Source organism: Sebastes fasciatus, chromosome 19 (genome assembly GCF_043250625.1).
Source record: "Sebastes fasciatus isolate fSebFas1 chromosome 19, fSebFas1.pri, whole genome shotgun sequence".
Classification (NCBI taxonomy): Eukaryota; Metazoa; Chordata; class Actinopteri; order Perciformes; family Sebastidae; genus Sebastes; species Sebastes fasciatus.
The window spans coordinates 18,349,493-18,637,850 of record NC_133813.1 but is presented as its reverse complement, the minus strand read 5'-3'; the positions used below and the strand labels follow the sequence as shown (position 1 = coordinate 18,637,850).

General features: G+C 40.2%; 3 protein-coding genes and 1 long non-coding RNA gene across 4 annotated transcripts in view; 1 reads left to right on the top strand and 3 right to left on the bottom strand.

Annotated features, from left to right (window-relative positions):
• Positions 1–16,602, top strand: part of LOC141757508 (transmembrane protein 132D-like) — a 44,958-nt gene extending 28,356 nt beyond the window's left edge. Inside the window, exons 5-10 of the mRNA XM_074618027.1 lie at positions 2,066–2,209; positions 6,047–6,255; positions 9,301–9,481; positions 10,318–10,431; positions 10,539–10,730; positions 14,198–16,602. Coding sequence (XP_074474128.1) covers positions 2,066–2,209; positions 6,047–6,255; positions 9,301–9,481; positions 10,318–10,431; positions 10,539–10,730; positions 14,198–15,658 — 2,301 coding nt within the window. The 3' untranslated portion in view covers positions 15,659–16,602. The remainder of the gene's footprint in view (positions 1–2,065; positions 2,210–6,046; positions 6,256–9,300; positions 9,482–10,317; positions 10,432–10,538; positions 10,731–14,197) is intronic.
• Positions 1–37,665, bottom strand: part of LOC141757271 (uncharacterized) — a 71,154-nt gene extending 33,489 nt beyond the window's left edge. Inside the window, exons 1-2 of the long non-coding RNA XR_012591613.1 lie at positions 37,363–37,665; positions 36,512–37,242 (exon numbers count right to left, since the gene is read on the bottom strand). This is a non-coding gene — a long non-coding RNA (uncharacterized LOC141757271). The remainder of the gene's footprint in view (positions 1–36,511; positions 37,243–37,362) is intronic.
• LOC141757818 (uncharacterized) lies at positions 19,987–25,981 on the bottom strand. The gene is made up of 7 exons (XM_074618665.1): positions 25,745–25,981; positions 24,389–24,554; positions 24,036–24,191; positions 23,626–23,718; positions 23,202–23,276; positions 22,511–22,805; positions 19,987–20,039 (listed from the first exon to the last, which is right to left on the bottom strand). The coding sequence occupies exons 2-7, from the start codon at positions 24,491–24,493 to the stop codon at positions 19,987–19,989; spliced, it is 777 nt and encodes a 258-aa protein (XP_074474766.1). The 5' UTR covers positions 24,494–24,554; positions 25,745–25,981.
• Positions 37,666–65,025: 27,360 nt separating the features above from the next.
• LOC141757663 (transmembrane protein 132C) lies at positions 65,026–244,336 on the bottom strand. The gene is made up of 10 exons (XM_074618283.1): positions 243,920–244,336; positions 243,325–243,535; positions 184,325–185,249; positions 146,531–146,674; positions 114,924–115,113; positions 93,345–93,488; positions 85,387–85,595; positions 77,588–77,900; positions 67,890–68,081; positions 65,026–67,375 (listed from the first exon to the last, which is right to left on the bottom strand). The coding sequence occupies exons 2-10, from the start codon at positions 243,389–243,391 to the stop codon at positions 66,293–66,295; spliced, it is 3,267 nt and encodes a 1,088-aa protein (XP_074474384.1). The 5' UTR covers positions 243,392–243,535; positions 243,920–244,336; the 3' UTR covers positions 65,026–66,292.
• Between the last annotated feature and the right edge of the window lie 44,022 nt (positions 244,337–288,358).

Genomic DNA, 288,358 nt, shown 5'->3' with positions numbered 1-288,358 from the left:
CCGGGGAACATCTGCTGAGTGTTGTCTGATCCACGAGCAATAGGAGGGAAAAATAAATAAATAAATAAATGCTGATCACCCAGAGCTCCTTACACACACACACACACACACACACACACACACACACACACACACTGCCAGCACTACCTTAATAGATTAAAAAGACCTTATCAGAGATCTTGTAAACTGGAAAGTAGTTGTAAATCCATGCTGAAGGAGGAAGCTACATCAGGCTTGATGCATAAGAGCTAAGCTGCTGCGAAGCATTGACAAAGATGTACTGAACAAGGTGGTAAGATGGGCGTTTGGTGATACTGTATGGATAAAACACTACAGCCAGGGATTTATTTTCATCCAGGTGTGTGACTTTGTGAGAGGCAGACATGTACCGTATAATGTCATCACAGAGAGATTTTTTTTTCTTTCTAGCACATCTGTCCAGTTTGTGTGTGAGCGCTGCATCAGTGTGATTTAAACGAATCAAGTTTGTGAGCCTGCGAGTGTTTTAATCTCTGTTAGCCTTGCTAACACCCTCTGCTTGTCATCCCTGCCCCCCTGCAAATAGTGATGATTGTCAGTGACGGAGAACGTATTCAGATCCTTTGCTTAAAGGAATACTTCACCCCTAAAAGGACCATTTGTATCAGTTACTCACCCTTGAATTCGTGAAAAGAACAGAGAATCAAAAAACGTCTCGACAAATTGAAGTAAATGGGAACCAGGTACTTCCCAAACACATGCATTTTGGCTAAAACCTAACTATTTAAAACACTTCTGCATAAACAGTATCACGCTTGAGCATAAATGAGACTTGGTTTATACTGCACGAGTTATGTGAGAGATGGTAAACGGATGTTTTGATATAGTTTTGCTGTTGTTAATGCCGACCCCATTTACTTCATTTCATCAAGAGGCCAGAAAAACAAAGTTTTCTTCGTGAATTTAAGGTAGCACGTGGTGAGTAATTGATATACAAATGGTCATTTTGGGGGTGAAGTATTCCTTTAAGTAAAAGTACTAATACCACACTGTAAAAATACTCTGCTACAAGCAAATCCTCACATATGTGAAGCTAGAACCTTGAAATGTTTTTGGTGAAAAATGACTCACACAATTATCGAAATAGTTGCCAGTTAATTTACTGTCAATCGCTTATCGACAAATCTTTTCAGCTATACTTGTATATACTGTTGGGTAGTTTAATTTATAACAAAGCATCATATTTTATAAGCTCCTTGTATGATTTGTTAACGAAAAAACTTAATTTGTAACTAGTAACTAAGGCTGTCAAATAATTGTAGTGGTAACATGTTGTTTTGAAATGTACTGTAGAGAGGTAGAAAGTGGCATGAAAATAAACGAATAAAGTAAAGTAAAAGTAAAGTAGTTCCTCAAATTTGTACTTAAAAAAATATACTTAGTTACATTCCACCATTGATGATTGTATTGTATAATAAAATAGTCCAGCAGGATATAAAAATATATATATATACATCATATACGGTGTGTCAAAAGCCTGCCTTACTTTCACCTTTACAACAAAGCAGTAGGCTAGTAGATTGCAGAATGTCTCTATAAACCTAACTATGTTTCATACTTAACCAGAGTAAATTTGATAATGATGGATACTTTTTAAGATTTCCCTATGTGCAGTTTGATGTTGTGAAACATGCAGATTCATTCAATGAAGTTAACCTGTTGCTTACTTCAATTACTGGTCGCCTATGGGATCAGGCAGCAGCTCCTCTAATATCCCTTCTTCAGCATCAGGGGAACCTAGCATTAAAAATGACATCCAAGACTCTATGTTATTGCTTGAAACTAGCCGACAGTATCTGCTGCTTTGGCTGCTGTGTTATGAAGAAGACGAAGAAGCAGATGAAGTGGATTGAATGAAAACTCAATGTGGTGTAGTTAGAACAGCCATTCATCATCTTTCATCTCACATCCAGCAAGCTAAACAAGGCTAAGCTTAACCTTTGACCTTCAAACTACACTAAAAAAATACAACAATGCATCCACACGTTTGTCCTATTCTAACACATCTGCCCTCCTTTCTGCACAGAACACGGATATCTTGAATACTGCTGTGCTGACGGGTGAAACGGTGTCGGTGCCTGTGAAAACTCTGGCCGTGGAGGCCGACGGCTCAGTCACCGATGTGACCAACTACACCAGCTGTACGTCGACAGCGGAGGATGTACTCAAGGTAAGCCACAACTTGTATTGAAATGCTTGCTGTAATCATATCTGTGTTGCTTGCAAATGTATTTGCTTTATGTCTGCACTAAATCTGGATTAGATAATATTTATAATTAAGTAATTTTCTATACATTTTGAGGTGAATATTGGGGTAATTTGGCAGTAATTCCAAAGAAATTTCAAATAGGTTAATTGCTAATTATCACCTAATCACAATGAAATTTGCGGACCTGTAAAATGAAGTGTTACAGACATATTTGGATCGATGTAGCATTTGTGATCAGGCTTGGAATATACCTTGCTTTTGCTATAGAGCAACTGCACTGGCAGAATTATGGAAATGCATGTTCAAGGTGACAAACAAACAGCCCTTTCCTCACATGTGCCAGCTACACTCCAATATATCTTGCAAATATTTTGTACAAGACTTTTCAAGTTTCTCTGTAGTGCAGCAGTGCAAGTTAATCTTAAATAATGTGTATGCACACTCTACAGTATGCATAGATAATATATAATCAGTTGAATGGGTTTCAAACAAATGGAAACATCCCTTTTTTATATGCAAAAAAAAAAAAGTGCAGCTTTCTCCCATATTAAATTCCAGTATGAATTGAATATATCACACAGGCCTAATTTGCATACAAAGACGGGATTCATTCTGGTGTATAACTCCAAGACATTCACTGTGCCATCATACTCAACAGGTCCAGCTCTTGTGTGTGTGTGTCCAAGCATCGTGGATAAAAGCAGCCTCTTCCATATGGTGTTATAAACTGAGCTCATGATCCCAGCAGCACTCAGTCCATAAGCACAGTGATTTGACCTTTATGTAATGGATCCATGTTAGTGGGACAGTAAGAGAGGGAGATGGAGATGTGAATACCAGAGAAGAAGAAAAGGAGTTATATTATTTTACGATCGACGACACAGCAGCAAAGGCGGCGTGCTTAAGTGTGCAAGCTTAAGAGAGTGAGAAGGAACCAAAAAATAGGGAGACTGCGTCTGTAATGATTTTCTGTTTCAGTAGAAGAACTCAATCCAGTTGTTATTGTGTCTCTGAATGGTCTCTTACTGCAGTCACTGACCCCTCTTGGAGCAATGCTACCGACACAAACCTTCCCTTTTACACTATAACTGCCACAAGGGTGAATCTCTATGAGGGATTGATTCACATACAGTGCACAAAGTTAAAGAATCATTGTGTGGTTGCACATTTGACCTCTTTAAAGCAACATGTATTGATTTTTTTTGGCCACTTAGGGGTTAGCGAAACAAGCTGACATATTAACATGTTATGATATTATATAATTGTTATGTGGAGCAAGCAAACAGTTGCCTATTTTGCACATTCAGCAGAAGGTCACCTGTTGAATGTCAGTTCAATAGCCACTCTCCTTTTAGCTCTGATTTGTTGGCAACCTCCAAGTCTGAAAAGTGAAGCCAACGTGGAAATGCCTTAAACTTGCATTCTTTCTAACAGCCAGCAGGGGGCGACTCCTCTGGTTGCAAAAAAAAGTCTGATTGTATAGAAGTCTATGAGAAAATGAGCCTACTTCTCACTTGATTTATTACCTCAGTAAACATTGTAAACATGAGTTTATGGTCTCAATCGCTAGTTTCAAGTCTTCTTCAATACAGCATGATGTTAATTTAGTAAATTATGGTCCCATTTAGAGTCAAATAGACCATAAAGCAGGGTATGCTTCAGGGCGTGGCTACCGTGTGATAAACAGGTCTCTAACACGGCGTTGTCCGGTCTGGGAGTTGTACGCATTTTCGTCTTACAACTTTAACCATTTCATATTGTGTTGGAAGTTAATTGTCTCATTTTGGTCACCTAAAAACGTCTTATTTGGTTGTACTTAGCTCCACCCTCTCATTTCACTTCTGGTTGCAAAAAAAAAAGATGGCGACAGCCAAATACCAAGATGGCGATGGCCAAAATGCCGAACTGGAGGCTTCAAAACGGCAGTCCACAAACCAATAGGTGACGTCACGGTGACTACGTCCACTTCTTATACAGTCTATGCTCTCTTGCTACTAAATGCTCAACTATGTTCACCAACTAGTTGGCTACTTTGCCAGTTTTTTGCTAAAATGTTCCATTGAGGAGGGGGGCGGTAGAGTCGGGTTTATCACTTTTACATTACACATAGTCATTTGACTCATATTTTTATATATTGATTGGTGCAGCTTTAACTGCAAATCATGTATACTTTACACTTTTATTGACCACTTCGAATACATCCTATAAAAACAGGTTTTTAGATAATATACTCCTCGTTTGAAACATTTTGAGCACTTTGAATACTACTTGCAATTGTTTTTCCTAAATGTGTAACCACTATTTTGTGTATGATTGTTGTGATTTTCTGCACGTTTGTCCGTGCTCATACTGTATGTATTATCTTGTGCGCAGGTCTCTCTTGAAAAACATATCTTGATCTCAATGAAGTCACTTGTTTAAATAAAGGATTAGATAAATGTATTGTCATGAATGCAGATTGATTTAAAAAAATCTTTACTTGGTTATCTCATAATTTTTCTAACTTTGACAAACATGAACACAAACATAATGTTAACTATAATAAATTCACAATCAAAGTTTCACAAGTCTGCTCATAGGTTTTCATAATGAACAGAATTGAATGGAAAACAACGGCTGGAATGGTAAATAAGACATTCAGATTTCTAAAACACAGCAGGATTACTTTAGGAAATTGGGTAGCTGGATGGATACTTAACGGGCTGAAACATGCAAAACCACAGGTACTGGTATTTTAAGATGCAATACTCTCAATCTACAGTAGGCCCACAACAGTGCATGTAGACAGGAGGCTGACCACCAAAGAGTAAATTGCTAAAATAATGCCCAAGGAACATTTCTAAATTGCAGGATAAAGGGTTTTAAAAGTTTTGATGGTGTTGATTTTTATCAGTATGTATCTTTACTGAGCTAAAAAACAAACAAACACATGATTTATGTGCTTATAGAGATTATTTTTGTCCATGGACCCATCTACAGTACATGTAGTTGCACTGGAGAGCTGCACAAGACATCTGAAATTTTGGTCCGGACCAGTCGGCATGATGGGGAAAAGGTCTTCACAGACTGGTCTCCCTTAACATTTCCACAGGAGTTCAAGTTGACTTACCTCATTCCTCCCTCTGCTTTTTCCTCACTTTTTTTCCGCCTCCCCCTTTTCACCTCCCTCTCTCCAGTGCTACACTCTACTCTCCAGTCTAGTGCCCTCCAATTACCGCTGTGGAGCCACTGGTTTGTTAAGATAAGTGAGGCGGCAGTGGAGATAGGCCTCCAATCTTAAATAAAACACACCAACTGCTGTGTCTCACCTCATTGCTCTCACTGGTGGGGAACTGCAACGCTCCCGCCTACCGTACAGCACTACAGGAACAGCCATAAGGCAGATGTAATTTATATTCCGTAACAGTTTCATAGAGACCGCGGCGGCCGTGAATTTACATGACATAAACAGAAACACTGTGAGATTCCCATGCCAGACTTTGGAAGTCGTACGAAATGAATAAAATGTGTGGGTCTATGTGGTTTTAGCTTATTTGTATTGGTAGCTCCGTTCCGCTTCTCCTCTCTTTGTCAGTTTTCACTAAAACTTTCTTATTCATTTTCCACGGGGCTTTACATGGAAAAACCGACTGTTCAGTCACAACTCTAGCCCAGTGACTCAAAAGTGACTATGAACTTTTTAAAGTGACTTTCTTGCCTATTATCAAGATGTTTTATAGAGTGACAGACTGGCAGAAAGACAGGAATGCCATTTGACTGTCTAAGTTTTTCCCTTTTTTCCATCTCTGCCTCGTCTAGGTGTCAGAGCGATGCGAGTACATATATGTAAATGGGAAGGAGACACGAGGGAAGAGCAAAGTGATGCTCAACTTTACTTACGGTTTCCTGAGTGCCCAGCTGGAGATGAGTGTATGGATGCCCCGCCTGCCGTTGCAAATGGACGTGGCCGACCCCGAGCTCAGCCAGATCAAAGGCTGGCGAGTCCCTGTTCTTACAGGCAACAGGAGGTAAGGCCGGGCTGGTTATGTGTCAAACTGTTGCATTGCTGTTGCATCTGTTGTTGCTAGAGCTCCTGTTAGCTTAATTCATGTGAACAAAATAATTTCAAACTGTTAATTGAGAACAGAGACACAGCACAGTGCTATTATATACTGTATGAGTCAGATATACTCGCGTGGCAGGTATAGTAGGCACTGGGGGGACTTGGTTTATAAACCCTTTCAACATAGTTTTAACCACAATTGTTAAAAGCAAAGGTGGTACAAAGTCCGAAGTCAAGAGCAACAAGTTCTAAGTCAAGACCAACAACTCCTAAGTCTAGACCAATAAATCCTTATTCAAAACCAACAAGTGCCACTTCAAGACCAACAAGTCCTAATTCAAAACCAACATGTGCCACGTCAAGACCAACAAGTCCTAAATCAAAACCAACAAATCTTAGGTCAAGACCAACAAATCCTAGGTCAAGACCAACAAATCCTAGGTCAAGACCAACAAGTCCTAAGTCAAAACCAACAAGTGCCACGTCAAGACCAACAAGTCCTAAGTCAAGACCAACAAGTCCTAAGGCAAGACCAACAAGTGTAATGTCAAGACCAACAAATGTAAAGTCAAGACCAACAAGTCCTAAGTCAAGACCAACAAATGTAACGTCAAGACCAACAAGTCCTAAGTCAAGACCAACAAGTCCTAAATCAAGAACAACAAGTCCTAAATAAAGACCAAGACGTCCTAAATCAAGACCAAGAAGTCCTAAGTCAAGACCAACACATGCCACATCAGGACCAAGTCCTAAACTTTGCGTTTCTTGTCCTAAACAAGTCATTATGGAACTTAATGTGAGAATTTGCTCTAGGAATGAATACGAGAGATTCTTATTCTCCCTCCCGCGAACCTGAATAGGATAAGCGGTTACAGATAATGGATGGATGGATGGATTCTTGTTCTGGAAATTGCTATTTTCCTGTCAAATTAAATGTGTTTAAGTGGTGTTTTCATCCGTACGCAGCCCATCATTTAGTCGTGCAGTCAACCCTGTGGAGATATTTAATAGGAGAAAACATCAGCTGTGGTGATGTACGCTGAGTTAGCCATGCAAGACATCTTACTGTGTCTTTGTGAAGTTTAGAATAATCTATTTTTGTTGACACAGTGTCAGAGAGATGTGTTTTCAGCTGTATGGTCATTTTTGAGTCTGTAGTTGGCGGTGATATTGAATTGGATTAGCATATTTCGAGGTGTGTTTTCTAATATCCGCCTGTGTACTGTAACGCAGTCAGTCATAAAAGCATCACATTTGTGTTTGGTGCATTAGTGGGTAGGACACTGTAGAGGCAACACAGTTGCCCTGGAGACAAAGGTTAGTGGGATTTCACTCAATACTTACAGTAAAGTCATTATTTTTCACTCAATACTAATGATGGCAGACTGATGGGCTGCTACTTTTCTCCAGGGTAAAAACTCTGCGAGGCTTTCATTTCCCAAAACATTCAATATCCACTAACGGATAGAGTACTAGGTCAGAAATGTGAAATTTCTATGGCGATTGTAATGGCCAGCCTCAGCTCATGTGAATGTTACTGCATGCTACAGTGTTTCCACATGCATGTGGCAGAGAAGCAACTTGAGTTTCTGTCTAATTGGCAGCGACAGAACAGGCCTTCATGCATAAAACATAACTTCTGTTTACTTTGTTTCATGAAACGTCCTCACCCCTGCTTTGCTTTGCTTTTCTTTTCTTTTTTTTATGTGTGTGCCATCAGGTTGTAACATATTATGATTTGCAATAAAGTTTTTACTATTATTTCATCTCTGTTTGTTTCAAAATAGATTGAAATAAACACTTAATGTTAATCAGTTCACACTTAGAGTTTAATCAGCACCAATAATAACACGGTATTTCTTGATGTTAATCAGCTGCCTTGCAACCCCATGGAAAGCAAAATGGCTCAAGGGTCAACAAAGAACTAATAGAAAAATTGAGTAACCATGGCAAAGAGACTCAACATACAAACTTTGTGTTCAAGTGTTACGGAAATCAGTTATACAAGTCAATAAGTATACAACAACAATGCAATTAAACAAATTACTGATACAATGAACGCTGGTATTTCAAAGACTCTTTCAATCCAATCAAAGAAAAAATAAGACAATTTATATTTAACTTGAAATAAGTACAGTTAATTTAATAAACTGTGATCTTATTATGTGGAAGGCTGGTAAAGTATCAACGGACAAAAGTATTGAGGAAAGAGTTATTTTGCTGTCTGGTGTTGAGTCACACTCATTCAATTCAAGCAGCATCTCCATCACATGTAAAGCTCTCACCTTAGGCTATATAATAATGATGTTTATTTGGACTGTAGCTCCTGACAGTAGCTTTCTGCCTGCAGTGTGAAAGCATACCCACCAGCCCTCCAACACACCTATGGTGCAATGCGTGGCAGACCAGCTGTGCAAACGATAATTATACAGAATGATCATTGCTGAGGGGTTTGAGGATGGTTCACAGCTTAACCTCCGCCACCCTCAAACAAATGAGTCAGGCCGTGGGATCCTGGTTAAAATTAACTTAAATTCATTTAGAGGGAAAGGTCACGCGGCACATACGGCATCAACAGCCACACTGCTGGTCTCCAGTAGGCCTATTGTTCTTGAGTTCATAGTCTCTCTGCTGGCCACTAGAAACAACATTTAGAAGTATGATTTGTGTTGTTGTTGTTTGCTATTTAAATAAGGAGAGATCAATATGCATATTTTTGTGAATGAGTTATATTCGCTGATATTATTTGCACATGTCTGGTTTTCATGTGCGCAGGTTTTGGTCTCATTAAACACCATATAGGCAAATAAAACCCAGAAGAAATTATCGTGTTGAAGTGTGAACTTGCACACTTCAACACTGCAACACTGAATATGATATCGATCTTACCATCCAACTCTCTGCAAAAAAAAAAAAAAAAAAGCATCCTTAAATTTTCTCAACTATTCCTTTGAATTGTAAACAAAGCATGTGACTTATTGTGTCTGATTACCTTGTGTGTGTGTGCCAGGTCGACATGGGATAGCGAGGAAGAGGAGGAGATGAGGAAGGGCAGGGGTTGCATGCTGCAGTATCAGCACTCTACACTCAGGGTGCTGACACCATTCATAGCCCAGGCTGACGCTGAGATGCCGCCTGACCCGCTGACTGGGGCGGAGCCTGTCGAATACTTCCTGGGTCCTGACTGGCAGGTAAAAACATTTAACAGTCCTGACCGGCTGGCACTTAGCAGGCTTTGTCTTAAAGGGAGTGTTAGTAACTTTTTACTCGTATAAATCTGCCGGGTCAGTATCCCATGCGCGCTCGCGTTTGGCCGGAGTCTCCTCTGCCTGCTTGCCTTCACTCACACACCGCCAGGTTCTCGCCGTCTCGCTCCACCTCTACACGTGCATGCGCGCTCACTACACACTGCAGAAGAGTTAGTTTAGCTCTGAGAATATCTAGTGAATGTACAGTGGACGTTTGTGCAGAAATAAATGCTGCAGCTCCTCCAGACCAACAGAGGTTTCCCGTGTCTTTTGAAGTGACGGGGCTCCGCAGCGAGAAACGTTATCGTCTCCGACCGGGTGCCGGTGTCTCCCTGCGGGCGCAGTCGGGGGGCGATAATGTTTCTCTTCCTGCTGCAGCCCCGGAGGCTGAAGCAGGAAAAGCCAACACTAGGATCAGCATTGATTCATGGAGAGACCTTCGTCTGGTCAGCTAACATTACTGCCAAGCAGGTGAAATATAGAGTGATATTGTGCTTTTAGCTGACGTGTGTCGCCTCACTGTTTTGAGCGATGCTCGTTCATGTCTATTTAGAGCGAGCAAGTGCGAGCCCGACGCTGACTTTCCTTGACTTAACAGCCACAGGTGTCGCTGTTAACAAGCATTTCTGAAAGTTACAAACAGTCCCTTTAACTAGATTTGTCAGACAGTAGATAGAAGTGTCATGTACCAGTGGAACGGTAATAATCATAAATTATTGAAGTATAGCTTTGGCTGTGGATTTAATATGATTAACATTTTTCTCTCTTTTGATTGACAGGTGGATGTGACCAATCTCGTACGCTCTTCTCTAAAAGTGGCAGATCCTGATGTAGCCAGGGTGCAGGATGGGGTTGTGCTGCAGGGACGGGCTGTGGGCACTACTACTGTGCGGGTGAGCCATGATGTGTGTGTGTGTGTGTGTGGTTTTAGCAGGTGCATTGCATGCTATTATCATGTATTATCAATCTGCAGTTTGGATGAGTTTTTAACTCGTTGCAGGTGCTGTCCCCTCTGACATCATCGGTCCTGGCTGAGAGGAGCATCAGGGTGGTGGATGATAAAGTGAGTGTGACGGAGCTGGGGGTGCAGTTGGTTTCCGGACTCTCTCTGTCCCTGCAGCTCAGTCCGGGGAGCAACAGGGCCATCGTCGCCACGGCAACCACACGGGAGATTATCACGCAGCTCAAACAGGTAAGTAACTGGAAAATTGTGACACACAAAGCATAAAAACCAGCGGGGCACGGCTCGGCCGTTCGTGATGGTGCTCGTCTCTTTTTATGCCTGTTGGTTTTGCATCTAGCCTCGCCACATAAAATGTCAAGGACCGTTCAACGGAGTGTGAAAATCAGATGGCACGAGAAATAAACAAAAGCAGTGACTCATCTAGATTATAAATTCAGTGTGAAATTATAAAAGTGTGTTTGCGTATTGAGGGGGTTATTTGTGATTAAAAGTAAATCACAGATCTTCTCTTTTATTCAGTTTTTGAAACGGTGACAATAGATTCATAGATGTGTCATGCGATGCAGAACCACACGTTTGTACAAAATTCGTACATTTGAAAAGTAAGCCTGGCAAGATAACATAATCAACATGTATTCTAAAATTAAACAGCCCCAATTTTCCTTCAATAGAAAACACACTGAACAAAGGCCGCTCTCTTTAAAACACTAACTCTCTCGCTTTGTAACTCACATCCTTTGAAATTCATCGGCATGAGAACACCTGTCAATGTCTCCCCCACAGACAAGGTTTCATCAGAGGGCTTGCATTAGTGCAGAAACACAAAAGCTGCATTCAGATTGCTATTGGCTGTGATTAAATATCAAAGGTGAGAGCCCGCAATGCGTTTTTGTCTGCATTCATTCTAACCGTGTAATTATTTATTGGCTTTTTAACAAGTAAGCTATTTCCCTCTTGTAGTGAGCTGCTACCATTGTAGCTTTATGCTTTTGCCTGTGTGTGCAAAGTATTAAAACATCCATTTTTTTCCCTTATTTTCTTGCATTTAACAAAACAAGCCCCTGGCATTCATCAGTGTCCTCCACTGACAATTTTCCTTCTTTTAATACCAGCTGCGTGGAAGCAGTCACAGATGCATATATAATAAAGCAACAGCATGAATAACATCAACGTCTACATACACCTGCGATTTAAGACAGCATGCTTCTTGAACTGTTGGCAGATTAGAAAAAAAATATATTTGTGTTGCTGCTCTTTGATTTTTCCTGCATGCAAATCAAACCTTGTGCATAAGACTTAAGTAGTAATCACAGTGCAGTGTATACAAGTAATAGAAAGTGATCATGTGAGGAATCAAAAGGTTCGGAATAGAAAGGGAAAAGGATCCCTCACTTGTTGTTTGTAGAGGTGGTTGGAGGGAATTAAAACCTTTACATTTGGTGGATGACAGGGAATTATATCTGGACCAGAGGGCAAGCTCCATGTCTGAAAAGTGAAGCCCAATGAGGAAGTGTCTTAAACTTGCATTATTTCTAATAGTCAGCAGGGGGCGACTCCTCTGGTTGCAAAAAGAAGTCTGATTGTATAGAAGTCTATGAGACAATGAGCCTACTTCTCACTTGATTTAGTGGTCTCAATTGCTAATTTCAAGTCTTCTTCAATACAGCTTGATGTTCATTTAGTAAATTATGCTCCCATTTAGAGTCAAATAGAATAGAGTATAACAGTATGTAAAATATACCACTTATCCTTGTGGGGTCCACAGATGAGTCCTGGCATGCAAGTCAGATTATCTTTAGGAAAATGTTTTTCTCTTCCCGTTTGGACTAAGAGAAACTTTGCACTGTACAGTACCATGGTGATGACCTATTTACCTTAATAGTTCCTAGAGTTAATACGTCTGATCTGTGGGGGAAATTTGGCATTAATAAGCATTGTTAGTTATTATATTGTGAAACATTTAAATGCGAAAGCACTGCAGGATCATTGTCTCTTGCACCAAGATGGTTCTAAAAGGAGAAAGAATGAAAAAAAGTCCCTGTTAGGTGATAACCACACTATCCCACATGTTCCTGCACAGGGAGCAAAAGCAGTATCTGCACCAAAACAATATAATTCAAAACAACTTTATTGTAAACCCACTGAGAGTCGGGGGCTTAAAATTAAACTTATATGATAAAATAGTGTGCTATTAACATATCCTAAATGTTTATTTTCCAGCAAAGATATAATGGGCTTCCACAGAGAGGATTTGAATTAGAAGAATTGCCACAACAGAGCAGATTTACGCATCAAATCACCTTAAGGGTGCAATAATATCTGTGCTTTCTCTCTGCCTCTCCGGATGTGAACTCATTGTGTTCACAGCCCCGACCATCATCTGCAGTTCCCATGCTGTGTGAGACAGCGGAGGAGGCAGACAGGGTGCGCAGATGATCATTTTAAAAGCTCACTCGCACATTTAGCCGTGGCAGCTTGCCCATTTTCAAACCAGCTCCCCGACACACGCATGGGGCAGCAATTAGGCGCTCCATAGCTGCTGGAGCGACAGCTCACTTTACCTACACTGCACTGTCGCTGTGGCTGGTCTGCCCCCGTCAATAACAAACCACTGGAACCATGCCAGCGCAGATGACCAGCCAATTGTGTTTGTGGTGGCAAGCTGTTAATGTTCTGCTCGGGGCGATTCATAATGTATTCAAACCCCAAATATAGGTTAGGTCTGTGGCGACCCAGTGGCTCACATTAGCAGCAGAGAAATAGGTCATTGTGTATTAATGTGATTGGATTGGCTCTTAACGTGACCCTTGTCGCGGCACTTTTTTTGTTCTTGTTTAAAGGACTTTCATTATACTCTCTTTATCCACTTTGGTTAAATTACATTTCATACAATTCATGACTTCATAGGACTATAATCTATGGAACAATAGCACCCTACTGAGTGTAATCATAAAGAGATTAGCATAGGCAATTTAGTGCTATTAACAATCACGGGAATATAGCGCTCACTGAAGGCAGGGGGGGAGAATATTGATTTGCTGTGTTCTGGCCTGCTTTTCTACATAAGAACTCTGTATTGCTCAGTTATCACATCTTTTTATGCCTCCACACCAGCGACAGACGTGGCTAGAGGCATTATAGTTTTGGGTTGTCCTTCCGTCCGTCCGTCCTTCCGTCCGTCCGTCCATCCGTCCAGACCATTCTTATGAACGCGATAGCTCAGGACCACCTTGAGGGAATTTCGTCAAATTTGACACAAATGTCCACTTGGACTCATGGATGAACTCTTTAGATTTTGATGGTCAAAGGTCAAAGGTCAAGGTCACTGTGACCTCACGTTCGTCCCATTCTCGTGGAAGCGATATCTCAGGAACACCTGGAGGGAATTGTATTACGTCTGGTACAAACATCCACTTGGACTCAAGGATGAACTGACTAGATTTTGGTGGTCAAAGGTCACTGTGACCTCTCAAAACAACGTTTTGGCCATAACTGTAGAATTCATGTGCTAGTTATGACAATTTGATACAAATGTCTAACAGGATAAAATTATGAAGCGATGACATTTTGGACATACATGTATGTAAACTGCAACTTGATTGGCAAAGGCAAACAACCACAGGACGGTAATTCTTTCTTTCTTTCTTTCTTTCTTTCTTTCTTTCTTTCTTTCTTTCTGTCTTTCTGTCTTTTAGGAAGCAGTGGTCAGCTGTTGGGTTCAGTTCAGCGACGGCGCGGTCGCCCCACTGGAGCTGTTCGACCGCAGCGTCTACTCCCTAACGGTCTCTACCCCGGATGAGGGGGTGGCCACGGTACGCCGCACCCCGCAGTCCACGTTTCTAGTAGCGCAAGGCGAAGGTGAAGGCCAGGGGGCGCTGGTGAGAGTGGAGCTGAGGATCTGCGAGGAGTGCCAGAAGTCCAAGAGGAAGAGCAAGTTGGCGGTGGGCTTGGGGCTCCTCAGGATCAACTTCCAGAGTGGCGGCAGAGTTGCGGCAGGAGGAGGAGGAGGCGGCGGGAATGATGTTGGTGCTGACGGGAATAAAGATTTCGAAGGCGGTGCGTTAGAATTGGTAGGTGAGCTTAAAACGACAGTGACGTCACAGCGTGTTGTCACAGATGCGGATAAGTGGTTGTTCAGGAGCACAGTACCTGACCGGCGAGAGTCCACCCCGGCAGAAACAACCACATTTTCAACAAGATCTATGCAGCCGTATGTCGTGCGAATTGGAACTACAACCAGGGCTGCAAGAGGTACCACAACTTCCACTACAACTATGAGCACTGCCAGACCTATAGATACAACAGTGGGTTTAGTTAGTAAAGAAGAAGGGCAGAAGAGAAGCTATGGAAACATGCTTGATTCACCCGCTAACAAAGAGATTCCTAAAGCCGAAGTGACACCCAAAAAGGAGCCTCCTAAATCTAAAACTCCAAAAGTAATTGAGAGCAATCTCATTAGGACATTCAGAGCCATGTCAGAAATGGAAATTGGCATGTATGCCTTAGTGGGGGTCTCCTGTGTAGCTATCTTTGCTTTTTTGCTCAACTGTGCTTCGTATAACCTCTGTTTCCGCAATCACAAGACCCCCATACAGCCGGGCCCGGCGCCCATCGGGGACCCGGAGGATCACAAGCATGACTGGGTGTGGCTGGGGAGCAACAACGATGGCGCTCCCCCCCCGGGCGCCCCAGCTCAAGCGTCCACGCTGAAACGCGAGGCCCATCGCCAGATGGAGCCCCGTCATTCCATAGAGTCCATTGGCCGCCGCAGCCTGGATGGCGCCCTGCCCACCGTGAGCGCCCCCGCCGTCCCCGAGAGGACCGCCACCCTGGGCCGCAGCAGGAACAGCTCCCTGCAGCATCATCAGCAGTTTCAGGGGAAGGCGATCGACCCCATGGCGAACCGCTCGGCCACTTTGCTGGCCAGGCCGCATCGCAACGAGCCGCTCCACTCGCCCACCAGTAAGCGGAACCAGGTCCAGTTCACCACCTTCACCACGCTGGACATCAAGCACTTGGCCGCGCTGAAGAAGAACGGCGTGGACTTGAACTGGGCCCACCAGCAGGCGCAGCAACACCAGGTCCCTGCCGAGCCCCAGTCACCTTTACCTGACATGCCGTGGCCTGTAGTCAAACCACTAGGAGAGCCTCAGTGAGGTTGTTGGAGGGTTTCTATGTGTGTGGATGAGTATGAGTGAAAAAAGTGTACATACACGACAAGTTCTGGTGTAGAACGTCTACAAGACAAGCTTTTGATTGTTTTTGATGAAAGATAAATCACTTTAGAGGATGTATTTATTGAGATATGATAAAGGACATTTTATATTAAACTATGTGCTCAGTTAAAGCCTGTAAATACATTATGTAATAGTGTACAACATAAGAGATACTATGTTAATTTTTTAAAGATTCAAAGCCTGATTTTATCCTCAAGATTCTTTTATTTCTGCTCTCCAGATCTGATGTTGTAAATATAAATATATATCTATACTATTATTTATTTCTACATTTCTAACTCAAAACAAATGCATTTTCATCTCCTTTTACTTTTGTACAAACTCTGTCGCCCCTGTAGAACACAGCTCCAGATATTGCTATAGTTGTCAGGGTAAATGCAGTATACGGGAGGGATTATTTCTCATAATTCTATTCTTTCCCCAGCCTTCTGTACTTTTTTTTTTTTTTCTTCTTCTTCGTGGATTCCTCCGGAGAATACCTGAAGAGTCTGTGCAATTTGTCAGAGAATATGCAAAGTTATTTTGAGCAATCTGTCACTGCGGTCTTCGCCGGATATTTATTCAAATCAAATGCATGCTATGCAAATATAGTCCGTGCCCACGTTTGAAGTGGACATTGTTTCTGAATTTTTTAACAAAACTTACCTTGCTCTCCGGGCTTCTCCTGGGGGCCTGCTTCTACAATTTGTACAAATGTCTAATCTCGGTCTGTCGACACGGAGCAGCAATACATATTCAACTGTTCAAGATTTTTCATGTGTGAATGAAAGATGATGATGCCTTTTTCTGTGTACCATCCTCTTATTTTTAAACCAAAATGTGATGTGTTGCCTATTTCCCATGAGATCCTATCAATAAAGAACAAATAGATACATTTGTTATAGTTGAAATTCAATCATTGTTTTTTAAAGCCTTTAAAAATAGTAAAGTATCATTCATGGGAGAGCACAGTGAATGGTTGGGATTACGGGCTAAAGCTATGAATCAGTGGGATTTGATTCTCTTTAATCACTATTGAATGTGATTTAAGGCTGATGTCGTAATTCAGCGAAATGTCATACTGACAGCAGCGTATTTGATGCGCCTGCCAATATTGTGATTCCTCGCTGCTGCACAAAATAACTGTTAGAGCAAAGGGAAGATGGGAGAAGAGAAAGTGATTCTCATTTTGTGTATTGTCACAAAGAAATTACAGATATTTTTATTAATGGTGAGGGGTTTCACATGATAACTCATGGCTTTTTTCCCCTCCATTCTCCTTCCTGTGTCTTTGACCGCAGATACACTGCTCAAAATCGCATTCTAGGCGCTGCGATGCATAAACAGCGTCCCCACGCAGCTTAAAGAAACCCAGATAATCTGATGCCCTGCACCTTCAGGAATTGGCAGCCGTGGATGTGACGGCGAGCGTCGTCACTCCCCGCCGCATAACGGCATCGGGTGGATTTGGAGTGCTGATAAAAAGCAATTTTAATAACTTCCTCCCAAACTCTCTATACCTACAGGGCCCCCGCCGCTTTTGTATGTGTATAAACTCCCTCTGCTTTCCCAGTCGATTTATCTGTCCAGCAGCGGTAGGAAAAAGTAAACAAACGCGCCTCGGAGATAAGCAGCGATTCAAAGCTGTCTCTGCCGTGCATCGTGGCCCGGCATCTTTTGATTGCGGACCCGTCGTATCATAGAAGACGCAGAACTCAAAAGTTCAGACGCAGTAATGATTAAGATATAAAAGCTGAGCGGTTTGTATGACAACAACAGAGCAGCAAAATATGTCTCAATATGCTTTTCCAGCTGAAATGCTGTCGCTTCTTTGATTCCCTAGACAATTTCTTTAACTCAGTTTGTTCTGCCGCATGCGAACTGAACGACATTGAAGTGGTCTATGTGAAGCACTTCATCAAAGTTCTGGGAGGGCAGTTCGGTTAAAGCGAGGGTAGGCAGAATGTTTTTGGCATTATTGGGCAAAAAATCCTTAATAACCTTTCAGCATATTGTAATTCAAATGTTAGGAGAGAAAACTAGACGTCTACACCTTCTCATGGCTCTGTTTTCAGGCTTTCAAATGTTTTCCGATCACGGGAGACTTTGGCCAATCACTGGTCATTTCAGAGAGAGAGCGTTCCTATTGGCTGTTCATTCTATGGAGGCAGCTGTCGATCACTGGCAAACTCCAATCAAACGGTCAAACTAGGCAGCGCTGATCAAATATGAATCCATATTATGTTACTGTAATGCCTATTTCTGTCCTCTAATGTTTTCAGAAACATCTTGTAGTGTACTGTTTAGCTGTAAAATGAGAAAGTGTGCTCCAGCTGGTGGGCGGTGGTTGGTATTTCCTCAGCTGACCCCAACATGGCTGCCGGGTCACAAACTTTTATTTTTTCAAGATGTTTCTGAAAACATTTGAAGTGAGAAATAGGCATTACAGTAACATAATATTGATTCATATTTGATCAGCGCTGCCTAGTTTGACCGTTTGATTGTAGTTCGTGAGTGATTACACTTGGAGCAGGGTTTCACCTGGATCTTGGTGGTCTCCGGTATTGTGGCTGCATCTGCTGCCGCGTCGGTGCCTGCTTGACACCAACTGCTACCATCCCTAATTAACTACGTCTGTACGAGGGACTACCAATGCTAACGAGGGATTTCCAACACCTAATGACAATGTGGCAGCCTGGAGAATAACACTTCTCAATCACTGCCAAAGACATCAAGAGCTCCCAGCAAGCATGCTGATGCTGCAGGAACCAATGCACGGGCATCGATCGCAGGGACGTCCCACACCAATACACATGGACGTACTGAGGAGAGATGCTGGACAGTGCTGGCTTTCCGATAGTTGTATTATCACTCTTTCCATCCACCACTATTGGTTTTGTGTTATCAGCCCTACTTGTATTAGTTATTACAGCTGCTAGACTGCTATTGTGGCTGCTTCTATATCTCTCTCTCTCTATCTCTCTCTCTCTCTCTCACTCTATCTATCTGTCCCCCCAGCCGGTCTCGGCAGATGGCCGCCCGCCCTGCGCCCGGTTCTGCTCCAGGTTTCTTCCCAGTAATCGGGGAGTTTTTCCTGGCCACAGTGCGCTTGGTGGATCCTGTTGGGTCTCAAAACTATGGTGTACGGTCATAGACCTGCTCTACATATAAAGCGTCTTGAGATAACTTCTGTTGTGATTTGACGCTATACAAAAATAAATTGATTTGATTTGATTTGATTTGATTGACAGCTGCTCAGAGACGTCAAGGCTCCAGCTCGTCTCTGATTGGTTGTTTTCCTTCGGTCTGTGAAATCGTATAGATGCCATTAGGAGCACCGGAGGACACAGAGGCACATGATTGTTTTTCAGATTACCTATCTCATTCACTGCTGTCATGATATAGTGACCATTTTATAAAAATAACTTTTTTGGAATCATATTTGCTCCAATCTCGCCTACTGCTGCTTTAATCATCACGCAAGCTGCAATATGAGTTTGTCTCGTGTGGTTGGGAAACAGCATAATGAAATATAATTCCAGTTACATTATTTTGGCGAGATCCGTAGACATAGCAGTCAGCGCTACTTTGCATATTATGAAGTATGCAAATCATAAACCGTGTGTGTTTGTCTTGCAAACAACAAGACAGGAGTGGAGTCCCTCAGTATCATTACAGCGCGATCTCTTAATCTGGAGCATCAGCTTCCCTATTGACAGCTTTAAGGGATTGGGGTCATTGTGTTGGAGGATTAGTGTGCATTAGTGGACCCTCTCCATGGCACACTCCTGATAATGTAGGCCAAAAGAGACAAGGTCGCTTATTTCACAATAGGCTGCTTTCACAAACACAGGTTGGACACAAATGATCACGGATGGAGGCAGGTGTTTGTGGGAAGGTGGAGCTGCAAATGGAAAAAGCTCACTTGTGAAAGTGCTTGAGATGCTGTTTACAGCTATATTGTGTGGTCTGTTTAACTGAACGGATATAAAAAGTACTGTAACATGATTTTTAAAAGAGAACAGCAGACAGAAGTCAGTCCTGAGATGAATCGGGAGATGAGAGAGGTAACTCATATCACAGGTGGAGGGGAGCTCAGACTGGCAGCTCATTAAGACAAAGTGCCTCGTGCTTCCCCGCTGCACTCGTCGCTGTCATTGCTTGTCAGCACAGTGTCAGCGCTCGGCGTGCATCATAAGATAATGTCACCCCCTTTTTTTTTTTTTTACGAAGAAAGAGGTCAAAAAGCAGAGGAGAAGTTCTTTGTGTTAATGAGGCAGTTTGGAGAAAACAGCTTTGTTGGAGCAGAGGAAGGAGCAGCCTTAATTGACAAAAGAGGAATCTCAACGAGATAAAGCAGTGTGTAGGCAACAGGTAAAAAAGAGTGGTCCCAATAGTTGAGTGAGGAGACAATATGCAGCATATATTAATTATGTAAGTATAATGAAGCTGAAAAGTGGAGGGGAGGATGAGGGTGGGAGGAAGAGAGACAGACTGGGACACAGAACGACAGGGTGACTCATCACTTATCCTCAGAAAGAATATTCAAATGATCCCATGGTGCTTGGTGAAAGACTTGTACAGGGGAAAAAAATGCTTTCTGAAGTACGTTTTGAGCTAACGCACTTTGTAATTCCCCACAGATATCGAGTTAGATTCTTGTGAGGTTTTGCCAATACAAGCCTTGGGGCAACTATAAAAATTTCATGGCAAATCATCTGATACAGTAGTTGTCGAGATACTTTAGTCTGGACTAAAGTGGTGGATTGACCGCCAACATATGCCACTAAAAAGATCACCGATGTATACAGTACCAAATGAATATACAAATTCTGCAGCACCTGTTATCAGGCCATTAAATAGGCGTTATCGGTCGCTATAAGCACCATAGATGTAGGTCATTAGGGGCGTACTGCACCTACTATGTTGTAAAAGTGAAAGTGAAACTTAAAAGCAACACGTTCTAACATGTTGTAAAACTGAATGAAACGTTATGTTTTGAACACAAACAAAAAGCCTTTTTTTAGGTTTAGGCAACAAAACTACAACTTCTTTAGGTTTAGGCAACAAAAACACAAGTTTGGAGTTTTTATCGCTATCTATACTATCACAATGTTATATGTAGCTACACCTACGAAAAATAAATGCACTGAAATTCGTACATATCCCACAAAATACACTGAAAAAAATTGTACTTTGGATCAACTTAAAAAAATTGCTCTAATTTTTTACAGCTAAATTTATTAGTTTTTCTCAAATTGTATTTATGATTTGGTTGAAACCGTAATTATGATTTAATATAAATCAAAATATTTGTTTGGCCAAAGTCAAAAACTTACATTCACACAAAGTAAAAAGATTATTTATTATGAAGACCATAAACTATTTTTTTTACTTTGTTACAACTTCATTTTTCATTTTGGATAAAACTAATATTTACTATTACATCCAAGTAGAGTTTTACTTTGGAATAAACTAATTAAAATGCTCTAATTTTTTACATCTAGTTTTATTAAGTTTTCTCAAGTCAAATTTCTGATTCAGTACAAACAAACTAAAATTTTAATTTACCTTAATCAATATATTTTCTTTAGTTGCAAGCCAAAATGATACTTTATCTGTGTCAATATAATAGCATTTTTTGCTTTTTTACAACTTACATTTTCACATAAACAAAAGCTAGTAGAAGTTTCACATAAGATCAAATTAAAAAAACATTTTGTTACAGACAATGTTTAGTTTAGTTTACTATTAATAAAGACAGGAATATTCTCTTCAAATACCTAAATGTTTATTGTGATGTCTTTTTAAAATATGCATCACCTTTTCTGTTATGTACTAAAAAAAAGAAAAAAAAAAAAACCAAAAAAAGGAAACCCACAATGAATTGTGCGGCCAATAAAGCTAGCAAGTATACTCAACACTTGAGGAAAAATACATAGTAACTATAAAATCAAATAAATCATGATCTTTTCAATGTTTTTTAAACCTTATGCAACCTTTCTGTAACCTTAACCACAGATATCTTAACATGTGAAACGGGTTTGTACATCTCTCCTTTAGAACCTGAGATATGTAATGTAATAGCCATTAAGAAGTGTAAAAATAGATTCTAACAGTGTTAAAACTTGACTATCCTTTGATAAAATGACCAGAATGTATGAATGTCACATTATTTTGAACCATTACAAATGTGAGATCAAGAGACCCAAAAAAACAACCAAGGAAAAGTGCAGTTCAATTGCTGGGGGTGCAATCTATGAACAAAGCTTGGTCTTTTGTGCATAAGTCAGTTTAAGAACATTACCATTACTAGTACTGAATTGCTTGTCATGTGAATTTAGCATTATTCACATTTTCAGTGTTAATAACAGTGCCACAATATTTATACCACAGAAAGAATTCTGTTAACAGAGACAATCAGAAATTAAGGCCATCTATCTTTCAAATCTTCCACTCCTGATTCCTTTCCCATAATGTCCTGTCTTTGCAGTGAAAAAGTCTTGTCCATTTTGTCCTTTATCACTGCACAATTGTTTCGCTTCTTCACATCACTTAAAAGTGACAGTCTCTGTTAGGTATGTCGTTGGCCTTTCCATTTTTTTTGCTGGCAATGCATCCTCTGGAGACAGTTTTCAATTAAAGTCTGTTTCTCTCTCTTATTTACAATTAACAATGAAACTCTTCCATCATCTTGGAATGTATTTGAATACAAGCTATAAAACAGAACAAAAACATGCTGTATCCAAATGTCTTCCTTGATTGATCCAGTATTTAGAGCTTGACACTCACTTTGCGTGCACACTTTGCGTGTCATTTTCTTTGGCTCTATCTCCATGAATATTTTCTGCAGTGCATCAAAAGTGTATTTGAGCTCACCTGGATAGCTCAAGTTTAGAGCATAGATGAAGCCAAATAACATGGCACATGCATGTGCGACCGATGGCAACCCATTAAGGACTTCCACACCTTCAAGAGCAATCCCAATGTCATGTGGTGGCTGGAGAGGATCCTCCTCCTCCCTGATGACAAACACTGCCATTGTACACCTCTCAAGCTTGGTTTCAGCTTCATCCTTCTGCACAACCTGATAAAAGACAAGACATTTATGAGAAAATTATTCTGATGAAACCACTGACTGATGTACCAATACAAGAAAATATCTATACAAACAATTCTCTCAATCAAATCTCAATAAAAAACTTAAATTGGGGTTCTAGTGATGCGAAAATGTTAATGACTTGCAAAGTCCAGCAGATTTAATGGCAGCTCCTCCAAATATTTTCCTCATAGCAAACATTTGACTTTATCGCAAGTAAAGCATTGGTACACATTAATAAAAGCTATATCCAAAAAGTTATAACATCTTAAATAGTACAATACAGTAGCATACATACTAGTATAAGATTCACTATAATGTTAAAAGTTACAACTGCCTTGTGTCTCCATATTTTCATTAATTTCAGAATCTTCAGACACTTACCACAATCCAATATTTGGATATAATATCCATTTTATGTCCAGGCTTTTCGCTACTCCATCTGCACTTCTGCTGCTGCTCTGAAGTGACAAATATTTCACACTGCAATTAAAATATCTGAATAGGTTCCAGCCAAATATAGCCACACTATATAGTGTTTTACAAAATATAAAATATAAACCAGCAAAGAGACTTAAGTCGTTGTGTTAGACATATTCAATTTAAAAAAAAAATTGATGATTAATGACCACTGGGGGGGCAGAGAACTCCACAATAATTATAGGCATAGTCAAATGTACAGTACATGAATGTACGATACGCTTGAGTATTTTTATAGGACCTGAGACCACGTTTATGAGCTTTAAAGTTTGAATATTCAATGTTTTATCTTGTGTATAGCTTAAGTGATTCATGCAAAACTACTTACCAGATACTCCTTGATAAGTTTGTCCACGTCTTCCCCAAGGTACAAAATAAGGCACTTCAGCAGACACTCTCTTTTTTGATTCACCTCGAGGCTCTAGGTGAGAGCACAAACACACACACATAATGCAAAACTATACTGTCCGATTTTTCAACTTGAAGATGCAACCTGAAGATTCAAACACTACACAATGCACAAATGGGAGTTACAGTAATTGTGATTTACAAATGCTTTGAGCAAACCAGTTAAAAGGCCTGTCAAACTGAGAAGACAAACGTAGTACATCTTCCAACATGTAATCTAACTCCACAATCAAATGTGTTGACAAGATGAGCACTATTGCTTCTATTTACAATGTTACTATTTATGTGATATAAGGCAAATGTTTATGTATTGTATGTACCAGTACATACTTGATCAAGAACTTTCAGTATGTTCCGGGTTTTCTCCCTGACAACTCCTCCCTTGTTTCTGATGATGTCAATCAGCTTGCTGTGGTGCTTGTCCAAGGAAGCCAGGAATCGCGGTTGAAGTGGAACAGTTGTGATCCTCATGAATTCAGCATTGACCTTTAAAAAACAAAATAGCACATGCAAATGTTCTTGCATTACATGTTACATTACAGCTGTGTGGTACATGAGATCTTATTTTTTATATCAAGGGCCAAAACATGCATTTTTAATTGGTTTGGCTCCATTTCTTAGCAGGTTTCTTATGATAGGGGATAATATTATTTACTTTACAGGCCACCACTGAAGTTACTTACCTCATCCATTGTGAACCATGCAGGCCATCTCTCTTTCAACTCTTCCATTCCTGATTCCTTTCCCACAACGTCCTGTCTTCGTAGTGAAAAAATCTTGTCCAGCATGGGACTTACCAAATTCAGCAATGTGGCTAAACTGTGACCTTTTCATGAAACAACAGCAAACCTGTAAACACAAAGCAAAAGGTGAGATTTCACATTTAGTTTTTTGATGGGATAGTTAACATTGTCCATAATTGTCACTACAGACTCTAATTTAATAATTAGGCCTTAGACATAATGGTGGTATTACAGTATACTGCATTAACATTGAAAAAATGGAGAATGTGATATGAATTCTTCCTCTTTAATCGATACTCACTATCTAGTACTTAATCCATTCTCATCATTTTTGATTAAGCTTAAAAAGAGTAAAAGTAATATTCATATGAGTTCACAGGATTTATATTAGCCTACAACATGTTGTTTCAAGAGCAAAAAGAGCAAAGTCACCATATAAACGAACATATTCCTCTTAGCAAAACGGTAACTCTGGATTAAACAATGTGTAGGGCACAGAAAATTGTCAATCACCTGTCGTACTATCAATCCCTCCCTGTGTTGCTTATCTAAGCAGATTCACTGCTTGGAGGGTACCCTGATGGAGGGAGGTGGGGGTGCATGTCTGAGATGTCTCTAAACTCAACGGTTCCATGCAGTAACCAGACAGAGAGCTGAGGCTGTAAACAGACCGGCTGTGGATGAGAGACGGCCGGTGAACGTGCGTCATCTCCGTCAAATTACGTTTTGTTTGTTAAACACAAGTTTTAATAAATTGATTTCGTTTTTACTCCAAAGGTTTATGACACTTACAGTAACGTTCATTATGGTCGTCAATTCAGTAACGTTAAAGTGTCCGCGGAGTTTCACCTTGTCCTCCTCACCTGGCTCTGCTGCTGCAGCTCTCTGTGTCTCTGTGTGTCTCTGTGTGTGAGAGCGGCGGAGGAGTCCAGCCCCGCCCTGGTAGAAACATGTCCAGACCCGCCGGCCCTCTACCCTTCTCCCGGTCTCCCGGTATAACACAGCCATGCCTCTCCCGAGCACTTTTCTCATGTGAACTCCGGACAATGTCCGGAGAAAATGACTTTAGCTAACAACATTAGCTCCAGTATTGACTTTGCACGTGTGAACCGTTGGTAAAGAAAGGTTTCTCTCTACATGACACATTAAAGCAGATAACCTGGTTTAGCTAGTGTTAGCTAACAACCGCGCAAAATACAAGAGACAGTGTAAAATAGTTGTCCATCCTGCCACTAACCATAAATGTACACGGAAAACACATGTGCCCCTAAAAACAACACAATTTCTTATTCTTACCTTGTTTAAAAGAGTTTTCTTGAACAGCAGTCGTCCTCTCTGTTGAAGCGAGGTAATGACGGACAGCAAACTTCACGAAGGAGCGAGCTGATGTGACGTCATGTGGTCACGTGACATGAAAATCTCTGGTTTGAAGTGAAAATACTATTTGAGTTAAATTATTGCTTTACTTTACTCCAGGGGGAGTATTATTTGCTTTAAAGCAAAGTGAAAAAAACTGGTTTAAACCAGAAAGCATGATTTTCAATCAGACCAATATAGAAATGCACTTTAAATGAATGACACAGGTGATTGACTTTTTTCAGTGTAGTATAAAGAGCGGCAAATGCCATGTAGGGAGGAGGCTGGGGTGGATGGGTGGGTCAAAAAACACCAGACCTTTGCCCAGGTGTTCGTGTCCCGTGTTAAACCATTTGTCACGTAACTTCCGTAATTAAGTTACCGTACATCCAGTGTTATTTCAACCCAAACCACACTCTTTTTCTGAACATGACTAAGTAGTTTTTGTCACAGAACTTCCATACTTAAGTTACGCCATAGTACCTTAGTAGTAGTACAGCAGTACATTACTACCTTAGTAGTTTTGTTGCGTAATACTAATTATTTTCTTGCCTAAACTAAACCAAGTCGATCATTTCCTAATCTTAACGTGGTTTTGTTGCCTTAACCTAACTAAGTTGTTTCCTATGATGACGGAAGTTTATTTTGAAAAGACTGGAGCAGAAACTGACGCTGGACATTCGTAGGAAAATGCACAAAAATGAGGAATAACTTTTTGTAAGAAATCTTACCAGCCGTTGTATGAGAATACATCTATACTACAGCGCCTGACTTCCTCTTCTGCTCCTGTCATAATTACTACGGTCACTAGAGGTTGCAATTGTGTTCTTTTATACCTTCTTTCGTTGATCTATCATGTGAATAGATGATAAAACCTACTAGTGGGTGTAGTAGGCCCCTATTCACCCACATCTATGGTGCTTATAATGTCCGATAATGCCTATTTAATGGCCTGACAACAGTCTAACATGACTTATAATTATTAGAAAAGTGGCCCTGCAACTGTAACAACAATGTTAGAAGTAATAAAGGAATGGCTGAACTAACAGGTGTTTCAATGAATCAACAGTGCATTTATATGAAAAAATATATGAAAGCCAAATAGATAGTTTTCTGATAAATTGCTGTATCAAAACACAATTACATAAAGATAGAAGATATACAAGTGCAAGGTTGTACTCGGTAGAAACGGTACTGTAGCTGTGCGCTCACATTCAACATTGGGCATTGTGGCACAAACATGCTAAGTGCAGTAGAAAAACAAAGTATTTTATACAAAAAGAAGCTGTGACAGAGTATGAATGGTTTCTCTTTTTCAAAAGAAAGAGTGAGATGGGTTTGAGTCAAAGCAAACAAACGCCAAACATGCTGCAAGGCCGACAGTTGTTCAGGTTTGGTCTGACCGTAAATAAATAAAATGGTGACCTTCTGCTTATTTCACAGGGACATTCCTGCCTCTATGCATGGGTATAATTTGAAGCCAGCTGGCTGAGAAGAAACTTGTAGATACAATATAATTTTTTTAATGCTTTTATTATCTGATATATACAGTATGTATTCAGCACAGGACAGATGGAAAAATATTTTTGAAAAGGTCTTAAACATCAAGAAAGAGTATGGTTACATATACAGTTTCAGAATATAGTATAATAAGTATATATGCGCATAATAATGTGTCCATTGTAAACATTAAATACACTATTTTTTTTGGTGTATAATGTAGCGCAATGTTTCCCAAACGTTTATGTGTTATTGAAAACATATACACATGTTAAATGACACCAAATAAATGCATTTAGGCGGCGTTAACAGGCTCTTGCTTTTTTCCTCTAGTCACTTAAACAAACAGAATGTGCGATAGTCTTTCATATTAGATTCAATGTTATAAGTAGGCTACAATTATCAGAACAATACCAACATTCAAGCTCCCTCGTATGGCTCAAAGGTGTACTGCAGATATAAATGTTATAAGTAGGGCTGTCAATTGATTAAAATATGTAATCGAATTAATCGTATGATTGTCCATAGTTAATCGCAATAAATTGCAAATTAATCGCACATTTTTTATCTGTTCAAAATGTACCTTAAAGGGAGATTTGTCAAGTATTTAATACTCTTATCAACGTGGGAGAGGGCAAATATGCTTGCTTTATGCAAATGTATGTATATATTTATTATTAGAAAACAATTAACACAAAACAATGACAAATATTGTTCAGAAACCCTCACAGGTACTGCATTTAACATTAAAAAATATGCTTAAACAGGCAACTGTCAGTGTGTCAGTGTGCTGACTTGACTATGACTTGCCCCAAACTGCATGTGATTATCATAAAGTGGGCATGTCGGTAAAGGGGAGACTCGTGGGTAAACTTAGAATCCATTTTCAGTCACATATCTTGAGGTCAGAGGTCAAGGAACCCCTTTGAAAAGGGCCATGCTAGTTTTTCCTCACCAAAATTTAGCACAAGTTTGGAGCGTTAATTGGCCTCCTTCGCGACAAGCTAGTATGACAATGTTGGTACCAAAAGATTTCCTTAGGTTTTTCTAATATCATGTGGTGCCATCATCTTAACTGTAGCTTTAAAACTGAGCCCGCTACAACTTAGAAACCGCAAGTTGCGTTAATGCGTCAAAGTAATTAGTGCCGTTAAAACGAATTTGCGCATTATTATTGTGTTAACTTTGACAGCCAAAATATATTTGGCGACCCTAATTAAATCTCCTGCGACCCACCTGTGGGTTGCGACCCAGTGTTTGGGAATCACTGATGTGGCGTACACATAACTAGAGTATGAAGTCATCATATATAAGGAACAAAAAACTCTCATACTATACAGGTTGTTCTTTGTTGATGCAAAGTATGCCATAAGTTTCTTATTGAGAAATATTTGATTACTTTTTGTATTCGTTATTATCAGAATCATATGTGCAAAACGCACATGCAGCAAATTCAATTAAAAATGGGTAAGGTTGATTTTTATAAAATCACAGTTTAAGGAACTCGGATATTTTAAAAGGATATCATTTGCAAAAAAAACTAAAAAACCTGATAAATCCTACCACAAACTTCACATTAGATCACACAGCTGTGACGGGCGGATTAAAAATAGTCTATGGGAACTAGGAGTGTTGCATTTACACTAATCCTGCCTCCACAGATGTCACAAGTCTTTCACACATCACAGCAGAGACGGTTTCCTGCAGCAGCACCTTGCTTCTGTCATCTGAATTTACTTTCTAATGCACACAACTAAACCCAGTTTGTGAAAAAGCCACGAATCACTTGTTATACCTTCTCATTAAAAAATACATTGGTTGACTGCCGTTTGGCCCTTCTTTTTCATGAGTTGCATGCTGCAAAGTTAGTAAACAGAAATAATAATGTTGTTACCTTCAAGAAAAATGAAAATGATGGGACCGCATAGCAAGTGTGACGCACCACGACGACATTAAAGGTGTTTGTAATGGAATAGTTGTATTCATCCTTGAGATAGCTGCAGGCGCCCCGTCTGGCTTCGCAGTTACTTTTCCGCCTCATTTCAGATCTGAAGAGCAGTGTGTGTGTGTGAGAGAGAAATATACACACTCATGCTTGCACACAGAGAGTTTGGGCCTGTGTGTCTGACTGAGTTTAGGATGAAGGTAAAGGAGACAGAGCTGGTCTTTCAGACGCAGCAGAAATAAGGAAAACATATGACAAGGTGCAGGGTTTGCTACGGTGAAGTTCCTTGAAGCTCACACAGATGTTTGAAATATTTCTTCTTCAGCATCAATGTTTCATCTGCAGCCTGTCCATTTGTTTTGGAGATATGGTCCTGTCTTGTACACAGCACAGCAGACAGCTTTCTGTATCCATTTAATCCTAGACTATTACCCCCCCCCCCACTTTACTCCTTCTTCACCTCTCTGTCTCTCTCCTCTCCTTGATTCCCCGCTTGCTTCACACTTTATACACATGCTGCATTCATCTCGCCTACAGCCCTTAAACAAAGACTGCCTGTCTTGCTATTTTTTCCTCACTCCCTTTTCCTTCTCTCACACCTGCCACTCTCACCGTATCCTCTTGATATTTGTTTCCCCCTCAAGTTTTTCGCTGACACTGTTTTCCTGCAGAATATATCTGTCAAACATAAGGTGAGACTACAACAACTACAGGATTTAGGATTCATTTGAATCTTTGAGGGATCCTCAATCACAGTTCATTCCTCGAAAACTATCGTTTGTTTTAAATTGAGAGTGCATACAAGATTTCATTTCAGTTAGTTGGAGCGTCTTTTTTTTTTTTTTCAACAATTTGAATATGACAGATTATGAATAGATGGGTGACAAATTAAAAGAAAACTAACATAAGGTGTCTTCATAAGGTGCTGAGACAGCTTCAAGTCCCTGGAACTCTAGCAAGAAAAAAAAGAAAATCCCTCATTTGGTGTTTTGATGACGATGACAGAGAGCGCTGTCTCATAATGTAGGTGTTGAAATCTGGTTACTGTGAAGGCCATAGCGTGTGATTCACATCCATTTTTTCTGCTTTCATTTATCACAGTTTTTTCTTTCATTTTGTCGCCTTTCTGAATCTCATATTTAAATTTACATTCAGACAGTTTAGTTGACAGATTTATTTAAGGGAGTTTTTTTACATAACTGCCACAGACTCAAAAATCAGACACTGTCTGAAAAATATATATTAAGTACTGATTTCTTATGAAAAAGTAAATGCTTACAGAAAACTGAGACCGAAAGTGTTTGCCCATTCTGATGGAAGCAACAGCCAATTACAAGTGCCTTCCTGTTTGTGGCATTAGGGTCGTTCGAGATGAACTGCGTCACAGGGAAAGTGACGGCTTGTTACACCAGATGTGTTTGTTAACAGATGAAACCTTCATTTCACAACGTGAGACTAATAGCCAAAAATCTAGCGTTAAATATTAATCGTTAAGTTCAAACTTTTCACAACACGTGGTATTTGCTGTCAAAACGAGGAGCCAATCAGCTCTTTGATCAGGCGACAGCCAGGCGTATCCCATCATGCCCTGGGTCTTGCAGTCGGTGGAGAACAACTGCAGCGCCTGGCTCTAAAAACTGCTGCCGCCTCGATCTTGTGAGGTTATCGTTGCTCACGTGTGCACGACGTCAGAGCAAGTCGGGATTGAGTCGGACATAAATCTAACCGGCGTGCATTTCGCGGCGATCGCCGGTGATTGACCCAAAAGCATGTTTGGCATCTGGCTGCGCCGCTGTCACCATACCATGTTACGTCCCCGAGAAAAGCTTGTTGATAAGGTCGAACATAATCACACGAATCAAGAGTTTTCAAAAAAATACAAGTTTTTATTTAAGTGCAACACATAAATAGTTGACCAATAATTAACCAAAGAGCAAAGTTAAGTAAAAAAACAAACTAACCCCTAAAGTTTTCCCCAAAACTAACTTAACTGGTGAGCCGGCAAAAAGGAACAAAAGAGGGGAAGCCACCTCAGCCCAGCTCTTACAGAGCCGGCAGAACCGGGTGCTTCCTTCTACCCCTGAGCAACATAACCCCAAACTAAACCCTGACAAACTAGACCACCGGACTCACCAGAAAGGATAAAGAATGAAACAAAACTACATGTGGTCACTATTCTGCTGCTACTGCTGCTGCCAGGCCAGAGTGGAAGAGAGAGTGATCCCAAATCCCATCCCCCTCTTTATTGATTCCCAATCAAGAGAGCAGCCACACCTGGAGAGAAGAAACACAGACACTGGCTGCATCCCAAAGCTCTTAATTGCATCCCTGTTTCCCTCACTTGCGTCTCATCCTTGCGTCTTAGTCCCTCCCACCAGGGAAGCATGGAGAGACGCAAGGAAACCATGCGAGGAGAGAGGAAACGAGGAAATACGATTTAAGAGACATGAGACGGTCGTTTCCTCTGAAGCGTCACGTGAAGCGACGTCCGTCTCTGATGACAGCAGCAGCTGATCACATCTGGATCAGCTGTCAGTCAACTTTAACAGCTGTTTGTGTCTGAACTGTACTAATACTAATAAAGACAAGTGCAAGCTGCAGCCTGTATTTCTACTGTGGACTGCTTAGAGGCTCAGGAACCATCTCTACTGGCACAATAACTTTATATTATTTATTCATTATTAGCGTCTGTAGTTATTGATATTCTGATTGTGAGTTAATTATTTCATAACCCAGAATATGACTACGGTGTTTTTTGAACACTGGACATTATTTATTAGGCTAAAGGGAAAATGTAAATGATGTAACTCATATCAAACCCGACATTCAGGAATTATCAGCCTCATGTGACTGAATGGAAATGAGGATAAATGATGTAAAAGGTGTTTGTTGCTGACAGACAGACTCTCCTTCTCTCTCTGACTTTAATAGTATCATTAATAAAAGTTAACGGGGGAAATAACAGATCATAAAAAGAAAAATCATTCTAAAAAATGCAGAAAGTTATTTTAAGTCAGTTTGTCAGGTGTTATAAACCCCTCTCAGTGTCAGGCTGCTTCACTGACGGTGTGTGAAGGAGAGATACTGCAGGTCCTTCTGCTGCTGCTCATAGCTTCAATTAACACAGATTTGAACTAGATGGTGAATCAGAAGACAACTAAACTATAAAACGTTACTCTGTGATCTGTTTTCACTCCGGTATGAAACTCAGTGATGTTGAGAGGTAAAGTTATCAGATCAGTCTGATCGGCAGCAGCGTCCAATCAGTAACTGATATCCAATAAGGGGGCGTGTCGGTCGGTAAAAGACTTCCGTGCAGGATACACTGGTGTATCCTCGCTCATAGCTCCTCCGGCACGCCTCCTCGATCCTCGATCCTCGCTCCTCGATGCACAAATAAGGGCTTTGGGACGGTCTTCAAAATGGCGCACCAGAACTACTTCCGGTTCAAGCGAGGATCGAGGAGCGAGGAAACGAAAATTAAGAGCTTTGGGACGCACCCCAAGATTAGGCATGAGACAGGATCAGAGGCCTGTACTAAGAAGCGAGTTCAACATACCCAGGGTATCTTCTTGTTATCTGGCTTCACTAACCCTAACAAACGAAATCTCGCTAAACTGTACTACGAAGCTGGTTATCAACTCGGTAAATCAACCCAGGGTTTTCCAATCTCGTTATGAGCGCGTTCACATGAACGAGGAGGTGTTTGCAGCGTCTGACCAATCACAGACATGAACAAGACTACTGACGGACAGGCAGAGCGGCACATTTAACAAAGAGTAAACTATATTAGACAAATACGAAGAAATTAAACACATAATCCAGGCTAAAAGTAACGCAGTTGAAGATGCTAAATGCAGGAAGAACAGCTGGAAAAAGGAAAAACTCCTGATGTGTGAATGCGTAAATTAACAGATTTATTAATTTAACGAAACACTCAAAAGTTAGACACAGTTGTCTAAACATAAATAGCTTTAAAGAATGTAATAGATGAGTGGATTACACCTATTTCAACACTGAATATTCAAAGGGGCGTCTATGACTATTTAAACATCCTCTCACCTGCGTCCCCCCTCTGTGGCGGTGTGAATCGGACTCAAGAGCAGGTAAAAAATAAATAAATATAAAAACATAATTCAAAGAGGTAAACACCCCCAGCATAAAGTCAGCTGTTCTTCCTGCATCTGTCAGTTTAAACTGTGTTGTTTTTAGTCTGGATTATGACTTAAACTTCTTCATATGTGTATAATATCATCATACAATCACCGCACCGAGCTCTGATTGGTCAGTAGGAGGTGCTTTCATAGGAGTTGATCTCTTATCTGGAACATAACATTCTCCGGAGCAGGTTAGCTGTTCAGCATAAGTTATCATGGAGATCTACCCCGGTAAGGAGTGAACCAGCTTCGTAGTACGGAAAACCCAGAGTTAACCCTGAAGTTACCTCGATAACGCCAAATCCTGCTTCGTAGTACAGCCCTCAGGCCTCAGAAGGAGGGGGAGCATAACATACCATAACACCTGAAAGTGGGGAGACAAAAAGTTGGATGGAACAGATACCTGCTTCTTTCAGATAGAAGGAAAAAGGCCTTCATTATAGTACAAATTTGGCACACAAGGGAACAAGTTAGTAACATCTAGGCCCTGTGGCGTCATTTCAACCCTCAAGTGAGGTTTCCTGGTCCTGGACTCGAAGCTAATGACAGCTACCTTCACCAAAGGTAAGTCCTTGCTGCTTCTACTAACATCTGAGATGATGTCTTTGGCTCTGTTCAGTTGTTGTTTGTGTGTTTGCTGCGTGTGCAGTGCTGGCTGATATTGCTCCAATCTGTGCTTGTTTGGTGACATCTTGCTGGCTGCTAATGTCTGCTCTTATGCTGCTGTCAATCATCTCGGCCTACCTATGTGTGTAGCCATGTAGGAATCCAATTCATGTGGTGGTTGACCTGATTTTTCTTCTGTTTTTTTGTTTTTGGCAGGTGTGTTGTTATGTGTGCTTTCAATCTGTTGAGTGCTGTGTTGTTGAATTTTTTTTTTTTTTTATGACATATTCCTGGTTGTGTGTTTTTGTGCACTTGCTTTTAATGTTTTAACTCAAAACAATAGGTCTATTTTGACCACTTGTTTGTCACATTGAGATACAAACTGCTGAACTGCCTTTTTTGTGCTGCTTATTGTAAGAGCTTGTCTGCTCCATTTTTTTTTTTTGTGATATGCTGTTAGTAATGATCTGCTGCATAGCTGCTGGGTCTTCAAGCCTGCTGCAGCTGCAGTGCAGGTGCATTGCTTGGTTTAGATTTATCCATGTCAGGTCGCTGGATAGCGTGCTCTCTTTGTGGTCTGAGGTGCTTAGCAGGTGACCTGGCACACATAGTGGTTGGTCTCCAAATACTGGATGGAAGCTTGTGTTGGTTTATGGAAGAACGTATTGTCCTGTTGTATGCTTGTGGGTGGTGATGATGATGGTGGCAGAGCCTCAGCTTGTGTTTATTACACTGCGTTTTCACATAATACATCTGTTCTGTGTAAGTTGGCTGACTGAAATGAGCTGTTCTGCTCAAAGAAAGCCGGGGATATATTTTATTCATATTTAAGCATTATGCATCTGAACTTGTTGTGTGTGTGTGTGTGCTACTAACCAGGAGGCATGAACGCATAAAGTTGATTTGTAGGTTTATTACTGCTCTGCCTCTCTCTCATGCTTTATCTCCGTCTCTTACTCTCTCCCACATTCATCAGCTGCTGCAGGGCCACTATGTTAATTGTGCCATGGTGCTAAACTCGCCTTATCCAGGCCAAGGAGAGAAAGGCGATTCTATTTAGATAATACTAATTCAGCAGTAGTGTGTTTACCGCAGCAGCATCTGTCCCTGATTCATTTCTTTCTGCCGCTTTGAGGTTGGTGGTACAGCTCCGTGGGGCAAACGCAGCGAGTGTCAGACCACACCTGTGGTGTATGTGTGCAGCTCCATCAGTTGAGTTCATGCTAATTATTTGCTGTAGGGAGAGTGGAAGACTTTGAAGTGACGTTGACAACTTATTTTGCACCATCTTGATAAGCAGATACATGCTAATCCTGTTTCGACAGACGCTCATTGTATGAATTTCTCATCACATAACGTGAACATAAGAGAACAGTCTGAATCACACGCATACACTATACACACATGCTTTTACCTGCACAGTAAATGATTAATCTGTCTCTCAGACGTGACAGCTTATTCACTCGCTAAATGATCTTTCCTCTGTATATGATGACTTGTGGGTAATGCAGGCATTCGGCTCACAATCATGGCCTGTGTTCGACATTCATTTCTCAACAGAGAGGCTGATCTATGTGGGTTTACTTTACACTGAAGCCAGTGACCCCTGTGTGTCAAACCTTTTACACAAAATGTGGACTATAGCTGCAAGTCAGGTCAGTATATCATGTTGTTGTCAGGTCTCTGGTCATGCAGCACAGTTAATTACTCGTGACTTACTGACCCTTTTTGATATAGTGACCAGTTTTCCACTTGTGGGTCCTGTGGTGGTTTACACAGGTTAAACAACTTTCACGAGGCTGTTTGACCTGTGTTGGATGCTGAGCTTGGGGGTAGAAGTGAAGATAACTGTCCTGCGCTGGAGGTGGAAAAGCAGTCACATGCAATGGTGGAGCAGACAGCAGTTGAATGGGTCTAAACCACAATAATCCCATATAATAATAATCCCACGATATGATTCAATGGAATCATATCGTGATGAAATCATACATCGAGATGTCATGATACACAACTACGTTGTCTAAATTGATAATAACAAGCACATTTTAACTCAGATTTTTCAGAAAATGTGATCATTTTGCATTCGAGTGTTTAATTAAATGTGAAAACACTCCAGTACTTTTCATTTGTCACGCGTTTAAAGGGGACCTATTATGCTTTTGTGCTTTCCCCCCCTTACTTTAGTGGGTTATAAAGTTTTTGTTTGTGTGTTTGCCCAAAGTCCACGCCAAAGGGAGTTACTCTCCCCCACAGAAACACCGCACCTAAACTGCCTGAAACGCCTTGCTTGAAGTCCCGTCTTTTCTTCCGTTACATGGTGATGTCACAAAGTAATACATTTGCTTAATACCTTCCATAGTGGCTAGTTTGGTACGCCCTCAAACAAAAAGCTAGTTAGAGGGGAGTTGGAGCACAGTCTGAGGAGTTTGGTTCGGTTGACAGCGTGGGCCAATCGTGACCGATCAGAGCAGAGCTAGGCTTTTTCGGAAGGGCTCAAACAGAGTGTTTCAGGCAGAGGGTGAAAAGAGGTGCTGCAGCACAGCCGGTATAAGAAAGGTAAAGTGTTTTTTGAACATTAAAGCATGTCAACATGCTCTAGTAGAAACCCAAAATACAAGTATGCACCTGAAAATAAGCGTAATGAGTCCTCTTTAATGTTTAAAATGCCATAAAACTACCTTAAAAATGAACCTGTTGATGTTGGAGTATGGTTTTTGATTACTCTTAGATTACAGATTCCATTTCTTTACATGATAAAAGTTACAATAGATCACCAAGAGATTTTTAAACATCGTTTCAAGTCATGAAAAGCTCCCGCCAAGCTTTTGATGCTCTTTCACGCATTAATTCATGCCAATCATTGAAATAACAAAGCTGTAGGATTCAGTGGCGTTGGTAAAACAAAGGGAAACATGCTCAAGAGTTTATTTAAAAGCCCACGCATACACCTCAGGCTTCCATCTGGCAGTATCTGCATCAGTGCACTTGTCACAAGAGCTGATGGGTGCGCTGTCCGCGACAGCTTTTAGATCACGAGGAAGACGGTGTCATCTCGAGACACGGGGACTTTGATTGTCAGTATTATGACACGTCTGAAACCGTGCGGGATGGGTTTTGCCGACAGAGCTGCGACGTGCGGGGGCGCACCAAGCAGGTGGTTTAACTCCCACTATCGTCTGATGTCTTGACACCCTGTGGGCTCTGGTGTGTCAGTATCAAACGTTGCCACCCTGGATTCAGTGGCAGAGAGATGTAATTACATTGTGTTGCATGAAAAAAATGAAACGAGAGACAGAGACAGAGACAGAGAGAGAGAGAGGGAGGTGGAGAGAGAAATAGAAAGTTATTACCTTTGCAGTGACAATTCACTGGCAGAGATGGGCGGCCTTTGATGGTGGGCCCAGTGTGCGTCTTTGTGATGTCAAATTGGAGATCTGAGGATCATTTATTCATGAGTCTACATCTCTAATGCTCTCTGGTCGGCTAAGTTGTTTGTATTAGTCGCCTCGGGCCTGAATAGTGGTTAAATTGCTCCTGAATAATTTCCTTTATTCGCCATTGTTTCAGCTTTATTTGGCAACAGGGGAGGAAGTCGTCACATTAATTTGCTCTCTCTTCTCTCTGTCTCTGCCTGTATTTACATTTGAATCACAGATTGTGCCCTTTAAAATGCGCTTATCATACATTCATTCTGATTAGGAAAACCAATAAAACAAGTTTTAAAATGGACCGTTTGCTTCTCTGCAACATGAGCTGACACTTTAAGTTTCGTTTCCAAAACAATATTGTAAAAGTAAAAAAAAAGTTAACAGGAATTCTAAGTTTGGTTTGTTGATCAGAAGCGCATGAATGTACTTGGCAGATGTTATTACATGTAAAGTCATTCATGAATATTTTTGACTTTCCCCATCTGCTCATGTCTAATCCTGAAGCTGAAGCTCAGTTTATTCAGCTAATTGACTTGGTAGAAAAACTTCCTGACTTAAAATAGAGTTCGATGTCTAATGGCTTAAACAGGAATGACTCATAAGAAACTTTTAGTATATCCCTTTATATGTCCATAGGGCAATTATATCAACAATCTTTTTTTTTTTTTTAACAGACCCCACAGTTATTCTAATATAGGCTACTATCAAACAGTTGAGATGATGCATCAAGGTAAAAGAATAATACAAACCATGTACTGTTATTATGCAGCAATAGGTTAATATACCAGCATATGTCAATCTGTTGCCATGAAATTAGTAGTATTACCAGTACTAGTATTATTTCCATGTATTTATTCTAGATATTTACCTTATTAACATTAGGCTACTTTGAAAACATGTCAGAAACTGATATATATATATATATAGATATATATATATCAAATATATAATGGAATATGGAAATGGAATTATTAACAAATGATATTAACATCAGTAAATGTTGATAATGTTTTTTATTTCATAAAAATTGTAAATTTATTATCTGAAAACCACTACTTTTACCCGTACAGGACAAATTATCTGTTTGGTAGAGCATGTTTTTAGACAGGAAAAAATCATACTTATTGAATTATTTCTGCATATATGTATATATAAATATAATTGAATAACATTAAATATATGATATTAACAAATAATGTTAACAACAGTGAATGTTGATAAGTTTTTGTATTTCATAAAAAATGTAAAGTTATTATCTGAAAATCACTACTTTTACCCATCCAGGACAATTCAACCGTTTGGTAGAGCATGAATTTAGGCAGTAAAAATCATACTTATTAAATTATTTCTGCATATATAAAATGTAATAACATTAAATGTAATATATGAACAACAATAAATGATCAAAAGTTATTTTATTTAGTAGAAAATAGTACATTTTAATTACATCCTTAGCTGTACTAGCTTTACCATGAAGGACAACGGAACCGTTTGGTAGAGCATGTTTTTAGAAAATGATTTGCCCTATATTAGACTTTTTTTCCGTTTCAAGTTAAATAATTCTGTTCAGTAAGACCTGTGAAACTATGACATGTCAAAATAATATGCCCACCTTTGGAAAATGAGACCAGAGTCCACATGTTTGGAGTGACTTTTTTGTTGTTGCTAACTTCCTGTAAGGAGGTGGACTGAAAAGGCATGCTATTTAAAGACACGGCGACATCTAGTGGATTTTTTTAGCATAACATACCTAAACCGAGTGGTAGACATGGCTCAATCACGTTGAGTTAAGTTCAACATTTTTCAATAAGATATAGTGACTCAAAATGTGCTATACCAAACGATCAAACAGAACATTAAAGGGACACAACTGACAAATTCATTCAAGCTAAAAATGTGTTTTCCACTGAATCGGCATCCGTTACACTGGCTGATAAAAGCCAAATTCGGACTTTCTTCTAGCAGAAGTACAGTCTGTAGCTGTAGACCTTGTTTGGCACATAATTAGACAAATTGTATCCAGGATATACAAGTCTTTGAAACAGTCTGGAAGTTAACAGGCTTAGCCTACATGACGTGTCAGTATGTTCTTTAATCCTCTGGTATTCATAATGAAACATGACAAGTGGGAGCAGCTTGTCTTTGTGATGGATGTCAAAAAATCATGCTGACTTTAGTCATGTAACCGCTCTGCCTTCGTCAGTGGGCAACGCTGGCGTCTTCTCTTGCTGGAAATAGAAGGTTCACACATCGAGATCAAACAGCTGAGAACACAGAAAAAATGCCCCGTTTTGAATCACTGCTCTTCTCCATAGTCTTCGCGGCGTTTCTACGCGGAAAAGATCCCCTTTTCTAATTCACCGTGGCTGTGCGGTAATTGAGCCGAGCTGAATGTACATTTGATGCACATTTCAAAGGATGCAGTGGGCTTCGTGAAATCAAGACCACTGCCGGTCTTGATTTCACACCAGCACAGCCAGGTTCGTCCACAGTTGTTGACTGTGGATCAAAATGTCAAGCTAACATGCCTACAAGGTAAAATGTGTGCCTCGAATTCCTTTACACGTGTCCACTAATCTCAATCTGTGACATCAGAGAGGGTGGGAGGGCTGGTTTTGTCTGAGGAGACACGCTTGGTCTTCATATGGAACAAACCTCCTGCAAATACTCACACATTTGTCTGCAGTATTAATGGCTGCAGTGTCAGAGGGCTCAGAAGTGCTGAATCACTTCATGAGGTGAATAATCATCTTATACTGGCATCCAGGGAGCACAGGCACACATCCTGCACCTATACTGAAGTAAGTTTAATTTTGACTTTGTTTGTGTTCCCCTATTGGTGTGAACTAATCTATGTGACATTACAGTAGTGCCTTTTCCGTATGCTGCGTCCTTCCATAACATATTTTCACCAATGAGTCTCTTATGTGTTTTACACAATATCAATACACATGGTACCTCTTTCTGGAGTTTTGATGGCACATTCAATTAATATATACGTGGAGAACAAAATGTCACTGTCTAGCTCTTTAAAGGTATACTTCGGGTATTTTGAAGTGGGGTTGTATGAGGTACTTATCCATAATCAGTTACCTCCAGTGGATGCCTGGAGGCAATGTACTAAGCTGTGTACTTGGGGCAGCAGCAGAACGTGTTTTAGACACCTAAAAGAAAGGCCCACCTAAAAACATCAATATCAGTTTAACGGTACGCTATATTTAGAATATTTTCACCACTTTACCTTGCTGTTGGAGAGCTTTTACAGTCTATGTTTCTGACGAAGAACTGAAGCCTTTATCTATGCTCTCGCCAAAGCAAAACTAATTTTACCTTGTAGAATGATTGGTTAGTTAGTTAGTGTTATTGTGTGACTTTGGTTCGATTGGATTCACCAAAGTCACACAATTGCACATCAAGGCAGCGGTAGACCAGCAACCCCCATGTTCTACGAGGCAGGTAAAATTACTGTTTTTTTCAATGAAGTCTGGTGGCTTTGGCGCTTTGACGCTGGCCTTTAAAATGGAACAGGAAAAGGGAGTAATTTTCCTAATAGGGAACAATGATTTAGTCTAAATACTCTTGGTAACTCCCAACTTCTCTGAAATGTTGAACATTGTGAGGAGTATCACAGATAAAACATTTACATTTGGCTTAATTTATACCATAAAACTTCCAATTAGCTCATTCAGAGTGAAAATACTCTTTTTGTATTGCATATACAGGACGTTACACAGAGATTGAAATACAGAGTTTGTTTTGGCACTTTTTGGGGTTGTGGAGTCAATTTGCGTATTTGATAAAGATTCTCTGTCAGTTTTCGGCTCAAAAACAAACTTTCCATCTGCTTTCCGGTCGGGTTGAACGCGGCGAAGCTGCTCGGTTGTATTTTCGTTTCCGGCTGGGAAACGCACAATTTATGGCTGTGTTATTTTCTCTCTTACCGTAACACTGTGTGCCATGCGTGTGTATTCATAGCAGCCTATACCACGCAATTTTTATTTCCTCACTTTTCTTGATTTTATTTGCATCTAATTGTCCGTGCCATCCTCCTGCTTCGAGTCAGAACCATTTCTGATGTTTTTCTGTAACTCCTACAGTGCATTGTGTATTCCTACAATTAGATATGGAAGAAGTATGATTCCAAATCAATTTTAATTTTAACCCATGTCTGACACATTTTAAACACCATGTTTACTTGCTGTAATTTCACAAAATAGCTTTCTCATTATTCTCATATCCTACAGTATTTTTGCTCTGATTAACATCCCCACACATCAGTGGAACACCCACACATGTGTGTTTTTAATTATTATTTAGCCTCATTAGATTGTTTCTCAGGAGTGTGTGGTCAGGTATGTACTGTACACACACTGCTTGATCAACATCTCTCTCACTCTCCTGTTGCACCTGGGACATTTTTACCAGTTGCTATGTTGAGTTTGGTGAACTCTTGTAGTTCTCAGCATAGTAATGTCAATAAATCACTGTGCTCAGATGACTTCACTTGTGAAAAAGTCAATTCTGCAACACAGTTAAGTTCATTATTGTTTATTTTATTGTAGTCCAGGTTTTTTTTCAATCACGTTTTTCTAGTCCAAGTCTACTGTGTGATTTGTTTGAAAAATTAAACAACCTTCTAGGAAATGATATTCCTCGAAAGTACAATTAACTGGTAAAATCATCAATTTCAGCTTTCCTGAAAGTCTACTTCTTCTTTTAGTTGTTCTATAATTACTTCTCAGAAACATCGTCACTGCATAGTGAACACATGGGCTTCTTACCAGTTGGCACAACCGTGTATTTATCTGTCCGCTCACTATGAAACTGTCTATTTTCATCATCAGCTTTTCCTTGTTTTCAAAGTCAAACGAGACATTTTGGCAGCGGTTGTGTTGCTGGGTAGCCACCAACAGGATGTTTCCTCGACTGTCGAAAAAAAGCATTTCTTTTGCCTGAACATGGGAAAATAGGACAAATAGGACTGAATCCTAATTATGTTTTCTTTCTTAATTACCTCATAAATGAATCAAAGTTGCCATCGATAAAATTAATTGGGGCTGGATCTGTCAGCTGCAGGACTTTATGATGCCTGAGATTTTTATGTGATGTTAATGGCGCTGTTTGTGCTTCGTTTAGTGCTCAATTCTAGACAGTTTTTTATAAGCTTAAACAATATTTTCAGCTGTTTATCTACCTGCACAAATAATGTTTGATGTAATTATTTGGTTACATTCCAAAGTGTTCTATAGATCAAGATAGTCAAATAACTGCCACATGTAGATTGATTTATCCATGATAAGCTGTATTTATGGAATTCTTCCACTCAACCTTCCTCTGAAAGTATTTTTATTGCTTTTTGAAAATAGCTCTGGAGCCATTATTCATTTATTTATCTGTCAGATAAGAACACAAGTGCAAGATAAAGACGGGAAACTTGGAGGAGATGTGGCGAAACAATAGGACTGTCCCCTAAATATTGATTAAAATCAAATCATCAGTTGTGAAGCACCTGAGTCGGTTAGCATTTTGTCAGTCGAATCACTGCCCTTTTTCGTTTGTTAGTTGTGTCATGGTACACAGAGTAACGCAGGATGTCAGCATGGCTGTGAACTTTTACAAACTGAGTCATCGAAATATCTAACTACAAATCTACAGGAACTGCGATGGAAACGGAGCACAGACATTAAAACACAAGGCCTTTTTTATTTTACATATATGACTTCTAATACCAGGAAAAGCACAGGTGTAACTAGTAAGTAGAGATGTTCCGATACCATTTTTTCCTTCCCGATTCCGATACCTGAACTTAAAGTATTCGCCGATACCGAGTACCGAACCGTACTGTTTCACAGTATCAGTTTTGTTGCTGAATATCTTCAACAAGGTGAAATAAATAGCCTTAATGTGACCATATGAAATTATTTTTATTCCTCCTGTGGCCTGTTGCTTATAAGTCCTCCACATTATTGACATGAACTCCATTTAACATGTTTCTTTATGGCTTTGGTTAGAGAGATATGATATGATCACATGTGATCATATCATCACTTGTGATCATATGATCATGTGATCATATGATCACTGTTTGCATAATGGCCTTACATTTCAGACTGGGTGATTCAGGGAGTGATTCAGCCCTGACTGACTCTCACCTTTTGGTCTGTTTTCAGTGTTTCACAATACTGCAGGATGATTGCTATTCTGTAGCAGACTTGTATCCTCTGAGTCATACATAACTCTAGGACAAACACAGAGGACTATAGAGATGCACCGATTTTCTTTTTCCGATTCCAATTAATGTTTTTTTTTTTTAAAAGTGTGACCTGTCGATCCTGACTTTCTTTCTTTCTAAGAACTATAATTGACAGTATACACAAACATTTTTGTAACTTTTGTTTAATGGAAAATTAAATTGTATGTTCATAAATTATGAACACGATATGTAATTAGTACTATTTACACATCAGAGAAGAATCAGAGAAAATATTTTTTGTATGCAGGCCTATTATAGAGATGTTTAACTGTTTATCTATCTAAAACTATATATCTATTTATTTATACAAAACTGTTTGTGAATCAGGATCTGTTTACAGGAATGTAAAGGGGTGTGTATAATATTATTTTAACTCCCACTCCTGCGGCGAGCTGTGTCCTCATGCCTTTCCCATACACACTGACTGCGCACTGGTCACTACGATTATAAGCAGCATGCATGGGAATAAATTACAATATAATATATATGAATATATTTCTCGCTTTTTCCCTGATGGTCTGAATAAGAAGCTAAATATGTTACTTTTTAAAAATAAATTTGCTAAGGTCTGAAAGGTCACTCTAGCGAGAGAGTCACCAAGTTGGCAACACTGTGTGTGTGTGTGTGGCTGTGACAGTAGTCGGTTACCGTCTCTACCGCTGTGCGCGCGACATTAACCATCGTATGGCGCATGCGTGTAAATTTGACTGGCACAGAGTTGTGCTATATCTGAGACTCATCGGACGGTCACCAGTCATGGCTGATCAAGCTGAAAATCAACCGATTCCAGATCGATCGGTGCATCTCTAACAGAAGACTGCTGTTGTCCTTGCACTTTGACACAAGGTGTGTGAGAAAACACTCCCCTACAAACACCACACTTACCCACTGTGTGTGTGTCGTGTCAATCCAGGACAACTGTCACAGTCCTGCTGTTTAGTTGTATGATAATGAGGTTGAAAACGGTTCCGAATTATTTGTGTATAATATACTGCAACACACACACAAGGCACCCGACCGAGACAATATCACTCATTCATACATATTTTTCTTTTATCAATTGTATAAAGAAGAGCTGTAAAAAGTGACCTCTTCTGAGATGTTCCCAGACACTCAGCGGGGTGATTGGAGCCACCAGAGTATTGCAGTTTTTATATGGAAAGCAGGAGGACCCCCTACCGTAGAACAATCAGAAAGTGGAAATAAACACACATGCTCGCCCCGTCTATCTGCGGAGTCTGTATTCATGCATGCAGGCCCCGTGGTCTGGCATCCTCCTCCATCACAGCCTCCGAAACGTCCTGCTGCGATCTCCGACCAGCTCGTCTAGGGCTTTGAATTCCACCAGCCGAGCAGAGGAGCCGTGGTGAGAGAGCAGACACTGCTGAAATAAGAAACGAGCCCCCGCCTCACACACATACTCACATACTGTACACACAAACGGTACCAAAGAAGTGGGGTTGTAAAAGTGAAAAGTACTTCTGGACCCAACTTTTAAGTACCACATTTTGCATTTCACAGTAATGAATTTTAGTTTACATTACCAGCACTTATGTTTCTTACTGGTGCCATACCATGTAATTTCCTCATGTACCACTTCAATTATGTCTTCTCAGTAGCCACCAGCTGGTTGTCTTTATCCCACTTGCACTGACGGTACCCGACTTGTGGAGCTCCGGCATCTGGATGGATGAAGGGAGGAGGAGAAGGAGAGGAAGAAGGGAGACAATTTGCTCCCGTTATGGGTCTATTGTGTCCCCACATGCTCTCTTCCTTTCTCTCTTGTGACTAGAGGAGGCATGTGTTGCGCTGGGAGACAGATGGTTTAAAGCAGATTTCTTTCGGAGCCAGGAGAGAGACGGAGAGGGAAGTAGCGGGAAATGAATGAAAAAAAAGTGGGAGGGCAGTGGGAGAGAGATTATTCTCCGAATCCGGGAGCTCACCGATGGAAATCCTTTGATTTAAGAACACAGCCGTTACGATAAATCTTAGGCATTTTTAGACGGAGTGAAGAAACAAGAACCTCACTCGAATTGCCGGAGATGGGAGATTTGTTTTTAATCATCGACAATAAATGTGCTCTCTTATTCCCTATTATTCGATATCCTTAGGAATTCCATTCACATTGGACGATTCTGTAGCACATGATTGATGTTCAGGAGTACTGCAGTAGTAGTGTGCACTTTAATGTAGCAAGGCTGGAAATAAAAGGGTAGGCATGTAGCGTATACATTATACATTCAGATATGCAGTTCAACAAAGACTACAACATGTGGCACAGTATGCTTTTATGCTGAAGCACTTTAGATTCTCAATACCAACTCGATACCACGTTAAAAAACGAAAGTAAAACAATAAATACCATGTACTTCTACATACTTTATTACTGTTTGCATACTGTTTTTTTGTTTGTAAATTAAACAGATCATAATTCCCTCTCTATTATCTATTTTATGTTGCTGTGAAAACATCTCCTTCAAACAACTTTTATTATTTAATTTATTTTAACTTATTTATAGAAGTTTCTTGCCAAAAACTACATTTTTACAAGATTTGAACACATCATGATAATGATAGAATTTAGCTTCGCCCAATACTATAATAAATATAAATAAATATACTATATTTTTACTGAATAGAGCTTGAATGCATCATAATGTAGAGCAAGTCACGGATTCGGCCAGAGTGGCTAGAAGGTAACACGCAAATTGCAAAACTCTCGCAAGATGGTTAGGCATTGACCTTGAATAGTTAAGGTTAGACATTGACCTTGAATGGGTAAGGTTGGGATAGGTCATCGGGCGGCGAGTCTCACAAGAGCTTTTTGCAAGTCTTCGCAAATTGAGGCTTACCTTCTAGAAATTGGCAAGACGAGAGCTAGTTAACCTTAGCTGTTAGCAGCCAGTAAGCAGCACATTCCTGCACGGAGTTAACAGCTAACATTAACTAGCTGTCGTCCTGCCGATTTCAACACAAATTTGTTGTTTGCAATGTATCATTATCAGGTCAATGTTCCTGAAAATTAACTAAATGGGTTTTACTTCTCTAAACAAAGCAAAACGACGGTGGGTTAGTAATGTAATCGGTGTATGCCCAAACACCGTGTAACACCAATGACACCGACTACCACGGCAGGCTTAGCATCGACTTGGCACCCAAAGTATTGGTTCTTGTGACATCCCTAGGTGGCAGTACAGTTATTGCCTGTAAGACCTTTCCTGGCATTAGTATCCAGACCTATACTGGCCATCAATAACACTAGCTTTCAAGTGAAAGTTGCTAAATGTTGCCCAGTTGAAAAAGTGCTTTATCTAACAGACACAACTGGCAACTCTTATAGGCTTCTGATTCATTCTGCAAGCTCTGCGGCAGGTTGTTTCGGCCTCCAGAGTCACTTAATCAAGCTCTCATTTGCTGCATAAGTAAAATGACATTTTCTCTGCTGCTGCTTCCTCCCAAGCGGTCGGCAAAATGGCACCTAGAATTATTTCCACATTTAACACTTTTAATTGAGCTGCCACGCGCTCCAGAAAGTGTTTCTCTCCCCCCCGTTCGGCTGCGGACGGAAGGCTCCTGTTTTGGTCATCCATCTGTAATCCGAGGCTGTCCGCGAGGTTTGTGTGGAGCTTTCGCTGGGAAAAGGCCAAACGTCTGGCTGTGATCTGAACCGCTCTTTGTAATGGGGTTAATTGAATCGGTAATCTATTTACACTTTGCCCTCAATTACTGACTTCATCAAATGCTGAGTCACCGTGGAAGTCAGGTAGCCCTCGGGCAGAAAGCCAGCACATGCTGCATTCAAACCGCAGCTAGTGTTAGTGATAGTAGATAGTGTACTATCTGTACTTCTATATGGTGCTGAGTGCTGGAGAATGACTGAAAGAGACATAGGCAAGCTTTCCAGCTTTCACAATACAATACAAAACGACAGGGTGCTTGGACATTGAAACAATATTGAAAAGAAGAAGATGGAGATGGCTTGGACATGTATTAAGGAAACCATTATGATGACATGACAAAAGTGGCATTGCGTTGGACACCAGAGGGGAAAACGCAAAAGAGGGAAGCCCGAAACAACCTTGAGACGAACCATCGAAGGTGAAATGAAGACGAGAGGATACAGCTGGAACAGCATTGAGAAGAACGCAAACAACAGAGATGAGTGGAGATTCTTAGTCTTAGCTCTATATGCCACCAGGCGCAACAAGGAATAAGTAATGGAAGTGTTACATGCTGGGTGGGGGTGGCGGAAACTTTTAGTTTTGGAAATGTTGAAAAGTTCTATTAGAAAAAGGGGTCACATAACAGTGCAGCCTTGAGGCTGCAGCGTTAGCAGTACAGTAAGCCCAGCCTGGCTGACAGAGAGGCAGAAGGGGGTCTGACAGGTTATGTCAGGGCAGCAAATAAATGTTTGAATAGGAGAGTGGGCCCAAAAGAAAGCAAAGCGTGCACAGGCAGACAGGCTGACACCACCCAGATAATGGAGCTGCCAGAGCTTCTCCCATATTACATCTCACCTCACCAAAGCACAATCACAAGAAAACACTTCCACTCGTATTTGCAGACGTGCTCCTATACACACACAGGCATGTCACGTACATACACTCTCAAGATTTTTCTATTGAGCTCTCTTTAAGAAATGGATGCCTCGGAGTAAGACAGGGGGTTGGATAGGTGCGAGGAGAGGATGCTTCATTGATTTGAGGCTAAGGCATCGGGCTCTTCTTCTTCTCCTCATGTAGTGGTAATCTCTTCTGCCAGCTCTTATAGAAACAGGCTGTAATTTGATAAATCGCTGGGCTGAGATGAAGTGAGAATAAGGCTTGACAGTGCGGGGGCCTCCCGTCCTCCGACACCGATCGTCTGATCCCTTTTTACGGCGTATTAAATATAGAGCCCCTTTCTTCCACGGCTTCACGTTGAGAGACACACTAACGATTTGTGTTGCCAGGAAAAGAGTGGGATTAAAAAGCAAGAGGCCGTGGTTGTCACTATACTAGAATGATTGCAAAAGTGGAGGCCTTTAGGCAGAGGTTAAATTGGTCTGTAACAATTCAGAGCAGAGATCCGCCACCTTTGATCAGCAGTTTGGGACGCTTGTTACACACGGCGTCATTCAAATTTCATGGCAATAGTTGTTGAGATGTTTTAGTCTGGAACGAAGTGGTGGACCGACCGATCGACAGACTGACTTTGACATCCCTGGAGCAATGTTGCTAGCATAAAGATCTCTGATGATGGACAACAGTTTTGATAATAAAAGTCACAAGTAAAAAAGGCAAAACATAATAATGTCTCAAAGGTAAGGTTTTGCTGTTTTTCTCTCTTATATCATTGTAAATCAATTGGGGTTTTGGACTGTTGCACAAAATGGAAATGAAAATAACCGTTATTTGCTGCCCTAATACAACGCACAGTACAATAAGATACAACACCGCACAAAACAGCAGGCTCAAAAGTGACCAGTGTGAGTCAACACCTCTCTGACAGTCTTAGGGGGAAAAAGAAACTTCAAAAAGCTTTACAAAAGGTAGCATTGTTGCCAAGGTATTGCATCGGATTGCATTGCGTTGTACAGCTTTTCCAGTAACAATTGCATTCACCTGCGGCATCTTTATCATTGTCAGCGCACTATAGTAGGGACCATGGTGTGTTCTTTTTCTATATACGCCCCAGTAATATCTTAGAAGCTTACAATAGCTATACAATATCTTTCCCTTTTTAAAGGGCACTGCAGTGGTCACAATCTCGGTTGAATCTCACAGTGACTGTTGCTGCTCTTACCAAACTGCCAGAGTATAAACACGCAGGCATATAGTAAATGAAAATGTGCATCCACATCACAACTTGATCCTAGTAATGCGTGAAAAGAGAGCAAAATTAAAGTCCTGACAGAAGGTATTTTATGTAGTTTGTTCATTTTTAAATACATTTTTCAACACAGCATATGTTGTTTGTGATACATCCTTGTTCAGGGTTGCTCCATATAAATTCTCAGTGTGGGGGCGATACTGTTAACCTGACCCACCAGATGGTTTGTTACAAAGAACCATCTGAGAGGCCGTTCATAGAAACTGTTTGGAAAAGGGCAGGCACTTTCAAAAAAATACTTGGCAGGTGGTTGGATGACCCATCTGTCAATCAAAGTCTTGCCGAAGCCGGTCGGGAGAAGAGCGGAAACATCTTTTCCATCGAGAAAAGCCTTCAGTGATTCATTACAGGCACCTAAACCACGCCCATAGCTGCCAGTAGCTCCTCAAAGGTCGCTGATTGGTCCGTTGTCTGGCAAGATGGATTCTTATTTAATATGCATGATCTCATGATATCACGAGAATCCAGTTGTCGTGCAGGGTAACGATACTGTTGCTACTATAAGGGTGTCCAGATTTCGATTCGCTTTGTACAGTAAAGCATGTGGTCGCCGATGGGGACTTCATGGTGCATTTAGGTACACCTCGGAAACTCTGAGAAATTCAAGCTTCTTTTGTCATAAAAGCAACCTTCTGCCATCTCGCGGATCTTCATTTTTGTTGTTTTAAATGTTTGTTCCCATTATTGTCATTATATATTAAATTAATGATTCAGATTTGACCATATTATGGCCTAAGTGTGGTACAGAAATAAATATGCTTGATATCATGTAGCCTCTCTTTTTAAAGACTTTGAAAGAGTAAATGACAGTTGTCAGGGCATAAAACCAATGATCTGTTGATCTTTACGCATCAAGACTCCATAGTCTAGCAATGGCATAGCAGTCGGTGCTGAAAAAATAAAAGTTTAAATCGAAAATCAAATTGAATCGTGGATTTGGAGAATCGTGACACCCCTAGTTGCTACAAAACGCTGTTGCATGTAGATCAAATAGTTAACTAGCTCAAACAAAGACAACAGGTGTCCCCACTGGACACTATGCTACGTGGAAAATGTTTGACTTCACTGACAGAAACACTTTACGTCGGAACATTTAGATTTTCTTTAGTTGGAGAACATCTGTTTGTCTCTGAAGCCTTTTGTTAGGAACAAAGCTTAAACTTATGCTCTCCTCAAGAGTACTCGTACCAAACTGCAAAAATGTGTTTGTGTGTGTGTGTGTGTGTGTGTGTGTGTGTGCTTTCTCCTTCTGGCATTGTTTATTCTGTAGATTTTTTTCTGGGAATGCACTGGCTGATATTTCTCTATCTCTACACAAAAACAAACACACATGTAGTGTACAGTGTAAGCAGCTTTGTCTCATTATATCCTGCGTACCTGCTGGCCATTTTCTTTTCTTTTCTTTTTTTTTTAACTGTTTTAACCTTAATTTATCCAGGGAAACCTGACTAAAAATGCACTGCATAGAGTTTATTTGTTGTAGTTAAATTAATAGCAGATATAAAAATGTGTGTTCACATTTAAAGGGCAAATACTGAAAAACAATCTATGTACTAAGGAATGGATATTCTTTTTTATTTTTTACCTTAACACACTCATTACATGCTGACAAAACACCACTCAACACACCCAACAATTAGTTTCTGAGCATCTGACAGCTCAACTGAATATATGAAACTGTGTCCTTTTTAAATAACAGATGTTTGACAGCCAGTGAAAAGTGATGACTAATCGTCAGGAGAGTTGGAGGACCAGCAGTACTAATAACATTAAGCACCAGCTGCCAAGTGTGATGACACTGCAAATACAGGGGCTGAAACACTGTTATCTATGAGATCATTTGGAAGTTATAAATTATAAAAAATTATTGCACCATGTATGATAGATTACTATGAACGACCGGGTGTACTTGCGAACCTTCACTTTCTGTCAAAATAACTGGCAATGGTGCTAGAGGGAGAAAAACAGACAGCAAAAATGTCAAAAAACAGACAGGTTTGAGGCCATAAATTACCAAACCCATTTATAGATTCTAATCTAAACAATTTGTCTGCCACCCGTTAAAATGCAGGATTGGCATGCCGATGCAGCCTGGTGACTTCATTTTTATAGGACTGAAGAGAGGCCAAAACAGCTCTCTTATCTTCTCTGTCTGTAGTTTTTTTTCCGTTAATAAATCCTGAACTTTTCTTAAAACAAATAAAAAATAAATAGAACAAATAAAATAGCAATAACCAAGTGCAATACTTCAATCAATGCAATATGTGCAATATATATATATATATATAAAAAAAATGCTTATGCAATATTTTTATAGTGTCCAACCTCACTGCTCCCATATACTGTGTGTATATATATACATATATATACACACAGTATATGCTTCTATATTTATCTCACTGCCTCTTTTTATTTATATATATATATATATATATATATATATATATATATATATATATATATATATATATGTGTTCTTAATATGCCTTGTCTTGCCTTTAGTATTTCCTTTTATTTATTGTATATAACTTACTTTTTTTTAATGGAGCTTCCCAGCAAAAAGCATTTCACTCGATGGTACTTGTATAACCAGTCTGACGATAAACATCTTGAATCTTGAAAATAGAAAAAGACAATTTTTTTCTTCACACCAGTGCATGAGAGAGACATTAATTACCAGAAAATGTTTTTGGGTGCCCTCCGAAAAAATACATGTCACCAACAATTTAGCAGGTGGCTTTAATTTACTGTCAGTTATTTGTATTTACAGTATAGGAAAAGTTTTGCCAAGCATTTTATAAACGCTTCTACTTTATGTTACTGCCAAATATAATTAGTTGTGCTGGACTGCAGCGTCCAATTTCGGGAAATAATTTGTCGAGTTAGCTCTCTAGTCATTTGCGGGAAATGGTGGCTGTAGGATGAACCGAGCCAAACGCCATGGCTCTAACGTCATGCCAAAAGTATCAGTGATGGAACTCAAGATGAGCTCTGAGCTGTCCTTTGCTCATCAAGTGCAAGCACTCCAGCTTTCTCAGCCGTCTATTGACTCTTTCTCTGTGGCTTCTACCGTGATGCATTAGCAGGTGATTGTGTCACTTGTGCAAAGGCAGGCCATCTGAGGGGTTGAAAGCCGGCCAAGAAAGTTTAAATCTCCACAGTGTCGCTTGGACTCTGGCACACAAATCGGGGATAACAGGGCTGAACGATTAATTAAATTCAAACTGACATCTCAATCTAATAGAGAGGTAAAGTCCCTCCCTCTCCGGTGTCCCCCTTGGGATCTTATTTTGGAAAAGAAATGTGTATGATAGTCAACGGCAAGAGACAAATAATTTTTTTAATTGTGGCATGAATCATCAATTTAAGAGATCATTTTGCAAGTCAAGAAAGTCAGTTTGTCGTAGTATCATTTAGTTTTAGGTGAAACCTCTCATCTGTCACTAGCACAATATACGTCACCGATGTTAGCTGGCAAGGTAACAGGTGTTGAGATCTGTGTGGGATTTGTTACTGTAACTGACTGGAGATCAGTGAGATTCATAATTATTTTTTCATGTAGTAATGTTCTTTTTTTCAAATTTTATTTAAGTTAAGTCATAATGATTATGTTATATATTACCAAGGCTTGAAGTTACAAGTTGTAATATTCTACTGTGATTGAAGTACACAAATCCAACATCAACTTCTCTTTAGTGGATCAGGTCACGTCAATTTCAGGAGTCGCATTCTCCCAGTTAAGTTTTCATTCATATCAATTATTTAAGCACATAAACATAATAGCTTTGAACCGGGGCCTTTTAGTATTTGGATCAAGTAGCTTGTGAAGAATAAGGGGTGTAAGATGAAGTAAACTGCAGCTGTTATTTCAATGTGTCCGATACATATTTAATCAACATTTCAGTAAATATAAGTCACATAATCTGTATCAGCCTCTACCCGATATTAATGTTTTTTTTTTCCTTTCAATAAACTGTTCCTTTACAGCAGCTGTTTCGGTATATCAATATTCAACGCGTCAACAGCAACAGTGGTATCCACTCAAGTATGCCGTTAAGCGAACTGTGTTTCAGCTTTCTTAATTCCTGAACTTTCCCTCTCTACAAGACTATTTCCACCAGCCGTTCTCTTAGCCCCGGTCTGACAGTGTGGCATTGTGCTGCAGAACAAAGAAACCAGCGAGCAAGCCATCATTATCACTTCAGGGACCCAGAATACACATTCCCCCAAGGACGCCCTGAAAACACAGAGCCAAAAAACAAAAATACCATCAGAGAGAAAATAAGCGAAAAATAAATTCCAGAGGGTAGAAGTAGTGCTTTATGTTTAGTGGAAAGGAGGGGAGGGGGGGGTATTAACAGCTGCAGCCCCATCTCTACTCGGAGCTCAATAAGGCCATAGCCGCGGGGATTTCCCATGATCAACTGCACGTAGCTGAAAATGCCATGATTCGTTTCCCTTAATGCACTATGCATTGTTTTTTCAGGGCTGCATCAAGTCTCTCGTTGTGACATTCTCTTAAGGCCTGATCCATCTCGCTGAATTGTTTACATTTGTAGACCAAGCCGGGTCAAAGGCGTCTTTAAAAAACAAGAAAAAAGAAAAAAGATTCTCATTTGCTGTCTTCTTCATCCTCACCAAGAGTGGTGTTTCAATGTCAGCAGAATAAAGAAAACAATACCACATTCAGGCCTGTTTTAATTGCACCAGTCTAACCCCATAAATCACATTGACTCACACACACACGCACACACACATGCACACGCACACACACAGGATAATTCTTCTCAGTTTATCTACACCCACCCGATGACAAACAAGCATGTAGTATATGCCAATGGGAATACACACTGGCCAGTGGACACACGTGAACAATAGCAACTCCTACCTTTTACCTTTTGTACCTTTTAGACTGGACGCAGATTGCTGCCAAAATGAATTTGGCTTAAATTAATGAACAGAGCAACAATACTTCATTGTGATGTGTCATGCCCATGGATGCAGACAGCAGAAAAAAAAAATGGTGACTATAAAAAAGTGGGACTTTTTTGACTACTCTCTAGTTTTTATTTAACATAAAGCTGTGAGATGAGGAATAAAAACCATTTTTGTAAACTTTAAGTCCTTGAATGTTTTCTTTCTTTCTTTGAATAGACCAGCATGACCATGGACTCTCAGCTGGATGCAATTTACATGACTGTTTACAGTCCATGCCTATAATGCCCTTGGTGCATATGGAGAAGTTTCTTTTTTCCTAGCAAAAGTTATTGTTGGATACACATTCTTTTAGACTGAATTTTCTGTCTGCCACAAAATGTATCCCCCTATAATTCACAGATGATGCCCTACTGTTAAGTGTTTGGTAACGCAAATTGCATGTTAATTAAATGATAATTAGCAAGTAACCTATTTGAAATTTCTTTGGAATTACAGCCAATTACCCCAATATTTACCTCCAAATTTATCAAAAATTACTTTGTATGGCTGTCTTGACTTGGGACTTGACTCTGGACTTTTATCATTATTATTTTATATCTATTATAAACATCATTTAATAATTATATTCCACTTTTTCCCAATAAGCAATGAGAAATAGCTGGCAATTAAGTTAATTTATATGCTTTATTTCCATGTCGATACTGATGAATATATGATAATTGGCAAATAATTTCTTTGAATTTTTTTTAGAAAACTCCCTGAATCATTACATTAGCTACCAGGTTACATTTGTGTAGACAATAAGTCACACAATGGTGAGATTTGTGCCTGATCAGAAGTCTTCTATTAGTTTTGGTTTTTCGACCTCTGATAAAGAAAAGCGCACAGCCGCTTCTCAAGCCTAAGGGCCCTAATTTAATGATAATATGCTAATTTAGCATATAATTATCAAATCATGTTTATAATAAAGTAATTTTCGATACATTCTGAGGTAAATATTGGGGTAATTTGGCAGTAATTCCAAAGAAATTTCAAATAGGTTACTTGCTAATTATCACCTAATTACCATGAAATTTGCGGACCTGTAAAATTAAGTGTTACCAAGTATTTTATTTTGTGTTTTACTTCAGATCACACCTATTGCCCTTGCTGACTATGGAGAACTTTCTACTACTCAGTCTACCAGTATAAGCAGGCCTGTCCCCCTCCAACAATCCACACATTTTGAAATGCATTACTATCATGATGATTATTATGATTACAATTATCTACCCGTTAAAGGTGCAATGTGTAATACCTAGCCACATGCTCCAAAGAAATAGGGGGCAGCATTTTGTGTCCATACAATCTAAATTTACAGTTATGAAAAAAAAAATCCAACTACTAACTAAATATTAATCAATTTTAACCTGATATTCAATACATCTAAATCAATTTCACCCAGATAATTAATAAATACAAATTCATTTCACCAAGATAATTAATTAATATAAATCAATTTCACCCAGATAATTAATAAATCAATTTCACCAAGATATTCTGTAAATATAAATCAGTTTTCCTTGGGAAATTAATTTGGACTTACTAATTATTATTGTTTAAATGTAATTAATTTGTTCAGTACTTTTTAATCAAATTTGTAGTAGTAAAATCTATTGAATTACGTGTCACTTTGTTGCCTTCATTTTTTTAAGTAACCATTGGTCACATTTTTAGGTGCAGGGCAAGAATATGCAAAATTCAACCAGACTGCTGAAACTCTGAGAGACGGTCAGAATAACACTATTATCTCATAATCTTCATGTGTGATGTCGGCCTATATAGTGTTGACTCTCCAACTAACCGGGGGCTGTGCGGTCCGTGTACGCTTTGATAGTTTGTTTATTGGATTAAATCCAAAGTATCAGTGGCACAAGCTACCCAGCAGTATGTAAGGTAATGTAAATATACATAAATAAATTAAAATTAGCTCCACATTTACCAGCTGCGACGTCAAACATTTACAAGATGTTGTTTTCTTCTTGTGTTCTAATCTCAAAACACTCCAAAAGGCTTCATTTGTGTATTAAAATCATAAACGTGTTCTACCTGATTTTGCATCTTTTGTCACTGCTCTAGAGTTTGCAGGTCTGGATAAGCTAATGAGTAGAAACCCTAGATGAAGGGCAACTGTCAGACGGTGGGTTGATAGGTGACATCAGCAGTGTAATTGGCGATGCCTGCCCATACCTGCATGTCAACAGGAAGAAATGGAAAGGAGGGAAGGTTCGTTTTGAGGATTGTTGGCATAGCAACGGCATAGGGAATTTGTGAAATAGGATAACCAGTGATGTATTGGCATAGGAAATGTCAGCGGAGATGGCTTGTAATGGTTACAGGGGTCCGTTCCATTATACCTGACAGCAGCTGTCAGTTAGTTAGCGAGTGCGAGTGCGAGTGCAGATCCAGAGATTCCTCGTGTCTGCAAGATGAGAAACTGGCAGTTCGGTGTCAAGGACACACCGGCATGAGTCCAAGAGGGTTAACGCTGAGGAGTGAAAGGCAGCTTGGAGTGGAGAAAAAATCTGACTGTAGCAGAGTGTGCAGTTTGTGGTCCGGTGTGATGTCCACTGAGGTGTTAGTAAGAGGTTATAGGATTTGTAGTTTTAGAGAGGCATTAACTTCTTGCGGCAATGGGTAAGTGATAGGTGACAGATGATAGGTTGCAGCCTGACGTCAGGTAGGAGTGGACAAAAGTTGACAGAAAATGGGACATACACTTAGTGATGGCCTGGAGGGGTAAAGATGGGTTGAAGGAAGGACAGGTGTTGACCCTGCCGGAGGAAGACGAGCTGTGGGACTATATCTGTAGAGAGGGGGAGAGGACAATCTGTGCAACAGTCTGTGCGGTAACAACAAGACGTAGTTAGGAAAATGACAGTAGGGCCGGCGGCTTAATAATAGTCCTTGACGGAAGCTGACAGAATTGATCTGAATCACTCACACTCTCAGCTTCAACCAGGTTGCAGATGCTGCAGAAATTCCACTTGAAACTGATAATGAATACCATCGAAAGCCATATAGGAGAATGTGTCAAATATATTATAGGTATTGTGAATTAATAGGTAAAACAAGTTTATTTATATATTTTTTTTTTATAAAAAAAATAGTTTCAAAGTTCTTTACATAATGCATTAAAATGTAAAAAAAGAATAAAAAAACCCAGCATGAATACATTAAAATTTCTAATTAAAGTTTTGTTTCTCGCCATCTGCGCTCAGCTGTTCAGCATTAACCTTTTCTACAGATTCTGCATTTCTCCGTAGTGCTTTTTGTTCACCAGATGATGATGATTTAACCCTACAGCAGCACACGCAGTGACATCAATGACATTTGAATTTTTCACAGAGGGAAGGGCGTGGGTAGGCAATGCAGAGATAGCTTCCATGAACAGTGCACCATCTTGTGTGGACTTTAGGAGTATAAAAAGGACAAATCAAATGAAACACAGCATTGATCAAGATCAGTTGCAACAACATTTGAAATATTAACACCCTTGGTGATCAGATCAGTGTGTGTCCTTGATTATCAATGTGTCTATCCCAATGCACAAGAAAGCATCATTAAATAAGTCTGCAACTCCTAGTCTTCTTTCACCTCTGACCACATCTGTAAAGTTAAAATTAGAAGGGCCTGATTTAATAAGAGTTTAACAACAGTCACTCTTGTCCAACCAGGTTTCTGTTAAAAAGATAAAAATCAAGTTTAAATGTAGTAATACGATTGTTAATTAAAAAATGATGTTCGTTAGAGACCTAACATTAAGCAGGGCCAGCTTCAGGTTATTTCTGAGGACAGATTGTACCTGATGAGGAATGGATATCAAAGTTGATGAAATTGCACTGGGAGTTGGGTGCACCTTGTTCACTCTACTACTACTCAAAACTTGGGATGCACCAATACCAATACCAGATCGGATATTGAGTCGATACTGACTCAAATATGTGGTTCGGGTATCGGTGACAATAGGGTTGATCTATTCAATTCAATTCTTTGTTTATATACCATATACATTATATATTGAAATTTAGCTGTCCAAGGTACCAACTCCTGTCACCAGCAGTAATGGCTAACACAAGTATTGGTAACCAACTGGTTGCCAAATTAGTAACAATGAATTGTCAAACCGGTCTATCCTCTAACAGCTTGTCTCATGTTTTAATATCTGTGATCCGTTTCCATCACAGTTCGTTTTCTAGTTAGATAATAGGGATACACTGATACCGATACCAGATTGGATATCGGGCCGATACTGCCTCAAATAGCTGGATTGGATATCGGTGACAATGGGGCCGATTTATTAAATTCAGGGCTATGTTTATATACTTTATTCATTATATACTGGAATTTTAATTTCCTTTTAAGTTTTGACCAAGTAACATTAAAAATGTTTACACGTGAATTGTAATTCCTGTTAAATTTGTTAACATTTTAACATTTTGTTAAAGTTGTTGGTGTACGATTTATTATTTTTACAACTTTTAAATGTATATCTATGTATTTATTTGCTACATTTTGTTTAACAAAGTAAGAAAAGCAATGTTTAAGTCGGGCATGAATGTTGCCTTACACATAAAACAAGACTCGGTCAAAACCGAGTATATGGCTGGACCGTATATGGTCAGTATGTGAAATTGTGGCTAAATTGTTACACAAATAGTCAGTGGTCATGTCTATAATGTTTTTAACAGTAAAATTACAGTTTTTTTCCACTTATATCTTAATGTTTGATTGAAAGACAACTCATAATGAAGCAAATGGCATTCAGTAATAGTAAATGGTAACATTTACTAGTCAGTATATTATACATTTTATACAAGGTGAAAAGGTATTAGCATGACATACAGTATGCAAGGTTAAAAGTATTTCAAGACGTCAGATCGGTGCATCAGATATTAAAACAGGGATAGGAATAGGATGTGCAGTGGTTGAGCCTGCTCCTTGGCAGTGATGGGGGCTACCTTGGGGTAGGTCCATGCCCAATAGAGGAAAGAAGAGGGATGTTAGGGGCAGTAGAGGTTGGGCAGGGACCCTGCATGTCTAGGCATCCTCTCTCTTGTCTACACAGGTGCCAGGCAGATTTGCTTAATGTTGATTGATGCGGCACTGCAACTCAGTGGCACCCAGTAGCATCCCCATCCAGTTCCTTTAGACCTAGTGATCTCAGCTTGTTAGAGAGAACCCTAAGAGGGGAGGTAGGGGAGACGAGGCAAACATTTGGTGACCTCGCTGGCCTCATCAGTCTAACCAGCACAGGCAGGAGAGAGCTGTTTTCTCCCTCTGCCGCCTTCATTATCACCAAGGTCGGCGACGCAGAACGTGCTCGGTTGGCGGTTGGAGGGAAACAACGTGGCAGAGCTTCATTTCGTCAGTGAATCCCAAAAGGGGGGAGGCAGGGAAGAGTGACGGGAGGAGGAATTGGTTCTCAGCATGTTGACGTAGAGGCTGTGATGTTTTGTCTTCGTGGCGCCAAGGCTGCTGGGTGTCAGGGCGCATCATCTTAGGACTGGCCGATGGGTGTTGTAGGCTGAACCAATCAGTACTTTAACTCCAGATGTGTTTGGGTGGAGGCCATCTGTCCTGAAATGATCCCTACACCCCTCCATAACAGATCAAAGATATCAATGCAGCTGATCCCTTTCAGACAACGGGTTTTGCTGAGCCAAGTGTTCAGTGACAAAAGTCTGCCAAATCTGATATCCCTCTGTCCACTGTTGGCATTGGTCCACCAATAAACAACTGGGCTTCCAGTTTGTCAAGGCCTTTAAACAGCTCAATGAAATCCTGCTTTAACACTTCTGATTGATCTCTACAAACAGCTGTAGAATGATTTGATTCATTTTGAGTTGTTGAGATATCAATTGGGATTTTTTTTAAGCAGTATGTCTTGTTGGCTTAGCTTAGCTCTTATTAGTTTATTATATAGCAGCATCTCTCACAACCAAAGTTAGAGGTTGAAATGTGTCTTTAGATGATTTCCCCCCCACCTTTCGCTCAGTGAGGCAACCTTCGGGTCTTAGAAGTGAAGCCAATTTGTAAGTGCCATAAAATTGCATTATTTCTAACAGCCAGCAGGGGGCGACTCCTCTTGTTGCAAAACGAAGTCAGATTGTATAAAAGTCTATGAGAAAATTACCCTACTTCTCACTTGATGTATTACCTCAGTAAACACTGTAAACATGAGTTTATGGTCTCAATCGCTAGTTTCAAGTCTTCTTCAATACATCATGATGTTCATTTAGTAAATTATGGTCCCATTTAGAGTCAAATGGACCTTAAAGCAGGGTATGCTTTAGGGCAGGGCTACCTTGTGATTGACAGGTCGTTACCACGTTGTTGTCCGGTCTGGGAGTTTTCTGTGTTTTTGTCTTCCAACATTAACCCTTTCACAGTGTTTTTTCAGCTCATGAAAGTTAATTATAACCTTTTTGGTTGCCTGAAAATGTCTTATTCAGCATTCGGTTGTGCTTAGCTCCACCCTCTTGTATCACTTCTGAATGCAAAAAAACAAAATGCCAAACTCAAGGCTTTAAAACAGCAGTCCGCAAATTAATGGGTGACGTCATGGTGACTACGTCGACTTCTTATTTACAGTCTAGGCTTTCGCTCCATTCCTCATGCCTTCCTTGCCTTTCTTCCGTTGGCTCAAAACCATCATAATCCTCCCTTGTCCATTCTTATCAGCACTATGCATCTCCATTTCTCTCATGGAGAATCATAAACATTTTAAACCTGTTTTCTAGCTTTAGATAGCTAGCTTTTCGGGGTGAATGTGGTCTGTGTTTATGTCCGTATCTGCCAGATGTCCAGGGTTGAAGTTGGCTGAGCCGTGGCCGTAAATGGCTCTCTAAAAGTGTCTCTCCTTGGTACTGTGCAGTACAGTCTTGCACTTGTCTTTTATGTTTTATATTATCCCAGCAGGTATAAATCCCAGTCACCACACACAACTTCTCTGTTTCAGTTTCAGTGAGTCTGGGGAAAGTTCTGGTGTCATTTAGAGTTGGATGTTCATTTAAATCGTGTCAAGTTGAGTTCTGCTGAGCTGACCGGTGGGAGACATTGGGAGAGTTCACAAGTCGTCTCCAGTGCAAATGTTATTGTTTCGAGTACGGCAATCCTCTGTAGAAATTTGTCAGTCTGTGTTCTTCACTGATGCGGATGAGCACGACACGGCGTTGTCCGAGACACTGCTGTCAGTAGTCCAGTAATCTGCTGTTTGGTTTGATTGCGACCCAGCGCTTCAGTCATAAATTAACATTCAATCCTACCAATGATTTATTTGTGACGGGTAAACACTGTATAAGCCCTGTGGTTAAGGAAATAACAGCTAAATGAAAACTGAGCAACAGAAAAGAGTGTCTGCATAAGTGGTATGCACCTTCTCTGTTTTGAACCATAGCTAAAACATTCAAATATGTTTGATTTATTTTTTGACCATCACATCATTACCAAGACCTTGTAGGGATGCACAATTTTAATATGGATGTTGCACAGGCTTTTATTTTGTACATCTACTGAGATTTATTGACTTAATCCAAAAACATAAGGCTCTCCCGAGGCACGTTTGTTTTTAAAAAGCATCACTCCGCTGAGCACCGTGTGTGTGTTAAGGCTGAGCCTCGACCAGCAGTGAAACTCCACACACCATGAACAGCAGAAAAACGCGGTATGAGACTGATTATTTATGTTATTTACCTAATTTATGTGCACTCTATTCATTTAGCTCAGTGTGATCTGTGTCATGTCATCTATGGTGCATGGTGTTTCACTGCGGACAGCACAGACAGACGGCGGTGGAGAGTGCCACGCCACTGCAAGTGCAACAAAAGCCCCGTGAGCAAAAAGCCAATAAGAGTAATTTATTAATGTAATCTGCACAAAAGATGTACAGACAGACGACGACAATAAACATTTGACGGAATACAGTCCATTCAGGTACCTCGGGCAAATGCTGCAACAAACACTGGAGAACACTTTTAAAGGTAGAGAGAGAAATTCCCTCGAGACAGCGACATGGCCAAAAAGATTACAGAGAGGGTTTGTATTTTATAAGTATTTATTTATTTATTTATTCATCTATCCATCCATCCATTTTCTTCATTCTTTCTTTCTTTACTTTCACCATCCCTCTTTAGTGTATATATTAATGAGTTATCTGACAAACTAAGACACTGTAAAACAGACTGTATGATTGGTAACATCCTGATAAATAATTTTATGTATGCCGACGATGTGGCTTTTATCTCTCCTAGCAGTGCTGGTTTTCAACATCTGCTGAATATATGCTCCGAGTACGAGGTCAAATATGATGTGCAATAAAATGCGAATAAAAGAGCGCTGTCATGATCTGTAGAACAAAAGAAGATAGGGACCTCATCTTTTCGACTTTTTATCTATAATATCTGGGGCACTTTATTACAGATCAAATGTCTGATGATGACGACGTGTACAGGCAATGCCGTATATTATATGCTCAAGATGACATGCTGGCAGGAAAATTCTACATGTGTTCATATCATGTCAACATAAGTCTCTTTAGTGCCTATTGCACTACCCTCTATACTGCCTCCCTGTGGGCCAAGTTTAAAAAGGTGAGCATGCATAAGCTTGAGGTTGCCTATGATGACTTCATGTGGATATTACTTAAAAAACCCAGGTGGTGTAGTGCAAGCGAGCTGTTCTGTAACATCGGAGTCAACGCGTCCCAGGCTCTATTGAGAAATCTGATGAACAAATTCATATGTTGGCTAAATGATTCTCAGAACGCCATTATCACGCTACAGTCAAATCCTAGTGTTAGTGTTGTATACCAGTCACCACTGTGGAAACATTGGTATAACTGTCTTTTATAATAAGTGGCAGTTTCTATTTTTAATGTATGCATTGTCGTTTTCTGTTGTATGTTTTTTTTTTAATGGACTTCGAGTCTGTCAATAAAGATGAACTGAATTGAACCTAGGTCTCATGCACATGTAGAGGTAGGCAGTGTTGCCCGAGTGTTAGACTCTCCTGGTAACCTGGGCACATCTCTTTAATGCACGAGGCTTTGGCTTTGCTTTAATTGGGCTGAAAATTATATCTGAGTAGATTCATAGGTACAGTAAGTGGGCAAGACAAATTGCATAGGAAATGCCACATTATCATGTAATAAGACTGAACTAAGTAATCTCTAATTAGGTTGCCCTTTCAGAAAGGGGAGCATGTCTGTGATCCTGTGGAAAAAGACTAATTGTCTGAGAGGGTTTGAAGCTTTTTAGGGCTCTGATGCACTCTCCTAGAACCATTTTAACAGCTGTTGATGATACACAAATTATACTCACCGGTATTATTATGTGGTGCTTAATGCAGATGATAACATTTATTATGCTTGACTTTATTCCTGCCTCCACTGGATAGAGCATTATATTTTTAATGTTATCAATTTGACTTCTTATACTTGGGTAGTTGTCTTTCTCCCATCTCTTTACCTCCACTGATGGAATCTGAGATGACAAGTTAAAGGTTGTTTGTGCTTTTAATAGCCTCTCTTAATTGAGCACAGACTTGGGTGAACTTTTGTATCAAATCTATATGACCTTTTCTTTCATCTTTTTGTTTTTTGCTTATTAACTCAATATAATTATTACCAGTATGCATCATTTTTAAAACTACAATTACCACCTGGTGGTTGTATGCCTCCGCCAACCAGTACCGTTGCAGTTCACATCCAGGTCTGCCCCAAATCACTTCATCATTTTATGTATTTTATGTTCTCCAAGTGGATGTTGGTGCCAGATGTGATGAAATCCCACTCCAGGCATTCCTGAGATATTTCTTTCACGAGAATGGGAGTGATGTAAGGTCACAGTGACCTTGACCTTTGACCACCAAAATCAAATCAGTTCATCCTACAGTCCAGGTGGACGTTTGTGCCAAATTTGAATTAATTCCCTTCAGGCGCTCCTGAGATATCACAAGAATGGTATGGAGGTGAGGTCACAGTGAACTTGACCTTTGACCACCAAAATTTATTCAGCTCATCCTTGAGTCTAGGTGGACGTTTGTGCCAAATTTGAAGACATTTCCTGAGATATCCCATTCACAAGGAATGGACTGGACGGATGGACAACCCGAAAACACAATTCCTCCGGCCATGGCTCTTATCAGTGTGGAGGCATAAAAAACGTAGTTATAAAAAATACGCCTTTTATGTGACAATTTTGTCTATCATGGATAAATACAGTACCTACAACTCATACATTAGGTAGAGCATATAAATGAATACCTAATGCATTGGTGCTTTAGAGTGGTAGGATGATAGATGCAAGATAACTTCATCTCTTCTGCTTCAGTTGGCAGCTGCACCGATTGCCAACAACAACAACAACATGCGCTTCATTGTGATATTTGATGAAACCACAACTCCCTTGAACCAGTCCGATGAGCAAAACTAGACGGACCAAGAGAAGAATACAACAGCCAGACCAATGAATCACACAGCAGCATAATGGAAGAAGAGTCACCTTCAGTTTTAATTAGTCCAGCAGCCAATTTTAAAACAGAGATAGAAAAGGATGGACTTGACTAATACTGACATATGAAAAAAGGAGTGAAGATGTCAGACTTTGGGCTTTCACTTCACAGTTTGTTCGTTCACTGACATGACGCTTTTTTCTACGATCCAAAATGTCATATTTACCGATCTCCCCCCAGGCCGTACGAACTGTAAACTGGACTGATTTTATGGAACTTTATAAATGAAGGGAATTGATCCATACATTATTTATGTGATTGTCTATTGATTCTCTTGATGATGATCAGTGTTTTTCTGTTGAATGCCTCTTTTGATTTGTAACATCCGGATTTGAAGTAAAAAGTCTACTTTGTGTGAAATATGCAACTGAATAAAAGGGGGTCGCATAAACAATAACATTAACATAAGAAGGGAAAATGTATGGGCAAACAAAAATTCTTAAACCAATATCCACATACTGAAACCAACCCAAAACTCATCTCCGGGATGAATGAATGCAATAATATTAAACCGACATGTCTCCAGAGGTATTGGTATTAGTTATCTACACACTTTCATTTCAGGTACCAAATCAGACACACATGCCTCCTCTTTAATAACATCATGCATGGATCTGGTTTCTGGAGACTAAACAAAAGCTAAACTACAAACAAAACAAAACCAAAACCAAACGGCACTTTACAAAAATGTTACTATACATAGAATACCTCCAAATCAAACTCTGCATTTATATACAATACAAAATTGCTCTTCTCTCCTAGAATCTATAATTGCTGACGTGGCACAGAGCATACAGCGACTCTTTAAAAAAAGCAACAAAGCGCAAAAAAAGTACAACAAATACAACGTTAAAACGTGATGAATTCATAAAAGAAAACGTAAAAACAAAGTACATGATGGCGCATAGAAAAAAGGAAACTGAACCTCAATTAAAGACAGACAACATACATTTAAGTTAAGCAACAATATCAAGTTCACATTTTTCCCCTTTTATAACTATGCTGTGGCGTCGTGGCAAAACATGTCTCGCTGTGGTCCGTTGCTTTACCCTTTCCGCGTACTGTCATGGAAACAACAGAGGCTGAATGCGCTATCCTGTTGTTATGGTGAGAAACAGTTCAACAGCAGCCCCAGTCTGTTTTCTGCACCCCTTTTTTCCTTTCCTCCCTCCAACCCTCCTTATTCTGAAGGCATTCAGGTGAGTTTCTCTTTAGTTCGTTGAAAACAACCAGCACCCCTTATGCAATGTTCTTAATTGCATTCTCATTAAGCTTTTCCATGTAGTTCCTAAGATCCTTTGAGTCCCCAAGCTCGATGTCCGGACATACCCATTTAATCTCACTGGTCTGCACGAGTGCTAATGGGCTGAGCACAGGACATCCATTACTGGACTTGACATTGGAAAAGGTGGTGAACTTCACCCTCTTTCTCTTGGTGGTGGGTGAGTTTAGCGACTCACTCCTGTGATCCCTCCCACTCGAACTACAGCCTCCCACACCCGCATTACCACGCTGGATGCCTCCATTCAGTAGTTGGCTACCCTCCTCTAGGGTGCAGCCCAGCTCGTCCTGCTGCTGCTGCAGACATAGCCCCTCGTCTTGGCCCAGCCAAACCCAGTCGTGGGCATGGGGCATTGCCTCCGGGGCCTCCAGGGACAGCTGCTTGCTACGGTACTTATATGCATAAGAGATGCAGTTAATGAGAAAAACCAGGATGGCCAGGCAGAAGACTCCCAGCAGGGCATACATACCAATCTCCAGGTCTGTCAGGCCTCTGTGCCTCGATGGTAACAAGTCGTCGACAGTGCTGCGGCTACGAGGCAGCTCTGCCTGGTCCGGATATTCAGAGAATTCATTTGGGACTCTGGCCCCGCTGTCCGCCGATAAACGTCCCCCGTTTGGCCTCACTGGAACATGACCCCTGATTGTAGTGGCGCCACGGTTGATCAACCCAGTTTCCATGTCAGCGATAGATCCGCCATAGTATGGAGGATCAGGACGTGTTCGCCGGTCTCCTGGTTGTCTGTATTGCTCCTCCGGTTGACCAAACCTTGTCTGTATGTTTGCCATCCCGGTTGCTAAGATAGTACGCCGTCTTCCCTTCTGGCACACCTCCGACGGACTCATTTCAACGCGCACAAGCAAACCCTGACCCTCCCCCTTGGCGACAATGATGGGCCACTTCCACGCCGCACTGCGCTGCACCGCCACCACCTGTTCATCCAAAGAGGTGGCCGTGAGGGTGAAATGGGCTGGGTTGTAGTTGTCGAGAGCAGTCATGGATCCATCACTGAACTGGAGCCATGCACTGATGAGGGACTCCTAAGAAAAACAGAAAATTGGTATCAGTACAACAACAAAAATAACCCTGAAAATAACTAAAAAAAAAGTGATTTGCACATTTGCAACTGATGCAAAAGAACGCCTGGAGAATCAAACAGAGGAACACGGTGGAAACTAAAAGTGAGCCTTAATTACAGTAGAAAGGCTCAGAGAAACAATTGGATACGAAACTATTATTCTGAAAGCCAAATATTCTTTTCTCTCCAAGGGAAGAGACAGTAGCCGTTTCCCATTTGAAATTCTAATTACGGGAATAACAGAGCTGTTCAGTGGTTGGATATGCAAATCAAAGAGATGGCTTCACTATATCAAGAGTGAATTAATTATAAAAGAAAAAATTGCAACGCACATCATAGACTCCATAATAACTCTGATTCAGCCTTGAACTTGTAGGCCAAATACAATGCACAGTGCTAATACAGTCAGGATTAGACTCTCCCTCCTCAGATAATGTAAAAAGCAGAAAAAATATTCGTATGCGGTGGATCCGTACCTGTTTGAGCGATTCAATGACTTCCTGTGTGGTTGCAGTGGCGACGATGGCCCTGTTGCTGCCCGGGCTGAGCTGCAGGGACAGAGCGAGTCCAGAAACCAACTGCACCCCCAGCTCCGTCACACTCACTCTATCATCCAGAACCCTGATGCTCCTCTCAGCCAGGACCGATGATGTCAGAGGGGACAGCACCTGCAACACACAGAAACGCTTGCTACTCACGGAGATCCATTACGATCCAAGATGACATTGTTACTGTGAATGAAGAGGAAGAACTAATTTGCTAGCAGCCACTGTTGTTGACAACGATGTCACCACAGATGATAAGATGTCCAATCTCGGAGCCCTGCAAGCTGAAGCCCGCACTCTAAGATGAGTCTTATCAAGAATTGCCTTTGTAGTTCCTTCTTTGAATTTAGTCAAATAATTATGGTTCTAGTGGTAGGCAAAACAGAGAAAAACACCAAAATACATATTTTCAGAGTACACTGCCTGATGTAAATGCTAAATGGACTTGCATTTATATAGTGCTTTTCTAGTCTTTCGACCACTCAAAGCACTTTACACTACATGTCAGCACTCACCCATTCACACGCACACTGATGGCAATTATCAGTTTATACCCACATGCTCAACAAGTCCTCCAAATTGAACGACAAGATAAGTTGTTTGTAACCGCCCTCCAGAACACATAGGGGCGTCAAATCAGAAAAGACTGCTATTGTCAGGATGATATAATTTGTCTGAGCCTTCAAAAAAAACAAATCCTGGTTGGAAAAATAAATCGGTTTTATGATTTGACTTAATCATAGCATTTGACAATGCATTTGACAATACCAGAGCATTTGACAATGCTCTGGTATTGGTTATTTTTAGACACTAGAATCACTTGGATAGGCAGGGTCTGAAATTAACTTTTTTTTGCCACTGTGGCAGGAAAACATTTTTTTTGCCAGGAATTTTATTTGCCACATTTGAAATCTATGCGCTAAATGAAGGAATAACATTTTTGATCAAATGTCATTTAATGTTTGATATATTTTATACAAAAAAACATTATATATGCATGGTAAATTACAGTGTCCAAATGACACTGTAGCTTCTGGGAGAGCCTTATTTTTTGGTGGGTGGGAGGGTACTGTACACAGTAACACACTGTACTTTGTTATTGTCATCTACTGTGAGTATTTGCATAAAAACACACAATTCAAATGATTATTTAAATATTTGCTTTGATTAGAACAAATATTGGCATCCGTAGTTTTAATGATGTATTCTAAGCCGCTTAGAGCTAGAGTTGGGAAGTTAAACAGGTCATAATTCTCTCTTCATTATCTATTATATATTGTGAAAACATCTCCTTCAAAGAATCTTATTTCTTCAAGTTCCTCGCCAAAAATTTTATTTTACGAGGTTACATTTGAACACATCGTGATAAAGTTGTAATTTACCTTCACCCAATAGTCATTTTTACTGACTGCCTCACAATATAACTCAATGCTCCTCCTTTAACATTACTAACTCTCCTCCTGCTGAGCACAGATTTGTTGTTCACAGTGTAGCATTATCAGGGAAAAAATAGGGTAAGGTAAACATGTAAATGGAATAAAAAATTGGACTTCCTCTGTATTCTTAACTCTAATATATAGTAATAGAGACCAAGTCCACATGAACTCTCATAGGAACATTGTGATATAAACAAACGCATACTAACATAAAACTCCTAAACTCACATGCAAATATAATCTCCACCCTACTAACACATTCTCCACCTCCCGGAGTTGCCGGAGGCATAAGCATGTAAATATTTGTGATATTGTTATGAGATGAGAATCCCTCCCATCCGCTCCAATTAGGCCTCCAGTCTCTCCTCCAGCCGCCCCCGCATGGCCACATTTACCAGCCATAATGAACTGTCAGCGCCGATCACTGCCTCATTTGTACGGAACCTTTTTCTTGTTTTCCTCCCTTTGGTTCAACTCTTTTCATTTTCCCTTTTGCCTCCTACACAGTGAAGCTGATATCGTTGAATGTTAAACAACGCTAAAATCAGTCAAAACATGGGAAATATGGTTTAATCTCATCCGAGATGAGTGCAAAGGTTAAAAAGACAGACTGGTGGTGATTTTCACTCAAACAAATAAGCGTGCACGCGGTCTTCAAGTTAAATGTTAATGTTCATCAGAAAATGATGGGCTACTGGCTTGTTAGGAATGTCTCACGGGCAAAATCACTAGTCAAAGTTGAATTATAGATGAGTCTGGCCGCACTTTGGTAGCCAAAGGGTATTCTAAATGCAGCATCATCATCATATTCGTTTTGCCTCCACCTTTGGCTGTTAAGATTCCTATCATTATAGGTGAGTAACGTCTGCCCGCTGTATATTAAAGGCAAATCTGAGCTGAATTCAAAAGATGCAACATGCTTTGCTAACTAGGAACTTAAGCTACCGAAATATAAGCAAGTAAATGGGTACTTAAGTAAAGTTCAAGAGGACATGTATCACCTTCTCTGATTAGGAGAAGATGCCCAACTTCCAAAAGAATCTATCTCCCCTGAAGATTCCAGGATGAGCAATCTATAACCCCCATAGACTGTGTATAAGAAGTGGACCTAGTCACCATGATATCACCCATTGGTTTGTGGACTTTTGAAGCTTCTTGTTCGGCATTTTGGCTGTCGCCAGCTTGTTTTTTTGCAACCAGACCTGACAAGAGAGGGTGGAGCTAAGTTCAACCAAACGCTGACCATTTTTAAGTGACCAAAATGTTACAATTAACTTTCATGAACTGAAAACACACCGTGAAAGGGTCAAAGTTGTAAGACGAGCACACGGACAACCCCCAGACCGGACAACGCCGTGGTAGCGACCTGTCAATCACAAGGTAGCCACGCCCTAAAGCATCCCCTGCTTAATGGTCTATTTGACTCTAAATGGGACCATAATTTACTAAATGAATGTATTGTAAAAGACTTCAAACTAGCGATTGAGACCGTAAACCCATGTTTACAATGTTTACTGAGGTAATAAATCAAGTGAGAAAAAGGGTCATTTTTTCATAGACTTCTATACAATCGGACTTGTTTTTGCAACCAGAGGAGTCGCCCCCTGCAGGCTATTAGAAAGAATGCAAGTTTAAGGCACTTCAACATTGGCTTCACTTCTCAGTCCCGGAGGTTGCCCCCTGATAACCCCCCCTACAGAACTCTCCACAATATGTCAGGAGCATTTTTTTTTTGCATCCCCCAAATAGAACAATCCTCTCAACCTAACCCAGACTACATACTAACAAATGTCCAGACTTTCTGCTGTTCTCCTCTCAGAGTTGTCAAGGCTCCTTTCTTTGATTCTGTGGAAGTGGTCAGACCCTTTCTCCTCCCCTTTATCAGAGTCCTTTGTCCAATTTTCCGAGATGTCGTGTCTCTCCTCAATCCCATTAGAGAGATTGCAGGTCCTGCCTTTGGCCTACATCCATAGGAGTGCGATTCCCCCACCAGACGTGCCCAGACAATTCCCTTCCTCACACCCATCCCAGAGTTTACAGATTTCTTCGTTCCACCACCAGAGAGCAATTAAAGACCCCTTCCAGACTCTTTCTATTCAAAGCTGAGAGCCTTGTATTATTTCTGTCCAAATCTCAGAGGGCTTTCACTGCCTAACCCCACAAAATCCCATTTGCACCTGGATCTAGCTCGGTGCAACCAACAAGATCACGCAGCCTTCAACCCAGTGTTACCCAGACCACGTATCTCTGACTCGTCATACTGACACTTTAACAGCCCGATGTGTTTTGCATGCAAGTCGTCTATCCATAACATGTCAGAGAGGCGATGCTTAAATGGATTCATTCGTTTCTCCTGATACACCATTGAACTTGCAGCCCAGTATATTAATGATCACATTACCAATTCTATGGCCACTGTGGAATCTTTTAATACCTCCGTGGCCTTTTGAAATCCTTGGCTTTCATTTAATTGTCAAAGTCCAAGTCCTTCATTGTAATTCTGAACAGTTTAATCAAAAATAAAACTCCTAATGCGTTACATATTCAAAGCCTTTGGTAATTGGGGCTGCATTAATGTTACTGGGATGATTAAGGCAGGGCTTCCCTCCATGTTTTTTTTTACAAAGGTGCTCTCAAGTTCACATAACCCTACTCACAATGTCCATATTTGCTAATTGTGTGTCTCTCAACCTGCACATGAACACATCAATATATTGTTGAAATCAGTCGACACTTGCGATTACCAATCAACAATAAGGTAACACTTTAAGAGATAAAAGGTGTGCTCGCAGTAGTTTATTATCTAGAATGGACCTATGACTGGAAACCATTGGCTGCTAGGGCGGTACATACTGTACATTCAACAATTTACTTCATTATTTGCTTTGGAAAATGATACGCAACAGCGTTGTCTTATAAGACCTTTGAGATCTTTTCCCTAATGGGTTTACAAGTGCAAATAATCAGCCTGTTTGCACGAAAAGGCGTACGAATGACAATAATGTGCGAGGCATTTAGTGTGCAATAAGAACACCTTTCTTGCTTTTGCCGTGTTATTTGTACACCATGTAGTCTGTGTCGTTACTCCAAATCTTTTATTCCTTCTGCTATCAGATTATTAAACTCAGACAGTAGTCATTTCACGTGAGATTTTTATTGACAGTTCCCTTACATGATAAATCATGTAACAATGTATATTTATTATCTATTTGTTTTCTCTTTTTTTATCTATTTATTGCTATTTATTATATTTTATTAACTTATCTGCTGTCCTTTACTGACCTCTGTTTGTCAGTTTTACTGATCTGTGCTTGCCATAACATTTTGGATGTTGTCTGGATGTTGTCTGTGTGTGTTTGTGATGGGGTAAGCTGTGAATTGAATTGCCCTTCTTGGGATCAATAAAGTTGTGAATTGTGAATCTGTACTGACTGCAATTTAAACTCATCCGCGTAAATATGGTACACTCAAAGTTGACGTAGAATAAAAAGTGAAAAAGGCTGCTTATGGTGGGCAGGAAGGGAGATAGATGGGTCCAACAAACACAGGATTTTCAACCAGGAAACCAGTGTTTGAGACCAGTGATTTGTTTTGTAAGCTACGTGACTTTTTTTGCATTTTTTGGTGACGTTTGTGACATGTTTTCCGTTCTTATGTTATGTTGTTTCTTTACGTATTTTACTTATTTGAAGCCCAACCGAGAAGTTTTTTCCGAAACCTAACTAAGTGATTTTGTTGCCTAAACCTAACTACGGATGTTGCCATAGTTTTGTTGCTTGTTATACAAATGATACACGAAAAGCCTGAACTGCGTCATCATGACATGCGGAATGTCCTTGTAATTTCGTGCTATTTATACACTTTCCTGTGAGAATGGGTTGAAATAATACTTAATCAATTTTAGAAGAACAAATAAAATACATTCCATGTTCTTTCCATATTTCTTCTTACACAATGTTTGAATTAAAAGCTACTGTGAACAACCAAATATTGGAAAATGCTAAATATTTGTTCTTTTTATGCATCATTTGTGATAGTCTATGCTGATTATTGTCATCAGATCATGGAACATCCCCAGCCCCAATGTGTACCTGCATAGATATTGCAGTATTTTTAATAGCCTGACTGGGATGTCTGGAAGGAGCCAATCAAGGGATAGGGGTAACGAAGGTCACAGGAAATGGTGATATTGAAATGGGTTTGTGTTGTTTTTAGGAAAGCCACTCAAACACGTAACCCCAGTGGTTCATTGAGCGGAATTCATGCTTTGCTTTGTCTATTTCACTAAGTGTTTACATGATTTCTCTGGATTAAGCCCGAAAGCTTTGTCCTAAATCAAGAGTATGTTTTTCATTCAGAATGATTTAACCTTTCCACAGAGCACCTGAGCAGCATACCAAAGACTATAAGCTTGAAAACATAGCTGGCGCTTTGAGTACAAATTGTTGATTAAATAGAAGAAGCATTAAATAGCAAATCATGTCTGCATTCGGTGGTACAATTAACCTTTAAGTCCATTACATCATTTGAATTTCAAGGGAGAAATACTCTCACTTATTATAGGTACCAGCAATTATAGTTCACTGTGTGAGAGCTAGATCAAGCTGCTCTGTAGACAGAACATTAATTATTGATGAAAATTAAATTATTTCGTCATCACAGACCTACTGTGATATATCTCTAAAGGGTTAAAACCCCATGTATTTTTACAGACCTTCTTTGGATACTGCAGTGATCACACATGGACTTCAATGTCAACAATTGGAAAGCACTTGTGTTTGAAGTTGGACCTAAAATTAATCTGAATGTCACAGTCTCCTTAACACAATTGTCAATACGCTTGAGTTCACTATGTTTAAAATCAAGGAAGTGATGGAGTGAGCAAGTGCAATAACAGTGGTGTAATTCGTTACAGTATTTAAGAATTTTTTGATTGTCTGTACTTTACTTGCATTTTTATATTTCTGTCATCTTTCACTTTTATTCCAATACATTTCCTAAATAAATGTGTAGTTTTACTCCAATACATTTCCCCTAAGCATCATTACTAACTCTCTAAGCCGTAGAAGTTTTGATTCCCGCTTAAGTCCAGGCAGTGCCATGGCTCTGAAATCAGAGCCATGAGGAGGCGCAGAAATCTAGTTATCTCTCGGAACACTTGAATTACAATATACTGAAATGTTATGGATTTTTTGCCCAATGATGCCAAAAACTTTCTGCCCACTGAAGCTTTAAGTACATTTAATATCAGAAAAATTACTTTTGATACTCAAGTACGGTAAATATCAGACACTTTAAGACTTTTACTCAAGTAATATTTTAATAGGTAACTTTAACTTCTACTAAAGTAATTTTCTGGTTAGATATACATACATACATAAGCCTTTTGCATATGTCCTACTTATAGGTGTATGAATTTATTCCAGTATTTGCCATGATAAACCAAGCAGTTATTACCACCATGGCCAAAATCTGAAGCCAACAAGTAAAATCAGCACTGCTAATGATTTATAGGTACTTTCTCCAAAAAAAAATATAGGCTTTATGGCCAAAGCCGTTCAAAAAGTGCTAACATGTCTCTCAAAATGCAAACTAAAGCCTCAAAATGACCTGCCGTTTCACCCTAAACATGTACTTAAAGTCTTTCTGACAGTCTTTATGACAATTGATCCTTGGAAGAATTGCAAATATAGTGTACGGTTGCAGGTCTGCATAATTTGATCCACCCGGTGAACTAGTGCAATCATGCACACAGTACACAGCCTGAGCTGACTGTATCAAAATCAGGGCCGGATTTATATCTGGTGGTCAAACTGGAGCATTTAAGGCATTCACAAGTGTTGAATTACAGTTTTTTAAATGGCCCACAGAGCCATTCACCCTTCATACCACTGTATAACATCTGCACAGATCAGTAAGATGTGAATCAACCAAACGATAACTTTGAAGTAAAATGAGCGATCGCAAAATTGCACACATTTTCTCAGTTTTTTTCCCATTTCATCAGTATCAGGCTTCACATCAGGCGATCTCACATATCTTTCCAGGCACTTATCCTTCCATTTAAACCATGTCCTGGCCAACAGTGAAACCACACTCTCTCACACATGTACTCACTCCTGCAGTGCACACACAGCTCGTCAATTGATAAATGAAGAGAAGGAGATTATGATTCCAGTCCACTGCTTCAACAACGTGTTGTTCTGTGTTGTGCTATCTTGTAAACGCCAGATTGATGTCGATTCGCGGTGCGGGCGGGCAACGTGTCGTCCTGAGCAAGCACCTGGTTGTAGTATAACATAAATAGTATTCTGAGTGTTTGTGTGTGTGTTCGGGAGGGGGGGGGAGTGAGTGAGGCCACAGAGGTGCAAGCTTTTAGTAGGCGTGCCATGACGCCATGTTTCTCTATCAGCTCATAATAGGCTTAAGTATTTGTGCTATGCTGCGATCAATGGAGTTGTTTTTCCCTTTCCACTGCCGAACCTGTTGTGTCTTACTCCACATTCTCTATAGCTTACTTCCAACCTCTTTCTTTGTATTTTTTCTTGTTTACCCATCTAAACACGCAAACTAATTGCCTGTTTTATGCATCCAGCAGACACGGGGTGACATTAACACTCACTCAGTCATGTTTCTGGCTACCTGATGAATGTCCAATGTTCACGTTCCTTTTAAACATGTTTCTGTCTCCACCAAACCCTATGAAAAATATCTGGGTTTTAGCTCCTAGATGCTCCACTATGTTCACCAGCTAGTCATTAACTTGGTGCGGGACGGGTGTAGCGTACATGAGGATTAATCAGAACATTTTTGCTGTAAACAGATAATTGATGCTGCAGGAAACAGGGATTGATGGGTGAAATGTATGAGCTGTACAAGCACGACAATGAGGTCAAAGGGGCTAAAAAAGCTTGTGGAGCTTCGTCACTATGAGCTACCACTTTCATATGACACATTTCATCCATTGTTGGTATAGAAAATATTGATTAGAAGAGCTTCTCCTCCCCTCTTTGTTCATTTAATATCGTATTATGAACAAAAAAAAGTACACCCTCGATCAAAATCAGTTTATTGAGAAAGATTTTTTTGTTGTGACAATTTTTTACGGACTTTTCCCAAAACATTAGTCTAGTTCCAGACCTCTGCATTGCCTGCCATATATACGATGTCTTCAACAATTCAAATAGGTCTGGTGTTGTGCTTGCTGATGGCTATTTCCTGGTAATGGCTAGAAGGGAGCCAGTAAACTGGGGAAACTCTCATTGACCTTGAATGGTTAAGGTTAGGCATTGACCTCAAGTAGTTAAGGTTAGGCATTGACCTCGAGTAGTTAAGGTTAGGCATTGACCTCGAATGGTTAAGGCTAAGCAATGATCTCGAATGGTTAAGATTAGGCATTGACCTCGAGTAGTTAAGGTTAGGCATTGACCTCGAGTAGTTAAGGTTAGGCATTGACCTCGAATGGTTAAGGCTAAGCAATGATCTCGAATGGTTAAGATTAGGCATTGACCTCGAATAGTTAAGGTTAGGCATTGACCTTGAGTAGTTAAGGTTAGGCATTGACCTCGAATGGTTAAGGTTAGGCATTGACCTCGAATAGTTAAGTTTAGGCATTGACCTTGAATAATTAAGGTTAGGCATTGACCTCGAATAGTTACGTTTAGGCATTGACCTTGAAAAATTAAGGTTAGGCATTGACCTTGAATAGTTAAGTTTAGAATAGGTCGACGGGCAGCATGTCTCACGTGCACGTTTTTGCAGATCTAAGATCAGATTTCACAATTTGCAGGCTCCCTTCTAGACACGACCCTATTTCCTTAGTTGGAAACACAGCCGAGCCAAACCGAGCTTTGTAGGCAGGAATGTGAATGCTGACATCATTGTCCTGTGTCAGAGTCAGAAAACTGACGACAGATTGATTGCCACAAAAATTGCTGGTTGTTCTTAGTTGACTTATAGAAATAACTTTCAAAAGAGTATATATTCAATTAATTCCAACATTTATTTCGCTGCTCCTAGCAATAGCTATACTGCAGTTTCTGCATCGACTGAAAATTATGTTGACGCGACGGATGTGTCAGTCACTACTGATTGGTTGGTGCCAAAAAAAAAATGGCTAAAATGAACATGACCATGATGACAGACTAAAAAAATGAAAGTCTCCTTGTCAAGCAAAACACACACACATCCAACCTGTAGTTTGGTGATCCCAGCGCTCACTCCGATCAGGACTTGGCCCTCCCGTAGTTGTGCGACCTTCGGGACCTCCACCCTCAGAGAGTCCTTGACCAGTTGCGTCACCTCCACCTGCCAGTCACTTCCCAGCAGGAAGCTCGGCTGGCCCGCCCCGTCCTCCTCCGCGGCGGCGCCTCTGACTTCTCCTGTATCTGCCACAAAGTGTGTGAGGACGCGCAGGGTGGTGCTTTGATACTGGGGCACGCAGCCGCTCTCTGTCCTCTCCGCGGCTGCATCGCCTTCATCCTTGTCATCGGTGACCCTCTCATACCTGCATGAATGGGGAAAAGAGAAGCAGAAGAGCAATGAAATGAAAAAGCACGACGTCTAAGAACATAAAGGCAGATAGCATGAGTATGCTTCTGTGTCTGAGGTAAACAAGTACTGAAAGCTCTTTGTGTTTAGAGAAGTCCTCAAGAGAAAAAAAAGATACTTTGAAGGTTATCACCAGTATAATTCTACTTTTTCCAATCGCAATTCAATGTAATTCATGTTTTCCTTATCACCATTAATGCCCATAAAGTCTGAACCCTCTGATGTATTTACTGCAGTGCAGTCGAATCCTCTGCTGTCTGTTGTGCTGCAGGTTTTCCCGACCTCCCGAAAGTCATAGGCTCCCAGTGTTTTTCAAAAAATCCATTAAAAACAGCTTGCAGAGACAAACTGCTGCCTTACTTGCTTTCTCATTTTCTTTAAAAGGGCAACTGATATTTTGCTGCATGTCTGCCATTTATTTGGCCCACGGCAAACACTTTGCAGATATAGCCATCTCAGAAAGATACGTTTTGTAACAAATGAATGTTTGCAAACCCAGCAGGGGAATTTCGTGACACATTTGTTCTACTCTTTTCCTCCTATTTAAGTGAGGTTTGTGTGGCCCTTTATCACATTAACAGACCCACATTAGAGTGGGGAAGGTCGGACTGGAAGGACGGGGGTTGGAAAATGGAGAAATCCTGCAAAGAATTACAAAAGAGGGCTAATAGGTGCCACTGTGGATCTAATACGACATCCAAACATTGAAACAAATAGACAGCGGGTTGCAACTTAACCCTAAGAGACCCACATGGACCCGTTTTTGTGTTTTTTAGGGGGATATTTAGGGGGAGATAGCAGGTCAACAGTAGATGCCACATAGAAGTGGTGTACATCATCCGGAAGCTGGGAACCTGAAGATTAATTTGAGATGCAGCACTGTGTCAAGCTGTATCAGAAATAAACATGAATTAAATAATTAATTAAAATGAATTGTGAAAGTGTATAAAGGTTTAGAACATTATGATATAAGTATATGATGGCCATTCCCATGATCTATTATGCCTCATATGTTTTCTGTGTTGATACCATTTGTTACACAGATTTGGTGCTAAATTTAAGCACTTAGTACCACTTGAAAATGTATATAAATGATTAATAATCCCTCCAAAATACCACATTAAGACACCAAGACCTTGAGAAAACACCATTGCAAAAGCCATGCTATGATTTTATATCAAAAACCTTTGGCGATTGGATGGCGAGCACTTCTGTTATGGAAACTGCTCAGAAACCCCGTTATTGTCAATCTACTTAGGAAAGCCATCCATCTTCTGAATGCCCTAGGTCATTTTGTCAGTTTGTGGCTGTGAAGTGTCATAAGGCTGTGATTATCCTAGAGGTCACCACAGGTCATTTTATTAAATGACATCAAGTTTCCAAAGATGGTCTCACTACAATGAAATGGCTACTATGGGGACTAACATCATCACACATGAATACAATTGGGCTAATTGGATCCACAAGAGTGTCAGCTTTACAGTCATACAGTGATGTAATTCCAAGACTGTTTATTGACTCCAGTATGCAGAAATATTGAAATACATCCTTTTTGAAATAAGCGAAAATAACACATTTATACTGCATGCAAAACCTGTATAGTTATTGCCCCAAACTGCATGTGATTATCATAAAGTGCATGTCTGTAAAGGGGAGACTCATGGGTACCCATAGAACCCATTTTCATTCATATATCTTGAAGTCAGAGGTCAAGGGACCCCTGTGAAAATGGCCAGGCCAGTTTTTCCCTCGCCAAAATGTAACATCACTTCGTAGTGCTATTTAGCGATCTTCTTGATAAGCTATGACACGGTTGGTACCAATATATTCCTCAGGTTGTCTGGTTTCATATGATACCAGTTTCTTCACTCTAGTGCTACAGCTTCTTAAAACATCCCCGGTCTCCTAAAAAATTACGTTTCCATACAACTAAATTGTATTCTTAAGTAGAAGGAAACACATTATTTGTCTTTGACGTATCACAAATACTTTTGTAAGTCTGCGGATGGTCACAGCGGGTGCCGTAGTACAACGAGCAACGCACAGAGCAGGTGACGTAGTATATAAGGTGACCGTGACTGAAAATACGTTAACAAGCAAGAAAGTCCACGACTGGTGAGCGGAAGGGGAGGCGGATCATTGGGTTCAACGAACACCGGACTTTCCCCCAGGAGACAGGTGTTGGTGTGTCCCATGTGAAACGTACTCATTTATTGCGTTTCCCTCAAAACTTATTCTGGTTATGCAGTTTAATTGTACGGGAATGTAATTTTGTGGGAGACATGCAGGGTTGTCTTAAAGACAGGGTCTCAGAGGGTTAAAAAGATAAAATAGAGTCTCAAAGTCAGGTGAAAGTTATATGGCACCTCCATGTTTATTACAAGTTTTACTGCACTTATAAAATCACAAAGTCAATACATGCCTGAAATACAAACATCTCATATCCTCCTTGGCTGCATTAAGGGTCCATTGGATCCTCTCCTGCTCTACTAGGTTGTATTTTCTCAGCCGGTTGTCTTACGTCATGATTAACTGGAATTTACTGTACCTCCCAAAGGTTGTGGGTTCCAAACATACATTAAAACTGCTTGTAGACACAAACTGCTCCCTCAACTACTATAATACGTCATATTGAAACAGCAACTTGTTGTATTTTTTGGTCTCAATGCTGAGCTGTGGGAGCCGAAGTGACGGGTGAAATGTGGCCTTGGGACACAGATCCGCGCCAAGGAGTCGACTGTGTCGATGATGAAGAGAAATATTGCTATAGCTATTATACATCATTCTTATCCATCCGCATCCTTCATCTTCCGTCACTCTTTATCACCATATAGGCCTATTTTGTTGTCCTGTGTGTTGCCATCGTCGTGTCTCTCTCTCACACTATATGCCTGCGACTCTCACTCTATATTTTATACATCAATTTCTAACTTGACTTTACTGTAATCTATTTTTCAACTCTCTTACTCTGCTTTTCTCTCACTCTCACCTTTATTCTCTCACACTTTCCAGCTCTCTCTCTCTCTAACGGTCAGGTGGCCGGGGGGGGGGGGGGGAGTAGGGAGTGACAGTGACAGTTTCCATTAGGTTTAATGAGGCATGGCCGGTCAGGCAGAAAACGGGCTGACAGGTTAACATGCTGTGGCCCAATGGCTTGGCTTAGTTCCTAACCTCCCTTCACCATGCCCCCCCCCCCCCCCCCCCCCCCCCTTTCCCTTATTCCACATCAGTGAGGAGACGGCAGTCTAAACCAAGGTGACATTTGTGGCTGGCAACAGAAACACGAGGTCAGGTCATGTTTGTAGCAGTGAGTGACAGGTCAGCCAAGGTGTAATGAGCTGGCTCGCACGCTTCCGGGAATGGGAATGAGTTGGAGCACGCACACATTGATACACGTATGCCCAAAAAAAAATCTTTATTTTGTCTTTGTTTTTGTTTTTTGTTCTCTTTCTACATTACAAATATGCACATAAACGTCACATATCGTGTGTTTTTCAGGCAGTGATGCACTTGACAGACATGACTGATGGGATCAGCCGTGGATAGCGGGGGGTATTTGTGTTAGAGTGCCACCCTGTGGGGTTTAGGCCAATAGGAAATGACACTGACGGCAGTGACTTTGTGGCAGGAATGCTCATTAAAAAGACGTTTTCTGTGTAAATGTTTCATGCATATAAACTTTATTAGGATTCACTGTTAGTGCTAATTGGGGCCTAGCCTACTCAAAACTGAATGTACTGTATTGGAGGGGTTCTCGAACTTTTTGGGGCCAGGGACCCCTTACAGGGGAGACCATTTTTTATTAAGTATATGCTTACTACCATTCGTACTCTTAGATGATACTACTACTACTACTAATTACAATAATCTTAATTTATATAGCACCTTTTGAAACACAGTTACAAAATGCTTGTGTAAAACAACTAAAATGTCACAAAACATAAATAAAATCATCTTAAAAAAAGTGAGTTTTTAAAAGTGATTTACAAGACGTGACAGAGTTTGCAGCCATGATCTCCTCAGGCAGGTGATTTCCATAGTCTATAGGTGCCCTGACTGCAAAGGCTCTATCACTTTTATGTTTGAATCTGGACCTCGGAACCGCAAGAAACGACACATCCGATGATCTCCGAGTGTGGGAAGAGATGTAGGGCAATAATAGATCTGCTAAATAAGGTGGGGCGAGGCCTCTCAGGGCTTTGTAAGTAATCAGTAATGTTTTAAAATCAATTTCTTTAAAAGCAACAGGAAGCTAGGATTGGTGAGATGTGTTTCCTAGTCCGGGTCGAAATCTTAGCTGCAGAGTTTTGGATGAGCTGTAAGCGGGAGAGAGACATTTTTTTTGCGGATGCCAGCGAGCAAGGAATTACAGTAATCTACTAGTTATGAAGGCGTGGATAACGTTTTCCAAATTTTTTTTTTGGAGAAAGAAATGGTCTAATCCTTGAAATATTTCTGAGATGATGAAAGCAGGATTGAACCGATGATTTAACATGCTTGCTTAAAGCTGAGGTTTTGATAAGAAAATGACACCAAGATTTCTGCGATGCTGAGTTATTGAATGGGACAGAGAACCAAGACCTCTATGATCAATATCTCTGTCTTATCAGCATTTCACTGCAGATGCCATTTGGAACTATTTGTATTCTAAAACTTTTCAACATAAATACTGTTTCATAGTGATAAACAGAAAAACATTTCAATTTGAATCGTGTGATCCTTTATGAGTCCCACAGTGGGGGAGTTTGCAATGTTATTAAATGTTATTACCACTTATATCAACTTGTCAGCATTTATAGCCTACATTTCATGTAATTGATCTTAAAAGCTTTCAGGAAACAAAGAGTAGCAAGACTGCATACACGTAGTCCTAATAAATCCAAATATTTCAATTTACCAAGCTGACTTAAGTAAGTAAGTAAGTAAAGCTTTATTTATATAGCACCTTTTAAAACACACCATTACAAAGTGCTTCACACACAAATAAAATAACGAACAATGACAGAAACCAAAGAATAATTACAATATGAAACACAGAAACAATGAGAGACAGACCAAAGTAAAACAAACTAAAACATATGTGGATGAGGCCTATAAAAAGGCTTGCCTCTAAAGATGGGTTTCTAGAAGTCGCTTAAAGCAGTCCAAAGATTCAGCCGCTCTGATAGATTGGGGGAGGTGATTCCAGAGGGTTAGGGCGAAGACAGAAAAGGCCAGATCACCTTTTTGTTATGCAGTTGAAGCGGGGGGATAGATAAAAGGCCGAGATTTGAGGATAGGAGTGGTTGAGAGGTAGAATATGGAATGAGGAGATTAGAAATGTAACTGGGGGCGAGGTCATGCAGTGCCTTATTATGTAATTAGCTAAATCTTATAGTTTATTCTGAATTTTACAGGAAGCCAGTGCTTAAACTTAAAAATAATTGCTGTGTATCACAGTCATGTCAGAGTTTCCATTGGCCCAAAGCTAACATGGGTGGTAGTAATGGACAAAATATGCTTGTTTTTATTGGCGCAAATTGTCCCCATCTGTAGATATGCACTTTTTAATGATGGAGCACAATTTTATAATTTACAGCAATTTATTTCGCGGACCCCCTGGCAGACTGCCACAAACCCCACTTTGACTTTGAGAATCCCTGCTGTATTGTACTGATTGTGTACATTCACACCAGCTAAAATGTCAATGCCAACAATGTTTCCATTTATTGCGATCAAATGTTGTCGCTCATTTGAATAAAGCACCAACAATAAAGACGACCTACATGTCAACGGCTACATCATGTAATTACTGTATTCATTTCACAACATGAATTGCACATGCATGTAATATATTCGCTCTAATGAAGGGGCTAAACACTGGGGCACATGGAACAACTGAACTCCTCTTTACATTACAAACACGCGTATGTTGCTGTATGATCACAATGAATAATAATTATAGCTGTTATTACATGCGAATTAGTCAGTGTGCCTCAGTGATCGCACATTTTAATTTGAGGCGGGTTATTTCGATCTTAATCAGCCGTATTCATATTTGAATTTAAATATTTTTATTACAGGCGCCTTGCACGACTCACGATGTGCGCCGCACAGATCAACGCGCACCGTGTCACTTTTCAGCCTCAGGAATTTTTGGCCACGCTCCGTAATGCTCCAAATTATTACTCATTTCTTATTCAGCATAAGTACCTTTCGGGGAGACCAGTCCAATGAATTATTAGACACTCATTATATACCACCTCTGCAGCTGCACCTGCATTTTATGCCTCATATGTCTGCGCCAACATTACCAAGCCAATTTATTGCAGCCTCCATTTATTTTACCAAGTGAAGAATGTGATTCGGATTCTCATGCGGGGATTGTTAAGAATTCTCTCAGGTTAATGACCTAAATAAAGAAGTTTCGACGTGTCCTGTATGGCCAAACTTGTGCTGTGATGCATGGGTACTCACTGGACTAAAGACAAAAAATCTATTTTGCATTTAGCTCGCTCAAGAGTTTAATGTTCGATTAAGAAGCAAGGATCAAGGATGTTGTGCTGGCCTCATAGTTGCTGATGTAGTGCTGCAGTTCAATTCAAAATAGGCATAAATTTAACAATAATTGTAAAACATGCAACAGGTGCAGTTAGTGGCGTATATTACGCTTTGTGATACTGTGTTGATTCTCAAAATTTTTTTTTAATTTATATATTTAATTTATTTTTGTACTCAGATTTTATGCATATGGGATGTCACGGTGAGGAAATGTTCCCACCGGTTAATAAACTTGTGACAACATCGGTGTTACAGATTACACCGGACATTGTACAAGAAAAGATGATGGCCAATATCTCCAACGTTGGAAGGCTGTGTGTCTGGCCTCTCCAGTCTGTCCTCCGCACACCGATTGCCTCTTTAACGTTATGGTTCCCTTATAGCATTGGATTTAAATCTGAAATATTGCCATGTATTTGCTTTTCGCTTTGACACCAAATCCTCTGCCATCATTTTTTTATCATCCCAACCCTCTCTTGTCCTGTGTGTGTGAAATCTGACTCCTGCAGTATGCAGCAGAAACTTTCAGTCCGTAGCGTCCATCGACCGACTATGTATTGATAGAACAGTGCTGATACGCAACAATGAACTAAATGGGTTTTATTTCTTTAAAAAAACAAAAAAAACACCGGTGGGGTGGTTGGCAAGTAATGTAATTGGTGTGTGCCCGAACAGTGTGTAACACCGGTAACACAGACTACCACAACAAGCCTATTATGCATATCGTGGTGTGTTCTTTATACTGCAGTTTTCCTAATATAAGAGTTAAAAAATGGATTGCCTTGCTTACAGTATCACAATATATCGCGATATATTGAATCGTAACCCCTGTATCATGGTACGCATCGTCACATTCTCGCCAATACACAGCCCTATAGGTGCAATAGACAACCAGTTCTTACCTCCTGTTGGCCGTACTAACGGGGACCCTCCAGCCCTTTATCTGGCTGAGCTCGGGGTCGGCCACATCGATGAGCAACGGCAGGCGGGGCATCCACACGCTCATCTCCAGCTGGGCGCTCAGAAAGCTGTAGGTAAAGTTGAGCATCACCCTGCTCTTTCCTCTCGTCTCCTTCCCGTTGACGTACACGTAGTCACATCGGTCTGACACCTGGAGAAAAAAAGGGAAAAATAAGAGAAGTTGCAGAATGAGCGACAGACTCAAAGAGATAATGAAAGATGATAAAAGTATTCAAATTCTAATAATAAGTCCTATAAATGTAATATTCCTAAAATGTATCATGGATGTAGTTGTGACATTTTGTCATTTGGGCCGCCCTGCTTCTGTTCTTTCTGTCAAAGTTGATGTTTTTCAGTCAACAACCTCTTCTGAGATGCTGCTGGGTGGAAAGACTTGGCACTGCTTCAATGAAACATCAACTGTCAAGTTCTGCATAGTTCCTTCTGTGTGTGTTTGTTTTGAATGTGGGCAGATGCATCTTTAATGCGTGCAGGATAATATGTGTGCGAGTAATGTGACTTTGGTCCAACTTAACAGATGGAGCAGAGACAAACCTGCTTTATCCAACCAGAGAACAAAACACCCGCTCAATTATGATTGGAGCTCCAATCCGTTACCGAGGATTCTCAGATGCTGATAATATAGCATGAATATTGGAACTGTATGTCATTATCTACAAAGCACCAGAATCTCCAAAGGAAGCATTTGTTTTCCCCTTTGAGGACAAAATCAGTAACAATCTGTCATCACATGTTTGGTTTGAAATCACTTGTATTCCAATCTCAAATACCATCATGCTTGATTGGCACAACTAGTAATTTCAGCGCATGTCCTCAGTACTGACAATCGCTTCTTTGTAACGAACCACTCACAAGAAGACTGTCATCTGTCTCCACGTCTTTTGCATACAACTTGGCAGCCTTTACTCTCAAATGATGTCAGACCAGCCCCCGATCTCTGGGGAACAAAACTGACAGCTCGGTATCTGTCAGTTCTCTCCTCCTCCTCCTCCTCCTCCTCCTCCTCCCTTTCGTTTCCTCTCCCACTCTTTCACTCGCACCCTCATCCTACTAAAGTATTACTGTAACTCCTACATGCTCACTCTGGCGGAAATGAAGACAGGTCGTGCTTCAGGAAGGACCATTCTTCGTCAGGAATCAAAGAGGAAAGGTTTAAGATTTCACCTGTAGTTTTGTTCAAATTATCAGTTTCATAAATCAAATTGGGGTTCATAATTAGGGATGCACCGAGCCGATTTTTCAGTCCCGATACTGATAGCAAAAACTTGGCTTTGGGGATCGGCCAGTATAGTACCGATCCGATACCAGTATTTAATTAATAAACTGCATGCCTCACTGTGCGGAAGTGGCTGGATCAGACTGTACTTAAACATTGCTTTCTTAATGTGTTACTTGGTGACATCACCACATTACTGAAGAAAAGGCAGGACTTCAATCAAGGCGTTTCAGGCAGTTCAGAAGCAGTGTTTCTGTGGGGGAGAGTAACTCCTTTTGGCATGGACTTTGTAACTTTGCAGACATTGTATATGCAAAACAAACTATATAACACACTGAAGGGAAAAAGCACAAATTATAATAGGTCCCCTTTAAATCTAGAGTGTAGTGCCTTTAAGGAAACCCAAACTATGGTTTCACTTGTTACCGTATAAGAAGAGTCAGTGGACGGAGGAGCACTGCACTTGTGTGTCTTCAAAAGTATTTTACACAGTATGCTAGGTGTACATGTAAACTGTTAAACATTGAAAAAAGAAAAACAGATTGCTTCCTCATTTGAAGAATTAGAGCCGTCTGCCCTCGTTGGTGCTGAGCAGTTGATGCTAGTTGATGATAATGGATTATACACTGTATGTAAATGAGTCTATTTGGGAGGCGTGTGTGTATATTGAAGTCACAGGAACACACACATACACGCCATGCGCTAATGTGCAGGGTTTCTAAAGGCAACCATCCGGAGAGTGAGCTGAAAAAATCCACTTCACTCCTCATTGAGTCTCTTAAGCCTCACCTGTTTTTGTTCCATTTTTGCTGTGCTCATTTTTTCTCTTTCCCTCTCTCTCTGTCTCTTTTTCACCTCCGATGTTAAAATCAGTTCATGTCAACCCATCTCTCCACCTTTCAAATCTCTAGTTTTGTCCCACTTTGTTTCTACATTTCCAGATCCATCTTCATCTTTCCTTTATGAAGGGTATCGAAGATGATAACCATAAAGATTTAAATGAGATCTCTCCGAGGTGACATCTTCTGCGCCGCATGAAAAATGTATCACCACGAATGTGTCATGAAACCACGCACAAATCAATGTCACTTCTCCATGGAAACAATCCATTGTGTTGCTAAACATGCAGGCGGAGAATTTATCCACAGTGACACGCACAAACACAGACGAAGACACCACAGGATCCGATTCAGAGTGGAGCATACATGGATGGGTTTATGAGCGAAATGATAACTGACTAAAAATGTCCGGGTCCTGAGAGAGCGGAGCATTTAACACACTGCACTTACCTAAGAAAATAATTTTCTTAAATGAAATTCAGAGCACTGAGCGTAAGTGATATTTTCTTTGATTCTTCCCTGGAGCAGCAAGAATGTGTGATTTCCGACATTGTAAACTATAAAGACTTCCTAAAACTATAAATATTATCCTAGAGTGAGGTTTATTGAATACACCTCAGGGCTCTACATCACCGTGATAAAAGGACAAACATCTAGTACAACTCATGTTAAAACAGAATATCAAAACACTTTGCTGTTTTGATTGTCTTCGTTGAGCTTCATCTTACTATTTGTCTCACTTTATATTAAAATCAATCTGCTTTTTAGAAATAAAAACCTGGCGGAGGATATATTGTAATCTCTTGCTTTCAAGGTTTTTAAATTTAATAAACAATTTTTGACAAACAAATTACATCCCCCCACTGTTTTATTCTTTCCGACTTGTTATTTTAGGAGAAACTATTCTATTTGTTATGCCCAGTCACAAAGCATGACTTGGAAGCCAGTCAAAAGCAGCAAGCGCCCACTGAGTCATGCTAATTCCTGGCCTCACTTGTTACTGTAGAGCAGCACTGTATGCCTTATGATAATGGGTAGAGTAGGCGACTGGCATTGACATCCTGTCTATAGAGGTGGGGGGGGCATTTCAGGTAAATCCATAACAAAATGGGCTTTCTGTCAGGTTGGCTGTGACTTATATTAGGGATTGTTCTGCATTTGCAAACAGGAACTATTTCAAAACCTGCTGTTGTCTGTGTGTTGAAGGATGGTGGCCCAATGGCAGCGTCTTCAGTGAGGGATATGAGCAAATTATTTTTTATCTTAACCATATTCTGAGTGTTTGATTTTCCAATAGCATAGCTCTTGACTGCTAATATGTGATCTCAGAGCTTACTTGAATGCCACAACAGGCAGTCAAGTAACGGCTACGGCAACAGCCTGCCAGGTCACCAGATTTGACTGTTATCAGGCCATTAAATAGGCATTATTAGTCGCTATAAGCACCATAGATGTGAGTCAGTAGGGTCCTATTACGCCTACTAGGTTGTAAAAGTGAAAGCGAAACTTAAAAAAGCAACACGTTCTAACATGTAAAACTGAATGAAACATTACGTTTTGAACACAAACATAAAGGCTTCTTTAGGTGTAGGCAACAAAACGACAACGTTTTTAGGTTTAGGCAACAAAAATATTTAGTTAAGTTTAGGGGAAAACATGTTTTGGTTTAAAATAACTATGTTTCAAAAGTGAAAGTGAAACGTAACACTTGTCAACACAACAACAACTAGACGTTGTGGTATTCACACGGAATGTGAACCCTGCCCTCCTGTCCCGTCCATCATCCCTGACCTCCACCCCATATTATCTACCATGTCAATAGATGATACAACCTACTAGTGGGTTGTAGTAGGCCCCGATTGTTTTCTTGGCTAAAGTTAATAGGAGCGGTAAAGAGTATATTAGCCACAGTACAGCTACTGTAGCCATATCCATATAGCAACATAGATGCAACAGCCATAGTAGGAACAATAATGATATCCATAGCCAGTGCTCACAGCCAGTGGCTGTATACTGTTGCAGCTCAGCCATTTGAAAGGAGTAATGAGCAATAAATGCGTGATAAAGTGTCACATCATCTATCATTTCTGTCTGCAGAGTGTTCGCCTAAACTGGCACTGTATTATAACTGAGCTGGACCAACACACTAACTGTTCCTATGGATCAGGAGGGATAAATATTGTGAGGGAACATAAAATTTAATGCGAGTAGTTCCGAAAAAACATTCCCAACGTGACCCTTCCGGGGGCTTCGTATGATAGATTAGCTGTGTCAAGCAACTTTTTATGTCACACGATTATGTTCATGCCACTGTGCTATAAGAATCAACTTCAGTTAGGGCTAATGATAACATTATCTCTTTACAAGAGAGACCTGGCCAAAATGGCAGAGATTAATCTGCTGATTATTTTCAAAATGTTTCGATTAACGATGTATAACATGTCAGAAAAGAGGGGGATAGGGTCAAAAGAGTTTTCCCAGAGTCTAAGGCAACATCTCTGAATTGTTTGTTTTATCTGAAAAAAAGCCCAAAACCCAAAGATATTTGATTCACTATCATAGAAGACTTGAGAAAACCAGCATATATTCATATTTGAAAAGCTGGAACAAGTTCATTGTTGCCGTTTTTGCTTTAACAGTGACTTGAATAATTAAGGTAGACACCCCAGGTGAATAGGGTCAAAATGTTGACCTATAGATATCACCATGAAACTTGTTGTTTACATACATTAAGACATTTTTTTGGATTACAAGTTTTCTGAACTTTTATGCAAATGAGGCATTATCTAATGCTAACTTTTGGTGAATTTAGGAGACATCTACAGATGCAAATAGACAAAGTGTAGTAAAATAAATACCTAAATGTGTATTTTGGATGTTTTCTTTCCACTAGTCTGCAAGCAAAACAGCCTAAAATCTTAAAATTGACCATTGCATGAAAACAATGTTTTTGCCCGGGGTGTCTCGCCTTAAAGGGACTGTACGTAAGATCTTACACGTATATCCGTGGAGTTTGTGTTGGAGTCTGAGTTGTGGTGGGGGCTGGTCATTTGTTGGTGTTAGTGGACTCCATTTCTAACTAAATGTTAGCTATAGTTGCACACTGTTAGCCCTGGAAGCAGAGCTGAAACTTATTTATTTATTTATGTATTAGTTTATTTGATAGGGACAATACATATGCATTGTTACACTTAATTAAAATGCAACCGATGAAACGTATATAGGACTTCTAGCCATAGCTAATTTGCAGACATTGTCCCTGGTAAGGCTTTTAAGAAAAAGAAAATAAATAAAAAAAAATACAAATTAAAAGGTGCATGATGTCACATCCGTTGAATTTTCCAGAAAAAAATGTCCCCCATTCTTCACATTAAAAGCGGTCTACAGGCTGATAGAGGAAACCTAGAAAGTTGCGGAAGGTCTAATTTTTTAGGTTTAGTTACAACCTGTTCACACATTGGCAATAAAAAGGATTAAAACACGTTTATACGTGTAAAAACGTACATATTGTCCCTTTTTAAGAAATTAATCAAAAGTTAATATTGTGTAGATTGACTAATAATTAATTTAACAATTGTTTCGGTTCTGCTGTTGCCATAAAAACGTTTGGTTTGATATTTGAAAATGCATCATTATTAATGCACAACAGATACAATTTGTAGCAGTGGGTAAATGAAGAACACCACCAATATGGTCCTTTTTATAACTTGGAGTTGGCGTTGGTAATTTTAGAGTCGCCATGGTCCGTGCTGAGAGAAGGACTTAGTATTCTTCAAAGTTTCAGTGAAACAGTGAGGGAGGATGGAGATGCCTTCTGATTAAAAAAAAAAAAAGAAAGTTTTATTTTAAGTTTCCTTTGAAAATAGGGTGGAGAGAGGAGGGGTACCGCTTACTGTTCCAAAACTAGACGGGTGGGCAGGGGAGTATGCTACCGAGGTCAGCGTCACAATGTGTGGTACTACTTCAGTGGATAATTAAACCCTCTGAGAGATCTGCTCCTTCTCTTCTCTCTGATATGCATGTGTGGTACACAGAAACACAAATCAGATCCTCAATATAACACAGACACGCTCTTCTTTTTCTCCCGCGCACACTCACAATTAAGAACAAACATTTCTTCTCACTTCCTCATTTCTCCTCTCACATAATACAATGGGGACATGTGGAAGGGCGTATATTAAATCTAAAGTTGAAAAAAAAAGCTCTATCTTTACATACCGCCTTTGGATTTTTTCCTGTTTCTCTTGTGTAACATTTCCCAAAGCATTCAATAAGGTTTGAGATTAATTACCGAAGCTTTCAGGAAGCCAATGAAAATCAACTTACAGAGATTTGAAACTTGCTCAAGATGGGAAATCAATCAGGGTGAACATTTTGTCACCTTTCATGGTTTGTCAAAGTCATGTTATTGGCAAGTGGTAATGAAGTTGCAAACTGGGCGCCGTCTTGTTGGTGTATATGTACAGTCAGCTTTCAAACAGCAACCTTTTTAATGCAGGAAATGACCTAATTGATGCTTTGCTTTCATAACATACTGTGTGCGACGCAGTAATGTTATTTTTAACATTATCTGGAGGCAAGTGAAATGAGCAGAGGGAGATTGGTGATGCAATTTTTGTCTAGTATGAATCCGAGCTGCTGTCTTCTTGAATTTTTGCTCCTTCATATCAGATGAGAAAGTACAGATGTCAGCTTACAAGATGAAAAACAAGCAGACGAGTAGTTTATTTTTTTCTGTTTTTTCCTGTCTTTACATCTACTGTTCTAACATTTTGCACATTCTGCTCCCTCTCTCTAGAAATACTGCTCATATTTTCAGTCTTTGACAACTTACGGTAATATCAAATTAAAAATCCAAAGTAAGTCTTTGTGGATCAATTGAGGAAGGTCTGCATAACTGGGATTAATGGTCCACAGGGGCATTTTTTATCATGAGGGATCGCCTCGCTTCCCAGCATTGGATGTTTAATGGGCTGCGACTAGACACTAGGTACTAGGCACCTGATTGGATGAACACTTTTCCTTATGGGCTGCTGCTTCCGGCTTTCAAACCGGAACTATATGGCGGCTTTTTTGGAAACCTTCTTCTCTTATATCACGAAAATAGTTCACTGAAATGTGTTTTTGACAACATTTGATGCGAGAAATAAGCCATGCAGTTGCTAAATCTCTCTGTATTTTAGATCGATAACGTTTAATTTAAAAGTTTCTTGGGAGTTTCCAGAGGTGGCGAGTTGCGCCAGACGCCCCTGATTTGCATTCAGTAGCCTAGACCTCAACTTTATGCAAATGAGGAGCGGGCGACGTGACGCCCCGTCTCTCGAATCGCGCCGCCACGCTACCACAATGCATTGTACGGCTGCTTACATAGACAATGAATGGGAAGCGTGGAAAGGACGGAGCCTGTAGACATGTGCCATAAGTGAGTGCGTACACCTAAAAGCCCAACTGCGGGGAAAATGCTTTCTCTCAGCAGCCTGTTCGATGAAGACAGATCTTTGTTGCTGATTTCTTCCTTTTTTTTTTTATAATTTCCCAGGTATCGATCTGTGACCTGAGGAGAAGCTCTCAATTTCTTACTTACCATTTGACAAAAAAGAAAGAGGAAAAAGCCAGGCCCTAGTTTGCAGGAGGAAATTCAGCGCCTGCCTCCTAGACTAATGTGCACAAACCACTTCCACACCACAACTACCTTTTGTTCATTCTGCTCAGCCACCCACGTATACCACTAGAAAGCAGACCATGAAGCAGGAGACAATAAAGAAGGAATTGGAAAAAGGTAAAACAAAAAGCAGCCGCTCAAAACACATTGCACACTACTGACCTTGATAACCTGCTCATCTGTTGACTTGCACTCCACTGACTCGGTTACATCAGAGACAGCTCCGTCGGTTCCTACGGTGACCACCTTCACTGGCACGGCGACTGTTCGCCCATTGAGGACAGCTGTGTTGAGGATCTCCGTGTCCTGCAAGGGAAAACAGAAAGACACAAATCAATACAACTCACTGACTGTTGGGACTCAAAACTAGAGCATGAGCCATTCTGAAGTCAATATCAATATTTATGACTTCAGTTTAAATAAATCGGATTATATTTCGGTCAATGTTCTCTTTTACATAAACACATAACATCATTTCAGGATCCCTGATATTTGGTTGGTAGAGAATTATGACCAAGATATATCCTGAGCGGGACATTTTACAGTAAAAACACATCAATTGTCAATGCTGTCTGGTAGACAGAAGCAACAAGTCCTCCACATGAAATGATAAAATACGTTGTTTGTCACTGCCCACCAGAAAGACACATAATAGCGTTTTCTGATCTGACGCCCCCATCGGCAGGACTTGTTTGTGCCTTCCAAAAAACCATAACAAATCCCTGTTGGAAAACTAACTCTGTTTTATGATCAGTCAACGCAAAAGCGATGTCACGATACCAGAAGTTTAGTAGTGGATACCTATACCAGTGAAATTCCACGATTCTCGATACCCAATTCGCTACCACGGTAAAAAACAAAACAATAAATCCTATCTACTTCAACATACACTCCTTTATTACAGTTTGCATACCGGTTTTGGAAATGTATTATTAGTCCCTGATGATTCGCCTCAAGTCGTAACCCAATTTTACTGAATAGAGCTTGAACGCATCATAATGTAACTCAGTGCAACATCCGTACGTTAGCTGTTAGCTGCGTTATTTAGCCAAGCAGGGCTGTGCTGCCCAGCGGCTGCTAACAGCTGATGTTACTAGCTCTCCTACTGCCGATTTCAAAATGAATTTGCTCACAATGTAGCATTATCAGGGACATTTTCTATCGTCCCCGGTGAGTCTCGAGCCCTGATCTTGGTTCTCGTGACATCCCTAAAATACAATCATTAAAGTAGGTTTAGGATCAAACACGACTTGGTTAGGGTTAGCGAAAGATCATGGTTTGGGTTAAAATGACTACTTTGTTAAGATTAGGAGATCATCGTCGTCATGGTTACAATAATAACCACTTGGTTAAACCAATAAACCAATGTTGATTGCCGGAAGGTAAGGTTTTGTTGAGCTATTCATCCCCCCTGATCTCCTCCCTGTGCGTACTTTGTAGCTCTATAATAATAATGTGACCAAGACTTCCTCCTTTGCTCCAACGGGACATTAGTCATAATTAATATGGCTTCTAGAGGGCTTACTAACACTTACATCGTTTTTGGGCATTTGCTGAAATTACTGAGTTGGGGATGACAGTCTCTAATTAAGACACATCTTCTAAATAACCTCAAACGTAATCTCTGGCATGTCTGTTCTGCAATTTATTTTTTGGTGGACATATATACAGTATATTGATACCAATATATCTGCAGCAAGCTAATATAACCGACAGGAACATTTTTACTGTATGTTGATAATAAGTCTCAAAGTAATACTCTATGAATACTGGTTCATAATTCCAAATGTATAAATAGAAGATTTCATTAGTTGGTATCAGCTGCCATCAGTGTCTCATTCGTCAGCTGCTTGGCTACCAGCTGACCAATCATATTCATTCAGAAGTAGCAAGCAGCCTTTATAACATAACGCTGCTGATACCTTCGTTCAACATCCTTCTCCTTTACTGTATGTGTTAAGATGTGATGTTCATGTATGTTTTTAGGGGGGGATTAGTTCTCCCAGCAGAATCCTTGTTGCTACACATTCATTGAGAGCTCCAAGTGCAGCTCATTTCCACTCAATTTAACTGTGTAACCTTGAGGTCAATTCCTTGACGTACTAAATGTCTCTAACTGAAATAGACACATTATAATGATGATTGAGATTTAACAGTGGTAACACACTTTTAATTTTGTGCCGTAAAATATTTACTTTTTTCAAAGAAAGTGCTTTATATAACCACTAAAAGATTAATGACTAGAGTAAAATTAAATATGAATATTACACACCGGGGGGAAATTTAGTACGTTAATTGCAAATGACCTGAATGAATCACTCTTAAGTGCACGATAATAGCAAATAAAAGAAAAAAACGTAAACAGGAGTGGCAGAACAACAAATTAGAAAAGTACACACAAGCTTTTAGAAGTTTTTTCAAAGTAGCACTGACTCAGCTAAGTTGGAGGCTGTTTCATAGTATGTGACCTGAAACAGTAAAAGCGAAATCCCCCTTTTGTTTTCAAGCTGGACCGAAGAACATTTAACAGCATTTGTCAGCAGGTGTGAGGGAAGATGAGATGAAGTTTAAGATAAGACATGTAGAAGGAATGTTGTATGTTGACAGTATATGCATAGCAACATATGTAAAAATAATACAGTGAATTAGGATAATTTGTAGACTCACTACTCTGGAACGAGTGGCTAGTAGGGTTGCACGATTATGGCCAAAATGATAATCGGGAATATTTTGATCAATATTGAGATACCAATTATTCATCAGGATTATTTATAGATTTTTGGGAAACACATTTGTTATTGCAATTTCACATTTAAATCAACAAAGCGCTGCTTTCACTTCCATGTTGTGGCACATTCCAACTGTCAAAAACTCTAAATGTTATCCTTTTACTTTGTTATTGTCATCTAACACACAATTCAAATGATTAGGAAATAAATTATTGTATTTAAATTTTTGCTTTGATTAAAATAAATCTTGGCATTAGTAGTTCTAATTATATATTATAAGCTGCTTAGAGCTAGTGTTAGAAAGTGAAACAGTTCATATTTAACTCTCTCATATCTATTTTACAACTGGATTTATTCAAGTTTCTCACCAAAAGCTACATTTTACAAGGTTACACATCATGATAACGTTTGAATTTAACTTTGCCTAATGAGTTTTTTATTTAATAGAGCCTGAACGCATCATAATGTAACTCAATGGCACTTCCGTTAATGGAGCTCTTTAGCTCCGTACTGTCTGCAGACGAGTCGGTCATTGTGACTACTCAGCAGAATTATGAGGATGAATTACAAAACATTATCTGATTAAGTTAATTGTTCCGAATGTTTTTTTAAGGTTGTTCCTCCACGGCTTATTTTGGACTTGCAGTGACAACTTGCAGCTTTATGTCTTCCTCACTCATGCTGAAGAACTTCCACAACTGACAACATATTGGGTGTGTATGAGACGTTACTGATTGTTCCGCTGTGTGCCGACGTAAAACCATCATGTGGTGGTTGCACAAGTGTGTGATCGGCAAAAAATCGGATATACGAGACTGCTGAAAAGCAGCTGGCTTCGATTGGCTGCTGGTTGACGGTGCATCTCTGTTAGTTTAGGAAGCGCTTGGTTTATGCAGCAGAGGTTTCTATGAGCGGAGCATTTTAAATGTCAACATCACAGTCAATCATGTTCATTTTAATTGTGGGAAGCCAAAATCATGATTAATATTCGATTAACTGTGCAGCCCTACCGGCTAGCTCCGTTTCTTCTTTCAAATCTCTCTTAATACCACACTTTTTCAGAATTGCTTTCTCTTGAATCAGTCATTCTTCTGTTTTACTTTACTTATTTTTACTGTGTTTTAGTAATTATTGTCAATGTCATAATTACTGTATACATTTTTATTTGTTATTTATCCGTGAATTCAATTATTTGTAAAGTACTTGTAACTTGTTTTTAAAAAACAACAACTTTAACATAAATACTGTAAGTGAAGGCGTTAAAGAGATATCACAAGATGCACTTGAGAAATGAAGGCCCTTTATAGAGGAGCAGGAAGAAGATAATGAGATCAATTAAGACAACGTCTGGTAATCCTTGAGCTCGGAGTGTGTTTGGTTGTACAGAGGATATATATGCTAGAACAGAGGATCCTGCTCATCACAGCTTAGTTTCAATAAAAGACTACTAATAAGAAGCCTAACCCTTTCGAAAGGCAAAGGAAAACTGGTCTCCAGACAGCTCTTTGTTCATCAAAACTGGTGCTTCACTGTTTGCTTTATTTCTCCACCCCTCGTGCTCCTTTTGAGAAAAAATCTATCATTTAAGCTCCACTGTAGATAAAGGAACCCCAAGCCTATTAATAAGAGGTCTTCTCTGCCTTGTTTCATGCGCACATCACATTTTTCTGTTTTCTGATAGCTCTGTCTGACATCTGTTAGGAAGTTATTTCATCCAGAATGCCAATAGTCGACTCATAGATACTCTTTGAAGAATAGAAAATGAACGTCTCTATTTTTTTTTTTTTTTCATCAGGTGACAATTCTTAGTACTTTGCTTTCTTATTTTCTTTACAGAAAGACGCCAAATCCCAAATATCCACACAACAGCCTAATGTTTAATAAAAACTGTCTAAATTCTACATTTCTTTGCCCATGAATTGAAATAAATTAAGAAAGAAACTCTCAAAGCACTATCTCAGAGAGAATTCAAACAAACCTGAGCTATGCTCTGACACGGACAGTGTTATTAACTGTCCACAATGGCTCAGGTTCTTTTAAAATGGACATCCAATCACAAGTTTTCACTGAGGTTTCCAGGGAAATACTGTTTAAACTACCACGGTAAAAATGTGTGCAGGCGTTCCAGAGCCTTTCTCACATATTCACATGTTTTAAATGACAGTTTATCACAAATCTTTCTCGCTGCATTTGTGAATTTGTTTGGCCTGCCACGAGGGAGACAAAATCTGTTCCTGGAAGTCAGGGAGAGGCAGGGATGGAAAAAAAAGAGAGCTAATATATTTAGTGCTATTTCGTACGTTGATGGAAAAAAATCATTAGGCTTCTAATGCATTTCAAGTGTCATGATGATATCACACAAACCTGTGGGTGTATGTGTTCAAGTTAACCCTTTGCAACTGCAATACAAATGGTCCACCATTGCCTACATTGGTATTTTACTTATTTTTATGTTATTTCTTGGATTACCTTCAAATGCTTTATATCCCTAAAATCTGTTCCCATCTAAGCTAACAGGTTATATAAGTCAATAAATTATAGATATTGACAAAAGTATTGAAATTGTGCCAGAAATAATAACAAAAAAATACAAAAAACAGTCATATTTTGTTTCATAAAATGTTAATAAATACACAAACAACATATGGATCCAAAAGATTTCTAAAATGTAGAAAAATTAATAAAATATTTGTTGACACTTCATAAGTTAATTGAATTTTGCACATTTGTTAGTTTTCGAGTGCAAAGGCATTTCAGTAGTTCCGTTACGTTCTGCACATAACTAGGGCTGTACAATTTTGAAAGAAACATTTAATTGCGATTGTTTTGACTGATATTGCAATTGCTATATGATTTGCGATATTACAGGGTATATGATAATTTTTACATCATTCTCATTTTCATTGAAAAATATATTAAAAATAATTATGGTGTGATTTTTGAGGTGAGCTGTAGAAAACAAAGATGTTTTCTTAAGTCTGTAGAATATGATGCGTAGGCCCGGACATCTCTGCAGCACCACAATATTTAATTTAACACATTTGATCTTTAACAAATATTGCAATTTCCTCCTCATCCTGCGATTTGAAAATTGTAGTAGTTGCGATTTTGATACAAGCCTTAGCTTTCTGCTGCAAAAAGAATGAATGCTCTTCCTATTGCGTTTTTTATTGTACATCGATTTAAACAGGATCGTGCAGACAGCGGTCCATTTTAAAGGGTTAATATGTTGGGAGTGTAGAAAAATGAATGAAACCAGAAAGTATACCATCTTTCCGTCTCTTAATGTGAATTTGAGAGCCACATTTATCTGACATTTACGCATGCTATAAAGCCAACCCTCACCATCTGAGACCTTCCATCAACTCTCATCCCTGTTTCTCTGTGAACAATCAACATCTTTGCACATAATAATATGATAAGACAGAACATACAGTCTCTGGAGACAAATAGGCGTCTATAAAAAGTGCTCTGCGTGCCTTCCGTACATCTACGCGTGATGGGAAAGGGCCTCTTTTCGTCTAATGAGACGTTAACACTGGAACAACACTATGAAAATAGAGGTCTTAACGAGCTTTGTCGTGTATTACGGAGACTGTCCACAAGGAATTGAATATTGTGTGAGCTCAGTTATAATACGCACAATCGCAAACACACAATCTCTTGACTGGAATTAAGTGCAATTTGGAGAGACAGCTGGAATGACTAATACCGTCCCGGGGGCTGAAATGCATGTCCTTCATGGAGCCTATTTGTACACAATGCAGATGAACATTCATGTCTCCAAATGACTGTATTATTAGACACATATGCCTCATATACCCCAACCCACACATACCTATGTATACATGCGCGCATACAGTATGACGCACACAATTACAAATAAAAACAAACCTTTGCTACCCAGCTCATAAAAAAAAGAAGCATGGCTCCCTCCTCACGCAGCAGCTTATCTTAACAACCTCTCATTGCAGTCCAGAGTAGAGAGCAAGAAAAGAGAAGAAAGACGGCAAAGAGAGGGGAGAATCGATAAAAGGCCATTATGCTTCTGTGCAGCCGGGGTAAAAGGGTGGAGTGTGTGGGGGCTGATATGGTTGTGGATGAATGATGTGTAAAGGTAGCAGACAACCTACAGAAGCACCTTTTTTTTTTTTTTTTATAGAACAGTCACCGCATGTGAACGTCAGCAAGCTCAAGGACAGGACAGACGTCTGGTGTTGGGGAATCAAAGGGACAAAACTCTGAGCAATACAGTATGTTTTCCTGAGATCTGGTGACTGGGTGGCCTTGGAGCATGTTTGGAATCACTTTTGGACCTGTCTCCCAGTTGTATGATGATGATGATTTATATACTAATGAAAACATAGTTATGAATATTCCATTTCTGCTACAAGATCCCCCAAAATATGACACACTGTTCCTTTAAATGATTGTCACAATTGATCGCCAATCTTTCTCACAGCATCTGTGAATTTACTTGGCGTACCACGAGGTGTACAAAATCATTATGTAACCATGGTAACACGTAATGCACGTGAGCATGGGTTAGTAGTTCCCCCATAAAAAGTGAGAGAAACATTGAAAATATCAATGAATATGAACGCAATATTTGTATTTTATTCTATTTTCTATTCTATTTTATTCAATTTCTATTACGTCAACACATTTTTCTAACTATTATTTTTGTCATGAGTACTTTCACACACAACGCAAATATTATGCGGCAATAAGATAGATTTTTCGGAGCGTTCTCACCATGAATAAAGGCATCAACCAATCACGTTGTGCATAAGGGACATATTCAATACGTACACTATAGTGTACAACAACACGGAGGATGCGCAGTCCAAACCAAGATAGCAAACTTTATTACTACTTTCAACCTTGACAAAGGCAGCGCATAGCAGATCCTCTCCTTCCGTTCTTGCCTTTCACAATAAAAGCCCTAGACGTATACACTGCGTAACTGTCTACCTGAGGAAAACTCACTCAGAGCATTTTCCTAAAAGGAAACTAAAATAGCTCATAGTAGTTTAGGTTACAGTATACAACAATTGACTTCAGACAGACTGTAGTTGGCTGTAATTTGAACCTATTGAAAAAGTGTTGTAATTGTCGAACATTTGCATCACTGCCGGTATGAATAGTGTTTTTGTGTTGTTTATTCATCACGCCCCCAAGGCCTTTAGTCACTATTTATGATATACGAGGTCCAGGTGCAGTCTCGTCTAATGATGCCCATAATCCTTATTATTATTTCATCGTGAGCTCTTTGTGACACCGGAGAGGATAAACATACACATAAGGATCAGGAAAGTTCTGCGGACCTTACTGTCAGTCACTGGAATCGGATTTCCCCATGTGGGTCCAGATGCTGACGACAGTCGCCCAAAACTGTCAAATCAACGAATTACCTGCCAGTCCATATGCCTTGTTTACAGCCTACAGCTCGTGTTACCAGAAATAAAAGGCAACCGCATTTCCATTATATTATTATCCCTATATATACAGCGGAGCCTTAATATTATATGAGGCCCCGGGGCTACGTACGTTTTAGAGACCCTCCCCTTCCTTCACAATATTCCACGGTAACTTCAATTCAGAACCCCCCATCAATGGACAGGGACGAATATTAAATGGCGTGCCCTCCTAATCAGTAAACAGAATATGACAACAAATGACAGAATATGACAGAAAATGTCAACAATATGTCAAGATAAAGCTAGGTTATTGAGCCAAGTAGGCCTGTGTGCGCAGTTGCAACACGAGAAGATCAGTCTTTTCAATTAAAGACCCACTAACATCACAGGCAAAGAACCGGTATAAATTTGGTGTGGGGGTTTAGGGGTCCTCCCCCAAGAGGATTTTAAGATTTTTGTCATAAAACTATATAATTTTTCACCATTTTGGACCATTATTATTACTACAGATAACGCCCAAAAAGCTTAAAAACAAAACTTGCTATAATAATAATTATTATTTACACATATCACAGCCTTCGTCTGAACATTTAATTCTCCTGGCAATGTTTGCCATGTAAATTCATATTCTGTAAATCAATAGATTCAGAAAACTTTTAAATACTGTTTCATTAATTATATTTATTCCAGCCCATAGCCTCCAGACCCCTACCTGCCCATTCTCCAGCTCTCTCTGCTCTAACACATCTGAACCAGCTGATGCTCAGCCCTGATCCGACAGATAAGGGCTGTTGAGTTGCATCAGGTGTATCAGGTGTGTTCACAACATAACGTGATGAGTGTGTTATTAGTTACTATTCTCGTGTTGTTTATTTTTCACTTCTTGTGACCTATAAACTGATGACGGTGGTGAAAACACTCGCATGTTACTGTCACATAACCACCTTATGTGTGTGTGCCCCCGCATTGCTACAGTACACCCTGTACCAGAGAAGGTGCACTGTACTGTACATATTCAAATGGAAAAGATGAGGAGGGGAAGGGGACATGTGAGATATGTTTAGCTTACATTAGGGCCATCACTACTGCTCTACACTGGCCGGCAATTTATTATTCATTGACTGAACAGATGCCTCAGAACCGCAGCTCAGCCTTTTTACTAACATACTGTGAGTGACACTAAGCTCACAGGTCCTGCACTGTGTTGGCCCTACAGCGCTTGTGAGTAGGATTTATATTGCCACTGCAGCACTCTCAGCTATTCACTTCTTATCAATTATCAATAAAAAATCCATTCCCTCCAGCACCTATACGGTGTTTCCCTGCCACTCGCATACATCCGAACATCTCACAGCCTATAGCAGGAGATAAAGTGAAGGCAAGGGCAGGGGAATCAACACGACTGAAGTTTTTTTTTTTTTTGCGATACGACAGCAGGGTAGAGCGGTGTTCATAGAATGTAATCTTTTTATGGGTATGGCTTGGGAAAAAGGCGTAGGAGACAAGTTGTTCTGCACTGTGATGTTGAAGTCAGAGAGAAGCTGGAGCAAGATGCTGGTAACCAAAATGACGAGAGATGTGATAAAAACGGGCAAAAAAAGTTAGAAAATTACTTTTCAACGAGCGAGGAAGTTATTCAACTTTTTGAATTATCAGGTTCGGGAGAACTTTCAAATGTTGATTGATAAAATATCTAAGATCTTATTACACAACTTTGTTGAATACTCGATTCCGATTGGTCAATCACTGTGCTCGGTCTGTTATTTCTTTATAGTAGACCGTTGCTATGTATAACAGACCGTTGCTATGGGCGCGGTTCTGATGTCCGACTCTGGCAGACCATTTTAGTGTCAAATTATTGATTTTTTAAGTAAGTAGCTGTGTAATAAGCGGGATAATGTATAGCTAGCGGGTCATTGTTGTGGAATAAACCCCTTCAGGGCGATGCAAGACCCCTCCGCGATCGCCCTGGCGGGGTTTATTTCACAATAATGACCGGCTTGCTGTACATTACATGTTGTCTCTTTTGCAAGTACACTGCATCCTTTTACTTTTAGTCAATAAAAAAAAAGTTTGTAGATAAAATAAGCTGAATAGTCAACTCCTGCGTGTCTCCACTGATTTATCACAAACTAAGCAGCTATAATTGCAGTATTAGCAAATAAAGAGTTGAGGGCGGTTTGGGGGCATTTTGCCATGACCAGGAGTAAGAAATACCACTATTGATTATTAAATCAGGACCTGCTGTGATTTATACTCTCCTCATTAATTAGATATTGATTTATTGCGTAACCTGTTGGCCTGACAATCTGTTGTATTTTGTTATTGTGTATTGTGAGCTCTGAATACTTTTAGTGAGATTAAATATTAAGCCTGCCTTGTTTTTTCCCTCCTCATACATTCTCACTCTTTAACATTAGGCGAGGAAATGCCAAAGTCAGCAGTGGTAAATCGGCTGCCCCTGATAAAGCCTGTCCACATTCGGAGGGCTCCTCTCCTGTTTTTCTGGGGGCCGTTTGATTAGAATAAGCCAGCCACAGTGCTGAACCCTGGCCTCGGCAGGCCGAGTAGAAGGCTCTCGAGCCAGACTTACAGAGTGGGGAAAAGGGTGATGGAAGGGAAGCTAGCAACAAATAAACAAACACACAACAACAAATTACAGAATGGACAGGCTTAGCTTCAAAGTAAAGCCTGACTGACATACATAGCAGTTGCATCCTGGGCCAGAGAAGGGAAAAGAGAGATGTCGGGTGGCAGGAGTGAAATAAAGTTTTTAAAGTGTATGTGTATGTGCAGTACAGAGGACGTGGACATAGTGTGTGTTATTCATCTAGGGAGTGTTGGTCTTCCTCTGCAACACTGCCTCATATTCACAGTTACAAAAACATGCCATGACAACTGCAGTGGAGCAAATGGGTGTTATCTAAATTGCTCAAAGGCAGCTTGGCCAAAGTTTTTAAACAAAAAAGGTCAAGCTTCTTGTTTCTCATGTGTGTAGGAGTCCAATCAATACATCAGATTGTGGATTTTCATATTAATCTGCACATTTATCTCAAATTAAATGAACCTCCATTCGTCAGGTGGCCGGATATAAGACTCAAAATGAATGCTAATGGTGCTCCGCATTTGCAAGTTATGCAAATAAGCAACTTTTTGCAAACTAGTTCACCATAATTAAAATCATAGACTGCATATAAGAAGTGGACGTAGTTACCGTGACGACACCCATTGGTTTGTGTACTGCCATTTTTAAGCCTCGAGTTCAGCATTTTGGCCGTCCCCATCTTGTTTTTTTGCAACCAGAAGTGACACGAGAGGGTGGAGCTAAGTACAACCCAACACTGAATAAGACGACTCTCTTAGGCAATTAAAATTATACAATTAACTTTCATGAACTGAAAACACACTGTGAAAGGGTTAAAGTTGTTAGATGAAAACAAGGACAACTCCCAGACCGGACAACGACGTGGTGGCGACCTGTCAATCACAAGTTAGCCACGCCCTAAAGCATACCCTGCTCTATGGTCTATTTGACTCCAAATGGGAATATAATTTACAAAATGAACATCGTGCTGTATTGAGAAAGACTTAAGATCATAAACTCATTTTTAAAATGTTTACCGAGTTAATAAATCAAGTAAGAAGTAGGGTCATTTTCTCATAGACTTCTATACAATCTGACTTCATTTTGCAACCAGAGGAGTCGCCCCCTGCTGGCAATTAGAAGGAATGCAAGTATAAGGCACTTCCGCATTGGCTTCACTTTTCAGACCCGGAGGTTGCCCACTCCTTAAAATAAGATTATCATGTTAATATTGTGGTTACAGATTGTTTCCGCTGCCCCCAAGTGGCCAAAAAATATGTATATACTCACTATACCACAGTTGCTGCCTCTGAAAATCTTTTATAGAAGCTTAGATTATAACAGATATATTGATAAGAAACATTTTGTCACTTTGTTGATTAGTAAATCAACAGAAGAACTATTTTGATAATCAATTGATCCCTAAGTCATTTTTTTAGCTGAGGTTTCCAGCTTTTTCAATGTGAGGATTTGCTGCTTTTTTGCAGGTCCTGCTTATCGTTTATTAGACCAAACAATTAATTGATTGCTAGAGACAATATCATTATAGATTATATCAATAATATTATAATAATTGTTAGTTACGACCCAGATAAATAATAAATGTAGGCTCATATGTTGGTCAATAAGTGATAAGAAGTACAGAAAATAAAGAAATATTTGAGGTGTTTTAGAAATAGTGTCACCATTTTCCAAGGGATCCTTATCAAATAATTGTATTTGTTTATGTTGACGCTATCAGCCTTGAAATTCCGGTATCAGTCTGGCTCTAATTCAGGTATGTTTATGACTGAGATAGATAAAAATACAGCCTTCTAGAGTAAAATTAATAACCCTAAAAGTGTTTTGGAGTTGAACATAGTTTCCTTATTTTGATCCCTCTCTCTCTCTCCATCTTTCTGTCTCCCTCTCAGACTTGCAGTATACTGTTTGGATAATCAAGATAAGAAATGAGCCGGGTGCATATGAGGCTGAATCCACTAGGGGTGAGAGCGAGAGGGAGAATTAATGTTGTCAAAATGCACAGGAGAAAGATGGAGCAGAGGCCCGTATATACACTAGAGGACTTAATTACGCTATAAGGGGCATCATTGCCGCATGCAGATGGCTAATGCTGCCTTGAGGACACTTAGCATGCCGGTGGATAGCCTCACTGTGCAGCCTATTAGTGCTCTGCCGGGCCATTTCCAAATACAGTTCCTGACAGTGTGACTGATGGCAGCCTGCTTGGATACCGCTGACTGGCCCTGATGCTGTGATAGCACTGCGTGTGTGGAACTTAAAGATATGAGGACTGCTTTCTTTTTGACTTATTTATTTCTCGGCGCCCACAGAGGACACAACGTCTCACTGTACTAATTCTGTTTGCTCCCTCGGTCTATCACTATCTGTCCACTGCTGGTGTGGAGTCAATACGGACAAAGCTGCAATTTGGCCAAATTATTCCGGACAAAAGGCACCCAACCGTGACCAAAAAAAACAAGTTGAGCTTCCTGCTATAATGGCCCTGATTGTAATGTTATGGGACTGTGAGAACAAAGCTAATGTTATTGAGTTTGAAATGGAGTGAGTTGTTTCAGAGGCTATGAATAAAATGCTAATGATAGCATTTGGGATGTTCTGTAAAGAGCTATGGGGGCCACGCTGTCTCGTCTAATGAGCGAAAAAGAGAGACACAGCGTGGCAAGAGAGGGAGATCAAAAATTCATGGGAGGATGCAGTAAAAGTCTCTCGGTTGGCATGTTCTCTGCGTGTACCGTCTCTCAAGCTTGTTAATGAAACACTTTCGCTGCCTCTCCACCTTGTTTGTTACAGGTTGATATTGCTTATTTTGGTAGAATATCATATTAGGCGAGTAAAAAAAAATCCATAAAGGCATTTTGTCTTTGCGACGGCATTCACAACTTGAGTTCAGTGGGTTCATATTATCTCAGTAATGTGCCAGGCGTCTGGAGGGAAAGAGTACAGCGGGGGCAGAATCTCTGCAGAACTTTCTCTTAGCTTCTCTTCTTCAGTTTACACGTTTGATCATTTGAGAATTTTGGGGCTATTAAATCTATTGATTTAAAGAATTTCAAAGAGTATTTTTTAAAGTCTGAACCAGAGAACCACTGGAGGTTACTGGAGTCTCTAACGGATACCAAAAGTCTTCATCTGAACAATTGAATCTTCGAAATGCACTCCTCTTCAATCAATTGAAATTTCAGCCGGTTTCCGATACAAATTTACTTAAGAATGTTCCAATATAAAGTTTCATTTCCTGATATGAATGCAGCAATCTCTCCTACTCTGTTCTGTTTGAAGATAATAATAGGTTAAATAACGCTGAACTTTTGGCGGGGAAAAACTGGCATGGCAATTTTCAAAAGGGTCCCTTGACCTCTGACCTCAAGATATGGGAATGAAAATGGGTTCTATGGGTACCCTGGCGTCTCCCACACTGAAAGCTGTTGTCGGTTGGGCTGGAATTTGCCATGTTATGATTTGAGCATATATTTCTTTTTGCTAAATGCAGTACATTCATTACTTTCTGGACAATATTTGTCATTGTTTTGTGTTAATTGATTTCCAATAATTAATATTTACAGACATTTGCATAAAGCAGGCATATTTTCCCACTCCCATGTTTAAAGCGAATGTTAAACAGCACTCATTAAATAGGCATTATTGGTCGCCATAAGCATACGGGTCAGTAGGGGCCTGCTACGCCTACTACATTGCAAAAGCGAAAGAAAAACTTCAAAGCAACACCTTCTAACACGTTGGGAAACTGAATAAAACGCTATGTTTTGAACACAAACAAAACGGCTTCTTTAGGTTAAGGCGACAAAACTACAACTTCTTTAGGTTTCGGCAACAAAAACAGCTAGGTTTAAGGGAAAACATTATGTTTTGGCTTTAAATAACTGTGTTTCAAAAGTGAAAGTGGACGCTTGTGAACACAAAGACAACTACAAGTTGTTGGTTTCATATGGGATGGAACACCGGCCTCGGTCGTGTTCTTTTATACCTTCTTTCGGTGATCTACCATGTGAATAGATAACACCTACTAGTGGGTGTAGTAGGCCCCTATTGACCCACATCTATGGTGCTCATAGCGACTGATAACGCCTATTTAATGGCCTGCCAGTCAATGTTTTCTGTGGCAAATTCAGCAATCAACTAGCATTCTAAAATGTCCAGTCTAGCCTCATCGATCGGGCTACAATACAAATGATCCTGTTCTGAAATGATGGGCTCTGTCCATGGCTGCAGGATGGATACTCAGTGCTGATCTTTCTTGTTTGTATGCTGTGATTGCAGTCACTAGGAGCATGCATGTCTCGAGTTTACGAAACAACCCTCTGGTAACAAATTATTTGGCAGCTTATTATTCCCCAGACTGGCCAAACCTCTCACCATTTTCTTTCTGTCTAGAAGCTGCCATCTTCACTACTTGGTTTTTCCATCTCTTTTCCGCCTCTCTTTTTTTTACCTTCAACCTTTCTCCGTTGCTGCTATTACCATATTCGTCACAATTTCAGTCAGTCATCCTAAAGGACGGTTTACAGCAGCTGTCAAGTCAAGACAGCAATGAGCCCTGTCTGTATTTTCGTGTTTGGCAGGCGGATACTGTAAGAGCGTGTGCATGCGTGTGCTTGTCTGTGGGAGTGTAGGCCAGAAGCGATCACAGAGAGATGAGAGTTTTATTGAACAGAGGTGTCTGGCATTCTGTACACAGACGGGCACTCTTGAGTGCCAGCGGTGATTGGTGTCTATACCTACGAGTTCTGCTGCAGAGGTGGAGATTGATGTCAACTACTGACACCTAGTTTAATCAAACCATTTGTTGACTGACTCATCTGCCTTCAAAACATGTGTAGAGGTACAGTGTACTCGATGTATCACCTTATTGATTGTGTGATTTACAGACCATATAATCTGAATATAAACTTTTAATTTTTTTATTTGCTGAAGTCATCAAGATTTTTCATCAACGAAATCAGTTTTTGGTGCTTCACCAGACAGATGGATACAATAACAATATTAATTTAAAGGAGCAATATGTAGCGCTCACAGCTAGCCGGCTGTGTGTCTCAAATACCCGCTGCCATGATGAACCCAGCTGCACACGGACCACAGAGAGATGTGTTGAGGCCTTTCAGGTCAGGTAGAATTGGTTGAGGATTGGAAAAAAGTTTAACTTTGGGGGGATTATGTGAGTAGCCATTATCAATCCACTTGACGAGGGCGCTTTCCCTGATGCGCATTCGTTTTTCATTAAGAGATGACTTTCTTTTTCCCATCACGATGTCAATGTGCACGCAGCATCAGCCTCAGGTATCCAGGCGGAAAGCGAATGGTAAAAAACAAAATAAAAAATAAATTAACGTTAGTCTAACATAGTTTTAAAATGTTTTTCCGTATGTTTCCATGTATGAAAAGACCCCAAATGAGCACTGTAAGCAGACTAATTGATCACTATAAGTGAATTATTTAAACAGCATTTGTATAGGAATGATTCTGTCCCAAGCATTTTGATCCATATAAGCGGTTGATCACTGTAACCGTGATCATGATAAGCGGTTTCCACTGTATTTCAATTTAACATGTTTCCTTAATCTCTGATGACATATCATGGTCATTTTCTGATTTATTACAGTAAGTATTACATATCGGTCCTTTACTTTAACTTTACGTAAGAAAGTAAAGTTTCTTTTAAATGGCCAAAAGTCACAAAGTACTAAAGTTTTAAAAAAAAAAGTTATGTTTATGACAATGTGAAATTACTCTAACTTTACAGGAAGTTAACATAAAAGTCTAAGTTGAACAAACTTCAAGGCAAAACATAAATTTAGATTGTCCATCTTTGAAGCTTGTTTTTCAGTTTTTAAACTGCAGAATCTTCCCACGTCAAAAAAGAAAAAAAGAGCTTATCCTACCTTCCCTGCATGGGCTCCCAATTAATGTTAGATACAACTTCAGTGTATTTCAGATCACACTGCGCTGCATGTATCCCTCCACAACCCCCTAGATGATCTTCATGTATCTCAGTTATACAACTACAAGCATAAGAAATTGTGTTTTGATATTCAGCCTAAAAACCTAGCCACTGACCACCGAGTAAGCCTTTAACCCTCTGAGACCTGATTTTGTCTTTTTTAGGAGGGTACAGGGGGTCTTTAGGGGGAGATAGCAGGTCAGCAGTAGATGTCACATAGACGTGGTATACATCATCTGAAAGCTGAGAACCTGAAGATTAATTTGAGCTCATGCAGCTGAGCACTGTGTGTCAAGTTGTTCAAGTCATTAATAAAAAATAAAAAGTAATTAATTAATCAATTAAAATAAATTGTAAAAGTGAATAAGGGTTTGGAACATTATGATAGAAGTATATGATGGCCATTCCCATGCTCGATTATGTCTCAGAAAGTGTTGCAGCAATTTTGGGGTTGATACCATTTGTTACACAGATTTGGTGCTAAATTTAACCATTTTTTTACCACTCGAGAATAAAAAAAAAAAATCAATCACCCCTCTAAAATACCACATTGAGACACCAAAGACCTCGAGGAACACCATAGAAAAAGCCAAGCTGTGATTTGGTGTCAAGAACTGTATTTTTCGGCGATTGGATGGCGAGCACCTCTGTTCAGGAAACTGCTCAGAAACCCCCTTATTGTCAATCTACTTAGGAGAGTCATCCATCCTCTGAATGCCCTAGGTCTCTTGTTAGTGATTGTAAAGTTTCATGAGGCTGTGATTATCCTAGAGGTCAGAGTGATGTCAAGTTTCAAAAAAAGGTCTCACTATATGAAATGGCTACTATGGGGACTAACATCATCACACATGATAGCTCTAAAACTGAATCTGCTACAGCCTCTGAAAGACAGTAAAGTCGGTTGGGTCTCAGGGGGTTAAACTTTCTATCTAAGACACTTACTCAACAAGGCCTAAAATTTCAACAATAAAGTTGGTGATTTAATGGTCATATCATTGATGAATCATTGAAATACTAAAGATAATTGAGCCTTTGATGTCAGGTAATCCAATCTGATCTCAAGACTTCTTTTAATGAACTTCATCTAGATTGGTTTTATCCATCTTATTTCGGACTTAAGTATTGTTATTGCACAGTATTTTGCCTTATGTTATCTTTTTTTGTGGCCTGTGTTTTTAGATATTTCTCCACCCTGAGCATCATTTTAAAAATATGTATTGGTGGTCATCATTTTTAACATATACTGTAGGTTGTGTGTTTTTTTTCTATTTATTAAATCAGGTTGTCCTTGTGGAATTCTCTGTCAGCACTAAGTTTATTCGAAATGCAACCTTTAGAAACGTTGCATTTCTAATTCAACACTTTGCATATAAAAACAACCGTCATTCCAACACTGACAAAGAAAGCTGCTCACTTTTAAAACCACATTAAAAGTTTAAAAATTGTGGTCAAAGTCTTAAGGCGACTCTACTGGCCAGAGGCCATAAATCTGCGTTGAACTGCCGCCTCGTCAAATTGTCATAATAAAAGTTTATGAAGTGCTCAAGGGCATTTTATTTGTACGTGGCCATTGTCATTGAGAAAAAAATTAAAACTCCCCTTATCTCTTTGCAGCATACTGAGTAGTTTCCCTTTCATTTTAGAAAAACAATTTACACTGTCATTATCATAATACAATTAGCAATCTTAAACCACTTGCCAATTCAACCATGTTTGGACTGTGTAAATCCAAACTCAATTAATTTCTCCGTCAGCAAAGTCTGAGAGCTGTATTAGTCAGATTACTGACAATTAAAAAGAGCAAGCTTTGTGGTAAAAATACGTTGGCCTGTCTTTTTAAGGGACCAATGGATAAAAGTAATTTTCTTCTATCACTATTAATAAAGAGTCTTCTTACTGTGCCATGCCGGGGTCAGAGGCTCACAGCAAGGGTCAATCCACAAAGAGACGTGTGGTTCAGAAAAAACACACCACGAAGTGGCAGATCGGAAGCCATCAACAAAAGAGCATAGCGTTCTTTATCAAAATGATATCTGTTGTTGATTATCCTGCTTGCAAGCCCAATATCAAATATAGAGTATAACAATTGCTTTTCATATTGTGGGGAAAAAAAAGTCTTTGAATAGAAACATTGTGTGTGTTCTCTATCTTTGTTACTCCTTGGATAAATATTACAGTATTTGCTCTCCAACAAGAAGCGGTTGCCTATTATATCATCCTTGGAAATATAGGATGTAATGTGTGTGTTAAACTTTGTTTAGATGTTTAGCTCATTCTGTCAAAATCTGAGGTTTACTTCATTCATTATGCTTTTTTTCTCTGCGTTCTATTGCTTCTACAGTTGGGAAGTTAGAAAGTATCAGGAAAGTGACACATTCAGTCTCAGCTACGTTTTTAGGTTGTTTATATCCACATCCGACGAACAGCAGATGAATTATTATATACCAGACAATCAGAGATCTCCGCCTACCGATCGTCTGGGGAATTCTAAATGTTGCTAGAACAGCAGCGAGAACGGCCTATGGACGTACGCTCAGTGGCCCAAAAACAAAAAAAGTTTATTCTTCTATGCCTTATGAATCTTCCGGTAATCTTCTGCATCCATTGGGCCCATAGAGCAAGCACACTGGCGTTTCAATTTAACCACGCCTCCCAGCCCTCGGTCCATCCTCGGTCTTGTTCACATGAACGGAGGATGGAAAATAACTCTGGATGTGGTATTGGTGCATTTTACAGCTTTTAGGACCTAATGATTTGAATAAGGATTATTTAAGTGTTCATACAAGGATTCACCTCAAAACATATTATCCGCTGATTTACAGCCGTGTTTTTACCATTGTGAATCTATGAGAAAAAGTATTTTTGGGCCCAACGGCATCACAGGACGGACCCCGAAGTTATAATTCCACTGTCTGGTTACTATGTAAAGCACACTTCCTGGGTGCTCGGAATGGCCACTAACAAACCCACGCCCCATCCTGTCCTGGATTCGGACAGGCCAATCACAACCATTCATCTACATACAGGGGGACGTATTATTGGTTATTGGTCAATGTCGTCTAGGATGCGGCTCCTTTTTCTTAAAAATATTCCCCTAATTTTTGGGGAGAGACCATAATTTAAAAAGTTAACGGCTTAAATGAAACCATCTTATTTGATGTTCAGTAAAAATAAAAAAAATATGTGAAATAAGCTCTGACGTGTTTGACTGCTAGATGTCAGAAGACATTGGTATCTGCTCTGCTTTTTGCTTTTTTTGCCTTCAGTCTCATCTTCAGCGAGTGCAAAAACATGCTCAGTTGGATTTAGGACAGCTGGCTCACTCAGCCAGTCAAAAGCATTCCAGTGTTAAGTCATAAAATGATCCTTGGCTGCCTTGTCTGTATGTTTAGTATCATTGCCATGGGGCTAAAGACGTGAACTCCTTCAAACTCAGGATTTTTTAATCTAGTAGTTATATTAAATGGAGCCAAATGAATGAAGAACACCAAATACTTTCTGGCCGCACTGTGTGTTTTTTTCTTAGAGGTCTTCACAGGTCCACTCGATTCCTGGTAACCAAGACACGACCCAAATTATATTTAGTCTAACTCGACCTCAGTGAATTTTCGAGTTTAAATAAAGGTTAATAAATTGTGTAAGCTGGGTTCTGTTGTGTTGCCACAGTCCAGTGGTGGAATCTAACTAACTACATGTACTCAAGTGCTGTACTTAAGTACAAATTTGAGGTACTTGTGCTTTACTTGAGTATTTTCCTTCAATGCCAATTTGTCCTTCTGCCACTAGGCTACAATTTAAAGGGTAATATTACCCATTTTGTATTATTATATTACAAATTAAGATGTCTGCATACAAAACATATAAATAGCTTATACAATATGACACTACCCAACAATATACTGTATACTGTGGAAGTACAATATATAAACAAAACGTATGATCATTATTTGAGTGGATTTGAGTGGAACAAATGTGAGGATTTCCTTTTAATAATTTTGATTTATCTTTGATTTATATGTATTTTTAATGATTTGGAGGTTTTGAATATTACAGTAGTTGGACAAAACTAGTAATGTGAAGTTGTTACTTTGGGCTCTGAGTAATTGTGACAGCAGTTCTCACTATTTTCAGAATTTTTACGAACCAAACAACCAATTGATTTTTAAAGAATATAATCAGGAGATTGATCCATATTGAAAATAATCATTAATGCAGGCCGATACAAAAAAGTTAACAGTAACAGTAAAATGCTGCTGACACATTAAAGCTTGGTGGACATTTAAGTTCTTTTAATATTTTAAGTACATTTACCTGAAAATGCTCACATACTTTTACTTAAGTAACATTATCAATACATGACTTTAACTTTCATCAGAGTATTTTTACAGTGTGGTTATTAGTACTTTTGCGTAAGTAAACAATCTGACTACTTTCTCCAGTGGGTCTGAGCGGGCTCGCTATCTGCTCTGATCATGTGATGAGTCATAATGTGATTCCTGAGGTGAGATGGAGAGTGTGAACTGTGAAATGCAGGGAAAATGACATGTGGCATCTAGGGTCTAATTATCCTTGGTTCTATCTGGACTGAGTCTGACTGTTTTAGGTCCTTTTTGGACTTTTCAGGTCTTTTCAGGTATAGGTTTTCTATTTTGGATTGGTCTCTGGTGCACCCCAAAAGGTTGAAAGTTGTGTTAAAATCAAGCGGCAACCTCCAGTGCTTAGAAATTAAGCCAACGCAGAAGTGCCAAAAACTGCAGTGCTTCGAACGGTCATTTGAGGCCATTTCAATCCCCATAGACCCCCATGTTAAAATGCCCAACTTAACAGCAGACATAAACATGTTTACAGCCTGGTATAAAAAAATAAAGCTAATTTCCCCAATCATGACAACTGTACTGGAGTGAATTTTTATAAAACTCACTATTGAGTATTGGTACTTTACAGTACCGCAATGAGTGATTTCGACAATTATAGACCTGCATACACACAAGCTTCCAACTCCCACAGCTCCAACCACCCGCTGCTCACCATGGCTAGTGGCACAATGCCACCCAGGTCTTGCGGCGCCAGGCGGATGAGAGTCGGCACCTCGATGGTCAGGGTGCGGGTGAGCGGGTACTCCACCTGCCACGTCACCTCCCTCCCACCCTGAGTCATCATCAGCCCGTTCACCTCCAGGTCCACCTGCAGCACTCGCTGGTAGCCCGGTGCCTCCGCCCTGCAAGGGTAGAGAGGGTAGAGAAGATATGTGTTAGGGAGGAGCGGATTTAGATAAAAGAGGAGGGCAGAAAGGAAGAGGTAAAAGAAAGATAGGTGGCAATCGGAAAAGCACAAGCGAAAAGGATAAGAAGACAGAAATAAGGTGGGAGTCGAAAAAGGATGAGAAAGTAGATGAGGTCAAGGAAGGAAAAAGCAAATCATAGAAAAGTGTGAATACAAAAGGAAAGTACAAAAAGGAAGGAGATGAAGACAGTGAGACTATGAATGAAGGTGGAAAAGAGAATATGGAAAGAGCAGCAGATAACTAATTGTACATTTGAATCAGGTTTAAAGAAAACATGTAACACACATATTGTACAAGTAGAGGACAGTTCTGTTGTGTTATATGCAGATGTTGCAAAGGGATATGCTATATTTTAAGCATCGTGTCCCTCATCTCACAATCTGATATGAAACTAATCGCGGCGCTATTGAAATTCATTCTCACATCCACGCAGAACCATGATGTTGGCAAAAAAAAGAAAAAGCAATTTATTTTTTTTCCCCTCTTGCAATATGGAGCTTCTCTTGCAGAGATTGCAAAGGCCGAGCAAATAATTTTCTCTCAGCTGATGGAGATGCAAACAAAGCAGAAAAAACAATGAATGTGAAATAAAATCCTCCGAAACTTATTTGATTTGCTGAGCGCTAGGTTTGATCAAGCTGCTGCCTCTCCCTCAGGTGTCCCCGGTGTCACAGACGAAACTCGATGCAACACCTTTTTCTCAACAGCCGCGCTCAGATACGCATGCTGTCCTGAGAAATACAATTTGCACTTGAGGATCTGGAAGTGGCTCACGTAGGTAAACATTGATGTTGTACTTCTTTAGATGGCAGTAAAAACAAAAAGTTTCAGGGATGAAATAGATGTATGTATCTTAGACTTTCATACAAACTTATTTATAATACATACCGCTCTCTTTTTTATTTCTGTCCTTAGCAGTATGTTTGTTGTTTGGTTGTCGCACGATTAAAACAAGCCTGGAGAGAGCCCAAATTGAGCATGCGGAAGGGGGGTGTTGGGGGTAAGATCCAAGGTTTTCCTTGAACATATTTTGGCCAAGCCTGTATTTAAAACTCCCCCAACTCCCCTTCACACTTCAGACGCTAGCCTCACTTCAAAGTGCAGATTTAAGGACCCACTCTGGTAGGAAAGTATACAGGAGGAACAGTTTTGGAAGCTGAAAATCAGTGTGGATGAAAACAGCTTGGATGGCAATTCTGGGTCAGGCAAAAAAAACAACAAAAAAAAAACTTTTCTGTTTCAGTGGGTAATGTTCTGAATTATACTAAATATGGTTCCAAATGCCACTGAGGAGCTTTGGCTCGGGGCGATCAGAGGTGAATGTCGGTGTGAATCTGGCCGCACAGTGAGTGCTGTAGAGATATGATTCTGTTTGAACACAGAGGAATTATTCAGGTATACAGTGCCGAGGTGTAGAATATCACAGTTGGTGGTGGTTCTTTGTGATATTGTTCACACTGTTGGAAATCTTCCAGTAACTTTCTCTATCAATTTTTTACCTAAAACACATCCATAACACTTCTCTCCCACAAAGAAATCAACTTACACCCAAGGATAAGGGTGGTGGGAGTTGATATTTTTGTTATATTGTCAACAAATCCCATGAAATCAACAATGAGTTAATCCTACTAACACTCCATTGTTGTCAAATAACAATGAAAAAATGCATAAATCCAACGCACCATTGCACTGTGCAATATATTTCTTTATTCTGATAAACATGGGCACTGCAGTTTCTTTTCAGATGCCACATTCACCGTCCTGCCGCCTTTATTACTCAGTAGAGCACCAAATGTGTATTAATCCTTGGCAAAAAAATAGTCCCCAACAAATGCAATATTTGCTCCTGTTTGAACAATGCTTGCTAAAAACTACAGTGCCCAGCTGTTTAAGGCAGGGGTTCTCAAAATTTTGGGGGCCAGGGACCCCTTACAGGTGAGAAAATTATGAAAGGACCCCCTTGTAATCATAACACAGATTAAACAACATTTGTACTCTCAGATGCCATTGGAACTATTTATAGTGCAAAACCTTTCCACCTAAATACTTCAGACCTGTTTCATAGTGATAAACAAAATCATATTTCAATTTGAATCATGTTAATACCACTTTCAAATTGCATTTGGACTCAACTTGACAGCATTTACTTTTAAAGTAATTCATCTAAAAAGCTTTCAGAAAATGAACAGTAGCAAGACTGGCATAGTCCTAATAAATCTAAATCTTTAAAATGACAAGTCCAAAGCTGCTTCAACTTTAAAATATTGAAATTATTGCCGCGTGTCACATCATATCAGAGTTTTTATTGGCCCAATATGGGTGGGAGTAATGGACACAATAGGCTTGTTTAATGGTGCAAATTCTCCCCATCTGCAAATTATTTTGCGGACCCCCTGACAGAGTTCCACGGACCCAAGGGGTCCCCAGACCCCACTTTGAGAATCACTGGTTTAGGGAACTAATGAGCCCTTTTAGAAAAATGAAACTATACATTTGTGACCTGTTTTTAAAGATGTACATCTTCAAGTAGGAATAAATGGGGCTGAGCGCCACATGCAGAATCTGGAAGTCAGAAAGTATTGAGCGACACGTTCTCCAACATGTTTGGTCATTTAATAAGTCCTCAGTTGGATTTGAATTGGGATGTTGGAGTTCATGGTTGATGTTTCTAACCCCTAATTCACAGGGGCGCCCATAATGGAATGTGTTGACTGTGAGAAAAAATATAAAATAATAAATAAAATATAATTTAATATTTATTGGCCAATGTTTTTTTTTTTTTTTTTTAATATACAATCAAGACATTACATCCTTCCTGCAAAAGATGTATGGGAATAGAAATTCTCGTTATCCCCCAACAATCCAAATTGAACATGTCTATCTAAATAAATTTAAAATTATAAACAGTTCTATGTTTACATCGTTGGGAATAAACATTTTGTACTGTAGAAATATCCCAAGTCCAAAACCTGCTAAAGGATTTATCAAATAGTCAAAATCAAAAGCGTTGCCAAATATTTCTGCAAGTTAGTTGTGATGACATAACCAAGAAAAACACGAAATAACTGAGAACATTATGTTTGCACTTTTCTAACCATGTTTTCGTGTGGGGTGCCGTTTACCAATTTCTAGGCAAATGTTTTGCTCTTTGAAATCCATGTCCTTTTCATCAAAGTTAAACATCAAAAGCAAAACGGAGGAACTGCTGAGAGCAAACATCTCCCACAAACCCATACTGTAGATTTGCAGATTGTAGTCGTTGCTTAAATGTAATGTTAAATGCTACTTTTAGGCTGAAGCTCAAGTCCATCCGTCACTCTCTTTTCCTTTTCAGTTTCTTTCCAAGATAGAGCAGCAGCGGGATATCCTCTGCTGCCTGACGACATGCGGGGCTCAGAGGTAGTGACTGCAGTGATTATGTGGTTTACGCTTATGGTGTACAATTACAGCCAAATCAATTGCTTTACAATGAAGCTGCAAACAATCAGGGCTTTAGTGCTGAACACTACAATACAACTCCCCTTCACTCCCTATTCAATCTGTCTTTTTTTATTGTCTTTATTATTGTGTCTTTTTCTTGTCGTTGCTCTTTTTTCATCCCCTCCGTTTTGACTTAAACCTGCAGTAGGCAGAAGAGTTTTGGCAGAAATTCCATAATTCCTTCCAGCATATTATAATTCACGTGTTCTGAGAGATAACTAGACTTCTGCATCTCATCATGTCTCTGCTTTCAGGCTTTAAAAAATCTAGCCCATGGCAGGAGACTTTGGCCAATCACAGGTCATTTCAGAGAGAGAGAGTGTTCCTATTTGCTGCTCATTCAACGGATGCAGCTCTCAATCACTCGCGAACTCCGATCAAGTGTACTGTTTAGCTGTAAAGTGAAAAAATGTGTGACCCGGCAGCCTTGTTGAGGAAATACCAAGCACCGCCCACCAGCCGTAGCAGAATTTCTCATTTTACAGCTAAACAGTACACTACAAGATGTTTCTGAAAACATTTGAGGTGAGAAATAGGCAGAATATTGATTCATATTTGATCAGCGTTGCCTAGTTTGACCGTTTTATCGGGGTTCGCAAGTGATTGACAGCTGCTCAGAGACGGCAAGGCTCCAGCTCGGCTCTGATTGGTTATTTTCCTCCAGTCTGTGAAATCTTGCAGATGCCATTAGGAGCACCGGAGGACACCGGAGGACACAGAGGCACATGATATTTTTACCTTTCTCATGCACTACTGTCTAGATATAGTGACCGTTTTATAAAAACTTTTTGTAATCATATTGGCTCCATTTCTACCCACTGCTGCTTTAATCCTCTGGCTCGCCTGCAGTGTTATGTCCCTCCCAATAGAGGGCAGTTGGCTCTCTCTCTCACCCTCACCCCCTTCACCCAGAGTGTGTTTGGGATGATGAATGTCTGCAGCCCACCGGTCGGAGAGGTCAGCCTACTTCCTCCATGTCTCATTAGGAACATAACTGCACCGTGTGCCCTTTTCTCAGCCAGATTACCATACAATTCAATACACTCACTGGCAACTATCACTTCTCCTGGCCCGAGGTGGATGCAGAGACGGAGACAGAACGCGGAGCGGGAATGGGGTTAAAAGGGCTACAATAAAAGTCTCCCGGATCACAGAACTGACTGTGCCGCTACAAAAGCGAACAGCGACAATGCCCCGTTGTCGTATAGCAGGTTTGTTGTGGTGAAATGAGGTGGAAAATCGGTCATGTCACTTTGAGGAGGCTTTTGAGGTATCTCCATTTGTCAGTCCTATTGTTGGGTGTGAAAGCACAAACAGAAAAAAAAAGGTAAAAGAATCCACTCAGAGGAAAATGTGCGCCGACTTTCAATTCTGTAAGATACATTTCAAACACGCCCTTGTAGTAACAAAGGGCCTCTGAGCGGCAAGAAGAGGCACAACAGCGAGAGGAATGACAAGAATGATATTCCTTTTGTTCAAAAACAGGAAAATGAAAGTGGAGCTAAGCAACACAAAAGCCCTGTTAAACATGCAGCCATGTTTTTCTCTTTTCACTCTTAACACCACCGTGGGTATCTGGCTCTGAGAGAAGGTAGAGATAGAAGAAGTTGGCTGTCTCTTTCGGAGACCCGAGGGGTTTCCTTTCATGCGCAGCAGTGATTTGGTTAGCACTGACAACAATGATACATCAAAGACCCGAATCTATTTCAACACAGCGCATCGACAGTGAGTCCAACAATAGAGGGAGAGTCTGTACTGTATTGTGTTTGTATGCACTACTAATACCTCAAGCAGCTCCATTCAGGTAAAAGTGGATGTATTTTATTTTGTAGGGCTGTCAAAGTTAATGCGATAATAAAGCATTAACGCAAATTCGTTTTAACGCCACTAATTTCTTTAATGCATTAACGCAACTTACGATTATTAGGTTGCAGTTGGCTTTAGTTTTAAAGGTAGAGTGAAGATACTGGCATCCTATGAAATAATAAAACCTAAGGAAATCCATTGATACCAACCAGGTCATACTAGCTTGTCACAAAGGAGGCTAAATCACACTCCAAACTTGGTCTAAATTTTGGCGAGGAAAAACTGTCATGGCCATTTTCAAAGGGTTCCTTGACCTCTGACCTCAAGATATGTGAATGAAAATGGGTTCAATGTGTACCCACAAGTCTCCCCTTTACAGACATTTTATGATAATCACTTTATGATAATCACATGCAGATTTGGGCAAGTCATAGTCAAGTCGGCACACTGACACACTGACAGCTGTTGTTGCCTGTTGGGCTGCAGTTTGCCATGTTATGATTTAAGCATATTTTCTATGCTAAGTGCAGTACCTGTGAGGGTTTCTGGACAGTATACGTCATTGTTTTGAGTTGTTAATTAATTTCCAATAATATATATTTGCATAAAGCAGCATATTTGCCCACTCCCATGTTCATAATGTGCAATTAATCGCGATTAACTATGGACAATCATGCCATTAATTGTGATCAAATATTGAATCGATTGACAGCCCTATTTTTTGGTTAATAATAGGGAAACGAGAGGATTTACTTCAAGGCCAACTACTTGTTTTCTCAGCCAGTGTGAGATCATGCTGTACATAAACTCACCGGCCGGAAAAAGTTGCCCGTGACCGCATGTTTTTTGTGCTCAGATTTCTGCGGTGGGTTTTCCTGCCAGTGAGAATATGTTTGTTTGAGGATGAGATGATGTTTGTGTTTGTGACCTTGCACACACAGTTTTCAGTGTGTGTTGATTGACTTAGGGTCAGACGAACAAGCGAGGCGGTCATCTGCGTGAAAAGTGCATTCCAAGAAAGATATGTTATGATTTGTACCTGGCTAACATTCAATGACTGAAGAATTTGTTTTTCATATTTAATACCTGTTGCTGTTGATCTATCTGCAGATGGTATGTTTGCCATAGCCTGTTAAAGTCTACTGATGGCAATCTTGATGTTTTCCACTAAATATGTTTTTGTCTCTGAATGAAAGGCCTTTATGAGCAAGATGGTTATTAGTTATTAATTAGATTTTTTTCTTTTATTTTGATCACTTGTTTTGTCTGTCAAATGTCACCAAACAATAACCATCACAGTTTCCTTAAACTCGAGGTCTTGTTTTGTCCAAAAATTCCATTTACAATGATACAAAACAGAGAAAAGCAGCAAATCCTCACATTTAAAAGGCTGGGGATGTGTGAATATTTGGCATTTTTGCTTAATGCATGACTTTGAATCAGTTTACTTTCCTGTTGATTGAACTATTTCAGCATTTCTTTTTTCCTTTAGCAAGTAGACTTCTTGGTCCAGACCGGTTGGCAACGGGAAAATGTAAACAGATGGAGAAATTGTATGGACAACAGTATGCACAGTTGCCTTGGCCATAATTGAATCCTGACATGCGAGATTAGCTCAACAAAGTAGGTGTGACGGTGGGCGGGATGAGCAACTCCTGCTGGCCATCTGCCTTCACATAAAGATCCGTCTCCTGCTTTGATCACGCCGCTGTTGGCCAAATCTTCTTTTTCAATTCTTGTGTAAGTGTAAAATCTTAATTGGCAATTATTTGAGGGTCTAAATATGTACATGGAACCAGAAGTACTGCACACTGGCACTCACTAACTTTATTTAGTAGCAATGCTTCAGTTGGTAGATCTTCATCTGGTAAGTTTTCAGGGAATTTCATGTAATTTGGGGGGGATGTTCGGTGTTAAACTCCTGTCATTAAGACTCTACTGACAATTGGAATCTCTGCAAACTTAGCCCTACTTTCTGTTGGTTATTTATTCAGTTTTTAGTTGTAAAATAAAACCGATGAGTGTTAATGGACCTCGTAAGCTTTTTTCTCAAGGAGGCAAAACAGTTTACAGCCTTGCTCGTAAAGTTTTATTCCAAACTTATTTCAGTAATAGCGACATTAAAGGAACACTGTGTGACATTTCGGGGGTCTGTTGGCAGAAATGGAATATAATATTAATGTTTTCTTTAGTGTATAATCACCTGAAACTAAGAATTGTTGTGTTTTCGTTACCTTAGAATGAGCCGTTTATATCTACATAGCAGGGTCTTCTCTCTGCGGAGTCCACCATGTTGCACCGTCCATGTTTCTACAGTAGCCCAGAACAGCTTGGGCCGGAGTCGATAACGTTACTCGTTCTCGTCGCTGCCGCTCTCCCTCTCTTGCTTCACCACTCACTTTTCTCGTACACACACACTCTAAGCACTGCTCTGCACCTACGCTACTCTTACAACAACTCTCTTTAGAGAGGGCAATTTGCATTTTCGCGTCAGCCACCTCTCCAACACGCTTGGCACACGGGAGAGGCTTCAGTTGGTTGCAATCTCAACCTCACCGCTAGATGCCGCCAGAGTCTCAAGATTCCAGGAAGTTACTGCGCCAGGAGAGAGACATACTGTAGTTCCAGTGTGAAACTTCCCTTAAAGGTCCCATATTATGCTAATTTTCAGGTTCATACTTGTATTTTGTGTTTCTACTAGAACATGTTTACATGCTGTAATGTTAAAAAAAACCTTTATTTTCCTCATACTGTCAGCCTGAATATGCCTGTATTTACCCTCTGTCTGAAACGCTCCGTTGTAGCGCATTTTGACAGAATTGCGTTGCTAGGCAACAGCTTGGGTCCATGTGTAAATCCTGTCAGCTGATGACATTCACATACACTGCAACCAGGAAATAAACTGAGACACGATTAGAATGTTTACGTTTAAAATTGTGTCAAGGGTCTAAATATTGTATATTCGTGACATCACGAATGGGCAGAAATCCTGACAGTTTGTTTCAAATGCAGAGTTTCTGAATACGGGCTGTGTGTATTTCCCTGTGGATTAGGTGTTTTGATACTTTCACAGTATTTATATAGCACTTAAGCCTGCTTAAAAATAAAAAAAAAACATGAAAATCTCACTTTTTTAGAATATGGGACCTTTAAAACTTTATGCCTCTCTGTTTCTGTGTGGATTAAACAAATAAGATATGACAAGTTAATAATAACATAATAAATACTATTTTGTGTTTATGACAGGATAGCTGTTTACACCCCTGCTTCCAGTCTTCATGCTATACTCAGCTGATTGAGTCTCTGTTTTAGCTCCATATGTACACGAGCATGGTATTGACCTCCCTCTCGGCACGAAAGTGACCAAACACACTTCCAAAACTTGTGGAACTATTCCTTTAATGGCATTCTCATTGTGTGTGGGAGAAGATGTTACATAATTACTGCTCTTTCTTGCTTTCTGAGTGCCCTGTATGTGGTGACACGGATGATTTGCTTTTGCAGCTGTTTTAATTATTTGTAGTTCACTTACCCTCCAGCTGTGCGGCGGAGTGTTTTCTGCATTTGGAGTCCGATGTCAAACAAATACATTTTGATTCTAATTGGTTCGAAGGCCTCTCGGGAAATCGTATAATATCTCCAATGAATGAAACCGTGTGTCAACAGGAGCTCCATCTGCTGCTTACCACAATGTAGTTATAAAGGTCAATGCACATTAATAGTGGAGACTATACCTCTGACTAGTTCATTCCGAGTGTGGGAGTAATGAGGTCATTCAACCTGATGTAGGCTAGTTGGGGGTCGTTAGGATATAATGATTAATAAATTAGGATCTGGTGTAGCAGAAAGCATATTTTGTGTGTGTGTGTGTGCATCCCAAGGGTGTCCAGGCTGCCCTCTAATGAGTTTCACTATCTCAGGTCTAATATCAGTCTCTTTGCCATGATGATGCTAATGAGATCCTATTGAAACTAGCAGAACTCGCTCCAGACACTTCCGCACTGGTGAACAGCAGAGCATGAGATGCAACTGAACGTGATAGTTTGGCGAAGGTTATTACAGGCGAGTTATTCTGCCAGCAGGGCCATCGGAGGACCTGTGGGGCTTGGGAGGTTTGATGAAGGGTGACAGAGAAAGAAATAGACCATGGAATGAAACAAAAACGTACAAATATAGCTCAAAATTTCGAGTAATCTCGACCGAAACGGACCAAATTCTTCCCCCAAAAGACGGCTCAGTGAGCCACGTCACAGTTGTTAGTCATAAATGTATGCCCGCTCATAAAACATTATAATCCTAACCTTGTGCTGTCTGGGTGTGGACTGGTGTCTCTCCATCCTGTTTCATCCGTGTGGATTGGATGTGTTTATGGAGCGATAAACACTGACATGTGACAGACAGATAATGTAAGAGATCATAAAACGAAACCTTGTCAAGAAGCAGATCAAACGTAAAATAACCAATTTATGTATTCTGGAGATTTCCCCCAGGATCTATCAAACCTGCGACGTCAGCCCTGTCCCTGTCAGTACAGATTAGTTTGCTTTCGCAGTAGGCCCGCAGAGTGCCAAAAACGTTGGTGGGGGGTGCAGAGGGTGAAAAAAAAGAAACCTAAAAGAGATATAATGCAGTTCTTCTCCCAAATTGCCTTTTTGGTCTGTCTCTTCTTCAATACTTTCTGAAATAACCCCCCTCTGTTTTTTTTTTCTTTTTTCTGCTGCTGCATCTTTCCTCTCTCAGCTGCCTACTGGTCTATTTTCTTTCTTTTTCTGTGCCATATTTTTTCCTATATTCCCCTCAAACGGTGTGTGAAATGAGAGGATTCGGGCTTCCTGCATGAAACAGATGCGGCTCCACGCATCAGCCAATCAAAAGGCAGCGGCGCCACTCTGCACCGTATCGCGGCAAAAAGCCAATCAGAGCCTGAAAAAGCGGTCGAGGAAACGCAGACATTTCCCGGAAAATTGGAGATGTTAACATGGTGCAAAAAGTTCACAGTGAGCTCATCTTCTAAGAGTTGAATCTGAGTCAGATCATGACCAGAAAGGCGATGTAAAAAGCAGTGGGTGATTTTTTTTTTTTTTTTTCACCCATATGACCAAAAATCATTTTTTTCATCATTTTTTTTTTTTTTTTTTAAATATATCTGGAAAATTGCAATGTTTTTCCCTCAACACACTGCTTCTGAAATACCCTGCTTATCACATAGCAACAGGGTGCCTGAAAATGTATAGGGATTGATCTCAGGTGGGGAAAAAAAGAAACATATCAAAGGAATGTTTCAACTTTCTCCTCTAAATGTAAACCTCAAACAGAAAAGGCAAAGACCTTCACAATCAAACACTGATAACTCATAAATATCCTTGTTAAAAGCAACTAAACATAAATGCATCCCACATTTGTCATCAACATAATGGAGTTTATATTGAAAATGTCCAAATGTTAATACAAGTCGTTCACTGTCAACACTTGGTCCATCCATAGACTGCATATAAGAAGTGGACGTAGTCGCCGTGACACCACATCGTTGGTTTGTGGTCTGCCGTTTTGAAGCAAATTGGCAGTTTATGAACAGATAGGAGACCGGGATGTTCACAAAATGTTCACAGTTTCAGTGGTTGAAAAATAAATCCCTCATCTGTTGCTAAGGTATGCATAAATTTAAAATAACACAGATTATAAACTGCAAACAGGGAATACCGCAGCTAGTTTTTATCAGGAGAAAAATGCTTTTAACCTCTGAAAACAGAAATAAAAAGCAGCCTCTATGAAGCCTTTGAACATAAGTGTTTACTTTTACCTCTGAGTCAGCTGCACAGTAGTGCAAGATTAAAGAATTTGCGGAGGTGAGGGGAAATTTGTTTTTCTCCCATTCTCTATGGATATATAATTCCTTAACAGTCAAGGTGTTGAGAGCCACCCAGTACCATCGCATTTTAAACTTTGTGCTCTAAACGGCTCTCAAGGACCAGCCGGTGGTTAGGAGCCCCGCTTCAGACGGTGATTACAATACAACACAATCAGCTGGCGTATAAACGCCCGTCTTCTATCCCCCGTATTGATTTCTTTGAGCCGTAGGAGTGTTAGTAAAATTCTCCAGAGGGCTATGGTGCTCATCCTCTTATCCTGGACAATAAGATCAACTCAGTGTGACTGGCTCATCTCTCTCCCGTCGGAGTGTAAACTCTCCACCAGAAATGGCACTTTCTTTCTTTTCTTGTTACTCACATATATACACAAAGATGACAAGGGATTAGATCAAGTTGTTCTTTTTCATTTTGCCTCTCAGTTGCTGCCTCGTGATGAGTGCGATTTTAGGCTTTGTGTGTCGCGGCCTGAGAGGTATCTATTTGATCGCACTTGCTTTTTTTTTTGCTTTTTTATATTTCTATCATCTCTTTTTGCTTTTGGCTTACCATTTCCCTCGCTTCATTCATCCCCCCCTCTCTTTTTTTGTATTTCTTTGAGTCAATCTATCTCTCAATGTGCCACAACATTGTGGGAACAGAGGACATTTGCCATGTAATCATTCCATCCCTGCCCAGTTCACTTGTCTTTCCTCCTCTGCTCTCATGAGAACTTCAGTAGATTTATGTAGTAGGGTTGTCAAAGTTAACATGATAATAACGCGTTAACGCAAATTAGTTTTAACGCTACTAATTTCTTTAATGCATTAACGTAACTTAACGTAACGTAAGCAATTTTTAGGTTGTGTTGGGCTAGAGTGAAGATACTAAAACTGTCATGGCCATTTTCAAAGGGGTCGCTTGACCTCTGACCTCAAGATATGTGAATGAAAATGGGTTCTATGTGTACCCACGAGTCTCCCCTTTACAGACATGCCCACTTTATGATAATCACATGCAGTTTGTGGCAAGTCATAGCCAAGTCAGCACACTGACATACTGACAGCTGTTGTTGCCTGTTGGGTTTGAGTTTGCCATGTTATGATTTGAGCTTATTTTTATGCTAAATGCAGTACCTGGGAGGGTTTCTGGACAATGTTTGTCATTGTTTGGTGTTGTTAATTGATTGAATTGAATAAATATACACATACATTTGCATTAAGCAAGCACATGTGCCCACTCCCATGTTGATGTTATACAATATTTGTCATTGTTCTGTGTTGCTAATTGATTGATTTGCATAAATATACACATACATTTGCATTAAGCAAGCACATGTGCCCACTTCCATGTTGATAAGCTTATTAAATACTTGACAAATCTCCCCTTTGAGATACATTTTGAGCAAATAAAAATGTGCGATTCATTATGATTAACTGTGGACAATCATGCGATTAATCATGATTAAATATTTGAATCGATTGACAGCCCTAATATGGAGTTGTAACATCTACACAGAGAAGGCCAAAAAGAGCATTTAAATAGCTGGGAAAAAATATATATTTTTACCCCTGCTCTGCTCTGCACTGCCTCTGATGTTCTTGACTTTTAGCGAGACGATACAGTGTACAGCCTTGGTCTGAGGGGTCTGTCAACTTGAAGAGAGATGACCTCCACTAAGTGCTTGCTACGAGAAGCATGAAGCGCTTGACTGATACATTCCTTTGAGAGTCCTTCTTCTCCATTTTCATAGTCTAAAAATATAAGTTCTGACTGTGCCTTTTTTCGGATCATTCTAATAGAGGCTACAGCGTTTGCTTTTTGTAGATGGTTGTGCCACTCTGCATTTATTCTGTAATGGTGAAACACTGTCTAATAGATGAGCAGGCCGAGTGTGGTGAATGCAAGCTGGCATGTGGCAACAACCATGACTGAATGGTAGAGATGCAGATCCTCTTGTGGCCTCTAGCTGCGGGGCGTCAAAGCGTGACCTTGACTGTGTTATTAAAGTTGCAGAGAAAATCATTGCTTCGAATTATTGCTCACAATTGTGCTTGTTGTGCACACAGGCATTGCCACAGACACTATTATGTCCATGCTTTCCCATAGTCCATGTATGGACACGTGTTCAATATACACAATCACAGTCGAAGTTCCACTACACTGGAGTGCACAATGTGGGTGAATTTCTGAACAAATACGATGATGAGTGTTAATAAATCATTGCTAGTTATGTGGTAATGTAATAAGCCCTCTGGCTATCATGTAAATGAAGCGGCTATGGGGAGTAGTTCTATGAAGAACTCCTATTTTCATTAATGTTGAGTGGCGGTGTACTTACTAGGAGGTTTTGTAGCACACACATATTCTTAGGTTTTTTCGTTAAACATGTATGTGTGACTAGCTATTTAGATGTAAATTTGTCACTTTGTGGCTGATTTCTTTTACTAACCCTGCTTGGCAACAATCTGAGGAGAGGTTAATTGGAAATTTCAGTCCAATTACACAACAAGATCTTGTTTTTGTGTTTGTGATTTGGTGTTATTACACAGTTACTGATAAAGAGTGTTACTGCTCAGCAAATTTACCCCAGATAAATAAAGGTTAAAAACGATCAACAACACATTTGTGCATTTTTCTTCACTGATATAATTGAATGGCATAATCAACCTCTCACTTGTATCTTTGTTTTTTTTTTCTTAAATATCTGTTGCAAGAGGCCAGTCGGTTAGACTGTTTTCAGGTCATTAAATGGGGTATTATCAGTTTCTATAAGCCTCATAGATGTGGGTCAGAAGGGGCCTGCTGCACCCACTAGTAGGTTTTATCATTGATTCACATGGTCGATCACCGAAAGAAGTAAAAGAAGACGACAGCGACCTTAGTAATTATGATTATTGGTTTGCATTCTGTTGTTAAATCGACGTGTAGTTGTCTTTGTTTTCACAACCTTAAGTTTCACCTTCACTTTTCAAACGTAGTTATTTTAAGCCAAAACACGATCTTTTTACCTAAACTTAACGAAGCGGTTTTGTTGCCTAATCCTAAAGAAATTATTTTGTTTGTGTTTAAAAGGTGTGTTAGAACGTGTTAGAACGTGTTGCTTTTAAGTTTTGCTTTCACTTTTACAACATAGTAGGTGTGGTAGGCCCTATGGACCCACATCTATGAGGCTTATAATGACTGATAACGCACATTTAATGAGCTGATAACAGTTGAATCAGGTGCAGTGGGTTATTCTCAGCTGTCATCGCCACAAGAAGATCTTGTTTACTGTAAAATGCAGAAAACTGTGTCCTCTGGCTCCAGGTAAAAGAAAAAAAAGTTCTACAGGCAGATATACATTTTAACTGATCTATGGGTTTTTGAAATCTGGGTATTTTTCTTAAAAATAAAATAAAATGTTAAATTAAAAAAAAATTCTTACTGATCTTGAGATGTACCTCGAGAGTTCTGGCTGAAAAGAGCTTTTATATTTGAGAATTCAATAAATTATATTGCATTTTTTATTAATTTTTTATCTATATTTTTTCAAGGTTAGCCTGATCTTCTGTGTTCACATTACAAAGCATGGTAGTGTGAGTTGTGCCCTTGTTGAAATACTCTGTGTCTCAGTTTTTTTTGCTGCCTCTTTTGTCGAGCCTCTCTTTGCTTCTCAAGTTCTAATGAGGTCTCCATTTCTCTTTCATTTGAGTTAGGCTGACACCTGTTGCTGTGTTGTGGGTTATTTTATGATGCTGATGGGTCATCGTTGGACTATTTTTTCATCTCACACTTTGTTTGACTTGTTTCTGACAGAGTAAATCAATATGACCAAACAGTAGCACTAATTTCCCTCTGTGGAAGATTTCGCAGTGTGTTTGCTTCCTTTTGTGTATCATTGAAATGGTTCGATAAAATTTTAATGTTTTTTTTTTCAAAACAACTAGTGGAGCTTTTAGCTTGGTTTGGATTCTCATTAAAATGTACCAGAATCTTATTTATATTTTCAGGTTTTTACATGAATCATCTATGCAACGCTCACTTTTATATGCAAGATTCACCAGTGTGTGTTACCTTGAACCGATCCAGTTTCATCAGTGACACCGCTCTGATTTGTGTGTGCAAATCTCCACCTCTGCCTCTCTCTCTCTCACACACTCGGAAATAAATATAAAAGCAGGCAAGAAACCTGCATGCATGTGCACGGCCCAACACAAACACTAAATAAACAAACTGCTCCCTGGTTCAGTTTATTAAATCGGTGTATCTGGACAGGGTTAATAAGAATGCTGGCCCTACCGTGACCCCCTTGCTGACCTCAACCCTTACTTCTGCTCCCTTGCCTCATTAATCTGTCAAGTAAACAGAACCCTCTCCTCCTCACCCGCTGGACGAGGGAGGGAATTGATGAGAGAGGGAGAGGCACACGGATCCTTATTTTGCCGTCCCTTACATTTCTCTCCATCTGGTGTTAAGCACAACAGTTGAGCAAACAACTCTTGAAGGTGTTAGTCTGTGGATGTGTCTCCGCTTCTCACCTACACACACACACGGATAAAAAGAACTCTGAATCCTGAATGATTTCCAAACAAGCTGAATATAAGCCAAATTACTGTACATTTTCCCCTTAATGATAAAACAAACACCCATTTAGCCTATAAATACTTTTTTTTGTTTGTTTCTAATTTAGTGTGATTCTAGCATTAGCCTCACTCTATTAGGCTGCAACTGATGATTTATTTTAATTATCGCTAAATTATCATTTTCTTGGTAAATTGATTAATGTTTAGTCTATGAAATGTCTCCGTAGATTTCTTGATTTTAGGGATGGGGGGAAAAAATCGACACGGCATAGTATCGATACACGGACATCAAGTATTGATCTGTTATTATAAATCTATAAACGATTAACCTCTTAACTTGTCACTTGACCTCTGACCTCAAGATATGTGAATGAAAACTCTGAGATGAACAGTGAAAACAGTATATTATTAGATAAAACAGATGTTGACACATTGCACCGCAAAATGTTTAAAATTGCAATATCGTGTCATGGGGCCTCTGGTGAAACCCACTCCTACTGGATTTGATTTACAATTTACAATATGACACAGAACAGCAGCACATGCTTACACTTGAGAAGATGAAACCAGCAAATGATTGACTTTTTTGCGATTAACAATTACTTTATTATTAAAATAGCTGCAGATTAATTTTCTTTTGATCGTCTAACCGATCGATTGACTAATCGGTGCAGTTCTACACTCCATTATGGCTGCACAATTAATCGAATGTTAATCGCGATCACAATTTTGGCCTCTTAAATGAACATGATCGACTGCATGACGTTTAAAATGCACCGCTCATAGAAAACTCTGCTGCATAAATCAAGCGCTTCCTTAACTAACAGCTAGAGATGCTCCGTCAATCACCAGCCGATCGAGCCAGCCAGTTTTCAGCAGTCTCATATTCATATAGCCAGTAACGTCACACACACACACACACACAACATGTCGTCAGTGTGAAAGTTCTCCAGCGTGAGTGAGGAAGACATAAAGCTGCCATTTGTCACAACTGCAACTCCAAAATAAGCCATGGAGGAACAACCGTAAAAACATTCTGAACAGCTAATTTAATCAGAAACGTATTATGTTGTATTTCATTCTCATGATGCTGCTCAGAGTAATCACAGTGACCGGCTCGTCTGCTGACAGCACAGAGCACATTATGGTGCGTTCAAGCTCTACTCGGTAAAAATGAGTATCGGGTGATGGCAAATTATAACCCTATCATGATGCGTTCAAATGTAAACTTGTAAAATGTTGTTTTTGGCAAGAAACTTGAATAAATCCAGTTGTTTGAAGGAGATGTTTTCACAGTAATATAAAATAGATATTAGAGAGAGAGAAAAATATGACCTGTTTAACTTCCTAACGCTAGCTCTAAGCAGCTTATAATATATAATTAGAACTACTAATGCCAATATATATTTTTTTTAATTAGAGCAAATATTTCAATAAAAATACAATCATTTATGTCCTAATCATTTGAATTGTGTGTTTTTATGCGAATAACCACTATAGATGACAATTGTAAAGTAAAAGGATAACACTTAGAATTGTTGATGGTTGGAATTTAGCACAACGTGAAAGCAGCACTCTGTTTATTTAAATATGAAATTGCAATACAAATATTTTGTCCCTAAAATCTATGAATAATCGTGATAATAATCCTCATTTCAATATTGATCGTGATTATCATTTTTGGCCATAATAGTGCAGCCCTACACTCTACACCCTACAGTATTGAAATTGTCTGTTAATGCTGTGTGCTGGAAAGCCTTTGACAAGTTCCCGCACTATACCTGAAATATGAAATACACGTCAAAGAGAGCTCTAAAGCATTAACAGGAGGCAAGGATTCAGCGGATGATTTATTAGAAGATGAAGTGGATCAGAGGGTTTGAGCCGTGGGTCCCAAGGCCAATAGGCCCGCCTTATCAAACACCACCAGGCTCCATGGCCAATCTCCAACTGTGGGCAACTCCACCAGCGCTGGCTCTGCTTGCTGATGAAAGTCAGATTGAGGAACTACAGAGCGTTGTTATGAGGAGGGGAGACCTTGATTTGCTTTTACTAAAAAAATGATTAATACGCTCGATTCCTAAATGTATAATCAAAGAAACAAGACTGCCGAGACAGAAACAATCATGGTGGGGCTTCCCTATCTGATTTTTTTCTGTGTTTAATTCATTACTTCACAACATGGAAAGACCATCTTATAAATGTGGCCCCTGAACCACAACAGACTGACACGATAGATAACCGAAGCTGTTAACCTCCTGTTGGTTTCCAGTTGATTTCATTACCTGGATTAGCCACAGAGCCAAAGTCTACTCCCGGAGGGCTCAATCAAGCATGTTTTACTTCACAGGCAGATCTACTCGTTCACTGATATCATGCAGGTCAGAATCCACACAGTAATATCCAATTCATGTCTTGAGCCGTTAAGGCTGTGGAGGAAGAGGAGGCAGCGGTGCGTATCTCTGAGTAGGAGTATGTGGTATAAATTATTCCCCCCGAGATTAAATTTATTATATTTCATTAGTGGCATCACGTCCGTTTTGATATCAATTAATGACGACAGGTTTGTGGGAATGAAGAAGACTTGTGTTTTTTTGTCTAGACTAAAGGAGCTTTTTCCTTTTATGGAGCCTTTATGATGGCATAAAGCTTTAGAAGGCAACACATAGGACTCACATGCCACTCATGCAAATTAAATTACACGCGATCAATGCTGCGGATCCATCTAGCGATCACTTATTTAGTCTCCCGCCTTGGACTGCTGTAGAAACCTTTTTTTTTAATATGAGAAGGGAAACAGCGGGAAGGGAGCATTCCACCGATGCATTAGTGGCCCTCCGGGTAAAGACGGGGAAATAAGATGTCTGGATGATTGCTTAAAAGGATTACGGAACGTATTCAAATATTTTTCATAGCAAATTGTATGCTACGGTAGCACCTGTACCTGTGATGAAACAATTTAAGAAAACAGCAGTTCACAAACATACAAATTAGACCACCTGTGAGGGTAATCGCTTTGTCTCCCCTATCCATCATCTGTAACTTTCGAAAAGGACATTCACACATTCAAGGACATACATCCACGAACACACATAAATGCATCTTATCTCTTCCTTACTCTGCATTTATTGCATCTCTTTCTCCCCCACACACACACACACACAAAACATCTACATTTTGTCTGATAGAGTTTTTTTTTTGAGCCAGCTTTAATTAAACAGATTACAACACAGAACTAATCAAAACTGCCACGCTCTTCATGGCCCAAACTAATGGTAGTCCATTCTTTAATTTCCCACTTAATCAAACACACATAAATAGGTGCATATGTGATATCCTCCCCCAGCCCCCCCCCAGCAGGCAGGTCATTAACATCCGTGCTTCTCACTGATGCACGGAGAGTTCCTCCGCTGGAATCAGATTGCACTGAAGGGACCTTTGATTTAACTCGGGTTGTAAATGCAGTCCCACTGCTCCGGCTTGGTCTGGCCATTGATTGTATGTGTTCATTCGCCGGGTGAGCTAAGCTCGGCGCAATCAGAAAGAACAGCACGAGCCCCCCCCCCCCCTGACCTGAAGAGGACCGAATATCGAACTGCTTTCTCGTTCAATCTTCACTCATCATTGTTCTGTCAATTACTCCGGCCCCTAACGACTCTCCGGCATGGAGTTCTTTATTCAAATCAGCCCTCGTACGTGCCTAAACTGTAGCTCTGCAGGCTAATTTTACATATCCTCACATTACACGCACAGCTAACGTATACGGAATATAATCACCATATCCAATGTAGGATGACACTATTGCTCATAATAAAAAATGCATACGTGAGTGACACATTTCTACTATTTTCTAATGGCAGGGTTTCCGTAAGAGAAGCCACATATTAACTGTCTTGCATTTCATATGAGAAAAGTGAGGGGGACCTGTCATTGAGATAGGGCGAGGAAGTGATGAGAGCTGGAGAAGATTGCACCCCATACAGGCCCTGGGGCTATTATTACCATATCATGAGAACAATCAATCAAATTGGGTTAAAGTGTACATGCTGTTTCAGGGCCGCTTAGATATGCATAATGGGATTGTGAATACGCCACGGCTTCCATATGTGGCACAAAGTGGGCTACTCACACTCCTGGGGCCCCAGGTAACCTATGTGTACAGTAATTGAACACAGCGTGTAATACAGGGGCCAACACCCCTCCATGTATGTGTCTGTCGATCCATGTTCATGTTCTGGTTGGTTGCATACCAATATGGTTTAATGAAAAGACGATTTTCTTTTACTGTTTCATTCCTAACTGCATGGGCAATACGGTCGAACATGCTGCTGATGTTTAGCAGGCAGTGTTCATTGTGTTTGCCATGTTAGTTTAGCGTGTTAGTATGCTGACATTTGCTCATCATCACTAAACACAAAGTACAACAAAGGCTGATGGTAATGTGAATAGTATTGCGGGTATTGCATGACCAAAAGTCTGGTACTTAACAGTTCTCAAGATATAACGCTTGAAACCAAATTTGTCAACCTACAGTATTCGTGAATCTATAGCGGAAAAGTCAGGGGATCATGTCCCGTGTGAAACCAGTCAAAGTCCAAGTTAATGTTGATTTGTTTGTCACGTAAATTACATACTTACATTACGCCACTTCCGGAGCTATTTTAAGCCAAACCATGGTATTTTCCTAAACCAAACCGAGTAGTTTTGTAGCCTAATCCTAACCAAGTCAATCTTTTCCTAAGCCTAACTAAGTTGTTTTGTTGCCTAAACTGAGCTAAGTCATTTTCTTGCATAAACCTAACTAAGCAGTTTTGTTGCCTAATCCTAACCAAGTCAATCTTCTCCTAAACCCAATTAAGTTCTTTTATTGCTTAATCCTAACCAAGTCAATCTTTTCCTAAACCCAATTAAGTTGTTTTCTTGCCTAATCCTAACCAAGTCAATCTTTTCCTAAACCCAATTAAGTTGTTTTCTTGCCTAATCCTAACCAAGTCAATCTTTTCCCAAACCCAATTAAATTGTTTTATTGCCTAATCCTAACCAAGTCGATCTTTTCCTGAACCCAATTAAGTTGTTTTCTTGCCTAATCCTAACCAAGTCAATCTTTTCCCAAACCCAATTAAATTGTTTTATTGCCTAATCCTAACCAAGTCGATCTTTTCCTGAACCCAACTAAGTACCTTTCTTGCCTAAATCTAAGGAAGTTGTTTTCTTTGAAGATGGAAGTTTATTTGGAACGTGAAAGTCTGTATAAATTCATAACCGATCATGTTGACTCATTGCCCCATTAAAGAGCACAACTATCTATACATCTTGGCAGTTAATCTCCCATAAAAATAAAAAAGGATGTAGGTGTTACTGGAGGGAAATCTTGCAAGGAGGCATGACAATGCTCAGCGGAGACAATCTTATCTAACGAGAATCTATATGGACTATTTATACGGGAATTGTGGCTTTCTTCTTTCCCTGCCACAGTCTAGAGTATATGCTAATCACTTCAATCTAAAACAAGCTCGGGGTTCCCATTCCCCCCTCATTGATGCTTGCTTCCTCTGTTTCCCAGAAAGACCCTCAGAGGCTCATGTCACCTCCCTCAGCAGATGGCTGGGGCAAACGCGGAATGACAAGCCTCGATGTCACTGATGCTTAAAACATGATTTCACCAACTGTTGGAGAACAATTTGAATCTTTAACCTATTTTCACACTGGGGCTTGCACGCTGAGCAGACGCTCCTCATCAAAGACTCAGCACAACTCTTACACTTTTCATGCAACTTCCGTGCAAGATTTGTTTTTGTTTTTTTTAAATCCTAACCTATAAGACATGTCATTACAGCTGCTATGAGAGGAAACATGACGAAACACACGCTGTAAAGCACACACTGTCGGCTCAAATATAATTCCATTCATCCCGGCGTTGTCACTCAGACGCAAGACTGTGGTGTTGTTTATAGATAGCGGCCCTAAGAACTTTGGTTTACAGGCTTGCATCATTGTAGGTGTTGTAAGGCTGTCTCGTCAGTCTTTTAGAGTAAGCCTCACTCCCACTTGCTCACAGCGGGAGTCCTCTCTGGCAACAGCAGACAAATTGAATGCGGTGGCATGTTTCATGATCCCGTCGACTTTGAGGGTGAAAAGACGCTGGAGGGTTTTACTTGTTCACTTTGTTTGTTTGTTTGTTTATGTGCGTGTCAGACAGTACGTGTGTACGCACACAGACGGGACCCTTGACTTAATATTTACAGTAAGAATAACACATTTGAGTATTAGATTCTTAACAGTATATGGCCTGCTTCAGACAATGCACTTGATTACATACATGTGCTGGCAATTTTACATGTCAGTCAAGTCTTAATAAGCGTCTGAGTCACCTTCTCTGTAAACATTTTCATTCACACTTGCAACACAGTACATGTCAACAAGAGTTGAGTGCCTTCTCTTTAGCGGAAAAGCTACAGTAGCACAAGGAGCAATGCATTCTCATACTGTACAACGGTTTGTATGTTATCTGAAGAAAAAGTTGTTCCTCTTTTTTCGTTCGTTTTTCCTACAAATGCCCAGCAACACGTGTCAATTTCTGCTCGTTACATGCATACAGTCTTTTCAAAATAAACTTCCGTCTTCACAGAAAACAACTTCCTTATGTTTAGGCAAGAAAGGTGCTTAGTTGGGCTTAGGAAAAGATTGACTTGGTTAGGATTAGGCAATAAAACAACTTAATTCGGTTTGGGAAAAGATTGACTTGGTTAGGATTAGGCAACAAAACTGCTTAGTTAGGTTTATGCAAGAAAACTACTTAGTTCAGTTTAGGCAACAAAACGACTTAGTTAGGCTTAGGAAAAAATCGACTTGGTTAGGATTGGTCTACAAAACTACTTGGTTTGGCTTAGGAAAATATCATGGTTTGGCTTAAAATAACTCCGGAAGTGGCGTAACTTAAGTATGTAACTTACGTGACAAACAAATCGACCTTGACTTCTGGTTTCACATGGGGACACGAACAATGGTCTCCTGGGCGTAAGTCCAGTATTTTTTGACCCAGCCACACTCCCTATGTGGTGTTTGCCTCTATTTGTATTTCCTAGGTCATGTTTACGTTAATTACACACAAATTTATTTCGTGGGATAAACACAAATTACATTGCATTACTTTTTTGTAGGTATAGCTACAAACGGTGTATGAGACCGGCCCGCAAGGACACAAAGAGATTTACTAAATGTGTCTTCTTCGGCCTTCACAAGAGCGCTGCAATACATTTGTCACTTAAAGAAAATTTTAATAAACCATGATCTGCTGCGAGTGACCACATTGAAGGTGCTGAGGAACTTTGTCTTGTGTCAGATCAGTCAATACAATTGTGTTTTCATTGATTTTCTATTCTGCTTTATTGTCAGACCATCAGTTTCTCTCACTCAATTTTTATCTTTCATCAATGCCAACTGCTTACAGTATGATTATCTAGCAGATTCAGCATGCGAGCAATGAGGGAATGAATGTTAGTCATAATCTAACATCTAATGTCATTTCTAACAATGCTTTCATAATATAGAATATATCGCCTATCTAATAAAAGATTAGATTGATTAGAAAAGTATGGAATTCACTAGGGAGAAGCATGGGTGAGTGTCCCTTGCACTCGCAAAGGTCATTGAATGACGTCGTCAAAAATTTAGTCAGTTAATCGATGCTTGACAGAAAATTAATCAGTTGCAATTTTGATAATTGATCCGTCGCGTCAGCCTTTTTTTTCCCTCCAGCAAATATGCTAAACATCCCAGATTTTCAGCTTCTCAAATATGAGCATTTGCTGCTTGTCATATATAATGGTAAACTGAATGCCTTAGGGTACTAGACTGATTTTTGACAAGTTATAGACAAATTGCGTAAACGATTAATTGAGAAAATAATCAGCAGCTTAATCAGGTCTGAAAATAAAAAATACTTCATATACAAAATAAGTTTTAAAACCCGTCACTGATGCAACCTGAGAGAGAACGGAGAACACTTCTTTATATCATTATTTTTCTACTCATTGCTGTTCTTCAGCGGTGCCGCTGCACTCTTTTGTGTGCTAGATGCCAAATATTGCGCGAGCATTGCAGCTCTATCCATAATACTCCTGTCATGTTTAAACGGAGCCAAAGCCCAAAAGATTTTAGCTTCCGTGTCTGAAAAAGGGCTTATGTTTGTCAAACCCTTTGCTGCTCTTGAAGTCGACACGTCTCTCTCTGTGCATGTGTTCATTTGAGGCAGTGGGCAGATTGAGAAATGTCGGCCATTAGATTTGGTTTATGTTGATCAGTTGTTAGATGCCACGCCTCACCTCCTGCAATTACAAATTGAACTCCCATTGCAACGTGGTGATTGACATACTGATTATTGGGCCACAGAACTGCTACTGCATTAATGAAACCTTCATTTGTTTCCTTTTCTCAACGTTTCCCCCTCAATCAAACCGGGACTCCAAATTGTGTTAGCTTTCATTAAAAAGAAATAAAGGAGCTAGAGGCTGTGTGCGTACCTGACATGCATGGCTGATGTCTCTCTTTTTGATTTTGCAATGCGATAGGGCGGTAACAGTTTTATGTAGGTTGTGTCTAGAAAGTAACCTGCAAATTGCGAGAACTTGCAAAAACTCTTGCAAGACTCGCTGCCCAGCGACCTATCCTCTAACCTTAACCATTCAAGGTAAAAACCTTAATCATCTGTCAAGAGTTCGGTCATTTGCGGGTTACCTTCTAGACACGACCATTCAAGTATCCGTACCATACTGTCACGGACTGGGGGTTGCAGTCCAGTACACGCAGTTGCACGCAGAATACATGGTATGCAGATTGATGCACGTAATGTGGAATCAAAGTTCACAAGCTCAAGTTCTGCCCGTACACTTTTAGCTGTCGGCAACATATGCTGAGGTTAGCACAACAAGCAGATTGGCGTGCGAGTCAGTCACACCTATGGCGAGTACAAATGAAACGTTGGAGCTGGAAGACCCACTCGCGGGTCTTCCAGCTCTACAACAGCAACATGTAGAGTTGTGTATAAGGGTTAGGGTTACACGGAAACTGTGACTTTTGTGTACCGTTACACCCCTACAATGTGACTACCCTATGGGAACATCACCGTCAACCCCATTTACAAGGAGGATCCACCCACTACACTCACATCAACGTGTGCAGACACAAAGGTAATGTGTACACGATTCCCGAGTGTGTGTGCCATTCCCACGCTTAATTATCCCAACAGCTGATGGGGACTTTGTTCAATAGTACTTAGAATATGAATTAGCTTGACATTAGGGAGAAGCCGTCTCATTCCATGGTAACAACGACACAGAGCAGAGGACTGGCTGGTGAAGGACAACCCGTAGCATTTGAGTGTCCTAATACGTCTTCATAACGGAGCGGGCAGTATTGTCTGGTGACCATTGGGCCACTTTGATCTTGCATCAGTCAGCTTCATTACAGCCCGCGGTCATGTAGCCTATTTGTGGCTAAATGTGCTCTGTTTGTGTTAAGAGGGGGCACATAAACTAGATTGGGGTCTTGCGTTCGGTTTATTGTTCACAAGAGATGACATATCTTGAGAGGAGCTGTGACGAGTCATGACAGCTTAGTGCACAAAACATGCTGCCATAATTTGCTTAACCTTAATTTGGATATGCTTGAGTCATGTTGTATATGTGGTTTTTTTTAAAAGTGTATTCTCAATAATGCAGTCTCTCCCCTACCATCAATTATTCAGATCATGCCTATTAACCTTTGTGAATATGGAGAAGTTTTGAATTTCCTAGCAAAAGTTATAAGGTGGGGGATACACATTCTATCACAAAACATATCCCATCTCTATAATGCACATGTCTCTGCCCTAGCATCACCTTTTTTATATTGTATACAGGAAAAAAATGTGTAACTGTATTGGCAACTGTGTTGATGAGACATTGCAGTTATAGGATCAGGTCCGGCTCACTGTAGGATTTCCTTATCTCCTACACTACCCACTCTGCAAGCCTTGCTGTCTGCATACAGATGCCCTCAAAATACAAAACGCTGACCACAGCGGGCTGTGACACGGATCAGCATTTGAAAACCTAAAACTGCAGGATTGGTTTCTAAAGTGCTTCTTGTGGCAAACTGAAGCTAATAATGAAATCCCAAACATTGACATGCTGTTTTTGTTTTTATTTTTATGTAGACAAGCAATTTACAGCATGATATTGAAAACCAAACAGCTAACAGTGTAATCCATCCAGAGCTGCGGAGAGAGAAAATGGAAAATGGTTCCTCACAATTTGTTTTAACGCCACCAATTTCTTTAACGCATTAATGCAACTTGCGATTTTTAGGTTGTAGCGGGCTCAGTTTTAAAGCTAGATAAGATACTGCCATCATATTAAACTAGAAAACCTAAACATACCCCTGCATTGGTACCAACCATGTCAAACTATCTTGTCGCGAAGGAGGCTAACTAACACAAGCTCAATTTTGGTGATTTAAGAACTGGCATGGTCATTTTTTAAAGGGATCCCTTGACTTCTGACCTCACGATATGTGAATGAAAATGGGTTCTATGGGTACCCACGAGTCTCCCCTTTACAGACATGCCAACTTTATGATAATCATATGCAGTTTTGGGCAGGTCATAGTCAAGTCAGCACACTGACACACTGACAGCTGTTGTTGCCTGTTGGGCTTGAGTTTGCCATGTTATGATTTGAGCATATTTTTTTATGCTAAATGCAGTACCTGTGAGGGTTTCTGGACAATATGTGTCATTGGTTTATGCTGTTAATTGATTTCCAATAATAAATATATACATACTTTTGCAAAAAGCAAGTGTATGTGTCCATTCCCATGTTGATAAGATTATTTAATACTTGACAAATCTCCCTTTATTAAGGTACATTTTGAACAGATAAAAAAATGTGCAATTAATTTGCGATTAATCCCAATCAACTAAGGCCAATCATGTGATTAATCCCGATTAAATATTTGAATCGATTGACAGCCCTAATTGAAACCCAAAGGATGTAATCCATCCATGCAGGCTTCCATACATACTGCAACTAAATCAATTTGTCAAACATTGAGTGTGGTTTGCATAAAGAGCTGCAAGGAGAGAAAATGGTTCACACAATGAACATACACATGCATGAACACAAACATATATTTGTCTGTTTTTTTTTATGTTGTTTATAGTATTCTATTCAAGGCATTCAGAGACTGTAGTTACATCAAAACAGCAATCTGCCGGTCTGTCTGCTGCAGTTTCTATGTTATTTTCTTCTTTGAATGCACTTGTTATAGCTTTTATTTGTTGCGCACTGTAAGGTAGAAATGAACTTTGTTATCACTTCACATGCATCGTGACCCCCTAGACTTGGTTTCACCTCGTTTCCTGCTAACACTTTATTTCTCTTTTCACACCTCAACTCAATCTCTCTCGCTGCCTCTGCAGAGCACAGAAGATCAGTACAGTGAACACATGGCTGTTAAAGTAGCCTCACTGGACTGTGGTTCTGAAGCATCGTGCACACCTCTGGGATCTACCTCCCCGAAGTGGTCATTACGTTACATCATTACACTGAGATACAGCAGTCTCTCTTAAGTCCACAGTCGATTCTCGCCTCTCCAGTTTGGCTGCTGGGTGTTTAGTCACTAAGCCTGTTGGAGTCTGTCACGTGGCGGTCACACTCTTGCCCGTAATGTCGCACTTTCCACCACAAGCCACGGGAGACGCGTGCAGCTCCCGGTGTTTATCTTGCAGGTTCTGGCAGTGATGCCGTTTTAATGGTCGGCAAAGTGAGCTTCAATTGACATCAGGAAGAAATTTAATGTTTCAGGGCACTTGTCTTTTTAAACTCCTTGGCTTCCATCTCCACACATTTTCCATTAGCCCCCATTCATATTCTGGCTAATGAAGATCTTTTTGCACTTAACCTGACTGATGGGATATCTCCTACCCACAGGACAGCAGTGGAATAAAATGAACCTATTACTGGTGAGTAGGAGGAAAGGAAATCCTTGCAGATTCCAGGGAGCCAAAAGATTAAATTAATTTAGGAAATTACATTCAAGGCTTTTGGACTTAATTCAACAAATCTCGCTCCGTTGTAGCCTCCAAGCCAACTTAAATCTCACAAGATGTATTTCTTTGTCTATTGTAGTCTGGGAAATATCGACAGAGCCCTCCAGGTGAAAGCTTGACCAATCAGAGAGCTATAATAGATGATTCGACCGGGCACCTTTACTCTTAAACCTTGTTTTTTGGCTCATGAATGAAGCAGAATTCTGCGACTGCAAGGCCCAATTTCTTTCCTGAAAGTACTTCAAAAAAACTATTTCAGCGGACAAGAGTCCAGACAGCTCATTTTGTTCCAGTTTGGAATTCAAAAGCAAAGACCAATAAAAGCCCATCAAATGGTGTATTTGTCTAGTCCAGTGTGTGGACAGTGCAAAAAGCAAAGAATAATGTTTGAGCTGGCTTCTTGTCTGGAGAAACTTTCCACTGCAAAGGGAGGACTTTCATTGTTTCACCCATGTGAGAATGTTTTTAATATTTCAGTAAAGTAGAAACGGCCGTGACTTCCTCTGTAACCGTTTGACCTCATCAAAGAGATTTTCTAAATTGAAGTTCAGTGTTTTGATAATCTTCACAGTTTGCAGAGACTACGAGCGATGCTTTTTATTCACTGATATGCTTCAGTCATTCCATTTGATGTAAGCTAAAGAAACCGGAAAAACAGGGTCGCGGCAGGTGTTGCATTATCATTTCAATACTTCAAAGTAGTCTTTTGTCGAGCGCAGGATTTCGGGACATAATACCGGCTTGAACATGTATGACCTTGATTTGAGCAGTCCTGTATAATTCAATGTCTCTGCTCCTCAGCGGGGACTGTGGAAGAGACGCATGTAAATGATAGATGACTCGTCATTCATCACTGTCGTCACCTTGGCACCAGGGAGGAAATAACAGCCCGGCCAGGGCGTGTCACTTCCTGTGTGCAGCTATTTTGTCTTTGCTTAAAACCGTTTAGCTGTCCAGTTGAATGTCAAATATACTGTACAATGACACACACACACAGACACATTATTATTATTCATTAATGGAAACAAAGTGATGTAAAGCAGCAATGACCCTTTTGTCATGATTAGAAAGTTGCAGATGTTTTCTTGTGCTCTGCAAAGTTGGACTTTTTAAATTTATGTTATCGCCTAGCATCGCCAAAGCTGGAAATTGTCACATAACGGTACGTTAAGTGAGTTTCTCAAACTTGTAAAACATTCTGATAAACACTAGAACGATACTTAAAGGATTGCAGAAGTGATTTGGTATATTTTAGCTCATAGACTAGACTGTATACCTCACATTACTACCAGACATTTTCAAAGCATACCTCAGTTATTAGATGAAACATTTTCCTTTCAAGCTGCCTTTTCCTTTTTATGCAGCATTTCTGGTTTCTGTGAAAATCAATTTCTTTGAGATATTTAAACCTTCATAATTGTTGATGTCAAAGCTGCAAAATGGAGTTAAGAGTAAGCTATTGAACACACTCTAAGAAAAAAATCTGTAGAAAAACAGATAATATCCTGGCAGAAAATTGCCAGTACATTTTCTGTTAAGTTTACGGACATTTCCTTCAACCCTAAAAAGGAAAATTTATGTTAATCCTAAAACGGAAAAGAGCAGCCTCTTAAATTGTTCTAATTTTTGTCTTTTGGGTTTGATTTTTGACAACATAGCTCATTAATGTTACAACTTTGAGTACTTAGATGTTGGAACATCTTTGATGAATATTGAAAACTCTGACAAACCTCCAGGATATATAGCCTACTGTGATGGATTGCCCATCTCAAAGCCAGTGCTTGTGTCTCTGCTGCTGTTTGATTTTCAAAGTGCACTGAAATGGTCCAGCAGAAGGTGGAAAGTCAGTTTTAAAAGATATATAACTTGTAGTTAAAGGCTGTGTGTAACTTCTTAAATCACCGAAGTCACGAATCACTGAAGAACTCTAATTAGTTAATTCTAATAAAGGGTAATTTAACATTATTAGTTATTGGGAAATGATTACTGTTGGGAAAGGTCACTTGGATTCCTGCTTATTCCACATTAAAGGAGACATCTATAAACCTACAATATTTTTGGCCACTTGGGGGCAGTGGAAATAACATTGACATATCACCTTTGAAGTTGATTAAAACTTGTTAGCAATAGGATTATAACTGTATACCATGGTATTAAAATGTTACTGTTAAGGACAGTAACAGACAGTGACAGTGGACATCTGCTTATACGGTATTGGAAAGTTAAATTAGAGAGTTAAATGTACAGACAACAGCTGCCTGCCTCCTCTGTCACACACCAACAGTATATGTTAATTTGTATTAATCATAGGACATTATTTTAAAAGCACACAGCTGATGTTATTTTTCATTTAGTTAATGTAACATGGTATTGCTTCTAGCATGTAAACTAACATGCTTCAGTTATATAAAATGTTCTGTTTTCAATCCTTCAATGATCTTTGTAACTGTTAATATTTTATTCATAATAATAATAGTGTAATACCGTGAAACTGTGACATTTTATTAGATGGTTATCGTACCGTTGAAATCTTGTACCTTTACAACCAAACAGTTGCTTATTTATTTTATGCATCCAGCAGTTTCAGAGCAACATTATACAGTAAGTAAGTATGTCTAATATTCAATCTCTTTAAGCTCTGTTTTTAACCTCCAAACTCTGAGGAAATTATCCGGCTCCTTAGTTGCTAAATGCTCCACTACGTTCACCAGCTAGTGTCTAACTGCGTCTGTCTGCAGTTTGGTGTTGAGCAGGTATAAGGTACAGTGGGTTTTTAGAGCTTTTTCCCTCAAAATAACTGCTTGCTGAGGCCTGAAAATGACACTTTGGGGGGCGTTGAGAGTGAACCAAATCAGTGAAGTTACAGGCCGGACAGAAACTCACAATAAAGCTGCCTAAAGCCGAGGAGAGCTGCAGATTCGGATGATAATTCTCTGTAGGTTCTTCATTATGAGAGCCCCTTTTCACATTGTCACGTTGTTTTCATATTGTCATTTGATAAAAACCTTGATTATAACTGCTTTCTGCTAATTTGGATTAAATTGGGGACTATTTTCAGACAACACAATAAACTCAAACAGTGCCCTTCTTCATTGTAATGAAGGAACATGTCCCCCAGTGACCTGGTGTGACTCAATCATGTGTTTTTTAATTGTCTTTGGAAAACAATGGCAGTCTTGGGCATACAAGAATAAGTTATCCATTGTTGTTTTTTTGTCTTTTTTTATGGGATTTGTTGACAATAAAATATAGAATATGTGTCAGGCTTATCCTTTAAGTGCAAGCAAGGGGCAACACTATGTGTTCCTCGAACAATACTTTTCATTGACTACACTTGGGAGTGGCTGAGGACCTGCGTGCATGGCATGCAGTGCCAAGGAATGAATGCTTTCAGATGCTGAGTCAAGCCCTCTTTCATCCTCACTCTTTGCAATCACTCTCTACTGACACCTGTCCCAGAAATGAACAAGTGCGCTGCTGCTTTCTGGTTGTTCAGCAGGGTGTTTACTTCATATTTCATTCACGCGTTGATTAATTCTGTATAAAAGGGAGGGAGTCGGACGTACCTTTGACTGAAACCGTTCTCCTTCCTCCGACAGTGGAGGGTGACGACCCTGTGACCTTCACTTCTGACGTCCTGACTCACCGTCCACACTACAGGGTTACTGGCTCTGGCTCCCAGGAACGCCACGCCGTCCTTCAGCTTGACCCTGAAACACACAGACGTGCACAGGGTTAAATGAAAAAACAACAACATTGAATTAGATGATACTGGAACTGTCATCGAAACCGCTCACAAATTAGATTTCAGAGCTTCAGAAACACACCTGGTCTCTTTTATTCTCTTTCTCTCTCTCTCTCTGATACAAAAAACATGTCGAAAGACAGAAAAGAAAATGAGGCAGGCTTTTATTGTCTAAAGGTCACGACAAAAACTTAAAACGCTCATGGTCTCTCTCACACACACACACAAGAAGGACATTGATAAATAAAGATAATATTAGATGATAGTAACAGAATGATGAAATACCGGCTTTACTACATAATACAAAATCACTAAACTGGAACTACAAAAGATGAAAAAACACATTTTGAAAAGGATTTTGGTCGTTGCTAGATGATGAGAAAACAATAACTACACTTTTCTCACAAAACTGTATTGACAAAGGAACTTTTTCAGCTTGCTTTAGGGTAATGACTCTGGCAGGTAGAAGTCAAATTATTTAATTAGCAGTAATGAAACCTGAAAGAATCATGACTCAGGGCTGGGGTAGCAATCCAAATTAACCCCTGTGAAAGTGTATTTAACCACCATGAGAGTAAATATTGAATGAAAGAGTTGTTTAATATGATATGTCTAGATTACACATTGTAACATCCCAACATCAGGACTCGCTGGAGCGATAAATAGTAGGGCTGGGACGATAAACGTATCTCCCGATTCAATACTGCCGCGATTCTTGGGTGCCGATTCGATATGTATTGCGATTTCTAAGTATCGCGATTCTATATTACGATTTATTGCGAATTTTATTAACTTTTTTTAACACTATAGAACATAGGAAAAAGTTAAATCGTACACTTCTAATGCCTTTAAATTGGAAAATATCTAAATTAATACATTAAAAATGTTTGATTTTGCTGATTTTCCTGATGTCAAATATAACAGTCATTGTCAGGAATTATTTATTAATTTTTTTTCCAGCAACCCAAAAATCAAAGAATAGAGACATTTCCCTCACATATTAGTGGTATTTTCTTTTAAATTTATAAGGGACGTGTAATGTTTAATACTTCTGGTGAATATAATCCATCAATCTTATTTCCATAAATGTATTTTGTATATACAGTTCCTTTTGCTAGCACCTTATTATGAAAACTGGATGTAGTCACATGTATTTACTTCCGCTAACCTCACCAAATCTGATGCTCTCCCATCAGCTCCTCTTTATACATCCGTGGTCAGCTCCATCAGGGCTGTTTGAATGCATTTAACATAAATGTCAGTATATGGGTGCTCTACAGTTGTAGCGTTGGCTGATTTGACCACATAGATGTGAGAGTTAGCATGCAGCTTTAGCCATGATGTCTAGCTCTGCTTTTCCTTGCAATGTGTGAAACCCAAAGTGTTTCCATACTTTACTGTATGTGTAGTGTTTACCACTTTGGATTTAAACTGTGAGGGTGCAGGTCGTATCCAAGTGGGCCCTGCGCCGCTTCTGGCATTTCGGGTCATTGCGGTTTGTTTTAGTTGACGGATACGGAACGGATATGACGTCACATTACTCAGACTACAACAATAACAGCGCTAAATTCCTTCTACCACTGTATAGACTCAAATTAAGCAGATATATTGCGATTCTGGCATTAAGAATTCAGTTTCAGAATCGTTAAAAAAAAAAAATTGCGATATATAGGTGAATCAATTTTTTTCCCACCCCTAATAAATAGGCAGCAAGCTCCACTTCAGACACTTTTGGTCATTCCCCCTCCACACCTGGGGCTTTACCAGGACTCCAATCTTTGCAGCCTCCGTGCCACCTCTGCCCCACCCTTCTGTCCCTCCATCACTTCCATTACTCCTGGTCACAGTCTGTGGGAGGACACAGGTGCTGAAGAACCATGACCTCCTCCTCTTCCAGCAAAACTGACACGCTGTTGCTCTCCTCCTCCTCCTCCTCCTACTCTGTCACATGCAATTATCATGAAGTAGCGTCGCTTTCAGTGCTTCCTTTTCCAACGTGACAAGAAAAAGCCAAACCTGAAGTTAAATAACCAACAGCACAAAGGAAGGTGAGGAGGAAGAGCATTTCTATTCAGTGAAACATGAACGCAGGGTAATTTGTCCCCGCATCAAAATAATTGGAGACTGTCCTCATTCTGAAACTGCGAAAGACTGGAAGAAGATGAAGAAAAAAAAAAAAAGTGAGCGTTAACGGGGGGATAATGACATGACAAACCATGCAGCAGTCCTTAGAAGAGCACAGTCATTACATCTTCAGTGTTCCACCGGTCTTCTTTGATCTTATCCAGTCCGCTGAGGCGGTGATAACTGGCCTTGTGTTGGTCGCTGCTCCTGACGAGCAAAGATAAAGGCCGCCTGTGTGGACGACACAGACAATAACTAGGAGGAGACGACTGATTGCCGTCTGCCCTCCTGTTTCCCGGTCGTCACCTCAGTAATTACTACAAACTCATGAGAAGATTCAGCGCTGACAATAGACTTGCAGATGGGGATGATATTCAGCTACGTGTGAGATGGACTTAAAGGGAACGTATCATGAAAAACGAATTTTTTTCAGTGCTTAATCAAGGTATTCTCAGTTCGTAGGTATATCTAACCAAAAAGTTATTCCTCCTTTTTTCGTTCATTTTGCTACGAATGTCCAGCAACACGTGTCAATTTACGCTCTTTACATGCATGCAGTCTTTTCAAAATAAACTTCTCTCTTCACAGGAAACAACTTTCTTAGGGTTTAGGCAACAAAACAACTTAGTTAGGCTTAGGAAAAGATCGTGGTTTGGCTTAAAATATCTCCGGAAGTGGCGTTACTTATGTACGTCAGTTACGTGACAAATAAATCAATGTTGACTTCTGGTTTCACACGGGAAATGAACGCCGGTCTCCCGGGCGAAAGTCCTGTGTTTTTTGACCCACCCATCCAGCCCGACCTGCTCCCTATGCAGTGTTCGCCACTATTTATAGTTCCTGGTTCACGATTATGTGAATTACATACAAATTGATTCCTTGGCATATTAATTTGAATTATGGCGCATTACTTTTTGTGCAGTGGTTAGTGCTTTCGCCTCACAGCAAAAAGGTCCTGGGTTTGATCCCTATGTCTAAGGCCTTTCTGTGTGAGGTTTGCATGTTCTCCCCGTGTCCAGGTTCTCCAGTTTCCTCCCACCACCAAAACGTGTAACTCCCCAGGGGGGTTGCGTCAGGTAGGGCATCCGGCATAAAACCTATGCCAAATCAATGTGCGTATCGATGATCCCTAACGGGAGCAGCCGAACAACAACAACAACAGTGCATTACGTTTTTGTAGGTATAGCTAAGGACAGTGTATGAGGCCTGGCTTAGTTGTGCAAATACATTTGGGTATCTGGAGTGCCTACCAATCCACAAACTGAAATAAGACAATCCAGTCTGTTTTTTGTGGGCTGCCTTGATCAGAAAACGTGTGATTCAACATTTAGCCATTCAGATTTGGCTCCCATTCCTATGTCACACCGCCTACAGCTTGATCACTTACATACATATTGTGCAAAGGAGCACCATATTTTTCTCACAAGCCAATCAGAACAGACTGGGCTTATTTTTTCCGGGAGGTGGTCTTAAAGAGACAGGCGCTAAAATAGAGCAGTTTTAGATAGAGGGTGAATACAGGTGTTTTTAACATTAAAGTATGTAGACGCGTTCTAGGAGAAACCCAAAATACTAGTATGAATTTGAACACGAGCATGATATATCCACCTTCTTCCTCTATCTGGCTTCTATGGTGTTTTATCATTGTATTTGGCATTTAATAGAGTAGATGTCTAATCCATAAATCAATCAATGAACTAGTTGGTTGATGGGTTGATCAATACTGATGTAGAATGAAGAACTCCTGAACTGTCCATGGTGCTGAAACTCTGTAGTCTTAATGACTAACCTTTCTTTCTTTCTTTCTCTATTTCTCTCACACTCATGACAGACAAGCCCAAGCATGTACTATAACCAACAAGCAAGGGGGCTAAATTAACAAATGGCATGTTGTAAATGAGATTGGTTTGGCTAATATGATTTCTGGTGAGGGCATAGGAGGGGGGGAGGCAATAAAGGAAAGCAATTTCAAGGAAGCCCCCCTTTCACATGCATCAGCACATGAAGCTGCCTCATTAATTCCATGAAAACCTGCATCAGTGGGATGAGTATTTACAGATGAGATGAGGTTGTCAGAAGAGACACTTTTCAGCTCTCCCCTGATTGATGCTCAGAAATGACACCCGAGGATGGCCACTGCCCAAATAACATGTCAACACACCTTGCACTCTGGCATGCCTCTCGTGTGCTGCATGAAATACCAATGTGCAATAATAACGAACGCACTTCACACGGCAGGGAATTAAATGGAATACAATCATGTTGTATATATGTTAAGCTACCAATGTATCAAGATAACAATAATAAAGAATCGGTACTGAAACACAAAATCAAAGTCAAGGCTCTCTTGAAAAGACATTTGAAATGTTACATGTAGACGACTGCAGATGAGTAATGACCTAAGTAGTGGCTGAAAAAAATGTTTTGATTCTGCCATCTAACTGTCGATATAGTCCTTAATGTGTAATTCCTTAGTCAGTGACAGTGGTGGAAGAAGTATGCATATTTGTTACTTAAGTAAAAGTAGCAATAGTATAAAAATATTCCATCACATGTAAAAATCCTCCATTCAAAAATTGTACATAAGTAAAGGTACAGAAGTGTTTACAACAAAATGTACATAAACTGGCAATAACACATTGTTGGACCACTTGGGGGGTAGCAGAGACAAGCTATGATCACATGGCTATTGCCATTTGATACATTGTTATTATAGAAATATAAATTATAGCTACTTTAAAGTATCAAAAAGTGTTAGTGTATCAGTGTTCTATTATTACATATATTCTATTATTATATTATTGGATTACTATCACTGCTGCATTATGTGTAGGCAGTATTTTGATGTTGTACCTGTTCAAAGTGTAGCCAATTTTACCAATTTTATATATTTTCTTATAAGTCAATCACATGTTTTGTTTGAAAAATCTGAACTTCCAAAGTAACGAAGGTTACAATATTGTAACCCTAGTTCTATAAGCACAGGTGAAGCCCTCTACTGGACTCTATGGGTAATATTCTCCTCCAATCACAAGCATGCATTCGCCCAGTGAACTTTGCATAAACGCAGCCGGCCAATCAGAAAGTGCCTACGCAAATACGTGCGGACCCCACAGTATATAAGGCAGCACCCATTGCTGTCAGACTTCCCACACTCTCTTCGGCGAGCGGCGCAAGAGAGACAGGGCTTCCTTCGTAGAGAGTTCCGCCTGTAATTATAGAACTAGGGTTACAATATCGTATCATACGTTCAAACTATGGGTACAGTGGATGGAGCCCCATGGATGTAAGCCCTGCCTTGACACCACATTGACCCAACCACACTGATCCAGACCAGCTAAGGTTTAGACACCGCAGCCAACCTACTTCTTATAACTTAGGCCGCCACAGCGAAAGCCAACCCAGATAGTACGCAACTGATCTGGGCAAAGCCATGACCTGACCCTGCAGGGGTCAAAAAAGACTAGCAGTAGGCACCCTGGACACCGCATTCCCCGGGTCATCAAGGAGCGCGGAAACATGTAGGTGTATCATGTCCAGAGGGGGGGTCAAGTGCAACACAACTGACACACACACCCCGTCTTTTTCACAAGTCCTCACCAGTTCCAGCGAGCAAAGACCCTGAACATATTCAGGCAGGTACGTCCCGATTGGACGGCTACGTGTATGCAAAGTTCAGTGGGCAAATACGTGCTTGTGATGGGAGGAGAGTATTATCCATAGAGTCCAGTAGAGGACTCCGTCTTTGTGAGTTAGAACTAGTAACTAATAGCTGTCAGATAAATGTGGTGGAAAATGGTAATAGTCAAGTGAAGTTCAAGTACCTCAAAAGGCACAGTGCTTGAATAAATGAAGTGAACTGTGAATAAGTGAATGGTGGACACAGCCCTAGTGTTATGTCCAGTCCTCAGGACCACATAAGGAGTTAAAGAGTTCGAACGTTACAGGAGCTTTGCACTGCACTTGAAAATAAATGGAAAAACAGCATGTTTTAAGCAAACGAAGTGAAGAGCAGCGTACGTTTCAGAGTGAAACCCAATTTCAGCAGACCATAAGATGATAATGACTGGACATCATTCATGGAAAAGGAACATTGCTGCAATGATTACATGCTGTCATTCAAAAACACGTCTTAGTTAATGCCTACAGTAAATGGGCTGTCGTGGTTCCCATGACAATAAGTGGCAATGGTGGTAAAAAAAAAGAAAAGGCACACTTTAGGATTGAAGAAAAGGGAGAAAAAAAAAAAAGTGCGAATAGGGTGTTGGGAAGTGGTGTAAAGGTCTTAGTGGTGAGCCCAGGGATGGAAGGATAGTTTGGTGTTAAAGGTGTTTGAGCAGAGAGAGGGGATAGTGGTTTTCAGAGACCGGCCGGGCGGATTAGAAAAGACAAGCGTCGTATCAGTGTGGATGAAAAAGGACAGATGGAGGAAAGGGCGGGGGAAACATTTAGGAGAGGAGAGGAGTTGAAGAGAGGGCTTTATTGGTTAAGAGGCGAGAATAAGCAGGTGTAGTCCGCGCTGGCATTTGCTGTCTATTCTGGTCTTGTATATCCAACAATAAGAGAGAGATATATGTCAATGTGATCCTTAAGAACCCATTTGCAAGGTTATGTCAGACACTTAAATTGAAAGAATAAATGAAAATGGAAAACACTTCCCTGTATTAGCTGATAACAGATCATTACTCTGGCAAAGATGGAGACAAAGAGAACCCAATGACCTCATACATACACTCAAAAAATCTTTGAGGTCTGTGTCTATATCTGATATAATGTTAACATATTGGCAGAGAGGGGGCTGGTGAACAAAGCTAACCTTTAGTGGAGATAAATGAAAGCTGGAACAATTGCTCTGATATCTGCTCAGCCACAAAGAAAACCACCGTTGGCTCCTACAGTACATCACAGAGAGGGTCCTGCAAAGGGGAGAGCCAGATGGAGAAAAAAAAGCTGCAATACAGATGAGTCGCAGCACATTCATACACAGCCTGCAGCCAGGTTCTGAGGCATCATTAACTAACCCCACTGAAAAGCGTTTGAAAGAAAAAAAAGCACCCATACAGTACATGACAAATTGGCCAGGTGGTTCGTTAGATGGATCTAAAACACACGCAATCTCGCGGTTGGGCATAGTTTCCAAATTAATGTTAAAAAGGTAGTTTAGCTGAATTCAATTTCCTGACAGCAGGCGAAATTGGCCAAATCACATTAGGCTGGTTTAGTTGGCCTGCGTCCCTAAATTCTCAAACACCTGCAGCTAAATCCTGTTATGAAATAAGCACACAAGCTGCTGGGCGTAGAACCCTGGCTTTCTTCATGTTCCCCTCCCTCCCTATCTCTCTTGCTCAGAAACAAAATAATCTCCATCACCTCGGGGTAAAATTAAATTAGATAGTAGCCAATGACAGGTGAAACCAGGCAGGGAGCTGGTTCAATAAATTAGTAATGTGAAACAGGGGCTGCGCGGGAGACGCTCCGAGTCAATTAATGGAGGAATAGTTGTCGGTGGAGTGTTTTTAGGGGCGAGCGGACACAGGCAGATGCGCAGATAAAGAGGGAGCTAATTCAATTAATGAGTTTGATGCTGTTCTTGCCATTATCAGAGCTAGTTAAAAGTGCTGGTGCGTGGCGACGCTGCGAACGGCGGACAAGATTAACGCTATCAGATGAAGAGGGGCCTCGCCAGACAAAGCTCATCTCCACCCATGCGTTCTGCTGCATCTCTCTCTGTCTCACCCCGTTTGTCTCACTTTCACCATGTCTCTTATCCTATCTCCCTCTGTCTGTCTCTATCTGTTTTCTCTCAAACAGCTCTCTGCTGCTCCCCCTCGCTGTATCTACACACCCAAGCTTTTTTCTCTCATACTGTACATATTTCACCAGAGCCCCCCCTCGTCTAGCTTTGGTGCCCTGCACTGTAGTTTCTTTTACATCAGTTTAAAACCCTAATTCACTTTATTTAATTATCTCATTTGAGTCGGTACAGCTTCATCGGGTAATTTGAAGGTCTGCAGAACCAAAACGTCTTAATTAAGTAAAGTGAGTCCAAGCGACCGGCAGAGTGGAGAAATTCTTCCCACTTTACAGTTTTTGGCCCCAACACATCTGCAATAAGACTTTATGGCGTACTAGAACTTAAAAGCTTTAAGCCACGGTAAAAGTAAGGCTCAAGGGTCGATCAGGTGGTCCGGACTGAAATATTTCAACAACAATTGGATTGTTCGGTGTGACATTTTCCACGGACATTCATTGTCCCCAGAGGTTGAAGACTACAGACTTTGGTGATCCCCTGACTAGTCCTCTAGTGTCATAGGGTTAGGGGAAACGATACAGCATAGTATTGTGATATTTTGCGTGGCAATATTGTATCGATACACAGACATCAAGTATCAATCTTTATTATGTAAGTTATTAACCTCTTAAAGGGACTGTTTGTAACTTCTTACACGTATAAATCTACCGGGTCGGTTTCCCATGCGTGCTCGCGTGTGGCTACGCTGTTCAGACAAGACTCCCAACACAAACTACACGGAAGCACCAAAACCGCAAAGTTCTATCTAGTGAAGCCCGTCTTGCAAAACAGTGTTGGCCGCGGTCGGAGGACGCGGGGGAGACCGTAGCTTTGGTCTCCAGGGCCGGAGTCTCTGATGTACTCTGCTCCTCTGCCTGCCTTCACTCAGCTCGCTCCACCTCACGTGCATGCGCGCACACTACACACTGCAGAAGACTTCGTAGCTCTGAGAATATCTAGTGAACGTTTGTGCAGAAATAACTGCTGCAGCTCCTCCAGACCAACAGAGGTTTTCCATGTCTTGTGAAGTGACGGGGCTCTGCAGCGAGAAATGTTATCGTCTCCGACCGGGAGTCTTCTCTGTTCCCTCCGACCGCGGTCGGGGGGCTGAAGCAGGAAAAGCCAACACTAGGATCAGCAGTGATTCATGGAGAGACCTTCGTCTGGTCAGCTAACATTACTGCCAAGCAGGTGAAATATAGAGTGATATTGTGGTTTTAGCTGACGTGTGTCGCCTCACTGTTTTGAGCGATACTCGTTCATGTCTATGTAGAGCGAACACAAGCGCGAGCCCGACTTTCGTTGACTTAACGGCCACGGGTGTCGCTGTTAACAAGCATTTCTGATTCTTACAAACAGTCCCTTTAACGATACGATCAGCTGCTATTGTGTCTTTCAGAGGTTGTAGTCAAATTTTCAATTTGTCCAAATAGTTTGGCTTTCTTTACACTGAGCATTACATACTGACAGAGCTGCTAGCCTGGCTCTAGACTGTTAGTATTACTTATTTTTCTAAAGCTCCACATTCTTTCTGTGTGCTCTTTTCAATCCTGACTTCTGTACGTGCTTGGAAATGAATCAATGCGCAAATCCATGAACTTTTAACCTGCAGACCAAGCTGGAAATACAGGGAATGAACACAAAATTGACACCTATAGAGCGCAATCACATATAATAACCTTCCAAACATTTCCTTGACTCCAAGCTGTGTCTACTTGTTCCAAAAGGAATCAGAGTTGTACTTCAAAAATAAAAAAAGGGAGGATTAAAGGAGCATCTGGTGATATATTCAGGCAGACTATCATCACCTAACCTTCACCCAATTCCTCTGATTTCCCCGGGATGTTGCTGGAAAAGTGCTGTTGCCTCGCGTGAGGCTTATCCGGCCCTTCACTTTACCCTTGTGAAATGTCAATTTCCCTTCTTGCTGCCATTGACCGCCTACTCATCTCACCATTCTTTAACGATCAATATCTGTGTGATCCAAACCAGACGGTGAGTGGGGTATCGGAGCTGTGAAGGGTTAACAGCTACCCATCTATCAAGGGACAAAGATGATCAATGGGAGTACTACTTGAAGTGCCTCTTAGTCATTTCAACCTCGAGTGGATTGTATTGAGTGCTACTTAATTGAGGAGATGCTGACTGTCACCAAACACTAGGCGCGTTCACAATCAGGTGGCAATGCAAGGCGCTGTCGGTACTGTCCAAGAAAAGCACAGATTTGCTTTTCACTCAGAGAGGACAGGAGAGGAGTTCATTGCCTTCAGCCAAATTCTGTCATCATCCATATCTGGATGCCTAAAAAACTCACAGAGCAGAGATGATGCATCGTCTTACATCTCTCTAGCAGTATTTTTTTTTAATTAAAGGGAAAAGCAGCCAGATGGCTGACATATGGAGCTCGGACCTGAGGTCTGGGAACAAACTCGCGCCGTTAAAAAAAAAAAGAAGAAGAAGGAATAACTGTCAGAAGAGAGCAGCGGACTTCAAATGAGAAGAGGTTCAAAATGCGAGCTGGCCATAGCCTCATGGCGTGAACGAATCCATGACAGATCAAGAGCAATCACATGGGCAGCAGCACTGAGAAATGAATTTGAGGCGAATTCACAGAAGCCCCTGAGATTGTCTGAGGAAAAGGAGCGTTTCATTTGAAAAACCTGGACAAGGTTTCATAACGTACATCTTAAATATATCTCTGAGGAAATCGTTATTTTGCTGTCAATAAATAAAAAAAAAACATAATTTGTATATCTCGTGGTGTTTTGAACAGCGGCATCAGCATAATATACAGTCACAATGACGAGCCTTATGGGTGTTTTTCACTCATTAAATGAGAACTTTTGTGCATCAGCTGAACACAATGGATAGTTATATATGACTGTGATGAAAGGGGAAAAAAAGCATTCCTTGTTGTAATGGCTGAAAAACAAATTACTTAAAAAGTGTCACGCCATATGACGGCTTTTCACATTAAAGAGAATGAATGAATCTTCGACCACGTATTATTGAACAGTTAACAAACGAGGCTAATGTAATCTTTAAAACATCATTTTGTAAGCAACGGCTTCAAGAGTGCTATGATAATAATAATAATAATAATAATAATATGATGAGATAGCACTAATGTGGAGCCCATTTCTGCATAATGCATGGCTGCTGTTTTTGGGGGCAGAATGCAACACATACATAAGTTATCACAGAGGGGGTGTGAGGCGTAATTAAGGCATTATTTACTTTAAAAAAAACAACTGGAAGCAGAGGAAGATAATGAGAGAGGAAATGAAATTGTAGCTCATAAAAAGTGAAATTTATCAAAGCCAATAGCTCAGAGCAGTCAATGACTTTGTTTTCTTGAATCTGCCCCGAGCTCTCGTTATCTCGCCGTGTCACATTATATTTAAGCTCATTTCCAAAAAAAACTGTGAGAAATAAAGACTGTCAAAGAAAAAGGGGCGACAAATAATACATGATATTCTGAATAAAGAAACAGGCTGGATGTGGGTGGGTATTGACTGTAATGACAAAGAGCTCCGTGTGAGTGCAGCGAGTGTGTACAAAGCAGGCCAATGGGATGATGACACCGAGGGGTGTGACAGCGCAACACCCACTGTGGCCAAGAGCAAGTCACCTCCGGTAAAATCACAACCTCGGCTCTCTTCACGATGCAAAATGTAAAATTCAAGAACATTTACCAATCTGGCGTCCTACATGTAAGATATCTCGACCCCCCCCCCCCCCCCCCCCCCCCGGTTTGAGTCGCTGGATTTGTAGCGCAAGCACGGGATTTCAGATTAGCACAAATAGGAAATATATGTCACGATGGATTTCTTTTTTTTAACGTTTCATAATTGCAGAAATGTAAAAAAATACTATTTTTTCTTTTGCTTTAATGCTGGATTTCAGGAACTCACTACTACTACTACTACTACTGCTGCTGTAGATTAGCTAAAGAAATGAGGTCACGTTGTAGCAAACAGAGGCTTGATCCCCCGTGGCTGCCATTTGAACAGAAGCCGAGCCAAACACATGCACACACTGCTTCCAGTAAAACCTATTTGACATAAGGTTGCATGCAGAGGATCAAAATTAGACTTCGCATTGGATTCGTTGGGTCGGAGGGATGATCCAGGACTGATCCAATATTTGGACGGACGCAGAAGGGGGCCAAGCGGTATATAATCTCATGATGTAGCGAGACAGATTATGACAAATTGGTAAACCTGATGTAGGAAGGGTTACACAGATTAACACTGATGCGACTGGGCACATGCAGTAGTCAACCTCATGACCCTGATGAAGACCACAAGCTGAAATGCATTGCTCTGGTTGTTTTTTACACGTCAAGTGTTGCTTTAAGTGTAAAGAACATTTTTTGACTTTTTTTTCCCCCTTCTCCATGCACCCTGAAAGTAGATGATGTTGTGCCAGAAATACTACTATACTCTGCTTCCAGATCCTCGCTTCAGATTAGGAAACACCTCAGGAAGAGCAACAGATGAGGCATGGTGTTGAGGTTGATGCTTTCAAAATCATCTTGTGACACACAAGGCAAATATTTTAATGGCTGACATTTGCTTTTCATCCATGTTTAGCGGCATGGCTCTTGGACTGGCAGTGTTAGTCAGTCTGTTGGTCCAGACCAGTGGGCAACCACCGGTTCTGAAAAGTGAAACCAATGCAGAAGTGCCTTAAGCTTGCATTCTTTCTAATAGCCAGCAGGGGGGCGACTCCTCTGGTTGCAAAAAGAAGTCTGATTGTATAGAAGTCTATAAGAAGATGAGCCTACTTCTCACTTGATTTATTACCTCAGTAAACATTATAAACATGAGTTTATGGTCTCAATTGCTAGTTTCAAGTCTACTTCAATACAGCATGATGATTATTTAATAAATTATGGTCCCATTTAGAGTAAAATAGACCATAAAGCAGGGTATGCTTTAGGGCGTGGCTACCTTGTGATTGACAAGTCGCTACGTGTTGTCCGGTCTGAGAATTGTTTTCGTCTTAGAAATTTAACCCTTTCACGGTGTGTTTTCAGTTCATTAAAGTTAATTATGACATTATGGTCGGTTGTACTTAGCTCCACCCTCTCGTGTCACTTCTGGTTGCAAGAAGCCAAGATGGCAACGGGCAAAAACCAAGATGGCGACGGCCAAAATGCTGAACTCGAGGCTTCAAAACTGCAGTCCACAAACCAATGGATGAGGTCACAGTGACTACATTCGCTCCTTATATACAGTCTATGGTAGTCTTCCCTGAATTAACTGGCACCACCACGTAGTTGACATCTGCGGTTCAAAGTCAAATATCCTGACAACTGTTGGACGGATTGTCATAAAAGTTGCTACAAATGTTCAAAGATGCTAGAGGAAACATTTGAATGACTTCAGTGATCCATAACTTTTCCTCGAGTTTCACCAGCAGGTCAAAGTTTTCACTCATTCTGTGGAATATCTCAATGGATGGATTGGACATACAGTATATGGTTCCCAGACAATGTAGCATGTTAACACGCAAAACCAAGATGGTGAACATGGTAAACGTTATATTTTCTAAACATATGAATGCCAGCATTGTCTTTGTGAGCATGTTAGCATGCTGATGTTAGTATTTAACTCAAAGCAATGCTGAGTCTAATTACAGCCTCGCAGAGCTGCCAGCGTGGCTATAGACTCTTCTGTCACACGTTGTACAATTATTAACATAAAGACATATCAGTGTCTTTCAGCATGTCTATTTAACTTCTACTGAATGTTCATATCATTGACACTATGAATGAATGGAGTACTTTGAACTTAATTCTGCTGATAGTTTAGATATTTTTTAACTAAAAGTTTTAATTGAAAATTACTGGCTGACTGAAAACATACAGTACTGTCACAAAACAGCTTTGGCAGCGTGCATATCAAGGAGAGGAAGAACAAAAAAATTATAATTGCCATATGTATGCAAATGACATCAATCTGAAGCCATTACTGAAACAATTAATCTTTGGCAATCGCTAAAACATTTTAATCACAATCGTTACAAATGGTTGACTATTCATTATGCCCTCTAATTAGATCATAAATTGTATGAATACACTGTTGTGGGAGGTTTTGAAGGATGTGACACACCGGGGACAAACACAAAAGCCAGCTAGAACTGATGAAGTGTGCCGCATTAATGGCACTGGGAGCCGGGGTTGCTGAGAAGGTTCTAAATGCTACTGCTCTCCCCTGACTTCATCTATGAGTGATTTATTGACTGACTTGACTGGCGGTTTGGGACTGCAGATGTGTGGTCAGGTGATGCAGGTGATCACGATCGGGGGTCAAATGTAACAGTATGTCATTCAGCCGTCCTCACGTTTGGGGACCATCAATAATCCTGATGTATTTGATTGAATGCTTCCTCCCTTGCCATGGCAACAGCAGACACATTATTGGTCTAGATGTCATATGTTGTTGTATTTGTCAGTGTTGTGACGTTTGCGCGGAGCCGTGTGGAGGCAGTGCAGTAAGTGCCGGTTTGCCGACGTGACAAGAAAGATGTCAGCCGTCACCCTAACCCAACATTTCACACAATGTCCGTCAAAAAACTGTCACAATGGTGCCACAAAAAATGTTTGCAAAGTGTCAGAGAATTGGCTCTTACTGAGAAAACCCCCAAACTCCAGAAATAAAATAGATTCCATTTCATTCACAGTCTCAAGGTTATATTCATGTACAGACTCAGCTATCCTCAAGGGACAAAATAAAGCATCTGTGTGAAACGTCTGCATACTCTCCTCAGCACTCTGCCATGTGCAGATTGTTGGAAAATTGCAGGTGAATCAATTCAGGCCTGATCTGTAAAAAGCTGGCATGTCAACCAGTACATTAGCCCCATTTGCACTTCATTATGTGCACCAGTGGGCACCGCTGAGAAGTCACCATCAGCGGGCTCCACTACATACAGGAGACAGGGAGAAAAGACCCAAGTCACTATACGCAGTCATCTGGCAGGGTGTGTGAAAGTGTGAAAGAAAATGAGGAAAGTGAAGGATGTGACGGCGACAGACGGAAAGAGAGGTAATCAAAGAGAAGTTAGAGGGGTGATTTAGGTGTAGAATAATTGACTTTTTGATGCAGGCTTGGATGGAAAAAAACAGCAGATAATCTCTGGTGGCTGCTGTGCTTTTATTTTGTTACTAAATGATAAAAAAAAGTAAATAAAAAAAAGAAGATTTTTGTTTGAGGGATTGTTTTCGAGTAAAAGCCACCCTACCACTCTCCTAACAGACAAAAATATTCTTAAAAATCATATGGGAATATTTTTTTTTTTTTTTTTGTATTTTACGAAATGGAGCTTTTTTGTTTATCAGTTGCATCACGATAAATATACTTTCCAAAGATATTGTTCCTCCCTCTCCCATACTGTCTTTCGATCATCATCTTGTTATTTTCCCTCCCTCCCAGGGCCCTGATCAGAGATCTGAGACTCAGTAGATCTATAAAGGAAAACAAAGCTTTCTCATCTCTGTGTGTCTGTGTAAAAAGTAAATAATGTGTTGTTTCCACCCCTCAGGAGGAAAGCTGTGAGTCAAACTGCACGGCACGTATTTGTGTCAACACAGGTTTTGCATGTAGCTTGAAGCAAGTCAAAAGTCTTGGAGTCAGTGCAATGCCTGATTTATAAATCTGACATTCTGTGGAGGGTACTGATATAAAAAATTTACCAGCATGAAAGGAAGCATTCACCAGTAACTTTTTGGTCTTCTTTGCAGCTGTTGATTTGCATCGTGTAGAAAGCTTTAAATGCTAACATGACAATTTAAATCAACTGAACAGAAAAAAAAGATCTGTCTGGACTCACAGTCTGACCCCACTGCATCACAGATGGAAAACTGCGATAAAGTAAACTCAATAACATCTTTTTTTACTGGGTTAACAACCTTGCAAGACAACTTTATCCTTACAAAATGGTTTCATCATGCACTGTTCATGGTGTGCATTTCAGAGAGGCCGCAGTGGCTTACTTTGCACTCGCTGGAGAGAGTGCACGCCTTACATCACCAAAGGAGCAGGGCAGGGTGAAATTTAGTTGAAATTTAGGGCTTATATGCAAGCTGGCCGTGGACTTAAGGGCAGTCTCAAAAAACACACAGAAAAACACACACTATCAGTTTATAAGGTCAGGAAACATGGTTTCTTTCTTTTCTTTCGTCAAAACATTAATACAGGCCTTACAGTGCAGCTTTAGGACTTCATTTCACAATCCCAGAGAACAAACGTGCTCATAATGTGACTGACGCATCTCGCTGCCGTCATGTCAATGATCCCAAGCATGGCAATTATTCTTGCATTGTGTAAATAAGCAACCCACCACTTTCTCTAATAATAAGACTTTGTGCGCTGCAGCCCTTCATCTTTGAGTCATACAAAATAATCCTTCAATAAAGATCTTTTCCTCCACAGAGATTTTCACCACAGCTGGTTATGACTCCGTTTTTTTCCAGTTCATCGCTGTTGCACTTTCATGTAAAGTTTGCCTTAATTTGCATGAGGAGTAAACATTTTTCAACTTTGAACCAGTCCATTTTCTCTGGTTGCGGATCAGGCCTGTGTTGCCTGCCATCCTATATTGCCCTAAGAAGAGAGTCATGCTGCTTTCTTTAAGAAATCAATGGGAGAGGGCATTTTTCAGTAGGCTTTCATCCTGACTGAGAGATAACAAAAACTGTCTGTAGATAATGGTAAATGTCACTGCACTTTTATAGTGCTTTTCTACCTTTTCAAACAAAGCGATATACAAACTGCCTTTCATCAATACACACCAAGACACCACCCGATTTGACTGTTATCAGGCCATTAAATAGACATTATCAGTCTTTATAAGTACAATAAGATGTGGGTCAGTAGGGGCCTACTACGCATACTACTTTGTAAAAGTGAAAGTGAAACTAAAAAGCAACACGTTCTAACATGTTGTAAAACTGAACGAAACATCATGTTTTCAACAAAAATAAAAAAGGCTTCTTCAGGTTTAGGCAATAAAACTACAACTTCTTTACTACAGCGCCTGACTTCAGCTTCTGCTCCTGTCACAATTACGGTCGCTGTCGTGTTCTTTTATACCTTTTTTTTGTGATCTACCATGTGAATAGATGATACAACCTACTAGTTGGTGTAGTAGGCCCCTATTGACCCACATCTATGGGGCTTATAGCGACTAAGAACGCCTATTTAATAGCCTGACAACAGTCTAATCGGCTGATGGCACTGAACAGGCCGGAACCACCAACCCCGCTGTTAATGGACAACCCGCTCCACCCCTGTGACAGCCCATGATGACATAGCTGCTAATATACTATTTATTGACAGATAGGGTATCATACAGTGTGCCATTGTCATCCAAACTTAATGACAAAACAAGTCATCTGTCATTTCCATCAGAACTGACCCATATTTTCTGATGTGACGCCACTATCATCAGGAAAACATTGATTGGTTAAGATGCTGTCCATGAATCGCAATGTCCCCTTGTTCCAGACCGGTCGGGGACCTTTGCGGCATGCTTTCTCCTTCATTTCCTCTCTTCTTTCTTCTGTCGCTATCTAATAAAATGCTCCCCCCAAAAACACCATGTGGGCTCTTGGAAGGAGACAGGATGTGAACAAAGAAGGTCAAAGTGAGATATTTGTATGCCTAACCATCCACCCAGACCTTTTTTTGTGGCATCCTGCTACTTTCGTCTCAACAGTCATTATCTGCCCCACCACAAGAGGTCCCTTTTTAACATAAGTACACTTTTCACTTCCCCTGCCGGAGTCTATCTCCTCAGTGTGCTGCAGCAGTAATATGGCACCGGGGGAATGGGTGGCTGCCGGTGTTTTAACAGGGATGACCAACTCACTTCTCTCCTGTATGTTGGTAGTGCTTATCAGCCAGCACCATGCCCTGAGCTCCGCTTCCACTTCACAGGGCCACCAACACCTCGACTGCCACTGGATGTTTACACTGATCCCTTCATAGAGGGCTCCCTTGGGCTGCTGGCCCTGTTTGTGTGTTTGTGTGTGTGTGTGCACGCATGACTCCCTTGGGCCACAACACAGCTTGTCTGCATTGAGCCTCGTGAAGTGACAATGGCGGGTCTGTTCCTCCAGACCACAGTCAAACACGGCGTGCCAGGGGATGAGCGATGAAAAGAGTGGACAAGGACAAGTGTTCATTCAGGCCTGAACCACCTTGATGTGGACAAAAACTATAAAGCAACGGATCAAATATAATGCCGGCATACTTTCAGAAACTTTCAGTTTCACACAATAGATACCACACTTTTTTAATTTAGATATCCTAAAGCAGGTGCAAGTTGTTGAATAAACACCTCCAACATCAAGACTTGAATAGTGCTTTGAGAAGCAGCTATGCTCAAGTCTATGAAGGACATACATGAATTCTCATACTGTAGCACATGACTGTGGCTACAATTAAAATTAAGGTTGCTTTCATGCAATTCAGACTAACTCTGTTGCATTTGCCTGTTTCTGTTCCCGTTTGAAACATGTTGTACATGATCGGGCCGTGTCGTACTTTAATCCTCACGTTAACTGCAAATGAATCGCACAGTTAATCGCACAGTTTATATCTTGCTTTATGCAAATGTATGTATATATTTATTACTGGACATCAATTAACAGCATAAAAGAATGACAAATATTGTCCAGAAACCCTCCCAGGTACTGAATTTAGCATAAAAAATATGCTCAAATCATAACATGGCAAACTCAAGGCCAACAGGCAACAACAGCTGTCAGTGTGTCAGTGTGCTTGACTATGAAAAAAATTCAGCCCAAGTTTGGAGCGCTTTTTAACCTCCTTCCGGACAAGCTAGTATAACATGGTTGGTACCAATGGATTCCTTAGGTTTTCTAGTTTCATACGATGCCAGTATCTACAAATGAACCCTCTACAACCTCAAGGATTGCATTAATACGTTAAAGAAATTAGTGGCGATAAAATGATTTTGCGTTAACGCGGTTGACAGCCCTAGTTATTACACTGGGCAGTTGCTATGTTTAAGTTAATTCATTCATAGAGAACAATAGTCACAGTGAGCAGAAGGTTTACAGTGGTGATGGCTTCGCTTGCTAATTGTTACTAAAAATGAGAACACAACTGATTCTCAGCGCAAGCTGACCAGTCAGATAGCGGCTGCTGTCCCAGTAATCTGTTCTATTCTCCCCCTCGGGTCCATGTAGCACTGATGATGCAGGATGAGTGAGTTATAGCGCAGTGTCAACATGAAATGGACCGGAACTAACAGGCAACAATATATCACTTTTTTTCTTTGGTCCAGACCAACTGAACCAAATTTAAAGAGGAACTATTAAGATTGTTTTCAGATGCATACTTGTAATTTGGGTTTCTTCTAGAGCATGCGTACATACTTTAATGTTCCAAAAAACACATTACTTTTCTCATACTGGCTGTGTTGCAGCACCCCTTTTCACCCTCTGTCTGAAACTGTCTGTTTGAGTTCCTGGCCTGACCCCCTCTTCCCAAAATGCCCATTCTGCTCTGAATGGTCAGCTGGCCCACTGGGATTGGCCAACCGAACCAAACTCTTCGCACTTTGCTCCAGCTCCGCTCTAGCTTTGTTTTTCGTGCCAAACTAGCCGCTAGGCATGTTTTATGGAGAGTAACGCCCTTTGATGTGGACTTTGGGCTTTGTAACTTTGCAGACCTTTTACAAAACACTATACAACACACAAAAGGAAAGGGAAAAAGCACAAAAGCGTAATAGGTCCCCTTTAAGTTCAAGTGTGAAAGCGAGCTAAAGAAACTACTAAATAGCACAGATTAACTCTGGTGGGTGGAACTGCAAAAACACCACTTTTAGGTATTTTTACACCAGTATTTACTTTTGCATCACAAATCCTACAGCTGTAAAAACTACATGTTACCGCGTTGGTCTTTGTTGGCTACCCAAATCCTGTTAGCACTCTATGCTTTCAGGAATGTGAAAGCACAAAAGTACATAATGCAATGCGTGTATCAAAGATATAAAGAAAGAACATCAAAATGAGTCCTTAAAAGGTAAAGTGTGCCAAAAGGGGAATCATTGATGATGTGAGGTTATGTTTTAGCATCATCCACAAAGCCACGCTCAACATATTGCCATATTTTGAGTATAGTTTTCCGTTATACACACTGACACATGCTCTTGAGTCTGTTAAGTAGCACTTAGCTAAGCACTGAGCAGTCAATACACTGCAGCCAATATTGAAAACATTCACAGTTTTGCAAAAAAAAATGTGCTTGAAATAGTCTTTCATTAGTCATACAGCAAAAGAAAGGAGCACACAGCAGCAAATTGAAGCCTCAGCTGGCCACTCTGTCTGTAAGGCATGCATTTCTGCTCCCTGTTGCTCATTTCACACCACGTCTCTTTCAGGGCTCGACGCTAACCAGCAGGAAGCGGCCGAGACAGGCCTGTAATTATCTTCTGACACTTAGTGTAGGTGTGTGTACTCGCATACAGTCACATCTGCAACTGTCACTCATTCATTAAACCGTGGAAAAAACAGATCTTGCGATTATTGCAACCTGCAAAGACACCTCAAACATAACTTTTTTCCCACACCAGTTCCATCAAAAAGAGTTTTGAGAAAGAGAGTCTTGCTAATTTATGCTGCAGTTTGTGAGGAAAGATGGGAAAAACACTGAATTTGGATGAGCCGGGGGGTGAGGAGACGAGGGCAACAAGGGATGTAAGATCTGCAGAAAGAGCTGAAGGTGAGTGAACTTTGTAAGCGTGAGGTGAGCTGTAGCTCTGCACTGAAAACCTAATGAACTGAATTTTAAAATAATACACAATTTCACTGTTATTTTATTTTATAGGGCTGTCAATCGAATACAATAGTTAATCGTGATTCATCGCATGATTGTCCAGTTAATCGTGATTCATTGCAAATTAATCACACGTTTTTTATCTGTTCAAAATGTACCTTAAAGGGAGATTTGTCAAGTATTTAATACTCTTATCAACATGGGAGTGGGCAAATATGCTTGCTTTATGCAAATGTATGTATATATTTATTATTGGAAATCAATTAACAGCACAGAACAATGACAACTATTGTCCAGAAACCCTCACAGGTACTGCATTTAACATAAAAAAATATGCTCAAATCATAACATTGGCAAATTCAAGCCCAACAGGCAACAACAGCTGGCAGTGTGTCAGTGTGCTGACTTGACTATGACTTGCCCAAAACTGCATGTGATTATCATAAAGTGGGCATGTCTGTAAAGGGAAGACTCGTGGGTACCTATAGAACCCATTTTCATTCACATATCTTGAGGTCAGAGGTCAAGGGACCCCTTTGAAAATGGCCATGCCAGTTTTTCCTTGCCAAAATTTTGCATAAGTTTTGAACATTATTTAGCCTCCTTCATGACAAGCTAGTATGACATGGTTGGTACCAATGGTTGCCTTAGGTTTTCTAGTTTCATGTGATACTACTGTGTGTGTGTGTGTGAGCCCGCTACAACCTCGGCAAAATCGATTGTGTTAATGCCTTAAAGAAATTTGTGGCCCTAAACAAAATTTGCATTAACGCGTCATTATCGTGTTAACTTTATTCTACATTATTTTTTAAGTTTTCTCACGATTTTGAGAATACCCTAAGTAGACACTAAAGCCGAAGCTGCTGGAAATAGCAGGGAAAGAGATTTGATGTGTTTGTGTGAGTGCACAGTTTTGTGTCAAGTTTGTATGTCAGAAAAGTGAGACAAAGAGAATCAGAGTGAGTCCTCTAGGCCATAACACGGCTTGTCTGTACTGAGAAAAGTGGAGTGACAATGCCAGATCTCCTCCAGTCACCAATATTGTGGGTCAGAGAACGGCCAACTTGAGAGTGAATGGGGTGAAATGGTCATCCAGGATTTCACAATTCTTTACATAAGTTGTTAAACAAAAGAAAAGCAGATAGCAAATGTACATCTGCACCATGCAGGGTTGTGCAGCGGCTTTTGAACCCCAAGTGCCTTGACACAGATGACAGTGGAAAGACTGCTGTGTGAAACACAAAGGGAGCATCACTCCAGAGTGAAGGCCCTGTTTTCTTGTGTACTAGACTTGAAAATGAGGAGACATAAACATGTTGTCATTCATGCAGTATACACACTCGGGGTGTATTTTCTTCTGGGAAAACTTTAACATCATCTGCATAAAAACAGACATCACTGTCGCACAATGGTGTTTCTTTTTTTTACTTCATCCTGTACTTGTTTATCTCTAAAGTAGGCAGCATAACACCTATAACTTGTAGAATTGTTCTCATTAGTAAGTAATGTGTTCAAGGTCACTATCCCTTAAAATCAAAAAAGAATTGTGTACCAATTCATAATGCTAATATGATTTCGAATAGGTTACCTTTAGTTTCAAGGATATTGAATAATTTCTTCTTTCATTTATCTGCTTTTATAAGATTGTACCTTCATCAAATCAACGCACACAGAAACTGCCACCAATTACCATTAAGAAGAGCAGACCATTTGATAGCATACATATTTCTTATTGTCTAATACTATAAAATTGTATTAAAGGGGTCTCTGTTTAAATGTAGTAAATACATTCTAAGTTTAATGTCTAGTTAATTAAAAAAATTATTATAACAATCGTCCGCTTCATAATTGAATTTGTTTGTTTGTTTGCAGGCTTATCTATTTGTATGAAGATTAATCATACTGAAGGCCCCTTGATATTACATGAACAAATGGCTGCGTTTAATGAGGTTTGATCCACCTACTGAAAGGGAAGTTCTCCATACAATGGTGAGAAATTCAGCGGCAAAACATGAAGAGATCAGTTTATCTATAAAAGCCTTAATTTATTGAACCACTGGCATATAAAGCAGTGGTTAATCCAAATATACAAGAAACCAGAGTGATTCTAAGACAAAAGTTCTTTAATTAGTTCCCAATTTAATGTTATCCAAGATTATCTTTTAGCACAAGGGATAGTTGCATCACCTTCTGTGCTTTGTTAATGAGTATTTCAGTCTCTACTGGAACTGTTTTAACTAAACTACATGTATAATGGAAATTGGAAGGTAAAAAAAGCCTTAAGTATTCTAAAGTTTAGACATTTACTCTCATCCGACACAGATTATTATTATTTCGTTTCACGTCTTTCAAATCATTTTCCTCAGATTTAATACTTACACACGGGACACATTTGCTACATTCACCATTTTTTGTGCACTAGCACTGCCTATTTAAAGGCACTCAGTGGAGTTTTTGAGCACTAGTAGGACAATGGAGCAATGTTTTCATGGGTCCTTGTTTTGTTCGTATCTAGTCCACATGCAGTAGGATGCAAGTGTGAGAGCATGCAGTTGATACACATACCTGCTGACGGTTTCTCGCAATAGCAATTGCAATGGTTGTAATGTGTCAAGAAAGGTAGAAATGTGCTAGCAAAGAACAGGGAAGAAGAAGACTGCTATAGCTAGCAAACATGGATGTAAACAATGTATAATATTCAAGTACTGGATTTATTTTTTTTAGGTCTCAGGGATAGCATTTTAGTAAAAAAAAATATGTTTATTTACTCTAGGGATGCACCGATACCGGATCGGATATCGGGCCGATACTGACTTAAATAGCTGTGTCGGATATCGGTGACAATGGAGCCGATCTACTAAATTCAGTTCTATGTTTATATATTATGCACATTATAAACTGGAATTTTAATTGCTGTTTAAGTTTTGACCAATTTGTTGCCGCATTAAAAAGGTTTATACTTGAATTGTAATTCTTTGAAGATTCACTAAATTTGTATCTATTTATTTGTCACATTTTGTTTTACAAGGTTAGGAAAGCAATGTTTAAGTCAAGCCTGATGTTGCCTTACACATAAAAGAATGATGCCAGTCACTTCCACACAGTGAGGCATACAGGTCATTAATTAAAGAATGGTATTGGATCGGTACTCGGTATCGGCTGATACACAAAACCAAGGTATCGTTATCGGCATCAGGTATGAAAAAGTTTGATCGGAGCATCCCCAATATACCCCAGATCTTTAATGTTTTCACCTAGAAAACGATGCATCATTCTCTGTGTATTGTTAATGACTATTTCAGCCAGTGCTTCAAAGTCTACTCTGTCATAATAATGGAAAAACAAAGGATAAAAAAAATGTTTTACTTAGGTGTTTAAGGCTAATGTGGATTGAACAAAATGATGAATAGGACGCTCACTTTTAGAGCCACTAAATCACATTTAAAAGGGCAGCTACACAGCCGAGTCATTAAGTTGAATGGCAGTGAACAGGAGGAACTTGGTGTCACTTTTCTCAAAGACACCAGGCGTTAACATCACTCAAAATGAGACCAGACAATTCAAGTTTTTTCAAATTGCAGGCCATAAATTGAAGTGAAAATGTCTCAGATTTCAGACTACTTATAGTGGCAGTTCTACACCAGAAATAGAAGACATGAACTGTAGTAAACTAAAGTTCAGCCTGTCAGTTAATCACCATCTCTCTGTTCAAATACTTTTATCTTGTGAAGTTTATTCTCACGTTGCTCCAGTTGCCTTTTAATGTAACTTTCTCGAAGCTGATAATAATGTTTTTAGATGTTTTTTTCTTTACTACTGATGGCCAGTTTACAACCACTCTTTTCTTGACCTGACATTCTTTTTATCTTCTCAGTCTCTGATGAAAAATAATCATAAAGATCAAATGCATCACACACAACAACCTATAGATAAACAGTATGTTGACACACACAGTCGTTTACATCTTTCTCGTTACCGGCGTACACACACTGACAACACACATGCAAACCCCTGAGCAGATCAAGGCTTATCCACCCACGGTGGTGATAGCGCCACAGGATGATGAAGGCTTGGATCCAAAGTACCAGCTTATATCTGCAGATCAATGGCCGACCTCCCAACCAGCCACAGCCCGACTGACCAACACTGCACAGCTTAAAGCCCAGCCAAAGGCACTGCTCCAAGCTGCATGCTCAATATTATATCAGTCTAATGATTCTCCTCAGGATCCCAGACTCTGTCAGCTTGTCAGTTTTTTTCTCTCTTAGTCTCTCTAGGTCTTTGTCATTGTCTTTTGTTTTTGTTGTCAACTGCCTCGAAGTCTGTATTTCTGCCTTTGTCTGTGAAGGGAAAGCGACCTGTTCTGGGAATGAAAGAAAAACACATAAAACGAGCAATATTTTTGGAGGAGCAGAAGGTGAATTTTAACATTCTGTAACTATCATTTCCAAAGCTGAGAAAGTGCTTTGAAATGTTATGAAACCCAGGAATGAGACTGCCGCTGCTAGAAACTAGGGTTTCCTCCAGGCATCAAGGTGCTTTAAACCACTTTGGCCAAAGGCATTGCTCTTGGTCAGCCAAGCGTGAACTGCATAAACAGTCTCGCAATCTGACTGGCTTCAGGAAATACAGATACAATAACAAACGCAGGTGATCGCATATGAGTAAAAACACCTTTTCATCATTTAAAAATGCAGATTCAACAAACTCTACGCTTAGGAGATTATTGCTATTATGATAATTATTAGCCAACTAGTATAAATTAGACTTGTTCTGCCTGGTTTATCTGTTATGCATGGAAAAAGTGATTTAACTTTTCAACAAAGTCCAAGGGGTGTGTGGGCTCTAACAGAAAAACGTAAAGGAGACCCTTTTAAACTTTGCTGTACAACATGGAGAACAGATTTCTCTGAAACTAAAGGTAACTAATTTCACAATTGTTGGCATGCTAACACTCAAAACTAACACAGTGGACATGGTAAACAATATGGTTGCGTCCGAAATTCCATACGAAGATGGTATTTAGTAGGCTAAAACAGTACAAGAGATTTTGTAGTATGTCCGAAGATTCGGGTATTTTTCCAGTCGGAAGTCGAGCCATTTTGGCATCATGTGCCACTGAGCAACTTTCATAGGAATGAACGGGGCCCCGCCTCCAACGCCGTGTCCAGTTCTCTTAAATACATTCATGATGCAGCATATACCTTCTAAACATAAGCATCTTAGCATTGTAATTGTGAGCATCTTAGCATGCTGATGTTATCTCTTTGCTCAAAACACCACTGTGCCTAATCACAGCCTCACAGAGCTGCAAGTGCGGCTGTAATTGTTCTATCATTAGCCTCAAAAGTTTGCACTAGTATGATAGTTGTGTTCTTTACCTTTAAAAGACGTTCATGTAAGCCAGGGGTGCCCAATACGTCGATCGCGATCTACCGGTCGATCGCGAAGGTAGTGTGGGTAGATCGCATGGCATTTAAAAAAAAAAAAAAAAAAAAATTTTTTTTTTTTTTTTTTAAAAATAGACGTCAGCCAACAAATTGCAACACTGTTTCACCTGAACTCATCTGGAATGGAGGATGAGATTTTGACACTACAAGCTGACATTCAGTCCAGGGCTCATGGACAGTTCTGGAACTTACTCACAGAGGAAAAGTACCCCAACATGAGGAAATGTGCTACCTCCTTGACTGCATTATTCGGCTCCACTTATTTATGCGAGTCAGCCTTTTCCCACATGAAGATTATTAAGTCCAAATACCATTCCACCTTGACTGATGATCATTTGGAAGTGTGCTTGAGGCTGGCTATCAGCAGCTACTGTCCGGACTATGCATCCCTGGCTGATTCCATTCAGTGCAAGTCATCAGAGTAAGGTAATGACAAAAAATTTACAGAGTTATATTGTACAATATGGGTTCATGCAGTTATGCAAGGTACACCAACATATATTGTACATATAAAGAATACTCAATATATTTATAAATAAATATATGTTTTGCATTTTTATAGTAGGTAGATCATTTTGACGTGGTCATTTTATAAGTAGCTCGCATGCTGAAAAAGTGTGTGCACCCCTGATGTAAGCTATTACAGTGCCCGACTATTTTGGGAGAGGAAGAGGGAGGAAGCAGAAAAAGCACTAGGAAGAAAAAATAAAAGCCTCAGTCAACAGGCACAGAGGTAACAGGCTTGCACAGATAACACCAGGCCAACTGCACAAACAGATCCTTGCGAATTTAGAGACACAGCTCCTTTGATTTTTTTTTTTCAGCCAAAGCGAGGCATCGATTCTAGTTTAAACGGTTATAGTGTTTTTGATGTCATCTCGGAAATTTGAAATTGTGTGAATGAAGCCAAAAGCTGTGGCACAGGGATGACTCTCAAGCAAAATTAGGGCAAATAATTTGACTTTGAGTTAACTATTCATGCTGGTTGCATCCCTTTTTTTGTTGTCTTCTACACTTACTCTCCGACTCCGATTTCTTTGGCTGTTTGAATCAATCTCATGTAACAATTTGTTATATAGCTGTGATGAGTTGGAGCATTTTGTGTGTCGTGGTGGCTGACTGTCAGTTTCTAAAACAGGCTCCCGATGTATGACAACCACGGCATTTCATCATTTCTCACTCTCTCTCTCTTTATTTCTTCGCCTCAAGTCCACATTAAAATATGCATGACTTTGAGTTTGCGTTACAGCTGTCAAGTCTACGGGATCAAACTAATCAAAGTAAATCCTTATGAGAAACATGCAGGATAAACAAGTGATTAGAAGACCAGACTTGTGATTGTGTGTGTGTGAGAGAGAGAGAGAGAGAGAGACACCAACCCACAGTTAGCCAGCAGAGCTTATTCTGCCAGGACTGCTTCGCTACCTAATCCCACCCTGTTTGTCAACCCCTCCAGCCCTACACATATCATCTTCAACTCAGATTGCAGGAGCTGGAGTTGTTGCAGAAGTTGGAGTAGAAGTGTTGCCTGGAGATGTTAACAACACTGGTATAAGTAAAGGATTTGCAGCAGCTGTCTCAAAAAAAACATCCCTCACGACAATCTCCTCTCGTTGGTGCCCCGGTATATTTCTGTTTTTATGTAGAGAGCAGTCTTCCGTTCGGCTTCGACAAAACTGTGAGAAAATACTCAATTTACCAGATTTTTCGGGTCACGGTTTTTTAGATGTGCGATCCTGTAAGCTGCACAGCACATTCAGAATATAATGGTTGTAATGGTAGTCAAGGTTATTTTTGGAGGCCAAAGTCTTACATTTGTGCCAGAGGGCTTTCCAATATGTAAAGTCTATAATTGTAGTGGTCTGAGAACACATTAAAGAGCATCCATTCTTATTTGAGGTTGTTATATGAGTGTTAAGCAATTTAGCAATGTCTCCATATATCAATCAATTATCACATTAAAAGTGGTTCAACCGTGCTTCAATTTCACGTGTACTGGCTTGCAGAAATACACACCGAGATCAGGCCTGGTCTCGAAACCTTTTGAAGGTCTCGGTCTCGTCTCAAAATCAACCTTATTTTTACTCTCTCTTGTCTCGGTCTCAGACAAGGAGGACTCTGGATTTTATTTCAAAACCGGTCAATACCACAACTGCGGGGAGATCCCTAAACTGCCTGTTCATTGTCTGATTTATTTGTTATGATCATTACTGTGATAGAAAGCTCATAGAAAACAAAAGGAAAGGTCCCTCACATACAAGTCACCTCTGCAATGCCTTTTTGATTATTTTATCAAGACATTTCTCATGGTACGCTTATACGTACACTAGGACTGTCCCCGGATACCACTTTTGGGGCTTTGAAGCTTTGGTGAGAAATAGTTGAAGGTATAATGTTGTTGGATTAGTCCTTATTTCATGGGCTATTTTGGGATTTATACGTTACTATTACATACTTACTGTATATTAAGAAACAAAAAACAAAGCATTTGAATACTGATTTGGAGGTTGATTGCCATGGCAATGGTCTAAGCATTCAGGTCAGCCCTAACATACATGCATACATATACTGTATATATGGCAATAAAAGAGATGAATGAAGAGGAATCTTCATTTGATTTCTGTGGGTGTTTTTATGGGTCTGTGGATCCTTCAGATCAATTTGAGGAGTGCCTCCAGTTTCTATGTTCCACATTTATTCTTAGTGTGTCATGCAGTGTGGGACTGGTCTTGGTCTTGATCTCGATCTTGACTTGGTCTTGCCATACCTTGGCCTTGAATTGGTCTCAACTCCTCAAAGTGTTGGTCTTGACTTGGTTTTGCCCTGCCATGGTCTTGGTCTTGACTCGGTTTCGCCCTGCCTTGGTCTTGACATGGTCTTGTCTTGGTCTCAGTATACTCTGGTCTTGGTCTTGACTCGGTTTCGCCCTGCCCTGGTCTTGACATGGTCTTGTCTCAGTCTCAATACACTGGTCTTAGTCATGACTTGGTCTTGGTTTAGGTGGTCTTGACTACAACACTGCTTGATTATGACTGGAAGCACAAACTAGCATCATGGCTGAAGAGTCACTTTCTCTGTAACTTCTGTGGTAAGTTTTATTCATGTACTGACAACCAAAGTGTCACCAAACTTCCAGGTTAACTTCTGTCTCCACTTGGGTTTTCAATGTGGAGCGTCTGCTCTTTCAGTACAGCTCAAGCATAATTCTTTGCTGCATTTTAATGGACAGTAAAATGCTGAGTACCTCATTATTTCTAAGACGATGATTAGTCTGAATTCAAGAAGGACAGCTTCCATGACTCGTAGATATGTGTAGCAACCGAGCTGCAGTTTAGGCAGCAAAATAATTCTCATTCTATCTCGGGTTCAATGATGAGAAAGTGAAATTGAACTAGTCACGAACCATCATGCACAATTATCTAATGGGCCAGAGACTGAATTTTGGCTTCCCGAAAGTAATGTAGAAAGTTCCTGAAAACAGTGAGGATCTCACAACTAATATGAAAGAGGTTTAAGATCTTTGGGACATTTTTGATATTTTATTCTGGGTTATGTATAGCCTGGAATAAAGTGAAGAGTTATTCAGGCTTGCTTCTTGCATCTGAGAAACATCTCTGATTGATTTGGGATATTTTCTTCCTTTTTTCTAATACTCCCTTTGTCTCAGGCATGAAAGTTTTTCCCATCTGCTGCTGATTCAGAATGCAGTAGATTAATGAGACATTGAGAACAATTCTGGGTGCATCACAAATGAGATTATTTTTTGATGTGCAGGAAATTGCTTGTCTTAATTTGAAATCAATACTTAACACTTCTAAATATTTGAAGTTGAAATATTTTGAGAAATGTTAAACACACTTTTGCAAGAATAAATTAGCTGTACAGCTTTAGTATTAGGCATTGCTAGGGGTGTCAAAATTCAGCAATTCATATCCAATTATTATTATGAAATTCAAGCGTCAACTTCCAGCTCTGAAAGTGAAGCCAATGCGGAAGTGCCTTAAACTTGCATTCTTTCTAATAGCCAGCAGGGGGCGACTCCTCTGGTTGCAAAAGGAAGTCTGATTGTATAGAAGTCTATGAAAAAATGAGCCTACTTCTCACTCGATTTATTACCTCAGTAAACATTGTAAACATGAGTTTATGGTCTCAATCACTAGTTTCAAGTCAACTTCAATACAGCATGATGTTCATTTAGTAAATTATGGTCCCATTTAGAGTCAAATAGACAAAATATAGTCTGCTTTGGGACGTGGCTACCTTGTGATTGACAGGTTGTTTTCCTTTTACAACTATAACCCTTTCAAGTGTCTTTTTAGCTCATGAAAAAATCGTAACACTTTGGTTGCTTAAAAATGTCTTATTCAGCGTTCGGTTGTACTTAGCTCCAAAAACGAAGATGGCAACACCCTAAATGCCAAACTCAAGACTTCAAAACCATAGTTCACAAACCAATGGGTGACGTCATGGTTACTACGTCCACTTTTATATATAAAACACAGTGTGTTTTAAAAGGTGCTATATAAATGAAGTATTACTTTCTTACTTGCTTACTTATATACAGTCTATGATGAAAGTCTGCTATGATTCACGGTGTATCAAATCATTTTAAAATGCTCTGTTTAGTTTTCATATCAGATGGTGGACTATGTATCTTGATACAAACATCTGAGAGAGATAGATACACTCCCCTACAGTGCCAACACACATTATACTTACTTACTCAGTAATCCTATCACTCGACCAGATATGGAGCACCACTCTCTTGGGAGGACCCCACTCCAGCTCCCTTCATTCCCTCTGTTGCCCTTATAAAAAGCCCGCAAGACTTTCACAAGTTCAAAGCAAGCAGAGAGAGAAGCCGAAGCGACCTCTGACCCTGTCGATACTCAAAGTCTTGGAGGCATGTGTCATTCAGAATGGTACTGCTCGCGTTCATATACGACCCTCTGCCAAGCTGCAGGATCACAAAATTCCCGCGAGGACATATAGCCTTTTCCAAAGGCAGATGGACAGAGCAAGAGCAAAGAAAAGATGAAGACAGGCAGCAGGGAAGTGGTAAAGCAATACATTCTCTCCTTCCAATGTCCAATAAATTCATCAGTTGAGACACAAACTCAAGAAGAGAAAAGTGATGGAAAATCATTATCGTAGAAAAAGCAAGGATTTAAATTACTTGCTGCGGGCAACTGGTGATTGCTTTGTGGTGGCACGGCCCAATTGAGAGTAGTATCTTAATAGTGAACGGTCTCCCCAGGCCGCAAATGACTAATTACTTATTAATGAGCAGACGAGGAAAGCGTGTGCTTTCAAAGTAAACACTGGTGAGCAAACTGAGCAAACAGAAAGAGGGAAATGGGTAAAAGAAGGGCAGGGTACATTGAAACTGAATTTACTTTTAATTGAAGGCAAGAGTCTTCTGGATATTTAGATAGAAAAACAATGTTTTTTGCCAATGTTTCAGCACGATGTCAAGCTCAGAGAAAGCAAGAGCATGACAGAAACGGGGGAAAGTGCGTACAGAGAGAGAGAGAGAAAAGGTTAAACAAAACAAGGAGGGGAAGAGAGACCAAGACAGAGTGGCAGATAAAATACAAGGAAAAATACAGATAAGTACAGAAATGGAAATGGAAAAGAGACATACCTATCTTGGGTGACCTTTACCGAGAACGGATTCACAGAGGAGCGAGGTCGAGATAAGGCTAATACACTGAGGAGAACATCTTTATTCCAACCTTTTCTCCTGCTGATGTTTCAGCAAACAATGGCCATACCAAAAAAAACGTCCAAAGTCCACGACCTGTAAACCTCAACTCGGTTAAGGATCAGAATCAGCTGACACAAAGCACTGCATCATGTCTGAATAACTCCAAAACCGGACCTCAGCTAAATCCGCTTCTTTATCTATAGCCTTAACACTTCACCTGCCTCCCTTCACATGCTAAATCTGAATAATAAAACAACTCCTGCTGACTGTTTGGGCTGCACAAAGAATCCCATACTCATACCTTCGCACTCTCAGATATTAGAAATTCATTTGCATTCATCAGCAACACTGCCCCCGGGGGGATCTGTGGGAATATGTCGGATTGTTTAGTCAAAATTACAATACAGCTGGGGCAATTTATCTTTTGAAAAGCCTGTTAATTTGTTCAGGAGGAAATGGTGTTTTCATTTGCATGTTGAATAAGGAGGAGCTGGAGAACCCTGTTTCCAACCTGTTACGCCACTCGCTCCACAGCTAATGAGGCGGGGAGCGGGGAATTACTGATTCCACCGGGAGCTCTTAGCATGACAAACACACCATGACTTCAGCTCCGGGCAGGTCCACGCATCGCATGTGTGTGTGGGTGTCGGTATGTCTGTGTGCGTACTGTGTGAGTGTATATGTGCATATTCGTGACTGCACAAAATGTCTGTGTGGTTTTTCCAGCGGCTAGGGTTGAAAGCCTGCAATTACATTCAAAATAATTAGATTAGTTTGGATTAGATCAAATACAGCCAATTATACAATAAGGCGAGAGAGAAAATGGGTAATAAAATTGCCCTTTGGTTAAGTGTGCTGCCTTGTAACTAAGGTGCAGACGCTGGCCGGGTACGACTTTGTATGATATTTTGAGGATACATTTTTAAATGTTATCACTCTCATTATGTTACGCTGCATGAGAGACACAAGCTATTACAACCTTACAGTAGAGAGTTGAGAGAGTGCTGTGATGCCAGGTATAATTTTATAATCTTGCATGCTGCTGATTTCCTTAGAAGGCCCGGGATGAGTCAACGGTTATTTTGATTCTTGACAGTCGATGGAGGCAAATGAGCAGCACTGAGTGAAGCCCTGAAATTAATAGACACATATGATGATTTTTAAGAGCTAAAAAAAAAAAGCAAATATCTTTTCTTATAAGCATGATGCCAATTTTTACAGTTTTAAGGCCTTTTCGCACATCAATATATTTATTATTTTTCAAATTGTTGTTTCTGTCACTTTCACACAGAATGGGAATATTACATGGTGAAAAAGCGGCGTACTTTTTTTCCAGAACAAGGTCAATTTTTCTGAGCTTTCGCGTCTCGAATAAAGGCATCAACCAATTACATTGTGCAGAGCGGAGATGTACCTATATTTATCAAATAACAATAAGGACGCTCCGTAGTCCGAACCAAGGCCAATTGAAGGAGGTTGGGACATGGGCGGACATGGGTCTTGTGGTATGGGGTATGACACATGCGCAGTGTAACTGGAGCTGCGGTCGTGTGTTGCGATTGGCTCAATTTCGGCAAGTGCTGACCAGATTTTTCTGCGCCTGCGTTGTACCCCAAAGATATGACGTGTCGATGACCCAGCCTCTTTCAATAGGCCTTGGTCCGAACCTGGACGGCAAATTATTTTCAACCTTGACAAAGGCAGACCAGATCCACTCCTTCCATTCTTACCTTTCACAATAAAAGCCCAAGACATATAATAGTCGCAGACGAGTATTTCACATTATCGTGTTGTTTATTTGTCACTCCCCTGTTGTGTAAAGGCCTTAAGGGACACATTTACTGCATGTTGGCATGATTCTTCTCTATTTGTCGAACCAGTTTTTAGGTCCTAAAGGGAAACTTCTTTTTAGTGCTTCAACATTAAAGCATAAACATTGATTTTCTTATTAACTGAAACATAAAAGTTGCTTTACTGTTACCAAACGATTTGTTCACCACCACCACTGGCCTTGCTCTGGTTTGTGCATACAATTACTTCTTTGCATTCAGACTGCTTTTGACCTTTCCGCACAGGAAGATATCAGACTGAGGTTTATATTAACCACTGTGACACAAAAGATGGATGGGTAATGCAACTGAATCTAATGGTATGTCTGCATGTTAGTCTGCTGATTGTATGGTGCTCTCAAACAGACAAACAAAGCAGACATATACATTATTACAGACATTGATGCATCTTGACTTTGAATCGGGAAGAATATAAACCCTCAGAAATATGCTTCACATAATCAGTCAAAAGAAATCCCTTCTTTTCTCTCACTGTGTTCGCACTAGCAGTGACAACTGGTTTGCCGTGACATCGGGGAAAATAAAATTATTGAGGCACGCCCTGTCTCACTTTAGTTTTTATGTTGAGAGTATTGGAGAAAGTTTATAATGAGCTTGCAAAATCCAAGGTGCTCCGTGCAGGCAAATGCAAGTAATCCTACGTCAATTAATTAATTAATTAATTAATTAAGAGGATTATACACCGTGTTATTTTCCCAAAGTCCTAAAGAGTTTTACAGTCCTATCAAAAAAGTGCAGAAAAGGGCTACAATTTAGAGTAAAGAAAATCTACTTATTCCATCTGACAGCAGCGCATGTAGGAGTAAAGGCTGTCCAGAGAGATTCGCAGTGTTCTTTTGTCACAAGTTAGACTGCGGTGGAGGAGAGAGGGGTGGATAACGGAGGGAGAGAAAAGATAATGGTGTAGAGAAGAGAGTAACTCCAGAGAACATAAATAGTTAATGATGCCTTAGCCGCTGGGAGAAGCTCACCAGAGCTACTTGTAAAGTAAACTGTCCATAAACACACCCACGCCAGTGAATAGGCAAACACTGGTCGACAGTATGCAAACACATCCAGCGTTAGACATGCTGAGTGAAAACGGACGTTTTGAACAAAGATCCAAACACACACACAATCCACCTCCAGTGATCAGAACCTGAATTTGCACCATCATCGTGGGGATATCAAGCGCTTAAAGGGTATTTTCAAGTAAAGTTCTTTTTTATTATCAGGAAATCCAACAACTGAGAGAAAAAGACATTGAAAAGCGCCACAGGTTTAACCCTGCAACATAAAAGCAATGCGCAACAAAGCCGACGCGAGATTAGTCGTCGGCTTGTAATGTTCAGTTACAGAGTCTGGTAAGCTGGCAGTCAAGTGCTGCAAAGTAGCATTTGATTTTCAAACACTTTGAGGTTTAATCTTTAGTCTGCTAATGAGGTATTTTGGTCGAATTTGAAGTCCGTGCCGTCCCAACGGAAAACATAAAAAAGATGAACTTCTGAACGATCGGGGGTGCAACGCTGGTGCAAAAAGGGGCGCTGAAAGTGGAAGAAAAAAAAATACCGCCTTTAAAGTTCCCATTTACACACATGCTGACAAATGTGATAAACGCACACTGCGAGCGCTAATACTTTATGGGAGTTCATCATCACTGGAGCAAGAGGAAAAGCAATGAGGCTTTTTGGCAGATTTCCTGCTCACCCAGGGTTGACAAATTGCCAGGGCTCTCTGTCACAGCTCCACTTTGAGGCTGCTAACTGTTTCATCCGCCGTGATTTAGATCTCAGGTATTAAAGTAGCCCGGCGGAATGCACATTCCGCACACCTTCATTTGCATCACACAACATGGAGCAATTACAGTCACTTTGAATGGTAATTTGTACGAGACAAAGCTCAATGAATCAATAACTACTTTGTTGTTGTTGTGCGGAATCACCGCGGATACATATTTACCTCAGACAGGCAATTTTGAAGGTGAGTACATGAAAACAATCTTCATAAACAGCACAAGGGCATAATTTAGGCGTTATCCAGTCAAAACAATCCCCTTCGGTCTGACGAAGTTTGGAAGGTGTTAAGTACGACAATATATCTCTAATTTCTCTCCAAAAATGACTTGGAAGGTTACAATAAACACAAACAACACTTTGTAAAACACTTTATCTATTGCAATCAAGAATAATAATATTTCATCTTTAGCAGCCAGTAAATCTCTTCTACAGTGACGCCTTGCGGTTTTTAGGGGTTTGTATTCAGATAGAAGATCTTGTGTTTGCAAGATAGCAGTATAAATAATAATATATATGAATATATACAAATATGCAAATTAAAATGCAATCAAAAAATTGAAAATGAATCACATATATTTTGTATCTGTTCAAAATTGACCTTAAAGGGAGATTGGTCAAGTACTACAAGTACTCTTATCAACATGAGAGTGGGCAAATATGCTTGATGCAAATGTATGTATATATTTAATATTGGCAATCAATTAACAACACAAAACAATGACAAATATTGTCCAGAAACCCTCACAGGTACTGCATTTAGCATAAGAAATATGGCAAACTCAAGCCAAACAGGCAACAACAACTCTCAGTGTGCTGACTTGACTATGATTTGCCCCAAAATGCATGTGATTATCATAACGTGGGCATGTCTGTAAAGGGGAGACTCGTGGGTACCCATAGAACCCATTTTCATTCATACATCTTGAGGTCAGAGGTCAAGAGACCCCTTTGAAAATGTCCATTCCAGTTTTTTCCTTGCCAACATTTAGCATAAATTTAGAGCGTTATTTAACCTCCTTCAAGACAAGCTAGTATGACATGGTTGGTACCAATGGATTCCTTAGGTTTAAAGGTGATACCAAACCATAAACATGAGCCCTTAACTGTAAGCAGAAAAAAATATTACCATAAATGAACTCTCTTCAAACTTTGCTCTCAGTTTTCAGCTTTTTTACTTGAACATGCATGAAATAGCTTGTGCTTCCACTTCCAGGAAAACTTTTAAATAAGAGTTTTTGAATTGGTCCAGAGCCAAGATTTGTCGTGCGGCAAGCTCTTTCTTTGTCATTCTAATAATGTTATTTCACAAAAAAAAAACGCCTGCCAGCTGAAATTAACATTTACTTGGCAAAAGCAAAGCAGGATAAGGATCTGAGAGTGTCTGTCTGTGTTGTTTCACACAATAAAGAGAAGTAATTGATTACAAGAGGGCACCCTTGGTTACTCACTGTCTTGTTAATGTTCCTTTTCATTTGTGACATTATGTTTTTCATTTTGCGATATTGTGTTTTTTTTCTGATGAGTAGACAAATGACCTAAATAAACAAGCTTAATGACGTAACTGATGCCGGGCGGTTGACTAGCGGTGTCATGGCAACACTGTCTGGGGACTGGAGTCTGGTGTGGCAAATCAGAGGCTTATCATACACACATTTTCTAATCTCTAATGCCAGAGATTAATCCCTGATTTTGCCAACTACAGATTATTTTGATTAAACAAGCTGCAAGAAGTAATGTTTTCCGAACCACAACAGTATAGTATAGTAAATACATGAAAGTATGTATTTTAGAAACCAGGCTGTACTAGATTAGTTATAGACTGAGTGATTCATTTCCGTGTATGAGTCAGACAAACAATGACTTAGAATTTCCTCCTGTTGCACGCCTCAGCACAATTTTACACAAGTGACAGATGGGTGTACTGTAAATGTAGTTGTGCATTGTCAGATTTGTGGTAGCGGAGTGTTATCTGTCCCTGCTGCGTCCTCTAAAAGTCTACCAATGCTTTTCTTTAAACTGCTTGTGTGCCCAATGATGTCTGTTTAAATGAGTTTGGAGAATAAGAGAACATTAGAGTAAACTCCCAGGAGGAGGCTGACTCACCTGAGGGTGAAAATTGGCACCGAGGAAAGCGTGGACAAAGCCAGATAAGTAGAGACCGTCTCTCTCTGCCGGATGGGTTTGGAGGGCGCCATCACCACGAAGTTGTTGTCCAGCTTCAGCTCCGACAGCGGCTGAAACAGCCTGACGCTCCCGATGCGCTGCATGGGTGTGTGCCCTGCGAAGTAGCCCATCGGCCTCTGCTGGTCCGGGCGAACGGAGCTGCCCTTTCTCGAATCCTCCGAGTTGCAGTCTCCGCTGTCCGTGGTTTGAACCATGTAGTAGAGCTCCACGGGTGTGCCCTGGGCCTGCTCGGAGACCCTCTGCCTGCCGGGCCTGACCGTGGGCAGGCTGAACCAGCTGGCGAGGGGCTCCAGCTCGGCAACGCATATCCCGAGCTCGCCTTTTAGCCTGCACGTACCGCGCACCTCTTGGGTCTCGTGGAAGGCGAACATGCGGACACAGGGCAGCTTGTGGATGGCGCTGTAATCATCCCAGTCCCTCCCAGCAATGTAGAACAACACCTGAACCTTTGGCCAACTGGGGTGAATCCTCTCGCTGATGATATAGGTGTGTACCTTCCAGTTGAATGTAAAGAGAGGCGGTGATGTCGCCGATGTTGGCGCTGATGATGTAGTGAAAGATGGTGCGTTAAATGGGCCTGGCAGGGTCTGCAGCAGCTCCAGAGGGACAGGCTGCTGGACGGACAGCGGTCCATAGCTAGCATTGATGAAGGGCATCTGCCGGGCCTGGTGGATGAAGAAGGACTCCGTGCGAGCCTGCAGGCTGGAGTTCCTCATTAAGTCCTGGTTTGCCTCCTGTAGGAAGAACGCCGACTCAGCATTTAGGATCCGGTAGCTGACAGGCAGATAGATCGGCGTGGGGCCGTACCTCTGCAGGCCCTCCAGGATCACCTTGCTATCCACCACTGCAAACAAAGACAAAGAAAGAGATGTTATCCACCCGTTGACCTTTGTTTCAACACCTGGAGTAATCCACTTCTGGTCATGCATCATGGTACTTACGGCTGCATGATGAAGATTCATCGTCTAAACCCTATCAACAAAAAGCCAAGAGCCAGGCGTGAAATCAGAAGGCAGAATGGGAAGAAATCGGAGGAAATAACTCACGACCACATTTAACATAACATTTGCATGCATTGCCTGCAACCCGAGGCAATCATATCTGCAGTCACTTCTAGCGGTGAATGTTAAATGGTTTGTTGGAGACATTTCCATATGATATCACCTTCATGAGCCGCTGCTCTTATTTAAAAGAATTTGTTAGACTCAATTCGAAACACTTGCGTCTTTCTGAGTCACTTGCTTATCAGTCTCGTCCACGTTCCCTCCGGCTCTCGATCCTTTTCCTCTGTTTTCCTCTCTCCCTCAATTTCTCCGTCCTTTCATTTATTTATTTTTCTCTCTAATGACTTGATCTCCTGTCTCCTTCCTGCATCCCTTCCTCTGCCATTCCAATCTCCTCTTATGCTTCTGTCAAGTATGAAAAGTTGGCATCAAATGCCCGGTCAGGTTCTTAAGCTGTGTCCCAATTCCACACAGTAATTCTAATCAGGTTTTGAGTGTATCACACTGGAAACGTGACAGAATCACAAACATTTTTGAGTGTGCTGTTGATATGCATTTTTGTCCTTCAGTGCACAAAGCAAACAGCAGGACACAGCTGTAAAACATTAAAACAAAATGTGGATGGTTGTGCGACGGCTCGACGAAGTTCTTGGGAAACAATATTGCTTTCACTTTGCGAAGTTTAATTGGCAGTGGCATTTCAACGCTGCAGTTTGATTGATGTCTTCTGTATGCAAGTAATGCATAATTTCCTGTTAGTATAAAATGTTACTGCTGCAAAAACGGTATACTAAGACAATTAGCGCATAGCATATGCTGTATGGAATTGGTAAATAAAAATTTTCTTGACTTATCCTTTTGATCAAATATCTCCTGATCTAATTTACATACGTCTACATACATTTCCATTCATCTGTTTGTATCGAGACAACATATTGACATTGATGCACTGAGGAGTTTGGCATATTTTGTTTAATGAAAACAAAGATTTTTTTCAGGAAAAAAAACCCACTTTCTATTCCTTGCCATTCTGACATGGTGTCACTCTCACATTTAAGAGTTATGACATTGAAAAAGAGTGGGATTTTTGCAAATTGCGGCAATCAGGCTCAAAGGGTTTTTGCCTGCGTGGGCCAAAGCTGCTGCTCCAGCTGTTCTGGTGAGCAAGCCAAATCAGAGGTCCAAACTACAATAACTAACTTCCCGTAGTTCTTTGAACACCAGCATGCACCTGTCCCTTTCACCTCGGACACCATCTTTACCTCACATCAACGAAAGAATCTGTTTGGTATTGCTAACAGAACTAAGGTATCATATTGCTGCAATGTATCCTCATACGATAGTTTGTATGATAGCTTACGGAAAAAGTTATCCCTCCTTTTTGGTTTGTTTTCCTCGCGGTACTTGTCAATTTATGCTTGTTACACACATATACAGTCTTTTCAAAATAAACTTCCATCTTCACAGGAAACAACTTGGTTAGGTTTAGGAAAGTCTGGTATTTCTTGAACTACCCATCCACCCCGACCTCCTGCCTACGTGCCGTTTGCCACTCTTTATATTTCCTGGTTCACGATTATGGGAATTACACACAGATTCATTTTGTGTGATATATACAAATTACAGTGTATTGCTTTCCGTAGGTATAGCTACTAACGGTGTATGAAATCAGCCTGCATATTGGCACCGGTATCAAACAAATGCAAATGATACCCAGCATTTGTTGTCCATCCCTTTCTTTATACCGGTTTTGCTCACAGCACACTCATTTGTCAAACCAACCAGCATGCCCATCCAACCTCGCCTAATATGGCCCTAAAACCTGCTTCCATCCCTCCCTCCCTCTCTTCATCCTGCAAATCCCCCCCCCCCCCCTGTTTCTCTTCGCCATCAAGCTCCAGATATTTTGGACTGATGGAGTAGCCCATGAGAGCCCATTGATTTTCTGTCCCGAAGTCTCTGTGCTGTTGGAGACGTGGCGTGGCAGTGATTTGTGACGGTCCGTGGCAGCAGAGCAATGACCGGCTGGCCAGATGGACAGAACCAGCATGAGGCATAGGAGCAGCACTTGAGAAAAGAGGGAGGAAACGAGGATGTAATGAAGGTTTACCCCACCTCCTCAAAACCCTGTTTTACCTTAATGTATAGGATACAAATGTAAAATCTGGTCCTCAAATAGAAATATTAAAGGAACACTGTGTAACATTTCAGGGGATCTATTAGCAGAAATGGAATATAATATTCATAACTATGTTTTCATTAGTGTATAATCGCCTGAAACTAAGAATCGTGTTTTCGTTAGCTTAGAATGAGCCCTTCATATCTTCATGGAGTCCGCCATAATGCTCCGCCATGTTTCTACAGTAGCCCAGAACGGACAAACCAAACGCTGGCATATATATATATATATGTCTTATTTACACTGATATAAATTACCTCATAAAGCCATCTAATAATCAATACCCCTCATGAGGAGATAATGAGTCATAAAAAGGGTTATCATGTCTGGTTCTGTGCCATGCACCAGGCTATTTGCAGCTAGGTCTGTTTCGGTCTATTACACAGAGGTCAGGGTGTCTATTGAAACTTCAATGGCAGGAATCAAAAAAATATCTACACAGCATCCATTTAATAAATAAATTATATTCCCAAATAAACACAAAAATGTTCAAAATGTGTCTCTGCCGCCGCAGCTGGGAAAATTGTGTTGGCTGCCGAAATGAAAAACAACCACACAGCTGAACTTAATTACAGACCAGACAGAAATTGTATACAATCATATGCAATAATAGTAAAAAGTCTGACACTGATATGGGTAACAAAGCCGTGAAAATAATAATAATAAAAATAAAAAAAAGAATCATAAATATAAATTAGTTGCGCTATTCTGGAAGCAGTTGCTTTTCTGTTTATATCCTGGTTGTGAACCTTCTTCAAACTACTAGGACTACACCACTGCGTTCCCAATGGGGAGGAATACAGAAAGATGTTCCGTAAAGACATCCACTGAGGCGGCTCACAGCGAGTGTCTGCTGCCGGTACACAGTTTTGACTGAGAGAGCGATGTTTACCCTTTAAAATGACAAAACAGAGAGCGATGTGGGGATGGGAGCAGGTGCTTAGTTGGTGCTGGATCATGCTTACAGCACAGTGAGAGGATTTTCCTGTCTCTCTTTTTTTTTTTCCCCTCTGGGGGGGATGTGACACACTGTCCTACTTTTCCACTTACTATGACACAGATGAAACTATAATACTACAACTACTATAATACTACATTACATCTGAAAAATATTGTAACTTCAGATTTAGAATATGTCCCTTTCCATGACACCATTAGGACGCCTTGAATGGAGAGGCAAAAGCCGGTGTGATTTGCAGCCCGGAGTTGCCCTTGGATTTCATGTCTGCAGCGACTGTACTTGTAAATCATGTCTGTGGGACTGTTTCTGCAAATGAAAAAGGGGATGATTTGTGCTGATAACTTAACCCCTGCGGTAAATCCTGGCTGTAAACTCTCGTGCAGGATTTCTCGGGCACTGCCAACTCCCTCAGGACGCGGGAGGCCGAGGAGTCTGATCACATATCACACGTGCGGCTGAACCGGACTGGCCTCATCATTAGACAGATGTTAGATTCAGGATTTAATGTCTTGATGTTATATTCATGTTGTGTGAATCCAGGGGGGAGGACTGGGAGCATGGGACTCCAGATTAAAATAAATATTTTCCGTGGAATTTCCTGCAACATGCAGCTACCGGCTTCTAAAATAAGCCCTCAAAATGATATTAAAGCATTCACGTCCCCAAGACAGCCACGTGTGGCTTCGAATCAAACCGTTTCCTATAATCACCTGTTCCCATCCCTGGCGACTCTGAGTAGAACTTCACCCAAGAAATATAACCCCTTCATCTTTCCTCCCTCCGTCCTATCTTTATCCTCCATCGTGTGTGAGTCTTGCAACCAGTCCCGGATCAGACATATTAAGTTGGCCTGGCTTCAGTAATACATTAATCAAACAGATTTTCTTATGTGAAATCTACAGGGGGAGAAGTGGTCGAGGTAAGTGGTGGGAAAACGAAAAGCAGCGGGGTTACTGCTAGGAAGGATCCGTCTTATGTAAAACGCTCGTGAGAGTTTGTACGTGTTCTCGAGAGTTCGTGTTCACGTATTTACCTTCTGCAGGCATTCTGTACACTGTAAAAAAAAATTCTTTTAATTTCTTTTCAAGAAATTTGACATTTTTTGTCTGTATTTCAAAATGACAGAAAAAAAATGTAAAAATTACATGTTTCATTTGTGATTTATATGTAAATGGTCTTAGATTTACAGTATTTTTTGTAATCACAATCGTAATTATCTGTATTTAAACTTTTCTTGATCATTTTTAAAGATAATTATTCTGTTTTTTAGATGTTTATGACTTTATTTTAACAATTAATTTATGTTAGAAGAAAAAGGATTTCGTGGAATTCTAAAAATATTTCTTGTAAAAATACAGATTTTTTTTGCAAAACGCCTGAGAGTTAATGTAAATTCGGGCTTTTGCAACATAAAATTACATGTTTCATTTGTGATTTATATGTAAATGGTCTTAGATTTACGGTGTATGACTATTCTAACAATAAACATATGTTAAAAGTAAAATATTTCTTGTAATATTACAGTAATAAAGGCTTATTATATGAAGATAATTACTGTTGTTTTTTTTACAGTTTATTCATGTTAATTAACGGACAGTATTTTTCCGTTTTTTAACAGACATTTTCTGGTGCCCCTGCTGCCGGAATATTTTCGTTATTTTACACTTTTTTTTTTTTACAGTGTATCTCTACACTGGTTGGATGGTTGCATTTTGCAGTTCTGTGTGACATTGTTTGCATGCTAATTTGAATGAAGTGTGTTTTAGATCAAGGTTCTAGTAATGTAATGAAGTCATGAATCAAGTGTTAAGGTTCATTTGTATTATCTTCATTTTCATTTTATTATCATTTTGTGTTGATTTTAACAGTCCCTACGGACAAAAGCAGTAGAGTTTCCGAGCACCAGAGTCCCTTTAGAAAGCCTATATTTTTTACTGCAGCAGGGTCTGACAATCTGCCCCGCACAGTCCTGGTTCTGGTTCTCTCATGCCTCCCTTCCCAAAATACGGCTTGGGCCTCCAGCAACGTGATGTCGGTGTTGGCGCCCAGCGGGGATCGGCAGAGCAGCGAGGCGAAGCTCTGCTCTTGGTCAGTGAGCTGGTCGCTGCCAGAGGCCCTGCTGAAATGAGCTGAAGGAGTTTCAAGTGAACCTCCATGATGTTGTGTGTTTTACAACAATAATACAACTCTATGTCTTCTCTCTCCCGTGAAAGGCATCCGATCCCTTCTGAGTTGTCCCCCCCCTAGTAGCTCCGATTACAACGAGAACGGGACGTTATATTTACACGAGACGGATCCTTTCTAGCCATAACCCAGCAACAGGGGATGGAGTTGGGAAGTGGGAGGTGGTGGTGGTGGTGGTGGTGGTGATGATGATGGTGGATTGTCTTCTTCCAAGTGTTGAGAAACAGTCAAAAGATCACAGCCCCAGCAAGAGATGATGTGCTTGGCCCACATGCCTCCTTCATTGTAGGACTCAGTTTAAAATTAGACTTGTTTTTCTTGTAGAGCCGTCACGAACACGGCAGTGCAGAGTTCACTGCCTTCCAGCCCGCTGATGCAACTCTTACTGCCTCATTTCTCACTGACAACAACCACAAGTGGTCACTGACGAAGCTGGCATGTGAAATCTAAATATGGTCCATCTGCCTGTCCATTTTTCATACAGTTCTGCTTTGGGCCATGACGGGCTCAAAGGAAAAGTTTGAAATGTTCTACGTGTTTCTTATTGTAGAGAAATCCTATAAAGACTAAAAACCAGCAATGAATGCATCCTTCTAACAAGGAAAGCCTGCTATAGCTCATTCCTCTGAGCTCAAAAACACGTCACACACTTTTGCAGACATGTTCCTACCGTATACCCCGAACATGGGCACTGTAGTTTATTGAGTTTCAATCCCACATTAGTGCTCAAATTTGATCAATCCACAGCTGAAAGTAGTCCTCCACAAATGTACTATTTCTTTTTTGAGTAACATTTGCCACGAACCCTTAGCAAACTCCCTAACGTTTTAAATATTATGACGTTAACATTTGTCATTAGTTAGCATTTCTTGTCGAGACACTTCACTCAAAGCTACAAATGTTAACATTAAGGCTGTCAAAATGAACGCGATAACGCAAATTTGTTTTAACGCCACTAATTTCCTTTACGCAACTTGTGATTTTTTGTTTGTAGCGAGCTCAGTTTTAAAGCTAAAGTTAAGATATAGAGAAGATATTGGCATAATATGAGCATAGTGTAGTGTTTTTTTTTTTCATTGGATTATTGACAGTAATAAACTCTTTAAATCAAAATAGCTGTTTTCCAAACTTTGACCATTTTACACAATTGAATGTCGACTGTGAAAAGTTCTGCCTTTCATGCTTAAATGAATCCCTCAGTATCTTATAAAAATGAGTCTTTACAGCTTTCAAACCAAACTGTCGGATGTGAGTCATCTTTTCAACAACTTTTCAATAGCCTCTGGGGACTTACAAAAAGAACGCAGATGGACCTAAGCAGCTATTTGCAGTTATTGTTAAGAAATAAAATAGAGGGCCAGAAAATCACCCCAAGACGCATGTTAAACTACCCATAACATGCCATTTTCAGGCTGTTTGATGTAGTTGTTCCTCTCTACTCCCACTTTTGCATCAGGAAGTGTCAAAGCTTTCTACTTTAGTGTTTTAAAGAGGGAGGCACATCTTGTTTTGTGTCTTCTAATACTGACATTTAAAAAGCTTTGTGAAATACTAAATTTCCGTAAGGCCACAAGGTAAAACATTAAGACGTGATCTTTACGTGGCATTTTCTTTTGTTAAACTTCAGTTAAACGCTCTGTAGAGGGACTGCTCAGGGGACCTTGAGGTCACCATCAATGGACCTACTGTCGGTCAGTATGAGAGGTAACTCTTTTTATTTTCAGCCACAGAACAATGGAATGAAAAGGGTATTTTTGGGCTCTTGGATATAAATGTCAGCTGCTGCTCAGATGGAGAAAATGCCATTGGCAAAGTCAAGAAGTTTAAAAACCTTATCAAAGACGGTTTCTGATATGGTGTTGTGTGCGCACAAAGGGTAGAGGAGGCTGAAATGTCTCCAAAACCTCTGAGCAGCACGACAATTAGCCAAGCTATTGAAAAACCCAAAACTATTTAAATTGCTGACGTGACTGAGGACTGATTTTATCAAATTTAATCAAGCATTATCATAATACTCTACTACTCAAAAAGCCAGAAAAAAGCCATTAATGTGAATTTTTCTGTACAAAACAAATACCAAATTTATAAGGACTGAGAAGAACAATGTCCATCATGCATTGGGAGTGTAGAGTATTGCGACATTATTGTGATACTGTATCGATTCTCAGAAACACATAATATATTTTTAATGAATCACTCATATGCAAAGATGAACCAATTCAATACTTTATTTCATTTGCGAAGACATGCGCTCTCTCAGTGTATGTGCTGTATCGCATGTCTAAAAACACTGTATCAATTTTTTATTAACCACTTAAATATCCGGTGGACCGGGCCGCTATTCTGTCTTTCCGAGGTTGTAGCAGGCTCAGTTAAAGATAGAGTGAAGATACTTGTATCATATGAAACTAAAGAACCCAAGGAATCTATTGGTACCAACCAGGTCATACTTGTATGTTGGGTGGAGGCTAAATAATACTCCAAAGTTACGCTAAATGTTGGCGAGGAAAATGGCCGTGGCATGGCCATTTTCAAACGTGTCCCTTGACCTCTGACCTCAAGATATTTGAATGAAAATGGGTTCTATGGGTACCCACAAGTCTCCCCTTTACAGACATGCCCACTTTATGATAATCACATGCAGTTTTGGACAGTCATAGTCAAGTCAGCACACTGACACACGCTGTTGTTGCCTGTTGGGCTGCAGTTTGCCATGTTATGATTTGAGCATATTTTGTATGCTAAATGCAGTACCTGTGAAGGTTTCCGGACAATATGTGTCATTGTGTTGTGTTGTTAATTGATTTCCAGTAATAAAAGTATACATACATTTGCATACAGCAAGCATATTTGCCCACTCCCATGTTGATAAGAGTATTAAATACTTGACAAATCTCCTTTTAAGGCACATTTTGAACAGATAAAAACATTAATCATGTTTAATATTTTAATTGATTGGCAGCCCTAATGTGATTTTGTGAGAGAATGTGAAACAAACCTGCGGCATTATTTCCCCCTACGTGCATTTGTATTTAAAGACAGTAAGCGCTTGCATTGAATTCCTGTCCATCCCTTCCTCTGAACATAATTAATATTGTGGTTTGCATTATTTGAGTTCCAGGAGCAGCTGCAGTGCCTGATGTTCAAGGCCCATTGATTTTCACATGCAGTTTGGGGCAAAAACTATTTTCACCTATTCTAAAAATGATGTTTGAATATTTCTGCAACCAAAACAGTCTTACATAAATTGGGTATGACTGGAGAGCTGAGACTCTTGTGGATCCAATGAGCCCAATTGTATTCATGTGTAATGATGTTAGTCCCCATAGTAGCCATTTCACATAGTGACTTTTTTTTTACTTAGATTTTATGCAGATGATGGTGTTGTCTTTATACTATGACAATTTTCCTGAATTTAGATTAAAAATATCCCAATATATTGCCTTGCTTACGTATCGCAATATATTGAAACATAACCCCTGTATCATGATATACTGTATATTGTATCTCCAGATTCATGCCAATACACTGCACTATTGTGCATATAATTATTCATTATTCTTATGCTCGTCCATTTACTATTTCAAAAGCACACTCAGCATGTGCCCTCTTAAATTCAGCGCAGGCTACTAGATATAAAACCGTCCTCAGTGGCTGGCAATATAATCCCCTGGTTAGTGAAATGTCGCGGGTGATAGCTCAACACAAACAAAACACACAGCAACACTAATCCTTCTAAGTGCCCATCACATGCTCCCTGACACTGCAGGAGAACCGGGGCAGAGCAGAAAGCCCACTCCAAGCTGGGGGTTAATCGGATCACATAAAAGCAAAGCACACCTCATCTTTCATCACTAGGCAACACATTTATGCAGCAATCAATAGGTGGAATCATATTTTCCCCTTTCAGAGAAATGAGGGAAAATGAAGTATTGTGACCCGACCAAGATGGATTGTGCAGCGCTTCGTACCTTTCAGATATAAGCCATAAGCCCGGGCTCCTTGTTTCTTCAGAACTTGAGTTGTTTTCATCTCTGACAAATCTTATAGCGTCTTTACTTCCCAAAATGGCCTTTGGGTCATTTCTGTCGATAAATTCCCACAGACCCAACATGAGTAATTTACAGCATGCCCGTCATCTGTCTTCCTCCCAAGCAGCTGCCTCTCATCTCACCTTCCGAGCACACAATCACATCAATACAGATATATTAGCAGGGCCACTTTGCCGCATTCCACTGTTGGTCTGCATGAGAAAACATTCCTCTCTTACACATAATCTTATAAGCACCACTGGCAGCAAATGTACATCGCTTCACAATAAAGACGGATCCATCACAAAGGCTTAATTATTCATTTGCATATTAGAAATAGATGTTTTAACATGTTCTGAGACTGTGTGTCCAGTAAGGATAATGTTAAATACTTCCAAGACTGCCTTTGTGATAAATCCCTCTTTATGCTAATATATTTGATTAAATGAGCATTTGCTGCCTTTGTTATTCTTCAGTAACTAATTAAGTAAAATAAATGAAGTAGCCTGGAGGGAATTAAAATAATTTTAGATGACACAGTTCATCATTCTTTGACCAGATTTTCTGCCATTGGTGGGTCTAGAAGAGAGTATAAGAGACCCCGAATTTGAAAACTGCACATTTTTTATGCTCTTTGATACAAAAATAAAGAAGAAATCAGAAAATTCTACATTTATCTTCAAGGAGACAGCTACAATAAAGCAAAAACTTCCCCCTTTTCTCTGCTGAAACGGAGGTGCGGGGAGTAATTACATATTACATGGTCTAAACACTGCCGAAAATGAGTTGTTTGTAAGCTGTCATTTCTTAAACAGCCAATGTGTTGCTTCACAAGCCGCCTCAATTAGATCCGAAAGGTAACTGCTGCTACGACTGACATTTAAAATCCATCCTCCCGTCTCTGCTCGCTTGGAAATAATGTATTTCAGTGTTATCGGAATCTTAAAGAAACACTATTGGAAATGAAAAAGATAAACCCCCCGTTTGGGCATTAGTTATGCCTGGCTGGGGAAAACTTCCAGCAGCTTCCAAACATTTCTTTGTCTGCGTAAAGAACATTTTTCCCACTCATTCTGCGAGACATCGCGTCTCCCTGGTGGGGTTACTCAGCAACAGCAATGAGCGGCGCTTCGCCGGTTGTGCGAAGAGGAAAACAACCTCAAAGCTTTCTGCCTTGAAGACACATTTGGGACATGAATGTGCTTTTTATGACTCTTCAATTCTGTCCACTGCCTGTGGGCCCCGGCGCTGTGCATTGTACGGCGTCGGGGAAAGGGAGGAGGTGAATTGCGAAGCAGGGAGTCACTAAGGAGCCGCTGGTTGTTTAAATGAGATGAACTCGGAGAGGAGAGCTCTTGAAGGAACGGGGCCAAATGTGCTGAGCAGAGCAGAGCAGCAGTTAGCCTTCGTACGAGGGCACCCACAGGGGTAATCGAAGGCTTCGGCTTAAACATGTGGGCTCTGCTGTTGTCGTTTAAGACCACAGATTGCCTCTGTGAGCGTATGAATGCGACCAGCTCCCTCTCGCAGTGAAGACACTTTGAAAGCGAGTCAAATAAAAGTAGTGACAGTGACAGATGGTGCGGCGGTGTGCTTAGACGGAGGGGGACCTGCGTCATAAATAACAACGACTCTCGGCACATGGGTAATGGTATCCAAGTGAATCCATATCAGGTATACTTTATAATATCCACTGGGAATGTTTTTTTTTTTTTTTTTGTGCAAATATACGAAATCAGATGCAGTTAAGCGGGTAAGAATAATGCAGTGAGTTGGCAAAAAAGGAGCAGGGTGAGTAATGTTCTGGCATTTCCAGCAAGGTTACATTGTGAGAAAGTCAATGGGCCTTGGACATCAGGCACTGCAGCTGCTCCAGGAACTCAAATAATGCAAATCACGATATTAATTATGTTCAGAGGAAGGTATGGACAGAAATTCAATGCAAGCGCTTACTGTCTTTAAATACAAATGCATGTAGGGGGAAATAATGACGCAGTTTTAATGCACAATCCCTCACAGAATCACATTTGGGCTGCCAATCAATTAACATATTAAACATGATTAATTGTATGATTGTCCATAGTTAATCGCAATTAATTGCACATTAATTGCACATTTTTTTATCTGTTCAAAATGTGCCTTAAAGGGAGATTTGTCAAGTATTTAATACTTGTATCAACATGGGAGTGGGCAAATATGCTTGCTGTATGCAAATGTATGTACAAAACAATGATAAATATTGTCCAGAAACCCTCACAGGTACTGCATTTAGCATACAAATATGCTCAAATCATAACATGGCAAACTGCAGCCCAACAGGCAACAACAGCTGTCAGTGTGCTGACTTGACTATGACTCGCTCCACAACTGCATGTGATTATCATAAAGTGGGCATGTCTGTAAAGGCGAGACTCGTGGGTACACATAGAACCCATTTTCTTTCACATATCTTGAGGTCAGAAGTCAAGGGATCCCTTTGAAAATGTCCATGCCGGTTTTTCCCTGCCATAATTTAGCATAAGTTTGGAGCGTTATTTAAAGGTTATTTAAAGGTTATTTATAGGGCTAGTTGCGTGAATGCATTAAAGAAATCTGTACCATTAAAACAAATTTGAGTTAATGCGTTATTATCATGTTAACAGCCCTAATAGTTTTATTTTACGAGGTCAATTAAATTAACATCAGTTAGATTATTTAAAGTTGAAATATCCCGAAAAATTCACTTTTTTAAGTGCTTTTTCACATATATTTGAGCCAATCAGAGCAGACTGAGCTTTTTCGGGAGGGGGATCTTAAAGACACATGTGCTAAAACGGAGCGTTTCAGACGGAAGGTGAATACAGGTATATTCAGACAGACAGTATAAGACAAATAGTGTTGTTTTTTTTTAACATTAAAGCATGTAAACATGTAGTAGAAACCCAAAATACAAATATGAACCTGGAAATGAGCATGATGTATCCCCTTTAATGTGCTTTAGATCCTCTGGTTTACAGTACCTTTAAAGCATTAGGGATAATGAGCATAACACCAGGATAATGTACGTGAACAGATGTTTACCAGTAATACAGCAGTGTGGAGGTGTTTAATGTCTCCATCTATTGATAATCAATCATTCATTGCCAAGCTTGACATCCCAAACTGATAAAATCCTCGTAAAGGAGTACATTAGTCATTAGTTTGTTGTGGATGAATGATTTCCCAACCAATAACTGGAGATATACCACGTAAACAATCAACTAAGGGATAGAGAAGGATTGAGCTGTACCAGATCAATATTCCTCGCTAGAAGACGCTATTTTGAGAGTGAAAAATAAAAACACAGGTGCTCAAATGTGAGAAATGAAGATAATAACAGGACACTCGACAGCTGTCTCTTCCAAAAAGTACTGAGGCCCGAGTTTATGTATCCTATGGACAGGTAGAATAGAAGAAAATGTTATTTCATCTTCTTCTATTTATTTTTTTTCTTGTCCTGACAGAAGGACAACTCTGTCAGGCCCTCCATAATAACAGGTTGCAGAAATTGTAAGTAAGAAAGGGCAGTCGAGGTAAGTGACTGCGTCTTCAGTTAGAGTTAGAGAGACACTCTTGAGTTTAAATTTCCGTGAGTAAGGATGAGAAGTATGATGGGTTGTACAACGAGGCTGAAAAAAAAACAAATATACGGCTCTACATGGCAATACTGAATGGAGAACAGTGATGTGATGACATTTCACAACACAGTTATGGTCAATTTACTGCTAAATCACAGTAAGCAGATGGACCTTTACTGCAAAGTTACAGTTAAATACAGTAATTCTACAACAAGATACTGCTAGATCACAGTAATATACTGGCATAACTATGCTGTGAGGTCACAGTATACAGCCTGTTATTTCACAATACCTTTCTATAAAAATGGTTTCATTTAGTGTGAAAGTAATGCAACTAGTAGCCAGTGGTTAACTGTGAATATACAGTGAAATAATTTATAGTGTAGTCTTAGCAATGTGGTCTGGATGGCGGTAATTGCATGTTGCGCCTGGATTTTGACAACTCGAGGATCTGTATTTGCTGCCTGGTGGAGGAGGAGTGTTGTGTGCTACAGTATAATGAGTGTTCTACGTGTGAAAGCATGTATGTTTGGCTTTATGTGGTCGGGAGTCCAAATCCAATGATAGGACCACGCAATGCAAACATGCAACACAAAGAGGAGATTTGATTATTTGTTTTTGCATGACGTGAAAGCGTGCCATACTGTGCATGCTTGTGCTGTAAATGTACGTGGGATCTTTGCTTCTTTATTATGTATTCATGTTGGACCGGAGACAACTGCCATAGAGCCTCAGGCAGACACCATCAATACACTGTTAAGAATGTCCCAGTAAAATAGCAGTAAAGAACTGGCAGCAGGGTTGCCTTCATGTTACTGTAAAATTAACATTATTATACTGTTGCTGAAATTTACAGCTTTATACTGTTAATGAAAAATACAGTTTGAACTGTTTTTTTATTAATTTCACAGTATTTTACAGTTAATTTACTGTTTAAAGATACATTATATAGCTGTTTTTCACCTACATTATCTTACTGATTTGTTTTAATGCACTATTTAGGTTGTATTTTTTACATACATTTTAATAAACATAATTTTTTTGCCTAAATTAATAGACTTAGCAGGTTACAGACATAGGAATAGTCACACTAAATACAATTAAGGCACTTGTTAGGAAAAAGGCTATAATAGACTTGTTGACACTTTTCCCAAAATGTCTGTCTATAGCTGGCTACAAGCACAGAATGCAAACCAGAACAACATGTGAGTGAAGAACAATAAAGCTAATTCACTGATTTTACAATCATGTACAATGTACAAGCCTCACATGTGCAGATCAGGTCCCAGAATGAAAAAATATACTGCATAAAAACTGTTACTGATGATACTTTAGACAGTTGATCAGCAGTAAAGTGCTGTTTTTTAAGAATGCATTATAGTTCAGTTAAAAAACAGCATATGAGCATTAAGTAATTTAACAGATTTTCTTTTGTATTAACAGTAAAGCACTGTTTTTAGCAATAACAGGTTAATACTGTTGAAATCCTGCTGTAAATAAACAGCAATTGTTTACAGTGTAGAAATTTAGATTTTTGTGAGCCAGCATGCACCCCACTAGTCAAACTATAGATGATCAAAAGTAAAAACCTCTAAAACTGTAATAACTGCAAGTATGGCCCAAATGCAAGTTTTGTGTGTATACAACGAGATGCCTCTGGCGCAGATAGAGTGGACTGTGTTGATCGGTGGCACTGGAGGAGAGTTGCGCGCCTCTGACAGCAGCGAGGTGGTAAACAGCATGGAAGAGAGGAGCCTGCCTGGTTTCCGTGGCCCTGAGGAAGTCCACTGCACGCTCCAGCAGGAGCAGAGGGAGAGAACAGACAGTCATTTCGCTGCTGCTCAGAAACTCTGAAATGAGATGAACTCCGAGGTCTCTCCCTGCAGCAAGCAACGCTCACGGCGTGCATTTCTTTATCCATATCCTCCCCCATAAAGTGCCACAGAGAATTTTGAGTCTTTGAGTGAGCTTAGTGGTTCGGGGAATAAGCGGGAAATGGAAATAAAGATGCCAAGAGAAAGGCTGTCTATCATTTTCACTCAATGCTCAGACCTAGTTTTATTTGTCAGCCTCGTCTTCCTCTTGCCAGATTTTGTGACTAACAGAAGCTGTGAAAGGTTTAGTCAGATAATTACCTCGCGATCGCCTTGGGTTTTTGCTGAGAAAAAGCTTTTCTTCGGGTTTTTTTTGTTTGTTTTTTTAACAGCTGGTCATAAAATAAGATGCAGTGCATCATAAAATGTCTTTACATCACCGTGGAACGCTGTCTCTCTTTGGTACATAACTCATGGTTGATATCTTTGACATGTTTGATACAGAAGCCCAAGGTTGCCCATCATACAGGCAAGTAGAATAAATCAAACATAAATCTAAGCAAAAGATTGACAATCTGTTATTTCATCTTATTCTAGATGGTGAGAGCGTTATCTTTTTTTTTTTTTGCTCCTTGTCCCCATTTCACACAAGCAAAAAGGATAACTCTATATAGGCCCTCCATAATAACAGGTTGTTGGAGAGAAAAGGCTGTTGAGGTATAGAATCTTCAGGTAGAGAGACGCTCTTGAGTTGAGTTTAATTTCCTTGAACAAGGATAAGGAGTCGGATGGCACAGCGAGGCTGCCAAAAGTAAATTACCTAGTCTGTAAAAGAAAAAGGACGTGCAAATGTGGAGCACCCTGTAGTTCAACAGCAGTGTAGAGAGTTATGTTCTTGATCTATGCCTCGAAAAATGGTTCTCCTTAAAGCAGTGGTGGGTAGAATTGGATCAAATATGATCACTAACTTTCTCATTTTAAAGCTTAACAGTACACTAGAAGATGTTTCTGAGAACATTTGAGGAGAGAAATAGGCATTACAGTAACCGAATATTGATTCATATTTGATCAGCGCTGCGTAGTTTGATCGGAGTTTGCGAGTGATTGACAGCTGCCTCCTATGAATGAACAGCCAATAGGAACGCTCTTTCTCTCTCTGAAATGACTTGTGATTGGCCAAAGTCTCCCTTCACGGGCTAGATGTTTTAAAACCTGAAAGCAGAGCCATGAGGATGTGCAAAAAAGTCCAGTTATCTCTCAGAACACTTGAATTACAATATGCTGAAAGGTTATTATGGAATTTGTGTCCAATGATGCCAAAAAACATTCTGCCTACTGCAGGTTTAGCTCCATCTAAAACTCCACGCAAGACTCTTCCAAGACAGCCAAGAGCCCGCTGCCAGGTGGAATTCTTAAATAAGTCTTATCACGATGCATTACATCAGCAGGGTAACCTTTAACACCATTCACTCAACGACGAGTGTCTAATAAAAGTGAGTGGGCTATAGCACACTACAGTATGTCTAGCCCAAGGACAGAGAAAGGTTCCGTGCAAAACAACATGAGAAAAAATGCATTGTTTAATGATTTCAGAGATAAATTGTGCCATTGCTTTTAACAAATTTCATAAATGAGCTCGGATTGCCGGCTGCTTAGTTGGTGAACGCAGACGGGGTGCTATGAAGCAAGGTCACATGATCATACATGGCAGCTGCAGGATATTAAAGCACTAAAATACAGCAGATCTTTTACAACCATAGCAGCTTTAAGAGCCGGATATAACACATCTGTACATTTTAAGACCTATACCACCTATGACTTGACTATGACTGGCCACTTATTTTTATCTTATTTCATCTTTTATAGTGTGTTTCTCAACGTTTTTTATGTTTTATGTAAAGCGCTTTGAATTGCCTTGTTGCTGAAATGTGCCATATAAATAAGTAGCGACTGGGGAGTTGTTTCCTCCTCTGATAGAGGTGATATCGTTTTTATAGAGGTTATTTAAATCTAAAAGTGGTGTGCGTGTGCGTTGATTCAGAATTGCAATAAAGCTGACAATTTCCATGTAAGATGTACTAAATCTAAAATAGAAACAAGAACATTCATAATGATAAACACATTTTTGACCCATGCATAAATGAAAGGGAATGTCTTTCAGAAAGCGTATTTCTCCCAGTATATCATATTGGCTCTTTAAAAATCCAAGGAACTCGGTTAGTTCTTTCAATATCAAGGTAACCATGTTTGAAATCACTTTGACAAAAAAGCGGAACTGCAGGCTAAATTAATTACCTACATAAAGCAGCCAGAACAAAGCGATAGAAGATGTGAGAAGTGGCGCTGCAAATATCTCTGAGGATTTCAACAATGACCAAAATTGAGCCGTAATGATTGGCCCCATCCAAGTAATTACCAAGCTGTTTTTTTTGGCCAATGACATTTTGTATCACTTGTTCCTTTTATGAGAGACGACCTCTAAATTGTAACTGCTCATCAACTCAACATTAACTCAACCCCAGCAACATTAACGGATGTGTGCTAAGCATTGGCAATGTTTATACAAGACAAACTTTAAAGGGCACCGATCATGCTCACTTTCAGGTTCATACTTGTCTTTGTGGTTTTTACTAGAACATGTTTACATGCTTTAATGTTCATGAAACACAGTATTTTTCTCATACTGTCTGTCTGTATTCACCCTTTGTCTGAAACACCTGTCTCTTTAAGACCCCATCCCGAAAAAGCCCAGTCTGCTCTGATTGGTCAGAGTTTTCTGGTCTACCGCATCTGCATTGTCACCATCTTCACGCTGTCACTGCAGCCGGGGACTCACTGTGTGTGTGTGTCAACTACGCGGAAGTTTAGCGGCACTTCTACCGGTAACTGCACAGTTGTGACATCACAACCTTACGGAAGTACCGACGGCTCGTTTAAAGGCTCAGTTTCTAAATACGAGCTGTGTGCATTTCCCCATGAATTGAGCATTTTGATACTTTCCGAGTGTTTATAGAGCACCTAGACCTGCTTTATAATAAAAAAAAGACATGAAAATCTCACTTTCTACAATATGAGACCTTTAAAGTTATAACTTCTTTTTTATGTATCAATAAGACTGGGAACAAAGCACATAGCCACCATTTGAACTACAATACAATGACACACTATGACATCAACAATGGCTAGACCATCCTGTAAAGGTCATACGGCCATCAAGGCTGGAAGCTGAATCCAATTTGAAAGTGCTTCAAGTAGAAGTACAACAAATGATCGGCAGTTGGTCCACCACTTTGAGCCAGACTGAAATATCTCAGCAACTATTGGATGGATTGTCATTCAATTTTGTACATACATCCATGCTCCTCAGAGGATGAATGCTATTGACTTTGGTGATCACCTGACTTTCCATCTAGCATCACCAGCAGGTCAAAGTTTTCATTTATCCAGGGTACTATCACTACATCTGCTGAATGGATTGCCACAAAATTTGGCAAATTCATGGTTGCCAGATGATGTATGATGGATCCCTGGATGACTTTTAGTTTTGAGTGAAATAAATGTCTCAACAGTTATTGGATGGACCGCCATGAAATTGGTACAGACATCCATATATCCCCTTAGGATGCAGCCCATTAGTGCGTGGCACAATAATGTGCAAGGCATTTAGAGTACAATAAGAATGCCTTTCTTGCTTTTGGCATGTCATTTGTACGCCATGTTGTCTGTACTGGGTCCAATGTGAACGCATCCGCGTAAATATGCTACGCTTCGAACGAGTGACGTAGAATAAAAAGTGAGAAAGACTGCTTATGGTTGGCAGGTGGGGAGGTGGATGGGTCCAACAAACACAACTCTTAACCAGGACACCGATGTTTTGTTTTGCAAGTTACACTAGTGTCTCGTGTTTTGTAGAACTGACATTATGTTGTTTCCGTATATGTTTTTGCTTAGTTTACGTAATTATTAGCCCAATAATAACGTTTTCCTTTAACATAACTATGTGGTTTTCTTGCCTGATCCTAAGTCAGTGACCATGCCGTTTTCCCTTAACTTCACAAAATGGTTTTCTTGCCTAAACCTAAGTCAGTGGCTTTGTTCCCCCCCGCTGGTATACTGCATGTTAATACAGGCGTGTGATATTCACGTCTCTACGAGGCAAACCGTGACACTGACACGCTATTCTCCGGTGGACAGGGAGGTCTGTTACACGCTTTGGCAGTGATATTGGGTTGAATCTGGACAGTTAGGTGACAAAGTTTTTGCTCTGCTTTTCTTTTACATCTATTTTGAGCACTGCTGTCATACATTCACTTCAGTTTTTTGCCTGAGCTGTCAGCTCTCCACAGCCTCCCACAGTATGTGTATACACTTTCATGACATATTGGAACATGTAGCCAAACACTGGCATTCCACACATCGATTGATGCCTTGGAAATCAGTCACAGTCAAATCAGACTACCTTTGTACCTTTCTCTACTAGCATGTGCATGAGCGCATTTGTGCTTACATGCATTGGTATTCACGTCACATATATGGGTGTCCAGAGAGCAGAGCAGCCTCTCAGAGAATAGCACTCGGTTGATGAGAGCAGATCAATATCTAAGCCACCTATTATCATCTCTGACCAAACTGGGAACTCAAAATGATTCTCCATTCAAAGTTAATGACCTTTCCTAAATACCAGCACAGGAGAACTCGCTTGTTTATGTTAGTATGCATCGATCTGACACCGAGTGTGTGGCCCTGAACAAATTCATTGTATTCACAGAGGCCCTGTTAAAACAAAGACTCTCCCCGTCTTTGATCACGGCTCCCAGGACGAAATATAAACTAGAGCTGATGGCCAGCCAAGCAAGACAGGAGAAAGGTCCACTGAGGAAATAAACAAAGCGAGTATTATTTTTTCATCAGTAACTGTGGCTGATTTACGAGCAATGCCTTTACTTAAGGCTCACATTCAATGGCTGGTTGTGTTTTAACAACCCAGCTGAGCGGTTCATGAGCGCCATATTGGGCATCATGCCTCGCAGCTCTTGGCAGCTTGGCATACAGCTCCCCTGGCCACCAGCGAGCTCTTGTTGTTTTTTATATTCTCACTTCAGCAGCAAAAGCCATCAAAGATAAAAGCACAGTTGCTCTTTGTCACACAGAGACAACAGTCATGCAATTTTAACAGCTAGAAGTGCAGATCTGGCTGCCGAGACAGAACTAGTCCCCGAGCAGAACTCAAATTCAGTGACACAGATTCAGGCGGAAAAAAACACAGGAGTCAGGCTAGTTATGGCGTCTCTTAATGAGAAGTGATAAAATACAATGCATTAAGACCACATATAAAATATTTATGCTTTAACCACTAATGCAGGGCACACACTACATGAGAATCAAGACAATGTTGGGCCTGATTGCCCCCTTCCGACAATAGTCAGCCATCGTCAGCGTAAAGATCATCTTCAAGGAGAGGAAAACGTGCACATTCTCAAAATTGTTTGTGGTGCTGGGAGCAGATCCCCTCCAATATGTACATTTTCAAAAAAATGACTTGCTCCCTTACACACTTTTCTCTGCTTTATTAGTCAACGTTTCGGTCAACAAGGACCTTTATCAGGACATTAAGAAGATAAAATGGTGGTATGTGATTGGATGATTAGAAGTGTCTGCCATCCCTATTGGTTGAGGAAGTGACATCATCACATATCCATTGCACCATTCAGAAAACAGGAAGATAAGAGAAGAAAAATACATTTCAAACGAAGAACATCAAACATACTTCACTATTGAAGGAAAACACTAATAATCTTATCATAAATTATCACATGGCACATGATCATAAGTATATAAAGTTACACATTAAAAACACTGCTTAGTCTATTCACTAACAGCAACTCAAACAACAAGATCAAAATGCCATCATCATTTACAATTAAGTAGAAGTTCTATATTTCACAGACATACACTCAAATCTAATTCATCATTGAGCCCAAAGTGGGTCCCAAAAGTTTGGAGCTCAGTTATCCAAAAGGCTTCTCGTTTAAGAAGAGCTACCTTTAGAGCACCTCCACGTCTAGACAAGACTACTTTTTTCAATCCCACAGTTGCTGAAAGCTGTGATTGGATGATTAGCCTGTTTGAAATTGACTGCTATTGGGTTATCTAAGTTATTATAGCGGATAGCTGACTGATGCACTGCCATACAGACTTTTAATGCTCTTGTTGTCATTCCAACATGATCTAAAGATCATCTTGCCAGATATTTCTGTGGCATGAGGTATGTTAAAAGTGTTTCGTTACATCCCCCGATCGGCTCGGAAGTCTATCCTGGCCGCACCGATTTCAAATTGCAAATCAGATATCCTGTTGTGTGTGAGGACAGCCGATGACGCAGTCACGTGGGAAAGAACAATAGCCAAATCCTTCTTCAGTCAACACAGGAGGACAACTACCACCGTCACGGCGGCCACGGCTAATGCATGAACCATTGCAAAACGTGAAGCATAAAGTAGTAGTAAGATGGACCTCAGAAATGAAGGACCATCTTATTGATTTGTGGCAAGAACACAAGTATTTATTTAACATGTTTCCATTCATTATTTTTCTTTTTTTTGTGACTTTTCAGTACAAAGTAGAACAAAAACTGACATCGCTTATTCTTCCTGCCTGTTGTCCGATATGTTTGTTTACAATAAAGTCACGTTTGATCGAGATTTTGCGAGATTTTCAGTTTTTTTTGTTGGGACTCTTGTTGTTCCTTAATGGAATCTGTTAGTGTGTGGTGTGCTGTTTTGGCCAAATCGTTGCTCACCACACACTATAGGAACAAAACTGATCAATTTAACATAACTTGTCATTATATGTGGGGTCTCTCACATTTTCAAATAGCTTTTATGATTTGAAAACTCTTTTAGTGTGGGCCAGCCTTAAGACGATCACTTTCAGTCTCCAAAGAATTAGCCAAAAATAATAAATTGACTGTATAAATTAATTTTAAAAAGCAACAACAAAACAGACTTATCGAGCTGTCATTATTCTTCTGAGGGATATCCTCCAATTTGGATCAATTTTGTTGAATAGCGCTGTGACTAACAATTATTTTCATCATCGATAAATCTCATTTATTTTGTCATTTATGTTTTTTTCAATGAAGTAATTTATCATTCATTGTCAACATCTATAAAGTCTCAGAAAATGCTGGAAAATGAGTGATGTCTTCACGTAGCTTGTCTTTTTCGGTCCAAAGACCGCTAAGTCTTGCATTTGAGACGCTACAACTACCGATTAATTTGGCATTTTTGCTTGATAAATGACTGAAATTAATAATCTATTATAAAAAAAAAAAAAATCTGGTTGGTTATATTGTCTGTCAATCATCTAATTGAACAATTAATTCAGCAAATGAATTTGTCATCAAGAAGATGAATGAAAAAAAACAACAAACAAACAAATACAAGATCTTTCTAAACAGATATTTTACTAAACTGGCAGCGGCCTCAAACCGAGCCGTCCTTCCATGCCACCCATCTATCACAGCATATTACAGTCTGTCAATGGCTGCAGGACTCTGGCCTGAATCCCCCACAAGGACAGATTGCTGGGCAATCTCCCCAGAGCTCTCATTCTCAACTCTGCATCACCGCAAACTCATTTCTCAGCCACGCAGGATGCTTCACGCTCCCCATTCAGTCAGAGATGAGATGGCTTCAAAGGTCACACTGTTTTCTGTATGTGAGCGCCGCTGTGCTCAAGAATGTGTGTGTGTGTGTGTGTGTGTGTGCATGTATGTGGGCATCTATATGTTTGTGTGTAAATATACACAGGTTAGCACATGTACCAGATGTGTAGCTTTTGTGTAAATCTGCGTGCGTGCGTGCGTGCGTGCGTGCGTGCGTGCGTGCGTGCGTGCGTGCGTGCGTGCGTGCGTGCGTGCGTGCGTGCGTGCGTGCGTGCGTGCGTGCGTGCGCGCGTGTGTGTGCGCGCGTGTTCCAGATCTGTGCTCAGCCCCCTGTAGAGATCAGTTGGGCATGCAGAGGAGTGCCTGTTCCTACCAGTACACACTGTTGCCGAGCTGACAGCACACACTGCTCAGTGGCTTGGATATGAAAAAGAATATTGGGCAGCAGTAAGGGGGGGTCTTGGAATTCTTGGAAACTCACACACACACACTCGCAGACACTCGCACAGTCCCATTGGGTAAAGAGTCTCTCTTGATCTCACTGGTGGGATGATATTAACAGTGGACATCTCTGGGGTTCCACTCTCAACTGAGGCAATTTATCAGATTTCACGCAGCTCCCTCTGGAGCAACAAAAGGCTTTAAAGGTGCAATGTGTGAGATCTGGCCCAAATTATAGTTTAAAACATTCAATGAACTAACATTACCAACAGAATGTGAAGAAGTAACAGTTTATCAGTTTACGGAGCTGCCGCACGCTCTCCTCCCGGCAAAGTAGTCTTCTGGTGGCGGGGAGGATGAAGCAAAGATATGAGTCTTTTTCCTCATTTCTGGCATTTAAATCCAATAAACAAACGATCAAAATGTACAGGAACCTCTGAGTTAGAGGCACAGTCAACACAATTTAGGCTGGTATAAATATCGACGGTGCAACCGGTGCGGGCCCAAAAATCACCTTCCTACTCCGTGTCCACACTGAATCTGTTATATGCACTTCTGTTACGTCATGTAAACAAACAACATAGGCTCATCAGCTGTGAGCTTGAGATCAGACTGGAGACGTGACCACTTATTTTCCTTCGTTTGTTCTTTTTTAAACAGAAAACACACGTTTAATATTGTGATATTTACTGGAAATTACATACAATATAGCCAACAGCAGTAGAAAACGTTCAGCTCTCTCTGCCGATCTCCCTCCATCCAACTGCCACCTTATTTAGGTTTTTGTTGTGAAATGAGGAGGTATCCGTATAGATAACTCCTCATTTCAACTTCACCAATCAGACACTCCTGGTTAATCGAGGCGATTTCAAGGCGAGCGACAAGGAATAAATAGAAACAGCTGGGCGTCTGACCAAAGTTCAGCTCTAAACAGCGTGCCGTGTCGCGCTGCGTCGCTCACGGCCAGGACATTCATATAAAAAAAGGACATGGCTCTTAAGCAGTGTTGTTAATGACTGCAGAGCACAAGACCTGCAGGATAAACTTCTAATGGGGAGTACTGGTTTCTTTTGTTATTATGAAGTGGGATCAGGTTTTTTTTTAATATATAGCACTGTAATTGTTATGCCACTTTTGTCCTGGGCAAGCTGTTAAATTAGCGTTGTTAAATTTGGCACTTCGGCTGCTGTCCGTGGTGCTGATCTAAGGCTGGTTTGCACGATGGGAGTTGCATGGTGAGCCTCTCCATGGTGGCATAGCAATTGTCTGCTTTGAAATTGTCTGGAGTGGTTGTCTGTGTACGTGCATGTGTGCGCACGAGCATGCGCTTGTGTTTGGTTGAAAAAAATTTGCACCAGGGCCAATCAAAATGATGTTACGCTGCTGCCGACGCCTCACGTGAAGATTAAAAGATAGCAGTGTTATTTTGACCAGCTCTCAGAGTTTCAGCAGTTTTGTCAAATTTTGCGTATTCCCGCCCAGCTGTTAGTAATTGGGTTTTTAATTGATGACTGTAAATTTAGATTGTATAGACCGAGTATAGAGGGAAAATTCTGCCCCCTATTTGTTCGGAGCACGTGTCCAGGTTTTACACATTGCACCTTTAAACTACTTTTTTTCACATACACCCCAAGACCTGTAAACAGACTTTGATGTGTTAAATCAAATATTCATAGCCTACATCACTTTCTCTTCTTTAATATAACTTCTGTAACTACTAGTGGCTTTCTCTTCTGAAAATCCCCAACATATTTAACGACTGAAAATTACTTTTATCATTAACCAATTACCAAAATTGCTGATTCATTTTGCGAATTGACTAATGAGGAAATCCTTTCAGCACTACAGCGTGACTGTCTCTTTCAAGTTAAGGAATTGTTGTAAAGAATTTGTAACATCTGAGATGACAGTCTTTGCCGCAATTATGGATCCTGATATCTAAACATTAACGCGTTTAATCCCCAGTGAGACAAACATTGAAAGCCGCAGTGTTTGCTGAAATCAAGGATAGACTGAAGAGAGTCTTCGCTATTCAGCATCAAGAGCAAAGGCTTAATGAAGATATAACTGATCAGATTAAGCCCATTCAAGTCTTTATTTTGATTGATTATGGCAGTGCACCGGCAGCTGAAAGCGAACGACACACTTTATCTGCCTTTCAGGTGCCACTTCGAATTGACAGAGCTAATATACGAATGGAATTTTGACTCATAAATAACACACGGACAACCCGAATGTGGGTGTTTTGTCTGAAATATATATTACATTTTGCAGACAGATTCAAATAGGCCTCCTGTATTATATGCATTTACAGCTGGGCATGGAGTTGAGCAGCATAACAAATGTATAAATCTTAACGCCCTGCCGGTTTTACAGCTGACACATAATTAAATGCATTTCATAGAGTGCATTATTTTTTACTCGTCTCGGAATAAAGTTCATTTGGGGAGTTTATGCAGAGTAAATATGAGCACTTTTTGATCAAAACAACTTTTTATCTGTCTCTTCTGTCTTCCTTCCCTCCCTCCCTCCGTATGAATATCTTTTTTCAACCTTGCCTCCTCCATTTGTCTCTCTTCCTCCTCCTCTTCTTCTTCTTCTCTTCGTCTTCCCTCTCTAACTCTGCCCGCAGCTAAACCCTGGAGAAACAGGAAGTCGACTCCCTCGGGCCCCCGTCAGCACCACATCACAGAGACTTTGCAGTGACACCCGTCTACAGTACGAGCCTGACATCCTGTCAATCACACACATCCGCAAACACACACAAAAATGCACGTGGAGTCATGCATACATGTACTATAGTGGAAACGCAGGACACAGTTAACCAAAACACCACAGGCGTTATCATAGAACCAGTTTGTATACATGCAACCACAAAGAGAGGCAAACACACACAACAAACACTGCGGAACAGTGGATCCGTCCCCGAACACAGACGTCACTGACGTTGTATGGCAAGCTGAGAGGAAGTGTACAGTGGCTGTCACAGCTACTGTCACGGTCAGCTGCGCTCTTCTCATAACACCCAATCTAACAACAGTCAATATTTACAGCCCGCCAGAGGAGATGCTACCCGCCGCCAAAACCAACCATTTTACTGCACCTGCTGCCTGGCTAATTAGACACATTTGTCTTTCATTTAGCCAAGCTTGAAGTGTGGGAAAGGCATCAAAGGCGAGCAAGCGGCATCCTTCATTTTCATTTTCACTCAGGGCCGGCGCCAAAAAAAAAAAAAAATAATAAAACTGTTTTGTCCTTTTGTTTTGTTTTTGGTTTTTTGCCATTTCTTTATATCTGAAGATGTGAAGAAAAGTTGGTGCATGGGTTGTCAGGCTGTTGTTTGCCTTTTTTTTAATGCAACAATTAAGCTTTCAAATCATCATTTCCACAGTGTCGCTGTTTGTTCATTGTTTGTGTTCTGGCAAATAGACAGCGCATTGTGAGAGTTCTTTCACTAGTCTACTTTCAAGTCTTCATTATCAGATTCCAACACTTTACCCACATTAACATTACTATTCGTTGTTTATTTGACAAAAACAAAAGCTGTCAAGATGTTCACTTTGAAGATTGTTAAAGCACCATTGATGGATTTGTTTGGCCACTTGGAGGCGTAAGAACTCCCCAACGTGCCGACAAACACAGTTGGTAAGGCAAACATGTTAGCAATGGCCTATTTTACATGTCCACCACAGAGCGGCATTGGCATTGATTTAATTAAACTTAGTCCAATATTTCACCTTACTTTTAGCTTTGTTTTGGTCTCCGCCAATTCTGCTTGTACTCTTCCTCCCTGCAGTATTAGTAGACTTGTTTTTATTGAAGAATAGCTGCTAACAAAGCTCCTGCGAGGTGTCACCACAACCACCACATACACTTTGACCAAAGACTGGCTTTAGTTTTAGTTTTAGACCATGATCTAAAACTAAAACTGGTTATAGAAATGCAAATTAGGCATGGTTTGTCTTGGCGTGGCCAAAAGTGCCAATGGAAAAGCCCTTTAGGAGTGACCCTGTCGCATCACATATAGTCATGTGATTCATTGCTCAAATGAAAATATTGATAACTGCGGTATAAATTCTCTGCAAATTGATTTTGAAGTAATTTGAAATCGACACATGCCATGGAAGTGATCTATCAATTAATCAATCTAAAAACATATGAGAATTGAAACCTGTCAGTAGTACTAATGAAGAGTACACGGTTTGTCTTCAATGGACGCAAGCAGAATCACTGGTATAATGTTTTTCCAATACATTTTTCATAATAAAACTCAGGATGAATGCATTTTGTGTCAGTTAGCGTGGATCACCCATTAATTGTAAGGTTGGTGGTTCAGTCTCCTACTGCCACATGTCCAAGTGTGCTTGAGGAAGACTAAACCACAAATTGTTTCCACTGTGGCTTAACAAATGTAAGTCACTGAGGGGCAAAAGCATCTGCCAAATGACTGTAATGTAATGATGTCAGCTCTGATCTGGACTCCTAAAGCTGCTTCTGTTCCATGCCTCATTGCACAGAAACCTACATTTACCCTACAGTGTGGGCTGATAGAGCCACTTCGCCATTTCCGTGCTCTTTTTCAATACATTTGCAACTTATCACGCAACTCATCAGTCCCGGCGATGCAAAATCATCTGCTCGAGTGAACGTCGTCATTTGTTAAACCTCCGGTTCGTTCTCTTTCTCATTTTCCTGTTGCCCCTGTGTCTAAACTCCGATTATCCGTGGTCGATGCTGCTCTCAGATTTCAGCCCTCGGTCGAGTCTTGTACCACTTCACACTGCGTGAACCAGATAAAATCAGACATGTTTGAAAACATCTTGTCAGCCCGCAGCGACACACTCCGCGGTCCTTCGCGCACTACAGGATAATCTGCCCCGGTCGCTGGGATGGTCAAGTCAGGTGTGGAATTACTGTTAAAATCGTCTGCTGTGACCTTGGCTCCGAGCACGAATGGGAGGGTTCTGCTGTGTAATAGTCATGCGGAGGTTGCAGGGGCTGCAGTTTCTTCTCCATTCTTTCCATCTCTTTTCTCTCCGTTATCTCTCATCACCCAACACTATACACCCCAAAGCCCAAATGCTTTTACGTTCGCATTTCAATTTCAGATTTATCTAATTGAGTGGAGAGCTGTGGGCACTAGCGGTAGCCTATGTAGATGCTTTAGGCGGAAGCTTTCCTTTAGGACAAATTTCCTGCCCACTCTGAATTTATCTTATAGGCAAAGGCAAAAACAGAATTTAAATGAAATTCCTCATTATGCATGTTCAACATGTCCATAATGGAGCAATTAGCACAGGGTACTTAATTGCTGCAAGCCATTTACGCTGTGAAATTGCATGTTCAGATAGTGCTGGGCAGCGTCGGGATCAGACTGGGAACATGATTTAATTTAATTGCTCGTTATTGAGGGAATCATTTGCGGGGTCTCGGGGTTATCAATCAATAAAGATACGAAGGTAAGGGAGAATCATGTTTCAATATCAACTCTAGAGAGCAAATCCCCTTTTTTTGCTTTAATTTCCCTTATTTCTCCTCCAGTATTGTTTTATTCTGATTTTGTGCCCGGCTGTAAAATGTGCTGAAGTTCACAGCGGGAGATTTGTGCTTGCAAAGGGGATGTGAACGTACTAATGAAAGCACAAATCTCACACACTCCTGCTGCAGAAGCTCTAAAAACCACACTGATGGGGGTGATAGCAACAGAGAGCTGTTGCCAGTGAAAGAAAATAAAGAGAAGACAAGTGTAGTCGTAAAACGGACAGACAAGAACGAATGATGCTTACATGTTGTAAAGAATTTCCCACGTTGATGTCATTCGGGGATCGTTTACTTTTTGTTTCTTCGGCTCCTAAACGGAACTAAGGATTTTCATCACCCTACATAAAGTATTGGAGGACATAAAATACACTCAGGAAGGAAGGGGAGATGAAGGGAGAGGAGGTGTGGCTCAATACGCCACCGAACGAAATTACTGCAGCTCCTCCGACAGCAGCCAGCAGACAATCTGTTTAAGATACAGTCTGTGCAGCTACAGTAAACTGACAGCTTCCCATCCTTCGATCACTGCTCCTAGTCGATATCACAGTCGGCCCCAGAAATATTTATTAAAGTGGGGGGAAGAGCTTTTTTTTTTTTTGTTGCTGCTGCTGCTACTGCACACTGGAAAAAGAGAGAGAGATGGCTGGTGAAAGAAATTGGCACTCTCACAAACCTGGATGGATCCTGCACAGTTAATTAAGATAAAACGATTCAATTCTGGAGAGATCGAGGCAGCGATTCAGTGTGCGCGGCACGCGGGGGCCATTCTGATTAGCAGCCAGCCAGCGCGTTCCTCGACATTTTGATGCGAGACAATCTTTTGCATTTTCAATTACACACTCCAACAGCCCTCTAACTACCAAAACCAAGCTCATTTGCATGATTGAAATATAATTATGGTGTGCCAAAAAAAACAAAAAAAAAAACAACAGTTCTGTTTTGGTTCCTGTTACAATCCAATCCCTCCTGTTTTCATGCTGAAATCAATCTCCGGTGACGGGCCTTTAAGCAAATGCATTAAGATAAAAGTTTAGGAGCATTTTTTGCATTAGTTTGAGTATGGAGCATACATCTGTAACATTTTTATTTTCCCCTTTTTTCCCTTCCTCAACCTCAACTGTTAAAGGGACTGTTTGTAACTTTTTACACGTATAAATCAACCAGGTCAGTTTCCCATGCGCGCTCGCATATGCGCGCTCACGTGTGGCTGCGCTATTCAGACCGCTCACTACACACTGCAGAAGAGTTAGTTTAGCTCTGAGAATATCTAGTGAATTTCGTTTGTGCAGAAATAAATGCTGCAGCTCCTCCAGACCAACAGAGCTTTTACGTGTCTTGTGAAGTGATGGGGCTCCACAGCGAGAAACGTTATCGTCTCCGACCGGGTGCCAGTGTCTCCTCTGTTTCCTCCGGGCCGTGGTCGGAGACGATAACGTTTCTCCGGGGCTGAAGCAGGAAAAGCCAACACTGGGATCAGCAGTGATTCATTGAGAGACCTTCGTCTGGTCAGCTAACATTACTGCCAAGCAGGTGAAATATAGAGTGATATTGTGGTTTCAGCTGACGTGTGTCGCCTCACTGTTTTGATCGATGTTCGTTCATGTCTATGTAGAGCGAGCACAAGCGCGAGCACAAGCGCGAGCCCGACGCTGACTTTCGTTGACTTAACGGCCACAGGTGTCGCTGTTAACAAGCATTTCTGATTCTTACAAACAGTCCCTTTAACAAATCAAAAGATTTATTTACAGATTAAGCTGATAACTCTTCTAGCGGTCTCCTTTTCAAAAAAATCAATTTTTCTTTGCACAAGAAGAACTTTGTCAAAGTTTTTCTTTTAAGAGTCTTAGTAAAGTTTTACTTCTTGGCAGTTAAACAAGCCCCTCGAAATCAAAGTGGTGCAAGACGAAAAGTATGAAATATTCAGAAAAATACATGAGGAACACAGACGGCATTTTTTATTGCAGATATGTTTGGGGAGCCGCCCTCAGCTCATCTGTGCCTCCGTGGACAATCGCGTCGCCTTTGGAATGCACACATGACAGCTACTGGAAGAGAAAGTGTGTGTGTGTGTGAGGAAGACAGAGGGAGAAAAAGTAAGAAAGCTTTTTGACATGTAACTATTCTGCATGCCCCGCTCGCCTCCTCCACTGCTTAGTCAGGAGGTTTATTAATAGAACCAATGGAGGCAGACCAGATGGCTGTTATGACACTGTTACACTATATGTTCTCATGGGTCATTGAGCCGCTCCTGGCCATTAGTCTGTTGTCTGTTAGCAGCATGCCGGTCATTCCCCTCCAACACTCCTGTAAAGGTGAAGTTTTCTCACCTGACACCACAGATGGTATTTACGCATCCTCTCAGTTTATCAGCAGCTGGGACCACCACGATCATTCAGCAAGTGGATGCTCGCTTTTTGTGTGTTTGTGCGAGCACACGTACAAATTTGAACAAGCAGGGTCAGCTCTTGATTTTGTTGTCTTACACTATAGGTTAAGAGATGTTAATTTGTATAGTGAATGAGCGGCCACATGCTGCTCAATTTACCCCCCAGCTGGTGACACCTGTGATGAAAGCGGATAGCAGGCAGGAGAATTGGCTGCTATAGTGTATAAGTTACTACATGAAGTGAAGTAAATAGGCTCGGCCGCATCCTCCCACGCACTCTGGAGTGAGGTTTGAGAGCGGAATCAATTGTGAGGAGTACACGACGGATGGTTTGAATTGTTTTGTTTTTTTCATGTTGCATTGTGGATCGACATGCTTCTGTTAGCACAGCCTTGTTTGCCGCTGTTTGTTTTTTGGCTGACGAGCCAAAAACAAGGATGATCTCTGGGCTACTCAATTTCGGATTTTGAACATGCATCAATACTGATGTGTAACTGGCACCGCCTGTCAGAAAAGCATCACTTTAAAGTTGTCCAGTGGTATAGAAAAAGCTGTCATTTCTTCCCTTGGTCCCCTTAAACTGTCCATTACATGCTGCCAATCCCTGAAAAATGTTGAAGTGGATCACCAGAGAAGTATACGCAAAAAAAAAGTGCACTTTTGGCTGCTTAAAGTGCTAACTACTGACCACAGATACTGTATGTTAAGCTCATCATAGCACAAAATACAAAAAAAAAAGAACACAATAACATGCATTTGCTCAACCGAATGAGACCAGCCTAGCAGGCGCTCCATCGTAACATTCTATCTTGACTACAGTAACCCTCAGGAAGCTTGTTTCTCTCTTACTGTCAACACTTTCTCACTCGCAATTCTTCAAATACAGTGGCCCTACGCTTCAAACTATGACACTCTAGGTACCCCCCAGTTTTGGACTCAGGACGGCATCAGTTTCCACTTGTTACATGCATAGTGTCTTTTCAAAATAAACTTCGGTGTTCATAGGAAACGTGCAGTTTCCGCTCATCACATGCATAGTGTCTTTTCAAAATAAACTTCCATATTCACAGAAAACACACAGTTTCTGCTCCTTACATGCATAGTGTCTTTTCAAAATAAACTTGGGTGTTCACAGGAAACGTATGGTTTCTGCTCGGTACATGCATACAGTTTCTTTTAAAAATAACCTTTCATCATACAGTAGGTTTGCTTTGTTTTAGGTTTACTTGTGCAACAAAACTACGTCGTTAGGTTTAGGCAACAAAAACATTAGGTAGGTATGGTAGGTATTAGGATAAGATTGTGGTTTGTGTTAAAATAAGTATGTTTGTTACATAAAATAATGATGTTTCTTACGTAACTGGTGTTACTAAAGTGCGGAAGTTACGTAACAAATCGAAGGTAAATTAACTCAACATTCACTTGGTTTCACATGGGACATGAACAGCTGGGTGAAAGTCCTGTGTTCGTCTACCTCATCCATCCGCATATTGGAGTTAGTTGAAAGCTTGGTGCGTCCCATAAAGGTTGGTCAGTATCAGATGCAGAGTGGCACTAACCAAGCTGCGGTACTTGACGCGTTAGTAGTGAGGCCAGGTTGGTATTGTATAAGAAGCAGTGAGTTATAAGCAAGTTCTTAAAAATACACCTTCATCCTAAAATACTGTATAAAGCAGCAGTTATAGCAGTTCAGGTTACAGTAGTTGCAATGTGCTGACTCGTAGTTTGATTGTGTTGCCATCTGTGCAAACTCAACAAAGCGACAAGAAGTGCCCTAACAAGAAGTGGTGAACAATCCCTTCATTAACACAAGGTCATCCTCCATATTCTGACTGGATGCCCTCTGGCGATCCACACTAACCTGACTCAGCAACAGTGGTGCCATGTGATGCCCCATCACTCTAACTTCAGCTATTCTACTGCAATACTCCCTTTCACCCAGAGATAAAGGCAGTTCAAATAGTGATTTAACAAAGTTTTTCTTTCTTCAGATAATAAATAAATGTGTTTTCATATTGTAGACTTGCTATATGTAGCACTTTTTAGATGTATTCTTTGTGGCTTTTTGCTCTCGGTGATGTACTTTTGTTGTGAGCCGTGAAGACGGGGCAGAGATGCAGAGGATGCCAGCAAACTCTTCTGGACAGATTTGAAATCGATTACGACTTTACTTTAACTCCGGCCAGGACCATAACCTTTGTCTCAGGAGTTCACAAATAGTTTTTTATGCCGAGGACATCCGAAATGCCTCCAAGGGAGAAACAAAACAACACTGTGGAAAGCACAGTGTGATCTGATTTGGCGCCGGCATTAAATATATATAGAAGATATAACTTCATTCCCTGATATCACGTCAAAATCACTCATCAAAGTATTATGTTTTTGTCTCAAATTTAGTGCCCTCGACTCAATAAAATCAGTCCATAAGCAGTATTTCTACTTCTTTTAAGACCATTTCAGATTTTCTTTTCAGATTTTTTTTCCAGTTAAGACGTTTTCAACAAACATTTCAGCAGGAATAACAATATTAAACATTTCCATTAGGGCTGTCAAAGTTAATGCGATAATAGCGTTAATGGAAATTGTGATTTTTAGGTTTTAAAACCTAAGGAATCCATTGGTTCGTAACACTACACATTGGCGTGACCATTTTCAAAGGGGTCCCTTGACCTCTGACCTTAACATATGTGAATGAAAATGGGTTCTATGGGTACCCACGAGTCTCCCCTTTACAGTCATGCCCACTTTATGATAATCACATGCAGTTTGGGGCAAGTCATAGTCAAGTCAGCACACTGACACACTGACAGCTGTTGTTGCCTGTTGGTCTTGAGTTTGCCCTGTTATGATTGAAGCATAGATTTTTATGCTAAATGCAGTACCTGTGAGGGTTTCTACAATATTTGCCATTGTTTTGTGTTGTTAATTGATTTCCGATAATAAATCTATAAATACATTTGCATAAAGCAAGCATATTTGCCCACTCCCATGTTGATAAGAGTATTAAATACTTGACAAATCTCCCTTTAAGGTACATTTTGAAAAGATAAAGAATGTGTAATTAATTTGCGACTAATCATGATTAACTATGGACAATCGTGCGATTAAATATTTCAATCAATTAACAGCCCTAATTTCCATACAGTCTGTGTTTGAGACAACGAAAGACAGAGAGAGCGGTATGTGTGTGTTTGTGTGTGTGTGTGTGTGTGTGTTTGTCTTGTCTGTGCATATCCTCTGTAGAAGGATGGAAGGTCTAAATAAAGACTAGATGCAATGCAGAATGTGGACGGGCTCTTCCCTGCTTTACAAGTTGAAACGACACATCCTCGGCCGTGTCACATATGTACGGAGCAGCTGTGTGAGTGGTCCTGTAAAACCCAGAAGTCTCATCACAGAGTATTCCTGGAGACAGTGTGGTTATACTTTGTGCAGGCACTGTGACACTAAAACGACTTCAGGGCTCACTAAGGAATGGTTGCTCGGATGCAGTTGGCTGTAGAGCTGGTTTCAAGCTCTCCTGTGCTGCAGAGGAGCAGCACACAATACAGGCAGGTTCATAGTTGTTTTCTTGTTGGCCTTGCGATGCATGTGGCCTTGCAGGTTCCTTTTTTCATCAAGTGTCTCTTCATCTTTTATGATCCAATTATAGCCAATCATGTTGCCATTTCTTGTTTCCAGTTTGTCGGCACAAGGAAGCAATCCTGCATAATTATGACAGGCTGAAGGACGCGGTTCAAAACAACATTCTGCGATGAGATTTATTCTTAAGTTTCCTTTATTCCACTATATCAGCCACTTCACAAAAACTTAGCCGACCTTCTTCAGCGTATTTCACTCACATCTCAAAATGCAAAACAGAAAGCCAATGGCGGCTGAGATCTAATGGTCTCATTTGTTTGCATTAATTACACTAATGTCTCTAAATGAATGTGCCAATGTCTCGCTGCTGTGAAAATTGCCAAATGCAGCAGTTTCAAAGTTCTCGGCTCTCTTTAAAGTTTCAATTTTATGCTCGCCGACATTGACGGACACGCACGAGTAGTTTCTTTATCCATTAGGCCGTCTTGTTGTCTCGGAGGCGAGCAGAAATAAACGTTACACGATCAATTTAAAAAGTTTGGCCTGTGATTGGAAATAAACACTGAAATGAGTGGAGTATTGAGACATGAGAGCAATTTGTGCACAAACCCAGTTTGCCATGCTAAATAGGCGCTTATTATTGTGACTGGCCTTTATATATATGTGTGTGTGTGCGCATAAATGTGGTGCCTGAATGCTTGAATAACTATATAAGATGGAAGACATTTGTTCATATGAGTGTATTTGTATGCATATGTCGTGATGTTTGTGTGTTTGTATGTTGCACATGCTCAATCAGCAAGCATGTGTGCAAACGCATCCAAACTCGTATTAATCATTACTTGGTTTTGAACAAGCTTTCCCCCCATGATGGACTCATTTCCCGTTCGATAGCGAGCAGAAAACCTGCCGGGGGCATCTTAATGCTCCACCTCCTCGACATTCCTCAACATTCTTCTTCATTACAATGCCGCAACACCGCAAAACATGACCTGCACCAATAAAATGTGCCATTAATTTCATCACGGCCCAGAATAGCTTTTCCCCGCGATCCTCGTGCTGAGGCAGGATATTCGGCACAATGCGTGGCCTAAATTATCATACAAAAGAAATAAAGACTATAAGATTCCTTTATTTCACCCGGGCCCCTCATCAGACACTTGTGCACGCACAACACAGCTGCATCAAAGCAAAGAAATCAATTTATTTTCCTGCTCTGCCTTATTCAGTCGCCGCATGCAGTCCCCAAGTTTATGAAGACACACAGTATAATTAGTCTACAAAGACTCACTGAATATTCAGTGGTCCAGATCCACAGACTCATTTCACCACAATGCGGAATGAAAATAGATAACACAAGTTTGGGACTGATTCGTGATTAGCTGAGCCGAAACACAAAAATAGATTAGTATACATGATGAAAATAGATTAATTTCTCTTCCCTGCACTGCTTTGAAGGGCGATATATCCGAATATATTACATCACTAATGATATATGATGAGCTTGTTTGAAGATAATGCTATGGGATAACAGTTTTGGCCGCATTAAACCCATTTCTCAGTACAGTAAAATGAGTCTTCTTCAGCCTTTTTCTCCTCTAACAGCCCATCATTTCTCTTTTTGTGTGTGTTATTTAACACTGAAAGGAAGAAAAAGGAGCTGCCTTTACATTGGCATGGAGAAGATTTCACCCCTGGCAGCAGCATCACAGCTGCACAAAGCACGAAAAGCACTCGTGCCCATCTCTCAGTGGCCGCTTGTCGGTGTCACGCCAGTGCGCCATTCACTTTGTCCAAGCTCCCAGTTATGGGAAGGTGCACTGGGATTATGTACAGAATGCTCCACTATGCGGTGCAGGAGCTTATACTTCACACACCACACGTCTGATTCCCATTGAGAAGCCTGTAATACCACACCTGCGGAGCCAGATAAGCCCTCAATCCTCCCTTTTATTCTACAGCTATTATTCTCCTGTGTAATATCACATCAGCAAAAAAAAATAATCATTATGAAAGAAATGGAAATACAGCGCCAATTTATGATGTTAATATTCATACACATACCTTACCCCTGCATGTTTTTCGCACGCTCTATGCTCTGCAGGGTGCGCAGCGGCTTATTCATCTCTAAATGTCGAACAAACTTAATCGGCATACTGCAATGCTCGCGTCACAATCAACAGGCTGATCATCCCTCTGACAGCTGGAAAGATAAAGTGTTCTCTTTCTATAAAATTGCAGTCGGGGGTGGTGTGATGGTGCAGAGGTAATTTGACAGCAGAAAAAAACGGGGGTTTATGATTGATGGCTACTTTCTCTAATTTTTTTCTTTCTTTGTCACGATTAGATCCACTGCTTTCTTTTAAGCAAGCTAACCTAAAACAGTCATTCATCCTGCAGATTTACCCACAGACAGCCCAGCTCAAACTCCTGAGCAAAACAACTTAAACAATGCAATGACTATAGTTCTCTATGGAAAAGTAAAGATTTCTGGTTGCTATTGAAATTCAACCTTCCAAGAACCGCGATCCCGACTGACAGATATAATATGAAACTAGAAAACCAAGGAATCCATTGGTACCAACCAAGTTATGGTTGTCGGGAAGGAGGATAAATAACACTCCAAAGTTACGCTACATTTTCGTGAGGAAAAACATGCATGGCCATGTTCAAAGGGGTCCCTTGACCTCTGACCTCATGATATGTGACTGAAAATGGGTTCTATGGGTACCCAAGAGTCTCCTCTTTACAGATATGCCCACTTTATGATAATCACATGCAGTTTGGGGCAAAAAACATGCAGTTTTTTGAATGCAGTAAAAATGTGTTATTTTCGCCTATTCCAAAAATTATGTGTTTGGCTATTTCTGCATACTGGGGTCCCTAAACAGTCTTTGAATCTCAAGAATTGGGTATCACTATGAAGCTGAGACTCTTGTGGATCCAATGAGCCCAATTGTATTGATGTGTGATGATGTTAGCCCCCATAGTAGCCATTTCATTGTAGCAATGGAATGAACAAATTTCATTCCATTGCTACAATGAAATAGCCTCACTGTATAAAATGACCTTAGATTGACAATGAGGGGGTTTCTGAGCAGTTTCCAGAAGTGCTCACTATCCATTTGCTGAAAAATGCAATTCTTGCAGAAATCTCCAGATATCAAAAGTTTTTGATACCAAATCACAGCATGGCTTTCTCTATGGTGTTCCTCAAGGTCTTGGTGTCTTAATGTGGTATTTTGGAGGGATTATTGATCATTTTTATCAATTCTTGAGTGGTAAAAAATGGTTAAATTTAGCACCAAATCGCGACCCGACCCCGGATAAGTGGCTGAAGATGAGTGAGTGACAAGTGATAGTTCCCAGCTTTCAGATGATGTACACCACTTTGCATCTATTGTTGACCTACTATCTCCTCCTAGAGACTCCCTATCTCCCCTAAAAAAAGACACAAACGGGTCTATTGTTGGTCTCAGAGGGTTAAGAATAACTTTTTATGAATTGGTTATTCATCAATAACAAAATCAAAGCCTGACAGCAGACAGGATGACTGACTGACACAAATTTGGCATCCTGACTCCTCGCAGCCGATATGGTCCAACATCCTGACTGTATCTACCAGAGGCTGGCCTTTGATCTGCTTTTCTGACCCACTTAACTAACCAGCTCGACCCATTACAAAAACCATGAGAGTGTTTAAAATAGCAAAGTGAACCATGAATTTATAAGCAGCATGGTGCCATTTCCTGGCTTTGATGAGCAGACACGACTTTGTGAGCGCGCGGTGCTGCGGCGGTGGAAGCGCTGGCCAGGAAATGTCAGGTCATCAGAATCCTGTGATTGCAGGGCTCGCGTCGAGAGAGTTCAGTGGGGGACGGAGCACAAAACATCTCTAAATGTAAATCCAATCTAATGAGCTCACCATAGCATAATTTAATCAAATCTACATATGAAAGAACCTCTGGCCCCGTACGACATCGGAACGGAAGTGGGAGTAATTAGCTTTACAGATTGGAGGTATATCCCGGCTTGTGAGGAAATCCAAACTAAGAATGGCAGGATAAATATTTGCAGTGCGTACTCATATGCATGATGGACAAATTGAACGGAGCAGACGTGTTTTTAGTAGACAAATTAATACACTACGGAGAAGCAAAGTGTTTGATGCAAGAGCTTCAAGGTACCAGGCTGCAGTTTTTGAATAGCAGCGTGATGAAAGGTAGTCTGTACATTTCAACCTGATCTCATGGGAAGGCGTATAAATAGCACAACATTTCCGCACGCCATGATAATGCATTTTAGGCTTTCAGCGTGTCACGTTGTTACCTTGAAACTGTTGCGGTTATGCTTATAGGCAACAAGACAATGGTAACGGTCGCATTTAGGTTTAGGAAAAACATCATGGTTGGGTGTGTAGGATCTGGTGGCATGTATTGGACAAATACGAAAACTCGAATGGCCCTATCTAGAGCCAGTGTTTGTCCATTCTGGGCTACTGTAGAAACATGGCGGCCGGCTCTATGAAGAGGACCCGTTCCCCATGTAGATATAAATGGCTCATTCTAAGGTAACGAAAACACAACGATTCTTATTTTCAGGTGATTAGACACTAAAGAAAACACACCTATTAGTGTTATGTTCCATTTCTGCCAATAGATCCCCCCAAATGTTACACATTGTTCCTTTAAAATAAGTATGTAAACTAAGTAAAATACGTACATACATACAACGTAACATAAGTACTGAAAAAAAAATCACAAACGTCTCTAAAAAGCATGTCACAAATGTCTCTAGAGTAACTTCAAAATAACTTTTGACACACTTTGGGACATGAACACCGGTCTTGAACACCGGCGCCTCTTGGTTGAAAGTCCTGTTTTTGTTGGACCCATCCACCTCCTCTCCTGCCCCCAATAAGCAGTCTCTCTCACTTCATATTCTACATCACTAGCTCTGAGCGTAGCATATTTTACGTGGAAGCGTTTGCATTGCAGACTACATGGCGTACACGTGACACGCCTCCAGGTCCACTCTAACTAGCTTTTTTTTTGAGGGCATGCCAAACTAGACGCTAAGGCAAGGCATTATGCAAATGTGTTACTTGGTGACATCACTACGTTATGGAAGAAAAGGCGGGACTCCAAGCAAGGCGTTTCAGGCATTTCAGGAGCAGTGTTTCTGTGGGGGAGAGTAACTCTCTTTGGCGTAAACGTTTGGGCTTTGTAACTTTGCAGACCTTTTACAAGCACAAAAAACTATATAACACACTAAAGGAAAGGGGAAAAAAAGCACAAAGCATAATAGGTCCTCTTTAAGGCTTTTGGTCTGTTGGTCGGACAAAAGAAGCAATTTGAAGCGTCACCTTGGGTTCTGGGAGCTTGTGATGAGCATTTTTTGACATCTTAAAGGCTAAATTAATCAATTAATAAAAAAAAAAAAAATTATGAAAATAATCACTGCAGCCCTACTTGATATGCTTATAACAACCTCTGCAATGTACCCTATACTGTGTGTATCTGACATTGAGTCAGAGATATCTGTCTTTTCTAACAGACTGTTGTTGTTTAAACAAAAGCACATCTGCTGCTGCAGATAACTGTGTAAGACAGACAGCCACTGCATAGAGAAAAGCTATCTGATCCTGCACGCTGCATGCGAGATGTAGAACAAAGATTGTAATGCAATACAAGGGCAAACATAGCATACTGTACTGTCGGTTCTTGTTTACTGCACGTCAATATATCGCTGGGTTTCTCAACATTTTTCTGGCTCCAGAGACTAGCTTTGTTTTGGACGAAAGAAATCTCATGGCCAGAGCAATTAGAGAAAATGGCAAGTTGTCAAGTGAATTGGAGCTTGGCTTATTTTTGCATTCGCTTCTATAAAAACGCGGGGGGAGCTCGGAGACTATATAGAGATGATGATATATCCCCCAGCCTATTTTTATATTAAACCATTTCAAGCAAAAAAGCCACAACAGCCTTTGAATCTCCGGGGAATCCGTCAAGCGATCCCACACGGGGGCAAAACCAGAAGGATGAGGAGCTAAAGAAAATGAAAGTGCTGATAGAAATCACACCTCGGGCTGGGAGTGTTAAGACATGAGTGGACCAGTACGTCAGTCCAGCTGTCTGCCTCATCAGTTACCTTAAATAAAAGTGGCATGCCTCCCTCAATGTCTACTTTGGAAAGTGAGGGGCAATGTATCCTCACTGTATTCATGGAGATTACACGCACACACACACACACTCAGAGGCCCAATTACCTGCTGGAAAATGCTGGCACTCAGGAGGCCCCAGACCGGTACCAAGAGCCCACAGAAGGCTCACTCACTCAGCTTCATGCCCACAGCGAAACAAAGGGGATTTTGTGTCTCTGGTTAAATCCTTGGGCTTTGGATACATTTCGGCCCCCCCCCCTATATGGACCTTTTAAGAACTGATTTATCCTCTATTACTGAGGCACTGGGCCCAGATCTGGCCCTGGGCGTGCTCAGAGCAGCACACCACATGGCTCATGAGGGAAACGGGGACAGGACGACTAAATAAGAGACATTGTAAAATCACTGTTGTTGCCTTGGATAGGGCGCAGGCACGTGCTAAGAGCAGATGGATGCGCTCAAAATACCCATTATGGACGATAAGTGATCCGATATTTAGGATAATCTGATCAACCAGTTTGCCAAAGCCTTCAAATCGGCTGTGTTGACAAATGTTGGAACAGTGTCCAGATGAGTCACAAGCCTCAAAAACCTGAGGCAGAGATTTTGTTCTCTTTATGTATAACTCCATAGCCCTTCACTGGAGGCACATATAGGCACAAATTGAAAAAAACAAGCTCAGTCTTGGTCAAGTCCGAGCAACCAGGCCGAGCAGGCGGACGGATTGGCCATTCCTCTTCTATTTAGATTGATTCTAGTGAGAATGTATGTTGGTTGGTCTGGTTACCCGCGGTAATTAGATTCTAAGGAGAAGTAAAGGCCATGGGTGGTTGGGGAGTAAAAGTAATGGATACATGGAAGCAGAGCGGTGGATGCAATGGACAAAATGGAAATGTAGATAAAAGATCTCTCAGTGGAGTTACGGAAATAAAGCATGACGTATGGGTCGGCAGATCCGGCCAGAAAACGGAGAGTGAACTGTGAGACAAATCATAACAGTGATGGACAGAGAACATATGAAACACTAGGTCACTGCTGGTGGCACAAGCAGAGGCCTACCTTATAGGTCTGATAGATTTTAAAAGAGTTACAAAGGGATGGATGAATTTCTGTGTTGCATTTGTAGCAATTTGATTGTGATATTATGTTTATTGTTATTCAAAATGATACCTCAGTAAATCCATATAATACACAACGAGCACAAGATACGCCGGCAGCATTTAAACAGAGCATCGTTACGTGTATTTAAACAATGTATTCTCATACGACATTTCGTATGATTTCTTACAAAACGTTATTCTTCATTTTTCATGTGTTTTCCTACGAATGTCCAACAACAGCACATGTCAATAACCGCCCCAGTTTTTTCAAAATAAAACTATTTAGTTAGGTTTAGGAAAATATCGACTTGGTTACATTTAGGCAACAAAACTACTTTGTTAGGTTTAGGAAAAGATCGACTTGGTTAGGTTTAGGCAACAAAACTACTTAGTTAGTTTAAGGAACATATCAACTTGGTTAGGTTTAAGCAACAAAACTACTTGGTTAGGTTCAGGCAACAAAACTACTTAGTTAGGTTTAGGAAAAGATTGTGGTTTGGGTTAAAATAATACCAGAAGTGGCGTAACTTAAGTACAGAAGTTACGTGACAAAAACTACTTAGTTAGGTTTAGGAAAAGATCGACTTGGTTAGGTTTAGGCAACAAAACTACTTAGTTAGGTTTAAGCAACAAAACTACTGAGTTAGGTTTAGGAAAATATTGACTTGGTTAGGTTAAGGCAACAGAACTACTTAGATAGGTTTAGGAAAAGATCGACTTGGTTAGGTTAAGGCAACAGAACTACTTAGATAGGTTTAAGCAACAAAACTACTTAGTTAAGTTTAGGAACAGATCGACTTGGTTAGGTTTAGGCAACAAAACTACTACTTTTTGCTGGTAATATTCAAGCATCCTAGATATTAAACCATTTTGAAGAAAACCTGCCTTCAAAAAAATCTTTCTCTTAAATTTGCCACTGATATTTTTGTATTTGTATATTTAGCTTTGATGGAAAAGACTGGAACACGTGAGGAAAAAGAGATACAATCAGTAAATGAAGAGGGAAGGAGAGAGGTAGAGATGAAAGTGGGAGAAGAACGATGATGATGTGAAGGTGAGGGGGAGGACGGTAGTAGGGAAAGAAGCATGAAGCAGGACGAGAATATGAGACGATTACAATGAAGAAAGACCATATGTGAGCATCCACATCACTGATTATTGCGAATCCGATTCTTTTTTTTTTTGGCAAAAATCGAGAAGCTGTACGTCAATACACACACATCCACAAATCCCCACACAAACACACACATACAGCGCTCAACTGTTGATGCTCAAAAACATATTTTTCTCATTCCGTGATGACATCTGTTCCATCGCTGCACAGATTACAATTTTCTGACCTAATCGGGCCAACCAACTGGCCATCAGCACATTTAATGTGAACTAGAAATTGACCAATAAGAGTTTATTAAGGCTGCACACAATTTTGAGCCCAGGTCTGGCCTGCAGCCCGCAGATCGATCAATATCTGGATCTCATTCTCCTGGCCAATGAACAAGTAAACCATACATACATACAGCCACTGAAAGGCAGTCCACATATGAAACCATGCTTGACCCTATATGTTCCTACACAAAGTTATATACCGTTAGGATGTCTTTGAAACAACACAGTTGGCACATTAACATATAGAATACAAACTGCCAGCGCTTTAGTTGGCGTCTCCTATCAGAAGTTACACGCACAACTGCACATTTCTGATAATCTGAATCAAATGCCACACAATTAATACATCTGAAAGGTGAGATTCTAATCTATTTATCACTATGGTCGACGAGTTCAGAGCCTCACTGCTTGAAAGTATTAACACCTATACAGATATACTGTAGGTTTTGGAAGATGGAAGTCCTATTGCTAATAAATTTTTTTGATAGGCTGGAGCTCTCAGCAATGTTTACCTCTCTTGAGGCAGTGTTGCTGAAAATTGGTAAGGGAATTGAGTCTTGGTTTGAGATCCACATTCCTAAAGGTGTGGAATAGTTTCCCCTCAGGAAATGTCCATCAAGTTTGAAATTAAAATTCACCTGTGTGGAGTTTTTATCTTTTCTTTTTTTCTTTCTTTTGCTATTCTGATATAGGCAAACACCGACTACGTTTACATGCACAAAATATTCTGTTTTTTGTCCTTATTCCAAAAAAGACAATATTCCTACTAAGCTGTTTAAGTGGCTAATGAAAATGAACATTCCACCAATATTCACGTTTACATGCAGCCTTGCATACTCCGATTAACTGGTGGCAGACATGTTCAACCATGCAAACACAGCCTCTCTCTCTCTCATTCTTTTAACCACCTTCTTGAAAAGGTCAGCATTGTGATATTTGCGCATGTCCAAAAAACCTGTTGATATTCAAGTCTTTCATAATGTTGAAAAGTAGGTGTGTTTCTCCTTCCGACCGGAAATGTGGGCTTTTGGGCATGGGTCTGCAAACTGTCGGCTAGTTGGTTTGTGAACAACGCACAGAGCTGGTTGGAAACAGGCAAGAGGCCGTGGCGTCGCAAACTGTGGGCAACCCCTGGTCTGAGAAGTGAAGCCAATGCAGAAGTGCTTTAAACTTGCATTCTTTCTAATAGCCAGCAGGGGGCGACTCCTCTGTTTGCAAAAAGAAGTCTGATTGTATAGAAGTCTATGAGAAAATGACCCTACTTCTCACTTGATTTGTTACCTCAGTAAACATTGTAAGCATGAGTTTATGGTCTCAATCGCCATGGTTATGGTTTCAAGTCTTCTTCAGTACAGCATGATGTTCATTTAGTAAATGATGGTCCCATTTAGAGTCAAATAGACCATAAAGCAGGGTATGCTTTTGGGTGTGGATACCTTGTGATTGACAGATCGCTACCACAGCATTGTCCGGTCTGGGAGTTGTCTATGTTTTTGTCGAAGAACTTTAACCCTTTCACAGTGTGTTTTCTGTTAATTGTGACATTTTGGTCGCCTAAAAATGTCTTATTCAGTGTTTTTGTTTTGCTTAGCTCCACCCTCTCGTGTCACTTCAGTTTGCAAAAATCCAACATGGTGACGGCCAAAAACCAAGATAGCAACGGCCAAAATGCCAAACTCAAGGCTTCCAAACGGCAGTACACAAACCAATGGTTGACGTTATGGTGACTATATACGTCCACTTCTGATATACAGTCTATGGTTCAAATAATGCTCCTAAAACCTGAATAGTATCGGCATAGCTCACATGTCTTAACCGGAAAATGCTCCATTTGGAATAAGTTCCATGCTTACATGATCCATATCAAATTTTAAACATATTGTCATATTCAGAATAATAGTGTGCATGTCACTGAGGAACAGCTCTTAACTGGAATCGGACACTCAGATGAACCAGGCAATGACGAAACAAATAGATAGAAAGAGAAAGACAGACAGACTTGTTGCATACTGTAGCTGTGGAGACCTAGAGAAACAGATTTCACAACAGTGCCGCCCATCGGGACCATTTCCACTGTTATAAATCATATTTTGACAAAAAGAAAAAACTCTAAGGCAATAGCTTCCTCCTCTGACCCGGGCAGATAACGGCACCACCTGAAAACTCTCCCATCACAACTGTCATCATCTCTACATCGCTACCTGTGGCGTTCACACACAAGAGTGACACAAAATGACAGAACTCTTTTCGGAAATAAAAGAAAAATGTAATTGGCTTTCTCTGACAAGTTATTGCAAAACTTCTGCGCCGGTTTCCCGTAAAGTGATGCGGTGCGAGGCCGCCTCGGCAGCGGAGCTGGGAGGGGGTCGAAGCCCAAGTGACATTCTTGTGAGAAAAGAGTGCACGTACTGTATCTCCACATGTCTTGTGGGACCAAAGCTGGTGAAGCGAGATATGTGATCTCCATCTGTCAATCTCTCATACAGGAAGTGACAAAAAAAACGCTGTTAACATTCTTCCTCCGCTCTGGTTCTTTTTCATTTCCCTCTGATTTGCTGGTGAGAGCGCTGAGTGTTCTGTTAGTTATGCTAATTGTCTCCAGACCTCCCGTGGAGTGCGATCCTTTCCCAGTTGGATGGCTGTGAAGTTGTTTGCCCAAGCAGATGAGTCTGTGTGTGCCTCTCAGTGTGTGTGCGTGTGTGTTTACAGTGCACAGCCACAATGTGTCACAAAAGCTTTAGCGATGCTGCGCACGTGCGCTTTGTGTGTGATTATGTGTGTCGGGGTGCATCAGCACGGATCTTCACGCGCCAGCCATGGTTGGGTTGCGCTGTATTCCCAATTCTCCGAACACTGAGCGGAGAAGGAAAGCAGGGCAGTGTTTCATCTTAACGCTGTCATATATATCGATTATTCTTTTCATCGTCTCAGTCTTTGATCCTATTAGTAAAGCAAAAAACCTGTGGGAAAAGAAAGTCACTTTTTCCATTTCTTTTTTTTTTCCCCCAGCGGATTACATCCTATGGATTTCTGGGAAAGCAAATGACCATGTCCTATGACTGAAGGAATAGTTAAGGAGTAAAATCCCCTCATTTGTCATGCTGTCTAAAGCCCACGCCTTTCTGAATTCTCAGGTTTAACTCAATGTGTGCCATTTTCATGTGAGTTGAACAGCCTTTAGAACTGCCTGGACTTTTTCAGGCATCACCATCAATAATCGCTATAATATTAATTATTAGGAAAAACAACTACACAAGCGATCCCACTTGAAACACTTGGAAATAAACCAAAATGCACCATTTATGCCTGTCATTTGAATTCCCTGCACAGAGAAGTGCTGAACCGTCCTTGTACAGTACAATCACTGTGCAACGTCAAAGTCATTTCCCGTCAATCACTTGGCTCGCACGGCTAATGACATCAGCTAATGCCATTAGCTAACTGAGGGGGGAAAAAAAACCCTCACCGTTCATTTCAGTTACTCTCCAAGTGCCGACACTGTTTATGACTTTCTCTTACCGCAGATACAACGCTTAAAAGGCCCACTTCTGTTTGTATCAAATTCAATGAAAAGTAAAAAAGCCTTGGAGTATAGTATGATATTTGAACTTTGGATGCTCAGAGCGTCTCTCCAAAAAAAACAGAAGGTCTGCCAGGTGGATGAAAAGAGTGTATCAGCAGGGGGCAAGATTTGCCTCAACTCCACTGAATCAATTAAAAATTGTTCATTGCCAAAAAGGTATTTAGTGTCAGCACCCCTAAGAAGTGCTGCTTATCTGGGTCACCCAGGCGTAACTCATACACTGTATGCCTGTGTTAGAATTTAACTTATTTTCTGATTAATAATTCACTTAAACTTTAAGGACGATGCTATAAACAAGTCAAGAAATATTCCTTATATGTTTTTCTCCCTCTTTGGCTTCACTACTTTATTTACACGGTTGCCATGGTAAGGCTTTTTACATAAGCCTCCTGCTGTTGGGAGGAGAAATGATATCTTGATTACTTTTTTTTATCAACATATCGTACAAATTAATGTTAAGTTAATAAACGCATCTGCCAAGTCAAAAAAAAAAAAAAAATTTAAATGTCACAACCGCTGGCCCCATGACTTACGTGTGGTACAAAAATAAAGCGCTTCCCGTACTGTTGACTTGCCAGTGAACATAAGTCAGGAAGTTAAATGGTAGTGAAGACAATTATCTGATGCCGCTAGACAAATGCATGAAAACTAAAGTTTAACCTACAAGGAGGAATGACTGCTGCCGTGCTCTCATGACTGTAACCAATCATCTCTCAGCACGAGGTCCATCTGCTGCTTCCTGTTGCATTTACACAGCAACACTGTCAATGAGTTGCGGTGGTTATGGGTGTAGCGAACAGAAAAGATATGCAGGGACAACAAGACACAGTGCAAGTAGTCCACTCTCATAGTCTGAAAAAATAGCACTTGAGTGAGTTAATAGCTGTATCACTACGATGCTCTTTTTAGGGCCATTGTAGGTAAAAAAGAAAAAAAAAATAAGAATCCAGGGGAGGGCGATAATTTTCCAAGAAAATCTCAGAATTTGCGAGAAAAAAACGTGGATGTTCTCTGAGATTATAAAGTCATAAATTTACAAGGAAAAACTCAGAAATTCTCTGAGATTATAGAATTGTAAATTTGTGAGAGAAAAAAAACCTGTAATTCTATGAGATTAAAGTCTTAAATTTACGAGAATAAAAATTTTAATAGTCTCTGAGATTATAAAGTCAGATTTAAAAGAGAAAAATCAGAAATTCTCTGAGATTTAGGTCACAAATTTACGAGAAAAACCTGGAAAAATGTGTTTTTATTGTTTGTTTGTTTGTCAAAAAAACACATCGCTCATCACACCACAGACGCCACCGTTAAACACTGCATTAATGCGAGCCTCTGAGTGCAAAATATATTATAACAGTATTTACTTATGTTCATAAAACAACACTGCAAGAACATGAAAGAAAATGTGTCTATGTATCTTTCAGGACCTTTGCCTCACTCGTAGGCCGACCGTCAGAGAGGACATCAGAAACAGCAATCTTCAGGATTTATCTGATAACCAATTGGTAAAATAAAATGTCTACAGGTCTAATAAGGATAAAGTACAAAGCATACCGATGTCAGCATGAGGCCATCCTTACCATAATAACTAATATAACGCCTAATAACAACTAATACTTTAGGCGCAACAAAATTCAGACGGCACCTGGCGTTACCATGGTTTTGCACTCAGCGGCTCAGGTTGCTGCAGTGTTTAACGTAGAGTCTGTGCTTTAATGAGTTTGACCAACCTTGCAAAGTGCAGCAATGTGGTTTGTTGACAGCAAAAAGACAAAAAAAGTGACTTTATAATCTTAGAGAATATTCAAGAAAAAGCCTTCCTCAGCTTCATAATATATTTATTTTTTACCTACAATGGTTCTAATATACTGTCGCAGTACCACAGCTGGTAGAGAACAATGGTAATCTGTAATTATAGTAGCTGTTGATTAGTACTCTAAGTGCATATTGGTATTTCTCTCCTCTTGGTATATCCATTGTCAATAAAAATCTAGTTCAGTGGCTGGTTGGAGACGCTTTCCCCCTCCGTTCACTGCTGATTGTAAAGCTGCGCTAATCAATATTTGTATATCAACAATGGATCAGATGTCAGTACGTCCTGTGCAAGGTGTCGCTCATAGTGAAAAACAGACAAAAAAATATCACCCAAATCTGCAGTAGCACTCAGTTCTACAAAGCTTTGTAGCATTTTTAACTTCATTGTTTTGGTTTCCTGGTCCACAGTGTCCGGCCTTATCAATCTCAAATCCTGCAGCAGTAGCAGGCGGCTGTTTTCATAGAAAAAAAAAAATCGACTGTATGCCACCTGCTTAATACCACATGGCAGACAGAAAAAGCTGGTGAAAAAAGTCGAACATCTGGCGAGCTAAAAACCCAGATAGTGCATTTCTCTCACTAAAGGGAGAGTGAATATTGGATTAGCATTCATCAAGTGGACAGAAACATGACTCCAAATGAATGCTAATGTTGCTCCATATCTGCTGTGTTTAGGCAGGTGTTTCCTAACAGGTCTGTTGTGACAACTTTATAAGTTAATAATATGTCAGTGTCGTTTTTACAGCTTGTTCATTTGATGGCAGCTTTAAAGGGGACAATGTCATAATTATTTTCAGGTTCATACTTGTGACATACTATGTTTACATATTTTTATGATCAAACTAGAATTACCGCCTTTTGGTTGTATGCCTCCGCCAACCGGTCAAATTGCAGTTTACATCCATGTCTGTACAAAATGTCATCACTTAGACATTTGTGTGAAATTGTCATAAGTAGCACATGAATTCTTGAGATATGGCCAAAAACGTGTTTTGTGAGGTCACAATGGCCTTTACCTTTGAACCACCAAAATCTAATCAGATCATGTTTAGGTTCAAGTGGATGTTTGTGCCAAATTTTAAGAAATTTTCTGAGGTAGTGCATTCATGAGAATGGACCGGACGGTCGGACGGACAACCCGAAAACAAAAACAAAAAATTGACATACTGTCTGTCTGAAACGCTCCGTTTTAGCGCCTGGCTCTTTAAGATGCCCTCCCGAAAAAAGCCCAGTCTGCTCTGATTGGCTTGCGAGAAAAATATGGTGCACATTTGCAAAAGTAGCTCTCAAGTCGTGAGGCGGTATATACTGTATACTAATCAGCCTGCATGTGACACATTGGAGGAGCTTCAGCTGGTTGCAATATGCAACCTCATTGCTATAGATGCAGCCAGATCCTACACACTGCACCTTTAAACAGTTTTTCTGATGAATTCTTAATCCATAAGGACAATCTTAAATTAAATCGAGCATGTAACAATACATTGGTTAGCCAATGTTGAGGTCATGCCTTATTGGGTTCCCTAGGGGATATTTTGAAGTAGCCTCAATACTGTCATTTGTGAAATTGTAGATAGACTCAATAAAAAAAATACATCAAAGAAACAAAATAGTAGGCTAATACTATAACTCTATTATCAAACCAGACAGTACAAGCTGCTTTCATACTAACAAGGCTATCCTATATATCTCTTAGAACTACAAGTGGCTTCTAATCTAATTCAATTTGCTTTATTACAGTACATGGTAGCTTTTTGAAGCAAACATAAATTGTGGGTTTGTACCACCACAAATTTTATTAAACAGTGTTCTTTACATGACCTTTCACTTTATGAATAGTGTCTGTGTCTTATGACCCATATACTATGACATATGGCTCCCCGGTGCAGCGTTTCTCTCTGCTGCTCTCTGGAGCCTTGTGTAAAATACAGTGTCATATGGGGAGAGCCAAGTCTTCATCTATCACTTCATAATACAGCATTTCATTCGGTGATAGTATATTTTTGCACTGGATTTTGGCAAATCATTATGAAATGTGTGTTTGTCCAGAGGGCTTTTGCTTTACAGACAAACAAAAAGTGTTTTTTTCAGTGTGATAAACTTTGACTTTGCCTGTGGAAAGTCAACCTCTTTGTTCTGCTGTGAGAAAGACCCGCGATGTTTAAGAGGCCGACTCAATTTTAGCTTCCCGGGCGAGGCCCCCAGTGACAAGTATCCTAGTTCTGGCTTTATGGTAATGATCGTTACAGCTCATAGAACCATTTAAGGAGAAAACAAGAGTGAAAAAAAAGAAGAGAGGGGGAGACAATTTTTCATATGAGAGTGTTTTCTACAAAGTCAGCTCATTCTACAGGCCTCTTCTGTTTCTTTAAGCAGAATTGTGTACCAGCTCGCAGCACTGCCAACCTCCTCCCAGAATGAAACCAGGAGATGCTCAAAACCAACAAGTAATAACCCATGAGGCTTTGCTCTCCAGGTGGTATAAGGATTTCACAGTCTTAATGTGCGTGCAGGGTCACTCCGGGCTCTTCCTCGCTCCTAACATTGGCATGAGATAATCTGTTTTAAGTCTCAAGTTTGTGCCTGTTTCGTCAGTAGACTGCTAATTTACTTGCTCTGGATACTGAGGTAAAACAGTCCACAGAATGAACTCAGTCACACAGAGTTCACAGTACACAGTTCACTCTCAAAATGTACAGATGCCTGTCGCAGCAGCACTGGTAATTCAAAAAAATATATATTTTTTTGTAATCTGTTCTTTTGAAAAACAAGTCTGACCTGTTTTCCCAGTTTGAAGCTTTTAGTTTACTTCAGTATGAGTTCATTGGTAGTGATTTTAAAACAATAATAATTAGGGCTGTCAATCGATTAAAATATTTAATTAATTGCATGATTGTCCATAATCGTGATTAATCGCAAATTAATCACACAATTTTATCTGTTCAAAATGTTCCTTACAAAGAGGTTTGTCAAGTATTTAATACTCGTATCAACATGGGAGTGGGCAAATGTGCTTGTTTTAAGCAAATTTATGTATAAATGAATTAATGGAAATCAATTAACAACATAAAATAATGACAAATATTGTCCAGAAACCCTCACAGGTACTGCACTTAGCATAAAAAATATGCTCAAATCATAACATGGCAAACTCAAGCCCAACAGGCAACAACAGCTGTCAGTGTGTCAGTGTGCTGACTTGACTATGACTTGTGATTATCATAAGGTAGGCATGTCTGTAAAGGAGAGACTCATGGGTACCCACAGAACCCATTTTCATTCACATATCTTGAGGTCAAAGGTCAAGGGACCCCTTTGAAAATGACCATGCCAGTTTTTACTTGCCACAATTTAGCGTAACTTTGGATTATTTAGCCTCCTTCACAACAAGATAGTATAACACCAATGGTACCAATGGATTCTTTAGGTTTTGTAGTTTCATATGATACCAGTATCTTCACTCTAGCTTTAAAACTGAGCCTGCTACAACCTAAAAATAGCAAGTTGTGCTAATGCATTAAAGAAATCAGTGCCGTTAAAACAAATTTGCGTTAACGCGTTATTATTGTTTTAACTTTGAGAGCCCTAATATTAATATAATACCTTTATTTATATAGCACTTTTTTAAAACACTCAGTAACAAAGTGCTTCACATATTGGATAAAATATACACATACAAATACAAACCATACATACATACATAGACTAGAATTAAAGCACACGACCAAATGAACAAAACTAAAGACAAACAGAGAGTGTTTATAGTTTATAAAAAGGATAACCTATAGAAATTATTGGTTTTCAGCAGCTTCTTAAGGGAGAGTGACTTCTCTTCTCCGCTCAGGAAGATATTACTCTTTTATATCTTTACATAACAAATAGTTGTTTGCTGCGATATTAGTGCTCTGAATATCGAATGCAGCACCTTTGACACAGTCCACAGATTCAACGTATCTGATGGAAAGGGGAAGGCTGTTCCAAAGTTTCGCTGCAACCACAAAAGCACGGTCGCCTCTGGAGTTCTGTGAGGTTAAAAGTTCAGTCGTTGGTCGAAAAGGATACCGAGATGCTTAAAGGTGAAAAAATTATGAAAACGTTGTAAGGAAAACATTCAAAGCGCACAGGGGGAAAAAAAAAAAATCCTTTACAAGTTGGTGCAAGCATTGCAAGAGTGTTGCCTGAAAGTGAAAGAAAATTCATCAGAATGACAAACAGTGCAACTGAAAAGGTTAACATGGACAAATCATTTACTTGGTTTTTGGTTTGCCACAGAGAGGGACAGACCGGGACTGAAAAAAACATCACTGAACTTTGACCGGTCAACCACACTCAACAGCCTTGAACAGCGCAATCATGATAGCCGGTAATAAAGCTGAATTGACTAAAAGTCCTGATGGAAGATATTGTGAATACAGCATCAAAGCTGACTAATCTACAGTAAGCAAGATTCAAGAATCATCCACCAGATATACTTTTTCCACTGTTTATAATGCAGTTGTGTAGCATTCAGGACTCTTTCTGGACAGGTGGTCTTACAGTAACACACACCTGCGGCCAAATGACCACTCTAAGAGAAAAAAATGCTCTTTACATTTGTTGTGCACATTGGCAAAAACATTTTTTGTGATTTTTTCCGTAGTCCACAAACCAATGGGTGACATCACAGAGTCTACGATCCTAACCATACCTTAAAGGGATAGTTCATATTTTTTTATGTAATGTCATATGAGGTACTTATCCATAGTCAGTGTATTACCTACAGTTTAGAGAAGCAGGCAGTAATACCAACACGGAAGATAAGAAATATACTGCAAAACGTATTTTAGCCACCTAAAAGAAAGGCTCACCTAAAAAAATCCATATCAGTTTAAGTGTACGCAGCAGCGTAACACTTATTGTGATTGGCCTTGGTGCAAATTTTTTTTCTCGGGCTCTCGCCCCGAACACAATTGCACACTAATGTGCTCACGGACACACGCAACCACTCCAGACAATTGCAAAGCAGACAATTGCTATGCCACCATGGAGAGGCTCACAATACAACTCCCATCCTGCAAAAAACAGCCTTAGATCAGCACCACGGAAAGCAGCCGAAGCGCCAAATGTATCAACTCTACTCTGACAGCCTGTCCTGGACTCAGCGGCCAAATGTTATCACAGATACAAATTAGCCTACAGTATTTTTTCTAGAGGTAACAATTACATTGCTATAGATTTAAATCCCTGATCCCGTTCTGTAATAAGAGAAACCTGTAGAGCTTAGAAGTAATCTATATGATACCTTCTTATTTCACTACAAAAACCTAAATAAGGCTGCGGCTGGCTGGAGGGAGATCGCCAGGGAGCTGAAAGTTTCCCCACTTGCTATACTCTATGTGATTTCTGTTTAAAAAGAACAAATATAGGAGGATAAGTGGTTATGTCTCCAGTCTGATCTCGAGCGCACAGCTCTGTGTGTATAAGTGCATAGGAGCGGATTCAGTGTAGACAGAGAGCGATGTTCGGATACTTGTTTGCTGTTAGAACACAGTGTGGGAAGGTGATTTTTAGGCCCCTGACAGCTTCTGGGCCCTTGTGCAACTACACCTGTTGCACTGTCGATATTTACTTTATTAAGTGTATGCTATATTTAGAATATTTTCACTGCTTTACATTGCCATCAGACAGCCCTTTCCAAGAGCGATCTGAAGCCGCTATTTATGCTCTCTTCAAAGCCACCAGACTCCCTTGAGAAAAACAGTCATTTTACCTCGCAGAACACGGGAGTTGCTGGTCTACCACTTCATCGAACACAAACTATTTGTGTTATTGTGTGACTTTGGTGAATCCAAACTAACCCTTTCAAACACCAAAGTCACACAATAACACAAAAAAAAAAAAACATCGAGGCAGCAATAGACCAGCAACGTCTGTGTTCTGCAAGGTAAAATTACTGTTTTTGTCAAAGGAGTCTTTGAAGAGAGCACAGATGAATATAACAGCTTCAGTTCCCTGTCAGAAAGGGCTGTCTGACGGCAAGGTAAAGCGGTTTCTCTAACTCTAAGTAATTAAACTCTTGCGTTTAGGTTGTGACAAACATGGTTAAACAGGTAGTGGTGATCAGACATCTGAAATTGCCAATTGTTCTTGAATGCTTCCGGCTACTGTGATTCGGGGTGTATGGGTTCTGTGTGTTAGAGAGACACAGAGAGAGAGACCAAGAGAGCTATTATTAAATTAAGGCTAAAGGCTTTTTGGTTTTGTAACTTTTCAACTTTCCATTCCAATCCACTCTGGTCAGGCCCACACACATACTAAAGAGCAGGCAAGCTCCGAGTGGGAATCCTCCCACTCTTGTTACCCACAATGCCCTTTATCGTCATATACTTATGAACAGGTAATGAAAACTATACAGTATGCATACATATACTGTACATACACTATGTCTTTTTTTTTGTATTTCACCTACCATAAGGTTGTTATAATGAATACATAATGATTAATTTTGGGTTGCCACATTCTGAGACAAAATGTATGTGAATGATCCCTTTTGTTGGTGTCGTATTAATAACGTCATGAAGCTGTTCATAACAAATTCCGCAACTTTTATAACTTTGCCTCACTGTGAAGTGGTAACTAGGCAAATTTTTCCCCCCTGAAACTTTTTCTATCTGACTAAGAGATGACAATCCTCCAATCTGTCATGTTTAAAAAAAAAAAACTGCATCACATCCTATAGCATGTCAGGCTACGTGGAGTATTTCCAAATCTCCTGATGGCCAGTTTGACAGTATGTGAGTGTGTGTAGGTATCCTTACAGTATGTGCCTGTCAGGCCGTGCGTCTCAAGGAGACAACCTAGAACCTCTCGGTGAAAGCAATCAGATGGCTGGAGAGTTATAATATCCTCTGAGACTCTGCACACCAGGGGGTTGACTGACAGGATGGAATCTGTCTTTTTTCCCTCCTCTACACTTTCACCTGCAAAGATTAAGTGGCTGACTAGAACCAGCGAGACGTGGATCAATCTTTGGCCAACCTGTATATTTGTGGAGTGAAAAAAGCCACTCGCCTGACTTTTTTTTTTCTTTTGCCAATACATATTTTAGGGAATATTTTACCTCTTTTCCAATTGCTTATAATAGCATTTGCAACTTGATGGCTGAAATTCACAAAAAAATAAGTTATAGCAACCAGTTGGTTAAAACAAATCCACAATACAAACAAAAACAAAAATACTTGCTTAGTTTCAGGCAATTAAACCACTAGTTAAGTTTAGGAAAAAACAACATGGATGTTCAGTGAAAATGACACTAAACATTGTGAACAGGGGACTTGAACGAAGCAGCCTCTTGTTTGTTGGACCCATCCACCGGTGTGTGTCCTTTCACTCTTAAAGCTACGTCACCACACTCCCTGTGCATTTTCCCTGACTGTTTAATATTGACACGGATGGGTTTACATTGTAGTTAATGCAAAACCCATTGCATCTCACACTGACGCAAAAGGGTGCCTTAAGCATCACCGAGAGCCTTGACAAAGCACCAGTATTTGACACCCTGGGAATGGGAATGGGCCGGATATATTCGATATTTAACATTTACTTCTGTTTTCACTTCCACATCAGCAGAAGTGGGTAATAGCAAGTTACATTCACTCCCTTACATGTACTAACGGTTATATATTTTGTAAAATAAACGAGTTGGATGATAAGACAGGTAACTCGGACTCACAATCTGTCCGTCAAATACGAGCTACATAAAGGAGGGCTTAGCGTAGCTTAGCTCAAAGACACAGGAGGAAACTGCTAGACCTGTCTCTGTCCAAAGGCTGAAATAATTGCCCACCAGCTCACTAATTAAGGATGTTGTATCTTGTTTCTTTAATCCGTACAAAAACAGAAGTGTAAAAAGGACAGTTCACCCTTTTATGTAGGGTTATGTGCGTGACTATTTCTTGGCCGGGTGCTGTTAATTGGCAAAATGAAAGTTCCTCGTAGTAACTGTGACTATATACAATGTGTCCGTGAAGATTGTGACACTAATGTGACTTAGTGATGCTACCTTTGAACAGATGTAGCATATCTAAGTATAACTCAGGTATAACCCAACAGGAAAGGGGAAAGTTGAGGTTGTGCCTCAGGTTCAAGGGTTGCTCAACTGTTATTGGAGCACAGACTGAAAAGTGGCGGGACTTAGGAAGTGTCCATTCCGAGTGTGTCATTTCGTCACCATAAGGTTTTCAGGCTAACAGCGAAGAGTCTTGTACGCCACTGGATACCTGGTTATTATATAAAGTAACTGTACTTTACTTGAGCATCTGTTTGTTTCCAGTCTGTCAAATAATCTGACACAGCAGTGACTTTTTTAAATGAAATGTGAATAAGCAGAATAAGCAATCTCCTATAAATACACACAGTAGACTGCGTATTTCTCCATCATCTACAATGACAAAGATACCTGTCGTCTGGTAGTCATACCCAAGTGAGAAAGATAGTTTTTGTACGCCACTGGTTACCTGGTTATTATATAAAGTAACTGTACTTTTATTTGAGCATCTGGTTGTTTCCAGTCTGTCAAATAATCCGACACAGCAGTGACATTTTTTAAATCAAATGTGACCATATAGCCAAATGAAAGGATGGACAAAACTACACAAAAAGAATGAGCAATCTCCTATATATACACACAGTAGACTGCGTATTTCTCCATCATCCACAATGACAAAGATACCTGTCGTCTGGTAGTCATACCCAAGTGAGAAAAATAAGTGTTTTTCATATCCCTTTGATTGACAGGTATATACAGCAAGGATGAAACATGATTTTTTCCCTACATATGCATGTTTTTGTAATCTGCACAAGCCCACACATCTTGCAAAAACACAAATATAACGTCCAAACATCTGCACTCTCACAGGCAATTACAGGAGCACCCCAAAACAGGTGCACACACACACACACACGTACACACACACACAAAAACACACATTGATTTCACCCACACACAAGTTGTTTTTTTTCTCCAAGTGCAAAAGTGCTCAAACTTAGCAAAAAAGATGCACTTCTCTTTTTCTGGGTTTGTGTCTGCAGCCTGTTGTTATTCCTGATGCTCTGCAGTGCCACACACACACACACACATATACCGCATCCCATTTATGTTGCTGCTATACAACACCATCAAACAACACCCAAACCCACACATACACACTCCCCAGGCAACTGTCACAGTTCATTCATGTTAATATCACCAAGTCATTTTGTATTCTGCCACGGCAGCTTATACAGCTAATTATATGTCTCATAAATCATATATGTCCTCTTGGCTGAAGGGAAAATCATTTGCATTTTCATTAAATGCTCAAACACTAACTGAATAAAACCACTCTGTAAAAGGTTGATGCATTTACAGTGGCTCTTATTATGTGACCATTACCCTTTCATTTTGCGTAATTGGCGTGTATGAACACAAGTGGCATTAGCTGATGTTTCTCTGGAGGGTCTTTCTTACCTGTGCACAGGAGAAGTGCGGTGAGTCCCACGCACCGGAGAATCCACACGTCTCGCCTCGGACTCATGTTTATTCTAGGTGAGGTGGGGTGATGGAGAGAAGCTGGTGGATAAACTCCCTCAGCAGAAAGGCGCACAACTTTGCACGCGATTTATCCTCTCTGGGCAGTTCTCCATTTCAAACAAAACAGCTGTATTCCGTCCGACACCACCTGTCATCACAGACATTGAACGCACCATCAGTATCATCCCCTTAAAAACACACTTATAGGCTAGAAAACAGGGGGAAAGAAAGAGAAGTCCACATTTTTTGTCGATTTTTACGCCCAAAATGTATAAAGCAACAATGCCTCTTTGTTGCTGATCTCATTCTCCACCATACATGTTGATTTAAAGTGTTAATTTCTCAGGATAAGACAGGTGCCTCTGGGTGCGTAAAAACAAATCTGTCAGCCAATCTCACCCTACAGCACCCAGGATGTTTAATATTTGACAAATATGCGTGTCAAGGGTTTCTCATACGTCTCTCAACAACCACTGTGCTACAAAAATCCTGAATTGGGAATAAGAATAAGTGTGAAATTGAGGTTTCTTACCATATTTCTCTTTTTGCACAGGATACAGGCGCAGCGGTTTCGTCCAATACTGACATTAAAAATAGCCTTTTTTTTCAAGCTGGAATGATTTCATCAACGACACGAGCAAAAAAAAAAAAGTCCTCAACAATCTGTGTTTCCCCAAATAGATCTCATGAGACGCGCAGCAGCTACTTGATTTTTCTTCTTCTTCTTTTTCATAGAGTGGTGGTGGATTGACAGCGATCCAAAAAATCACCTGCTAAGTGACATTCAGCCTGTAAAGCACACGCGAGATCTGACAAATTATTAGTCCAACTTTTCCACGCGATATAGAGAAGAAGCGTGCGCAGAATAGTCAGTGCATGGATGTGCGGCAGGTAGGTGAAGTGGATCCGGTGAGCTTGTTGCCGCTCTGCGCCCTGTGGCTGTCTGTGTGGACACGGAGAAGCGCGCTGGTGCAGAAACTGAGGAGGGGTGGTGGAGGGTGGGGGTGCTGGATGGGCAAATTAGAGGTTTTTTTTGCGGGAGTCACGTCAGCAAGCATTGTGCACATCCAATTCCCATCTCGTACCTCATTGGGATTGCGCTTTTTTTTTTTTTTAAATAAAAAGCCTTAAAAAAACGTTTTATCGAACAATTGCTATTGTTGCTGCTATATTTATAATGTTTATTGTTATTCAATTGATTGATTGATCGATTGTCTATTATACGGGGATGAGAGAGTAACAAACAGGAACAAATAATCTCACTGCCATGTCAATGTGTATGTGATCAATAAACTGAACTTGAACTTGGATGAAAAAAAGAAGTTGACAGCAAATTACCATTAAATAAGCAGAGTTAATTTCATAAACAATTACATTTATACATATAAATGAACATATACCAAAAAAAAAAAAAAGGACCAAAGAAACAGAAAAATAAGTAAATTACCTCCTCATATTTTAATTACATTTTCGGTTGAGTGGTGAAAATGAGCATGAGACTGGGGGCTCTACAAGTAGACAATAATTACAATTTAAACAAGTAGAAAACTTCATCAGGTGTATTTATACAGCATGAATCAGCATTTAATTTAAAATTAAATAATACAAATAATAAAGGAGCTCCCTGCACTTCTATAATCCACAATATACAAAAATCTGAGGTTTGTGATATGTAATGAAGTCAGACATCTTCATGATTAAATTGCAGGTTAAAGTGGTTATCAATGGCACAAAACAGCACACATTACATTTTTTTTTTTTATTCCACCACTCCCATAACCCGGATGGCTCATTAGCGTCCAGTCAATGAGGAGGAGAGGAGAGGAGAGGAGTAGTGCAACCTGTTGTGTCCTTCGGGTCGTTCATGAGAACCAACAGTGCCACCTATGGGTCACCTCTGACTTCAAGCTGCTGCCCTCAGTGAGCTCCATGACTCATGACTCCGACACGAGGAAGGAAGTGCTGCTGTAACTATGAGTTACTACTTCGGCTCAACTGTAGGCTGGAAATGGTGATATACCTATAAAGGAGCAGTCACTCCTTGGAGTGGCATAACAGTATATGCAATCTACTCCATGTGCTGGGGTAGACAAAATAAAGTGAACACCTCAAATATGAAGTCATTAAAAAGTAGGTCACAATGTCTCTCTATTGATCAAAAGGTTCACAAAAATAAGGAACATTTTCTCCAAAAAAATCATTTTACAGAAAAAAAAGAAGCAAGAAACTTCAATGGCAGCAGTACAATTACAATATTTATAATATTAAAGGGGTACTCCAGCAATTTAGTGTTGCACTTCCATAAAGTTGGGGAACGAACAAGAGACAGATTATGCAAGTAATGGTTAGAAGTTATGCAACAGAGGCCGAGATATCCTGACTTTCATCACTAGTATAGTCATGGTCTTTCATTATAAACCCTCCCAGCCTTCATAGATGCCCACTACTTCCAATCCCTACACCTTGAGTTAATAATTTAGGCTTTAGTCGTTACGCTCCCAGTTTGGAGAAACAGACATGAGTACCAGCACAGAAACAAAGCAATGTACTGCTGTGGACGGGGGCTGGCAGCAAAACGTATTGTAGACACCTAAAAGAAAGGTCCACCTAAAATATCAATATCTGCTATATTTTCTGACTGGGAACTGAACTGAAAGTGAAACTTATACAGTTTTTGCTAGGAGTCTGGTGGTTTTGAAGAGAGCATAGATAAGCTTCCCTTTCAGTTTAGTTCCCTGTTGGAAAGGGCTGTCTGACAGCAAGATAAAGCGGTGAAAATATTTGAAATAAAGCGTTTTTAGGTGGCTTAAATACATTTTGCTGCCAGCCTCGTTCACAGCAGTATATTGCTTTGCTTTCCGTGATGGTACTCCTGTCTGTTTCTCCAAAATGGGGATGTACCTACAGTCATCTATTGTAGGTAATACACTGACTATGAATAAGTACCTCATACCATCCCACTTCAAAACACCCAAACTATCCCTTTAAAGTACCCAAAGTAAAAGTACTCTTTATGCAGACTGAGCCATTTCAGAATATTATATCACTAGATTACATTTAGTGATGCATTAATGTGTAAGCATAACCAGTGTTGCATCTGGTAGAAGTAGAGCTAACTTCAACTGCTTTATCTATAATGATTTCTTCGTTGTTTGTATTAATAATCAGAAAGTACGTAATGTTGTCAAATATACAGTATATAGTGGAGTGAAAAGTACAATATTGGCTTCCAAAATGTAGTGAAGTATAACCACCAGAAGGCGATATGTGGGGGGAGGCCATCCCTCTTGTTACCAAAATGACCAAAATGCATCCTCCTCGTTAACCTGCCATTCACCCCTCACTATCCCCTGGTAGCAGAGAGAGTGCAGGGGCAGAGGGGTTGTTTAGTTGAATACGTTAGTCTAGTCAGCCTGACTTATTGGTCCTTTATCTAACTGAGGTTTGTGCAAGTTCGAATCTAAGACCATGGCTCTGAAATATCAGTAGCCTAACTGTGCTGTGTATTGATATATCCATGGCGCTGTCCGTGGTCCTGAAGTAGTGGACGGATTTGTAACTGCGACTTATTCTCTGAGTCCTGCCCTTCTGTCGGTTTCATCTTAGATCTATAAAATTCTCTAGACTATATAGCTATATTTTCTGTAAAATACAGAACCAAAAGAGTCGTTCATGGAGCGGTTCGTTAGTCCGGCACATTCTCACACCCGACTCGTCAAACACCGCCGCTTGGTCAGACCGACGCACAGGTGACCCTCTTGCGTTACTTTTGGACATGTCAGGGACGGTGTGTCAATATACACACGTTACATGCATAGTGTCCTTTTTAAAATAAACTTCACAGGAAGTTAGGTTTAGGCAACACAACCACTTAGGTAGGGTTAGGAAACGGTCATGGTTGATGTTAACTTCACTGACTAAGGACACACGTGATTAGTTTCACACGAGACACGAACAGCGGTCTCCTGGTTGAAAGTCTTGTGCTTGTTTGACCCATCCACCACCCCTCACGCCATTGATAATACGCCACTTGCTCCGACCATCGAATAAAACACCACGGGTTGGTGTACTTTGGAGTTAGTTGAAAGCCCGGTTTGTCACATACTGTTGCTAAAGGGTGCCTCCGTGCGTCGGTTCCCAATGCCGAGGGGCGCTACCCGATCGGCGGTATTTGACAAGTTGGGAGTGAAGACGGGTTGGCTAGTTGCCGGTGAACAAAACAAACCAGTTCCGTCACCCCTGTTGAAAATTAAGAAATCGTCTACTGAGTATAACGTTGCATAAAATGGAAATACTCAAGGAAAGTACCTAAAGTCTATCCATCTATCTACCCATCTGTACATCCATATCTTCAAAGAACGGTGGATCACAGCTGTGGGTGGTTTTGCTTCCTCTGCACCCTGCTGGGTGAAAAAGCCCGAGCTGCCAGCAAACACGCTCGCTCTTCCTCAAGAGAAGAAGAGAACAAGCCACACAATGGGACACACAAACCAGTGACACGTTGAAAGGCAGCCAGAGGAACCACCCGGCAGCTGAGGCCCCTCCACAACAGCGCTAAACTACCAATTACAGGCCATCAGCAGCGGAGTGGAGGGACCCCGTGGGTTTTGAAGAAAGAGAGAGCTCCTTCCTTCATCCTCTCCTCTTCCTCCTGCTTTTCTGCTCCACCATCACCATTCAAGTAGAATGAGATATCAAAGCAGAAACAAATTCTGAATTTCCATCTCAAATGACGGCTCTCGAGGAAGGCTTCCCATAATAACACATGGCCAACTCGTAGGAGCTGACATAAAATATGGATTGTGCGTGTTATTGTTGCTGTTGTATATACACTCTTGACATCAGCTGCCTTCTTGGATCTTGGCCTGTCACACAAACATATAATTATTATGTTTCTTGCACGTTATTTATGGAATGTGTCCCGAAGCATGTTATTACTTAAAAGTTGATGTCTGAAAAATGTCAAATAAATGCTTTGCAGAGCTCTAAGCGACAGATGGTGGGTAATAATATTCATGTTAAAACAATAGCTATCAAAGCAATGTTACCAGATGAAAACATGTTTCTTTAAATGATTTCTTACATCATCAGGATATCCCCTTCGCTTCTGCCAGTGTGCAACACAGGTCTGGAAGGTGAAGCCAATGCAGAAGTGCCTTAAACTTGCATTCTTTCTAACAGCCAGCAGGGGGCGACTCCTTTGGTTGCAAAAAGAAGTCCGATTGTATAGAAGTCTATGAGAAAATTACCCTACTTCTCACTTGATTCATTACCTCAGTAAACATTGTAAACATGAGTTTATGGTCTCAATCGCTAGTTTCAAGTCTTCAATACAGCATGATGTTCATTTAGTAAATTATGGTCCCATTTAGAGTAAAATAGATGATAAGGCAGGGTACGCTTTAGGGCGTAGTTACCTTGTGATTGACAGGTCGCTACCACGGTGTCCGTGTTTTATAACTTTTACCCTTTCACAGTGTGTTTTCAGTTCATGAAAGGTAAATATAACATTTTAATCGCTTAAAATTGCCTTATTTAGTGTTTGGTTGTACTTAGCTTGACCCTCTCATGTCACTTCTGGTTGCAAAAATCCAAGATGGCGACAGCCAAAATGTCAATTGAGGCTTCAAAATGGCAGTCCACAAACCAATGGGTGACGTCGCAGTGTGACTATGTCCACATATTATACATATATATGGTTTCTGCCCACTTTAACTTACTTAAACACGCTTTCCCCACTTTACCTCTATTTCTTTTCACACAGCGTCTCTTACTTCATTCTACAGTCACAGAAATATTCTGAGGACGCCATGGCTCTGACCTTTACTATCCTCCCTGGCTGCTTATAATGTTGGTGATCTAAGAACTTAACTTTATTGCAGTCAGTATAAGTTTCACTGATGAGAACATTAGCTACGTGCCTAAAATACAAAATGTTAAATGTCCGTCTTGAGCAACAGTGAAGTAACTTTTTCTCCTTTTTTTTTTTCAGATACAGCAGACACATATATCTACTTTATATTTTGCAACGACCCCTTTCACCCATTTTATTCATTTATTGAACTCATTTTTGAATCCCTGTCTGGAAGTATTTGTCCAATCCAGACAGAATTTACAGTATTGCAGTAAAAGATGCTGCAGTTTATTTCACAGGACTGAAGTCATTCTGTAGCTTGTTTCACCTAATAGTTCCCACAGTGAGTGTTTAATAAGCTACTGATGAAAGAGGCAAAAAATAGACTTAAAACAGATTATCTGATGGCAGTGTTAGAGGAGGGGGAAGACTCGGCGTGACCCCGCACAGACACACATCCAGGCTGTGAAATTTTAACTGGCGTCTACCTCCCGGTGAGCAGAGTCTCATGGGATGTCACTTTGTTGGCTCTGTTGCTTTCGCTCTGGGACGGGTTGTTACAGCTGCAAGCTTCTTGGCAGCAGCTCAGTTTGCAAAATGCTGAGAAGTTTATAGAAGGAGCTGACTTTGTAGAAATGTCTCATATATAATATATCTCAATCTTCCCTTCTCTTATTTACATAAGGGGTCATGTAAGCGGCGTGATCCCTTAGCGTGGGGACATACGGGGGTGCCACGTGGGGGATAACGCGCTGTTATTGGTCGAAGTTTCATAATGTGGTCCTAAATCAGATACAGGTCTGATTTTTTGCAATGCGACCTCAGTCTGAACAGTCATATCGGAATTCATGCGATTTTTACATCACTCTAGATCAACATTCGTCACTCCTGGCTCCGACTCCACATCCACACACACCTCCATACAGACATAGATGTCATTGCTCCACAGAAAGCCATAATTACATTTTTTTTCTCTCTTTCTCCTCCTTATCTGTGACTAATCTGTGGCTTCCCCTGCACATCAATTTAAGAATTAAACCGTAAACGCTGACTTCAGAGGCCTCCATGTTTACTTCTGTCCAACAGTGTGCATGTGGTGTCTTATTGTCTTTTCTGCATGCGGAAAAGTCTGTTTATAACCATGACCAGCAGTGGCAGACTCAGGCGGTCTGAGGGGAGAGCTTAAAAAAAAAAGGGGCATCAGCATGCAGAAAGTTTTCTAGGGCAGACTGTATGGCACTGCATCATGTTTTCTTCATTTTAAGGCCAACCTAGAGGGCACTACATCGATCTTTCTCCACTGGAAGGGCACCCTATAGGGCACTTTATCATGTTTTCTTCATATAAGAGCAAACTATAGGGCACTCCATCACATGTTCTCTACTGAAAGGGCACCCATAGGGTACTTCATCACATTTTCTCTACTGAAAGGGCACCCTATAGAGGACACTTCATCATGTTTTCTCTACTGAAAGGGCACCCATAGGGCACTTCATCATGTTTTCTCTAAGGGCACCCTATATGGCACTTCATCACATTTTCTCCGCTGGAAGGGCACCCTAGAAGGCACTTCATCATGTTTTCTCTAAGGGCACCCTATAGGGCACTTCATTGCATTTTCTCTACTGGAAGGGCACCCTATAGGGCACTTCATTACATTACCTCTACTGGAAGGGCACCCTAGAAGGCACTTCATCATGTTTTCTCTAAGGGCACCCTATAGGGCACTTCATCGCATTTTCTCTACTGGAAGGGCACCCTATAGGGCACTTCATCGCATTTTCTCTACTGGAAGGGCACCCTAGAGGGCACTTAATCATGTTTTCTCTACTGGAAGGGCACCCTAGAGGGCACTTTATCATGTTTTCTCTACTGGAAGGGCACCCTATAGGGCACTTCATCATGTTTTCTCTACTGGAAGGGCACCCTATAGGGCACTTCATCCCCTTGTCTCCACTGGAAGGGCACGCTAGGTCACTTTATCCTGTTTTCTCTACTGGAAGGGCACCCTATAGAGCACTCGTTTTAGAGCACTTCGAACATGGGGGCACCGTGGGGGGCCAGTTCACACTGGAATCTGATATTGGCCACATTTAAAAGATATGGTGAACAGCCAAACAAAACAAAACAAAAAATCAGAATTGAGCACTAAGGCATTGTAGTGTGAACATAGCCTATGCCATGAGTCACATGTGTGTTATAAGTGTGGGGTAACTGTTATGTATCTGTGGTTCATGCCAATTAATTCACAACTCGGATTCCCGTGTCGCTTTCACTTTCGAAACGTAGTTATTTTAAGCTAAAACATGTTTTTTCCTAAACCTAACTAATTTGTTTTTGTTGCCTAAACCTAAAAAAAAAAGCTGTAGTTTTGTTACCTAAATCTAAATAAGACATTTTGTTTGTGTTCAAACGTAACGTTTCGTTGAAATTTGCAGCGTGTTAGAACGTGTTGCTTTTAAGTTTCACTTTTACAACATATTAGGTGTAGTAGGCCCCTACTGACCCACATCTATGGTGCTTATAGCGACCGATAACGGCTATTTATATAACATAATGTTATATATACCAGTCGAATCGTGTGGGTTTGTGAGCACACTTTTGATGATGATTGTGGTCGTCAAACAACAATGAAAGCCAACCCATGTTTTGTAGTTTTCAATACTTTTAATGTGAAACAGCAGCAGAATGTGACATTGCATTAGGAGAGTGAACAGTAAAAAGTGAATCTGATATCAATAGGGGGAAAAAAAAAAGTCACGCTGGATTATACGCATGCATCATATCCCGTGAATCCCTTGTGCGTTTGCAGGCAATTTTAATTCAGCACAGGATTGGCAGACTCCGCCACTAACAATTAAATTTAGTACACATCGAAAGTTAAATACAGAATCTAAATACAATGAATGGAGCATGAAAAGTAACAAGTATGTGGTTTGATTTCATGACAACCTTAAGAATTACAGCTTTAATGTTCCTCAACATAGAAACACAGGAGTTTCCTGGACAATTTAACCACAGGTTTATGTTACAACTTATCAGTTTGAGCTGTTTCACATCTGCTTTTGAAAAATAATGTTTCATTTTAGTCAGTTTATGGCGGATGGCTCTGAGTATTGCCACAACAATAACCATCCCTCAGCTGCCATTATTATAGAGAAGAAGCCAGCAGGAGATGGAATCACAGCATATTATTATCAGTCCCTGAATTGGACCAAAAAAGGGGCCAATACCCTAGCAGTTGCATGACATGATCATCGCATGTGCCTTGGATATATTTATGCTTATATCTTAGTAATATATCCCACTTTAAATGTATTTTTGGCCAACATAGGACATACATTTCCACAGTTTGTAACATACATGTATATTGGGTTAATACAAACTTTTTATGTAGCTACTGATACAAATCAAATTATATACAATATAATATTGAATATTTGCTATAATAAAAACGTACAATATGATATTCTCTTACAGATTTAATTGGATAATAAGAAGAAGGAATACCAAAGGCATTTCCAGCACCGTTTCCTTTGTTGGTTGGGTCGGTTAGGTTTAGACATGAGGAGTGAAATTGGTTAGGAGTAATCCAATAAGCCAGTATCATGGTAAGCCAATCAGAGGCAGAGTAGGGAGGGTTATGCCTTCGCCATCCTCGGAAAAGAATATGCTGGCAGGTTCACAATGAGAAGTAATGGTACGGATGTGAACAAAAAACAGGGGTGCCATTTCAGACGCTGTTATTATAGCTTCTGCTTGGCATCAGTGTCGCACAAAACATAATGTTAAGCTCAATAATTGAATGTTTCGTATTGAAATCCCATGTCACAGTTCACATCTTTCTTTACTTTTTTAACTTTAACTATAATACTTATATCTTTGCCTCTTTCAAACACAGTTGATAATCTTTTGTACCGATAATTCAGCCGAGAGTTTCCTCCCCATTCAAACCTCTCGAGTGCTCCAACAGCGAGTCCCCTTGCATTGTCTCAGCAGAAAACGAATGGGACCTTTGCTATCGGAAGCTTAGAATGTACCCAACTTCATGTTAAACTACAGGTAACCATAGCAACAGTACTTCTTATTCATCCCATGTTACAGTTAGTAGTGTTTCTCTCACTTGTTTGCACTGACCTAGGGTTAAACTGAATAAAAACTAACTTTAATTTGTTTTAAGTAGTAGGCGTAGGAACACATGATAATACAGGTTGTACAAGGTAATACAAGTGTTCTGACAATTTGTTGTGTATTATATAGCTGACACAAGTAATTACAAAGTGCCGCTGACAACCTGATTGACACCATAAACATGTTTAGACACAATTTAGCCCTGAGGGTAATTCATTTAGAAGCAGCCATACATGTCTCAGGGCTCATCTTTTCCTCTGTTTCTTTCACACTAACTGTGTCTGTGTCTAACTGGCTGCATCAGGCTGTGAGATAATTTGAAGAAAAGAAATTTCTCCTCTTGTGATTCCAGCTGCCCTCTTATTAGTATTTCTCAAGGATACATCAGCTGGTTCACACACACACAGAACATGTGCTCTCTTCCAGGCAAAATCACTGAAGTATTGATTAGCTGTATTACATCCTTTTGCCGCTGCCATTGGGCAGACTTGGAGCGAGGCTGTTAGCTGATCTGTATTGATTTAATGAGGACAAATGTATGGAGGATATGCTGCTCCTGCCGATAAACGCTTCTTTTGTTGTCTTGTGCACGTTTTCTTCGTCAATTTTTTAAAGCGTCTGAGTTGGGTGTGTTTCCGGTGCATAATCATCCACAACTTGAAGATAAATAAAATATTGAGGAAAAGATTGACGGAAAGAAATCAGCACTAAAACAACATGTACAAGTCCACTAGTCCTGCTTGTTTGATCCGTCTTTATTCCCAGAAAATGATTAAAAAAATTAGAAAACATGCAAACCAATATACAGTCTCAAGTGCAAAACAAGCAGATACTCGACAGTAATTCCAATCATGAGGCCTTCCTCTTGCTGCTCCAGCTGCGTTCTCCGTCTGATGTCAGGGTAGAGTAATTAACATTTATCAGTCTCCAAGAGAGACCTTTCCCCAACAAGGGGAGAATGATGTGTTACCTGCCGCGGTCATTACTTGCCCACTGCACTGCTCCCTCAGCCATTACCAACAACAGGCAGCCAGGGAAAGAGGTCCAATCAAGGCCAAAGCTGTCATCAGCTGCCATTATGTGCTGTAGAGCAGGTAATACTTAGTGGCCGGCCAATTTGACATGGCGGACTCAACTTGCAAAGTTCATGACCAGCGATAGCCATTAGATCTAATGGTTACCCACATAAGAAATGATAGGCTATCTTGTAAAAGAAAAAGAAAAAAGATCATTACCATTCCCGAATAAAAAGTAAATACCTTACTTGACTGGGATAAGCTGCATTACACACTCTATGGTGCATTTGATACAGTTGTATAATATTTTTTTCTGTAGGTACAATACATGCCTGTAGTCTTTTATTATTCTCCATACACACATAGCCAATCCACTTGTGTACAGGTAGCATAATGATAAATAATTTAATTGATAACCAACAACAAAGACAACAAAGCCTTCCAGCTTGTACTGTACCGAGCAATATTTGGTCCCCTGAAAACATGGTTTTTAATGTAAAGAACTTCTCTATAGCATGAAACATTCATGACTAAATAAACAACAAAGTTAAAGTTCGGGGGGAAAAAAATCCTTAGTCATTGTTTTTTCCATTGGGTTTTGGATTATTGCAGAAAATAAGCTCTTTGGCAAAGACACATTTATGATACTTACACATTTTGTTTCAAGACAATCTCCACAAATGAACACCACTTTTATGATTTTTGAAGTGTGGATGCAATCGCCAGAAGTAAAACGCTAACGTTAGGCTATAAATGACTTACACCACGGTCACATGACCACCACCACCACTAAGCTAAATGCGGACTAGTGTTCGGCGTGATAACGTTTTGTAGTCTCATTTTGCCAGTTCTTAGCATCCGCCTGTTTGAAGACATGCAAAGGCTTCAAAACTTATGAGTATGATATTTATTGATTTATTTTATGTCATAGAATAAAACATTAAAATCTCTTATGTTAACCTCAGACCTTATTTCAGACATCTAACCAAAAACCCATTGACTTCGATACGAGGGAACCGGGAAGTGCAAAAATGCAAATTTATTTCCGGGCTTTAGGGCTCATTCCTGCAGCACTCTATTCAAATGTTGCTAAATTCTGGTTGGTGCATGAAAATATGTGACATCACCTTTTTCTAACTAACCCCCGCCCACTTCAAACCAATGAGAGGAGCACAGACGAAAACAAAAATGCTGAATTCTCTCATGTGCAATAACAAACACTTTTTCAACTTTGCCAGAAAATTGTGTTTTCATGTCGGACCCTGTCGCTCGTATTAAGAAGCTCATTATGAAAATAGGGTCTTTAAGGATGTTAAAATCGTCTGACAGCACCATATACAGTTTTATCTCAGATAGTTCCAACTCTTAATTGAAACTAATGTTTTTATGTCATAATATTTACACTGCATGAATTATTAAAACCCAAGACTTAATGTTTTTCTATACTAATTCATCAAATGGAAATATTCTAGATGTCTTGTGCTTCAGTTGAGCCTTTACCCCCTGCAGTTAGACTGACATAGTGGATATCTTTAGAAACTAGAATTTCTAATAAAGCGCTTTGGGTTTAACCAATCTCTGGCTGCGCAGTGTGAGTTTGTAATGACTGGTCCACTGGCACGCCACTGCTTGTTAAGCAATCCGATGCAAAGTACAACAGAGAATTAAACGCTCTTCTGATTGACCATGCATATTGGCAATTACTTCACAACGTTGCATGTATAATCCAAATATCTCTTACGTAATGCATGCAACACGATACAATCATCATGTTGCACTTAGTGGGCAATCCCCAGATCTGAAAATTTAAGCCAATGCAGAAGTGTCTTAAACTTGCATTCTTTCTAATAGCCAGCAGGGGGCGACCTCTCTGGTTGCAAAAAGAAGTCTGATTGTATAAAAGTCTATGAGAAAATGACCCTACTTCTCACTTGATTTATTATCTCAGTAAACATTGTAAACATGAGTTTATGGTCTCAATCGCTAGTTTCAAGTCTTCAACACAGCATGATGTTCATTTAGTAAATTATGGTCCCATTTAGAGTCAAATAGACCATAAAGCAGGGTATGCTTTAGGGTGTGGCTACCTTGTGATTGGCAGGTCGCTACCACGGCGTTGTCCGGTTAATGAGAGTCAAAAGTCAGTTCAACGCTCTTTGTAACATTGATCAGCACCACAAAAACAGGAAGTAGGTGAGCTGCTGCTTGAGCCAGAATGGACCAATAAACATAACACAAAACATAATATAGAAGTGTGATGTTATTACTACTGGTTTTATTGGTTTCCCACAGACTCCCACAAATGCATGCAGAACTCATTTACATACAGCAATGTGATAACAAAGAACAACATGATAAACCTTCGGCAATCCCACAATGAAATCTCCACATTTGAATTTAATTATTGCATATTCACCGGAGGTGCACCAACAGTAGCTTTGTGTAAAAAAAAAATTAATTGAAAAACGGCATTAATTAAATAGTCTAGCAAGGGTATCGTTTTAGGCACAAAGTACATATCACCTTTTGAATTGATGTATAATCTCCCAGCCACTAAAGTACAGACTGATTTCATACACCTTGAGACGGAGACTATAGTCGGCTTCAATTAAAAAGTGTTTGATGAATCATTGTCGTGAAGTTATCCAGTCGTAAAAGAAAACTTCTCATTTTATAATGTCAGACAGAAGGAGATACTCCTGCATTTGATTTGTATGCGAGGCAAGACAGACACACTGACAGTGATACTGCAACTACAGGGGTTAGACAGCTACCTGGAATGTATGCTAATAATGTTTCAACATCCTGACAGTATCATGGAATTGCTTGTCCTTGCACAGGAAGGAATACTGATTGTTTACTGATCACACAGCATGTGAAAATGGGAAAAGAACCTGCTGCTGACATATCTGGTAATAGATCAACTTGGTGAGAGGCTTCTCCCAGAGCCAAGAGATTTCCTTTTTCAGCCTGGTGACACAGAGAATAGCGCTGTTACACGCCCAGGTGGCTCAAGCTCCTTTACTGTCTCCCTTTGCAGCACCGCCAAAAACATCAGCTCCCCATTGCGGTCCCTGGCTAAGTGGGACAGACGGCAACAGATTGCTATGCAGCCCATTTAGCTGCAGTGCTAAAGGCCTCTGTGATCCACTCAGAGCTATTTAGAAGGCTAACTGCAACACACTTTGCCTGCAACCTCCAGTGCAAATCAGGGATGCACTTCCAAAATATTTAATCAATTACCTTTTCCAATTACTTTTTCAGCTCCAGTGGTAATTGGTAAACATTATGTCTGATATTACAAGGGGCAGTTTGATTCCTGAGTCAGCCATGATTACAATCCATGCATGCATGGAGTGCTAAATGGATTTATTATTCAAAGTATTAAGTATTAAAAACCAAGATCATAGTGAAGCCTCAGTCAAGTCATCTGAGGCCCACTTAAAGCCCCTGAAAACGTGGCTTCAAGTATTAAGTATGTGATCGCTTTTGTGAAACGGGCCCCCAATTGGTGCACGGATGAATGTGACACCACCTTTTTCCAAAAGAGCTCCGCCCACTTAAAATCAGTGAAATAAGAAATACATAAACCTCTAATATGAAATAGCAAAAACTGTCCTAACTTTGGTGTGTTCATGTAAGACCCCATCGCTCATAGTTGATTGCGAAAATATGTTTTCAGTGTCTTTTACTCCTGTTGCAATTTTGCATCCCCAATCATGATCCAGTCCCAAACAACAACCACATACAACCAGTGGGCAACCTCCGGGTCTGAAAAGTGAAGCCAATGCGGAAGTGCCTTAAACTTGCATTCTTTCTAACAGCCAGCAGGGGGCGACTCCTCTGGTTGCAAAAGGAAGTCTGATTGTATAGAGTCTATGAGAAAATGAGCCTACTTCTCACTCGATTTGTTACCTCAGTAAACATTGTAATCATGAGTTTATGGTCTCAATCGCTAGTTTCAAGTCTCCTTCAATACAGCATGATGTTCATTTAGTAAATTATGGTCCCATTTAGAGTCAAATAGATAATAAAGCAGGGTATGCTTTAGGGCGTAGCTACCTTGTGACTGACAGGTTGCTACCACGGGGTTGTCCGCTTTTCGTCTTAGAACTTTAACCCTTTCACAGTGTTTTGAGTTCATGAAAATTAATTATAACCTTTTTGTTCATCTGAAAATGTCTTAATCAGCATTCGGTTGTACTTAGCTCCACCCTCAAACAAACACTTTTAACCAAGAGACCGGTGTTCGTCAGTCGCTAGTCACGTGAGTCGACAACCATGACCATTTCCTAACACTAATTAAGTAGATGTGCTGCTTAACCCTAAATTCCTGTGAAAACGGGAGTTAATATTGAACAGACACTGTGCATGTAACGAGTGTATATTGACACGCCATCCCCGGTCCTTGCAAAAATAACGCAAGTTCCCCCGTGCATCAGTCTCCGATGCCAAGAGGCACTGACCAAGCGGTTGTATTTAACGAGTTGGGAGCGTGAATGTCACTTCTGGTTGCAAAAAAACAAGGTGACAATGGTTAAGAATGCCGAACTCAAGGCTTCAAAACGACAGTCCACAACGTGACTACTTCCATTTCTTATACACAGTCTTTTCATACAACACAAGTGTTTTCTTGTAGTTTGTTCGCAAGACCTCTGAAAGATAGTGAACACAATCCAATCACTGATGCTGCGCTACGGATGTTCTTATCTCAAGTAGATCAACAATACATTTCAACTCATAGAGAATATTTTGAGACTATAGGCTATACATATTAATGGTGGAGATGTCCTTGTGTGTGTATTCCACTTTTTTCTTACATTTGAAGTAGAGCAAAAGACCCTCATAGACAAATGAAATGCTGAAGACATCACCAGAGAAGGTCAGGTAAGTGTATATATTGCTGCTGCTGTTGCATGCGAACCAGCATTTGCACGTACGCGTATGATCAATTCTGTCACAGCGTGTTCCCAACCATCTGGTTGGTTGTGCAGTCAGAACACAATCTATGTCTTGGGTGGACTTACGCTTTCTTTCTTTTTTTATGATGTGGTCACATGCTGATTTCAATCTAGTCACCTGAGATGCATGTTAATTGTCTCTAAAATCATATCCACCCTCACGGCAGATGGTTGAGAACATGTGAACAACCAGGTCTGAGAATGTATCGCAGTTCTGTATGCAGCTGCAACAACAGAACAGGGCAGAGATACAAAAATGTGCCCTGAAACACAAAAGGCAAGAAAAATAGTGTTTGCCATGTTTGTGTCAGTTTGTCTAGACAGGTTGATACAAGGGCCCGCTGTCCACCACACTAATCATGACATCAAACGGCATCTGATGAAATGTCTAACTGTGGAAGTAATGGCCTGCCAAAGTGTTTACCCTCCAGTCCCTGGATATGTCATAGTGACATATGAAAGTGCTTAAACTCAAGGAGGCGGTGGGGGCCATTGAGGTTGGAGAGGTGTTCAAATGCCGGAGCAGCATGTTTGTAATGAGAAGAGAAGAGGGAGCACTGCAGCAGCATAAAGAAAGAAGAGCTCTATTGCACATTAAAGTGTGGGATGTTTTACCGAGGGTAATAAAGCCCCCGGCTAATCACATTCGCCAGGAGCGCACTATCTTTCAGCCAAAGACCAATGTACAATCATCCAGGTTTAGCATAATAAACAATATAAATCATTCTTCTTTTTTCTGGCGTGAAGAAAAAAGAGGACAGACAGGGATTCCTGATATTGCAGTAATAGATTTTAAGTGCGTGTCTCATCTCGCCAGATACAAATGTGAATTTCTTTGATACGGTTATGCTTGATCTGCAAAAAATATAAAATATGCATTGGCTGTTGCTTTTGGAGGCTATAGTTTTGTCACAGTTTTAGTAACATTGTCAAGAAGTACTGCAGTAGTGTTGTCAGTGATAAAGGGTCAAATAAGCTAGTTTAATGTCAAGTGAATTAGCTAAAATATAATAAAACAAAAGCCTGAGCAGGTTTCTCAGCTTTTTTCAGAGTAAAAGAAACAAAAGCTTAGTTCATTATGATCACATCGAGCTCAGCTTTTGTAACCCAAATATCACCTGATGTCAAAATGTCCTTTTTCTACTTTAACCAGACTAAAGACCCAGAACAAAACCAAAACCAAAACAGTCTATGTACACCGTCTATTTACTGAAGAGACACCGTCTGCTCATTAGCTAAGTTACCATGCAACCACCCACCATGTCGCCATGACATAAATGCAGCCAACCCGGGCCTATTGTTTAGTCAGCAAAGTGGTGACACAATCACATATGGATGTATTTTATGATTCATTTGGCTCTGGAGGACTCGGGGCAATTAAGAGCCTCATTCATTACGAAGAGCATCCTGCTGAATAGTAAGTAGAGGCTCTTGGGGGAGGAAGATGAAACAGGTTTCCTGCTTTAGACTGCCACAAACACAAAAGCAAGATTTAATCAGGCAGTTTATTCAGCATCCCGTGCAATTATCTTCACTGGCAACACTTTACCTTTCACTGCCTCTTTTCAATTATTTCAGCCTGTGTACTAACTCATGGATTTACCTACCTTTGTGCTTAATTTGATATTCTAAAATGCAATTATACACTGTTGATAAAACATTCAATTACAGGGGTATACAATGCATATCAAATGTATTTCTAACGCACACAGGCTCCGCCCTCTACTCTCCTTCAATCACGAGCACGCTTTCGCCTACTGAAAATATGCAGAAGCGTTGCCGGCCAATCAGAACGTGCCTACCTAAATGTGTGGACCCCCACAGTATATAAAGCAGCACACACTGACATCTGCAATCCTTTTTCTCTTCAGCAAACAGCGATTTGCCCACCAATCTGCTTCCTCCTCGGATGGAGTCGCCACTTCAGTGAAAAAAAGAACATGTGGCACCTGTAGAGGTGGTTTGCCGGACATGGTTTGGATGCCAGGAAGCACAAGCGGCACTTGATTACCATTCCCCCATCAGTACGGGACGACCAGCGATACCAGGGGGTCCCCACAACACCTGCTGACATTCATGGTCTCAAAGGACAGATCCCACAACTTTTGATTGTTTGATTTTTTTTTAGTTTATAGAAAATATCCTGACAACTATTGAAGGGGTTGCCATGAAATTCTGTACAGACATTCATGGATCCCAGATGATTTATCCTACTGATGACTGATCCTGGCTTTTCCTCTATAGTGCCACCACGAGGTTGACATTTGTGGTTTGAGTGAAATACCTCAAGGACTATTGAATATCAATTTGGTACAGACATTCCTGTTCCCCTCAGGATCAATTATAACTTTGGTGATCCTCTGACTTTTAATCCTGCACAATCTTCAGGTCAACATTTTCATTTTACAACTTTATGACCATATACATGCAAAACTAATGACATTCCCTTCATCTTCAGCTATAGGCCTACATTGTGGTTTGTGATAATTAGCAAATGTTAGCACACTGTCATGCTAGATGGTCAACCTGGTAGACATTATACCTGCTTGACATCAGCATGTTAGCATTGTTAGTGTGAGCATGTTTGCATGCCGGCATTAACATTTATCTCAAAGCGCCACTGTGCATAAGAACAGCAAGACATGTTGTCCACTCTCTTATCAGACCTCATTAAACTCTGTGTAATCGTCTCTCTATGGGGGACAAGGCTTTCAGTGTCCTACACATTTCATCGCCTCTGCATCTCCCATCAATACACACATCTGTTGCCTTTTTTAGGACATAACTGAAAACTCATCTTTTTCAATAAGCTCTCCCCCACCGGCTTTTTAATCTGCATTTATAAAATGCATCTGGCTATCCTTGACAGATCCACTTGTCTTGTTTTCTGTGTTTTTCATTTTGCATGGATTTCTGCTGCTTGTACAAATTTGTTGACCTTTAATTATGATTTTTAGTCCTTGGCTGACGGATTTGAAATTGGCTTTTGAATATAAAGTCTCATTATTGTACTAAACTGTGGACATGTTTATGTTTGCATACTTCAGTTTCTAGGACACTGTGAGACCGACATTATGCTTTTCATAAGGATTTCTTTGAATTGCAGTGATCTGTCATCTGGTGCAAGGCAAAATAGCACCATGCATAATTATTGTCCAGTTTGTCTCAAGGATACCAAAACAAAACAGTAGATAAAGAAATGCTTTAGAAAGAACATTTGGAACTGCTCCAGCATAATTCAAAGATAAAAACTAATCCAACTGATGACTAAATACTGTTTGGAAAGTTGACTTTTCATACCTACCGTTTTTTGTTGAAGCAAAATTACACCCGTTGAAATTGAAAGTCAATTTTGACTCAACATTTTCTGAGCAAAAGGATGCCTTTCCTCCAAATATCCCACCAATGGAAGGTCACCAAATGCATGATACCTACTCAAGCGAGAAAAGATGAAAAATGTGTTTAAGGTGCATCATCACCCCTCCAATCTAATGGAGAAATAAATAAATTGAGAAATTTTTGGAAGCCTATGAGGTTATCACAAAAAAAGGTGGTTCATTCAGTTTAGTTTAGTTCATGGTGAAGAGCAGGAAGCACTTTGCCCACTCGATGATGATATGAGATGACGTGTTGTGGTGCAGAGGCACTCCTTTATAGAATTAGGTTCATTGAACAGTGCAAAAATGAAATAGAATTATTTCTCTAGGATTTTATAGTGACACATAAAGCACATAGTTTGGCATCAAATTCCACCAGCCAAAGTGGAGGAAAGAGACCTCCACGCTGTGCACTTGTGAAACTTGCCAATGCCTTCGGCTGAGTATCGCATAACTTCTTGTGGGAGGTTTGGACTTTCAGTAAAATGCGTAAAAGGCAGAGCATATTTTTAAAAATATTCAAATGTGCATCACAAAAGCAGAGTTCAGTACAGAAGGGCATGCATCTCCATCTGGGCAACGTGACAGACTGAACAATTTCCCCTCCAGCAATCAGTAGTGCATCATGTGGGTTTAAGGCTACGGCGAGGGTCGCACCTTCCACCGAGCTGGGCGTAGATGATTTAATCATATCGTATGCAGAACCTTGTACAAAAGGTTACCGAACAAACTGGGCGAACACTGGATGTAAATTGGACCTAAAATTGGATCACAGCCTATAAGCCTTACCCAAACGCTAAGTATAGTATAATGAAGAGAGTCTTTACTTCACTACCTCTTGTTATCAGAAAACTGTCACGTAAAAAGCTCTACATAGAGGAGAAAACAATTCCAACTGTCTTAGAAAAGACGATGTGAAGCTTAAATGACAAGGAGCGGCTTCGGGAGATCAGACAGGTGACAGTTAGAGGTACAGAGGGATAATTGGGAGCACGGAGGCGTCAAAGCCACCTGGCAAGTTAAAGGAAAATTCTTCCTTTTTCTTTTTATTCTGCGTACATCATTGCTTTGAGTTAGGTGACATTTTGCTAACTAACTGATCTGGGGAATGCGGCCACGTCGCTCGATCAAAACCAGACAGGTTCAGGAAACACAAGTGGCCAAACAATCGGGTTATTTAAAACTGTGGTGCTTGCCATTAAAAATAGCAAGGAGAGAGATTAGAGGCTGGGAAAGTTAGTTTATAATGTCGGAAATGATTTTGAGTCCCATCTCTACTGTTTCTATTTGGGCAAACAGATTCAGCTGTTTTGATTGACGCGTGCAGTCAGAATTATTGAAGGGGTCAGCAGAGAAAGAGAAAACAGTGATCTAACCCCATCCATTCTGCTGATTTCTCTTTACTTCTTTATTTCTCTTCCATGCATGGCAACAAAATAAATTCCACAGTGACAGCATCAAAGTGGCCCAGATGTGTTTGGTCTTGAGTCAGCAGAATGGATGGGGCCGACTCTGATGTGCGTAGGCCCAGTCTCAGCTCCAGAGCAACTCTGCCCTCTGCTTGGTGAAGCTCTGAGCCAGACGGGCAGGAGTTTTTTTCCCTTTGGGAGTTACTTCTATTGCGTGGAAAAATTGCTACGATGAAATAAAGATGAAGTCCAATAAAACTCTTTTGCTATGAAAATGAGACCGGCGGAATATCATTTCAGAGTAATGGGTTGAGTTTTAACAATTTATTTTACTATTCATTGATTCATTTATCTATTTATTTTAGGGCTGTCAATTGATTAAAATATTTAATCACAACTTATCGCATGATTGGCCATAGTTAATCGTGATTCATTGCAAATTAATCACACATTTTTTATCTGTTCAAAATGTATGTAATACTCTTATCAACATGGGAGTGGGCAAATATGCTTGCTTTATGCAAATGTATGCATATATTTATTATTGGAAATCAATTAACAACACAAAACAACAACAGATATTGTCCAGAAACCCTCACAGGTACTGCATTTAGTATAAAAAATATGCTCAAATTATAGCATGGCAAACTCAAACCAAACAGGCAACAACAGCTGTCAGTGTGTCAGTGTGCTGACTTGACTAAGACTTGCCCAAAACTGCATGTGATTATCATAAAGTGGGCATGTCTGTAAAGGGGAGACTCATGGGTACCCATAGAACCCATTTTCATTCACATATCTTGAGTTCAGAAGTCAAAGGACCCCTTTGAAAATGGCCATGCCAGTTTTTCCTCGTCAAAATGTATCGCAAGTTTGGAGCGTTATTAAGCCTCCTTCTCGACAAGCTAGTATAACAATGGATTCCTTAGGTTTTCTAGTTTCATATAATGCCAGTATATCCACTCTAGCTTTAAAAGTGAGCCCGCTACAACCTCTGAAAGATTGATTGCGTTAATGCGTTAAAGAAATTAGTAACATTAAAACGATTTTGCGTTAACACATTATCGCGTTACATTTGACAGCCCTAATTTATTAAGTATTCATTCATATTATTTGTCTTATTTATTCATTCATTTTGGAGTTTCATACATGTAGGGCTATAAAGTTGAGCAATAAAAAGAAGTGACTTCATGGAAGCTATATGATGTTTATATTAAATTAAATATTCAAACCCAAGTTTTTATGGCTTCATTAAATTCAAAATATAGAGAAAAAGCATGTCACTTGCTCGTTAGAATATATCGCCCACAGCTTCAGAACTACCTTCGCAAAGTCAATCAGAGCAGACTGGGCTTTTTTGGGGAGTCTTAAAGAGACAGGCGCTAAAATAGAGCGTTTCAAATAGAGGGTGAATACAGATATATTCAGACAGACAGTATGAGAAAAATAATGTGTTTTTTTAACATTAAAGCACGCAAACATGTTCTAGTAGAAACCCAAAATACAAGTATGAACCTGAAAATGAGCATGATGTGTCCCCTTTAAGTGTTTATTTTCAGGATCTGAAATTCCTCTTACATACAAATGTTTATGCCAATTAAGATTGGGATATTAAAAGTTGTTTTCCTACTTGGATACTGACGTCATTAATGTAGTTTTATTTGGAACTTCAGAGTTTGACTGAAAGTCAATCATAAATGTGTGTGGCTGAGAGAGAGACCAAACAGACTAACAAACAGGCAGACCGACACAAAACTCTATCATGAGCAAGTGCCTCTTTAAGAGCAGAGCAATTAGTTAATTTTGGTCATTTTACTGACTGTGTTTCACACATAAATGACATTCTGGCAGTTGTAATCATTCTGGTGTGATCCTCCTGTCAAGAAAAATTAAACAGCCACTGACTCATTGCCCCAGCACTGACATTAGATGTTTTCTAGGTAGAAAGTAGTATTATTCTGTGGAAATATCAAATGTAAAAAAAAAATAGTTTTCCAGATTTTAAGAACAGAGCAACTTGAGATGAAAAATCTCAGAGATAACGAGGCTTCATGAAGCTATACGTTTATTCAATTTGATTTGATAACGTGACAATGCGGTCTGAATCTGTGGCACTGAAATCCTGTTTTCAGTTCACTGAGTGGATATGATGGACTTTTGCAACTACATTATTCATAAGTGGCAAAGCTGGTAGCAGAAAATTGGGTTAAATGGAATTCAAAAGATAAAAAGATATCGCACTGCTGTGGGACAATGTGTAAAGTCCTTCACTATAATACCAAATTAAATTGTGTGTATTCAAAAGAACAGCCCTTTTCAGTTGAGTTAAGTTACTTTAGAACAAATTGCTCACCACTGAAGTTGACCATGAAACGCAGGCATTTAAGGATAAATACTTGTCTTTTAATGCATCTTGTTATCTCTGTTCTACGTACAGTCCCGGTGTCCTTAGTCTCAGTGGGGGAAGCTTGTGTTTTCAAAGAGAAACACAAAAAAACACACACGTAAAACATGCAAGCAAATAATCTATCAAAAATAAAGGCATTCTGAAGGTTTAAATATGCTGTACAACAGTTACGAAGACGGTACGGAAACTGCAAATTGGATTGCTATGAAATTGAATGTCATGGTTCCCAAAAGATAAATCTCAACATCTACAAAATAAATTGATTCCCATGATTCCCATTATGATAAATCCAAATGGCTTTGGTGATGTCCCCTATTGGTTTGTGGACTGCCGTTTTGAAGCCTTGAGCTCAGCATTTTGACCGTCGCCATCTTGGTTCTTTGCAACCAGAGGTGGCATGAGAGGGTGAAAGGTACAACTGAACGCTGTTCAAGAATTTTTTTTAGGTGACTAAAGTGTTGCAATTAACCTTCATGAACTGAAAACAAACTGTGAAAGGGTTAAAGTTCTAAGATGAAAACACAGACTGGACAACGCCGTGGTAGCAACCTGTCAATCACTTGGTAGCCACGCTCTAAAGCATATCCTACTTTATGGTCTATTTGACTGTAAATGGGATCATAATTTACTAAATGAACATCATGCTGTATTGAAGAAGACTTGAAACTAGCGATTGAGACCATAAACTCATATTTACAATGTTTACTGAGGTAATAAATCAAGTGATAAGTAGGCTCATTTTCTCATAGACGTCTATACAATCAGACTTCTTTTTGCAACCAGAGGAGTCGCCCCCTGCTGGCTATTAGAAAGAATGCAAGTTTAAGGCACTTCCGCATTGGCTTCCCTTTTTCAGAACCAGGGGTTGCCCACTGATGGGGATGAATTATAGTAACGTTGGTGAGCCCTTCATTTTTCCGTTTTTCACAGCGCCATCATCATGTCAAAATTTGAATTTGTCCAGTATTTTGGTTTATGATCAAATACCTGCAAAGCTATTGACATCCCCATCATCCTCAGCTGTACTTTATGTTTCGTGCTAATTCAATATAAGCATGCTAAAATAAGATGGGAAACATTAAACCTGCTAAGCCTCAGCGTGTTATCGTTCTCATTGTGAGCATGGTAGCATCTATCTCAAGGCAGAGTAGTGTGTAGACTCAGGTTTTTGTTATTTGTTCTCTTTCTTGCCATTCCGGAAGCCCTCTGTAATCATGAGTGGGCGAGAACTATTGACATGAAATTATAAAACCCTTAAATGATAGACAATCATCCCAACATGGGCCCAATTAAATTGTTCTTGGAGGCAGTGAGGTTTAGATGCACTGAGGATAACAGAATTAGACTAAGCAAGTTCAGTCAAAGAACAGAGGGGAAAGATAGGTCATTTGGAATTTTTTTTTATCAAAACAGGCAAACCAAAAGAGAGAGAAATGGAAAGATACTGATCATTCTTGCTTTTCTCTGAATCCTCATAGTGTGTGTACTCCAACTTAAAACACAAACTCTTTCATCTGGAACACGTCAGTGCCTGAGATGGATGACTTCCGTCAAACACAGCCAACCCATCTCTGAACTATGGCCAAGACCCCACCCGATTTACATGAAAGTACAGAACAACACCGCCAACTCCTCATCCTCTCTGTTTTTTTCCTCATTGAGCCCCGCCCTACCTCGCTCCTGACAGCCTTCATGTCTTAGCTGGGCTGGAGCAACCGAATCCATCATCCTTCTCCAACTCTGCGGCTGCGGCTGTCTGATCAATGATACCACTAATAATAACCGCCACGCTGTCACCTCTGTCTCATCATCCCGACTGGCACAGCCGGGGGCAGCTCTCTGCAGATTGCCTCCACAGATTAGGACTCCATTAGAGAAGCTATTTACCCACCTTTCCTCCCCTCGGGCTACCCTTCACTTTGTTTGCCCACCAAAAAGACCCCCTTTGGAGGACATTATAACCTTTTTCAAAGTGAGAAATAACTGCTTCGTGTATATTGCTCCAGAGGCGTCAGATAAATCTGGACTCAGGGGTTCCGTATCGAGGTACCGCAGCGGCGAGGATCATCTTAAAGTTTCAACTTTGGGGCTTGCGGTAAGAAACTGGATCTGGCTTTTCGCTCTGTGAGCACCATTCATCATTTTGCCATCACGCACCTCAATGGCATCGCCCACACTCTCAGTTAAAGGTTAACTTGGAACAAGGCCACCCTCTCTCCCTTTCTCTTTGTGATTAATATGCAGCACCACACTTGGTTTTTCAGGAATTAAAATATAAACTAGGGCTGTCAATCGGTTCAAATATTTAATTGCGATTAATCGCATGATTGTCGCGTAGTTAATCGTGATTAATCGCAAATTAATCAAACATTTTTATCTGTTCAAAATGTACCTTAAAGGGAGATTCGTCAAGTATAAGTATATTTATGCAAATGTATGCATATATGTATTATTGGAAATCCATTAACAACACTAAACAATGACAAATATTGTCCAGAAACCCTCACAGGTACTGCATTTAGCATATAAGAATATGCTCAAATCATAACATGGCAAACTCAATAGGCAACAACAGCTGTCAGTGTGTCAGTGTGCTGACTTGACTATGACTTGACCAAAACTGCATGTGATTATCATAAAGTGGGCATGTCTGTAAAGGGGAGACTCGTGGGTACCCACAGAACCCATTTTCATTCACATATCATGCCATGCATTATTTAGCCTCTTTCTGCTAGTATGACATGATTGGTACCAATGGATTCCTTGGATCTTCTAGTTTTATAGGATACCAGTATCTTCACTCTACCTTTAAAACTGAGCCCGCTACAACCTAAAAATCGCAAGTTGCGTTAATGCATTAAAGAAATTAGTGCTGTTAAAACTCATTTGCTTTAACACGCGTTATTATAGCATTAAATCTGACAGCCCTAATACATGTATATCTTGAGTGAATGTATTTTTTTTTTGCATATATTTTTGCAAAAGAATTGCTGAACTCTCCGTTTCACCCTCTGCTTCAGTGGCACGACGACAGGAGGGAGTCCCGTAAATCACCGGCCGCGGCACCACAGCCCATTACAGCACTCACTTAAACCAATCATTAGAGAGAGAAGACCCATTGCATCCTTGCCCTCCTCTGCCATTACCACTTCCATATTAATCATCCACTTCTCTGCAGAGGGAGCAAAAAAAAAAGAACAAAGGTCCTCATTTACCCTCCAAAAAAACAACAGAACAGGGTTCTTTTGGCCTTTTATCGGCATGAGTAAGCTGGTTGGAGCCGCGGAGTTGGAAAGGACTGCTGCTCGGAATGAAGAGTGATGTAATATGTTACTGTGAAACCTTAATATAAGTGAACATATGTACCTTTTGGGAATGATGAAGGCTCCCACTGGCTGCTTTAATTAAGCGCAATGAGCCTTGTAAAATCCAATATTCATCCAATAGGGAATGATTTGCGGAAGAATGGCTTCCATTACACAATAGGAAAAATAGGTATTTAAGCAGATACAAATGATCTATTATGATAATGGAACTCCCTTGTCTCTCATATTTCCCAAAAGGGAGTAAAAGTGTTTTGAATTTTCAATGCCAATCTGCCCTTACAAGCAGAGAGAAATTACTAGAGTGAATCTCGTCTGTGGCAGTCCATTATCGGACCGGCTTCTCTCCAGGTAATTTCACTGGCAAGCGAGTAGTCCCGATAGACAGAATGGAAAAGAAAAATGTCATATTTCCTCCACCACTCTTTAATTCATGAGTCCTCTGCCTTATCAGACCACTGGAGTCCTGACCTGTTTTACTTTCTGCTGGCGTCCATTGTGTGTGTGGGTGTCCTTCCCCCCAGAAGACTTCCGTTTTTCCCTTCCCTTACACTGCGCAGGCCAAGGTTCCCTTGCTTCCCCCGAGGGACTGATAACACCTCACACATACCGAGTCAAGGGGATGGGGTGGGATAAGGCTTTCAGAATCCAGAATTGGTTTTCCCTAAATTTGATTAGCATTTCATGGTGCTCCATTTTCTCGCTCTGCACCAAGGGCAAGCAGTGGGATTATGCAGTCTGCTTCACACGTGCCAGATGTGCGTGTAAAAATAGCATTAGCAAAAATACTTAGCATTTATTTAAAACCGCTGGGGGGTGCTGAAGGTGGTGTTATCCACACCAGACCATACAAGGAGTACTAGACTGCTTGACTTAATAGGAAATTCCAGTTTATTGCAACTTGGGTATCAATTTCGCAGTTTTGGCCATCATTTCAATTGGTAACAAAAACATTTTTAGTCACCAATTTAATTGCTGAGATCTATAGCAGTAATAAAAAGAAGTCCTGTTGGGCAAGAAACACAGTTAGACTATCCATGCAGGTTTAAGGTAAGGCAAGTTTTTTGGAAAAGAAGCAAGGGAAAATGGTAAAATGGAAACATCCATCTATGCCTCTGTTGACAACCTGTCAACCCCATCAGACTGTAGTGATGTAGCTGTCTTCACCCAGGCTGTTCTCATACACTGTTTGTAGCTCTACCTACGAAAAGTAATGCACTGTAATTCATATATATCCCACAAAATCAATTCCTATGTAATCCACGTAATTGTGAACTAGGAAGTATAAAGAGCTACAAATGCCGTGTAGGGAGGAAGTCAGGGTGGATGGGTGAGTCAAAAAACGCTAAACTTTTGCCCAGGAGACTGGTGTTCGTGTCTCGTGTGAAACCAGAAGTCAACGTTGATTTAATTTCCAAGTGACTTCAGTACTTAAGTTTTCACCACTTTCAGTGTTTTTTTAAACCCAAACCATGATCTGTTCCTAAACCTAACCAACTAGTTTTTGTGACGTAACTTCTGCAATTAAGATACCCCACTTCCAGAGTTATTTTAACCCTAACCATGATCTGTTCCTAAACCTAACCAACTAGTTTTTGTCACGTAACTTCCGCACCTAAGTTGCGCCACTTTTGGTGTTGTTTTAACCCAAACTACGATCTTTTCCTAAACTTAACTAAGTAGTTTTGTTGCCTAACCCTAACCAAGTTGTTTCCTGTGAAGACAGAACTTTATAATGCGGAAATTGACATGTGCGTCACGTGTTGCTGGACATTCGTAAGAAAATGCACAAAAAATGAGGACTAACTTTTCGTAAGATATCACACAAACTGTTGTATGAGGATATGTTGGTCTTCCCAGATGTCTTTGGCAAAATGTTATCACAAGCGTTATACAATTATGGCCAAAAATATCCTAAAAAATATCCTATAAAATGATCCTTTAAATCTCATACATGCACATTTCCTCTGTCATTACGTAATGTCTCCGATGCTTTCCAATCAGCCCGATAACACAAAGCAGGTTTTCGTCATAATGAATCTGCATGTAAAGATAATATCCCAGTCTCTGATTGGGTTAATTGCACTGTGATTGGATCTAATCAAATAAGAGCAGAGCAGTTGAAGCATAATTAAGAAGAGGATTAGATTGTGGATGGGCTTTTAGTTAAACCCATAAGTCACAGAATTGATCAGAGAGGAAAGACGCCGGCTGCCAAAGAAGGGAAGGATAGATCACAGGTCGGACTGATCACTCCGTGTTGCTGTCATGTGCACTCCTGCAATCAAAACTTGTCGACTTGTCATAACTTTTGACCTGTTGGTGAATGGATCTTGGTGTCAGTGTGAATCAGTAGAGGAGGGGGCACCATCAGTTTTGATATAGAGGGAGCAATATTTACAATACAATTTATGTTATTCATTCAGACAGAAACACGCAGTCGGATTATGCCAGTGAGGCAGTCTAGATATCTCACCATTACGGATAGCTGCTTTTGTGGAATATGGCAAGAGTGGGGTATTACCTGAATACAGCTTTCCATCAATCATAGCAGGCAGACTAATGTTTAAAACCAGGGAGGCACAGCTGACAATACTGCACCCATCTGTCTTGTCCTTCATTATGGTCGTTCTCTATTTGCATTGATTGGCGACAGAAAATGAGCATGCGAGCAGTGAGTGGAAAGATTTAGGAAAACAAATGGTGAAAAAGAAATATATTGTGTGTGTGTGTGTGAGAGGGAGTAAAGAAGAGATGGGGAAGAGACAAAGGCAGACAGAGGTTAGAAAAACGAGAGCTTGCAGTAATAGAGGTGAAAAAACCGACAGCAGAGGCTTGTCAGGATTGAGAAAAACAAAACGGCAAAACAAAGTCGGAGTTTTGGATTGAACGAGAATCAAACACACACGCGCAGCCAGATAATGACCCGGGTTAAGCACAGGTTTGGCCCTCGGCCAGCGGCTCCTGGTCACGGGGAGGTCAAGCGGGCCACATCCATCAGCAAAGAAACGCAGGATAGACTCTTAAATGGCCTGGTTCCTCCCCTTCCAGCCACTACAGAGTGATGACGGCCTTGTCTGAGATAAAGGCCGATCCATTGGTCTGATTTGTGGCCGGTGGGGCAATTTCAATACCCGTCTTTGGCTTGATAGATGAGGCCCCTCTTTGATAAAGGGCCAATTTGCCACGGGGCCAATAGGGATGAAATTGCAGCAGTCGCCTTTATTTTGTCCTCTCCTCAATCCACCGCAAAACAGGGCTGGAGGGGGAAAGAACCACGTAATGCAAAGCAGGCACAGTAAAAACAGAGCTGGGTGGAATATTGCTCTCTTTGACTAGTGGCAGAGACTGAGGCTGTCTTTGATCATGAGCGCACATCCTGTTTCTTTAAGCAGCAACTGTCAGATTTTAGCATATGAATGTCAGAAAAGAAAAACTTCGGGGAAGGACCAGGCTGCCCAGCAGTACACATGGAATATTAACTATCCCGATCGATATAAGCCCAATTCAGCTGCAGTAAAATAAGACACATAAAAGAACCAATTCAGCCGCCTGTCGATCCTCCTTCCAGACTGAAAGCTCACATAGGATAACTGTTAATGGCAAGTTCGGTGAAGTGTCGAGCTCAGACTGCCAATCAGAAATCTATAGATTTGATGCCTATAGTCCATTCTAATTGTGCGGCGCAGGATGGCGAGTATGCCCCGCCATTACTGCTGAAGTACCTGGATCAAGCTCCCAGATTCCAAATTGCACAAAAGGCACAGGCAGTGCCGGCCGAAATCTCTGGAGAAATGTAGTCGACAGGCAGCGTATGTATCTTTTCAATTTCAAGAAGTCAAGCGCCCAAAATTGCCAAAAGCCTTCGGGAGCACTATCTTCTTCTTTGTTCAGTCCCAGAACGACTTCATAGTAATTAGGACCTGTGCTTTAACTGGCAGAATTGAGGACAAGGAAAACTGGTAGGACACCTTAATGTCAGGCTTCAGTATGCCTGAAGTTACTTTTTCTCACCTTTTGAAATTTGTTAGGGGAGGTTACCTCCACCTACGCCACATCAAAATATGTAAATCAGATATCTTGCTGCACGTAATCATCTTGCTCTTGAGGGTAAAAAGATGCAGGCTGACAACGTTTTGAAATGTGAGGTAGAGTACACACTTGATGTGGGTGACAAGGTTCATGTGAAATCTATCTCTGCCTGCACAAAAAAAACACAAAGTTGTCGATCGCCAGAAGTTGCAAGCGTATTCTACACTCAAGGAAGTTGGAGACTTTACAGTGAAGATTGGTTTTAGTGGCAAAAGAGGGAAGCAAACGGGTTAGTTAATTGATTGTTACTGTATTTAATTTGTGTATAATCACCTGAAAATAAGAACCATTGTGTATTCGTTATCTTAGAATGAGCCGTTTATATCAAAATGGGAGCGGGTCAATGCCATGTTGCTCTGCCATGTTTCTACAGTAGCCCAGAACGGACAAACCAAACACCATATGTTTTTACATTACCTGAAAGCCACCATAGTTCTCCATCACGCTTGTGAAACTGTAGTAATGAGTCGCAGAGTGTAAAACCGTGGTACCGCCGTCTGACTTCCGTTGCTCCTAAAGTAGTGTTATTATGGTAAAGATGGCGTTACCACGGTTTTGCACTCGGCGGCTCACGTTACCGCAGTCTTGGAAAGGGAAGAGTGAGCGAAGGTTTACTCAGTCAGTTGCAATGTGCAACCACACCACTAGATGCTGCCAAAACCTACAAACTGCACCTTAAATGATATAAAAGTGGACACAATAGTGGATGTTACAATATTTGTTTCAATTTAAAAATATGCAATTGAACTGTCAGTGATTACATTCATACTACTACCACTTGGAGTGGCAGAAGTTGAATGTTTCAACCGTTTATCCTCCACTTTAAGCCAACAATTTCAATTGCTTATCCACTACGTTAATCTAAGTATTTAAACTGATTATCCGTTCCATTTTTAGCAATCTATTTCAGCCATTTATCCATTACTTTAAGATAACTCTTTCAACTGTTTATCCATTATGTTTACTTATTTCAACCATTACTTTTGGCTAAATAGCTGAAATAGCTGTGCTGAAATCCATCCATCATTAAATATAGCAATGTATTTCAGTTGTTTATCCATATCCATCTATTTGAATAACTTATCCATTAGGCTACTTGTAGCTGTTTGTCTGTTTCAACTCCCTGAGCTTGTTTGCTAACTACTTGCCACAAGCTCTCAGTGATGTTGTGTCCAGGTGTTATAGCTGACTCAATATATTAATAATGAAATCATAATTTTATCAAATTAGTTGAGCTACTCTACACTCTTTCCCATGTACTCCCTGGGAACTGCAGAAGTACCCGCTGGTTATGAATCACTACATGATTTGGGAGTAACCACACACAAGATGGGAGTGAAGGAAGTGATGGATGAACGGCTACCAAGATATTAAAGGCATGTGAGAAGCGTCAAAAACAGGACAGGTGTTAAATGAACATAATCATTTGTAGTATACTTTTTCTGAAATATGATATAGAAATGTGTGATTTTCACCGGATTTGGACAGACCTTGAGAATACATTGAATCCAGACATATTGTTGCGAGAGGCAAAACGCAATAATACCAACCATTGTTCTGATTGCACCACCTGTGTTCACTGCGGTCATGTTGTGGAGCAATAAATCAAAATTCAGCTTCTCAGAAAGAGATTATCAGTAACCTTGTTTCTGCCTCCCGTGTCTCATTGTGCTTTAGAATCTCGCTTGTGTGCACTACCAAAACATCAATGGTAAATGAATTTTAGAAGTTGTCCATTGAGCCTATTTTGGAGCAAATAACTCTTTAGGACATACAGAGAATGGCTCTTCACAGAGGAAAAATAAATACATTGAAGGCGCTTCGGAACAATCATTACCCACTGAAACAAATGTCTACTGAAAACTGCAGCAAGTGTAAGAATATATTATATCATCCTCTCTCCGTTAACGGGGATTTGATTTAAAACACTCGAAGCTGGAAGTAAGTCTTCCTTTTAAAATCAATGGTACTTGTGCGCACTAGATCAAGAGCTCTTCTCCTCGAAACCAGATGTGATACCACATAATCATACTTCTCGCAAAAGTAGATCAAAGTGTAATGGGGGGATATTAAACTAATTTTACACACTCAGTCAGCGCCTCTTCCAACCTGTTTGCGTGCACGATCTCTGCTGCATGTCGGGTTATCCAGGCCAATCTTGTTTTCATCCTGTAATCTCGTTAATCAATGTGGGTGCCATGGCTTGTTGTGTTGTCCGTATTATATGTGAATAAATAGGAACATTGATAAACATTGAACACATGAAGCCTCTCTGATTCACGGCCACCAACTGAGAGGACAATCAGGGCAGCTATTCCTGGTCACGAGCCTGAGGGGACCCTCAGCCTATTACTTTACTAGACAATGTTCATTGGTTTTTATAAGAACAAAGCAGCAAGTATTGCCCCGGTTTTCCACTGTGTGTACTTGCAGTGGCAGGTTTTAAAGGTCTCGTACTGAAATGTCAACAGGCAATAAAAAAACACATCAGAGGTCTAATTTGCATTTGTTTTCTAGGGGTGTTATGTGTCATATTCACCTGTTATCTATAATTTATCTTAAATCAAAAAGTACGGCTGTCAAACTTAATGAGATCATAACAAGTTTATGCAAATTTGTTTTAACGCCACTAATTTCTTTAATCAGTAACGCAACTTGCGATTTTTAGGTTGTAGGGGACTCAATTTTAAAGCTTAAGTGAAGATACTGGCATCATATGAAACTAGAAAACCTAAGGAATCCATTAGTAGCAACCATGTCATGCTAGCTCGTTGCGAAGGAGGCTAAATAACCCTCCAAATTTACACTAAATTTTGGCGAGGACAAACTGTCACAACCATTTTCAAAGGGGTCCCTTGACCTCTGACCTCAAGATATGTGAATGAAAATGGGTTTTATGGGTACCCACGAGTCTCTCCTTTACAGACATGCCCACTTTATGATAATCAAATGCAGTTTGGGGCAAGTCATAGTCAAGTCAGCACACTGACAGCTGTTGTTGCCTGTTGGGCTTGAATTTGCCATGTTATATTTCCAGTAATAAATATATGCATACATTTGAATAAAGCAAGCATATTTGCCCACTCCCATGTTGAGAAGAGTATTAAATACTTGACAAATCTCCCTTTAAGGTACATTTTGAAGAGATGAGAAAATGTGCGATTCATTTGCGATTAATCGTGATTAACTACGGACAATAATGTGATTCATCGCGATTAAATATGTAATCAATTGACAGCCCTTTTACAAAGTCAAGCATCAAATATAATCTTTATTTGTTACAAGATAGACTCTGTAGTGATTGTGTACAACAAAATTTTTTTGCTTTTTTTGCTTATAACCCCTTAAAATGAAGCTCACATCTGTTCCACTACTCCGTTACTCAATTTCATGTAACGTAAATCTTCTGTTTTATCCCTTTATTATTCACAGCTGGCCAATATAGAAAGTATGTTAAATCAATGGTCTTGTCTCTGAAAGATGCTTTTCTTTTAGGTATTCTGTGAACATTGGGGAAACCATTGTACACATCTTTTATAATTCTACTCTAATACGAACAGGCAGGGCGATATTGGAACCCCCCCGGCTGTGATGTGTCGGTTTTACAGTGACAAAATCGGATTTATTTACCAGCCATTTATTAATCATTTCGACTGGCCCACTAATTTCCGGGCACAACCGGGGGGACTCCAGCGATGTTGGTGAGGGATGAGTGCATTTAAATCAAAGCAGGATGTAATCAGCCATGCAGGGTGTTGAGCTGTCCCCGGGGGATTTAATACTCCATTATTTAAGGCAGCGCGTATCAATGTGAAAATAAAACACACACTGGCGAGAGTTACATGGAGCTGTCAAAACGTCAAACACAAATCGCCAAATTTGGGATTTCACCAACTGTCAGATTAGATTGTCTTTTTTATTACACTATGTTTTGGATATTGCCCCATAAATACAATTGGAATTAAATAATGTCGTCATGGAAATTATTGGCTTTTCTCTCAAAAATGCACTTTTTACACAGAATTTACCCAGAAAACTGCACATTTTGACAATTTCAGTCAAAAGAAAAGGCTGTATGTATATAAATCCAGTCTAAAACTCTGCTGACTGATGTGTCCAATACAATTGTGTTGTTCCCATTAGAGTTGCCATGCACACAGTATAATGGATATTTATGGTCAATGGGAAGATAATGAGCCTGAATCATTCTAATGTACAGTCTGTAATTTCAGAATAACAGGAGCGTCTGCATCCTGGAAAGTGGGCTTGGAAAGCTATTGTGCAACATGTGCAAGATAGCTGGCGCAGGCTCCCAGATGATCAGGGAGGATGTTGGACAGGGAAAGTAATGTTCTTATCTCACACATTTACTTTACAGGAATCACTCGCGGTTGCAGTATATAGGCTGCTCTCTGGTGTGTTTGTCTTGCAAGATTGTACATAAAAAAACTGCACGCTCAGCAACCTTCTGCGGATAGAAAAAAAGGAAAATAGATAAATAGGTAAACTGTCAAACAATTCAAATCACCGAAGTTGCAGGTTGTAATCTTAAACTCATACATATTTGAGGACACAGAAGCTTTCCGTTTAAAATGTGGGTCACACTGCCATCTGTTGAAAGGTAACGTCAGTACATATGCTGCTTTCACATCACAACAGAGTATTATAATCTACCTTTTCTAAAAAAACATGACTGATGCCTATGACCAGAGATGTTTATTGTCTTTGCTGGCGGTTGAGTGGTGAGGTTAATAAACGTCATAATGAGTTTCACATTTACAGTATGTCCATTTTCCATAATAAAAAAAAGGAAATGAAATCCTTTAAATAAACCACTTAAGAAACTAAAAACAACAAATGAGCCAATTTGATGTTGTTGGAAACATGTGCATTATTAGTATTTTATAAAGATAATGGTGTTTACTTGAGCCATACACAGTGGCACAGGTTGCTATGTTTGTAGCTGTGATAAAGTCCATACAGAGCTTATATTATAATCAGTCTCATGTGAAAGAAGGTCTCATGTCTGCTTTTTCACATTATAATGCATTGGCTTGGATGGATGTGGAAATTGCAGTACGCATGTCAGTTATGGAGTAAAATAATGATGATTTATAAGTGTATTGTATTGATTATGTGGAAAAAGGTGAAAGAGGGAGTAGTTCAGTTAAAGCTACAATCTCCCTCTATGTCTCTCTCCATGGTGCTGAAACATTCACACAGTTCTACAGTATACAGCCCTTCCCTTCAGCGAGCCCCCGTGGTGATGAAATGTGTTACAAGATGTGAGCCCTTCAGGTCCTCACTAAAAAAAACAAAAGCAAGGGATGAACTGAAGTTAAAACCAAATCGTCTCTTTGAAACCAATCTAAAATTTCGTGTGAAAATGGGTTTCATAACCTCACTACCTAAAGCTGAACTAGGTAGAATTGGAGCAAATATGATTAAAAGAGTTATTTTTATAAAACGGTCACTATATCCTGACAGTAGTGCATGAGACAGGTGAAAAGAAAATCCTTTGCTTCTGTGTCCTCCAGTGCTCCTAATGGCATCTGCAAGATTTCACAGACCGTAGGAAAACAACCAATCAGAGCCGAGCTGGAACCCGCCATCTCTGAGCAGCTGTCAATCACTCGCAAACTCCGATCAAATGGTCAAACTAGGCAGCGCTGATCAAACATGAATCAATATTCTGTTACTGTAATGCTTATTTCTTGCAGTGTACTGTTTAGCTGTGAAATGAGAAAGTTTGTGACCCGGCAGCCATGTTGAGATCAGTTGAGGAAATACCAAGCACCGCCCACCAGCCGGAGCAAACTTTATTATTTTACAGCTAAACAGTACACTACAAGATGTTTCTGAAAACATTTGAGGAGAGAAATATGCATTACAGTAACAGAACATTGATTCATATTTGATTTGCGCTGCCTAGTTTGATTGTTTGAGCTAGCCAATGGGATACGCTCACATGCACGAACAGGCACTAAAAGGCACGCGCGACCGGCTCAGCTATGTCAACAAAGCACAGAGAAGCTCGGATTGCAACACACACAGAGGGAGAGCGACTTCATTCTCTGCTCAGGTAGACTCCTCTATATCTTTGGATACACATGCTATTTACTATAGCTATTACTGCTCTGAATGTCCTATAGAGCACCTTTAACGTAGTAAAAATTCAAACATTTACATTCCAAACGAAGGCGATTGGTTCAATAAATTCAGATAAATTAAACTAAATTTCATGAATAAAGGTAGAGGAATTAGTCCACCTTTGGTCACCTTTTTCAGTCTAGTTTTATGGATGTCTTCTGAAGCATACTTTAAATTGGTCTTACTGGCTGGCCAGAAACAGTCATGCCAGTAATTGGGACTCCTGAGCATAGAAACTAAAGCACTTGTAGATGTACTTAACAAACACTGCTAGAGGAAAAGGTCAAAAGGGTCACTGAAATCAATAGTTTTCTTCCCGCTGGTGCTCGAATGTGCGCTGCAAATTTCATGCCGATAGTTCTGACATCATGCATGTCATGGATTGAAAAAAAACATACAGATGGAGATGAGCCCACAATCTCTGCACCTCTGTGGTTTTAATCTATTAATTACTTCACTTGGTTTGCTAAATAATAGGGTGCATGAGGTTCAAAATCCCCAATGGACTGGAAAAAGAAAACACATTTGGTTCCAGGCTGCAAACTGTTGTGAACCTTTTTACAACTATCACAGTCCCAAGAGAGTGAGTAATCCCACTAGCTCTCAGTTCAATAATAGTAACAACCTTTCGGCTAATTGCCTCAGCACCATGACAACCATTTTCTCCCACTATGCTATTTTGTTGTTTCATGAGTAGTAGCCCATATCCACTAATATAAATCATCAATGAATTAAAAAAAATGACGCTTACTCTCAACTGCAAATGTACAAAGATGCAGTCTATTCAGCCAAAGGAATTACAGGTTAACAACATTACAGTATCAGCTGTGATACAATAGCATTGTTCCACACCCAGGCGCCAGTGGACAGGGTTCGTTCATTAAAGGTATAACATGTAACATTTCCGCATTAAAATGTCTAAAAATAACTCTACCTTTGTTATATATCTATTTTTTGTAGTGTACTTACATTATCCCAAATGTTTCCAACAATGTTTGAACCCAGAGAATCCTCAATTTTATTAAAGCATTATTTCATAATAACGTTTCAGCATTTTGTAATTCAAGTGTTGTGAGAGAAAACTAGACTTCTGCACCTCCTCTTGGCTCTGTTTTCAGGCTTTAAAAAATCTAGCCCATGACGGGAGACTTTGGCCAATCACAGGTCATTTCAGAGAGAGAGCGTTCCTATTGGCTGTTCACTCAACGAAGGCAGCTGTCAATCACGCGCGAACTCCGATCAAACGATCAAACTAGGCAGCGCAGATCAAATAAGAAATAATATTCTGTTACTGTAATGCCTATTTCTCGCCTCAAATGTTTTTCAGAAACATCTTGTAGTGTACTGTTTAGCTGTAAAATAATAAAGTTTGCTCCGGCTGGTGGGCGGTGCTTGGTATTTCCTCAACTTTTCTCAACATGGCTGCAGGGTCACAAACTTTCTAAATTTTCTCGGCCGGACACAAAAGTTAAATAACATTAATAAGTAAGTAAGTAAAATAGTTATAATATTATGCATATTTATAATATTTTTATTGGTCAACACAGGCCATTTCGGTGGAGACAGAAATAATTTTGTTTTGCTTTTGCACAACACTGGCGTCATTATTGTAAACGAGTCGATTACAGTCCAAAATGGCGGAGGCGGAGGTCTGCTTCTGGGTGCTGGCGTTGCAATGGAACGTATAATTGATTTTCACTTCTTAGCAATATACGTTCTTTGATGACGTCGTCAAACTACTCCTTTTGACATTTCTGCCTAGCGGCAGAAATATCATATTTTACGTTTTAAGTCAACTAAGGTTTCTGCAGTTCACTCTAAAACAAATTTAAAACAACAGCACACAGGGTCAGATTCACAGGGCAGACCATCGTTTGTACCCAACCATGGGAATCTAGTTTAGCTTTGATCATGCTTTCATGTGGAGTAGCACTTGAGTCAGCAAATGCTGGTCCACCTGGACTATTTTTTTAGAAACAGCCGCGCCTAAGGCTCAAACTTGTGTTTGCCTTGAATCCCTTTCAACATTCAAAGATAAAGCTTTACCCACTGAGTTCAGAGAACCAGGCTCTCCATGAGCACACTCTTATGTTTAGACTAGAAAGGCGAAAAGAATACACAGACAGTAAAGGTCTGGGACCAAAAATACAGTAAGTAGTTTGTGTGAAATGTCGAATCCCAAAGTATAAGAGAGTGTTTCTATGCTTTTAATAAATGTCCTTCACTGTTAAGTCGTCCCTCGTTTTGACAAGATCTATCGTAACCAGGCTGAAACAAACATAAATAATTCAATTCCTTTCTCAGAGCCAGTTGCAATCTCCCACTTGATCTTTTTTCTCATCAGACCTTTAGGACATTTTAGTGAAAATACGGCAATTATATTTCCAATTTCCAGGTTCCGGGCTTCAATTCAATCACAAGTAGTGTGCACTTCAAAGGGATCTAATCTTCCATTTCATAGTAAATTCTCAAGGAAAGAGGTGTAGGTCAGCAACTTGTTCACTTTCTCAGTTTAAAGAGTATCAATAGCATACTCCAATGTGGTTTCGACCTCAGAACGGCAACGAGACAGCTCTGATCAATGCAACAAATTACCTGCTATTAGCCACTGACCAGGGCTCTGTATCTTTCCCCCCTCTGGTTTCAGTACAGTCTTTGATAATGTGCACAGAGGCAAATGCATGCAGCTTTTTCAACATCAATGTGCTATATCACTGCCTAACGATACGGCATTTAATAGCATCATTACTTTATACAAAATGAGACCATCGTATAATACAGTAAGTATAGCTTCTCTCATATGCCAGTGGTATTATTAACGCTCAAAGTTCCATCCATCCATTTTCTGCCGCTTATATCCAGGGCCAGGTTTTAAGATGTTCCTCTCCCCAGCAATGTTTTCCAGCTCCTCCTGGAGGATACCAAGAAGTTCCCAAGCCAGATGAGATATATAATCTCTCCAGTGCATTTAAGGTCTACCCCAGGGTCTTCTACCAGTTGGACATGCCCGGAAAACCTCAGAAAAGAAGGCGCCCAGACCGGCCCGACGCCCGAACTACCTCCTCTGAATGTCTGAGCTCCATAACCTTTCTCTAAGGGTGAGCCCAGCCACCCTACAGAGGAAACTCATTTCAGCTGCTTGTACCCGCGATCTCATTCTTTCGGTCACTACCCAAAGCTCATGACCATAGGTGAGGGTTGGAACGTAGATAAATCAAAAGTTTTGTCTTCCGGCTCAGTTCACCACATCGTTCCGGTATAATGCCATTGTTAATGCTGACGCCGCATCAGTCCCCTTGTCAATCTCATGCTCCATTTTACCCTCACTCGTGAACAAGACACTAAGATACTTAAACTCTTTCACCTGGGGGCACCAACTCACTCCCAACCCGGAGTGAGCAATCCACCGTTATCTGGCCAGTTGACTCTCATCCTGACCATTTGACTGCAAACCTCCCTAGTGTGTGCTAAAGGTCACGGTCTGATGAAGCCAACACAACCACATCATCTGCAAAGAGCAGAGAGGCATTTCTGAGGTCACCAAACCGGCAACATCGGAACCCAGCGGCTTCCGGTCTGACGACAAATAAGCCTCTGGGGGCTGTATTTTTTGGGTCTTGGTGTAGCCAGCAGATATCCGGGCCGAGACTTCCTTTTCCATGCGCTGCTCATTGTTTACGGTCTGATTAGCAATTTGAGAGGCAAGGCTGGCGTTGTAGTTGAGACACGACGTGTACAACCGGATCGATTCACACGTAGCCAGTTTACAAGCTAATTTTAAACCAATAAAAAACTAAATCATTGTCAGACGATAGCCGGTGGGTTCCTACATTGCATTTCAGCCGATGCATTCTGCTTCTTTTGCTCTCCACACAGACTGTTTACCTGCATTCAAACTAAGCCATCGAACATGATTAGTCAATACAACTCGAACTACAATCGGAAACCAGAATGCTTCCGGTACCAAACCCATGTGCCGTTGCTTGGAGATTCTACATGTGAATGCAGAATCTGTTTAGAGAGATTACCAAACCGGACCCTCTCCGGGTAACAAGGGACAACCTGGTGGAGCCCAACATCCACTGTGTTTGACTCCCTGCAGAGAATATGGACACAGTTCTCACTCCGGTTCTGGCTTGTAGCAACGGCCTTGGTACGTCGTACTCCCACAGTGCCCCCCTCAAGACTTCCCACGGGACACGGTTCTAAGCCTTCTCCAAGTCCGCAAAACACACGTAGACTGGATGAGAAAATATCATGACCCCTCTAGAGCTAGTCCACTGTTCCATGACCACATTTCCCAAAAGCCCAATTATGTTCTGTTATAAAATATTACTTGATACAATGCCCCCCCTGGAGTAATTCCTGGTGTGTTTTGTCTATTTTTATTGCTTCTTTGTCAAAGATAAATGTGTTGAAATGTACTTTTTAATCTGCATTTTGCTTATTGCACCATCTGACAATTTCTAAAAGGCTTTGATTCTGTTTGTATTTCACAGATAGACACAAATAAATGCTGGAAACCCAAGCAGACCAAAACCATGAGGGGAAAATTCCAAACCAACAAGTGTCAGCTTCAGTATGCTCTTTATTTATCAAATAGAATAATCTATACACCTGCCCTTGTCCTCTTTCAAATGATTCTGTAGTCTGCAGGGATGCAAGACGATGTGGGCGATGTGGCAAGGATTGGGGTGACAGCAGGATGTGAAAGTGTGCATGGAGATACCACCCTCAAGACCAACCCAAGTAGAAGCTCCTCCTGATATATATTTGATTAGAAGACTGTCTTGTCTCTACATTTATCATGAGTGCCTGTGGGCAAAAAAACAAACAAAAGACATGAGGTGACTGGAGCGCTGGTTGAAGCAACAGAGAATTTCCTCGAGGAGTCAGAGCTTGTCGTAGAGGAGTTGCTCAGATATATGAAAGAAATGCAGAGGGCTTTGTCAGGGAAGATCAGAAGACAGGTCAGTCAGGATGCAAATGAGTTCAAGACAATGTGGGTATGTTGTTTATTTTGCTGCTAATGGGCAAGAAATTTAAAAGATCTGTTGAGGATAAACTTGTTCTTTTACAGTTTTTCTGCACCATGTTACGAATGAATGAAAAGAGTGATAATGCAGTTGGTGAAAGGAATAAAGCCCAGAGCTGTGAGAAAACATCCAGCAGAATAAATAATGGTACAGTAGGTTAAGAGCAGTGGCCTGAAAACCATAATTAAATCTGCTAAATTGTTGGTGGGTGTGAAACATGAGTGGTGAAAGCATGGTGGTCAAGAAGGGCACAGTATTAGAACACAAGTATGATAAAATGGGGACTCTAGTACCACATGTAAGAGACAACTAACACATTTTCATGCAAATCTGAAGTCTTGGGTTAATATGAGGGGGTGAGGAGGAGGAGTAAAGCTCTGATCCAAACATATTTCTTTGCTGAACAAACTGCACGGGTCAATACAAAGCTGAATCATTTAAAGCAGCAGTAGGCAAGATTGGAACAAATATGATTAAAAAAGTTATTTTTATTAAACGGTCACTATATCCTGACAGTAGTGCATGAGACAGGTAATCTGAAAAAAAGTCATGTGCCTCTGTGTCCTCCAGTGCTCCTAATGGCATCTGCACGATTTCACAGACCGGAGGAAAACAACCAATCAGAGCCGAGCTGGAGCCTTGCCGTCTCTGTGCAGCTGTCAATCACTCGCAAACTCCGATCAAACGGTCAAACTAGGCAGCGCTGATCAAATATGAATCAATATTCTGTTACTGTAATGCCTATTTTTCGCCTCAAATGTTTTCAGAAACATCTTGTAGTGTACTGTTTAGCTGTAAAATGAGAAAGTTTGTGACTCTGCAGCCATGTTGAGATCAGTTGAGGAAAAAAACAAGCACCGCCCAGCAGCCGGAGCAAACTTTCTCATTTTACAGCTAAACAGTACACTACAATATGTTTCTGAAAACATTTGAGGTGAGAAATAGGCATTACAGTAACAGAATATTGATTCACATTTGATCAGCGCTGCCTAGTTTGACCGTTTGGTCAGAGTTAGCGAGTGATTGACAGCTGCCTCCGTTGAATGAACAGCCAATAGGAACAAATAGAACTCTCTGAAATGACCTGTGATTGGCCAAAGTCTCCCTTCATGGGCTAGATGTTTTAAAGCCTGAAAACAGAGCCATGAGGAGGTGCAGAAGGCTATTTTTCTCTCAGAACATTTGAATTACAATATGCTGAAAGGTTATTATAGAATTTTTGCCCAATGATGCCAAAAACATTCTGCCTACTGCAGGTTTAAATCGGAGGTCTTGGGTAAATAATAGGTGGTGAGGAGGAGTAAAATGTTGAGGAAACCTAATGTGTGATAAATTAGAAAAGCTCTCATCCATGTATTTTTTACTGGACAAACTGCACAGGTCAATACAAAGCTGAATCATTAAAGTAATGGATGACCTTAGTAATGGGATGTTTTAGCGACTAGATGACTTAGTGTTAAATGTCAAGGGGAAAACATGCAGTTGTTTTTTTTTCATTTTAAAACCAGGAAAGGATGTCACATACTAAAGATTCAGGCCAATTGAGTTGGCAGCTGTTGTGTTAAAGATCATGAAGAGGGTAGTAAATGTTTACAAGCTGGAGAAGCGAGGTTGGTTCAGAGAGATTATAAAGTGGTTTCTTTTCCCTAGTATGTGCTAAAACCTATGGTTAAAACATGCAAGAGACTGTAAAAGCTAAAGTAGGTAGATATGGGAGTATAAAACACCAACATGTGACTTCTGTACTGCTATTCACTAAGCCTGTTACATGTTACATATTTGAAATACCATTAAGGCATACAAGAACATATAGGGCGCCAATATGTAGCCTACAACATTAGCACATAGGTTCACCCAGAGCAAGCAGAAGTAAAGAAGAACAGGGCAGCTTTGTGAGCACAGCACGTGAGGATGTGGAGGTGCTGCGAGGTGGAGAAAGGTCACACAACCTGCTGGCCCTGTATTACAACATACCCTGCTATCAAGTCCTGAAATAGATCTATATGTACTGAAGATAAGGAAGGAAGATTGTGGAAAGCCAAATGATCATGAGGTTATGAAAAGCCTAAGTGAGTATTGCACATGCAGATTTTCACAGATATATTTGTAGTACATGTATATTTAGGAACGGCTGCTGCCACCAGAGTAAGACAAGTAATGCCGCAGCAGGTATTTTCTTCAGCCGATGCACTGACATCACTGCTTGGGGGGATGATCTTTGGTCAAGCCTGAAATCGTTTTAGAGCTTTTAGTGGCGCTGAATTGAGTGGATACGGTGAGTGCTTTTGTATTTTTAGAGATCGAAGCACAATGGAAGGCTATGACGTTGTGGATGTAGCAGATAACGAATAAAGTGAGATGAGGTGGATTTGAAAGCAGTAAATAGGCCTAGGAGGGGAAAGAAACAACAAATGGCAGAGGGAGTGGGGGAAGGAGAGTAGCGTATGCTGTTATTTCAGCAGAAGACACATTTTGTTGGTAAGTGATGAGGCAATAAAGATCATTAAGACTGAGACGCTGTTTTATAGGCCACACACGAGCCACAGGAGCATAAGTGAGGTCAAACACCTGGGTCGGCGTTCCGATTCATACCAAAGGTGTTTGATGGAGTCGAGAGATCTGTGCAGGCAGGATCATAGCCACAGTTTTTTTTTTTTTTTAAACAAATTTGATTTTTCATCTTTGATTTATTTTGTTTACTGTTCAATTCATTTCCTGACATAATGATCTAAATGATGTTTAAAAAAAAGCCTTCTTCACATTACCAGGAATATAACTGGGGTGAGGGAAGTATTGATTTATTTTATTATAGTTTTAACTTTTGGCTTTATATTCTGCTCCACTGTTCAGGAAACTGAACATTCTTTCAGTTTATGACATAAATACTCATCAGATATGTGTGTTTATATATAAATATATGTTCTTGCCTTCTTCTTTACCATCATCGTTTAGCAACTTCTTTAAATCTAATTCTAATTCATTCACATAATACTAGACAGGTTAATCATCTTCACCTGCCTTTTTACAAAACAAAACATGGCCAGTACTCCCTCAGATATCGTGGTGTACAAATATGGAACACCAAAATACATGTTATCAAGAGCTCGTTATCCTTAGAACATTTTAAAAGGAAATTATCATCACATTTAATTAATTCATAATTAATTCTTAACTCATGATGTCTAATTATCTTTTGATATGTTTAGATACATTTT

Bases quoted from the DNA above. Each gene is read 5' to 3' on its own strand.
- LOC141757818 (XM_074618665.1), bottom strand. From the start codon at position 24,493: ATGCTGGACAAGATTTTTTCACTACGAAGACAGGACGTTGTGGGAAAG. The intron at 22,806-23,201 runs GTAAGTGTCTGA...GTCTTTTATCAG, and splicing joins TATCCAAATATTGGATTGTG to GTTGTGCAGAAGGATGAAGC. The intron at 20,040-22,510 runs GTGAGTGTCAAG...TTGTCAATTAAG, and splicing joins ACGCAAAGTGTGCACGCAAA to GCTGCTCCTTCCTCTGCTCC.
- LOC141757663 (XM_074618283.1), bottom strand. From the start codon at position 243,391: ATGAGTCCGAGGCGAGACGTGTGGATTCTCCGGTGCGTGGGACTCACC. The intron at 115,114-146,530 runs GTACGTCCGACT...CTACCCTTGCAG, and splicing joins GAGAACGGTTTCAGTCAAAG to GGCGGAGGCACCGGGCTACC. The intron at 68,082-77,587 runs GTTGGATGTGTG...TGTGTGTTGCAG, and splicing joins CTGGGATCACCAAACTACAG to GTGCTGTCCCCTCTGACATC.